At 41.8% G+C, this 288,358-nt stretch overlaps 7 protein-coding genes across 8 annotated transcripts; 2 read left to right on the top strand and 5 right to left on the bottom strand.

Moving 5' to 3' along the window:
- Positions 1-155,492: 155,492 nt before the first annotated feature.
- Positions 155,493-245,548, top strand: cenpp (centromere protein P). Its single transcript, XM_073468866.1, has 9 exons — positions 155,493-155,594; positions 156,605-156,763; positions 156,899-157,053; positions 157,142-157,230; positions 158,682-158,770; positions 165,011-165,107; positions 243,213-243,292; positions 243,397-243,488; positions 245,319-245,548. Exons 2-9 carry the CDS (start codon positions 156,606-156,608, stop codon positions 245,447-245,449), a joined length of 891 nt encoding a protein of 296 aa, XP_073324967.1. The 5' UTR covers positions 155,493-155,594; position 156,605; the 3' UTR covers positions 245,450-245,548.
- ogna (osteoglycin, paralog a) lies at positions 169,470-175,873 on the bottom strand. The gene is made up of 6 exons (XM_073469054.1): positions 175,718-175,873; positions 172,851-172,914; positions 171,758-171,922; positions 170,899-171,101; positions 169,848-169,940; positions 169,470-169,640 (listed from the first exon to the last, which is right to left on the bottom strand). The coding sequence occupies exons 1-6, from the start codon at positions 175,871-175,873 to the stop codon at positions 169,470-169,472; spliced, it is 852 nt and encodes a 283-aa protein (XP_073325155.1).
- aspn (asporin (LRR class 1)) lies at positions 198,512-204,465 on the bottom strand. The gene is made up of 7 exons (XM_073468843.1): positions 204,234-204,465; positions 203,509-203,621; positions 202,107-202,320; positions 200,987-201,097; positions 200,667-200,760; positions 200,154-200,292; positions 198,512-198,709 (listed from the first exon to the last, which is right to left on the bottom strand). Exons 1-7 carry the CDS (start codon positions 204,463-204,465, stop codon positions 198,512-198,514), a joined length of 1,101 nt encoding a protein of 366 aa, XP_073324944.1.
- ecm2 (extracellular matrix protein 2, female organ and adipocyte specific) lies at positions 215,576-237,957 on the bottom strand. The gene is made up of 13 exons (XM_073467415.1): positions 237,735-237,957; positions 233,649-233,780; positions 232,619-232,771; positions 228,284-228,472; positions 225,424-225,896; positions 224,757-225,057; positions 224,104-224,219; positions 223,854-223,989; positions 222,608-222,765; positions 221,607-221,746; positions 221,351-221,463; positions 220,262-220,475; positions 215,576-217,871 (listed from the first exon to the last, which is right to left on the bottom strand). The coding sequence occupies exons 2-13, from the start codon at positions 233,776-233,778 to the stop codon at positions 217,703-217,705; spliced, it is 2,292 nt and encodes a 763-aa protein (XP_073323516.1). The 5' UTR covers positions 233,779-233,780; positions 237,735-237,957; the 3' UTR covers positions 215,576-217,702.
- A 1-nt stretch (position 245,549) lies between the features above and the next one.
- On the bottom strand, positions 245,550-264,986 carry ippk (inositol 1,3,4,5,6-pentakisphosphate 2-kinase). Its single transcript, XM_073468865.1, has 14 exons — positions 264,830-264,986; positions 261,229-261,288; positions 258,342-258,437; positions 256,555-256,621; positions 255,567-255,685; positions 255,318-255,407; positions 255,001-255,059; positions 254,640-254,712; positions 253,684-253,836; positions 253,303-253,423; positions 252,104-252,239; positions 251,894-251,996; positions 250,612-250,703; positions 245,550-250,295 (listed from the first exon to the last, which is right to left on the bottom strand). Exons 1-14 carry the CDS (start codon positions 264,908-264,910, stop codon positions 250,052-250,054), a joined length of 1,494 nt encoding a protein of 497 aa, XP_073324966.1. The 5' UTR covers positions 264,911-264,986; the 3' UTR covers positions 245,550-250,051.
- A 1,381-nt stretch (positions 264,987-266,367) lies between these two features.
- On the bottom strand, positions 266,368-277,788 carry rbbp5 (retinoblastoma binding protein 5). 2 transcript variants are annotated; one of them, XM_073468286.1, is made up of 14 exons: positions 277,649-277,788; positions 274,869-274,894; positions 274,599-274,771; positions 274,195-274,335; positions 273,880-274,042; positions 273,371-273,480; positions 273,135-273,254; positions 272,719-272,872; positions 272,540-272,611; positions 272,207-272,324; positions 271,161-271,230; positions 269,965-270,200; positions 269,382-269,606; positions 266,368-266,776 (listed from the first exon to the last, which is right to left on the bottom strand). In XM_073468286.1, the coding sequence occupies exons 1-14, from the start codon at positions 277,665-277,667 to the stop codon at positions 266,721-266,723; spliced, it is 1,683 nt and encodes a 560-aa protein (XP_073324387.1). In that variant the 5' UTR covers positions 277,668-277,788; the 3' UTR covers positions 266,368-266,720. The 2 variants fall into 2 exon arrangements, with proteins under 2 accessions (XP_073324387.1, XP_073324388.1); XM_073468287.1 differs by having other exon boundaries at positions 266,635-266,776; positions 269,529-269,606; positions 277,649-277,755.
- A 2,679-nt stretch (positions 277,789-280,467) lies between these two features.
- Positions 280,468-287,331, top strand: LOC140998761 (transmembrane protein 263). Its single transcript, XM_073469134.1, has 3 exons — positions 280,468-280,751; positions 284,237-284,324; positions 285,940-287,331. The coding sequence occupies exons 1-3, from the start codon at positions 280,743-280,745 to the stop codon at positions 286,224-286,226; spliced, it is 384 nt and encodes a 127-aa protein (XP_073325235.1). The 5' UTR covers positions 280,468-280,742; the 3' UTR covers positions 286,227-287,331.
- The last annotated feature ends 1,027 nt before the right edge of the window (positions 287,332-288,358 follow it).

Genomic DNA, 288,358 nt, shown 5'->3' with positions numbered 1-288,358 from the left:
CACATTTAGGTCACTTCCTGTTGGGACAGAAAGACAAGTCATGTGTCCCAGTCTTCAGGAAGACCTAAGCTTTACAGCAAAAGTGACAGGAAGTCGATACACCCACATTTGGCTGAACAGGCCTCAGTCATACACTCACAAAGTCTGCTTTTTGGTCAAGCCTTGTGACCGTCAGTGATCTTTAGCAAATTGTAGCTATTTGTTATAATGTGAACAGAGTAATGGCTCCAAAATTGCATTGTATGATCTGTGCGGGATACTGAATTGAGTCCCAGTGGTTTGGGGCCCCTACGTTGGTGGTCCAAACTACCTCCTGAACTTTGGGCTCAAATTTAGGTCACTTCCTGTTGGATTAGACATACAAGTCATGTGTCCAAGTCTTCAGGAAGACCTAAGCTTTACAGCAAAAGTGACAGGAAGTCGATACACCCACATTTGGCTGAACAGGCCTCAGTCATACACTCACAAAGTCTGCTTTTTGGTCAAGCCTTGTGACCTTCAGTGATCTTTAGCAAATTGTAGCTATTTGTTATAATGTGAACAGAGTAATGGCTCCAAAATGGCATTGTATGATCTGTGCGGGATACTGAATTGAGTCCCAGTGGTTTGGGGCCCCTACGTTGGTGGTCCAAACTACCTCCTGAACTTTGGGCTTAAGTTTAGGTCACTTCCTGTTGGATTAGACATACAAGTCATGTGTCCTAGTCTTCAGGAAGACCTAAGCTTTACAGCAAAAGTGACAGCAAGTCGATAAACCCACATTTGGCTGAAAAGGCCTCAGTCATACACTCACAAAGTCTGCTTTTTGGTCAAGCCTTTTGACCTTCAGTGATCTTTAGCAAATTGTAGCTATTTGTTGTAATGTGAACAGAGTAATGGCTCCAAAATTGCATTCTATGATCCGTGCTGGATACAAAATTTACCCCCAGTGGTTTGGCGCCCCTACGTTGGTGTTCCAAACAACCTCCTGAACTTTGGGCTTAAGTTTAGGTCACTTCCTGTTGGATTAGACATACAAGTTATCTGTTCTAGTCTTCAGGAAGACCTAAGCTTTACAGCAAAAGTGACAGCAAGTCGATACACCCACATTTGGCTGAAAAGGCCTCAGTCATACACTCACAAAGTCTGCTTTTTGGTCAAGCCTTTTGACCTTCAGTGATCTTTAGCAAATTGTAGCTATTTGTTATAATGTGAACAGAGTAATGGCTCCAAAATTGCATTGTATGATCTGTGAGTGATATTGAATTGAGTCCCAGTGGTTTGGGGTCCCTACGTTGGTGGTCCAAACTACCTCCTGAACTTTGGGCTTAAGTTTAGGTCACTTCCTGTTGGATTAGACATACAAGTCATGTGTCCTAGTCTTCAGGAAGACCTAAGCTTTACAGCAGAAGTGACAGCAAGTCGATACACCCACATTTGGCTGAACAGGCCTCAGTCATACACTCACAAATTCTGGCTTTTAGTCAAGCCTTGTGACCTTCGGTGATCTTTAGCAAATTGTAGCTATTTGTTATAATGTGAACAGAGTAATGGCTCCAAAATCACATTGTATGATCCGTGCTGGATACTAAATTGACCCCCAGTGGTTTGGCGCCCCTACGTTGGTGTTCCAAACTACCTCCTGAACTTTGGGCTTAAGTTTAGGTCAAGTCCTGTTGGATTAGACATACAAGTCATGTGTCCAAGTCTTCAGGAAGACCTAAGCTTTACAGCAAAAGTGACAGGAATTCGATACACCCACATTTGGCTGAACAGGCCTCAGTCATACACTCACAAATTCTGGCTTTTAGTCAAGCCTTGTGACCTTCGTTGATCTTTAGGAAATTGTAGCTTTTTATTATAATATGAACAGAGTAATGGCTCCAAAGTGGCATCCTATGATCTTAATGGTGAATTTGTGAGTCTTCTGTTCAAGTTAGACAGCATTTGGAGCTGGAATCATTTTTTCTTACATTAAAGGATCTTAAGGGTAGATGTTGGGTGCTATAGCCGTTATATACTGACAAGATGGCCCAAACGACCTCCTGAACTTTGGGCTCACATTTAGGTCACTTCCTGTTGGGACAGAAAGACAAGTCATGTGTCCCAGTCTTCAGGAAGACCTCAGCTTTACAGCGAAAGTGACAGGAAGTCTATACACCCACATTTGGCTGAACAGGCCTCAGTCATACACTCACACCCACATTTGGCTGAACAGGCCTCAGTCATACACTCACAAAGTCTGCTTTTTTGTCAAGCCTTGTGGCCTTCAGTGATCTTTAGCAAATTGTAGCTATTCGTTATAATGTGGACAGAGTAATGGCTCCAAAATCACATTGTATGATCCATGCTGGATACTAAATTGACCCCCAGTGGTTTGGCGCCCCTATGTTGGTGTTCCAAACTACCTCCTGAACTTTGGGCTTAAGTTTAGGTCACTTCCTGTTGAATTAGACATACAAGTCATGTGTCCTAGGCTTCAGGAAGACCTAAGCTTTACAGCAAAAGTGACAGCAAGTCGATACACCCACATTTGGCTGAACAGGCCTCAGTCATACACTCACAAAGTCTGCTTTTTGGTCAAGCCTTTTGACCTTCAGTGATCTTTAGCAAATTGTAGCTATTTGTTGTAATGTGAACAGAGTAATGGCTCCAAAATCGCATCCTATGATCTTAATGGGATACTGAATTGAGTCTCAGTGGTTTGGGTCCCCTACATGGCCCCTGAAAAGACCTAGGCCAGGGAAGGTCCTAGAATGTTGTGCTTTAGTATTAAACATGAAAGAGTGTTTGTGAGTCTTCTGTTCAAGTTTGACAGAATTTGGAGCTGAAATAATTTTTTCTCACATTAAAGAATCTTAAGGGTAGATGTTGGGTGCTATAGCCTTTATATACTGAGAAGCTGGTTTTACTGGTCAAATTGAGGTCATTTCCTGAGAGTAAAGCAACTCATCGGTCAACATCTACACCAAGACTTTATTAGGAAATCATTATGATATATCCATCACACAAGCCTGGGGTAAATATGTGGAAAAACCACCGCCCTGTTCTCTGGCTTCATGATTAGGCCCCATATGTAAAAAACCTCTGTAGCTCAAGCTTTTGAGCATGAAAATATTAACATTTCTGCTTAAACTCTGCTTTACCTTCCCCCACCCCCCTCCTCTCTGTGACGTGTGGTCTTTAACAAGTCTGCTCTGATTGGCTGCTGTTAATCACTGTGGAGCTCCTTTCCCGTGTTTGAGTCACATGCCCCCTTTAAAAGGTCCTGCGGATTTGCCTGCTTCCATCTCCAGGTAAAAATTAAGTTGCTAATTGTACCCAACTACTTTCTGTTTCTTTTTTGCTGAAGGGTTATTTTGTGTGAAATTTCAGAGCTAGACTTGGAGGAGGTTGAGTTGAAAGTTGTACAGTTGAAACTGTCCATTTTTTCTGTATAATGATAAGCGGACACCCACTTTTACTGTAAAGTATCCTCTACTGTAAAAACTCAAACGGAATTTATTGTGTTGTTTTGTATAACCCAATTTTGGTATAATAATGCCGTGGGAAGCATGGACCCAACTTACTGTATAGTGGTCTATTTATATTTAACATGAGACAGAATAAATGAATAAATAAAACAGTTAAAGCCGTCCATTTTTTCTGTATAATGATAGGCAGACACCCACTTTTACTGTAAAATATCCTCTACTGTAAAAACTCAAATGCAATTTATTGTGTTGTTTTGTATAACCCAACTTTGGTATAATAATGCTGTGGGAAGCATGCACCCAACTTACTCTATAGTGGTCTATTTATATTTAACACAAGGAAAAAAAATTATAAAATTAGATATGTAAATGTGTAATTTGACAAAGAGGTGAACGTTGTTTATGTACATGGTACTGCAAGGTAATAAACATTTCTTATAGTATCTGCTTTTTTTCCTCAAGCTGATTAACCCACACTTATTTCAACCTGGTTAAACAGAGCAATTTTTTTTTTACATTTTGTTATGCACTATACCCTCACCCAACCTTTTTATTTTACAGTGCAACCCATAAAGTGTGCCAGAAGCTGCAGCCCATCCCCACAAATCCAAGTACGTCAGCTTGATGTTAGCCATTTGTGGCACAAGTTCAGTAACTCACGATTAAATAATTTTTTTTCATGAATTACACCAGTTCACAATTTAAGTCATCTCATTGCAACACACATGGTATGTTTAACAAGTTAAATTGATCTAATCATGTTCTGTATTGTGTCAACAGAAACATCGGGTCGTTTATGAGGAAGGGGTACTACTTCCGGCCTTGGTGCGAAGAGAACGACGTCATGGCGGAGAAGAAGCCTGTGAGTATATTCAAATATGTATGCAAAATACATCGAGTGCAAGTCTCTGTCTCATGGTTTATCTGACGCTGTTAAGGAAACACAACTGTAAACAACTGTAAACGCTTAGCCCATGTAACTAATCAAGTGGCAGACTATGTATAAGTAGAACATTTTACAGTAATTTTTACATTTTTTTAGAAAGAGTAAAAACCCCATTTCTGTCATGGAGTGATGGCCCGTGGTGTAGCTTGACCCATTCTGATATTTGAGCTGGAGAAAACTACCCATTGTCTATGTATAAGCACCTTTAATACAAAATTCAGAGTGCAAATTCCATGATATGTCTTTCCAAGCACAAGTCCCCGGAGAAGGATGTGTCAGGGAATGATGTCCGCAACCCTGATAGGAAGCGCCATGAGAAAGACGAGGTGAGAGTACCCTCAGTGCGGTGAATGTAGTGTAGTGGTTCTGAATCCAGGTCTTCACTGCCCACAGCACCGCTTATGTTTTGTTTTCCTGCACAATCAAACAAACAAAAACTTTTTCGACAATCAGTGACTATGTCAGGTACGTTCTCTTAGCCAGCACTAGTCTGCTTGATCTTGACTGACTAAAGAAAGCTGATTTAACTAATCAAGTGGCAGAGTATGTAGAAGTAGACAATCTTCAGTGCCGTTATTGTCGGGGAACAGAACCAGTGATTTAGTTAAACAATTCATTGTGTGGTAGCCTGAACCCTTTAAATGCGCTGACGGTGAAAACTTGAGCCATAAGAGTAAAAAACCCAATTTCTGTCTGTGTGTACCTTGAATTAAAAAAACCTCATGATTTATCTTTAGCAGCTGTGTCACTGTGGTGAAACAATGGTGAGTGTTTGTAAGCAGGCTTTAGTGCAGTGTACATGAATTACAGTTATGCTTAAACCCAATGTCTGTCTATGTCTGTCAGCCTCCCCCACCGTATACGAAGTCAACTTGGTCCATGGAACATGGTGTGAGGACCAGTGGTGACGGAGAGGTGAGTGGTAGTAAACTGATTTTAATGTTGTGTACATGAATTGGTTACACACTAACTCACACACACTTACACCATATAAGTTAAAATCATGCAGAAGTCATGGTTCATGTTTTGTCATATAAGGACATGGATTACCAGTGAAAAGTAGCGTTATTATTCTGAAAGCTTTGAATGTGTTGATGAAAGCTTGACCCATTCTGACATTTGAGCAGGGGAAAACTACCGATTTTCTCTGTGTAAGGACCTTAAATACAAAATTCACAGTGCAAATTCCATGATATGTCTTTTCAAGCACAAGTTTCATGGACTTGTGCTTGAAAAGACATATCATGGAATTTGCACTGTGAATTTTGTGTGTCCCTTGATTTAAAAAACCTCATGATTTATCTTTAGGAGCTGTGTCACTCACAGAAAGAAAAGTCAGAAGAGATTGGAGCCATTGAACATGATGCGACAGCCTGTTGTGAAGCAATGGTGAGTGTTTGTAAGCAGGCTTTAGTGCAGTGTACATGAATTACAGTTATGCTTAAACCCAATGTCTGTCTATGTATCCCTTGAATTAAAAAAATCATATAATGTGTCTGAACGAGCAGTTTTCCCCATCAGAAAAGAAGTGTACCGGATCCATTGAACATGGTGTTGAGGCCCGGTGGTGACGGAGAGGTGAGTGGTAGTAAATTGATTTTAATGTTGTGTACATGAATTGGTTACACAGTAAATCACACACACTTACACCATATAAGTTAAAATCATGCAGAAGTCCTGGTTCATGTTTTGTCATATAAGGACATGGATTACCCGGGAAAAGTAGCGTTATTATTCTGAAAGCTACCCATTTTCTCTGTGTAAGGACCTTAAATACAAAATTCACAGTGCAAATTCCATGATATGATAAATGATAAGTGAATGATAAGTCCATGAAGAAGGATGTTGAGGAGATTGATGTCTTCATCCTTGATGCAAGTTTCACCTTTGTGTTACAGCCAAAAAAGGATAAAGACTGAGTTACAAAGGAGGACGAGGACATCCAACTGTCACATTGTTTATGAAGAGCAGAATGTTCGTGAGGTCTGCTGAATTTCAGGAAGAAAACACTGTTTTTGTTTAAATTTATTTCTTCAATGTTCACATAATGTTCAGACATTTTGAATTTGTCTATGTTTACTATAAAAGACTGAGTTACAAGGAGGAGGAGGACATCCAACTGTCCCATTGTTTAGAAAGAACAGAGTTTTCTTGAGGTCTGCTGTATTTCAGGAAGAAAACAATGTTTTTGTTGAAACTTCTGTCTTCAATGTTCAAAAAAAAAATCAGACATTTTGAATTTGTCTGTTTACTATAAAAGACTGAGTTACAAGGAGGAGGAGGACATCCAACTGTCACATTGTTTAGTAAGAGCAGAGTTTTCTTGAGGTCTACTGTATTTCAGGAAGAAAACAATGTTTTTGTTGAAACTTCTGTATTCAATGTTCACATAAAATTGAGATATTTTGAATTTGTGTCTTTTTAATATAAAGGACTGAGTTACAAAGGAGGAGGAGGACACCCAAATGTGACATGGTTGAGGACAATCAGAGTCTTCTTGAGGTTGTGCTTCAGTATTTTGAATAGTTGGGTCCCTGTGAGTCTTCTGTTCAAGTTTAGGCCATTTGGAGCTGAAATCAATGTTTTTTACATTATAGGATCTTAAGGATAGATGCTGGGTGCTGTAGCCTTTATATACTGAGAAGTTGGTCCAAATGACCTTCTGAAATTTGGGGTCAAATTTAGGTGACTTCCTGTTGTGGTAGACAGGCAAATCATGGATCCTAGTGTTCAGGTATACCTCAGCTTTACAGCAAAAGTGACAGCAAGTCAATCTACCCATATTTGTTTGAATTGGCCGGAGCTCAAATCAGTGTTTTCTACATTAAAGTATCTTAAGTGTAGATGTTGGGTGTTTTAGCCTTAATATACTGAGATGTTGGGTGTGACCCAACATCTACATACAAGCCCCTTGTACTCGTGAATAGTGTCCATACGGAGATGTTGGGTCACATGCTATCACCCTACGGGGATGTTGGGCTTCATAGGCCCCTTGCACTCGTGAATAGGGTCCATATGGAGATGTTGGGTCACACGCAATGACTATACTGAGATGTTGGGCATCATACTGAGATATTGGGTGTGACCCAACATCTACCTACAAGCCCCTTGCATTCGTGAATAGTGTCCATACGGAGATGTTGGGTCACATACCATCACCCCACGGGGATGTTGGGCTTCATAGGCCCCTTGCACTCGTGAATAGGGTCCATATGGAGATGTTGGGTCACATGCAATGACTATACTGAGATGTTGGGCATCATACTGAGATGTTGGGTGTGACCCAACATCTACCTACAAGCCCCTTGCACTCGTGAATAGGGTCCATATGGAGATGTTGGGTCACATGCAATGACTATACTGAGATGTTGGGCATCATACTGAGATGTTGGGTGTGACCCAACATCTACCTACAAGCCCCTTGCACTCGTGAATAGTGTCCATACGGAGATGTTGGGTCACATGCCATCACCCCACGGGGATGTTGGGCTTCATAGGCCCCTTGCACTCGTGAATAGGGTCCATATGGAGATGTTGGGTCACATGCAATGACTATACTGAGATGTTGGGCATCATACTGAGATGTTGGGTGTGACCCAACATCTACCTACAAGCCCCTTGCACTCGTGAATAGGGTCCATATGGAGATGTTGGGTCACATGCAATGACTATACTGAGATGTTGGACGTCATACTGAGATGTTGGGTGTGACCCAACATCTACCTACAAGCCCCTTGCACTCGTGAATAGGGTCCATATGGAGATGTTGGGTCACATGCAATGACTATACTGAGATGTTGGGCGTCATACTGAGATGTTGGGTGTGACCCAACATCTACCTACAAGCCCCTTGCACTCGTGAATAGGGTCCATATGGAGATGTTGGGTCACATGCAATGACTATACTGAGATGTTGGGCGTCATACTGAGATGTTGGGTGTGACCCAACATCTACCTACAGGCCCCTAATTACCTAAATTGTCAAACCTGCAACAGTTTGTGTTTACACAAGGCAATAATTGATAAGACACATCTTGATTACCCACAAGGAAAGAGCTGGTGGCATGCTACATGATGGTGGTGGCAAAGCAACATGGTGAGGCCAGTGATCTGCAGCATCCTACTTGACTGAACACACGGGAGGACTGAGTAAGGCCCAAGACATCCAAGACCATATTTAAGTGCACACAAGGCACTGCTGACCTTGACTGAAGTTGGATGTTGAATAAAGTTGGCTCTTGAGTGAACAGAAGGCAGATGTAACCGTGCCCAGAACAACATTGCCAACAGCCAATATGAACTTACCAAAGGCCCAATATGGTAAGACCCAACTTGGCTGTAGTTGGGTTTTGGGATGGATGCATACCAAAGTTGGGTCTTGCCACCCAACTTGATTGATCAATTGCCAAGACATCCAAGACCCAATTTAAGTGCACATGAGGCACGGCAGAATTTGACTGAAGTTGGATGTTGACTAAAGTTGGCTCTTGAGTGAACAGAAGGCAGATGTAACCGTGCCCAGGACAACATTGCCAACAGCCAATATGAACTTACCAAAGGCCCAATATGGTAAGACCCAACTTGGCTGCAGTTGGGTCTTGGGTTGGATGCAAACTAAAAGTTGAGTCTTGCCACCCAAATTGATTGATTAAATAACAGGACATCCACCTTTCACAGTCAGACTATTCCTGAGGTTGTGCCTCAGTATTCTGAATGGTTGAGTCTCTGTGAGTCTTTTTTTCAAGTTTGACAGCATTTGGAGCTGAAATCAATGACTTCCTGTTGAGGTAGACAGGCAAATCATGACTCCTGGTTTTCAGTTAGAGTTAAGCTTTACAACAAAAGTGACAGCAGGTTGATATACCCATATTTGTGTGAATGGGTGGTATCTAAAATCAGTGCTTTCTACATTAAAGAATCTTAAGTGTGGATGTTGGGTGTTTTAGCCTTTATATACTGAGATGTAGGGTGTAACCCAACCCAACAGTCATGTTAGGAAATTTAGGGTCATATACAGATATAATGGTCCTATACAGAAAAGTTGGGCTCGCCTGTAATTGGTCAGAACAAAAATAATGGGTTAGTGATTGAGGTGCTGATAATGAGATGTGGGGTTCCATTTTAATGGAGATGTTGGGTGTCAATCAAAACTACAGCGCCCCCTTTAAAAGTCCTCCAGTACTGCAAGCATTTCAACTTTTTACAGGAGCGTCGTAGAAAGACGCCGCCGAAGAAAGAAATGTTCAGAAAAATCCCAGGATTCCAAATATGTAATGGAAAAAAATGTAGCACCACGGGAAAGGGGTGAAAAATGACTCCGAAGGGAGACCCCCGTAAAAATCCATTTTATAGGTACTTTACCGGTACCATCCCCTAATTAGGGTTAGGGTTACGGTCGTCTTTTGACCGATTGACTCGAAATTCGTCACGAATGTGGTCCTCTACTCGCTGAATGAGACACAGCAGTCCCCATCGGATTCCGGTGAAATTTGTATTTTTGGTGAATATTTTAAAGAAAAAAGTGGCCCATTTTTTCAATAGCTTCCAGGTCTTTGGACCGATTGACTCGAAATCGCTCCCAAATGTGCTCCTATACTGGCTGAACGAGACACAGCAGTCCCCATCGGATTCCGGTGAAATTTGTATTTTTGGTGAATATTTTAGTGAAAAGAGACAATGTTTCATGAGACTGCCTTAAGGCTGGCATTAGGGTTAGGGTTAGGGTTAGGGTTAGGGTTATGGAGCTAGGGTTAGGGTTAGGGTTAGGGTTATGGAGCTAGGGTTAGGGTTACGGTCGTCTTTTGACCGATTGACTCGAAATTCGTCACGAATGTGGTCCTCTACTCGCTGAATGAGACACAGCAGTCCCCATCGGATTCCGGTGAAATTTGTATTTTTGGTGAATATTTTAAAGAAAAAAGTGGCCCATTTTTTCAATAGCTTCCAGGTCTTTGGACCGATTGACTCGAAATCGCTCCCAAATGTGCTCCTATACTGGCTGAACGAGACACAGCAGTCCCCATCGGATTCCGGTGAAATTTGTATTTTTGGTGAATATTTTAGTGAAAAGAGACAATGTTTCATGAGACTGCCTTAAGGCTGGCATTAGGGTTAGGGTTAGGGTTAGGGTTAGGGTTAGGGTTATGGAGCTAGGGTTAGGGTTAGGGTTAGGGTTATGGAGCTAGGGTTAGGGTTACGGTCGTCTTTTGACCGATTGACTCGAAATTCGTCACGAATGTGGTCCTCTACTCGCTGAATGAGACACAGCAGTCCCCATCGGATTCCGGTGAAATTTGTATTTTTGGTGAATATTTTAAAGAAAAAAGTGGCCCATTTTTTCAATAGCTTCCAGGTCTTTGGACCGATTGACTCGAAATCGCTCCCAAATGTGCTCCTATACTGGCTGAACGAGACACAGCAGTCCCCATCGGATTCCGGTGAAATTTGTATTTTTGGTGAATATTTTAGTGAAAAGAGACAATGTTTCATGAGACTGCCTTAAGGCTGACATTAGGATTAGGGTTAGGGTTAGGGTTATGGAGCTAGGGTTAGGGTTACGGTCGTCTTTTGACCGATTGACTCGAAATTCGTCACGAATGTGGTCCTCTACTCGCTGAATGAGACACAGCAGTCCCCATCGGATTCCGGTGAAATTTGTATTTTTGGTGAATATTTTAAAGAAAAAAGTGGCCCATTTTTTCAATAGCTTCCAGGTCTTTGGACCGATTGACTCGAAATCGCTCCCAAATGTGCTCCTATACTGGCTGAACGAGACACAGCAGTCCCCATCGGATTCCGGTGAAATTTGTATTTTTGGTGAATATTTTAAAGAAAAAAGTGGCCCATTTTTTCAATAGCTTCCAGGTCTTTGGACCGATTGACTCGAAATCGCTCCCAAATGTGCTCCTATACTGGCTGAACGAGACACAGCAGTCCCCATCGGATTCCGGTGAAATTTGTATTTTTGGTGAATATTTTAAAGAAAAAAGTGGCCCATTTTTTCAATAGCTTCCAGGTCTTTGGACCGATTGACTCGAAATCGCTCCCAAATGTGCTCCTATACTGGCTGAACGAGACACAGCAGTCCCCATCGGATTCCGGTGAAATTTGTATTTTTGGTGAATATTTTAGTGAAAAGAGACAATGTTTCATGAGACTGCCTTAAGGCTGGCATTAGGGTTAGGGTTAGGGTTAGGGTTAGGGTTAGGGTTATGGAGCTAGGGTTAGGGTTAGGGTTAGGGTTATGGAGCTAGGGTTAGGGTTACGGTCGTCTTTTGACCGATTGACTCGAAATTCGTCACGAATGTGGTCCTCTACTCGCTGAATGAGACACAGCAGTCCCCATCGGATTCCGGTGAAATTTGTATTTTTGGTGAATATTTTAAAGAAAAAAGTGGCCCATTTTTTCAATAGCTTCCAGGTCTTTGGACCGATTGACTCGAAATCGCTCCCAAATGTGCTCCTATACTGGCTGAACGAGACACAGCAGTCCCCATCGGATTCCGGTGAAATTTGTATTTTTGGTGAATATTTTAGTGAAAAGAGACAATGTTTCATGAGACTGCCTTAAGGCTGACATTAGGATTAGGGTTAGGGTTAGGGTTATGGAGCTAGGGTTAGGGTTACGGTCGTCTTTTGACCGATTGACTCGAAATTCGTCACGAATGTGGTCCTCTACTCGCTGAATGAGACACAGCAGTCCCCATCGGATTCCGGTGAAATTTGTATTTTTGGTGAATATTTTAAAGAAAAAAGTGGCCCATTTTTTCAATAGCTTCCAGGTCTTTGGACCGATTGACTCGAAATCGCTCCCAAATGTGCTCCTATACTGGCTGAACGAGACACAGCAGTCCCCATCGGATTCCGGTGAAATTTGTATTTTTGGTGAATATTTTAAAGAAAAAAGTGGCCCATTTTTTCAATAGCTTCCAGGTCTTTGGACCGATTGACTCGAAATCGCTCCCAAATGTGCTCCTATACTGGCTGAACGAGACACAGCAGTCCCCATCGGATTCCGGTGAAATTTGTATTTTTGGTGAATATTTTAGTGAAAAGAGACAATGTTTCATGAGACTGCCTTAAGGCTGGCATTAGGGTTAGGGTTAGGGTTAGGGTTAGGGTTATGGAGCTAGGGTTAGGGTTAGGGTTAGGGTTATGGAGCTAGGGTTAGGGTTACGGTCGTCTTTTGACCGATTGACTCGAAATTCGTCACGAATGTGGTCCTCTACTCGCTGAATGAGACACAGCAGTCCCCATCGGATTCCGGTGAAATTTGTATTTTTGGTGAATATTTTAAAGAAAAAAGTGGCCCATTTTTTCAATAGCTTCCAGGTCTTTGGACCGATTGACTCGAAATCGCTCCCAAATGTGCTCCTCTACTGGCTGAACGAGACACAGCAGTCCCCATCGGATTCCGGTGAAATTTGTATTTTTGGTGAATATTTTAAAGAAAAAAGTGGCCCATTTTTTCAATAGCTTCCAGGTCTTTGGACCGATTGACTCGAAATCGCTCCCAAATGTGCTCCTATACTGGCTGAACGAGACACAGCAGTCCCCATCGGATTCCGGTGAAATTTGTATTTTTGGTGAATATTTTAGTGAAAAGAGACAATGTTTCATGAGACTGCCTTAAGGCTGGCATTAGGGTTAGGGTTAGGGTTAGGGTTAGGGTTAGGGTTATGGAGCTAGGGTTAGGGTTAGGGTTAGGGTTATGGAGCTAGGGTTAGGGTTACGGTCGTCTTTTGACCGATTGACTCGAAATTCGTCACGAATGTGGTCCTCTACTCGCTGAATGAGACACAGCAGTCCCCATCGGATTCCGGTGAAATTTGTATTTTTGGTGAATATTTTAAAGAAAAAAGTGGCCCATTTTTTCAATAGCTTCCAGGTCTTTGGACCGATTGACTCGAAATCGCTCCCAAATGTGCTCCTCTACTGGCTGAACGAGACACAGCAGTCCCCATCGGATTCCGGTGAAATTTGTATTTTTGGTGAATATTTTAAAGAAAAAAGTGGCCCATTTTTTCAATAGCTTCCAGGTCTTTGGACCGATTGACTCGAAATCGCTCCCAAATGTGCTCCTATACTGGCTGAACGAGACACAGCAGTCCCCATCGGATTCCGGTGAAATTTGTATTTTTGGTGAATATTTTAGTGAAAAGAGACAATGTTTCATGAGACTGCCTTAAGGCTGGCATTAGGGTTAGGGTTAGGGTTAGGGTTAGGGTTATGGAGCTAGGGTTAGGGTTAGGGTTAGGGTTATGGAGCTAGGGTTAGGGTTACGGTCGTCTTTTGACCGATTGACTCGAAATTCGTCACGAATGTGGTCCTCTACTCGCTGAATGAGACACAGCAGTCCCCATCGGATTCCGGTGAAATTTGTATTTTTGGTGAATATTTTAAAGAAAAAAGTGGCCCATTTTTTCAATAGCTTCCAGGTCTTTGGACCGATTGACTCGAAATCGCTCCCAAATGTGCTCCTATACTGGCTGAACGAGACACAGCAGTCCCCATCGGATTCCGGTGAAATTTGTATTTTTGGTGAATATTTTAGTGAAAAGAGACAATGTTTCATGAGACTGCCTTAAGGCTGACATTAGGATTAGGGTTAGGGTTAGGGTTATGGAGCTAGGGTTAGGGTTACGGTCGTCTTTTGACCGATTGACTCGAAATTCGTCACGAATGTGGTCCTCTACTCGCTGAATGAGACACAGCAGTCCCCATCGGATTCCGGTGAAATTTGTATTTTTGGTGAATATTTTAAAGAAAAAAGTGGCCCATTTTTTCAATAGCTTCCAGGTCTTTGGACCGATTGACTCGAAATCGCTCCCAAATGTGCTCCTATACTGGCTGAACGAGACACAGCAGTCCCCATCGGATTCCGGTGAAATTTGTATTTTTGGTGAATATTTTAAAGAAAAAAGTGGCCCATTTTTTCAATAGCTTCCAGGTCTTTGGACCGATTGACTCGAAATCGCTCCCAAATGTGCTCCTATACTGGCTGAACGAGACACAGCAGTCCCCATCGGATTCCGGTGAAATTTGTATTTTTGGTGAATATTTTAGTGAAAAGAGACAATGTTTCATGAGACTGCCTTAAGGCTGGCATTAGGGTTAGGGTTAGGGTTAGGGTTATGGAGCTAGGGTTAGGGTTAGGGTTAGGGTTATGGAGCTAGGGTTAGGGTTACGGTCGTCTTTTGACCGATTGACTCGAAATTCGTCACGAATGTGGTCCTCTACTCGCTGAATGAGACACAGCAGTCCCCATCGGATTCCGGTGAAATTTGTATTTTTGGTGAATATTTTAAAGAAAAAAGTGGCCCATTTTTTCAATAGCTTCCAGGTCTTTGGACCGATTGACTCGAAATCGCTCCCAAATGTGCTCCTATACTGGCTGAACGAGACACAGCAGTCCCCATCGGATTCCGGTGAAATTTGTATTTTTGGTGAATATTTTAGTGAAAAGAGACAATGTTTCATGAGACTGCCTTAAGGCTGACATTAGGATTAGGGTTAGGGTTAGGGTTATGGAGCTAGGGTTAGGGTTACGGTCGTCTTTTGACCGATTGACTCGAAATTCGTCACGAATGTGGTCCTCTACTCGCTGAATGAGACACAGCAGTCCCCATCGGATTCCGGTGAAATTTGTATTTTTGGTGAATATTTTAAAGAAAAAAGTGGCCCATTTTTTCAATAGCTTCCAGGTCTTTGGACCGATTGACTCGAAATCGCTCCCAAATGTGCTCCTATACTGGCTGAACGAGACACAGCAGTCCCCATCGGATTCCGGTGAAATTTGTATTTTTGGTGAATATTTTAAAGAAAAAAGTGGCCCATTTTTTCAATAGCTTCCAGGTCTTTGGACCGATTGACTCGAAATCGCTCCCAAATGTGCTCCTATACTGGCTGAACGAGACACAGCAGTCCCCATCGGATTCCGGTGAAATTTGTATTTTTGGTGAATATTTTAGTGAAAAGAGACAATGTTTCATGAGACTGCCTTAAGGCTGGCATTAGGGTTAGGGTTAGGGTTAGGGTTAGGGTTATGGAGCTAGGGTTAGGGTTAGGGTTAGGGTTATGGAGCTAGGGTTAGGGTTACGGTCGTCTTTTGACCGATTGACTCGAAATTCGTCACGAATGTGGTCCTCTACTCGCTGAATGAGACACAGCAGTCCCCATCGGATTCCGGTGAAATTTGTATTTTTGGTGAATATTTTAAAGAAAAAAGTGGCCCATTTTTTCAATAGCTTCCAGGTCTTTGGACCGATTGACTCGAAATCGCTCCCAAATGTGCTCCTCTACTGGCTGAACGAGACACAGCAGTCCCCATCGGATTCCGGTGAAATTTGTATTTTTGGTGAATATTTTAAAGAAAAAAGTGGCCCATTTTTTCAATAGCTTCCAGGTCTTTGGACCGATTGACTCGAAATCGCTCCCAAATGTGCTCCTATACTGGCTGAACGAGACACAGCAGTCCCCATCGGATTCCGGTGAAATTTGTATTTTTGGTGAATATTTTAGTGAAAAGAGACAATGTTTCATGAGACTGCCTTAAGGCTGGCATTAGGGTTAGGGTTAGGGTTAGGGTTAGGGTTATGGAGCTAGGGTTAGGGTTAGGGTTAGGGTTATGGAGCTAGGGTTAGGGTTACGGTCGTCTTTTGACCGATTGACTCGAAATTCGTCACGAATGTGGTCCTCTACTCGCTGAATGAGACACAGCAGTCCCCATCGGATTCCGGTGAAATTTGTATTTTTGGTGAATATTTTAAAGAAAAAAGTGGCCCATTTTTTCAATAGCTTCCAGGTCTTTGGACCGATTGACTCGAAATCGCTCCCAAATGTGCTCCTATACTGGCTGAACGAGACACAGCAGTCCCCATCGGATTCCGGTGAAATTTGTATTTTTGGTGAATATTTTAGTGAAAAGAGACAATGTTTCATGAGACTGCCTTAAGGCTGACATTAGGATTAGGGTTAGGGTTAGGGTTATGGAGCTAGGGTTAGGGTTACGGTCGTCTTTTGACCGATTGACTCGAAATTCGTCACGAATGTGGTCCTCTACTCGCTGAATGAGACACAGCAGTCCCCATCGGATTCCGGTGAAATTTGTATTTTTGGTGAATATTTTAAAGAAAAAAGTGGCCCATTTTTTCAATAGCTTCCAGGTCTTTGGACCGATTGACTCGAAATCGCTCCCAAATGTGCTCCTATACTGGCTGAACGAGACACAGCAGTCCCCATCGGATTCCGGTGAAATTTGTATTTTTGGTGAATATTTTAAAGAAAAAAGTGGCCCATTTTTTCAATAGCTTCCAGGTCTTTGGACCGATTGACTCGAAATCGCTCCCAAATGTGCTCCTATACTGGCTGAACGAGACACAGCAGTCCCCATCGGATTCCGGTGAAATTTGTATTTTTGGTGAATATTTTAAAGAAAAAAGTGGCCCATTTTTTCAATAGCTTCCAGGTCTTTGGACCGATTGACTCGAAATCGCTCCCAAATGTGCTCCTATACTGGCTGAACGAGACACAGCAGTCCCCATCGGATTCCGGTGAAATTTGTATTTTTGGTGAATATTTTAGTGAAAAGAGACAATGTTTCATGAGACTGCCTTAAGGCTGGCATTAGGGTTAGGGTTAGGGTTAGGGTTAGGGTTATGGAGCTAGGGTTAGGGTTAGGGTTAGGGTTATGGAGCTAGGGTTAGGGTTACGGTCGTCTTTTGACCGATTGACTCGAAATTCGTCACGAATGTGGTCCTCTACTCGCTGAATGAGACACAGCAGTCCCCATCGGATTCCGGTGAAATTTGTATTTTTGGTGAATATTTTAAAGAAAAAAGTGGCCCATTTTTTCAATAGCTTCCAGGTCTTTGGACCGATTGACTCGAAATCGCTCCCAAATGTGCTCCTATACTGGCTGAACGAGACACAGCAGTCCCCATCGGATTCCGGTGAAATTTGTATTTTTGGTGAATATTTTAGTGAAAAGAGACAATGTTTCATGAGACTGCCTTAAGGCTGGCATTAGGGTTAGGGTTAGGGTTAGGGTTAGGGTTATGGAGCTAGGGTTAGGGTTAGGGTTAGGGTTATGGAGCTAGGGTTAGGGTTACGGTCGTCTTTTGACCGATTGACTCGAAATTCATCACGAATGTGGTCCTCTACTCGCTGAATGAGACACAGCAGTCCCCATCGGATTCCGGTGAAATTTGTATTTTTGGTGAATATTTTAAAGAAAAAAGTGGCCCATTTTTTCAATAGCTTCCAGGTCTTTGGACCGATTGACTCGAAATCGCTCCCAAATGTGCTCCTATACTGGCTGAACGAGACACAGCAGTCCCCATCGGATTCCGGTGAAATTTGTATTTTTGGTGAATATTTTAGTGAAAAGAGACAATGTTTCATGAGACTGCCTTAAGGCTGACATTAGGATTAGGGTTAGGGTTAGGGTTATGGAGCTAGGGTTAGGGTTACGGTCGTCTTTTGACCGATTGACTCGAAATTCGTCACGAATGTGGTCCTCTACTCGCTGAATGAGACACAGCAGTCCCCATCGGATTCCGGTGAAATTTGTATTTTTGGTGAATATTTTAAAGAAAAAAGTGGCCCATTTTTTCAATAGCTTCCAGGTCTTTGGACCGATTGACTCGAAATCGCTCCCAAATGTGCTCCTATACTGGCTGAACGAGACACAGCAGTCCCCATCGGATTCCGGTGAAATTTGTATTTTTGGTGAATATTTTAAAGAAAAAAGTGGCCCATTTTTTCAATAGCTTCCAGGTCTTTGGACCGATTGACTCGAAATCGCTCCCAAATGTGCTCCTATACTGGCTGAACGAGACACAGCAGTCCCCATCGGATTCCGGTGAAATTTGTATTTTTGGTGAATATTTTAGTGAAAAGAGACAATGTTTCATGAGACTGCCTTAAGGCTGGCATTAGGGTTAGGGTTAGGGTTAGGGTTAGGGTTATGGAGCTAGGGTTAGGGTTAGGGTTAGGGTTATGGAGCTAGGGTTAGGGTTACGGTCGTCTTTTGACCGATTGACTCGAAATTCGTCACGAATGTGGTCCTCTACTCGCTGAATGAGACACAGCAGTCCCCATCGGATTCCGGTGAAATTTGTATTTTTGGTGAATATTTTAAAGAAAAAAGTGGCCCATTTTTTCAATAGCTTCCAGGTCTTTGGACCGATTGACTCGAAATCGCTCCCAAATGTGCTCCTCTACTGGCTGAACGAGACACAGCAGTCCCCATCGGATTCCGGTGAAATTTGTATTTTTGGTGAATATTTTAAAGAAAAAAGTGGCCCATTTTTTCAATAGCTTCCAGGTCTTTGGACCGATTGACTCGAAATCGCTCCCAAATGTGCTCCTATACTGGCTGAACGAGACACAGCAGTCCCCATCGGATTCCGGTGAAATTTGTATTTTTGGTGAATATTTTAGTGAAAAGAGACAATGTTTCATGAGACTGCCTTAAGGCTGGCATTAGGGTTAGGGTTAGGGTTAGGGTTAGGGTTAGGGTTATGGAGCTAGGGTTAGGGTTAGGGTTAGGGTTATGGAGCTAGGGTTAGGGTTACGGTCGTCTTTTGACCGATTGACTCGAAATTCGTCACGAATGTGGTCCTCTACTCGCTGAATGAGACACAGCAGTCCCCATCGGATTCCGGTGAAATTTGTATTTTTGGTGAATATTTTAAAGAAAAAAGTGGCCCATTTTTTCAATAGCTTCCAGGTCTTTGGACCGATTGACTCGAAATCGCTCCCAAATGTGCTCCTCTACTGGCTGAACGAGACACAGCAGTCCCCATCGGATTCCGGTGAAATTTGTATTTTTGGTGAATATTTTAAAGAAAAAAGTGGCCCATTTTTTCAATAGCTTCCAGGTCTTTGGACCGATTGACTCGAAATCGCTCCCAAATGTGCTCCTATACTGGCTGAACGAGACACAGCAGTCCCCATCGGATTCCGGTGAAATTTGTATTTTTGGTGAATATTTTAGTGAAAAGAGACAATGTTTCATGAGACTGCCTTAAGGCTGGCATTAGGGTTAGGGTTAGGGTTAGGGTTAGGGTTATGGAGCTAGGGTTAGGGTTAGGGTTAGGGTTATGGAGCTAGGGTTAGGGTTACGGTCGTCTTTTGACCGATTGACTCGAAATTCGTCACGAATGTGGTCCTCTACTCGCTGAATGAGACACAGCAGTCCCCATCGGATTCCGGTGAAATTTGTATTTTTGGTGAATATTTTAAAGAAAAAAGTGGCCCATTTTTTCAATAGCTTCCAGGTCTTTGGACCGATTGACTCGAAATCGCTCCCAAATGTGCTCCTCTACTGGCTGAACGAGACACAGCAGTCCCCATCGGATTCCGGTGAAATTTGTATTTTTGGTGAATATTTTAAAGAAAAAAGTGGCCCATTTTTTCAATAGCTTCCAGGTCTTTGGACCGATTGACTCGAAATCGCTCCCAAATGTGCTCCTATACTGGCTGAACGAGACACAGCAGTCCCCATCGGATTCCGGTGAAATTTGTATTTTTGGTGAATATTTTAGTGAAAAGAGACAATGTTTCATGAGACTGCCTTAAGGCTGGCATTAGGGTTAGGGTTAGGGTTAGGGTTAGGGTTATGGAGCTAGGGTTAGGGTTAGGGTTAGGGTTATGGAGCTAGGGTTAGGGTTACGGTCGTCTTTTGACCGATTGACTCGAAATTCGTCACGAATGTGGTCCTCTACTCGCTGAATGAGACACAGCAGTCCCCATCGGATTCCGGTGAAATTTGTATTTTTGGTGAATATTTTAAAGAAAAAAGTGGCCCATTTTTTCAATAGCTTCCAGGTCTTTGGACCGATTGACTCGAAATCGCTCCCAAATGTGCTCCTCTACTGGCTGAACGAGACACAGCAGTCCCCATCGGATTCCGGTGAAATTTGTATTTTTGGTGAATATTTTAAAGAAAAAAGTGGCCCATTTTTTCAATAGCTTCCAGGTCTTTGGACCGATTGACTCGAAATCGCTCCCAAATGTGCTCCTATACTGGCTGAACGAGACACAGCAGTCCCCATCGGATTCCGGTGAAATTTGTATTTTTGGTGAATATTTTAGTGAAAAGAGACAATGTTTCATGAGACTGCCTTAAGGCTGGCATTAGGGTTAGGGTTAGGGTTAGGGTTAGGGTTAGGGTTATGGAGCTAGGGTTAGGGTTAGGGTTAGGGTTATGGAGCTAGGGTTAGGGTTACGGTCGTCTTTTGACCGATTGACTCGAAATTCGTCACGAATGTGGTCCTCTACTCGCTGAATGAGACACAGCAGTCCCCATTGGATTCCGGTGAAATTTGTATTTTTGGTGAATATTTTAAAGAAAAAAGTGGCCCATTTTTTCAATAGCTTCCAGGTCTTTGGACCGATTGACTCGAAATCGCTCCCAAATGTGCTCCTCTACTGGCTGAACGAGACACAGCAGTCCCCATCGGATTCCGGTGAAATTTGTATTTTTGGTGAATATTTTAAAGAAAAAAGTGGCCCATTTTTTCAATAGCTTCCAGGTCTTTGGACCGATTGACTCGAAATCGCTCCCAAATGTGCTCCTATACTGGCTGAACGAGACACAGCAGTCCCCATCGGATTCCGGTGAAATTTGTATTTTTGGTGAATATTTTAGTGAAAAGAGACAATGTTTCATGAGACTGCCTTAAGGCTGGCATTAGGGTTAGGGTTAGGGTTAGGGTTAGGGTTATGGAGCTAGGGTTAGGGTTAGGGTTAGGGTTATGGAGCTAGGGTTAGGGTTACGGTCGTCTTTTGACCGATTGACTCGAAATTCGTCACGAATGTGGTCCTCTACTCGCTGAATGAGACACAGCAGTCCCCATCGGATTCCGGTGAAATTTGTATTTTTGGTGAATATTTTAAAGAAAAAAGTGGCCCATTTTTTCAATAGCTTCCAGGTCTTTGGACCGATTGACTCGAAATCGCTCCCAAATGTGCTCCTATACTGGCTGAACGAGACACAGCAGTCCCCATCGGATTCCGGTGAAATTTGTATTTTTGGTGAATATTTTAGTGAAAAGAGACAATGTTTCATGAGACTGCCTTAAGGCTGGCATTAGGGTTAGGGTTAGGGTTAGGGTTAGGGTTATGGAGCTAGGGTTAGGGTTAGGGTTAGGGTTATGGAGCTAGGGTTAGGGTTACGGTCGTCTTTTGACCGATTGACTCGAAATTCGTCACGAATGTGGTCCTCTACTCGCTGAATGAGACACAGCAGTCCCCATCGGATTCCGGTGAAATTTGTATTTTTGGTGAATATTTTAAAGAAAAAAGTGGCCCATTTTTTCAATAGCTTCCAGGTCTTTGGACCGATTGACTCGAAATCGCTCCCAAATGTGCTCCTATACTGGCTGAACGAGACACAGCAGTCCCCATCGGATTCCGGTGAAATTTGTATTTTTGGTGAATATTTTAGTGAAAAGAGACAATGTTTCATGAGACTGCCTTAAGGCTGACATTAGGATTAGGGTTAGGGTTAGGGTTATGGAGCTAGGGTTAGGGTTACGGTCGTCTTTTGACCGATTGACTCGAAATTCGTCACGAATGTGGTCCTCTACTCGCTGAATGAGACACAGCAGTCCCCATCGGATTCCGGTGAAATTTGTATTTTTGGTGAATATTTTAAAGAAAAAAGTGGCCCATTTTTTCAATAGCTTCCAGGTCTTTGGACCGATTGACTCGAAATCGCTCCCAAATGTGCTCCTATACTGGCTGAACGAGACACAGCAGTCCCCATCGGATTCCGGTGAAATTTGTATTTTTGGTGAATATTTTAGTGAAAAGAGACAATGTTTCATGAGACTGCCTTAAGGCTGGCATTAGGGTTAGGGTTAGGGTTAGGGTTAGGGTTATGGAGCTAGGGTTAGGGTTAGGGTTAGGGTTATGGAGCTAGGGTTAGGGTTACGGTCGTCTTTTGACCGATTGACTCGAAATTCGTCACGAATGTGGTCCTCTACTCGCTGAATGAGACACAGCAGTCCCCATCGGATTCCGGTGAAATTTGTATTTTTGGTGAATATTTTAAAGAAAAAAGTGGCCCATTTTTTCAATAGCTTCCAGGTCTTTGGACCGATTGACTCGAAATCGCTCCCAAATGTGCTCCTATACTGGCTGAACGAGACACAGCAGTCCCCATCGGATTCCGGTGAAATTTGTATTTTTGGTGAATATTTTAGTGAAAAGAGACAATGTTTCATGAGACTGCCTTAAGGCTGGCATTAGGGTTAGGGTTAGGGTTAGGGTTAGGGTTATGGAGCTAGGGTTAGGGTTAGGGTTAGGGTTATGGAGCTAGGGTTAGGGTTACGGTCGTCTTTTGACCGATTGACTCGAAATTCGTCACGAATGTGGTCCTCTACTCGCTGAATGAGACACAGCAGTCCCCATCGGATTCCGGTGAAATTTGTATTTTTGGTGAATATTTTAAAGAAAAAAGTGGCCCATTTTTTCAATAGCTTCCAGGTCTTTGGACCGATTGACTCGAAATCGCTCCCAAATGTGCTCCTCTACTGGCTGAACGAGACACAGCAGTCCCCATCGGATTCCGGTGAAATTTGTATTTTTGGTGAATATTTTAAAGAAAAAAGTGGCCCATTTTTTCAATAGCTTCCAGGTCTTTGGACCGATTGACTCGAAATCGCTCCCAAATGTGCTCCTATACTGGCTGAACGAGACACAGCAGTCCCCATCGGATTCCGGTGAAATTTGTATTTTTGGTGAATATTTTAGTGAAAAGAGACAATGTTTCATGAGACTGCCTTAAGGCTGGCATTAGGGTTAGGGTTAGGGTTAGGGTTAGGGTTATGGAGCTAGGGTTAGGGTTAGGGTTAGGGTTATGGAGCTAGGGTTAGGGTTACGGTCGTCTTTTGACCGATTGACTCGAAATTCGTCACGAATGTGGTCCTCTACTCGCTGAATGAGACACAGCAGTCCCCATCGGATTCCGGTGAAATTTGTATTTTTGGTGAATATTTTAAAGAAAAAAGTGGCCCATTTTTTCAATAGCTTCCAGGTCTTTGGACCGATTGACTCGAAATCGCTCCCAAATGTGCTCCTATACTGGCTGAACGAGACACAGCAGTCCCCATCGGATTCCGGTGAAATTTGTATTTTTGGTGAATATTTTAGTGAAAAGAGACAATGTTTCATGAGACTGCCTTAAGGCTGGCATTAGGGTTAGGGTTAGGGTTAGGGTTAGGGTTATGGAGCTAGGGTTAGGGTTAGGGTTAGGGTTATGGAGCTAGGGTTAGGGTTACGGTCGTCTTTTGACCGATTGACTCGAAATTCGTCACGAATGTGGTCCTCTACTCGCTGAATGAGACACAGCAGTCCCCATCGGATTCCGGTGAAATTTGTATTTTTGGTGAATATTTTAAAGAAAAAAGTGGCCCATTTTTTCAATAGCTTCCAGGTCTTTGGACCGATTGACTCGAAATCGCTCCCAAATGTGCTCCTATACTGGCTGAACGAGACACAGCAGTCCCCATCGGATTCCGGTGAAATTTGTATTTTTGGTGAATATTTTAGTGAAAAGAGACAATGTTTCATGAGACTGCCTTAAGGCTGACATTAGGATTAGGGTTAGGGTTAGGGTTATGGAGCTAGGGTTAGGGTTACGGTCGTCTTTTGACCGATTGACTCGAAATTCGTCACGAATGTGGTCCTCTACTCGCTGAATGAGACACAGCAGTCCCCATCGGATTCCGGTGAAATTTGTATTTTTGGTGAATATTTTAAAGAAAAAAGTGGCCCATTTTTTCAATAGCTTCCAGGTCTTTGGACCGATTGACTCGAAATCGCTCCCAAATGTGCTCCTATACTGGCTGAACGAGACACAGCAGTCCCCATCGGATTCCGGTGAAATTTGTATTTTTGGTGAATATTTTAGTGAAAAGAGACAATGTTTCATGAGACTGCCTTAAGGCTGGCATTAGGGTTAGGGTTAGGGTTAGGGTTAGGGTTATGGAGCTAGGGTTAGGGTTAGGGTTAGGGTTATGGAGCTAGGGTTAGGGTTACGGTCGTCTTTTGACCGATTGACTCGAAATTCGTCACGAATGTGGTCCTCTACTCGCTGAATGAGACACAGCAGTCCCCATCGGATTCCGGTGAAATTTGTATTTTTGGTGAATATTTTAAAGAAAAAAGTGGCCCATTTTTTCAATAGCTTCCAGGTCTTTGGACCGATTGACTCGAAATCGCTCCCAAATGTGCTCCTATACTGGCTGAACGAGACACAGCAGTCCCCATCGGATTCCGGTGAAATTTGTATTTTTGGTGAATATTTTAGTGAAAAGAGACAATGTTTCATGAGACTGCCTTAAGGCTGACATTAGGATTAGGGTTAGGGTTAGGGTTATGGAGCTAGGGTTAGGGTTAGGGTTAGGGTTATGGAGCTAGGGTTAGGGTTACGGTCGTCTTTTGACCGATTGACTCGAAATTCGTCACGAATGTGGTCCTCTACTCGCTGAATGAGACACAGCAGTCCCCATCGGATTCCGGTGAAATTTGTATTTTTGGTGAATATTTTAAAGAAAAAAGTGGCCCATTTTTTCAATAGCTTCCAGGTCTTTGGACCGATTGACTCGAAATCGCTCCCAAATGTGCTCCTATACTGGCTGAACGAGACACAGCAGTCCCCATCGGATTCCGGTGAAATTTGTATTTTTGGTGAATATTTTAAAGAAAAAAGTGGCCCATTTTTTCAATAGCTTCCAGGTCTTTGGACCGATTGACTCGAAATCGCTCCCAAATGTGCTCCTATACTGGCTGAACGAGACACAGCAGTCCCCATCGGATTCCGGTGAAATTTGTATTTTTGGTGAATATTTTAGTGAAAAGAGACAATGTTTCATGAGACTGCCTTAAGGCTGGCATTAGGGTTAGGGTTAGGGTTAGGGTTAGGGTTATGGAGCTAGGGTTAGGGTTAGGGTTAGGGTTATGGAGCTAGGGTTAGGGTTACGGTCGTCTTTTGACCGATTGACTCGAAATTCGTCACGAATGTGGTCCTCTACTCGCTGAATGAGACACAGCAGTCCCCATCGGATTCCGGTGAAATTTGTATTTTTGGTGAATATTTTAAAGAAAAAAGTGGCCCATTTTTTCAATAGCTTCCAGGTCTTTGGACCGATTGACTCGAAATCGCTCCCAAATGTGCTCCTATACTGGCTGAACGAGACACAGCAGTCCCCATCGGATTCCGGTGAAATTTGTATTTTTGGTGAATATTTTAGTGAAAAGAGACAATGTTTCATGAGACTGCCTTAAGGCTGGCATTAGGGTTAGGGTTAGGGTTAGGGTTAGGGTTATGGAGCTAGGGTTAGGGTTAGGGTTAGGGTTATGGAGCTAGGGTTAGGGTTACGGTCGTCTTTTGACCGATTGACTCGAAATTCGTCACGAATGTGGTCCTCTACTCGCTGAATGAGACACAGCAGTCCCCATCGGATTCCGGTGAAATTTGTATTTTTGGTGAATATTTTAAAGAAAAAAGTGGCCCATTTTTTCAATAGCTTCCAGGTCTTTGGACCGATTGACTCGAAATCGCTCCCAAATGTGCTCCTCTACTGGCTGAACGAGACACAGCAGTCCCCATCGGATTCCGGTGAAATTTGTATTTTTGGTGAATATTTTAAAGAAAAAAGTGGCCCATTTTTTCAATAGCTTCCAGGTCTTTGGACCGATTGACTCGAAATCGCTCCCAAATGTGCTCCTATACTGGCTGAACGAGACACAGCAGTCCCCATCGGATTCCGGTGAAATTTGTATTTTTGGTGAATATTTTAGTGAAAAGAGACAATGTTTCATGAGACTGCCTTAAGGCTGGCATTAGGGTTAGGGTTAGGGTTAGGGTTAGGGTTAGGGTTATGGAGCTAGGGTTAGGGTTAGGGTTAGGGTTATGGAGCTAGGGTTAGGGTTACGGTCGTCTTTTGACCGATTGACTCGAAATTCGTCACGAATGTGGTCCTCTACTCGCTGAATGAGACACAGCAGTCCCCATCGGATTCCGGTGAAATTTGTATTTTTGGTGAATATTTTAAAGAAAAAAGTGGCCCATTTTTTCAATAGCTTCCAGGTCTTTGGACCGATTGACTCGAAATCGCTCCCAAATGTGCTCCTCTACTGGCTGAACGAGACACAGCAGTCCCCATCGGATTCCGGTGAAATTTGTATTTTTGGTGAATATTTTAAAGAAAAAAGTGGCCCATTTTTTCAATAGCTTCCAGGTCTTTGGACCGATTGACTCGAAATCGCTCCCAAATGTGCTCCTATACTGGCTGAACGAGACACAGCAGTCCCCATCGGATTCCGGTGAAATTTGTATTTTTGGTGAATATTTTAGTGAAAAGAGACAATGTTTCATGAGACTGCCTCAAGGCTGGCATTAGGGTTAGGGTTAGGGTTAGGGTTAGGGTTATGGAGCTAGGGTTAGGGTTAGGGTTAGGGTTATGGAGCTAGGGTTAGGGTTACGGTCGTCTTTTGACCGATTGACTCGAAATTCGTCACGAATGTGGTCCTCTACTCGCTGAATGAGACACAGCAGTCCCCATCGGATTCCGGTGAAATTTGTATTTTTGGTGAATATTTTAAAGAAAAAAGTGGCCCATTTTTTCAATAGCTTCCAGGTCTTTGGACCGATTGACTCGAAATCGCTCCCAAATGTGCTCCTATACTGGCTGAACGAGACACAGCAGTCCCCATCGGATTCCGGTGAAATTTGTATTTTTGGTGAATATTTTAGTGAAAAGAGACAATGTTTCATGAGACTGCCTTAAGGCTGACATTAGGATTAGGGTTAGGGTTAGGGTTATGGAGCTAGGGTTAGGGTTACGGTCGTCTTTTGACCGATTGACTCGAAATTCGTCACGAATGTGGTCCTCTACTCGCTGAATGAGACACAGCAGTCCCCATCGGATTCCGGTGAAATTTGTATTTTTGGTGAATATTTTAAAGAAAAAAGTGGCCCATTTTTTCAATAGCTTCCAGGTCTTTGGACCGATTGACTCGAAATCGCTCCCAAATGTGCTCCTATACTGGCTGAACGAGACACAGCAGTCCCCATCGGATTCCGGTGAAATTTGTATTTTTGGTGAATATTTTAAAGAAAAAAGTGGCCCATTTTTTCAATAGCTTCCAGGTCTTTGGACCGATTGACTCGAAATCGCTCCCAAATGTGCTCCTATACTGGCTGAACGAGACACAGCAGTCCCCATCGGATTCCGGTGAAATTTGTATTTTTGGTGAATATTTTAAAGAAAAAAGTGGCCCATTTTTTCAATAGCTTCCAGGTCTTTGGACCGATTGACTCGAAATCGCTCCCAAATGTGCTCCTATACTGGCTGAACGAGACACAGCAGTCCCCATCGGATTCCGGTGAAATTTGTATTTTTGGTGAATATTTTAGTGAAAAGAGACAATGTTTCATGAGACTGCCTTAAGGCTGACATTAGGATTAGGGTTAGGGTTAGGGTTATGGAGCTAGGGTTAGGGTTAGGGTTAGGGTTATGGAGCTAGGGTTAGGGTTACGGTCGTCTTTTGACCGATTGACTCGAAATTCGTCACGAATGTGGTCCTCTACTCGCTGAATGAGACACAGCAGTCCCCATCGGATTCCGGTGAAATTTGTATTTTTGGTGAATATTTTAAAGAAAAAAGTGGCCCATTTTTTCAATAGCTTCCAGGTCTTTGGACCGATTGACTCGAAATCGCTCCCAAATGTGCTCCTATACTGGCTGAACGAGACACAGCAGTCCCCATCGGATTCCGGTGAAATTTGTATTTTTGGTGAATATTTTAAAGAAAAAAGTGGCCCATTTTTTCAATAGCTTCCAGGTCTTTGGACCGATTGACTCGAAATCGCTCCCAAATGTGCTCCTATACTGGCTGAACGAGACACAGCAGTCCCCATCGGATTCCGGTGAAATTTGTATTTTTGGTGAATATTTTAGTGAAAAGAGACAATGTTTCATGAGACTGCCTTAAGGCTGGCATTAGGGTTAGGGTTAGGGTTAGGGTTAGGGTTATGGAGCTAGGGTTAGGGTTAGGGTTAGGGTTATGGAGCTAGGGTTAGGGTTACGGTCGTCTTTTGACCGATTGACTCGAAATTCGTCACGAATGTGGTCCTCTACTCGCTGAATGAGACACAGCAGTCCCCATCGGATTCCGGTGAAATTTGTATTTTTGGTGAATATTTTAAAGAAAAAAGTGGCCCATTTTTTCAATAGCTTCCAGGTCTTTGGACCGATTGACTCGAAATCGCTCCCAAATGTGCTCCTATACTGGCTGAACGAGACACAGCAGTCCCCATCGGATTCCGGTGAAATTTGTATTTTTGGTGAATATTTTAGTGAAAAGAGACAATGTTTCATGAGACTGCCTTAAGGCTGGCATTAGGGTTAGGGTTAGGGTTAGGGTTAGGGTTATGGAGCTAGGGTTAGGGTTAGGGTTAGGGTTATGGAGCTAGGGTTAGGGTTACGGTCGTCTTTTGACCGATTGACTCGAAATTCGTCACGAATGTGGTCCTCTACTCGCTGAATGAGACACAGCAGTCCCCATCGGATTCCGGTGAAATTTGTATTTTTGGTGAATATTTTAAAGAAAAAAGTGGCCCATTTTTTCAATAGCTTCCAGGTCTTTGGACCGATTGACTCGAAATCGCTCCCAAATGTGCTCCTCTACTGGCTGAACGAGACACAGCAGTCCCCATCGGATTCCGGTGAAATTTGTATTTTTGGTGAATATTTTAAAGAAAAAAGTGGCCCATTTTTTCAATAGCTTCCAGGTCTTTGGACCGATTGACTCGAAATCGCTCCCAAATGTGCTCCTATACTGGCTGAACGAGACACAGCAGTCCCCATCGGATTCCGGTGAAATTTGTATTTTTGGTGAATATTTTAGTGAAAAGAGACAATGTTTCATGAGACTGCCTTAAGGCTGGCATTAGGGTTAGGGTTAGGGTTAGGGTTAGGGTTAGGGTTATGGAGCTAGGGTTAGGGTTAGGGTTAGGGTTATGGAGCTAGGGTTAGGGTTACGGTCGTCTTTTGACCGATTGACTCGAAATTCGTCACGAATGTGGTCCTCTACTCGCTGAATGAGACACAGCAGTCCCCATCGGATTCCGGTGAAATTTGTATTTTTGGTGAATATTTTAAAGAAAAAAGTGGCCCATTTTTTCAATAGCTTCCAGGTCTTTGGACCGATTGACTCGAAATCGCTCCCAAATGTGCTCCTATACTGGCTGAACGAGACACAGCAGTCCCCATCGGATTCCGGTGAAATTTGTATTTTTGGTGAATATTTTAAAGAAAAAAGTGGCCCATTTTTTCAATAGCTTCCAGGTCTTTGGACCGATTGACTCGAAATCGCTCCCAAATGTGCTCCTATACTGGCTGAACGAGACACAGCAGTCCCCATCGGATTCCGGTGAAATTTGTATTTTTGGTGAATATTTTAGTGAAAAGAGACAATGTTTCATGAGACTGCCTCAAGGCTGGCATTAGGGTTAGGGTTAGGGTTAGGGTTAGGGTTATGGAGCTAGGGTTAGGGTTAGGGTTAGGGTTATGGAGCTAGGGTTAGGGTTACGGTCGTCTTTTGACCGATTGACTCGAAATTCGTCACGAATGTGGTCCTCTACTCGCTGAATGAGACACAGCAGTCCCCATCGGATTCCGGTGAAATTTGTATTTTTGGTGAATATTTTAAAGAAAAAAGTGGCCCATTTTTTCAATAGCTTCCAGGTCTTTGGACCGATTGACTCGAAATCGCTCCCAAATGTGCTCCTATACTGGCTGAACGAGACACAGCAGTCCCCATCGGATTCCGGTGAAATTTGTATTTTTGGTGAATATTTTAGTGAAAAGAGACAATGTTTCATGAGACTGCCTTAAGGCTGACATTAGGATTAGGGTTAGGGTTAGGGTTATGGAGCTAGGGTTAGGGTTACGGTCGTCTTTTGACCGATTGACTCGAAATTCGTCACGAATGTGGTCCTCTACTCGCTGAATGAGACACAGCAGTCCCCATCGGATTCCGGTGAAATTTGTATTTTTGGTGAATATTTTAAAGAAAAAAGTGGCCCATTTTTTCAATAGCTTCCAGGTCTTTGGACCGATTGACTCGAAATCGCTCCCAAATGTGCTCCTATACTGGCTGAACGAGACACAGCAGTCCCCATCGGATTCCGGTGAAATTTGTATTTTTGGTGAATATTTTAAAGAAAAAAGTGGCCCATTTTTTCAATAGCTTCCAGGTCTTTGGACCGATTGACTCGAAATCGCTCCCAAATGTGCTCCTATACTGGCTGAACGAGACACAGCAGTCCCCATCGGATTCCGGTGAAATTTGTATTTTTGGTGAATATTTTAAAGAAAAAAGTGGCCCATTTTTTCAATAGCTTCCAGGTCTTTGGACCGATTGACTCGAAATCGCTCCCAAATGTGCTCCTATACTGGCTGAACGAGACACAGCAGTCCCCATCGGATTCCGGTGAAATTTGTATTTTTGGTGAATATTTTAGTGAAAAGAGACAATGTTTCATGAGACTGCCTTAAGGCTGGCATTAGGGTTAGGGTTAGGGTTAGGGTTAGGGTTATGGAGCTAGGGTTAGGGTTAGGGTTAGGGTTATGGAGCTAGGGTTAGGGTTACGGTCGTCTTTTGACCGATTGACTCGAAATTCGTCACGAATGTGGTCCTCTACTCGCTGAATGAGACACAGCAGTCCCCATCGGATTCCGGTGAAATTTGTATTTTTGGTGAATATTTTAAAGAAAAAAGTGGCCCATTTTTTCAATAGCTTCCAGGTCTTTGGACCGATTGACTCGAAATCGCTCCCAAATGTGCTCCTATACTGGCTGAACGAGACACAGCAGTCCCCATCGGATTCCGGTGAAATTTGTATTTTTGGTGAATATTTTAGTGAAAAGAGACAATGTTTCATGAGACTGCCTTAAGGCTGGCATTAGGGTTAGGGTTAGGGTTAGGGTTAGGGTTAGGGTTATGGAGCTAGGGTTAGGGTTAGGGTTAGGGTTATGGAGCTAGGGTTAGGGTTACGGTCGTGTTTTGACCGATTGACTCGAAATTCGTCACGAATGTGGTCCTCTACTCGCTGAATGAGACACAGCAGTCCCCATCGGATTCCGGTGAAATTTGTATTTTTGGTGAATATTTTAAAGAAAAAAGTGGCCCATTTTTTCAATAGCTTCCAGGTCTTTGGACCGATTGACTCGAAATCGCTCCCAAATGTGCTCCTATACTGGCTGAACGAGACACAGCAGTCCCCATCGGATTCCGGTGAAATTTGTATTTTTGGTGAATATTTTAGTGAAAAGAGACAATGTTTCATGAGACTGCCTTAAGGCTGGCATTAGGATTAGGGTTAGGGTTAGGGTTATGGAGCTAGGGTTAGGGTTACGGTCGTCTTTTGACCGATTGACTCGAAATTCGTCACGAATGTGGTCCTCTACTCGCTGAATGAGACACAGCAGTCCCCATCGGATTCCGGTGAAATTTGTATTTTTGGTGAATATTTTAAAGAAAAAAGTGGCCCATTTTTTCAATAGCTTCCAGGTCTTTGGACCGATTGACTCGAAATCGCTCCCAAATGTGCTCCTATACTGGCTGAACGAGACACAGCAGTCCCCATCGGATTCCGGTGAAATTTGTATTTTTGGTGAATATTTTAAAGAAAAAAGTGGCCCATTTTTTCAATAGCTTCCAGGTCTTTGGACCGATTGACTCGAAATCGCTCCCAAATGTGCTCCTATACTGGCTGAACGAGACACAGCAGTCCCCATCGGATTCCGGTGAAATTTGTATTTTTGGTGAATATTTTAGTGAAAAGAGACAATGTTTCATGAGACTGCCTTAAGGCTGGCATTAGGGTTAGGGTTAGGGTTAGGGTTAGGGTTATGGAGCTAGGGTTAGGGTTAGGGTTAGGGTTATGGAGCTAGGGTTAGGGTTACGGTCGTCTTTTGACCGATTGACTCGAAATTCGTCACGAATGTGGTCCTCTACTCGCTGAATGAGACACAGCAGTCCCCATCGGATTCCGGTGAAATTTGTATTTTTGGTGAATATTTTAAAGAAAAAAGTGGCCCATTTTTTCAATAGCTTCCAGGTCTTTGGACCGATTGACTCGAAATCGCTCCCAAATGTGCTCCTATACTGGCTGAACGAGACACAGCAGTCCCCATCGGATTCTGGTGAAATTTGTATTTTTGGTGAATATTTTAGTGAAAAGAGACAATGTTTCATGAGACTGCCTTAAGGCTGGCATTAGGGTTAGGGTTAGGGTTAGGGTTAGGGTTAGGGTTATGGAGCTAGGGTTAGGGTTAGGGTTAGGGTTATGGAGCTAGGGTTAGGGTTACGGTCGTCTTTTGACCGATTGACTCGAAATTCGTCACGAATGTGGTCCTCTACTCGCTGAATGAGACACAGCAGTCCCCATCGGATTCCGGTGAAATTTGTATTTTTGGTGAATATTTTAAAGAAAAAAGTGGCCCATTTTTTCAATAGCTTCCAGGTCTTTGGACCGATTGACTCGAAATCGCTCCCAAATGTGCTCCTATACTGGCTGAACGAGACACAGCAGTCCCCATCGGATTCCGGTGAAATTTGTATTTTTGGTGAATATTTTAAAGAAAAAAGTGGCCCATTTTTTCAATAGCTTCCAGGTCTTTGGACCGATTGACTCGAAATCGCTCCCAAATGTGCTCCTATACTGGCTGAACGAGACACAGCAGTCCCCATCGGATTCCGGTGAAATTTGTATTTTTGGTGAATATTTTAAAGAAAAAAGTGGCCCATTTTTTCAATAGCTTCCAGGTCTTTGGACCGATTGACTCGAAATCGCTCCCAAATGTGCTCCTATACTGGCTGAACGAGACACAGCAGTCCCCATCGGATTCCGGTGAAATTTGTATTTTTGGTGAATATTTTAGTGAAAAGAGACAATGTTTCATGAGACTGCCTTAAGGCTGGCATTAGGGTTAGGGTTAGGGTTAGGGTTAGGGTTATGGAGCTAGGGTTAGGGTTAGGGTTAGGGTTATGGAGCTAGGGTTAGGGTTACGGTCGTCTTTTGACCGATTGACTCGAAATTCGTCACGAATGTGGTCCTCTACTCGCTGAATGAGACACAGCAGTCCCCATCGGATTCCGGTGAAATTTGTATTTTTGGTGAATATTTTAAAGAAAAAAGTGGCCCATTTTTTCAATAGCTTCCAGGTCTTTGGACCGATTGACTCGAAATCGCTCCCAAATGTGCTCCTATACTGGCTGAACGAGACACAGCAGTCCCCATCGGATTCCGGTGAAATTTGTATTTTTGGTGAATATTTTAGTGAAAAGAGACAATGTTTCATGAGACTGCCTTAAGGCTGGCATTAGGGTTAGGGTTAGGGTTAGGGTTAGGGTTAGGGTTATGGAGCTAGGGTTAGGGTTAGGGTTAGGGTTATGGAGCTAGGGTTAGGGTTACGGTCGTCTTTTGACCGATTGACTCGAAATTCGTCACGAATGTGGTCCTCTACTCGCTGAATGAGACACAGCAGTCCCCATCGGATTCCGGTGAAATTTGTATTTTTGGTGAATATTTTAAAGAAAAAAGTGGCCCATTTTTTCAATAGCTTCCAGGTCTTTGGACCGATTGACTCGAAATCGCTCCCAAATGTGCTCCTCTACTGGCTGAACGAGACACAGCAGTCCCCATCGGATTCCGGTGAAATTTGTATTTTTGGTGAATATTTTAAAGAAAAAAGTGGCCCATTTTTTCAATAGCTTCCAGGTCTTTGGACCGATTGACTCGAAATCGCTCCCAAATGTGCTCCTATACTGGCTGAACGAGACACAGCAGTCCCCATCGGATTCCGGTGAAATTTGTATTTTTGGTGAATATTTTAGTGAAAAGAGACAATGTTTCATGAGACTGCCTTAAGGCTGGCATTAGGGTTAGGGTTAGGGTTAGGGTTAGGGTTATGGAGCTAGGGTTAGGGTTAGGGTTAGGGTTATGGAGCTAGGGTTAGGGTTACGGTCGTCTTTTGACCGATTGACTCGAAATTCGTCACGAATGTGGTCCTCTACTCGCTGAATGAGACACAGCAGTCCCCATCGGATTCCGGTGAAATTTGTATTTTTGGTGAATATTTTAAAGAAAAAAGTGGCCCATTTTTTCAATAGCTTCCAGGTCTTTGGACCGATTGACTCGAAATCGCTCCCAAATGTGCTCCTATACTGGCTGAACGAGACACAGCAGTCCCCATCGGATTCCGGTGAAATTTGTATTTTTGGTGAATATTTTAGTGAAAAGAGACAATGTTTCATGAGACTGCCTTAAGGCTGACATTAGGATTAGGGTTAGGGTTAGGGTTATGGAGCTAGGGTTAGGGTTACGGTCGTCTTTTGACCGATTGACTCGAAATTCGTCACGAATGTGGTCCTCTACTCGCTGAATGAGACACAGCAGTCCCCATCGGATTCCGGTGAAATTTGTATTTTTGGTGAATATTTTAAAGAAAAAAGTGGCCCATTTTTTCAATAGCTTCCAGGTCTTTGGACCGATTGACTCGAAATCGCTCCCAAATGTGCTCCTATACTGGCTGAACGAGACACAGCAGTCCCCATCGGATTCCGGTGAAATTTGTATTTTTGGTGAATATTTTAAAGAAAAAAGTGGCCCATTTTTTCAATAGCTTCCAGGTCTTTGGACCGATTGACTCGAAATCGCTCCCAAATGTGCTCCTATACTGGCTGAACGAGACACAGCAGTCCCCATCGGATTCCGGTGAAATTTGTATTTTTGGTGAATATTTTAGTGAAAAGAGACAATGTTTCATGAGACTGCCTTAAGGCTGGCATTAGGGTTAGGGTTAGGGTTAGGGTTAGGGTTATGGAGCTAGGGTTAGGGTTAGGGTTAGGGTTATGGAGCTAGGGTTAGGGTTACGGTCGTCTTTTGACCGATTGACTCGAAATTCGTCACGAATGTGGTCCTCTACTCGCTGAATGAGACACAGCAGTCCCCATCGGATTCCGGTGAAATTTGTATTTTTGGTGAATATTTTAAAGAAAAAAGTGGCCCATTTTTTCAATAGCTTCCAGGTCTTTGGACCGATTGACTCGAAATCGCTCCCAAATGTGCTCCTATACTGGCTGAACGAGACACAGCAGTCCCCATCGGATTCCGGTGAAATTTGTATTTTTGGTGAATATTTTAGTGAAAAGAGACAATGTTTCATGAGACTGCCTTAAGGCTGGCATTAGGGTTAGGGTTAGGGTTAGGGTTAGGGTTATGGAGCTAGGGTTAGGGTTAGGGTTAGGGTTATGGAGCTAGGGTTAGGGTTACGGTCGTCTTTTGACCGATTGACTCGAAATTCGTCACGAATGTGGTCCTCTACTCGCTGAATGAGACACAGCAGTCCCCATCGGATTCCGGTGAAATTTGTATTTTTGGTGAATATTTTAAAGAAAAAAGTGGCCCATTTTTTCAATAGCTTCCAGGTCTTTGGACCGATTGACTCGAAATCGCTCCCAAATGTGCTCCTATACTGGCTGAACGAGACACAGCAGTCCCCATCGGATTCTGGTGAAATTTGTATTTTTGGTGAATATTTTAGTGAAAAGAGACAATGTTTCATGAGACTGCCTTAAGGCTGGCATTAGGGTTAGGGTTAGGGTTAGGGTTAGGGTTAGGGTTAGGGTTATGGAGCTAGGGTTAGGGTTACGGTCGTCTTTTGACCGATTGACTCGAAATTCGTCACGAATGTGGTCCTCTACTCGCTGAATGAGACACAGCAGTCCCCATCGGATTCCGGTGAAATTTGTATTTTTGGTGAATATTTTAAAGAAAAAAGTGGCCCATTTTTTCAATAGCTTCCAGGTCTTTGGACCGATTGACTCGAAATCGCTCCCAAATGTGCTCCTATACTGGCTGAACGAGACACAGCAGTCCCCATCGGATTCCGGTGAAATTTGTATTTTTGGTGAATATTTTAGTGAAAAGAGACAATGTTTCATGAGACTGCCTTAAGGCTGGCATTAGGGTTAGGGTTAGGGTTAGGGTTAGGGTTAGGGTTAGGGTTATGGAGCTAGGGTTAGGGTTAGGGTTAGGGTTATGGAGCTAGGGTTAGGGTTACGGTCGTCTTTTGACCGATTGACTCGAAATTCGTCACGAATGTGGTCCTCTACTCGCTGAATGAGACACAGCAGTCCCCATCGGATTCCGGTGAAATTTGTATTTTTGGTGAATATTTTAAAGAAAAAAGTGGCCCATTTTTTCAATAGCTTCCAGGTCTTTGGACCGATTGACTCGAAATCGCTCCCAAATGTGCTCCTATACTGGCTGAACGAGACACAGCAGTCCCCATCGGATTCCGGTGAAATTTGTATTTTTGGTGAATATTTTAGTGAAAAGAGACAATGTTTCATGAGACTGCCTTAAGGCTGACATTAGGATTAGGGTTAGGGTTAGGGTTATGGAGCTAGGGTTAGGGTTAGGGTTAGGGTTATGGAGCTAGGGTTAGGGTTACGGTCGTCTTTTGACCGATTGACTCGAAATTCGTCACGAATGTGGTCCTCTACTCGCTGAATGAGACACAGCAGTCCCCATCGGATTCCGGTGAAATTTGTATTTTTGGTGAATATTTTAAAGAAAAAAGTGGCCCATTTTTTCAATAGCTTCCAGGTCTTTGGACCGATTGACTCGAAATCGCTCCCAAATGTGCTCCTATACTGGCTGAACGAGACACAGCAGTCCCCATCGGATTCCGGTGAAATTTGTATTTTTGGTGAATATTTTAGTGAAAAGAGACAATGTTTCATGAGACTGCCTTAAGGCTGACATTAGGATTAGGGTTAGGGTTAGGGTTATGGAGCTAGGGTTAGGGTTAGGGTTAGGGTTATGGAGCTAGGGTTAGGGTTACGGTCGTCTTTTGACCGATTGACTCGAAATTCGTCACGAATGTGGTCCTCTACTCGCTGAATGAGACACAGCAGTCCCCATCGGATTCCGGTGAAATTTGTATTTTTGGTGAATATTTTAAAGAAAAAAGTGGCCCATTTTTTCAATAGCTTCCAGGTCTTTGGACCGATTGACTCGAAATCGCTCCCAAATGTGCTCCTATACTGGCTGAACGAGACACAGCAGTCCCCATCGGATTCCGGTGAAATTTGTATTTTTGGTGAATATTTTAGTGAAAAGAGACAATGTTTCATGAGACTGCCTTAAGGCTGGCATTAGGGTTAGGGTTAGGGTTAGGGTTAGGGTTATGGAGCTAGGGTTAGGGTTAGGGTTAGGGTTATGGAGCTAGGGTTAGGGTTACGGTCGTCTTTTGACCGATTGACTCGAAATTCGTCACGAATGTGGTCCTCTACTCGCTGAATGAGACACAGCAGTCCCCATCGGATTCCGGTGAAATTTGTATTTTTGGTGAATATTTTAAAGAAAAAAGTGGCCCATTTTTTCAATAGCTTCCAGGTCTTTGGACCGATTGACTCGAAATCGCTCCCAAATGTGCTCCTATACTGGCTGAACGAGACACAGCAGTCCCCATCGGATTCCGGTGAAATTTGTATTTTTGGTGAATATTTTAGTGAAAAGAGACAATGTTTCATGAGACTGCCTTAAGGCTGGCATTAGGGTTAGGGTTAGGGTTAGGGTTAGGGTTAGGGTTATGGAGCTAGGGTTAGGGTTAGGGTTAGGGTTTTGGAGCTAGGGTTAGGGTTACGGTCGTCTTTTGACCGATTGACTCGAAATTCGTCACGAATGTGGTCCTCTACTCGCTGAATGAGACACAGCAGTCCCCATCGGATTCCGGTGAAATTTGTATTTTTGGTGAATATTTTAAAGAAAAAAGTGGCCCATTTTTTCAATAGCTTCCAGGTCTTTGGACCGATTGACTCGAAATCGCTCCCAAATGTGCTCCTATACTGGCTGAACGAGACACAGCAGTCCCCATCGGATTCCGGTGAAATTTGTATTTTTGGTGAATATTTTAGTGAAAAGAGACAATGTTTCATGAGACTGCCTTAAGGCTGACATTAGGATTAGGGTTAGGGTTAGGGTTATGGAGCTAGGGTTAGGGTTACGGTCGTCTTTTGACCGATTGACTCGAAATTCGTCACGAATGTGGTCCTCTACTCGCTGAATGAGACACAGCAGTCCCCATCGGATTCCGGTGAAATTTGTATTTTTGGTGAATATTTTAAAGAAAAAAGTGGCCCATTTTTTCAATAGCTTCCAGGTCTTTGGACCGATTGACTCGAAATCGCTCCCAAATGTGCTCCTATACTGGCTGAACGAGACACAGCAGTCCCCATCGGATTCCGGTGAAATTTGTATTTTTGGTGAATATTTTAAAGAAAAAAGTGGCCCATTTTTTCAATAGCTTCCAGGTCTTTGGACCGATTGACTCGAAATCGCTCCCAAATGTGCTCCTATACTGGCTGAACGAGACACAGCAGTCCCCATCGGATTCCGGTGAAATTTGTATTTTTGGTGAATATTTTAGTGAAAAGAGACAATGTTTCATGAGACTGCCTTAAGGCTGGCATTAGGGTTAGGGTTAGGGTTAGGGTTAGGGTTATGGAGCTAGGGTTAGGGTTAGGGTTAGGGTTATGGAGCTAGGGTTAGGGTTACGGTCGTCTTTTGACCGATTGACTCGAAATTCGTCACGAATGTGGTCCTCTACTCGCTGAATGAGACACAGCAGTCCCCATCGGATTCCGGTGAAATTTGTATTTTTGGTGAATATTTTAAAGAAAAAAGTGGCCCATTTTTTCAATAGCTTCCAGGTCTTTGGACCGATTGACTCGAAATCGCTCCCAAATGTGCTCCTATACTGGCTGAACGAGACACAGCAGTCCCCATCGGATTCTGGTGAAATTTGTATTTTTGGTGAATATTTTAGTGAAAAGAGACAATGTTTCATGAGACTGCCTTAAGGCTGGCATTAGGGTTAGGGTTAGGGTTAGGGTTAGGGTTAGGGTTATGGAGCTAGGGTTAGGGTTAGGGTTAGGGTTATGGAGCTAGGGTTAGGGTTACGGTCGTCTTTTGACCGATTGACTCGAAATTCGTCACGAATGTGGTCCTCTACTCGCTGAATGAGACACAGCAGTCCCCATCGGATTCCGGTGAAATTTGTATTTTTGGTGAATATTTTAAAGAAAAAAGTGGCCCATTTTTTCAATAGCTTCCAGGTCTTTGGACCGATTGACTCGAAATCGCTCCCAAATGTGCTCCTATACTGGCTGAACGAGACACAGCAGTCCCCATCGGATTCCGGTGAAATTTGTATTTTTGGTGAATATTTTAAAGAAAAAAGTGGCCCATTTTTTCAATAGCTTCCAGGTCTTTGGACCGATTGACTCGAAATCGCTCCCAAATGTGCTCCTATACTGGCTGAACGAGACACAGCAGTCCCCATCGGATTCCGGTGAAATTTGTATTTTTGGTGAATATTTTAAAGAAAAAAGTGGCCCATTTTTTCAATAGCTTCCAGGTCTTTGGACCGATTGACTCGAAATCGCTCCCAAATGTGCTCCTATACTGGCTGAACGAGACACAGCAGTCCCCATCGGATTCCGGTGAAATTTGTATTTTTGGTGAATATTTTAGTGAAAAGAGACAATGTTTCATGAGACTGCCTTAAGGCTGGCATTAGGGTTAGGGTTAGGGTTAGGGTTAGGGTTATGGAGCTAGGGTTAGGGTTAGGGTTAGGGTTATGGAGCTAGGGTTAGGGTTACGGTCGTCTTTTGACCGATTGACTCGAAATTCGTCACGAATGTGGTCCTCTACTCGCTGAATGAGACACAGCAGTCCCCATCGGATTCCGGTGAAATTTGTATTTTTGGTGAATATTTTAAAGAAAAAAGTGGCCCATTTTTTCAATAGCTTCCAGGTCTTTGGACCGATTGACTCGAAATCGCTCCCAAATGTGCTCCTATACTGGCTGAACGAGACACAGCAGTCCCCATCGGATTCCGGTGAAATTTGTATTTTTGGTGAATATTTTAGTGAAAAGAGACAATGTTTCATGAGACTGCCTTAAGGCTGGCATTAGGGTTAGGGTTAGGGTTAGGGTTAGGGTTAGGGTTATGGAGCTAGGGTTAGGGTTAGGGTTAGGGTTATGGAGCTAGGGTTAGGGTTACGGTCGTCTTTTGACCGATTGACTCGAAATTCGTCACGAATGTGGTCCTCTACTCGCTGAATGAGACACAGCAGTCCCCATCGGATTCCGGTGAAATTTGTATTTTTGGTGAATATTTTAAAGAAAAAAGTGGCCCATTTTTTCAATAGCTTCCAGGTCTTTGGACCGATTGACTCGAAATCGCTCCCAAATGTGCTCCTCTACTGGCTGAACGAGACACAGCAGTCCCCATCGGATTCCGGTGAAATTTGTATTTTTGGTGAATATTTTAAAGAAAAAAGTGGCCCATTTTTTCAATAGCTTCCAGGTCTTTGGACCGATTGACTCGAAATCGCTCCCAAATGTGCTCCTATACTGGCTGAACGAGACACAGCAGTCCCCATCGGATTCCGGTGAAATTTGTATTTTTGGTGAATATTTTAGTGAAAAGAGACAATGTTTCATGAGACTGCCTTAAGGCTGGCATTAGGGTTAGGGTTAGGGTTAGGGTTAGGGTTATGGAGCTAGGGTTAGGGTTAGGGTTAGGGTTATGGAGCTAGGGTTAGGGTTACGGTCGTCTTTTGACCGATTGACTCGAAATTCGTCACGAATGTGGTCCTCTACTCGCTGAATGAGACACAGCAGTCCCCATCGGATTCCGGTGAAATTTGTATTTTTGGTGAATATTTTAAAGAAAAAAGTGGCCCATTTTTTCAATAGCTTCCAGGTCTTTGGACCGATTGACTCGAAATCGCTCCCAAATGTGCTCCTATACTGGCTGAACGAGACACAGCAGTCCCCATCGGATTCCGGTGAAATTTGTATTTTTGGTGAATATTTTAGTGAAAAGAGACAATGTTTCATGAGACTGCCTTAAGGCTGACATTAGGATTAGGGTTAGGGTTAGGGTTATGGAGCTAGGGTTAGGGTTACGGTCGTCTTTTGACCGATTGACTCGAAATTCGTCACGAATGTGGTCCTCTACTCGCTGAATGAGACACAGCAGTCCCCATCGGATTCCGGTGAAATTTGTATTTTTGGTGAATATTTTAAAGAAAAAAGTGGCCCATTTTTTCAATAGCTTCCAGGTCTTTGGACCGATTGACTCGAAATCGCTCCCAAATGTGCTCCTATACTGGCTGAACGAGACACAGCAGTCCCCATCGGATTCCGGTGAAATTTGTATTTTTGGTGAATATTTTAGTGAAAAGAGACAATGTTTCATGAGACTGCCTTAAGGCTGGCATTAGGGTTAGGGTTAGGGTTAGGGTTAGGGTTAGGGTTATGGAGCTAGGGTTAGGGTTAGGGTTAGGGTTATGGAGCTAGGGTTAGGGTTACGGTCGTCTTTTGACCGATTGACTCGAAATTCGTCACGAATGTGGTCCTCTACTCGCTGAATGAGACACAGCAGTCCCCATCGGATTCCGGTGAAATTTGTATTTTTGGTGAATATTTTAAAGAAAAAAGTGGCCCATTTTTTCAATAGCTTCCAGGTCTTTGGACCGATTGACTCGAAATCGCTCCCAAATGTGCTCCTCTACTGGCTGAACGAGACACAGCAGTCCCCATCGGATTCCGGTGAAATTTGTATTTTTGGTGAATATTTTAAAGAAAAAAGTGGCCCATTTTTTCAATAGCTTCCAGGTCTTTGGACCGATTGACTCGAAATCGCTCCCAAATGTGCTCCTATACTGGCTGAACGAGACACAGCAGTCCCCATCGGATTCCGGTGAAATTTGTATTTTTGGTGAATATTTTAGTGAAAAGAGACAATGTTTCATGAGACTGCCTTAAGGCTGGCATTAGGGTTAGGGTTAGGGTTAGGGTTAGGGTTAGGGTTATGGAGCTAGGGTTAGGGTTAGGGTTAGGGTTATGGAGCTAGGGTTAGGGTTACGGTCGTCTTTTGACCGATTGACTCGAAATTCGTCACAAATGTGGTCCTCTACTCGCTGAATGAGACACAGCAGTCCCCATCGGATTCCGGTGAAATTTGTATTTTTGGTGAATATTTTAAAGAAAAAAGTGGCCCATTTTTTCAATAGCTTCCAGGTCTTTGGACCGATTGACTCGAAATCGCTCCCAAATGTGCTCCTATACTGGCTGAACGAGACACAGCAGTCCCCATCGGATTCCGGTGAAATTTGTATTTTTGGTGAATATTTTAGTGAAAAGAGACAATGTTTCATGAGACTGCCTTAAGGCTGACATTAGGATTAGGGTTAGGGTTAGGGTTATGGAGCTAGGGTTAGGGTTACGGTCGTCTTTTGACCGATTGACTCGAAATTCGTCACGAATGTGGTCCTCTACTCGCTGAATGAGACACAGCAGTCCCCATCGGATTCCGGTGAAATTTGTATTTTTGGTGAATATTTTAAAGAAAAAAGTGGCCCATTTTTTCAATAGCTTCCAGGTCTTTGGACCGATTGACTCGAAATCGCTCCCAAATGTGCTCCTATACTGGCTGAACGAGACACAGCAGTCCCCATCGGATTCCGGTGAAATTTGTATTTTTGGTGAATATTTTAGTGAAAAGAGACAATGTTTCATGAGACTGCCTTAAGGCTGGCATTAGGGTTAGGGTTAGGGTTAGGGTTAGGGTTATGGAGCTAGGGTTAGGGTTAGGGTTAGGGTTATGGAGCTAGGGTTAGGGTTACGGTCGTCTTTTGACCGATTGACTCGAAATTCGTCACGAATGTGGTCCTCTACTCGCTGAATGAGACACAGCAGTCCCCATCGGATTCCGGTGAAATTTGTATTTTTGGTGAATATTTTAAAGAAAAAAGTGGCCCATTTTTTCAATAGCTTCCAGGTCTTTGGACCGATTGACTCGAAATCGCTCCCAAATGTGCTCCTATACTGGCTGAACGAGACACAGCAGTCCCCATCGGATTCCGGTGAAATTTGTATTTTTGGTGAATATTTTAGTGAAAAGAGACAATGTTTCATGAGACTGCCTTAAGGCTGGCATTAGGGTTAGGGTTAGGGTTAGGGTTAGGGTTAGGGTTATGGAGCTAGGGTTAGGGTTAGGGTTAGGGTTATGGAGCTAGGGTTAGGGTTACGGTCGTCTTTTGACCGATTGACTCGAAATTCGTCACGAATGTGGTCCTCTACTCGCTGAATGAGACACAGCAGTCCCCATCGGATTCCGGTGAAATTTGTATTTTTGGTGAATATTTTAAAGAAAAAAGTGGCCCATTTTTTCAATAGCTTCCAGGTCTTTGGACCGATTGACTCGAAATCGCTCCCAAATGTGCTCCTATACTGGCTGAACGAGACACAGCAGTCCCCATCGGATTCCGGTGAAATTTGTATTTTTGGTGAATATTTTAAAGAAAAAAGTGGCCCATTTTTTCAATAGCTTCCAGGTCTTTGGACCGATTGACTCGAAATCGCTCCCAAATGTGCTCCTATACTGGCTGAACGAGACACAGCAGTCCCCATCGGATTCCGGTGAAATTTGTATTTTTGGTGAATATTTTAAAGAAAAAAGTGGCCCATTTTTTCAATAGCTTCCAGGTCTTTGGACCGATTGACTCGAAATCGCTCCCAAATGTGCTCCTATACTGGCTGAACGAGACACAGCAGTCCCCATCGGATTCCGGTGAAATTTGTATTTTTGGTGAATATTTTAGTGAAAAGAGACAATGTTTCATGAGACTGCCTTAAGGCTGGCATTAGGGTTAGGGTTAGGGTTAGGGTTAGGGTTATGGAGCTAGGGTTAGGGTTAGGGTTAGGGTTATGGAGCTAGGGTTAGGGTTACGGTCGTCTTTTGACCGATTGACTCGAAATTCGTCACGAATGTGGTCCTCTACTCGCTGAATGAGACACAGCAGTCCCCATCGGATTCCGGTGAAATTTGTATTTTTGGTGAATATTTTAAAGAAAAAAGTGGCCCATTTTTTCAATAGCTTCCAGGTCTTTGGACCGATTGACTCGAAATCGCTCCCAAATGTGCTCCTATACTGGCTGAACGAGACACAGCAGTCCCCATCGGATTCCGGTGAAATTTGTATTTTTGGTGAATATTTTAGTGAAAAGAGACAATGTTTCATGAGACTGCCTTAAGGCTGGCATTAGGGTTAGGGTTAGGGTTAGGGTTAGGGTTAGGGTTAGGGTTATGGAGCTAGGGTTAGGGTTAGGGTTAGGGTTATGGAGCTAGGGTTAGGGTTACGGTCGTCTTTTGACCGATTGACTCGAAATTCGTCACGAATGTGGTCCTCTACTCGCTGAATGAGACACAGCAGTCCCCATCGGATTCCGGTGAAATTTGTATTTTTGGTGAATATTTTAAAGAAAAAAGTGGCCCATTTTTTCAATAGCTTCCAGGTCTTTGGACCGATTGACTCGAAATCGCTCCCAAATGTGCTCCTATACTGGCTGAACGAGACACAGCAGTCCCCATCGGATTCCGGTGAAATTTGTATTTTTGGTGAATATTTTAGTGAAAAGAGACAATGTTTCATGAGACTGCCTTAAGGCTGGCATTAGGGTTAGGGTTAGGGTTAGGGTTAGGGTTAGGGTTAGGGTTATGGAGCTAGGGTTAGGGTTAGGGTTAGGGTTATGGAGCTAGGGTTAGGGTTACGGTCGTCTTTTGACCGATTGACTCGAAATTCGTCACGAATGTGGTCCTCTACTCGCTGAATGAGACACAGCAGTCCCCATCGGATTCCGGTGAAATTTGTATTTTTGGTGAATATTTTAAAGAAAAAAGTGGCCCATTTTTTCAATAGCTTCCAGGTCTTTGGACCGATTGACTCGAAATCGCTCCCAAATGTGCTCCTATACTAGCTGAACGAGACACAGCAGTCCCCATCGGATTCCGGTGAAATTTGTATTTTTGGTGAATATTTTAGTGAAAAGAGACAATGTTTCATGAGACTGCCTTAAGGCTGGCATTAGGGTTAGGGTTAGGGTTAGGGTTAGGGTTATGGAGCTAGGGTTAGGGTTAGGGTTAGGGTTATGGAGCTAGGGTTAGGGTTACGGTCGTCTTTTGACCGATTGACTCGAAATTCGTCACGAATGTGGTCCTCTACTCGCTGAATGAGACACAGCAGTCCCCATCGGATTCCGGTGAAATTTGTATTTTTGGTGAATATTTTAAAGAAAAAAGTGGCCCATTTTTTCAATAGCTTCCAGGTCTTTGGACCGATTGACTCGAAATCGCTCCCAAATGTGCTCCTATACTGGCTGAACGAGACACAGCAGTCCCCATCGGATTCCGGTGAAATTTGTATTTTTGGTGAATATTTTAGTGAAAAGAGACAATGTTTCATGAGACTGCCTTAAGGCTGGCATTAGGGTTAGGGTTAGGGTTAGGGTTAGGGTTAGGGTTATGGAGCTAGGGTTAGGGTTAGGGTTAGGGTTATGGAGCTAGGGTTAGGGTTACGGTCGTCTTTTGACCGATTGACTCGAAATTCGTCACGAATGTGGTCCTCTACTCGCTGAATGAGACACAGCAGTCCCCATCGGATTCCGGTGAAATTTGTATTTTTGGTGAATATTTTAAAGAAAAAAGTGGCCCATTTTTTCAATAGCTTCCAGGTCTTTGGACCGATTGACTCGAAATCGCTCCCAAATGTGCTCCTATACTGGCTGAACGAGACACAGCAGTCCCCATCGGATTCCGGTGAAATTTGTATTTTTGGTGAATATTTTAAAGAAAAAAGTGGCCCATTTTTTCAATAGCTTCCAGGTCTTTGGACCGATTGACTCGAAATCGCTCCCAAATGTGCTCCTATACTGGCTGAACGAGACACAGCAGTCCCCATCGGATTCCGGTGAAATTTGTATTTTTGGTGAATATTTTAAAGAAAAAAGTGGCCCATTTTTTCAATAGCTTCCAGGTCTTTGGACCGATTGACTCGAAATCGCTCCCAAATGTGCTCCTATACTGGCTGAACGAGACACAGCAGTCCCCATCGGATTCCGGTGAAATTTGTATTTTTGGTGAATATTTTAGTGAAAAGAGACAATGTTTCATGAGACTGCCTTAAGGCTGGCATTAGGGTTAGGGTTAGGGTTAGGGTTAGGGTTATGGAGCTAGGGTTAGGGTTAGGGTTAGGGTTATGGAGCTAGGGTTAGGGTTACGGTCGTCTTTTGACCGATTGACTCGAAATTCGTCACGAATGTGGTCCTCTACTCGCTGAATGAGACACAGCAGTCCCCATCGGATTCCGGTGAAATTTGTATTTTTGGTGAATATTTTAAAGAAAAAAGTGGCCCATTTTTTCAATAGCTTCCAGGTCTTTGGACCGATTGACTCGAAATCGCTCCCAAATGTGCTCCTATACTGGCTGAACGAGACACAGCAGTCCCCATCGGATTCCGGTGAAATTTGTATTTTTGGTGAATATTTTAGTGAAAAGAGACAATGTTTCATGAGACTGCCTTAAGGCTGGCATTAGGGTTAGGGTTAGGGTTAGGGTTAGGGTTAGGGTTATGGAGCTAGGGTTAGGGTTAGGGTTAGGGTTATGGAGCTAGGGTTAGGGTTACGGTCGTCTTTTGACCGATTGACTCGAAATTCGTCACGAATGTGGTCCTCTACTCGCTGAATGAGACACAGCAGTCCCCATCGGATTCCGGTGAAATTTGTATTTTTGGTGAATATTTTAAAGAAAAAAGTGGCCCATTTTTTCAATAGCTTCCAGGTCTTTGGACCGATTGACTCGAAATCGCTCCCAAATGTGCTCCTATACTGGCTGAACGAGACACAGCAGTCCCCATCGGATTCCGGTGAAATTTGTATTTTTGGTGAATATTTTAGTGAAAAGAGACAATGTTTCATGAGACTGCCTTAAGGCTGGCATTAGGGTTAGGGTTAGGGTTAGGGTTAGGGTTAGGGTTATGGAGCTAGGGTTAGGGTTAGGGTTAGGGTTATGGAGCTAGGGTTAGGGTTACGGTCGTCTTTTGACCGATTGACTCGAAATTCGTCACGAATGTGGTCCTCTACTCGCTGAATGAGACACAGCAGTCCCCATCGGATTCCGGTGAAATTTGTATTTTTGGTGAATATTTTAAAGAAAAAAGTGGCCCATTTTTTCAATAGCTTCCAGGTCTTTGGACCGATTGACTCGAAATCGCTCCCAAATGTGCTCCTATACTGGCTGAACGAGACACAGCAGTCCCCATCGGATTCCGGTGAAATTTGTATTTTTGGTGAATATTTTAGTGAAAAGAGACAATGTTTCATGAGACTGCCTTAAGGCTGGCATTAGGGTTAGGGTTAGGGTTAGGGTTAGGGTTAGGGTTATGGAGCTAGGGTTAGGGTTAGGGTTAGGGTTATGGAGCTAGGGTTAGGGTTACGGTCGTCTTTTGACCGATTGACTCGAAATTCGTCACGAATGTGGTCCTCTACTCGCTGAATGAGACACAGCAGTCCCCATCGGATTCCGGTGAAATTTGTATTTTTGGTGAATATTTTAAAGAAAAAAGTGGCCCATTTTTTCAATAGCTTCCAGGTCTTTGGACCGATTGACTCGAAATCGCTCCCAAATGTGCTCCTATACTGGCTGAACGAGACACAGCAGTCCCCATCGGATTCCGGTGAAATTTGTATTTTTGGTGAATATTTTAGTGAAAAGAGACAATGTTTCATGAGACTGCCTTAAGGCTGGCATTAGGGTTAGGGTTAGGGTTAGGGTTAGGGTTAGGGTTATGGAGCTAGGGTTAGGGTTAGGGTTAGGGTTATGGAGCTAGGGTTAGGGTTACGGTCGTCTTTTGACCGATTGACTCGAAATTCGTCACGAATGTGGTCCTCTACTCGCTGAATGAGACACAGCAGTCCCCATCGGATTCCGGTGAAATTTGTATTTTTGGTGAATATTTTAAAGAAAAAAGTGGCCCATTTTTTCAATAGCTTCCAGGTCTTTGGACCGATTGACTCGAAATCGCTCCCAAATGTGCTCCTATACTGGCTGAACGAGACACAGCAGTCCCCATCGGATTCCGGTGAAATTTGTATTTTTGGTGAATATTTTAGTGAAAAGAGACAATGTTTCATGAGACTGCCTTAAGGCTGGCATTAGGGTTAGGGTTAGGGTTAGGGTTAGGGTTATGGAGCTAGGGTTAGGGTTAGGGTTAGGGTTATGGAGCTAGGGTTAGGGTTACGGTCGTCTTTTGACCGATTGACTCGAAATTCGTCACGAATGTGGTCCTCTACTCGCTGAATGAGACACAGCAGTCCCCATCGGATTCCGGTGAAATTTGTATTTTTGGTGAATATTTTAAAGAAAAAAGTGGCCCATTTTTTCAATAGCTTCCAGGTCTTTGGACCGATTGACTCGAAATCGCTCCCAAATGTGCTCCTATACTGGCTGAACGAGACACAGCAGTCCCCATCGGATTCCGGTGAAATTTGTATTTTTGGTGAATATTTTAGTGAAAAGAGACAATGTTTCATGAGACTGCCTTAAGGCTGGCATTAGGGTTAGGGTTAGGGTTAGGGTTAGGGTTAGGGTTATGGAGCTAGGGTTAGGGTTAGGGTTAGGGTTATGGAGCTAGGGTTAGGGTTACGGTCGTCTTTTGACCGATTGACTCGAAATTCGTCACGAATGTGGTCCTCTACTCGCTGAATGAGACACAGCAGTCCCCATCGGATTCCGGTGAAATTTGTATTTTTGGTGAATATTTTAAAGAAAAAAGTGGCCCATTTTTTCAATAGCTTCCAGGTCTTTGGACCGATTGACTCGAAATCGCTCCCAAATGTGCTCCTATACTGGCTGAACGAGACACAGCAGTCCCCATCGGATTCCGGTGAAATTTGTATTTTTGGTGAATATTTTAGTGAAAAGAGACAATGTTTCATGAGACTGCCTTAAGGCTGGCATTAGGGTTAGGGTTAGGGTTAGGGTTAGGGTTAGGGTTATGGAGCTAGGGTTAGGGTTAGGGTTAGGGTTATGGAGCTAGGGTTAGGGTTACGGTTGTCTTTTGACCGATTGACTCGAAATTCGTCACGAATGTGGTCCTCTACTCGCTGAATGAGACACAGCAGTCCCCATCGGATTCCGGTGAAATTTGTATTTTTGGTGAATATTTTAAAGAAAAAAGTGGCCCATTTTTTCAATAGCTTCCAGGTCTTTGGACCGATTGACTCGAAATCGCTCCCAAATGTGCTCCTATACTGGCTGAACGAGACACAGCAGTCCCCATCGGATTCCGGTGAAATTTGTATTTTTGGTGAATATTTTAGTGAAAAGAGACAATGTTTCATGAGACTGCCTTAAGGCTGGCATTAGGGTTAGGGTTAGGGTTAGGGTTAGGGTTATGGAGCTAGGGTTAGGGTTAGGGTTAGGGTTATGGAGCTAGGGTTAGGGTTACGGTCGTCTTTTGACCGATTGACTCGAAATTCGTCACGAATGTGGTCCTCTACTCGCTGAATGAGACACAGCAGTCCCCATCGGATTCCGGTGAAATTTGTATTTTTGGTGAATATTTTAAAGAAAAAAGTGGCCCATTTTTTCAATAGCTTCCAGGTCTTTGGACCGATTGACTCGAAATCGCTCCCAAATGTGCTCCTATACTGGCTGAACGAGACACAGCAGTCCCCATCGGATTCCGGTGAAATTTGTATTTTTGGTGAATATTTTAGTGAAAAGAGACAATGTTTCATGAGACTGCCTTAAGGCTGGCATTAGGGTTAGGGTTAGGGTTAGGGTTAGGGTTAGGGTTATGGAGCTAGGGTTAGGGTTAGGGTTAGGGTTATGGAGCTAGGGTTAGGGTTACGGTCGTCTTTTGACCGATTGACTCGAAATTCGTCACGAATGTGGTCCTCTACTCGCTGAATGAGACACAGCAGTCCCCATCGGATTCCGGTGAAATTTGTATTTTTGGTGAATATTTTAAAGAAAAAAGTGGCCCATTTTTTCAATAGCTTCCAGGTCTTTGGACCGATTGACTCGAAATCGCTCCCAAATGTGCTCCTATACTGGCTGAACGAGACACAGCAGTCCCCATCGGATTCCGGTGAAATTTGTATTTTTGGTGAATATTTTAAAGAAAAAAGTGGCCCATTTTTTCAATAGCTTCCAGGTCTTTGGACCGATTGACTCGAAATCGCTCCCAAATGTGCTCCTATACTGGCTGAACGAGACACAGCAGTCCCCATCGGATTCCGGTGAAATTTGTATTTTTGGTGAATATTTTAAAGAAAAAAGTGGCCCATTTTTTCAATAGCTTCCAGGTCTTTGGACCGATTGACTCGAAATCGCTCCCAAATGTGCTCCTATACTGGCTGAACGAGACACAGCAGTCCCCATCGGATTCCGGTGAAATTTGTATTTTTGGTGAATATTTTAGTGAAAAGAGACAATGTTTCATGAGACTGCCTTAAGGCTGGCATTAGGGTTAGGGTTAGGGTTAGGGTTAGGGTTATGGAGCTAGGGTTAGGGTTAGGGTTAGGGTTATGGAGCTAGGGTTAGGGTTACGGTCGTCTTTTGACCGATTGACTCGAAATTCGTCACGAATGTGGTCCTCTACTCGCTGAATGAGACACAGCAGTCCCCATCGGATTCCGGTGAAATTTGTATTTTTGGTGAATATTTTAAAGAAAAAAGTGGCCCATTTTTTCAATAGCTTCCAGGTCTTTGGACCGATTGACTCGAAATCGCTCCCAAATGTGCTCCTATACTGGCTGAACGAGACACAGCAGTCCCCATCGGATTCCGGTGAAATTTGTATTTTTGGTGAATATTTTAAAGAAAAAAGTGGCCCATTTTTTCAATAGCTTCCAGGTCTTTGGACCGATTGACTCGAAATCGCTCCCAAATGTGCTCCTCTACTGGCTGAACGAGACACAGCAGTCCCCATCGGATTCCGGTGAAATTTGTATTTTTGGTGAATATTTTAAAGAAAAAAGTGGCCCATTTTTTCAATAGCTTCCAGGTCTTTGGACCGATTGACTCGAAATCGCTCCCAAATGTGCTCCTATACTGGCTGAACGAGACACAGCAGTCCCCATCGGATTCCGGTGAAATTTGTATTTTTGGTGAATATTTTAGTGAAAAGAGACAATGTTTCATGAGACTGCCTTAAGGCTGGCATTAGGGTTAGGGTTAGGGTTAGGGTTAGGGTTAGGGTTATGGAGCTAGGGTTAGGGTTAGGGTTATGGAGCTAGGGTTAGGGTTACGGTCGTCTTTTGACCGATTGACTCGAAATTCGTCACGAATGTGGTCCTCTACTCGCTGAATGAGACACAGCAGTCCCCATCGGATTCCGGTGAAATTTGTATTTTTGGTGAATATTTTAAAGAAAAAAGTGGCCCATTTTTTCAATAGCTTCCAGGTCTTTGGACCGATTGACTCGAAATCGCTCCCAAATGTGCTCCTATACTGGCTGAACGAGACACAGCAGTCCCCATCGGATTCCGGTGAAATTTGTATTTTTGGTGAATATTTTAGTGAAAAGAGACAATGTTTCATGAGACTGCCTTAAGGCTGGCATTAGGGTTAGGGTTAGGGTTAGGGTTAGGGTTAGGGTTATGGAGCTAGGGTTAGGGTTAGGGTTAGGGTTATGGAGCTAGGGTTAGGGTTACGGTCGTCTTTTGACCGATTGACTCGAAATTCGTCACGAATGTGGTCCTCTACTCGCTGAATGAGACACAGCAGTCCCCATCGGATTCCGGTGAAATTTGTATTTTTGGTGAATATTTTAAAGAAAAAAGTGGCCCATTTTTTCAATAGCTTCCAGGTCTTTGGACCGATTGACTCGAAATCGCTCCCAAATGTGCTCCTATACTGGCTGAACGAGACACAGCAGTCCCCATCGGATTCCGGTGAAATTTGTATTTTTGGTGAATATTTTAGTGAAAAGAGACAATGTTTCATGAGACTGCCTTAAGGCTGGCATTAGGGTTAGGGTTAGGGTTAGGGTTAGGGTTATGGAGCTAGGGTTAGGGTTAGGGTTAGGGTTATGGAGCTAGGGTTAGGGTTACGGTCGTCTTTTGACCGATTGACTCGAAATTCGTCACGAATGTGGTCCTCTACTCGCTGAATGAGACACAGCAGTCCCCATCGGATTCCGGTGAAATTTGTATTTTTGGTGAATATTTTAAAGAAAAAAGTGGCCCATTTTTTCAATAGCTTCCAGGTCTTTGGACCGATTGACTCGAAATCGCTCCCAAATGTGCTCCTATACTGGCTGAACGAGACACAGCAGTCCCCATCGGATTCCGGTGAAATTTGTATTTTTGGTGAATATTTTAGTGAAAAGAGACAATGTTTCATGAGACTGCCTTAAGGCTGACATTAGGATTAGGGTTAGGGTTAGGGTTATGGAGCTAGGGTTAGGGTTACGGTCGTCTTTTGACCGATTGACTCGAAATTCGTCACGAATGTGGTCCTCTACTCGCTGAATGAGACACAGCAGTCCCCATCGGATTCCGGTGAAATTTGTATTTTTGGTGAATATTTTAAAGAAAAAAGTGGCCCATTTTTTCAATAGCTTCCAGGTCTTTGGACCGATTGACTCGAAATCGCTCCCAAATGTGCTCCTATACTGGCTGAACGAGACACAGCAGTCCCCATCGGATTCCGGTGAAATTTGTATTTTTGGTGAATATTTTAAAGAAAAAAGTGGCCCATTTTTTCAATAGCTTCCAGGTCTTTGGACCGATTGACTCGAAATCGCTCCCAAATGTGCTCCTATACTGGCTGAACGAGACACAGCAGTCCCCATCGGATTCCGGTGAAATTTGTATTTTTGGTGAATATTTTAGTGAAAAGAGACAATGTTTCATGAGACTGCCTTAAGGCTGGCATTAGGGTTAGGGTTAGGGTTAGGGTTATGGAGCTAGGGTTAGGGTTAGGGTTAGGGTTATGGAGCTAGGGTTAGGGTTACGGTCGTCTTTTGACCGATTGACTCGAAATTCGTCACGAATGTGGTCCTCTACTCGCTGAATGAGACACAGCAGTCCCCATCGGATTCCGGTGAAATTTGTATTTTTGGTGAATATTTTAAAGAAAAAAGTGGCCCATTTTTTCAATAGCTTCCAGGTCTTTGGACCGATTGACTCGAAATCGCTCCCAAATGTGCTCCTATACTGGCTGAACGAGACACAGCAGTCCCCATCGGATTCCGGTGAAATTTGTATTTTTGGTGAATATTTTAAAGAAAAAAGTGGCCCATTTTTTCAATAGCTTCCAGGTCTTTGGACCGATTGACTCGAAATCGCTCCCAAATGTGCTCCTATACTGGCTGAACGAGACACAGCAGTCCCCATCGGATTCCGGTGAAATTTGTATTTTTGGTGAATATTTTAAAGAAAAAAGTGGCCCATTTTTTCAATAGCTTCCAGGTCTTTGGACCGATTGACTCGAAATCGCTCCCAAATGTGCTCCTATACTGGCTGAACGAGACACAGCAGTCCCCATCGGATTCCGGTGAAATTTGTATTTTTGGTGAATATTTTAGTGAAAAGAGACAATGTTTCATGAGACTGCCTTAAGGCTGGCATTAGGGTTAGGGTTAGGGTTAGGGTTATGGAGCTAGGGTTAGGGTTAGGGTTAGGGTTATGGAGCTAGGGTTAGGGTTACGGTCGTCTTTTGACCGATTGACTCGAAATTCGTCACGAATGTGGTCCTCTACTCGCTGAATGAGACACAGCAGTCCCCATCGGATTCCGGTGAAATTTGTATTTTTGGTGAATATTTTAAAGAAAAAAGTGGCCCATTTTTTCAATAGCTTCCAGGTCTTTGGACCGATTGACTCGAAATCGCTCCCAAATGTGCTCCTATACTGGCTGAACGAGACACAGCAGTCCCCATCGGATTCCGGTGAAATTTGTATTTTTGGTGAATATTTTAGTGAAAAGAGACAATGTTTCATGAGACTGCCTTAAGGCTGGCATTAGGGTTAGGGTTAGGGTTAGGGTTAGGGTTAGGGTTATGGAGCTAGGGTTAGGGTTAGGGTTAGGGTTATGGAGCTAGGGTTAGGGTTACGGTCGTCTTTTGACCGATTGACTCGAAATTCGTCACGAATGTGGTCCTCTACTCGCTGAATGAGACACAGCAGTCCCCATCGGATTCCGGTGAAATTTGTATTTTTGGTGAATATTTTAAAGAAAAAAGTGGCCCATTTTTTCAATAGCTTCCAGGTCTTTGGACCGATTGACTCGAAATCGCTCCCAAATGTGCTCCTATACTGGCTGAACGAGACACAGCAGTCCCCATCGGATTCCGGTGAAATTTGTATTTTTGGTGAATATTTTAGTGAAAAGAGACAATGTTTCATGAGACTGCCTTAAGGCTGACATTAGGATTAGGGTTAGGGTTAGGGTTATGGAGCTAGGGTTAGGGTTACGGTCGTCTTTTGACCGATTGACTCGAAATTCGTCACGAATGTGGTCCTCTACTCGCTGAATGAGACACAGCAGTCCCCATCGGATTCCGGTGAAATTTGTATTTTTGGTGAATATTTTAAAGAAAAAAGTGGCCCATTTTTTCAATAGCTTCCAGGTCTTTGGACCGATTGACTCGAAATCGCTCACAAATGTGCTCCTATACTGGCTGAACGAGACACAGCAGTCCCCATCGGATTCCGGTGAAATTTGTATTTTTGGTGAATATTTTAAAGAAAAAAGTGGCCCATTTTTTCAATAGCTTCCAGGTCTTTGGACCGATTGACTCGAAATCGCTCCCAAATGTGCTCCTATACTGGCTGAACGAGACACAGCAGTCCCCATCGGATTCCGGTGAAATTTGTATTTTTGGTGAATATTTTAAAGAAAAAAGTGGCCCATTTTTTCAATAGCTTCCAGGTCTTTGGACCGATTGACTCGAAATCGCTCCCAAATGTGCTCCTATACTGGCTGAACGAGACACAGCAGTCCCCATCGGATTCCGGTGAAATTTGTATTTTTGGTGAATATTTTAGTGAAAAGAGACAATGTTTCATGAGACTGCCTTAAGGCTGGCATTAGGGTTAGGGTTAGGGTTAGGGTTAGGGTTATGGAGCTAGGGTTAGGGTTAGGGTTAGGGTTATGGAGCTAGGGTTAGGGTTACGGTCGTCTTTTGACCGATTGACTCGAAATTCGTCACGAATGTGGTCCTCTACTCGCTGAATGAGACACAGCAGTCCCCATCGGATTCCGGTGAAATTTGTATTTTTGGTGAATATTTTAAAGAAAAAAGTGGCCCATTTTTTCAATAGCTTCCAGGTCTTTGGACCGATTGACTCGAAATCGCTCCCAAATGTGCTCCTATACTGGCTGAACGAGACACAGCAGTCCCCATCGGATTCCGGTGAAATTTGTATTTTTGGTGAATATTTTAGTGAAAAGAGACAATGTTTCATGAGACTGCCTTAAGGCTGGCATTAGGGTTAGGGTTAGGGTTAGGGTTAGGGTTAGGGTTATGGAGCTAGGGTTAGGGTTAGGGTTAGGGTTATGGAGCTAGGGTTAGGGTTACGGTCGTCTTTTGACCGATTGACTCGAAATTCGTCACGAATGTGGTCCTCTACTCGCTGAATGAGACACAGCAGTCCCCATCGGATTCCGGTGAAATTTGTATTTTTGGTGAATATTTTAAAGAAAAAAGTGGCCCATTTTTTCAATAGCTTCCAGGTCTTTGGACCGATTGACTCGAAATCGCTCCCAAATGTGCTCCTATACTGGCTGAACGAGACACAGCAGTCCCCATCGGATTCCGGTGAAATTTGTATTTTTGGTGAATATTTTAGTGAAAAGAGACAATGTTTCATGAGACTGCCTTAAGGCTGACATTAGGATTAGGGTTAGGGTTAGGGTTATGGAGCTAGGGTTAGGGTTACGGTCGTCTTTTGACCGATTGACTCGAAATTCGTCACGAATGTGGTCCTCTACTCGCTGAATGAGACACAGCAGTCCCCATCGGATTCCGGTGAAATTTGTATTTTTGGTGAATATTTTAAAGAAAAAAGTGGCCCATTTTTTCAATAGCTTCCAGGTCTTTGGACCGATTGACTCGAAATCGCTCCCAAATGTGCTCCTATACTGGCTGAACGAGACACAGCAGTCCCCATCGGATTCCGGTGAAATTTGTATTTTTGGTGAATATTTTAAAGAAAAAAGTGGCCCATTTTTTCAATAGCTTCCAGGTCTTTGGACCGATTGACTCGAAATCGCTCCCAAATGTGCTCCTATACTGGCTGAACGAGACACAGCAGTCCCCATCGGATTCCGGTGAAATTTGTATTTTTGGTGAATATTTTAAAGAAAAAAGTGGCCCATTTTTTCAATAGCTTCCAGGTCTTTGGACCGATTGACTCGAAATCGCTCCCAAATGTGCTCCTATACTGGCTGAACGAGACACAGCAGTCCCCATCGGATTCCGGTGAAATTTGTATTTTTGGTGAATATTTTAGTGAAAAGAGACAATGTTTCATGAGACTGCCTTAAGGCTGGCATTAGGGTTAGGGTTAGGGTTAGGGTTAGGGTTATGGAGCTAGGGTTAGGGTTAGGGTTAGGGTTATGGAGCTAGGGTTAGGGTTACGGTCGTCTTTTGACCGATTGACTCGAAATTCGTCACGAATGTGGTCCTCTACTCGCTGAATGAGACACAGCAGTCCCCATCGGATTCCGGTGAAATTTGTATTTTTGGTGAATATTTTAAAGAAAAAAGTGGCCCATTTTTTCAATAGCTTCCAGGTCTTTGGACCGATTGACTCGAAATCGCTCCCAAATGTGCTCCTATACTGGCTGAACGAGACACAGCAGTCCCCATCGGATTCCGGTGAAATTTGTATTTTTGGTGAATATTTTAGTGAAAAGAGACAATGTTTCATGAGACTGCCTTAAGGCTGACATTAGGATTAGGGTTAGGGTTAGGGTTATGGAGCTAGGGTTAGGGTTACGGTCGTCTTTTGACCGATTGACTCGAAATTCGTCACGAATGTGGTCCTCTACTCGCTGAATGAGACACAGCAGTCCCCATCGGATTCCGGTGAAATTTGTATTTTTGGTGAATATTTTAAAGAAAAAAGTGGCCCATTTTTTCAATAGCTTCCAGGTCTTTGGACCGATTGACTCGAAATCGCTCCCAAATGTGCTCCTATACTGGCTGAACGAGACACAGCAGTCCCCATCGGATTCCGGTGAAATTTGTATTTTTGGTGAATATTTTAAAGAAAAAAGTGGCCCATTTTTTCAATAGCTTCCAGGTCTTTGGACCGATTGACTCGAAATCGCTCCCAAATGTGCTCCTATACTGGCTGAACGAGACACAGCAGTCCCCATCGGATTCCGGTGAAATTTGTATTTTTGGTGAATATTTTAAAGAAAAAAGTGGCCCATTTTTTCAATAGCTTCCAGGTCTTTGGACCGATTGACTCGAAATCGCTCCCAAATGTGCTCCTATACTGGCTGAACGAGACACAGCAGTCCCCATCGGATTCCGGTGAAATTTGTATTTTTGGTGAATATTTTAGTGAAAAGAGACAATGTTTCATGAGACTGCCTTAAGGCTGGCATTAGGGTTAGGGTTAGGGTTAGGGTTAGGGTTATGGAGCTAGGGTTAGGGTTAGGGTTAGGGTTATGGAGCTAGGGTTAGGGTTACGGTCGTCTTTTGACCGATTGACTCGAAATTCGTCACGAATGTGGTCCTCTACTCGCTGAATGAGACACAGCAGTCCCCATCGGATTCCGGTGAAATTTGTATTTTTGGTGAATATTTTAAAGAAAAAAGTGGCCCATTTTTTCAATAGCTTCCAGGTCTTTGGACCGATTGACTCGAAATCGCTCCCAAATGTGCTCCTCTACTGGCTGAACGAGACACAGCAGTCCCCATCGGATTCCGGTGAAATTTGTATTTTTGGTGAATATTTTAAAGAAAAAAGTGGCCCATTTTTTCAATAGCTTCCAGGTCTTTGGACCGATTGACTCGAAATCGCTCCCAAATGTGCTCCTATACTGGCTGAACGAGACACAGCAGTCCCCATCGGATTCCGGTGAAATTTGTATTTTTGGTGAATATTTTAGTGAAAAGAGACAATGTTTCATGAGACTGCCTTAAGGCTGGCATTAGGGTTAGGGTTAGGGTTAGGGTTAGGGTTAGGGTTATGGAGCTAGGGTTAGGGTTAGGGTTAGGGTTATGGAGCTAGGGTTAGGGTTACGGTCGTCTTTTGACCGATTGACTCGAAATTCGTCACGAATGTGGTCCTCTACTCGCTGAATGAGACACAGCAGTCCCCATCGGATTCCGGTGAAATTTGTATTTTTGGTGAATATTTTAAAGAAAAAAGTGGCCCATTTTTTCAATAGCTTCCAGGTCTTTGGACCGATTGACTCGAAATCGCTCCCAAATGTGCTCCTATACTGGCTGAACGAGACACAGCAGTCCCCATCGGATTCCGGTGAAATTTGTATTTTTGGTGAATATTTTAGTGAAAAGAGACAATGTTTCATGAGACTGCCTTAAGGCTGACATTGGGATTAGGGTTAGGGTTAGGGTTATGGAGCTAGGGTTAGGGTTACGGTCGTCTTTTGACCGATTGACTCGAAATTCGTCACGAATGTGGTCCTCTACTCGCTGAATGAGACACAGCAGTCCCCATCGGATTCCGGTGAAATTTGTATTTTTGGTGAATATTTTAAAGAAAAAAGTGGCCCATTTTTTCAATAGCTTCCAGGTCTTTGGACCGATTGACTCGAAATCGCTCCCAAATGTGCTCCTATACTGGCTGAACGAGACACAGCAGTCCCCATCGGATTCCGGTGAAATTTGTATTTTTGGTGAATATTTTAGTGAAAAGAGACAATGTTTCATGAGACTGCCTTAAGGCTGACATTGGGATTAGGGTTAGGGTTAGGGTTATGGAGCTAGGGTTAGGGTTACGGTCGTCTTTTGACCGATTGACTCGAAATTCGTCACGAATGTGGTCCTCTACTCGCTGAATGAGACACAGCAGTCCCCATCGGATTCCGGTGAAATTTGTATTTTTGGTGAATATTTTAAAGAAAAAAGTGGCCCATTTTTTCAATAGCTTCCAGGTCTTTGGACCGATTGACTCGAAATCGCTCCCAAATGTGCTCCTATACTGGCTGAACGAGACACAGCAGTCCCCATCGGATTCCGGTGAAATTTGTATTTTTGGTGAATATTTTAAAGAAAAAAGTGGCCCATTTTTTCAATAGCTTCCAGGTCTTTGGACCGATTGACTCGAAATCGCTCCCAAATGTGCTCCTATACTGGCTGAACGAGACACAGCAGTCCCCATCGGATTCCGGTGAAATTTGTATTTTTGGTGAATATTTTAAAGAAAAAAGTGGCCCATTTTTTCAATAGCTTCCAGGTCTTTGGACCGATTGACTCGAAATCGCTCCCAAATGTGCTCCTATACTGGCTGAACGAGACACAGCAGTCCCCATCGGATTCCGGTGAAATTTGTATTTTTGGTGAATATTTTAGTGAAAAGAGACAATGTTTCATGAGACTGCCTTAAGGCTGGCATTAGGGTTAGGGTTAGGGTTAGGGTTAGGGTTATGGAGCTAGGGTTAGGGTTAGGGTTAGGGTTATGGAGCTAGGGTTAGGGTTACGGTCGTCTTTTGACCGATTGACTCGAAATTCGTCACGAATGTGGTCCTCTACTCGCTGAATGAGACACAGCAGTCCCCATCGGATTCCGGTGAAATTTGTATTTTTGGTGAATATTTTAAAGAAAAAAGTGGCCCATTTTTTCAATAGCTTCCAGGTCTTTGGACTGATTGACTCGAAATCGCTCCCAAATGTGCTCCTATACTGGCTGAACGAGACACAGCAGTCCCCATCGGATTCCGGTGAAATTTGTATTTTTGGTGAATATTTTAGTGAAAAGAGACAATGTTTCATGAGACTGCCTTAAGGCTGGCATTAGGGTTAGGGTTAGGGTTAGGGTTAGGGTTATGGAGCTAGGGTTAGGGTTAGGGTTAGGGTTATGGAGCTAGGGTTAGGGTTACGGTCGTCTTTTGACCGATTGACTCGAAATTCGTCACGAATGTGGTCCTCTACTCGCTGAATGAGACACAGCAGTCCCCATCGGATTCCGGTGAAATTTGTATTTTTGGTGAATATTTTAAAGAAAAAAGTGGCCCATTTTTTCAATAGCTTCCAGGTCTTTGGACCGATTGACTCGAAATCGCTCCCAAATGTGCTCCTATACTGGCTGAACGAGACACAGCAGTCCCCATCGGATTCCGGTGAAATTTGTATTTTTGGTGAATATTTTAGTGAAAAGAGACAATGTTTCATGAGACTGCCTTAAGGCTGACATTGGGATTAGGGTTAGGGTTAGGGTTATGGAGCTAGGGTTAGGGTTACGGTCGTCTTTTGACCGATTGACTCGAAATTCGTCACGAATGTGGTCCTCTACTCGCTGAATGAGACACAGCAGTCCCCATCGGATTCCGGTGAAATTTGTATTTTTGGTGAATATTTTAAAGAAAAAAGTGGCCCATTTTTTCAATAGCTTCCAGGTCTTTGGACCGATTGACTCGAAATCGCTCCCAAATGTGCTCCTATACTGGCTGAACGAGACACAGCAGTCCCCATCGGATTCCGGTGAAATTTGTATTTTTGGTGAATATTTTAGTGAAAAGAGACAATGTTTCATGAGACTGCCTTAAGGCTGGCATTAGGGTTAGGGTTAGGGTTAGGGTTAGGGTTAGGGTTATGGAGCTAGGGTTAGGGTTAGGGTTAGGGTTATGGAGCTAGGGTTAGGGTTACGGTCGTCTTTTGACCGATTGACTCGAAATTCGTCACGAATGTGGTCCTCTACTCGCTGAATGAGACACAGCAGTCCCCATCGGATTCCGGTGAAATTTGTATTTTTGGTGAATATTTTAAAGAAAAAAGTGGCCCATTTTTTCAATAGCTTCCAGGTCTTTGGACCGATTGACTCGAAATCGCTCCCAAATGTGCTCCTATACTGGCTGAACGAGACACAGCAGTCCCCATCGGATTCCGGTGAAATTTGTATTTTTGGTGAATATTTTAGTGAAAAGAGACAATGTTTCATGAGACTGCCTTAAGGCTGGCATTAGGGTTAGGGTTAGGGTTAGGGTTAGGGTTATGGAGCTAGGGTTAGGGTTAGGGTTAGGGTTATGGAGCTAGGGTTAGGGTTACGGTCGTCTTTTGACCGATTGACTCGAAATTCGTCACGAATGTGGTCCTCTACTCGCTGAATGAGACACAGCAGTCCCCATCGGATTCCGGTGAAATTTGTATTTTTGGTGAATATTTTAAAGAAAAAAGTGGCCCATTTTTTCAATAGCTTCCAGGTCTTTGGACCGATTGACTCGAAATCGCTCCCAAATGTGCTCCTATACTGGCTGAACGAGACACAGCAGTCCCCATCGGATTCCGGTGAAATTTGTATTTTTGGTGAATATTTTAGTGAAAAGAGACAATGTTTCATGAGACTGCCTTAAGGCTGACATTAGGATTAGGGTTAGGGTTAGGGTTATGGAGCTAGGGTTAGGGTTACGGTCGTCTTTTGACCGATTGACTCGAAATTCGTCACGAATGTGGTCCTCTACTCGCTGAATGAGACACAGCAGTCCCCATCGGATTCCGGTGAAATTTGTATTTTTGGTGAATATTTTAAAGAAAAAAGTGGCCCATTTTTTCAATAGCTTCCAGGTCTTTGGACCGATTGACTCGAAATCGCTCCCAAATGTGCTCCTATACTGGCTGAACGAGACACAGCAGTCCCCATCGGATTCCGGTGAAATTTGTATTTTTGGTGAATATTTTAAAGAAAAAAGTGGCCCATTTTTTCAATAGCTTCCAGGTCTTTGGACCGATTGACTCGAAATCGCTCCCAAATGTGCTCCTATACTGGCTGAACGAGACACAGCAGTCCCCATCGGATTCCGGTGAAATTTGTATTTTTGGTGAATATTTTAGTGAAAAGAGACAATGTTTCATGAGACTGCCTTAAGGCTGGCATTAGGGTTAGGGTTAGGGTTAGGGTTATGGAGCTAGGGTTAGGGTTAGGGTTAGGGTTATGGAGCTAGGGTTAGGGTTACGGTCGTCTTTTGACCGATTGACTCGAAATTCGTCACGAATGTGGTCCTCTACTCGCTGAATGAGACACAGCAGTCCCCATCGGATTCCGGTGAAATTTGTATTTTTGGTGAATATTTTAAAGAAAAAAGTGGCCCATTTTTTCAATAGCTTCCAGGTCTTTGGACCGATTGACTCGAAATCGCTCCCAAATGTGCTCCTATACTGGCTGAACGAGACACAGCAGTCCCCATCGGATTCCGGTGAAATTTGTATTTTTGGTGAATATTTTAAAGAAAAAAGTGGCCCATTTTTTCAATAGCTTCCAGGTCTTTGGACCGATTGACTCGAAATCGCTCCCAAATGTGCTCCTATACTGGCTGAACGAGACACAGCAGTCCCCATCGGATTCCGGTGAAATTTGTATTTTTGGTGAATATTTTAAAGAAAAAAGTGGCCCATTTTTTCAATAGCTTCCAGGTCTTTGGACCGATTGACTCGAAATCGCTCCCAAATGTGCTCCTATACTGGCTGAACGAGACACAGCAGTCCCCATCGGATTCCGGTGAAATTTGTATTTTTGGTGAATATTTTAGTGAAAAGAGACAATGTTTCATGAGACTGCCTTAAGGCTGGCATTAGGGTTAGGGTTAGGGTTAGGGTTATGGAGCTAGGGTTAGGGTTAGGGTTAGGGTTATGGAGCTAGGGTTAGGGTTACGGTCGTCTTTTGACCGATTGACTCGAAATTCGTCACGAATGTGGTCCTCTACTCGCTGAATGAGACACAGCAGTCCCCATCGGATTCCGGTGAAATTTGTATTTTTGGTGAATATTTTAAAGAAAAAAGTGGCCCATTTTTTCAATAGCTTCCAGGTCTTTGGACCGATTGACTCGAAATCGCTCCCAAATGTGCTCCTATACTGGCTGAACGAGACACAGCAGTCCCCATCGGATTCCGGTGAAATTTGTATTTTTGGTGAATATTTTAGTGAAAAGAGACAATGTTTCATGAGACTGCCTTAAGGCTGGCATTAGGGTTAGGGTTAGGGTTAGGGTTAGGGTTAGGGTTATGGAGCTAGGGTTAGGGTTAGGGTTAGGGTTATGGAGCTAGGGTTAGGGTTACGGTCGTCTTTTGACCGATTGACTCGAAATTCGTCACGAATGTGGTCCTCTACTCGCTGAATGAGACACAGCAGTCCCCATCGGATTCCGGTGAAATTTGTATTTTTGGTGAATATTTTAAAGAAAAAAGTGGCCCATTTTTTCAATAGCTTCCAGGTCTTTGGACCGATTGACTCGAAATCGCTCCCAAATGTGCTCCTATACTGGCTGAACGAGACACAGCAGTCCCCATCGGATTCCGGTGAAATTTGTATTTTTGGTGAATATTTTAGTGAAAAGAGACAATGTTTCATGAGACTGCCTTAAGGCTGACATTAGGATTAGGGTTAGGGTTAGGGTTATGGAGCTAGGGTTAGGGTTACGGTCGTCTTTTGACCGATTGACTCGAAATTCGTCACGAATGTGGTCCTCTACTCGCTGAATGAGACACAGCAGTCCCCATCGGATTCCGGTGAAATTTGTATTTTTGGTGAATATTTTAAAGAAAAAAGTGGCCCATTTTTTCAATAGCTTCCAGGTCTTTGGACCGATTGACTCGAAATCGCTCACAAATGTGCTCCTATACTGGCTGAACGAGACACAGCAGTCCCCATCGGATTCCGGTGAAATTTGTATTTTTGGTGAATATTTTAAAGAAAAAAGTGGCCCATTTTTTCAATAGCTTCCAGGTCTTTGGACCGATTGACTCGAAATCGCTCCCAAATGTGCTCCTATACTGGCTGAACGAGACACAGCAGTCCCCATCGGATTCCGGTGAAATTTGTATTTTTGGTGAATATTTTAAAGAAAAAAGTGGCCCATTTTTTCAATAGCTTCCAGGTCTTTGGACCGATTGACTCGAAATCGCTCCCAAATGTGCTCCTATACTGGCTGAACGAGACACAGCAGTCCCCATCGGATTCCGGTGAAATTTGTATTTTTGGTGAATATTTTAGTGAAAAGAGACAATGTTTCATGAGACTGCCTTAAGGCTGGCATTAGGGTTAGGGTTAGGGTTAGGGTTAGGGTTATGGAGCTAGGGTTAGGGTTAGGGTTAGGGTTATGGAGCTAGGGTTAGGGTTACGGTCGTCTTTTGACCGATTGACTCGAAATTCGTCACGAATGTGGTCCTCTACTCGCTGAATGAGACACAGCAGTCCCCATCGGATTCCGGTGAAATTTGTATTTTTGGTGAATATTTTAAAGAAAAAAGTGGCCCATTTTTTCAATAGCTTCCAGGTCTTTGGACCGATTGACTCGAAATCGCTCCCAAATGTGCTCCTATACTGGCTGAACGAGACACAGCAGTCCCCATCGGATTCCGGTGAAATTTGTATTTTTGGTGAATATTTTAGTGAAAAGAGACAATGTTTCATGAGACTGCCTTAAGGCTGGCATTAGGGTTAGGGTTAGGGTTAGGGTTAGGGTTAGGGTTATGGAGCTAGGGTTAGGGTTAGGGTTAGGGTTATGGAGCTAGGGTTAGGGTTACGGTCGTCTTTTGACCGATTGACTCGAAATTCGTCACGAATGTGGTCCTCTACTCGCTGAATGAGACACAGCAGTCCCCATCGGATTCCGGTGAAATTTGTATTTTTGGTGAATATTTTAAAGAAAAAAGTGGCCCATTTTTTCAATAGCTTCCAGGTCTTTGGACCGATTGACTCGAAATCGCTCCCAAATGTGCTCCTATACTGGCTGAACGAGACACAGCAGTCCCCATCGGATTCCGGTGAAATTTGTATTTTTGGTGAATATTTTAGTGAAAAGAGACAATGTTTCATGAGACTGCCTTAAGGCTGGCATTAGGGTTAGGGTTAGGGTTAGGGTTAGGGTTATGGAGCTAGGGTTAGGGTTAGGGTTAGGGTTATGGAGCTAGGGTTAGGGTTACGGTCGTCTTTTGACCGATTGACTCGAAATTCGTCACGAATGTGGTCCTCTACTCGCTGAATGAGACACAGCAGTCCCCATCGGATTCCGGTGAAATTTGTATTTTTGGTGAATATTTTAAAGAAAAAAGTGGCCCATTTTTTCAATAGCTTCCAGGTCTTTGGACCGATTGACTCGAAATCGCTCCCAAATGTGCTCCTATACTGGCTGAACGAGACACAGCAGTCCCCATCGGATTCCGGTGAAATTTGTATTTTTGGTGAATATTTTAGTGAAAAGAGACAATGTTTCATGAGACTGCCTTAAGGCTGACATTAGGATTAGGGTTAGGGTTAGGGTTATGGAGCTAGGGTTAGGGTTACGGTCGTCTTTTGACCGATTGACTCGAAATTCGTCACGAATGTGGTCCTCTACTCGCTGAATGAGACACAGCAGTCCCCATCGGATTCCGGTGAAATTTGTATTTTTGGTGAATATTTTAAAGAAAAAAGTGGCCCATTTTTTCAATAGCTTCCAGGTCTTTGGACCGATTGACTCGAAATCGCTCCCAAATGTGCTCCTATACTGGCTGAACGAGACACAGCAGTCCCCATCGGATTCCGGTGAAATTTGTATTTTTGGTGAATATTTTAAAGAAAAAAGTGGCCCATTTTTTCAATAGCTTCCAGGTCTTTGGACCGATTGACTCGAAATCGCTCCCAAATGTGCTCCTATACTGGCTGAACGAGACACAGCAGTCCCCATCGGATTCCGGTGAAATTTGTATTTTTGGTGAATATTTTAGTGAAAAGAGACAATGTTTCATGAGACTGCCTTAAGGCTGGCATTAGGGTTAGGGTTAGGGTTAGGGTTATGGAGCTAGGGTTAGGGTTAGGGTTAGGGTTATGGAGCTAGGGTTAGGGTTACGGTCGTCTTTTGACCGATTGACTCGAAATTCGTCACGAATGTGGTCCTCTACTCGCTGAATGAGACACAGCAGTCCCCATCGGATTCCGGTGAAATTTGTATTTTTGGTGAATATTTTAAAGAAAAAAGTGGCCCATTTTTTCAATAGCTTCCAGGTCTTTGGACCGATTGACTCGAAATCGCTCCCAAATGTGCTCCTATACTGGCTGAACGAGACACAGCAGTCCCCATCGGATTCCGGTGAAATTTGTATTTTTGGTGAATATTTTAAAGAAAAAAGTGGCCCATTTTTTCAATAGCTTCCAGGTCTTTGGACCGATTGACTCGAAATCGCTCCCAAATGTGCTCCTATACTGGCTGAACGAGACACAGCAGTCCCCATCGGATTCCGGTGAAATTTGTATTTTTGGTGAATATTTTAAAGAAAAAAGTGGCCCATTTTTTCAATAGCTTCCAGGTCTTTGGACCGATTGACTCGAAATCGCTCCCAAATGTGCTCCTATACTGGCTGAACGAGACACAGCAGTCCCCATCGGATTCCGGTGAAATTTGTATTTTTGGTGAATATTTTAGTGAAAAGAGACAATGTTTCATGAGACTGCCTTAAGGCTGGCATTAGGGTTAGGGTTAGGGTTAGGGTTATGGAGCTAGGGTTAGGGTTAGGGTTAGGGTTATGGAGCTAGGGTTAGGGTTACGGTCGTCTTTTGACCGATTGACTCGAAATTCGTCACGAATGTGGTCCTCTACTCGCTGAATGAGACACAGCAGTCCCCATCGGATTCCGGTGAAATTTGTATTTTTGGTGAATATTTTAAAGAAAAAAGTGGCCCATTTTTTCAATAGCTTCCAGGTCTTTGGACCGATTGACTCGAAATCGCTCCCAAATGTGCTCCTATACTGGCTGAACGAGACACAGCAGTCCCCATCGGATTCCGGTGAAATTTGTATTTTTGGTGAATATTTTAGTGAAAAGAGACAATGTTTCATGAGACTGCCTTAAGGCTGGCATTAGGGTTAGGGTTAGGGTTAGGGTTAGGGTTAGGGTTATGGAGCTAGGGTTAGGGTTAGGGTTAGGGTTATGGAGCTAGGGTTAGGGTTACGGTCGTCTTTTGACCGATTGACTCGAAATTCGTCACGAATGTGGTCCTCTACTCGCTGAATGAGACACAGCAGTCCCCATCGGATTCCGGTGAAATTTGTATTTTTGGTGAATATTTTAAAGAAAAAAGTGGCCCATTTTTTCAATAGCTTCCAGGTCTTTGGACCGATTGACTCGAAATCGCTCCCAAATGTGCTCCTATACTGGCTGAACGAGACACAGCAGTCCCCATCGGATTCCGGTGAAATTTGTATTTTTGGTGAATATTTTAGTGAAAAGAGACAATGTTTCATGAGACTGCCTTAAGGCTGACATTAGGATTAGGGTTAGGGTTAGGGTTATGGAGCTAGGGTTAGGGTTACGGTCGTCTTTTGACCGATTGACTCGAAATTCGTCACGAATGTGGTCCTCTACTCGCTGAATGAGACACAGCAGTCCCCATCGGATTCCGGTGAAATTTGTATTTTTGGTGAATATTTTAAAGAAAAAAGTGGCCCATTTTTTCAATAGCTTCCAGGTCTTTGGACCGATTGACTCGAAATCGCTCACAAATGTGCTCCTATACTGGCTGAACGAGACACAGCAGTCCCCATCGGATTCCGGTGAAATTTGTATTTTTGGTGAATATTTTAAAGAAAAAAGTGGCCCATTTTTTCAATAGCTTCCAGGTCTTTGGACCGATTGACTCGAAATCGCTCCCAAATGTGCTCCTATACTGGCTGAACGAGACACAGCAGTCCCCATCGGATTCCGGTGAAATTTGTATTTTTGGTGAATATTTTAAAGAAAAAAGTGGCCCATTTTTTCAATAGCTTCCAGGTCTTTGGACCGATTGACTCGAAATCGCTCCCAAATGTGCTCCTATACTGGCTGAACGAGACACAGCAGTCCCCATCGGATTCCGGTGAAATTTGTATTTTTGGTGAATATTTTAGTGAAAAGAGACAATGTTTCATGAGACTGCCTTAAGGCTGGCATTAGGGTTAGGGTTAGGGTTAGGGTTAGGGTTATGGAGCTAGGGTTAGGGTTAGGGTTAGGGTTATGGAGCTAGGGTTAGGGTTACGGTCGTCTTTTGACCGATTGACTCGAAATTCGTCACGAATGTGGTCCTCTACTCGCTGAACGAGACACAGCAGTCCCCATCGGATTCCGGTGAAATTTGTATTTTTGGTGAATATTTTAAAGAAAAAAGTGGCCCATTTTTTCAATAGCTTCCAGGTCTTTGGACCGATTGACTCGAAATCGCTCCCAAATGTGCTCCTATACTGGCTGAACGAGACACAGCAGTCCCCATCGGATTCCGGTGAAATTTGTATTTTTGGTGAATATTTTAGTGAAAAGAGACAATGTTTCATGAGACTGCCTTAAGGCTGGCATTAGGGTTAGGGTTAGGGTTAGGGTTAGGGTTAGGGTTATGGAGCTAGGGTTAGGGTTAGGGTTAGGGTTATGGAGCTAGGGTTAGGGTTACGGTCGTCTTTTGACCGATTGACTCGAAATTCGTCACGAATGTGGTCCTCTACTCGCTGAATGAGACACAGCAGTCCCCATCGGATTCCGGTGAAATTTGTATTTTTGGTGAATATTTTAAAGAAAAAAGTGGCCCATTTTTTCAATAGCTTCCAGGTCTTTGGACCGATTGACTCGAAATCGCTCCCAAATGTGCTCCTATACTGGCTGAACGAGACACAGCAGTCCCCATCGGATTCCGGTGAAATTTGTATTTTTGGTGAATATTTTAGTGAAAAGAGACAATGTTTCATGAGACTGCCTTAAGGCTGACATTAGGATTAGGGTTAGGGTTAGGGTTATGGAGCTAGGGTTAGGGTTACGGTCGTCTTTTGACCGATTGACTCGAAATTCGTCACGAATGTGGTCCTCTACTCGCTGAATGAGACACAGCAGTCCCCATCGGATTCCGGTGAAATTTGTATTTTTGGTGAATATTTTAAAGAAAAAAGTGGCCCATTTTTTCAATAGCTTCCAGGTCTTTGGACCGATTGACTCGAAATCGCTCCCAAATGTGCTCCTATACTGGCTGAACGAGACACAGCAGTCCCCATCGGATTCCGGTGAAATTTGTATTTTTGGTGAATATTTTAAAGAAAAAAGTGGCCCATTTTTTCAATAGCTTCCAGGTCTTTGGACCGATTGACTCGAAATCGCTCCCAAATGTGCTCCTATACTGGCTGAACGAGACACAGCAGTCCCCATCGGATTCCGGTGAAATTTGTATTTTTGGTGAATATTTTAAAGAAAAAAGTGGCCCATTTTTTCAATAGCTTCCAGGTCTTTGGACCGATTGACTCGAAATCGCTCCCAAATGTGCTCCTATACTGGCTGAACGAGACACAGCAGTCCCCATCGGATTCCGGTGAAATTTGTATTTTTGGTGAATATTTTAGTGAAAAGAGACAATGTTTCATGAGACTGCCTTAAGGCTGGCATTAGGGTTAGGGTTAGGGTTAGGGTTAGGGTTATGGAGCTAGGGTTAGGGTTAGGGTTAGGGTTATGGAGCTAGGGTTAGGGTTACGGTCGTCTTTTGACCGATTGACTCGAAATTCGTCACGAATGTGGTCCTCTACTCGCTGAATGAGACACAGCAGTCCCCATCGGATTCCGGTGAAATTTGTATTTTTGGTGAATATTTTAAAGAAAAAAGTGGCCCATTTTTTCAATAGCTTCCAGGTCTTTGGACCGATTGACTCGAAATCGCTCCCAAATGTGCTCCTATACTGGCTGAACGAGACACAGCAGTCCCCATCGGATTCCGGTGAAATTTGTATTTTTGGTGAATATTTTAGTGAAAAGAGACAATGTTTCATGAGACTGCCTTAAGGCTGACATTAGGATTAGGGTTAGGGTTAGGGTTATGGAGCTAGGGTTAGGGTTACGGTCGTCTTTTGACCGATTGACTCGAAATTCGTCACGAATGTGGTCCTCTACTCGCTGAATGAGACACAGCAGTCCCCATCGGATTCCGGTGAAATTTGTATTTTTGGTGAATATTTTAAAGAAAAAAGTGGCCCATTTTTTCAATAGCTTCCAGGTCTTTGGACCGATTGACTCGAAATCGCTCCCAAATGTGCTCCTATACTGGCTGAACGAGACACAGCAGTCCCCATCGGATTCCGGTGAAATTTGTATTTTTGGTGAATATTTTAAAGAAAAAAGTGGCCCATTTTTTCAATAGCTTCCAGGTCTTTGGACCGATTGACTCGAAATCGCTCCCAAATGTGCTCCTATACTGGCTGAACGAGACACAGCAGTCCCCATCGGATTCCGGTGAAATTTGTATTTTTGGTGAATATTTTAAAGAAAAAAGTGGCCCATTTTTTCAATAGCTTCCAGGTCTTTGGACCGATTGACTCGAAATCGCTCCCAAATGTGCTCCTATACTGGCTGAACGAGACACAGCAGTCCCCATCGGATTCCGGTGAAATTTGTATTTTTGGTGAATATTTTAGTGAAAAGAGACAATGTTTCATGAGACTGCCTTAAGGCTGGCATTAGGGTTAGGGTTAGGGTTAGGGTTAGGGTTATGGAGCTAGGGTTAGGGTTAGGGTTAGGGTTATGGAGCTAGGGTTAGGGTTACGGTCGTCTTTTGACCGATTGACTCGAAATTCGTCACGAATGTGGTCCTCTACTCGCTGAATGAGACACAGCAGTCCCCATCGGATTCCGGTGAAATTTGTATTTTTGGTGAATATTTTAAAGAAAAAAGTGGCCCATTTTTTCAATAGCTTCCAGGTCTTTGGACCGATTGACTCGAAATCGCTCCCAAATGTGCTCCTCTACTGGCTGAACGAGACACAGCAGTCCCCATCGGATTCCGGTGAAATTTGTATTTTTGGTGAATATTTTAAAGAAAAAAGTGGCCCATTTTTTCAATAGCTTCCAGGTCTTTGGACCGATTGACTCGAAATCGCTCCCAAATGTGCTCCTATACTGGCTGAACGAGACACAGCAGTCCCCATCGGATTCCGGTGAAATTTGTATTTTTGGTGAATATTTTAGTGAAAAGAGACAATGTTTCATGAGACTGCCTTAAGGCTGGCATTAGGGTTAGGGTTAGGGTTAGGGTTAGGGTTAGGGTTATGGAGCTAGGGTTAGGGTTAGGGTTAGGGTTATGGAGCTAGGGTTAGGGTTACGGTCGTCTTTTGACCGATTGACTCGAAATTCGTCACGAATGTGGTCCTCTACTCGCTGAATGAGACACAGCAGTCCCCATCGGATTCCGGTGAAATTTGTATTTTTGGTGAATATTTTAAAGAAAAAAGTGGCCCATTTTTTCAATAGCTTCCAGGTCTTTGGACCGATTGACTCGAAATCGCTCCCAAATGTGCTCCTATACTGGCTGAACGAGACACAGCAGTCCCCATCGGATTCCGGTGAAATTTGTATTTTTGGTGAATATTTTAGTGAAAAGAGACAATGTTTCATGAGACTGCCTTAAGGCTGACATTGGGATTAGGGTTAGGGTTAGGGTTATGGAGCTAGGGTTAGGGTTACGGTCGTCTTTTGACCGATTGACTCGAAATTCGTCACGAATGTGGTCCTCTACTCGCTGAATGAGACACAGCAGTCCCCATCGGATTCCGGTGAAATTTGTATTTTTGGTGAATATTTTAAAGAAAAAAGTGGCCCATTTTTTCAATAGCTTCCAGGTCTTTGGACCGATTGACTCGAAATCGCTCCCAAATGTGCTCCTATACTGGCTGAACGAGACACAGCAGTCCCCATCGGATTCCGGTGAAATTTGTATTTTTGGTGAATATTTTAAAGAAAAAAGTGGCCCATTTTTTCAATAGCTTCCAGGTCTTTGGACCGATTGACTCGAAATCGCTCCCAAATGTGCTCCTATACTGGCTGAACGAGACACAGCAGTCCCCATCGGATTCCGGTGAAATTTGTATTTTTGGTGAATATTTTAAAGAAAAAAGTGGCCCATTTTTTCAATAGCTTCCAGGTCTTTGGACCGATTGACTCGAAATCGCTCCCAAATGTGCTCCTATACTGGCTGAACGAGACACAGCAGTCCCCATCGGATTCCGGTGAAATTTGTATTTTTGGTGAATATTTTAGTGAAAAGAGACAATGTTTCATGAGACTGCCTTAAGGCTGGCATTAGGGTTAGGGTTAGGGTTAGGGTTAGGGTTATGGAGCTAGGGTTAGGGTTAGGGTTAGGGTTATGGAGCTAGGGTTAGGGTTACGGTCGTCTTTTGACCGATTGACTCGAAATTCGTCACGAATGTGGTCCTCTACTCGCTGAATGAGACACAGCAGTCCCCATCGGATTCCGGTGAAATTTGTATTTTTGGTGAATATTTTAAAGAAAAAAGTGGCCCATTTTTTCAATAGCTTCCAGGTCTTTGGACTGATTGACTCGAAATCGCTCCCAAATGTGCTCCTATACTGGCTGAACGAGACACAGCAGTCCCCATCGGATTCCGGTGAAATTTGTATTTTTGGTGAATATTTTAGTGAAAAGAGACAATGTTTCATGAGACTGCCTTAAGGCTGGCATTAGGGTTAGGGTTAGGGTTAGGGTTAGGGTTATGGAGCTAGGGTTAGGGTTAGGGTTAGGGTTATGGAGCTAGGGTTAGGGTTACGGTCGTCTTTTGACCGATTGACTCGAAATTCGTCACGAATGTGGTCCTCTACTCGCTGAATGAGACACAGCAGTCCCCATCGGATTCCGGTGAAATTTGTATTTTTGGTGAATATTTTAAAGAAAAAAGTGGCCCATTTTTTCAATAGCTTCCAGGTCTTTGGACCGATTGACTCGAAATCGCTCCCAAATGTGCTCCTATACTGGCTGAACGAGACACAGCAGTCCCCATCGGATTCCGGTGAAATTTGTATTTTTGGTGAATATTTTAGTGAAAAGAGACAATGTTTCATGAGACTGCCTTAAGGCTGACATTGGGATTAGGTTAGGGTTAGGGTTATGGAGCTAGGGTTAGGGTTACGGTCGTCTTTTGACCGATTGACTCGAAATTCGTCACGAATGTGGTCCTCTACTCGCTGAATGAGACACAGCAGTCCCCATCGGATTCCGGTGAAATTTGTATTTTTGGTGAATATTTTAAAGAAAAAAGTGGCCCATTTTTTCAATAGCTTCCAGGTCTTTGGACCGATTGACTCGAAATCGCTCCCAAATGTGCTCCTATACTGGCTGAACGAGACACAGCAGTCCCCATCGGATTCCGGTGAAATTTGTATTTTTGGTGAATATTTTAAAGAAAAAAGTGGCCCATTTTTTCAATAGCTTCCAGGTCTTTGGACCGATTGACTCGAAATCGCTCCCAAATGTGCTCCTATACTGGCTGAACGAGACACAGCAGTCCCCATCGGATTCCGGTGAAATTTGTATTTTTGGTGAATATTTTAAAGAAAAAAGTGGCCCATTTTTTCAATAGCTTCCAGGTCTTTGGACCGATTGACTCGAAATCGCTCCCAAATGTGCTCCTATACTGGCTGAACGAGACACAGCAGTCCCCATCGGATTCCGGTGAAATTTGTATTTTTGGTGAATATTTTAGTGAAAAGAGACAATGTTTCATGAGACTGCCTTAAGGCTGGCATTAGGGTTAGGGTTAGGGTTAGGGTTAGGGTTATGGAGCTAGGGTTAGGGTTAGGGTTAGGGTTATGGAGCTAGGGTTAGGGTTACGGTCGTCTTTTGACCGATTGACTCGAAATTCGTCACGAATGTGGTCCTCTACTCGCTGAATGAGACACAGCAGTCCCCATCGGATTCCGGTGAAATTTGTATTTTTGGTGAATATTTTAAAGAAAAAAGTGGCCCATTTTTTCAATAGCTTCCAGGTCTTTGGACTGATTGACTCGAAATCGCTCCCAAATGTGCTCCTATACTGGCTGAACGAGACACAGCAGTCCCCATCGGATTCCGGTGAAATTTGTATTTTTGGTGAATATTTTAGTGAAAAGAGACAATGTTTCATGAGACTGCCTTAAGGCTGGCATTAGGGTTAGGGTTAGGGTTAGGGTTAGGGTTATGGAGCTAGGGTTAGGGTTAGGGTTAGGGTTATGGAGCTAGGGTTAGGGTTACGGTCGTCTTTTGACCGATTGACTCGAAATTCGTCACGAATGTGGTCCTCTACTCGCTGAATGAGACACAGCAGTCCCCATCGGATTCCGGTGAAATTTGTATTTTTGGTGAATATTTTAAAGAAAAAAGTGGCCCATTTTTTCAATAGCTTCCAGGTCTTTGGACCGATTGACTCGAAATCGCTCCCAAATGTGCTCCTATACTGGCTGAACGAGACACAGCAGTCCCCATCGGATTCCGGTGAAATTTGTATTTTTGGTGAATATTTTAGTGAAAAGAGACAATGTTTCATGAGACTGCCTTAAGGCTGACATTAGGATTAGGGTTAGGGTTAGGGTTATGGAGCTAGGGTTAGGGTTACGGTCGTCTTTTGACCGATTGACTCGAAATTCGTCACGAATGTGGTCCTCTACTCGCTGAATGAGACACAGCAGTCCCCATCGGATTCCGGTGAAATTTGTATTTTTGGTGAATATTTTAAAGAAAAAAGTGGCCCATTTTTTCAATAGCTTCCAGGTCTTTGGACCGATTGACTCGAAATCGCTCCCAAATGTGCTCCTATACTGGCTGAACGAGACACAGCAGTCCCCATCGGATTCCGGTGAAATTTGTATTTTTGGTGAATATTTTAGTGAAAAGAGACAATGTTTCATGAGACTGCCTTAAGGCTGGCATTAGGGTTAGGGTTAGGGTTAGGGTTAGGGTTAGGGTTAGGGTTATGGAGCTAGGGTTAGGGTTAGGGTTAGGGTTATGGAGCTAGGGTTAGGGTTACGGTCGTCTTTTGACCGATTGACTCGAAATTCGTCACGAATGTGGTCCTCTACTCGCTGAATGAGACACAGCAGTCCCCATCGGATTCCGGTGAAATTTGTATTTTTGGTGAATATTTTAAAGAAAAAAGTGGCCCATTTTTTCAATAGCTTCCAGGTCTTTGGACCGATTGACTCGAAATCGCTCCCAAATGTGCTCCTATACTGGCTGAACGAGACACAGCAGTCCCATCGGATTCCGGTGAAATTTGTATTTTTGGTGAATATTTTAGTGAAAAGAGACAATGTTTCATGAGACTGCCTTAAGGCTGACATTAGGATTAGGGTTAGGGTTAGGGTTATGGAGCTAGGGTTAGGGTTACGGTCGTCTTTTGACCGATTGACTCGAAATTCGTCACGAATGTGGTCCTCTACTCGCTGAATGAGACACAGCAGTCCCATCGGATTCCGGTGAAATTTGTATTTTTGGTGAATATTTTAAAGAAAAAAGTGGCCCATTTTTTCAATAGCTTCCAGGTCTTTGGACCGATTGACTCGAAATCGCTCCCAAATGTGCTCCTATACTGGCTGAACGAGACACAGCAGTCCCCATCGGATTCCGGTGAAATTTGTATTTTTGGTGAATATTTTAGTGAAAAGAGACAATGTTTCATGAGACTGCCTTAAGGCTGACATTAGGATTAGGGTTAGGGTTAGGGTTATGGAGCTAGGGTTAGGGTTACGGTCGTCTTTTGACCGATTGACTCGAAATTCGTCACGAATGTGGTCCTCTACTCGCTGAATGAGACACAGCAGTCCCCATCGGATTCCGGTGAAATTTGTATTTTTGGTGAATATTTTAAAGAAAAAAGTGGCCCATTTTTTCAATAGCTTCCAGGTCTTTGGACCGATTGACTCGAAATCGCTCCCAAATGTGCTCCTATACTGGCTGAACGAGACACAGCAGTCCCCATCGGATTCCGGTGAAATTTGTATTTTTGGTGAATATTTTAGTGAAAAGAGACAATGTTTCATGAGACTGCCTTAAGGCTGACATTAGGATTAGGGTTAGGGTTAGGGTTATGGAGCTAGGGTTAGGGTTAGGGTTAGGGTTATGGAGCTAGGGTTAGGGTTACGGTCGTCTTTTGACCGATTGACTCGAAATTCGTCACGAATGTGGTCCTCTACTCGCTGAATGAGACACAGCAGTCCCCATCGGATTCCGGTGAAATTTGTATTTTTGGTGAATATTTTAAAGAAAAAAGTGGCCCATTTTTTCAATAGCTTCCAGGTCTTTGGACCGATTGACTCGAAATCGCTCCCAAATGTGCTCCTATACTGGCTGAACGAGACACAGCAGTCCCCATCGGATTCCGGTGAAATTTGTATTTTTGGTGAATATTTTAAAGAAAAAAGTGGCCCATTTTTTCAATAGCTTCCAGGTCTTTGGACCGATTGACTCGAAATCGCTCCCAAATGTGCTCCTATACTGGCTGAACGAGACACAGCAGTCCCCATCGGATTCCGGTGAAATTTGTATTTTTGGTGAATATTTTAAAGAAAAAAGTGGCCCATTTTTTCAATAGCTTCCAGGTCTTTGGACCGATTGACTCGAAATCGCTCCCAAATGTGCTCCTATACTGGCTGAACGAGACACAGCAGTCCCCATCGGATTCCGGTGAAATTTGTATTTTTGGTGAATATTTTAGTGAAAAGAGACAATGTTTCATGAGACTGCCTTAAGGCTGGCATTAGGGTTAGGGTTAGGGTTAGGGTTAGGGTTATGGAGCTAGGGTTAGGGTTAGGGTTAGGGTTATGGAGCTAGGGTTAGGGTTACGGTCGTCTTTTGACCGATTGACTCGAAATTCGTCACGAATGTGGTCCTCTACTCGCTGAATGAGACACAGCAGTCCCCATCGGATTCCGGTGAAATTTGTATTTTTGGTGAATATTTTAAAGAAAAAAGTGGCCCATTTTTTCAATAGCTTCCAGGTCTTTGGACCGATTGACTCGAAATCGCTCCCAAATGTGCTCCTATACTGGCTGAACGAGACACAGCAGTCCCCATCGGATTCCGGTGAAATTTGTATTTTTGGTGAATATTTTAGTGAAAAGAGACAATGTTTCATGAGACTGCCTTAAGGCTGACATTAGGATTAGGGTTAGGGTTAGGGTTATGGAGCTAGGGTTAGGGTTACGGTCGTCTTTTGACCGATTGACTCGAAATTCGTCACGAATGTGGTCCTCTACTCGCTGAATGAGACACAGCAGTCCCCATCGGATTCCGGTGAAATTTGTATTTTTGGTGAATATTTTAAAGAAAAAAGTGGCCCATTTTTTCAATAGCTTCCAGGTCTTTGGACCGATTGACTCGAAATCGCTCCCAAATGTGCTCCTATACTGGCTGAACGAGACACAGCAGTCCCCATCGGATTCCGGTGAAATTTGTATTTTTGGTGAATATTTTAGTGAAAAGAGACAATGTTTCATGAGACTGCCTTAAGGCTGACATTAGGATTAGGGTTAGGGTTAGGGTTATGGAGCTAGGGTTAGGGTTAGGGTTAGGGTTATGGAGCTAGGGTTAGGGTTACGGTCGTCTTTTGACCGATTGACTCGAAATTCGTCACGAATGTGGTCCTCTACTCGCTGAATGAGACACAGCAGTCCCCATCGGATTCCGGTGAAATTTGTATTTTTGGTGAATATTTTAAAGAAAAAAGTGGCCCATTTTTTCAATAGCTTCCAGGTCTTTGGACCGATTGACTCGAAATCGCTCCCAAATGTGCTCCTATACTGGCTGAACGAGACACAGCAGTCCCCATCGGATTCCGGTGAAATTTGTATTTTTGGTGAATATTTTAGTGAAAAGAGACAATGTTTCATGAGACTGCCTTAAGGCTGGCATTAGGGTTAGGGTTAGGGTTAGGGTTAGGGTTATGGAGCTAGGGTTAGGGTTAGGGTTAGGGTTATGGAGCTAGGGTTAGGGTTACGGTCGTCTTTTGACCGATTGACTCGAAATTCGTCACGAATGTGGTCCTCTACTCGCTGAATGAGACACAGCAGTCCCCATCGGATTCCGGTGAAATTTGTATTTTTGGTGAATATTTTAAAGAAAAAAGTGGCCCATTTTTTCAATAGCTTCCAGGTCTTTGGACCGATTGACTCGAAATCGCTCCCAAATGTGCTCCTATACTGGCTGAACGAGACACAGCAGTCCCCATCGGATTCCGGTGAAATTTGTATTTTTGGTGAATATTTTAGTGAAAAGAGACAATGTTTCATGAGACTGCCTTAAGGCTGGCATTAGGGTTAGGGTTAGGGTTAGGGTTAGGGTTAGGGTTATGGAGCTAGGGTTAGGGTTAGGGTTAGGGTTATGGAGCTAGGGTTAGGGTTACGGTCGTCTTTTGACCGATTGACTCGAAATTCGTCACGAATGTGGTCCTCTACTCGCTGAATGAGACACAGCAGTCCCCATCGGATTCCGGTGAAATTTGTATTTTTGGTGAATATTTTAAAGAAAAAAGTGGCCCATTTTTTCAATAGCTTCCAGGTCTTTGGACCGATTGACTCGAAATCGCTCCCAAATGTGCTCCTATACTGGCTGAACGAGACACAGCAGTCCCCATCGGATTCCGGTGAAATTTGTATTTTTGGTGAATATTTTAAAGAAAAAAGTGGCCCATTTTTTCAATAGCTTCCAGGTCTTTGGACCGATTGACTCGAAATCGCTCCCAAATGTGCTCCTATACTGGCTGAACGAGACACAGCAGTCCCCATCGGATTCCGGTGAAATTTGTATTTTTGGTGAATATTTTAGTGAAAAGAGACAATGTTTCATGAGACTGCCTTAAGGCTGGCATTAGGGTTAGGGTTAGGGTTAGGGTTAGGGTTATGGAGCTAGGGTTAGGGTTAGGGTTAGGGTTATGGAGCTAGGGTTAGGGTTACGGTCGTCTTTTGACCGATTGACTCGAAATTCGTCACGAATGTGGTCCTCTACTCGCTGAATGAGACACAGCAGTCCCCATCGGATTCCGGTGAAATTTGTATTTTTGGTGAATATTTTAAAGAAAAAAGTGGCCCATTTTTTCAATAGCTTCCAGGTCTTTGGACCGATTGACTCGAAATCGCTCCCAAATGTGCTCCTATACTGGCTGAACGAGACACAGCAGTCCCCATCGGATTCCGGTGAAATTTGTATTTTTGGTGAATATTTTAGTGAAAAGAGACAATGTTTCATGAGACTGCCTTAAGGCTGGCATTAGGGTTAGGGTTAGGGTTAGGGTTAGGGTTAGGGTTATGGAGCTAGGGTTAGGGTTAGGGTTAGGGTTATGGAGCTAGGGTTAGGGTTACGGTCGTCTTTTGACCGATTGACTCGAAATTCGTCACGAATGTGGTCCTCTACTCGCTGAATGAGACACAGCAGTCCCCATCGGATTCCGGTGAAATTTGTATTTTTGGTGAATATTTTAAAGAAAAAAGTGGCCCATTTTTTCAATAGCTTCCAGGTCTTTGGACCGATTGACTCGAAATCGCTCCCAAATGTGCTCCTATACTGGCTGAACGAGACACAGCAGTCCCCATCGGATTCCGGTGAAATTTGTATTTTTGGTGAATATTTTAGTGAAAAGAGACAATGTTTCATGAGACTGCCTTAAGGCTGGCATTAGGGTTAGGGTTAGGGTTAGGGTTAGGGTTATGGAGCTAGGGTTAGGGTTAGGGTTAGGGTTATGGAGCTAGGGTTAGGGTTACGGTCGTCTTTTGACCGATTGACTCGAAATTCGTCACGAATGTGGTCCTCTACTCGCTGAATGAGACACAGCAGTCCCCATCGGATTCCGGTGAAATTTGTATTTTTGGTGAATATTTTAAAGAAAAAAGTGGCCCATTTTTTCAATAGCTTCCAGGTCTTTGGACCGATTGACTCGAAATCGCTCCCAAATGTGCTCCTATACTGGCTGAACGAGACACAGCAGTCCCCATCGGATTCCGGTGAAATTTGTATTTTTGGTGAATATTTTAGTGAAAAGAGACAATGTTTCATGAGACTGCCTTAAGGCTGGCATTAGGGTTAGGGTTAGGGTTAGGGTTAGGGTTAGGGTTATGGAGCTAGGGTTAGGGTTAGGGTTAGGGTTATGGAGCTAGGGTTAGGGTTACGGTCGTCTTTTGACCGATTGACTCGAAATTCGTCACGAATGTGGTCCTCTACTCGCTGAATGAGACACAGCAGTCCCCATCGGATTCCGGTGAAATTTGTATTTTTGGTGAATATTTTAAAGAAAAAAGTGGCCCATTTTTTCAATAGCTTCCAGGTCTTTGGACCGATTGACTCGAAATCGCTCCCAAATGTGCTCCTATACTGGCTGAACGAGACACAGCAGTCCCCATCGGATTCCGGTGAAATTTGTATTTTTGGTGAATATTTTAGTGAAAAGAGACAATGTTTCATGAGACTGCCTTAAGGCTGGCATTAGGGTTAGGGTTAGGGTTAGGGTTAGGGTTAGGGTTATGGAGCTAGGGTTAGGGTTAGGGTTAGGGTTATGGAGCTAGGGTTAGGGTTACGGTCGTCTTTTGACCGATTGACTCGAAATTCGTCACGAATGTGGTCCTCTACTCGCTGAATGAGACACAGCAGTCCCCATCGGATTCCGGTGAAATTTGTATTTTTGGTGAATATTTTAAAGAAAAAAGTGGCCCATTTTTTCAATAGCTTCCAGGTCTTTGGACCGATTGACTCGAAATCGCTCCCAAATGTGCTCCTATACTGGCTGAACGAGACACAGCAGTCCCCATCGGATTCCGGTGAAATTTGTATTTTTGGTGAATATTTTAGTGAAAAGAGACAATGTTTCATGAGACTGCCTTAAGGCTGACATTAGGATTAGGGTTAGGGTTAGGGTTATGGAGCTAGGGTTAGGGTTACGGTCGTCTTTTGACCGATTGACTCGAAATTCGTCACGAATGTGGTCCTCTACTCGCTGAATGAGACACAGCAGTCCCCATCGGATTCCGGTGAAATTTGTATTTTTGGTGAATATTTTAAAGAAAAAAGTGGCCCATTTTTTCAATAGCTTCCAGGTCTTTGGACCGATTGACTCGAAATCGCTCCCAAATGTGCTCCTATACTGGCTGAACGAGACACAGCAGTCCCCATCGGATTCCGGTGAAATTTGTATTTTTGGTGAATATTTTAAAGAAAAAAGTGGCCCATTTTTTCAATAGCTTCCAGGTCTTTGGACCGATTGACTCGAAATCGCTCCCAAATGTGCTCCTATACTGGCTGAACGAGACACAGCAGTCCCCATCGGATTCCGGTGAAATTTGTATTTTTGGTGAATATTTTAGTGAAAAGAGACAATGTTTCATGAGACTGCCTTAAGGCTGGCATTAGGGTTAGGGTTAGGGTTAGGGTTAGGGTTATGGAGCTAGGGTTAGGGTTAGGGTTAGGGTTATGGAGCTAGGGTTAGGGTTACGGTCGTCTTTTGACCGATTGACTCGAAATTCGTCACGAATGTGGTCCTCTACTCGCTGAATGAGACACAGCAGTCCCCATCGGATTCCGGTGAAATTTGTATTTTTGGTGAATATTTTAAAGAAAAAAGTGGCCCATTTTTTCAATAGCTTCCAGGTCTTTGGACCGATTGACTCGAAATCGCTCCCAAATGTGCTCCTCTACTGGCTGAACGAGACACAGCAGTCCCCATCGGATTCCGGTGAAATTTGTATTTTTGGTGAATATTTTAAAGAAAAAAGTGGCCCATTTTTTCAATAGCTTCCAGGTCTTTGGACCGATTGACTCGAAATCGCTCCCAAATGTGCTCCTATACTGGCTGAACGAGACACAGCAGTCCCCATCGGATTCCGGTGAAATTTGTATTTTTGGTGAATATTTTAGTGAAAAGAGACAATGTTTCATGAGACTGCCTTAAGGCTGGCATTAGGGTTAGGGTTAGGGTTAGGGTTAGGGTTAGGGTTATGGAGCTAGGGTTAGGGTTAGGGTTAGGGTTATGGAGCTAGGGTTAGGGTTACGGTCGTCTTTTGACCGATTGACTCGAAATTCGTCACGAATGTGGTCCTCTACTCGCTGAATGAGACACAGCAGTCCCCATCGGATTCCGGTGAAATTTGTATTTTTGGTGAATATTTTAAAGAAAAAAGTGGCCCATTTTTTCAATAGCTTCCAGGTCTTTGGACCGATTGACTCGAAATCGCTCCCAAATGTGCTCCTATACTGGCTGAACGAGACACAGCAGTCCCCATCGGATTCCGGTGAAATTTGTATTTTTGGTGAATATTTTAGTGAAAAGAGACAATGTTTCATGAGACTGCCTTAAGGCTGACATTAGGATTAGGGTTAGGGTTAGGGTTATGGAGCTAGGGTTAGGGTTACGGTCGTCTTTTGACCGATTGACTCGAAATTCGTCACGAATGTGCTCCTATACTGGCTGAACGAGACACAGCAGTCCCCATCGGATTCCGGTGAAATTTGTATTTTTGGTGAATATTTTAGTGAAAAGAGACAATGTTTCATGAGACTGCCTTAAGGCTGACATTAGGATTAGGGTTAGGGTTAGGGTTATGGAGCTAGGGTTAGGGTTACGGTCGTCTTTTGACCGATTGACTCGAAATCGCTCCCAAATGTGCTCCTATACTGGCTGAACGAGACACAGCAGTCCCCATCGGATTCCGGTGAAATTTGTATTTTTGGTGAATATTTTAAAGAAAAAAGTGGCCCATTTTTTCAATAGCTTCCAGGTCTTTGGACCGATTGACTCGAAATCGCTCCCAAATGTGCTCCTATACTGGCTGAACGAGACACAGCAGTCCCCATCGGATTCCGGTGAAATTTGTATTTTTGGTGAATATTTTAAAGAAAAAAGTGGCCCATTTTTTCAATAGCTTCCAGGTCTTTGGACCGATTGACTCGAAATCGCTCCCAAATGTGCTCCTATACTGGCTGAACGAGACACAGCAGTCCCCATCGGATTCCGGTGAAATTTGTATTTTTGGTGAATATTTTAGTGAAAAGAGACAATGTTTCATGAGACTGCCTTAAGGCTGGCATTAGGGTTAGGGTTAGGGTTAGGGTTAGGGTTAGGGTTATGGAGCTAGGGTTAGGGTTAGGGTTAGGGTTATGGAGCTAGGGTTAGGGTTACGGTCGTCTTTTGACCGATTGACTCGAAATTCGTCACGAATGTGGTCCTCTACTCGCTGAATGAGACACAGCAGTCCCCATCGGATTCCGGTGAAATTTGTATTTTTGGTGAATATTTTAAAGAAAAAAGTGGCCCATTTTTTCAATAGCTTCCAGGTCTTTGGACCGATTGACTCGAAATCGCTCCCAAATGTGCTCCTATACTGGCTGAACGAGACACAGCAGTCCCCATCGGATTCCGGTGAAATTTGTATTTTTGGTGAATATTTTAGTGAAAAGAGACAATGTTTCATGAGACTGCCTTAAGGCTGGCATTAGGGTTAGGGTTAGGGTTAGGGTTAGGGTTAGGGTTATGGAGCTAGGGTTAGGGTTAGGGTTAGGGTTATGGAGCTAGGGTTAGGGTTACGGTCGTCTTTTGACCGATTGACTCGAAATTCGTCACGAATGTGGTCCTCTACTCGCTGAATGAGACACAGCAGTCCCCATCGGATTCCGGTGAAATTTGTATTTTTGGTGAATATTTTAAAGAAAAAAGTGGCCCATTTTTTCAATAGCTTCCAGGTCTTTGGACCGATTGACTCGAAATCGCTCCCAAATGTGCTCCTATACTGGCTGAACGAGACACAGCAGTCCCCATCGGATTCCGGTGAAATTTGTATTTTTGGTGAATATTTTAGTGAAAAGAGACAATGTTTCATGAGACTGCCTTAAGGCTGGCATTAGGGTTAGGGTTAGGGTTAGGGTTAGGGTTAGGGTTATGGAGCTAGGGTTAGGGTTAGGGTTAGGGTTATGGAGCTAGGGTTAGGGTTACGGTCGTCTTTTGACCGATTGACTCGAAATTCGTCACGAATGTGGTCCTCTACTCGCTGAATGAGACACAGCAGTCCCCATCGGATTCCGGTGAAATTTGTATTTTTGGTGAATATTTTAAAGAAAAAAGTGGCCCATTTTTTCAATAGCTTCCAGGTCTTTGGACCGATTGACTCGAAATCGCTCCCAAATGTGCTCCTATACTGGCTGAACGAGACACAGCAGTCCCCATCGGATTCCGGTGAAATTTGTATTTTTGGTGAATATTTTAGTGAAAAGAGACAATGTTTCATGAGACTGCCTTAAGGCTGGCATTAGGGTTAGGGTTAGGGTTAGGGTTAGGGTTAGGGTTATGGAGCTAGGGTTAGGGTTAGGGTTAGGGTTATGGAGCTAGGGTTAGGGTTACGGTCGTCTTTTGACCGATTGACTCGAAATTCGTCACGAATGTGGTCCTCTACTCGCTGAATGAGACACAGCAGTCCCCATCGGATTCCGGTGAAATTTGTATTTTTGGTGAATATTTTAAAGAAAAAAGTGGCCCATTTTTTCAATAGCTTCCAGGTCTTTGGACCGATTGACTCGAAATCGCTCCCAAATGTGCTCCTATACTGGCTGAACGAGACACAGCAGTCCCCATCGGATTCCGGTGAAATTTGTATTTTTGGTGAATATTTTAGTGAAAAGAGACAATGTTTCATGAGACTGCCTTAAGGCTGACATTAGGATTAGGGTTAGGGTTAGGGTTATGGAGCTAGGGTTAGGGTTACGGTCGTCTTTTGACCGATTGACTCGAAATTCGTCACGAATGTGGTCCTCTACTCGCTGAATGAGACACAGCAGTCCCCATCGGATTCCGGTGAAATTTGTATTTTTGGTGAATATTTTAAAGAAAAAAGTGGCCCATTTTTTCAATAGCTTCCAGGTCTTTGGACCGATTGACTCGAAATCGCTCCCAAATGTGCTCCTATACTGGCTGAACGAGACACAGCAGTCCCCATCGGATTCCGGTGAAATTTGTATTTTTGGTGAATATTTTAAAGAAAAAAGTGGCCCATTTTTTCAATAGCTTCCAGGTCTTTGGACCGATTGACTCGAAATCGCTCCCAAATGTGCTCCTATACTGGCTGAACGAGACACAGCAGTCCCCATCGGATTCCGGTGAAATTTGTATTTTTGGTGAATATTTTAGTGAAAAGAGACAATGTTTCATGAGACTGCCTTAAGGCTGGCATTAGGGTTAGGGTTAGGGTTAGGGTTAGGGTTATGGAGCTAGGGTTAGGGTTAGGGTTAGGGTTATGGAGCTAGGGTTAGGGTTACGGTCGTCTTTTGACCGATTGACTCGAAATTCGTCACGAATGTGGTCCTCTACTCGCTGAATGAGACACAGCAGTCCCCATCGGATTCCGGTGAAATTTGTATTTTTGGTGAATATTTTAAAGAAAAAAGTGGCCCATTTTTTCAATAGCTTCCAGGTCTTTGGACCGATTGACTCGAAATCGCTCCCAAATGTGCTCCTCTACTGGCTGAACGAGACACAGCAGTCCCCATCGGATTCCGGTGAAATTTGTATTTTTGGTGAATATTTTAAAGAAAAAAGTGGCCCATTTTTTCAATAGCTTCCAGGTCTTTGGACCGATTGACTCGAAATCGCTCCCAAATGTGCTCCTATACTGGCTGAACGAGACACAGCAGTCCCCATCGGATTCCGGTGAAATTTGTATTTTTGGTGAATATTTTAGTGAAAAGAGACAATGTTTCATGAGACTGCCTTAAGGCTGGCATTAGGGTTAGGGTTAGGGTTAGGGTTAGGGTTAGGGTTATGGAGCTAGGGTTAGGGTTAGGGTTAGGGTTATGGAGCTAGGGTTAGGGTTACGGTCGTCTTTTGACCGATTGACTCGAAATTCGTCACGAATGTGGTCCTCTACTCGCTGAATGAGACACAGCAGTCCCCATCGGATTCCGGTGAAATTTGTATTTTTGGTGAATATTTTAAAGAAAAAAGTGGCCCATTTTTTCAATAGCTTCCAGGTCTTTGGACCGATTGACTCGAAATCGCTCCCAAATGTGCTCCTATACTGGCTGAACGAGACACAGCAGTCCCCATCGGATTCCGGTGAAATTTGTATTTTTGGTGAATATTTTAGTGAAAAGAGACAATGTTTCATGAGACTGCCTTAAGGCTGACATTAGGATTAGGGTTAGGGTTAGGGTTATGGAGCTAGGGTTAGGGTTACGGTCGTCTTTTGACCGATTGACTCGAAATTCGTCACGAATGTGCTCCTATACTGGCTGAACGAGACACAGCAGTCCCCATCGGATTCCGGTGAAATTTGTATTTTTGGTGAATATTTTAGTGAAAAGAGACAATGTTTCATGAGACTGCCTTAAGGCTGACATTAGGATTAGGGTTAGGGTTAGGGTTATGGAGCTAGGGTTAGGGTTACGGTCGTCTTTTGACCGATTGACTCGAAATCGCTCCCAAATGTGCTCCTATACTGGCTGAACGAGACACAGCAGTCCCCATCGGATTCCGGTGAAATTTGTATTTTTGGTGAATATTTTAAAGAAAAAAGTGGCCCATTTTTTCAATAGCTTCCAGGTCTTTGGACCGATTGACTCGAAATCGCTCCCAAATGTGCTCCTATACTGGCTGAACGAGACACAGCAGTCCCCATCGGATTCCGGTGAAATTTGTATTTTTGGTGAATATTTTAAAGAAAAAAGTGGCCCATTTTTTCAATAGCTTCCAGGTCTTTGGACCGATTGACTCGAAATCGCTCCCAAATGTGCTCCTATACTGGCTGAACGAGACACAGCAGTCCCCATCGGATTCCGGTGAAATTTGTATTTTTGGTGAATATTTTAGTGAAAAGAGACAATGTTTCATGAGACTGCCTTAAGGCTGGCATTAGGGTTAGGGTTAGGGTTAGGGTTAGGGTTATGGAGCTAGGGTTAGGGTTAGGGTTAGGGTTATGGAGCTAGGGTTAGGGTTACGGTCGTCTTTTGACCGATTGACTCGAAATTCGTCACGAATGTGCTCCTCTACTCGCTGAATGAGACACAGCAGTCCCCATCGGATTCCGGTGAAATTTGTATTTTTGGTGAATATTTTAAAGAAAAAAGTGGCCCATTTTTTCAATAGCTTCCAGGTCTTTGGACCGATTGACTCGAAATCGCTCCCAAATGTGCTCCTATACTGGCTGAACGAGACACAGCAGTCCCCATCGGATTCCGGTGAAATTTGTATTTTTGGTGAATATTTTAGTGAAAAGAGACAATGTTTCATGAGACTGCCTTAAGGCTGACATTAGGATTAGGGTTAGGGTTAGGGTTATGGAGCTAGGGTTAGGGTTACGGTCGTCTTTTGACCGATTGACTCGAAATTCGTCACGAATGTGGTCCTCTACTCGCTGAATGAGACACAGCAGTCCCCATCGGATTCCGGTGAAATTTGTATTTTTGGTGAATATTTTAAAGAAAAAAGTGGCCCATTTTTTCAATAGCTTCCAGGTCTTTGGACCGATTGACTCGAAATCGCTCCCAAATGTGCTCCTATACTGGCTGAACGAGACACAGCAGTCCCCATCGGATTCCGGTGAAATTTGTATTTTTGGTGAATATTTTAAAGAAAAAAGTGGCCCATTTTTTCAATAGCTTCCAGGTCTTTGGACCGATTGACTCGAAATCGCTCCCAAATGTGCTCCTATACTGGCTGAACGAGACACAGCAGTCCCCATCGGATTCCGGTGAAATTTGTATTTTTGGTGAATATTTTAGTGAAAAGAGACAATGTTTCATGAGACTGCCTTAAGGCTGGCATTAGGGTTAGGGTTAGGGTTAGGGTTAGGGTTATGGAGCTAGGGTTAGGGTTAGGGTTAGGGTTATGGAGCTAGGGTTAGGGTTACGGTCGTCTTTTGACCGATTGACTCGAAATTCGTCACGAATGTGGTCCTCTACTCGCTGAATGAGACACAGCAGTCCCCATCGGATTCCGGTGAAATTTGTATTTTTGGTGAATATTTTAAAGAAAAAAGTGGCCCATTTTTTCAATAGCTTCCAGGTCTTTGGACCGATTGACTCGAAATCGCTCCCAAATGTGCTCCTCTACTGGCTGAACGAGACACAGCAGTCCCCATCGGATTCCGGTGAAATTTGTATTTTTGGTGAATATTTTAAAGAAAAAAGTGGCCCATTTTTTCAATAGCTTCCAGGTCTTTGGACCGATTGACTCGAAATCGCTCCCAAATGTGCTCCTATACTGGCTGAACGAGACACAGCAGTCCCCATCGGATTCCGGTGAAATTTGTATTTTTGGTGAATATTTTAGTGAAAAGAGACAATGTTTCATGAGACTGCCTTAAGGCTGGCATTAGGGTTAGGGTTAGGGTTAGGGTTAGGGTTAGGGTTATGGAGCTAGGGTTAGGGTTAGGGTTAGGGTTATGGAGCTAGGGTTAGGGTTACGGTCGTCTTTTGACCGATTGACTCGAAATTCGTCACGAATGTGGTCCTCTACTCGCTGAATGAGACACAGCAGTCCCCATCGGATTCCGGTGAAATTTGTATTTTTGGTGAATATTTTAAAGAAAAAAGTGGCCCATTTTTTCAATAGCTTCCAGGTCTTTGGACCGATTGACTCGAAATCGCTCCCAAATGTGCTCCTATACTGGCTGAACGAGACACAGCAGTCCCCATCGGATTCCGGTGAAATTTGTATTTTTGGTGAATATTTTAGTGAAAAGAGACAATGTTTCATGAGACTGCCTTAAGGCTGACATTAGGATTAGGGTTAGGGTTAGGGTTATGGAGCTAGGGTTAGGGTTACGGTCGTCTTTTGACCGATTGACTCGAAATTCGTCACGAATGTGGTCCTCTACTCGCTGAATGAGACACAGCAGTCCCCATCGGATTCCGGTGAAATTTGTATTTTTGGTGAATATTTTAAAGAAAAAAGTGGCCCATTTTTTCAATAGCTTCCAGGTCTTTGGACCGATTGACTCGAAATCGCTCCCAAATGTGCTCCTATACTGGCTGAACGAGACACAGCAGTCCCCATCGGATTCCGGTGAAATTTGTATTTTTGGTGAATATTTTAGTGAAAAGAGACAATGTTTCATGAGACTGCCTTAAGGCTGGCATTAGGGTTAGGGTTAGGGTTAGGGTTAGGGTTATGGAGCTAGGGTTAGGGTTAGGGTTAGGGTTATGGAGCTAGGGTTAGGGTTACGGTCGTCTTTTGACCGATTGACTCGAAATTCGTCACGAATGTGGTCCTCTACTCGCTGAATGAGACACAGCAGTCCCCATCGGATTCCGGTGAAATTTGTATTTTTGGTGAATATTTTAAAGAAAAAAGTGGCCCATTTTTTCAATAGCTTCCAGGTCTTTGGACCGATTGACTCGAAATCGCTCCCAAATGTGCTCCTATACTGGCTGAACGAGACACAGCAGTCCCCATCGGATTCCGGTGAAATTTGTATTTTTGGTGAATATTTTAGTGAAAAGAGACAATGTTTCATGAGACTGCCTTAAGGCTGACATTAGGATTAGGGTTAGGGTTAGGGTTATGGAGCTAGGGTTAGGGTTACGGTCGTCTTTTGACCGATTGACTCGAAATTCGTCACGAATGTGGTCCTCTACTCGCTGAATGAGACACAGCAGTCCCCATCGGATTCCGGTGAAATTTGTATTTTTGGTGAATATTTTAAAGAAAAAAGTGGCCCATTTTTTCAATAGCTTCCAGGTCTTTGGACCGATTGACTCGAAATCGCTCCCAAATGTGCTCCTATACTGGCTGAACGAGACACAGCAGTCCCCATCGGATTCCGGTGAAATTTGTATTTTTGGTGAATATTTTAGTGAAAAGAGACAATGTTTCATGAGACTGCCTTAAGGCTGGCATTAGGGTTAGGGTTAGGGTTAGGGTTAGGGTTATGGAGCTAGGGTTAGGGTTAGGGTTAGGGTTATGGAGCTAGGGTTAGGGTTACGGTCGTCTTTTGACCGATTGACTCGAAATTCGTCACGAATGTGGTCCTCTACTCGCTGAATGAGACACAGCAGTCCCCATCGGATTCCGGTGAAATTTGTATTTTTGGTGAATATTTTAGTGAAAAGAGACAATGTTTCATGAGACTGCCTTAAGGCTGACATTAGGATTAGGGTTAGGGTTAGGGTTATGGAGCTAGGGTTAGGGTTACGGTCGTCTTTTGACCGATTGACTCGAAATTCGTCACGAATGTGGTCCTCTACTCGCTGAATGAGACACAGCAGTCCCCATCGGATTCCGGTGAAATTTGTATTTTTGGTGAATATTTTAAAGAAAAAAGTGGCCCATTTTTTCAATAGCTTCCAGGTCTTTGGACCGATTGACTCGAAATCGCTCCCAAATGTGCTCCTATACTGGCTGAACGAGACACAGCAGTCCCCATCGGATTCCGGTGAAATTTGTATTTTTGGTGAATATTTTAGTGAAAAGAGACAATGTTTCATGAGACTGCCTTAAGGCTGGCATTAGGGTTAGGGTTAGGGTTAGGGTTAGGGTTAGGGTTATGGAGCTAGGGTTAGGGTTAGGGTTAGGGTTATGGAGCTAGGGTTAGGGTTACGGTCGTCTTTTGACCGATTGACTCGAAATTCGTCACGAATGTGGTCCTCTACTCGCTGAATGAGACACAGCAGTCCCCATCGGATTCCGGTGAAATTTGTATTTTTGGTGAATATTTTAAAGAAAAAAGTGGCCCATTTTTTCAATAGCTTCCAGGTCTTTGGACCGATTGACTCGAAATCGCTCCCAAATGTGCTCCTATACTGGCTGAACGAGACACAGCAGTCCCCATCGGATTCCGGTGAAATTTGTATTTTTGGTGAATATTTTAGTGAAAAGAGACAATGTTTCATGAGACTGCCTTAAGGCTGACATTAGGATTAGGGTTAGGGTTAGGGTTATGGAGCTAGGGTTAGGGTTACGGTCGTCTTTTGACCGATTGACTCGAAATTCGTCACGAATGTGGTCCTCTACTCGCTGAATGAGACACAGCAGTCCCCATCGGATTCCGGTGAAATTTGTATTTTTGGTGAATATTTTAAAGAAAAAAGTGGCCCATTTTTTCAATAGCTTCCAGGTCTTTGGACCGATTGACTCGAAATCGCTCCCAAATGTGCTCCTATACTGGCTGAACGAGACACAGCAGTCCCCATCGGATTCCGGTGAAATTTGTATTTTTGGTGAATATTTTAAAGAAAAAAGTGGCCCATTTTTTCAATAGCTTCCAGGTCTTTGGACCGATTGACTCGAAATCGCTCCCAAATGTGCTCCTATACTGGCTGAACGAGACACAGCAGTCCCCATCGGATTCCGGTGAAATTTGTATTTTTGGTGAATATTTTAGTGAAAAGAGACAATGTTTCATGAGACTGCCTTAAGGCTGGCATTAGGGTTAGGGTTAGGGTTAGGGTTAGGGTTATGGAGCTAGGGTTAGGGTTAGGGTTAGGGTTATGGAGCTAGGGTTAGGGTTACGGTCGTCTTTTGACCGATTGACTCGAAATTCGTCACGAATGTGGTCCTCTACTCGCTGAATGAGACACAGCAGTCCCCATCGGATTCCGGTGAAATTTGTATTTTTGGTGAATATTTTAAAGAAAAAAGTGGCCCATTTTTTCAATAGCTTCCAGGTCTTTGGACCGATTGACTCGAAATCGCTCCCAAATGTGCTCCTCTACTGGCTGAACGAGACACAGCAGTCCCCATCGGATTCCGGTGAAATTTGTATTTTTGGTGAATATTTTAAAGAAAAAAGTGGCCCATTTTTTCAATAGCTTCCAGGTCTTTGGACCGATTGACTCGAAATCGCTCCCAAATGTGCTCCTATACTGGCTGAACGAGACACAGCAGTCCCCATCGGATTCCGGTGAAATTTGTATTTTTGGTGAATATTTTAGTGAAAAGAGACAATGTTTCATGAGACTGCCTTAAGGCTGGCATTAGGGTTAGGGTTAGGGTTAGGGTTAGGGTTAGGGTTATGGAGCTAGGGTTAGGGTTAGGGTTAGGGTTATGGAGCTAGGGTTAGGGTTACGGTCGTCTTTTGACCGATTGACTCGAAATTCGTCACGAATGTGGTCCTCTACTCGCTGAATGAGACACAGCAGTCCCCATCGGATTCCGGTGAAATTTGTATTTTTGGTGAATATTTTAAAGAAAAAAGTGGCCCATTTTTTCAATAGCTTCCAGGTCTTTGGACCGATTGACTCGAAATCGCTCCCAAATGTGCTCCTATACTGGCTGAACGAGACACAGCAGTCCCCATCGGATTCCGGTGAAATTTGTATTTTTGGTGAATATTTTAGTGAAAAGAGACAATGTTTCATGAGACTGCCTTAAGGCTGACATTAGGATTAGGGTTAGGGTTAGGGTTATGGAGCTAGGGTTAGGGTTACGGTCGTCTTTTGACCGATTGACTCGAAATTCGTCACGAATGTGGTCCTCTACTCGCTGAATGAGACACAGCAGTCCCCATCGGATTCCGGTGAAATTTGTATTTTTGGTGAATATTTTAAAGAAAAAAGTGGCCCATTTTTTCAATAGCTTCCAGGTCTTTGGACCGATTGACTCGAAATCGCTCCCAAATGTGCTCCTATACTGGCTGAACGAGACACAGCAGTCCCCATCGGATTCCGGTGAAATTTGTATTTTTGGTGAATATTTTAAAGAAAAAAGTGGCCCATTTTTTCAATAGCTTCCAGGTCTTTGGACCGATTGACTCGAAATCGCTCCCAAATGTGCTCCTATACTGGCTGAACGAGACACAGCAGTCCCCATCGGATTCCGGTGAAATTTGTATTTTTGGTGAATATTTTAAAGAAAAAAGTGGCCCATTTTTTCAATAGCTTCCAGGTCTTTGGACCGATTGACTCGAAATCGCTCCCAAATGTGCTCCTATACTGGCTGAACGAGACACAGCAGTCCCCATCGGATTCCGGTGAAATTTGTATTTTTGGTGAATATTTTAGTGAAAAGAGACAATGTTTCATGAGACTGCCTTAAGGCTGGCATTAGGGTTAGGGTTAGGGTTAGGGTTAGGGTTATGGAGCTAGGGTTAGGGTTAGGGTTAGGGTTATGGAGCTAGGGTTAGGGTTACGGTCGTCTTTTGACCGATTGACTCGAAATTCGTCACGAATGTGGTCCTCTACTCGCTGAATGAGACACAGCAGTCCCCATCGGATTCCGGTGAAATTTGTATTTTTGGTGAATATTTTAGTGAAAAGAGACAATGTTTCATGAGACTGCCTTAAGGCTGACATTAGGATTAGGGTTAGGGTTAGGGTTATGGAGCTAGGGTTAGGGTTACGGTCGTCTTTTGACCGATTGACTCGAAATTCGTCACGAATGTGGTCCTCTACTCGCTGAATGAGACACAGCAGTCCCCATCGGATTCCGGTGAAATTTGTATTTTTGGTGAATATTTTAAAGAAAAAAGTGGCCCATTTTTTCAATAGCTTCCAGGTCTTTGGACCGATTGACTCGAAATCGCTCCCAAATGTGCTCCTATACTGGCTGAACGAGACACAGCAGTCCCCATCGGATTCCGGTGAAATTTGTATTTTTGGTGAATATTTTAGTGAAAAGAGACAATGTTTCATGAGACTGCCTTAAGGCTGGCATTAGGGTTAGGGTTAGGGTTAGGGTTAGGGTTAGGGTTATGGAGCTAGGGTTAGGGTTAGGGTTAGGGTTATGGAGCTAGGGTTAGGGTTACGGTCGTCTTTTGACCGATTGACTCGAAATTCGTCACGAATGTGGTCCTCTACTCGCTGAATGAGACACAGCAGTCCCCATCGGATTCCGGTGAAATTTGTATTTTTGGTGAATATTTTAAAGAAAAAAGTGGCCCATTTTTTCAATAGCTTCCAGGTCTTTGGACCGATTGACTCGAAATCGCTCCCAAATGTGCTCCTATACTGGCTGAACGAGACACAGCAGTCCCCATCGGATTCCGGTGAAATTTGTATTTTTGGTGAATATTTTAGTGAAAAGAGACAATGTTTCATGAGACTGCCTTAAGGCTGACATTAGGATTAGGGTTAGGGTTAGGGTTATGGAGCTAGGGTTAGGGTTACGGTCGTCTTTTGACCGATTGACTCGAAATTCGTCACGAATGTGGTCCTCTACTCGCTGAATGAGACACAGCAGTCCCCATCGGATTCCGGTGAAATTTGTATTTTTGGTGAATATTTTAAAGAAAAAAGTGGCCCATTTTTTCAATAGCTTCCAGGTCTTTGGACCGATTGACTCGAAATCGCTCCCAAATGTGCTCCTATACTGGCTGAACGAGACACAGCAGTCCCCATCGGATTCCGGTGAAATTTGTATTTTTGGTGAATATTTTAAAGAAAAAAGTGGCCCATTTTTTCAATAGCTTCCAGGTCTTTGGACCGATTGACTCGAAATCGCTCCCAAATGTGCTCCTATACTGGCTGAACGAGACACAGCAGTCCCCATCGGATTCCGGTGAAATTTGTATTTTTGGTGAATATTTTAGTGAAAAGAGACAATGTTTCATGAGACTGCCTTAAGGCTGGCATTAGGGTTAGGGTTAGGGTTAGGGTTAGGGTTATGGAGCTAGGGTTAGGGTTAGGGTTAGGGTTATGGAGCTAGGGTTAGGGTTACGGTCGTCTTTTGACCGATTGACTCGAAATTCGTCACGAATGTGGTCCTCTACTCGCTGAATGAGACACAGCAGTCCCCATCGGATTCCGGTGAAATTTGTATTTTTGGTGAATATTTTAAAGAAAAAAGTGGCCCATTTTTTCAATAGCTTCCAGGTCTTTGGACCGATTGACTCGAAATCGCTCCCAAATGTGCTCCTCTACTGGCTGAACGAGACACAGCAGTCCCCATCGGATTCCGGTGAAATTTGTATTTTTGGTGAATATTTTAAAGAAAAAAGTGGCCCATTTTTTCAATAGCTTCCAGGTCTTTGGACCGATTGACTCGAAATCGCTCCCAAATGTGCTCCTATACTGGCTGAACGAGACACAGCAGTCCCCATCGGATTCCGGTGAAATTTGTATTTTTGGTGAATATTTTAGTGAAAAGAGACAATGTTTCATGAGACTGCCTTAAGGCTGGCATTAGGGTTAGGGTTAGGGTTAGGGTTAGGGTTAGGGTTAGGGTTATGGAGCTAGGGTTAGGGTTAGGGTTAGGGTTATGGAGCTAGGGTTAGGGTTACGGTCGTCTTTTGACCGATTGACTCGAAATTCGTCACGAATGTGGTCCTCTACTCGCTGAATGAGACACAGCAGTCCCCATCGGATTCCGGTGAAATTTGTATTTTTGGTGAATATTTTAAAGAAAAAAGTGGCCCATTTTTTCAATAGCTTCCAGGTCTTTGGACCGATTGACTCGAAATCGCTCCCAAATGTGCTCCTATACTGGCTGAACGAGACACAGCAGTCCCCATCGGATTCCGGTGAAATTTGTATTTTTGGTGAATATTTTAGTGAAAAGAGACAATGTTTCATGAGACTGCCTTAAGGCTGACATTAGGATTAGGGTTAGGGTTAGGGTTATGGAGCTAGGGTTAGGGTTACGGTCGTCTTTTGACCGATTGACTCGAAATTCGTCACGAATGTGGTCCTCTACTCGCTGAATGAGACACAGCAGTCCCCATCGGATTCCGGTGAAATTTGTATTTTTGGTGAATATTTTAAAGAAAAAAGTGGCCCATTTTTTCAATAGCTTCCAGGTCTTTGGACCGATTGACTCGAAATCGCTCCCAAATGTGCTCCTATACTGGCTGAACGAGACACAGCAGTCCCCATCGGATTCCGGTGAAATTTGTATTTTTGGTGAATATTTTAAAGAAAAAAGTGGCCCATTTTTTCAATAGCTTCCAGGTCTTTGGACCGATTGACTCGAAATCGCTCCCAAATGTGCTCCTATACTGGCTGAACGAGACACAGCAGTCCCCATCGGATTCCGGTGAAATTTGTATTTTTGGTGAATATTTTAAAGAAAAAAGTGGCCCATTTTTTCAATAGCTTCCAGGTCTTTGGACCGATTGACTCGAAATCGCTCCCAAATGTGCTCCTATACTGGCTGAACGAGACACAGCAGTCCCCATCGGATTCCGGTGAAATTTGTATTTTTGGTGAATATTTTAGTGAAAAGAGACAATGTTTCATGAGACTGCCTTAAGGCTGGCATTAGGGTTAGGGTTAGGGTTAGGGTTAGGGTTATGGAGCTAGGGTTAGGGTTAGGGTTAGGGTTATGGAGCTAGGGTTAGGGTTACGGTCGTCTTTTGACCGATTGACTCGAAATTCGTCACGAATGTGCTCCTCTACTCGCTGAATGAGACACAGCAGTCCCCATCGGATTCCGGTGAAATTTGTATTTTTGGTGAATATTTTAAAGAAAAAAGTGGCCCATTTTTTCAATAGCTTCCAGGTCTTTGGACCGATTGACTCGAAATCGCTCCCAAATGTGCTCCTATACTGGCTGAACGAGACACAGCAGTCCCCATCGGATTCCGGTGAAATTTGTATTTTTGGTGAATATTTTAGTGAAAAGAGACAATGTTTCATGAGACTGCCTTAAGGCTGGCATTAGGGTTAGGGTTAGGGTTAGGGTTAGGGTTAGGGTTATGGAGCTAGGGTTAGGGTTAGGGTTAGGGTTATGGAGCTAGGGTTAGGGTTACGGTCGTCTTTTGACCGATTGACTCGAAATTCGTCACGAATGTGGTCCTCTACTCGCTGAATGAGACACAGCAGTCCCCATCGGATTCCGGTGAAATTTGTATTTTTGGTGAATATTTTAAAGAAAAAAGTGGCCCATTTTTTCAATAGCTTCCAGGTCTTTGGACCGATTGACTCGAAATCGCTCCCAAATGTGCTCCTATACTGGCTGAACGAGACACAGCAGTCCCCATCGGATTCCGGTGAAATTTGTATTTTTGGTGAATATTTTAGTGAAAAGAGACAATGTTTCATGAGACTGCCTTAAGGCTGACATTAGGATTAGGGTTAGGGTTAGGGTTATGGAGCTAGGGTTAGGGTTACGGTCGTCTTTTGACCGATTGACTCGAAATTCGTCACGAATGTGGTCCTCTACTCGCTGAATGAGACACAGCAGTCCCCATCGGATTCCGGTGAAATTTGTATTTTTGGTGAATATTTTAAAGAAAAAAGTGGCCCATTTTTTCAATAGCTTCCAGGTCTTTGGACCGATTGACTCGAAATCGCTCCCAAATGTGCTCCTATACTGGCTGAACGAGACACAGCAGTCCCCATCGGATTCCGGTGAAATTTGTATTTTTGGTGAATATTTTAAAGAAAAAAGTGGCCCATTTTTTCAATAGCTTCCAGGTCTTTGGACCGATTGACTCGAAATCGCTCCCAAATGTGCTCCTATACTGGCTGAACGAGACACAGCAGTCCCCATCGGATTCCGGTGAAATTTGTATTTTTGGTGAATATTTTAGTGAAAAGAGACAATGTTTCATGAGACTGCCTTAAGGCTGGCATTAGGGTTAGGGTTAGGGTTAGGGTTAGGGTTATGGAGCTAGGGTTAGGGTTAGGGTTAGGGTTATGGAGCTAGGGTTAGGGTTACGGTCGTCTTTTGACCGATTGACTCGAAATTCGTCACGAATGTGGTCCTCTACTCGCTGAATGAGACACAGCAGTCCCCATCGGATTCCGGTGAAATTTGTATTTTTGGTGAATATTTTAAAGAAAAAAGTGGCCCATTTTTTCAATAGCTTCCAGGTCTTTGGACCGATTGACTCGAAATCGCTCCCAAATGTGCTCCTCTACTGGCTGAACGAGACACAGCAGTCCCCATCGGATTCCGGTGAAATTTGTATTTTTGGTGAATATTTTAAAGAAAAAAGTGGCCCATTTTTTCAATAGCTTCCAGGTCTTTGGACCGATTGACTCGAAATCGCTCCCAAATGTGCTCCTATACTGGCTGAACGAGACACAGCAGTCCCCATCGGATTCCGGTGAAATTTGTATTTTTGGTGAATATTTTAGTGAAAAGAGACAATGTTTCATGAGACTGCCTTAAGGCTGGCATTAGGGTTAGGGTTAGGGTTAGGGTTAGGGTTAGGGTTATGGAGCTAGGGTTAGGGTTAGGGTTAGGGTTATGGAGCTAGGGTTAGGGTTACGGTCGTCTTTTGACCGATTGACTCGAAATTCGTCACGAATGTGGTCCTCTACTCGCTGAATGAGACACAGCAGTCCCCATCGGATTCCGGTGAAATTTGTATTTTTGGTGAATATTTTAAAGAAAAAAGTGGCCCATTTTTTCAATAGCTTCCAGGTCTTTGGACCGATTGACTCGAAATCGCTCCCAAATGTGCTCCTATACTGGCTGAACGAGACACAGCAGTCCCCATCGGATTCCGGTGAAATTTGTATTTTTGGTGAATATTTTAGTGAAAAGAGACAATGTTTCATGAGACTGCCTTAAGGCTGACATTAGGATTAGGGTTAGGGTTAGGGTTATGGAGCTAGGGTTAGGGTTACGGTCGTCTTTTGACCGATTGACTCGAAATTCGTCACGAATGTGGTCCTCTACTCGCTGAATGAGACACAGCAGTCCCCATCGGATTCCGGTGAAATTTGTATTTTTGGTGAATATTTTAAAGAAAAAAGTGGCCCATTTTTTCAATAGCTTCCAGGTCTTTGGACCGATTGACTCGAAATCGCTCCCAAATGTGCTCCTATACTGGCTGAACGAGACACAGCAGTCCCCATCGGATTCCGGTGAAATTTGTATTTTTGGTGAATATTTTAAAGAAAAAAGTGGCCCATTTTTTCAATAGCTTCCAGGTCTTTGGACCGATTGACTCGAAATCGCTCCCAAATGTGCTCCTATACTGGCTGAACGAGACACAGCAGTCCCCATCGGATTCCGGTGAAATTTGTATTTTTGGTGAATATTTTAAAGAAAAAAGTGGCCCATTTTTTCAATAGCTTCCAGGTCTTTGGACCGATTGACTCGAAATCGCTCCCAAATGTGCTCCTATACTGGCTGAACGAGACACAGCAGTCCCCATCGGATTCCGGTGAAATTTGTATTTTTGGTGAATATTTTAGTGAAAAGAGACAATGTTTCATGAGACTGCCTTAAGGCTGGCATTAGGGTTAGGGTTAGGGTTAGGGTTAGGGTTATGGAGCTAGGGTTAGGGTTAGGGTTAGGGTTATGGAGCTAGGGTTAGGGTTACGGTCGTCTTTTGACCGATTGACTCGAAATTCGTCACGAATGTGCTCCTCTACTCGCTGAATGAGACACAGCAGTCCCCATCGGATTCCGGTGAAATTTGTATTTTTGGTGAATATTTTAAAGAAAAAAGTGGCCCATTTTTTCAATAGCTTCCAGGTCTTTGGACCGATTGACTCGAAATCGCTCCCAAATGTGCTCCTATACTGGCTGAACGAGACACAGCAGTCCCCATCGGATTCCGGTGAAATTTGTATTTTTGGTGAATATTTTAGTGAAAAGAGACAATGTTTCATGAGACTGCCTTAAGGCTGGCATTAGGGTTAGGGTTAGGGTTAGGGTTAGGGTTAGGGTTATGGAGCTAGGGTTAGGGTTAGGGTTAGGGTTATGGAGCTAGGGTTAGGGTTACGGTCGTCTTTTGACCGATTGACTCGAAATTCGTCACGAATGTGGTCCTCTACTCGCTGAATGAGACACAGCAGTCCCCATCGGATTCCGGTGAAATTTGTATTTTTGGTGAATATTTTAAAGAAAAAAGTGGCCCATTTTTTCAATAGCTTCCAGGTCTTTGGACCGATTGACTCGAAATCGCTCCCAAATGTGCTCCTATACTGGCTGAACGAGACACAGCAGTCCCCATCGGATTCCGGTGAAATTTGTATTTTTGGTGAATATTTTAGTGAAAAGAGACAATGTTTCATGAGACTGCCTTAAGGCTGACATTAGGATTAGGGTTAGGGTTAGGGTTATGGAGCTAGGGTTAGGGTTACGGTCGTCTTTTGACCGATTGACTCGAAATTCGTCACGAATGTGGTCCTCTACTCGCTGAATGAGACACAGCAGTCCCCATCGGATTCCGGTGAAATTTGTATTTTTGGTGAATATTTTAAAGAAAAAAGTGGCCCATTTTTTCAATAGCTTCCAGGTCTTTGGACCGATTGACTCGAAATCGCTCCCAAATGTGCTCCTATACTGGCTGAACGAGACACAGCAGTCCCCATCGGATTCCGGTGAAATTTGTATTTTTGGTGAATATTTTAGTGAAAAGAGACAATGTTTCATGAGACTGCCTTAAGGCTGGCATTAGGGTTAGGGTTAGGGTTAGGGTTAGGGTTATGGAGCTAGGGTTAGGGTTAGGGTTAGGGTTATGGAGCTAGGGTTAGGGTTACGGTCGTCTTTTGACCGATTGACTCGAAATTCGTCACGAATGTGGTCCTCTACTCGCTGAATGAGACACAGCAGTCCCCATCGGATTCCGGTGAAATTTGTATTTTTGGTGAATATTTTAAAGAAAAAAGTGGCCCATTTTTTCAATAGCTTCCAGGTCTTTGGACCGATTGACTCGAAATCGCTCCCAAATGTGCTCCTATACTGGCTGAACGAGACACAGCAGTCCCCATCGGATTCCGGTGAAATTTGTATTTTTGGTGAATATTTTAGTGAAAAGAGACAATGTTTCATGAGACTGCCTTAAGGCTGACATTAGGATTAGGGTTAGGGTTAGGGTTATGGAGCTAGGGTTAGGGTTACGGTCGTCTTTTGACCGATTGACTCGAAATTCGTCACGAATGTGGTCCTCTACTCGCTGAATGAGACACAGCAGTCCCCATCGGATTCCGGTGAAATTTGTATTTTTGGTGAATATTTTAAAGAAAAAAGTGGCCCATTTTTTCAATAGCTTCCAGGTCTTTGGACCGATTGACTCGAAATCGCTCCCAAATGTGCTCCTATACTGGCTGAACGAGACACAGCAGTCCCCATCGGATTCCGTTGAAATTTGTATTTTTGGTGAATATTTTAGTGAAAAGAGACAATGTTTCATGAGACTGCCTTAAGGCTGGCATTAGGGTTAGGGTTAGGGTTAGGGTTAGGGTTAGGGTTAGGGTTATGGAGCTAGGGTTAGGGTTAGGGTTAGGGTTATGGAGCTAGGGTTAGGGTTACGGTCGTCTTTTGACCGATTGACTCGAAATTCGTCACGAATGTGGTCCTCTACTCGCTGAATGAGACACAGCAGTCCCCATCGGATTCCGGTGAAATTTGTATTTTTGGTGAATATTTTAAAGAAAAAAGTGGCCCATTTTTTCAATAGCTTCCAGGTCTTTGGACCGATTGACTCGAAATCGCTCCCAAATGTGCTCCTATACTGGCTGAACGAGACACAGCAGTCCCCATCGGATTCCGGTGAAATTTGTATTTTTGGTGAATATTTTAGTGAAAAGAGACAATGTTTCATGAGACTGCCTTAAGGCTGACATTAGGATTAGGGTTAGGGTTAGGGTTATGGAGCTAGGGTTAGGGTTACGGTCGTCTTTTGACCGATTGACTCGAAATTCGTCACGAATGTGCTCCTCTACTCGCTGAATGAGACACAGCAGTCCCCATCGGATTCCGGTGAAATTTGTATTTTTGGTGAATATTTTAAAGAAAAAAGTGGCCCATTTTTTCAATAGCTTCCAGGTCTTTGGACCGATTGACTCGAAATCGCTCCCAAATGTGCTCCTATACTGGCTGAACGAGACACAGCAGTCCCCATCGGATTCCGGTGAAATTTGTATTTTTGGTGAATATTTTAGTGAAAAGAGACAATGTTTCATGAGACTGCCTTAAGGCTGGCATTAGGGTTAGGGTTAGGGTTAGGGTTAGGGTTAGGGTTATGGAGCTAGGGTTAGGGTTAGGGTTAGGGTTATGGAGCTAGGGTTAGGGTTACGGTCGTCTTTTGACCGATTGACTCGAAATTCGTCACGAATGTGGTCCTCTACTCGCTGAATGAGACACAGCAGTCCCCATCGGATTCCGGTGAAATTTGTATTTTTGGTGAATATTTTAAAGAAAAAAGTGGCCCATTTTTTCAATAGCTTCCAGGTCTTTGGACCGATTGACTCGAAATCGCTCCCAAATGTGCTCCTATACTGGCTGAACGAGACACAGCAGTCCCCATCGGATTCCGGTGAAATTTGTATTTTTGGTGAATATTTTAGTGAAAAGAGACAATGTTTCATGAGACTGCCTTAAGGCTGACATTAGGATTAGGGTTAGGGTTAGGGTTATGGAGCTAGGGTTAGGGTTACGGTCGTCTTTTGACCGATTGACTCGAAATTCGTCACGAATGTGGTCCTCTACTCGCTGAATGAGACACAGCAGTCCCCATCGGATTCCGGTGAAATTTGTATTTTTGGTGAATATTTTAAAGAAAAAAGTGGCCCATTTTTTCAATAGCTTCCAGGTCTTTGGACCGATTGACTCGAAATCGCTCCCAAATGTGCTCCTATACTGGCTGAACGAGACACAGCAGTCCCCATCGGATTCCGGTGAAATTTGTATTTTTGGTGAATATTTTAGTGAAAAGAGACAATGTTTCATGAGACTGCCTTAAGGCTGGCATTAGGGTTAGGGTTAGGGTTAGGGTTAGGGTTATGGAGCTAGGGTTAGGGTTAGGGTTAGGGTTATGGAGCTAGGGTTAGGGTTACGGTCGTCTTTTGACCGATTGACTCGAAATTCGTCACGAATGTGGTCCTCTACTCGCTGAATGAGACACAGCAGTCCCCATCGGATTCCGGTGAAATTTGTATTTTTGGTGAATATTTTAAAGAAAAAAGTGGCCCATTTTTTCAATAGCTTCCAGGTCTTTGGACCGATTGACTCGAAATCGCTCCCAAATGTGCTCCTATACTGGCTGAACGAGACACAGCAGTCCCCATCGGATTCCGGTGAAATTTGTATTTTTGGTGAATATTTTAGTGAAAAGAGACAATGTTTCATGAGACTGCCTTAAGGCTGACATTAGGATTAGGGTTAGGGTTAGGGTTATGGAGCTAGGGTTAGGGTTACGGTCGTCTTTTGACCGATTGACTCGAAATTCGTCACGAATGTGGTCCTCTACTCGCTGAATGAGACACAGCAGTCCCCATCGGATTCCGGTGAAATTTGTATTTTTGGTGAATATTTTAAAGAAAAAAGTGGCCCATTTTTTCAATAGCTTCCAGGTCTTTGGACCGATTGACTCGAAATCGCTCCCAAATGTGCTCCTATACTGGCTGAACGAGACACAGCAGTCCCCATCGGATTCCGTTGAAATTTGTATTTTTGGTGAATATTTTAGTGAAAAGAGACAATGTTTCATGAGACTGCCTTAAGGCTGGCATTAGGGTTAGGGTTAGGGTTAGGGTTAGGGTTAGGGTTAGGGTTATGGAGCTAGGGTTAGGGTTAGGGTTAGGGTTATGGAGCTAGGGTTAGGGTTACGGTCGTCTTTTGACCGATTGACTCGAAATTCGTCACGAATGTGGTCCTCTACTCGCTGAATGAGACACAGCAGTCCCCATCGGATTCCGGTGAAATTTGTATTTTTGGTGAATATTTTAAAGAAAAAAGTGGCCCATTTTTTCAATAGCTTCCAGGTCTTTGGACCGATTGACTCGAAATCGCTCCCAAATGTGCTCCTATACTGGCTGAACGAGACACAGCAGTCCCCATCGGATTCCGGTGAAATTTGTATTTTTGGTGAATATTTTAGTGAAAAGAGACAATGTTTCATGAGACTGCCTTAAGGCTGACATTAGGATTAGGGTTAGGGTTAGGGTTATGGAGCTAGGGTTAGGGTTACGGTCGTCTTTTGACCGATTGACTCGAAATTCGTCACGAATGTGGTCCTCTACTCGCTGAATGAGACACAGCAGTCCCCATCGGATTCCGGTGAAATTTGTATTTTTGGTGAATATTTTAAAGAAAAAAGTGGCCCATTTTTTCAATAGCTTCCAGGTCTTTGGACCGATTGACTCGAAATCGCTCCCAAATGTGCTCCTATACTGGCTGAACGAGACACAGCAGTCCCCATCGGATTCCGGTGAAATTTGTATTTTTGGTGAATATTTTAAAGAAAAAAGTGGCCCATTTTTTCAATAGCTTCCAGGTCTTTGGACCGATTGACTCGAAATCGCTCCCAAATGTGCTCCTATACTGGCTGAACGAGACACAGCAGTCCCCATCGGATTCCGGTGAAATTTGTATTTTTGGTGAATATTTTAGTGAAAAGAGACAATGTTTCATGAGACTGCCTTAAGGCTGGCATTAGGGTTAGGGTTAGGGTTAGGGTTAGGGTTATGGAGCTAGGGTTAGGGTTAGGGTTAGGGTTATGGAGCTAGGGTTAGGGTTACGTTCCTCTTTTGACCGATTGACTCGAAATTCGTCACGAATGTGGTCCTCTACTCGCTGAATGAGACACAGCAGTCCCCATCGGATTCCGGTGAAATTTGTATTTTTGGTGAATATTTTAAAGAAAAAAGTGGCCCATTTTTTCAATAGCTTCCAGGTCTTTGGACCGATTGACTCGAAATCGCTCCCAAATGTGCTCCTCTACTGGCTGAACGAGACACAGCAGTCCCCATCGGATTCCGGTGAAATTTGTATTTTTGGTGAATATTTTAAAGAAAAAAGTGGCCCATTTTTTCAATAGCTTCCAGGTCTTTGGACCGATTGACTCGAAATCACTCCCAAATGTGCTCCTATACTGGCTGAACGAGACACAGCAGTCCCCATCGGATTCCGGTGAAATTTGTATTTTTGGTGAATATTTTAGTGAAAAGAGACAATGTTTCATGAGACTGCCTTAAGGCTGGCATTAGGGTTAGGGTTAGGGTTAGGGTTAGGGTTAGGGTTAGGGTTATGGAGCTAGGGTTAGGGTTAGGGTTAGGGTTATGGAGCTAGGGTTAGGGTTACGGTCGTCTTTTGACCGATTGACTCGAAATTCGTCACGAATGTGGTCCTCTACTCGCTGAATGAGACACAGCAGTCCCCATCGGATTCCGGTGAAATTTGTATTTTTGGTGAATATTTTAAAGAAAAAAGTGGCCCATTTTTTCAATAGCTTCCAGGTCTTTGGACCGATTGACTCGAAATCGCTCCCAAATGTGCTCCTATACTGGCTGAACGAGACACAGCAGTCCCCATCGGATTCCGGTGAAATTTGTATTTTTGGTGAATATTTTAGTGAAAAGAGACAATGTTTCATGAGACTGCCTTAAGGCTGACATTAGGATTAGGGTTAGGGTTAGGGTTATGGAGCTAGGGTTAGGGTTACGGTCGTCTTTTGACCGATTGACTCGAAATTCGTCACGAATGTGGTCCTCTACTCGCTGAATGAGACACAGCAGTCCCCATCGGATTCCGGTGAAATTTGTATTTTTGGTGAATATTTTAAAGAAAAAAGTGGCCCATTTTTTCAATAGCTTCCAGGTCTTTTGACCGATTGACTCGAAATCGCTCCCAAATGTGCTCCTATACTGGCTGAACGAGACACAGCAGTCCCCATCGGATTCCGGTGAAATTTGTATTTTTGGTGAATATTTTAAAGAAAAAAGTGGCCCATTTTTTCAATAGCTTCCAGGTCTTTGGACCGATTGACTCGAAATCGCTCCCAAATGTGCTCCTATACTGGCTGAACGAGACACAGCAGTCCCCATCGGATTCCGGTGAAATTTGTATTTTTGGTGAATATTTTAAAGAAAAAAGTGGCCCATTTTTTCAATAGCTTCCAGGTCTTTGGACCGATTGACTCGAAATCGCTCCCAAATGTGCTCCTATACTGGCTGAACGAGACACAGCAGTCCCCATCGGATTCCGGTGAAATTTGTATTTTTGGTGAATATTTTAAAGAAAAAAGTGGCCCATTTTTTCAATAGCTTCCAGGTCTTTGGACCGATTGACTCGAAATCGCTCCCAAATGTGCTCCTATACTGGCTGAACGAGACACAGCAGTCCCCATCGGATTCCGGTGAAATTTGTATTTTTGGTGAATATTTTAGTGAAAAGAGACAATGTTTCATGAGACTGCCTTAAGGCTGGCATTAGGGTTAGGGTTAGGGTTAGGGTTAGGGTTATGGAGCTAGGGTTAGGGTTAGGGTTAGGGTTATGGAGCTAGGGTTAGGGTTACGGTCGTCTTTTGACCGATTGACTCGAAATTCGTCACGAATGTGGTCCTCTACTCGCTGAATGAGACACAGCAGTCCCCATCGGATTCCGGTGAAATTTGTATTTTTGGTGAATATTTTAAAGAAAAAAGTGGCCCATTTTTTCAATAGCTTCCAGGTCTTTGGACCGATTGACTCGAAATCGCTCCCAAATGTGCTCCTATACTGGCTGAACGAGACACAGCAGTCCCCATCGGATTCCGGTGAAATTTGTATTTTTGGTGAATATTTTAGTGAAAAGAGACAATGTTTCATGAGACTGCCTTAAGGCTGGCATTAGGGTTAGGGTTAGGGTTAGGGTTAGGGTTATGGAGCTAGGGTTAGGGTTAGGGTTAGGGTTATGGAGCTAGGGTTAGGGTTACGGTCGTCTTTTGACCGATTGACTCGAAATTCGTCACGAATGTGGTCCTCTACTCGCTGAATGAGACACAGCAGTCCCCATCGGATTCCGGTGAAATTTGTATTTTTGGTGAATATTTTAAAGAAAAAAGTGGCCCATTTTTTCAATAGCTTCCAGGTCTTTGGACCGATTGACTCGAAATCGCTCCCAAATGTGCTCCTATACTGGCTGAACGAGACACAGCAGTCCCCATCGGATTCCGGTGAAATTTGTATTTTTGGTGAATATTTTAGTGAAAAGAGACAATGTTTCATGAGACTGCCTTAAGGCTGACATTAGGATTAGGGTTAGGGTTAGGGTTATGGAGCTAGGGTTAGGGTTACGGTCGTCTTTTGACCGATTGACTCGAAATTCGTCACGAATGTGGTCCTCTACTCGCTGAATGAGACACAGCAGTCCCCATCGGATTCCGGTGAAATTTGTATTTTTGGTGAATATTTTAAAGAAAAAAGTGGCCCATTTTTTCAATAGCTTCCAGGTCTTTGGACCGATTGACTCGAAATCGCTCCCAAATGTGCTCCTATACTGGCTGAACGAGACACAGCAGTCCCCATCGGATTCCGGTGAAATTTGTATTTTTGGTGAATATTTTAGTGAAAAGAGACAATGTTTCATGAGACTGCCTTAAGGCTGACATTAGGATTAGGGTTAGGGTTAGGGTTATGGAGCTAGGGTTAGGGTTACGGTCGTCTTTTGACCGATTGACTCGAAATTCGTCACGAATGTGGTCCTCTACTCGCTGAATGAGACACAGCAGTCCCCATCGGATTCCGGTGAAATTTGTATTTTTGGTGAATATTTTAAAGAAAAAAGTGGCCCATTTTTTCAATAGCTTCCAGGTCTTTGGACCGATTGACTCGAAATCGCTCCCAAATGTGCTCCTATACTGGCTGAACGAGACACAGCAGTCCCCATCGGATTCCGGTGAAATTTGTATTTTTGGTGAATATTTTAGTGAAAAGAGACAATGTTTCATGAGACTGCCTTAAGGCTGGCATTAGGGTTAGGGTTAGGGTTAGGGTTAGGGTTAGGGTTAGGGTTATGGAGCTAGGGTTAGGGTTAGGGTTAGGGTTATGGAGCTAGGGTTAGGGTTACGGTCGTCTTTTGACCGATTGACTCGAAATTCGTCACGAATGTGGTCCTCTACTCGCTGAATGAGACACAGCAGTCCCCATCGGATTCCGGTGAAATTTGTATTTTTGGTGAATATTTTAAAGAAAAAAGTGGCCCATTTTTTCAATAGCTTCCAGGTCTTTGGACCGATTGACTCGAAATCGCTCCCAAATGTGCTCCTATACTGGCTGAACGAGACACAGCAGTCCCCATCGGATTCCGGTGAAATTTGTATTTTTGGTGAATATTTTAGTGAAAAGAGACAATGTTTCATGAGACTGCCTTAAGGCTGACATTAAGATTAGGGTTAGGGTTAGGGTTATGGAGCTAGGGTTAGGGTTACGGTCGTCTTTTGACCGATTGACTCGAAATTCGTCACGAATGTGGTCCTCTACTCGCTGAATGAGACACAGCAGTCCCCATCGGATTCCGGTGAAATTTGTATTTTTGGTGAATATTTTAGTGAAAAGAGACAATGTTTCATGAGACTGCCTTAAGGCTGACATTAGGATTAGGGTTAGGGTTAGGGTTATGGAGCTAGGGTTAGGGTTACGGTCGTCTTTTGACCGATTGACTCGAAATTCGTCACGAATGTGGTCCTCTACTCGCTGAATGAGACACAGCAGTCCCCATCGGATTCCGGTGAAATTTGTATTTTTGGTGAATATTTTAAAGAAAAAAGTGGCCCATTTTTTCAATAGCTTCCAGGTCTTTGGACCGATTGACTCGAAATCGCTCCCAAATGTGCTCCTATACTGGCTGAACGAGACACAGCAGTCCCCATCGGATTCCGGTGAAATTTGTATTTTTGGTGAATATTTAGTGAAAAGAGACAATGTTTCATGAGACTGCCTTAAGGCTGGCATTAGGGTTAGGGTTAGGGTTAGGGTTAGGGTTAGGGTTAGGGTTATGGAGCTAGGGTTAGGGTTAGGGTTAGGGTTATGGAGCTAGGGTTAGGGTTACGGTCGTCTTTTGACCGATTGACTCGAAATTCGTCACGAATGTGGTCCTCTACTCGCTGAATGAGACACAGCAGTCCCCATCGGATTCCGGTGAAATTTGTATTTTTGGTGAATATTTTAAAGAAAAAAGTGGCCCATTTTTTCAATAGCTTCCAGGTCTTTGGACCGATTGACTCGAAATCGCTCCCAAATGTGCTCCTATACTGGCTGAACGAGACACAGCAGTCCCCATCGGATTCCGGTGAAATTTGTATTTTTGGTGAATATTTTAGTGAAAAGAGACAATGTTTCATGAGACTGCCTTAAGGCTGACATTAGGATTAGGGTTAGGGTTAGGGTTATGGAGCTAGGGTTAGGGTTACGGTCGTCTTTTGACCGATTGACTCGAAATTCGTCACGAATGTGGTCCTCTACTCGCTGAATGAGACACAGCAGTCCCCATCGGATTCCGGTGAAATTTGTATTTTTGGTGAATATTTTAAAGAAAAAAGTGGCCCATTTTTTCAATAGCTTCCAGGTCTTTGGACCGATTGACTCGAAATCGCTCCCAAATGTGCTCCTATCCTGGCTGAACGAGACACAGCAGTCCCCATCGGATTCCGGTGAAATTTGTATTTTTGGTGAATATTTTAAAGAAAAAAGTGGCCCATTTTTTCAATAGCTTCCAGGTCTTTGGACCGATTGACTCGAAATCGCTCCCAAATGTGCTCCTATACTGGCTGAACGAGACACAGCAGTCCCCATCGGATTCCGGTGAAATTTGTATTTTTGGTGAATATTTTAGTGAAAAGAGACAATGTTTCATGAGACTGCCTTAAGGCTGGCATTAGGGTTAGGGTTAGGGTTAGGGTTAGGGTTATGGAGCTAGGGTTAGGGTTAGGGTTAGGGTTATGGAGCTAGGGTTAGGGTTACGGTCGTCTTTTGACCGATTGACTCGAAATTCGTCACGAATGTGGTCCTCTACTCGCTGAATGAGACACAGCAGTCCCCATCGGATTCCGGTGAAATTTGTATTTTTGGTGAATATTTTAAAGAAAAAAGTGGCCCATTTTTTCAATAGCTTCCAGGTCTTTGGACCGATTGACTCGAAATCGCTCCCAAATGTGCTCCTATACTGGCTGAACGAGACACAGCAGTCCCCATCGGATTCCGGTGAAATTTGTATTTTTGGTGAATATTTTAGTGAAAAGAGACAATGTTTCATGAGACTGCCTTAAGGCTGGCATTAGGGTTAGGGTTAGGGTTAGGGTTAGGGTTAGGGTTAGGGTTATGGAGCTAGGGTTAGGGTTAGGGTTAGGGTTATGGAGCTAGGGTTAGGGTTACGGTCGTCTTTTGACCGATTGACTCGAAATTCGTCACGAATGTGGTCCTCTACTCGCTGAATGAGACACAGCAGTCCCCATCGGATTCCGGTGAAATTTGTATTTTTGGTGAATATTTTAAAGAAAAAAGTGGCCCATTTTTTCAATAGCTTCCAGGTCTTTGGACCGATTGACTCGAAATCGCTCCCAAATGTGCTCCTATACTGGCTGAACGAGACACAGCAGTCCCCATCGGATTCCGGTGAAATTTGTATTTTTGGTGAATATTTTAGTGAAAAGAGACAATGTTTCATGAGACTGCCTTAAGGCTGACATTAGGATTAGGGTTAGGGTTAGGGTTATGGAGCTAGGGTTAGGGTTACGGTCGTCTTTTGACCGATTGACTCGAAATTCGTCACGAATGTGGTCCTCTACTCGCTGAATGAGACACAGCAGTCCCCATCGGATTCCGGTGAAATTTGTATTTTTGGTGAATATTTTAGTGAAAAGAGACAATGTTTCATGAGACTGCCTTAAGGCTGACATTAGGATTAGGGTTAGGGTTAGGGTTATGGAGCTAGGGTTAGGGTTACGGTCGTCTTTTGACCGATTGACTCGAAATTCGTCACGAATGTGGTCCTCTACTCGCTGAATGAGACACAGCAGTCCCCATCGGATTCCGGTGAAATTTGTATTTTTGGTGAATATTTTAAAGAAAAAAGTGGCCCATTTTTTCAATAGCTTCCAGGTCTTTGGACCGATTGACTCGAAATCGCTCCCAAATGTGCTCCTATACTGGCTGAACGAGACACAGCAGTCCCCATCGGATTCCGGTGAAATTTGTATTTTTGGTGAATATTTTAGTGAAAAGAGACAATGTTTCATGAGACTGCCTTAAGGCTGACATTAGGATTAGGGTTAGGGTTAGGGTTATGGAGCTAGGGTTAGGGTTACGGTCGTCTTTTGACCGATTGACTCGAAATTCGTCACGAATGTGGTCCTCTACTCGCTGAATGAGACACAGCAGTCCCCATCGGATTCCGGTGAAATTTGTATTTTTGGTGAATATTTTAAAGAAAAAAGTGGCCCATTTTTTCAATAGCTTCCAGGTCTTTGGACCGATTGACTCGAAATCGCTCCCAAATGTGCTCCTATCCTGGCTGAACGAGACACAGCAGTCCCCATCGGATTCCGGTGAAATTTGTATTTTTGGTGAATATTTTAAAGAAAAAAGTGGCCCATTTTTTCAATAGCTTCCAGGTCTTTGGACCGATTGACTCGAAATCGCTCCCAAATGTGCTCCTATACTGGCTGAACGAGACACAGCAGTCCCCATCGGATTCCGGTGAAATTTGTATTTTTGGTGAATATTTTAGTGAAAAGAGACAATGTTTCATGAGACTGCCTTAAGGCTGGCATTAGGGTTAGGGTTAGGGTTAGGGTTAGGGTTATGGAGCTAGGGTTAGGGTTAGGGTTAGGGTTATGGAGCTAGGGTTAGGGTTACGTTCCTCTTTTGACCGATTGACTCGAAATTCGTCACGAATGTGGTCCTCTACTCGCTGAATGAGACACAGCAGTCCCCATCGGATTCCGGTGAAATTTGTATTTTTGGTGAATATTTTAAAGAAAAAAGTGGCCCATTTTTTCAATAGCTTCCAGGTCTTTGGACCGATTGACTCGAAATCGCTCCCAAATGTGCTCCTCTACTGGCTGAACGAGACACAGCAGTCCCCATCGGATTCCGGTGAAATTTGTATTTTTGGTGAATATTTTAAAGAAAAAAGTGGCCCATTTTTTCAATAGCTTCCAGGTCTTTGGACCGATTGACTCGAAATCACTCCCAAATGTGCTCCTATACTGGCTGAACGAGACACAGCAGTCCCCATCGGATTCCGGTGAAATTTGTATTTTTGGTGAATATTTTAGTGAAAAGAGACAATGTTTCATGAGACTGCCTTAAGGCTGGCATTAGGGTTAGGGTTAGGGTTAGGGTTAGGGTTAGGGTTATGGAGCTAGGGTTAGGGTTAGGGTTAGGGTTATGGAGCTAGGGTTAGGGTTACGGTCGTCTTTTGACCGATTGACTCGAAATTCGTCACGAATGTGGTCCTCTACTCGCTGAATGAGACACAGCAGTCCCCATCGGATTCCGGTGAAATTTGTATTTTTGGTGAATATTTTAAAGAAAAAAGTGGCCCATTTTTTCAATAGCTTCCAGGTCTTTGGACCGATTGACTCGAAATCGCTCCCAAATGTGCTCCTATACTGGCTGAACGAGACACAGCAGTCCCCATCGGATTCCGGTGAAATTTGTATTTTTGGTGAATATTTTAGTGAAAAGAGACAATGTTTCATGAGACTGCCTTAAGGCTGACATTAGGATTAGGGTTAGGGTTAGGGTTATGGAGCTAGGGTTAGGGTTACGGTCGTCTTTTGACCGATTGACTCGAAATTCGTCACGAATGTGGTCCTCTACTCGCTGAATGAGACACAGCAGTCCCCATCGGATTCCGGTGAAATTTGTATTTTTGGTGAATATTTTAAAGAAAAAAGTGGCCCATTTTTTCAATAGCTTCCAGGTCTTTGGACCGATTGACTCGAAATCGCTCCCAAATGTGCTCCTATACTGGCTGAACGAGACACAGCAGTCCCCATCGGATTCCGGTGAAATTTGTATTTTTGGTGAATATTTTAAAGAAAAAAGTGGCCCATTTTTTCAATAGCTTCCAGGTCTTTGGACCGATTGACTCGAAATCGCTCCCAAATGTGCTCCTATACTGGCTGAACGAGACACAGCAGTCCCCATCGGATTCCGGTGAAATTTGTATTTTTGGTGAATATTTTAGTGAAAAGAGACAATGTTTCATGAGACTGCCTTAAGGCTGGCATTAGGGTTAGGGTTAGGGTTAGGGTTAGGGTTATGGAGCTAGGGTTAGGGTTAGGGTTAGGGTTATGGAGCTAGGGTTAGGGTTACGGTCGTCTTTTGACCGATTGACTCGAAATTCGTCACGAATGTGGTCCTCTACTCGCTGAATGAGACACAGCAGTCCCCATCGGATTCCGGTGAAATTTGTATTTTTGGTGAATATTTTAAAGAAAAAAGTGGCCCATTTTTTCAATAGCTTCCAGGTCTTTGGACCGATTGACTCGAAATCGCTCCCAAATGTGCTCCTATACTGGCTGAACGAGACACAGCAGTCCCCATCGGATTCCGGTGAAATTTGTATTTTTGGTGAATATTTTAGTGAAAAGAGACAATGTTTCATGAGACTGCCTTAAGGCTGGCATTAGGGTTAGGGTTAGGGTTAGGGTTAGGGTTATGGAGCTAGGGTTAGGGTTAGGGTTAGGGTTATGGAGCTAGGGTTAGGGTTACGGTCGTCTTTTGACCGATTGACTCGAAATTCGTCACGAATGTGGTCCTCTACTCGCTGAATGAGACACAGCAGTCCCCATCGGATTCCGGTGAAATTTGTATTTTTGGTGAATATTTTAAAGAAAAAAGTGGCCCATTTTTTCAATAGCTTCCAGGTCTTTGGACCGATTGACTCGAAATCGCTCCCAAATGTGCTCCTATACTGGCTGAACGAGACACAGCAGTCCCCATCGGATTCCGGTGAAATTTGTATTTTTGGTGAATATTTTAGTGAAAAGAGACAATGTTTCATGAGACTGCCTTAAGGCTGGCATTAGGGTTAGGGTTAGGGTTAGGGTTAGGGTTATGGAGCTAGGGTTAGGGTTAGGGTTAGGGTTATGGAGCTAGGGTTAGGGTTACGGTCGTCTTTTGACCGATTGACTCGAAATTCGTCACGAATGTGGTCCTCTACTCGCTGAATGAGACACAGCAGTCCCCATCGGATTCCGGTGAAATTTGTATTTTTGGTGAATATTTTAAAGAAAAAAGTGGCCCATTTTTTCAATAGCTTCCAGGTCTTTGGACCGATTGACTCGAAATCGCTCCCAAATGTGCTCCTATACTGGCTGAACGAGACACAGCAGTCCCCATCGGATTCCGGTGAAATTTGTATTTTTGGTGAATATTTTAGTGAAAAGAGACAATGTTTCATGAGACTGCCTTAAGGCTGGCATTAGGGTTAGGGTTAGGGTTAGGGTTAGGGTTAGGGTTAGGGTTATGGAGCTAGGGTTAGGGTTAGGGTTAGGGTTATGGAGCTAGGGTTAGGGTTACGGTCGTCTTTTGACCGATTGACTCGAAATTCGTCACGAATGTGGTCCTCTACTCGCTGAATGAGACACAGCAGTCCCCATCGGATTCCGGTGAAATTTGTATTTTTGGTGAATATTTTAAAGAAAAAAGTGGCCCATTTTTTCAATAGCTTCCAGGTCTTTGGACCGATTGACTTGAAATCGCTCCCAAATGTGCTCCTATACTGGCTGAACGAGACACAGCAGTCCCCATCGGATTCCGGTGAAATTTGTATTTTTGGTGAATATTTTAGTGAAAAGAGACAATGTTTCATGAGACTGCCTTAAGGCTGACATTAGGATTAGGGTTAGGGTTAGGGTTATGGAGCTAGGGTTAGGGTTACGGTCGTCTTTTGACCGATTGACTCGAAATTCGTCACGAATGTGGTCCTCTACTCGCTGAATGAGACACAGCAGTCCCCATCGGATTCCGGTGAAATTTGTATTTTTGGTGAATATTTTAAAGAAAAAAGTGGCCCATTTTTTCAATAGCTTCCAGGTCTTTGGACCGATTGACTCGAAATCGCTCCCAAATGTGCTCCTATACTGGCTGAACGAGACACAGCAGTCCCCATCGGATTCCGGTGAAATTTGTATTTTTGGTGAATATTTTAAAGAAAAAAGTGGCCCATTTTTTCAATAGCTTCCAGGTCTTTGGACCGATTGACTCGAAATCGCTCCCAAATGTGCTCCTATACTGGCTGAACGAGACACAGCAGTCCCCATCGGATTCCGGTGAAATTTGTATTTTTGGTGAATATTTTAGTGAAAAGAGACAATGTTTCATGAGACTGCCTTAAGGCTGGCATTAGGGTTAGGGTTAGGGTTAGGGTTAGGGTTATGGAGCTAGGGTTAGGGTTAGGGTTAGGGTTATGGAGCTAGGGTTAGGGTTACGTTCCTCTTTTGACCGATTGACTCGAAATTCGTCACGAATGTGGTCCTCTACTCGCTGAATGAGACACAGCAGTCCCCATCGGATTCCGGTGAAATTTGTATTTTTGGTGAATATTTTAAAGAAAAAAGTGGCCCATTTTTTCAATAGCTTCCAGGTCTTTGGACCGATTGACTCGAAATCGCTCCCAAATGTGCTCCTCTACTGGCTGAACGAGACACAGCAGTCCCCATCGGATTCCGGTGAAATTTGTATTTTTGGTGAATATTTTAAAGAAAAAAGTGGCCCATTTTTTCAATAGCTTCCAGGTCTTTGGACCGATTGACTCGAAATCACTCCCAAATGTGCTCCTATACTGGCTGAACGAGACACAGCAGTCCCCATCGGATTCCGGTGAAATTTGTATTTTTGGTGAATATTTTAGTGAAAAGAGACAATGTTTCATGAGACTGCCTTAAGGCTGGCATTAGGGTTAGGGTTAGGGTTAGGGTTAGGGTTAGGGTTATGGAGCTAGGGTTAGGGTTAGGGTTAGGGTTATGGAGCTAGGGTTAGGGTTACGGTCGTCTTTTGACCGATTGACTCGAAATTCGTCACGAATGTGGTCCTCTACTCGCTGAATGAGACACAGCAGTCCCCATCGGATTCCGGTGAAATTTGTATTTTTGGTGAATATTTTAAAGAAAAAAGTGGCCCATTTTTTCAATAGCTTCCAGGTCTTTGGACCGATTGACTCGAAATCGCTCCCAAATGTGCTCCTATACTGGCTGAACGAGACACAGCAGTCCCCATCGGATTCCGGTGAAATTTGTATTTTTGGTGAATATTTTAGTGAAAAGAGACAATGTTTCATGAGACTGCCTTAAGGCTGACATTAGGATTAGGGTTAGGGTTAGGGTTATGGAGCTAGGGTTAGGGTTACGGTCGTCTTTTGACCGATTGACTCGAAATTCGTCACGAATGTGGTCCTCTACTCGCTGAATGAGACACAGCAGTCCCCATCGGATTCCGGTGAAATTTGTATTTTTGGTGAATATTTTAAAGAAAAAAGTGGCCCATTTTTTCAATAGCTTCCAGGTCTTTGGACCGATTGACTCGAAATCGCTCCCAAATGTGCTCCTATACTGGCTGAACGAGACACAGCAGTCCCCATCGGATTCCGGTGAAATTTGTATTTTTGGTGAATATTTTAAAGAAAAAAGTGGCCCATTTTTTCAATAGCTTCCAGGTCTTTGGACCGATTGACTCGAAATCGCTCCCAAATGTGCTCCTATACTGGCTGAACGAGACACAGCAGTCCCCATCGGATTCCGGTGAAATTTGTATTTTTGGTGAATATTTTAGTGAAAAGAGACAATGTTTCATGAGACTGCCTTAAGGCTGGCATTAGGGTTAGGGTTAGGGTTAGGGTTAGGGTTATGGAGCTAGGGTTAGGGTTAGGGTTAGGGTTATGGAGCTAGGGTTAGGGTTACGGTCGTCTTTTGACCGATTGACTCGAAATTCGTCACGAATGTGGTCCTCTACTCGCTGAATGAGACACAGCAGTCCCCATCGGATTCCGGTGAAATTTGTATTTTTGGTGAATATTTTAAAGAAAAAAGTGGCCCATTTTTTCAATAGCTTCCAGGTCTTTGGACCGATTGACTCGAAATCGCTCCCAAATGTGCTCCTATACTGGCTGAACGAGACACAGCAGTCCCCATCGGATTCCGGTGAAATTTGTATTTTTGGTGAATATTTTAGTGAAAAGAGACAATGTTTCATGAGACTGCCTTAAGGCTGGCATTAGGGTTAGGGTTAGGGTTAGGGTTAGGGTTATGGAGCTAGGGTTAGGGTTAGGGTTAGGGTTATGGAGCTAGGGTTAGGGTTACGGTCGTCTTTTGACCGATTGACTCGAAATTCGTCACGAATGTGGTCCTCTACTCGCTGAATGAGACACAGCAGTCCCCATCGGATTCCGGTGAAATTTGTATTTTTGGTGAATATTTTAAAGAAAAAAGTGGCCCATTTTTTCAATAGCTTCCAGGTCTTTGGACCGATTGACTCGAAATCGCTCCCAAATGTGCTCCTATACTGGCTGAACGAGACACAGCAGTCCCCATCGGATTCCGGTGAAATTTGTATTTTTGGTGAATATTTTAGTGAAAAGAGACAATGTTTCATGAGACTGCCTTAAGGCTGGCATTAGGGTTAGGGTTAGGGTTAGGGTTAGGGTTATGGAGCTAGGGTTAGGGTTAGGGTTAGGGTTATGGAGCTAGGGTTAGGGTTACGGTCGTCTTTTGACCGATTGACTCGAAATTCGTCACGAATGTGGTCCTCTACTCGCTGAATGAGACACAGCAGTCCCCATCGGATTCCGGTGAAATTTGTATTTTTGGTGAATATTTTAAAGAAAAAAGTGGCCCATTTTTTCAATAGCTTCCAGGTCTTTGGACCGATTGACTCGAAATCGCTCCCAAATGTGCTCCTATACTGGCTGAACGAGACACAGCAGTCCCCATCGGATTCCGGTGAAATTTGTATTTTTGGTGAATATTTTAAAGAAAAAAGTGGCCCATTTTTTCAATAGCTTCCAGGTCTTTGGACCGATTGACTCGAAATCGCTCCCAAATGTGCTCCTATACTGGCTGAACGAGACACAGCAGTCCCCATCGGATTCCGGTGAAATTTGTATTTTTGGTGAATATTTTAGTGAAAAGAGACAATGTTTCATGAGACTGCCTTAAGGCTGGCATTAGGGTTAGGGTTAGGGTTAGGGTTAGGGTTATGGAGCTAGGGTTAGGGTTAGGGTTAGGGTTATGGAGCTAGGGTTAGGGTTACGGTCGTCTTTTGACCGATTGACTCGAAATTCGTCACGAATGTGGTCCTCTACTCGCTGAATGAGACACAGCAGTCCCCATCGGATTCCGGTGAAATTTGTATTTTTGGTGAATATTTTAAAGAAAAAAGTGGCCCATTTTTTCAATAGCTTCCAGGTCTTTGGACCGATTGACTCGAAATCGCTCCCAAATGTGCTCCTATACTGGCTGAACGAGACACAGCAGTCCCCATCGGATTCCGGTGAAATTTGTATTTTTGGTGAATATTTTAGTGAAAAGAGACAATGTTTCATGAGACTGCCTTAAGGCTGGCATTAGGGTTAGGGTTAGGGTTAGGGTTAGGGTTATGGAGCTAGGGTTAGGGTTAGGGTTAGGGTTATGGAGCTAGGGTTAGGGTTACGGTCGTCTTTTGACCGATTGACTCGAAATTCGTCACGAATGTGGTCCTCTACTCGCTGAATGAGACACAGCAGTCCCCATCGGATTCCGGTGAAATTTGTATTTTTGGTGAATATTTTAAAGAAAAAAGTGGCCCATTTTTTCAATAGCTTCCAGGTCTTTGGACCGATTGACTCGAAATCGCTCCCAAATGTGCTCCTATACTGGCTGAACGAGACACAGCAGTCCCCATCGGATTCCGGTGAAATTTGTATTTTTGGTGAATATTTTAGTGAAAAGAGACAATGTTTCATGAGACTGCCTTAAGGCTGGCATTAGGGTTAGGGTTAGGGTTAGGGTTAGGGTTATGGAGCTAGGGTTAGGGTTAGGGTTAGGGTTATGGAGCTAGGGTTAGGGTTACGGTCGTCTTTTGACCGATTGACTCGAAATTCGTCACGAATGTGGTCCTCTACTCGCTGAATGAGACACAGCAGTCCCCATCGGATTCCGGTGAAATTTGTATTTTTGGTGAATATTTTAAAGAAAAAAGTGGCCCATTTTTTCAATAGCTTCCAGGTCTTTGGACCGATTGACTCGAAATCGCTCCCAAATGTGCTCCTATACTGGCTGAACGAGACACAGCAGTCCCCATCGGATTCCGGTGAAATTTGTATTTTTGGTGAATATTTTAGTGAAAAGAGACAATGTTTCATGAGACTGCCTTAAGGCTGACATTAGGATTAGGGTTAGGGTTAGGGTTATGGAGCTAGGGTTAGGGTTACGGTCGTCTTTTGACCGATTGACTCGAAATTCGTCACGAATGTGGTCCTCTACTCGCTGAATGAGACACAGCAGTCCCCATCGGATTCCGGTGAAATTTGTATTTTTGGTGAATATTTTAAAGAAAAAAGTGGCCCATTTTTTCAATAGCTTCCAGGTCTTTGGACCGATTGACTCGAAATCGCTCCCAAATGTGCTCCTATACTGGCTGAACGAGACACAGCAGTCCCCATCGGATTCCGGTGAAATTTGTATTTTTGGTGAATATTTTAGTGAAAAGAGACAATGTTTCATGAGACTGCCTTAAGGCTGGCATTAGGGTTAGGGTTAGGGTTAGGGTTAGGGTTAGGGTTAGGGTTATGGAGCTAGGGTTAGGGTTAGGGTTAGGGTTATGGAGCTAGGGTTAGGGTTACGGTCGTCTTTTGACCGATTGACTCGAAATTCGTCACGAATGTGGTCCTCTACTCGCTGAATGAGACACAGCAGTCCCCATCGGATTCCGGTGAAATTTGTATTTTTGGTGAATATTTTAAAGAAAAAAGTGGCCCATTTTTTCAATAGCTTCCAGGTCTTTGGACCGATTGACTTGAAATCGCTCCCAAATGTGCTCCTATACTGGCTGAACGAGACACAGCAGTCCCCATCGGATTCCGGTGAAATTTGTATTTTTGGTGAATATTTTAGTGAAAAGAGACAATGTTTCATGAGACTGCCTTAAGGCTGACATTAGGATTAGGGTTAGGGTTAGGGTTATGGAGCTAGGGTTAGGGTTACGGTCGTCTTTTGACCGATTGACTCGAAATTCGTCACGAATGTGGTCCTCTACTCGCTGAATGAGACACAGCAGTCCCCATCGGATTCCGGTGAAATTTGTATTTTTGGTGAATATTTTAAAGAAAAAAGTGGCCCATTTTTTCAATAGCTTCCAGGTCTTTGGACCGATTGACTCGAAATCGCTCCCAAATGTGCTCCTATACTGGCTGAACGAGACACAGCAGTCCCCATCGGATTCCGGTGAAATTTGTATTTTTGGTGAATATTTTAAAGAAAAAAGTGGCCCATTTTTTCAATAGCTTCCAGGTCTTTGGACCGATTGACTCGAAATCGCTCCCAAATGTGCTCCTATACTGGCTGAACGAGACACAGCAGTCCCCATCGGATTCCGGTGAAATTTGTATTTTTGGTGAATATTTTAGTGAAAAGAGACAATGTTTCATGAGACTGCCTTAAGGCTGGCATTAGGGTTAGGGTTAGGGTTAGGGTTAGGGTTATGGAGCTAGGGTTAGGGTTAGGGTTAGGGTTATGGAGCTAGGGTTAGGGTTACGTTCCTCTTTTGACCGATTGACTCGAAATTCGTCACGAATGTGGTCCTCTACTCGCTGAATGAGACACAGCAGTCCCCATCGGATTCCGGTGAAATTTGTATTTTTGGTGAATATTTTAAAGAAAAAAGTGGCCCATTTTTTCAATAGCTTCCAGGTCTTTGGACCGATTGACTCGAAATCGCTCCCAAATGTGCTCCTCTACTGGCTGAACGAGACACAGCAGTCCCCATCGGATTCCGGTGAAATTTGTATTTTTGGTGAATATTTTAAAGAAAAAAGTGGCCCATTTTTTCAATAGCTTCCAGGTCTTTGGACCGATTGACTCGAAATCACTCCCAAATGTGCTCCTATACTGGCTGAACGAGACACAGCAGTCCCCATCGGATTCCGGTGAAATTTGTATTTTTGGTGAATATTTTAGTGAAAAGAGACAATGTTTCATGAGACTGCCTTAAGGCTGGCATTAGGGTTAGGGTTAGGGTTAGGGTTAGGGTTAGGGTTATGGAGCTAGGGTTAGGGTTAGGGTTAGGGTTATGGAGCTAGGGTTAGGGTTACGGTCGTCTTTTGACCGATTGACTCGAAATTCGTCACGAATGTGGTCCTCTACTCGCTGAATGAGACACAGCAGTCCCCATCGGATTCCGGTGAAATTTGTATTTTTGGTGAATATTTTAAAGAAAAAAGTGGCCCATTTTTTCAATAGCTTCCAGGTCTTTGGACCGATTGACTCGAAATCGCTCCCAAATGTGCTCCTATACTGGCTGAACGAGACACAGCAGTCCCCATCGGATTCCGGTGAAATTTGTATTTTTGGTGAATATTTTAGTGAAAAGAGACAATGTTTCATGAGACTGCCTTAAGGCTGACATTAGGATTAGGGTTAGGGTTAGGGTTATGGAGCTAGGGTTAGGGTTACGGTCGTCTTTTGACCGATTGACTCGAAATTGAATGTGGTCCTCTACTCGCTGAATGAGACACAGCAGTCCCCATCGGATTCCGGTGAAATTTGTATTTTTGGTGAATATTTTAAAGAAAAAAGTGGCCCATTTTTTCAATAGCTTCCAGGTCTTTGGACCGATTGACTCGAAATCGCTCCCAAATGTGCTCCTATACTGGCTGAACGAGACACAGCAGTCCCCATCGGATTCCGGTGAAATTTGTATTTTTGGTGAATATTTTAAAGAAAAAAGTGGCCCATTTTTTCAATAGCTTCCAGGTCTTTGGACCGATTGACTCGAAATCGCTCCCAAATGTGCTCCTATACTGGCTGAACGAGACACAGCAGTCCCCATCGGATTCCGGTGAAATTTGTATTTTTGGTGAATATTTTAAAGAAAAAAGTGGCCCATTTTTTCAATAGCTTCCAGGTCTTTGGACCGATTGACTCGAAATCGCTCCCAAATGTGCTCCTATACTGGCTGAACGAGACACAGCAGTCCCCATCGGATTCCGGTGAAATTTGTATTTTTGGTGAATATTTTAGTGAAAAGAGACAATGTTTCATGAGACTGCCTTAAGGCTGGCATTAGGGTTAGGGTTAGGGTTAGGGTTAGGGTTATGGAGCTAGGGTTAGGGTTAGGGTTAGGGTTATGGAGCTAGGGTTAGGGTTACGTTCCTCTTTTGACCGATTGACTCGAAATTCGTCACGAATGTGGTCCTCTACTCGCTGAATGAGACACAGCAGTCCCCATCGGATTCCGGTGAAATTTGTATTTTTGGTGAATATTTTAAAGAAAAAAGTGGCCCATTTTTTCAATAGCTTCCAGGTCTTTGGACCGATTGACTCGAAATCGCTCCCAAATGTGCTCCTCTACTGGCTGAACGAGACACAGCAGTCCCCATCGGATTCCGGTGAAATTTGTATTTTTGGTGAATATTTTAAAGAAAAAAGTGGCCCATTTTTTCAATAGCTTCCAGGTCTTTGGACCGATTGACTCGAAATCACTCCCAAATGTGCTCCTATACTGGCTGAACGAGACACAGCAGTCCCCATCGGATTCCGGTGAAATTTGTATTTTTGGTGAATATTTTAGTGAAAAGAGACAATGTTTCATGAGACTGCCTTAAGGCTGGCATTAGGGTTAGGGTTAGGGTTAGGGTTAGGGTTAGGGTTATGGAGCTAGGGTTAGGGTTAGGGTTAGGGTTATGGAGCTAGGGTTAGGGTTACGGTCGTCTTTTGACCGATTGACTCGAAATTCGTCACGAATGTGGTCCTCTACTCGCTGAATGAGACACAGCAGTCCCCATCGGATTCCGGTGAAATTTGTATTTTTGGTGAATATTTTAAAGAAAAAAGTGGCCCATTTTTTCAATAGCTTCCAGGTCTTTGGACCGATTGACTCGAAATCGCTCCCAAATGTGCTCCTATACTGGCTGAACGAGACACAGCAGTCCCCATCGGATTCCGGTGAAATTTGTATTTTTGGTGAATATTTTAGTGAAAAGAGACAATGTTTCATGAGACTGCCTTAAGGCTGACATTAGGATTAGGGTTAGGGTTAGGGTTATGGAGCTAGGGTTAGGGTTACGGTCGTCTTTTGACCGATTGACTCGAAATTCGTCACGAATGTGGTCCTCTACTCGCTGAATGAGACACAGCAGTCCCCATCGGATTCCGGTGAAATTTGTATTTTTGGTGAATATTTTAAAGAAAAAAGTGGCCCATTTTTTCAATAGCTTCCAGGTCTTTGGACCGATTGACTCGAAATCGCTCCCAAATGTGCTCCTATACTGGCTGAACGAGACACAGCAGTCCCCATCGGATTCCGGTGAAATTTGTATTTTTGGTGAATATTTTAAAGAAAAAAGTGGCCCATTTTTTCAATAGCTTCCAGGTCTTTGGACCGATTGACTCGAAATCGCTCCCAAATGTGCTCCTATACTGGCTGAACGAGACACAGCAGTCCCCATCGGATTCCGGTGAAATTTGTATTTTTGGTGAATATTTTAGTGAAAAGAGACAATGTTTCATGAGACTGCCTTAAGGCTGGCATTAGGGTTAGGGTTAGGGTTAGGGTTAGGGTTATGGAGCTAGGGTTAGGGTTAGGGTTAGGGTTATGGAGCTAGGGTTAGGGTTACGGTCGTCTTTTGACCGATTGACTCGAAATTCGTCACGAATGTGGTCCTCTACTCGCTGAATGAGACACAGCAGTCCCCATCGGATTCCGGTGAAATTTGTATTTTTGGTGAATATTTTAAAGAAAAAAGTGGCCCATTTTTTCAATAGCTTCCAGGTCTTTGGACCGATTGACTTGAAATCGCTCCCAAATGTGCTCCTATACTGGCTGAACGAGACACAGCAGTCCCCATCGGATTCCGGTGAAATTTGTATTTTTGGTGAATATTTTAGTGAAAAGAGACAATGTTTCATGAGACTGCCTTAAGGCTGACATTAGGATTAGGGTTAGGGTTAGGGTTATGGAGCTAGGGTTAGGGTTACGGTCGTCTTTTGACCGATTGACTCGAAATTCGTCACGAATGTGGTCCTCTACTCGCTGAATGAGACACAGCAGTCCCCATCGGATTCCGGTGAAATTTGTATTTTTGGTGAATATTTTAAAGAAAAAAGTGGCCCATTTTTTCAATAGCTTCCAGGTCTTTGGACCGATTGACTCGAAATCGCTCCCAAATGTGCTCCTATACTGGCTGAACGAGACACAGCAGTCCCCATCGGATTCCGGTGAAATTTGTATTTTTGGTGAATATTTTAAAGAAAAAAGTGGCCCATTTTTTCAATAGCTTCCAGGTCTTTGGACCGATTGACTCGAAATCGCTCCCAAATGTGCTCCTATACTGGCTGAACGAGACACAGCAGTCCCCATCGGATTCCGGTGAAATTTGTATTTTTGGTGAATATTTTAGTGAAAAGAGACAATGTTTCATGAGACTGCCTTAAGGCTGGCATTAGGGTTAGGGTTAGGGTTAGGGTTAGGGTTATGGAGCTAGGGTTAGGGTTAGGGTTAGGGTTATGGAGCTAGGGTTAGGGTTACGGTCGTCTTTTGACCGATTGACTCGAAATTCGTCACGAATGTGGTCCTCTACTCGCTGAATGAGACACAGCAGTCCCCATCGGATTCCGGTGAAATTTGTATTTTTGGTGAATATTTTAAAGAAAAAAGTGGCCCATTTTTTCAATAGCTTCCAGGTCTTTGGACCGATTGACTCGAAATCGCTCCCAAATGTGCTCCTATACTGGCTGAACGAGACACAGCAGTCCCCATCGGATTCCGGTGAAATTTGTATTTTTGGTGAATATTTTAGTGAAAAGAGACAATGTTTCATGAGACTGCCTTAAGGCTGGCATTAGGGTTAGGGTTAGGGTTAGGGTTAGGGTTATGGAGCTAGGGTTAGGGTTAGGGTTAGGGTTATGGAGCTAGGGTTAGGGTTACGGTCGTCTTTTGACCGATTGACTCGAAATTCGTCACGAATGTGGTCCTCTACTCGCTGAATGAGACACAGCAGTCCCCATCGGATTCCGGTGAAATTTGTATTTTTGGTGAATATTTTAAAGAAAAAAGTGGCCCATTTTTTCAATAGCTTCCAGGTCTTTGGACCGATTGACTCGAAATCGCTCCCAAATGTGCTCCTATACTGGCTGAACGAGACACAGCAGTCCCCATCGGATTCCGGTGAAATTTGTATTTTTGGTGAATATTTTAAAGAAAAAAGTGGCCCATTTTTTCAATAGCTTCCAGGTCTTTGGACCGATTGACTCGAAATCGCTCCCAAATGTGCTCCTATACTGGCTGAACGAGACACAGCAGTCCCCATCGGATTCCGGTGAAATTTGTATTTTTGGTGAATATTTTAGTGAAAAGAGACAATGTTTCATGAGACTGCCTTAAGGCTGGCATTAGGGTTAGGGTTAGGGTTAGGGTTAGGGTTATGGAGCTAGGGTTAGGGTTAGGGTTAGGGTTATGGAGCTAGGGTTAGGGTTACGGTCGTCTTTTGACCGATTGACTCGAAATTCGTCACGAATGTGGTCCTCTACTCGCTGAATGAGACACAGCAGTCCCCATCGGATTCCGGTGAAATTTGTATTTTTGGTGAATATTTTAAAGAAAAAAGTGGCCCATTTTTTCAATAGCTTCCAGGTCTTTGGACCGATTGACTCGAAATCGCTCCCAAATGTGCTCCTATACTGGCTGAACGAGACACAGCAGTCCCCATCGGATTCCGGTGAAATTTGTATTTTTGGTGAATATTTTAGTGAAAAGAGACAATGTTTCATGAGACTGCCTTAAGGCTGGCATTAGGGTTAGGGTTAGGGTTAGGGTTAGGGTTATGGAGCTAGGGTTAGGGTTAGGGTTAGGGTTATGGAGCTAGGGTTAGGGTTACGGTCGTCTTTTGACCGATTGACTCGAAATTCGTCACGAATGTGGTCCTCTACTCGCTGAATGAGACACAGCAGTCCCCATCGGATTCCGGTGAAATTTGTATTTTTGGTGAATATTTTAAAGAAAAAAGTGGCCCATTTTTTCAATAGCTTCCAGGTCTTTGGACCGATTGACTCGAAATCGCTCCCAAATGTGCTCCTATACTGGCTGAACGAGACACAGCAGTCCCCATCGGATTCCGGTGAAATTTGTATTTTTGGTGAATATTTTAGTGAAAAGAGACAATGTTTCATGAGACTGCCTTAAGGCTGGCATTAGGGTTAGGGTTAGGGTTAGGGTTAGGGTTATGGAGCTAGGGTTAGGGTTAGGGTTAGGGTTATGGAGCTAGGGTTAGGGTTACGGTCGTCTTTTGACCGATTGACTCGAAATTCGTCACGAATGTGGTCCTCTACTCGCTGAATGAGACACAGCAGTCCCCATCGGATTCCGGTGAAATTTGTATTTTTGGTGAATATTTTAAAGAAAAAAGTGGCCCATTTTTTCAATAGCTTCCAGGTCTTTGGACCGATTGACTCGAAATCGCTCCCAAATGTGCTCCTATACTGGCTGAACGAGACACAGCAGTCCCCATCGGATTCCGGTGAAATTTGTATTTTTGGTGAATATTTTAGTGAAAAGAGACAATGTTTCATGAGACTGCCTTAAGGCTGACATTAGGATTAGGGTTAGGGTTAGGGTTATGGAGCTAGGGTTAGGGTTACGGTCGTCTTTTGACCGATTGACTCGAAATTCGTCACGAATGTGGTCCTCTACTCGCTGAATGAGACACAGCAGTCCCCATCGGATTCCGGTGAAATTTGTATTTTTGGTGAATATTTTAAAGAAAAAAGTGGCCCATTTTTTCAATAGCTTCCAGGTCTTTGGACCGATTGACTCGAAATCGCTCCCAAATGTGCTCCTATACTGGCTGAACGAGACACAGCAGTCCCCATCGGATTCCGGTGAAATTTGTATTTTTGGTGAATATTTTAGTGAAAAGAGACAATGTTTCATGAGACTGCCTTAAGGCTGGCATTAGGGTTAGGGTTAGGGTTAGGGTTAGGGTTAGGGTTAGGGTTATGGAGCTAGGGTTAGGGTTAGGGTTAGGGTTATGGAGCTAGGGTTAGGGTTACGGTCGTCTTTTGACCGATTGACTCGAAATTCGTCACGAATGTGGTCCTCTACTCGCTGAATGAGACACAGCAGTCCCCATCGGATTCCGGTGAAATTTGTATTTTTGGTGAATATTTTAAAGAAAAAAGTGGCCCATTTTTTCAATAGCTTCCAGGTCTTTGGACCGATTGACTTGAAATCGCTCCCAAATGTGCTCCTATACTGGCTGAACGAGACACAGCAGTCCCCATCGGATTCCGGTGAAATTTGTATTTTTGGTGAATATTTTAGTGAAAAGAGACAATGTTTCATGAGACTGCCTTAAGGCTGACATTAGGATTAGGGTTAGGGTTAGGGTTATGGAGCTAGGGTTAGGGTTACGGTCGTCTTTTGACCGATTGACTCGAAATTCGTCACGAATGTGGTCCTCTACTCGCTGAATGAGACACAGCAGTCCCCATCGGATTCCGGTGAAATTTGTATTTTTGGTGAATATTTTAAAGAAAAAAGTGGCCCATTTTTTCAATAGCTTCCAGGTCTTTGGACCGATTGACTCGAAATCGCTCCCAAATGTGCTCCTATACTGGCTGAACGAGACACAGCAGTCCCCATCGGATTCCGGTGAAATTTGTATTTTTGGTGAATATTTTAAAGAAAAAAGTGGCCCATTTTTTCAATAGCTTCCAGGTCTTTGGACCGATTGACTCGAAATCGCTCCCAAATGTGCTCCTATACTGGCTGAACGAGACACAGCAGTCCCCATCGGATTCCGGTGAAATTTGTATTTTTGGTGAATATTTTAGTGAAAAGAGACAATGTTTCATGAGACTGCCTTAAGGCTGGCATTAGGGTTAGGGTTAGGGTTAGGGTTAGGGTTATGGAGCTAGGGTTAGGGTTAGGGTTAGGGTTATGGAGCTAGGGTTAGGGTTACGTTCCTCTTTTGACCGATTGACTCGAAATTCGTCACGAATGTGGTCCTCTACTCGCTGAATGAGACACAGCAGTCCCCATCGGATTCCGGTGAAATTTGTATTTTTGGTGAATATTTTAAAGAAAAAAGTGGCCCATTTTTTCAATAGCTTCCAGGTCTTTGGACCGATTGACTCGAAATCGCTCCCAAATGTGCTCCTCTACTGGCTGAACGAGACACAGCAGTCCCCATCGGATTCCGGTGAAATTTGTATTTTTGGTGAATATTTTAGTGAAAAGAGACAATGTTTCATGAGACTGCCTTAAGGCTGACATTAGGATTAGGGTTAGGGTTAGGGTTATGGAGCTAGGGTTAGGGTTACGGTCGTCTTTTGACCGATTGACTCGAAATTCGTCACGAATGTGGTCCTCTACTCGCTGAATGAGACACAGCAGTCCCCATCGGATTCCGGTGAAATTTGTATTTTTGGTGAATATTTTAAAGAAAAAAGTGGCCCATTTTTTCAATAGCTTCCAGGTCTTTGGACCGATTGACTCGAAATCGCTCCCAAATGTGCTCCTATACTGGCTGAACGAGACACAGCAGTCCCCATCGGATTCCGGTGAAATTTGTATTTTTGGTGAATATTTTAGTGAAAAGAGACAATGTTTCATGAGACTGCCTTAAGGCTGACATTAGGATTAGGGTTAGGGTTAGGGTTATGGAGCTAGGGTTAGGGTTACGGTCGTCTTTTGACCGATTGACTCGAAATTCGTCACGAATGTGGTCCTCTACTCGCTGAATGAGACACAGCAGTCCCCATCGGATTCCGGTGAAATTTGTATTTTTGGTGAATATTTTAAAGAAAAAAGTGGCCCATTTTTTCAATAGCTTCCAGGTCTTTGGACCGATTGACTCGAAATCGCTCCCAAATGTGCTCCTATACTGGCTGAACGAGACACAGCAGTCCCCATCGGATTCCGGTGAAATTTGTATTTTTGGTGAATATTTTAAAGAAAAAAGTGGCCCATTTTTTCAATAGCTTCCAGGTCTTTGGACCGATTGACTCGAAATCGCTCCCAAATGTGCTCCTATACTGGCTGAACGAGACACAGCAGTCCCCATCGGATTCCGGTGAAATTTGTATTTTTGGTGAATATTTTAGTGAAAAGAGACAATGTTTCATGAGACTGCCTTAAGGCTGGCATTAGGGTTAGGGTTAGGGTTAGGGTTAGGGTTATGGAGCTAGGGTTAGGGTTAGGGTTAGGGTTATGGAGCTAGGGTTAGGGTTACGGTCGTCTTTTGACCGATTGACTCGAAATTCGTCACGAATGTGGTCCTCTACTCGCTGAATGAGACACAGCAGTCCCCATCGGATTCCGGTGAAATTTGTATTTTTGGTGAATATTTTAAAGAAAAAAGTGGCCCATTTTTTCAATAGCTTCCAGGTCTTTGGACCGATTGACTTGAAATCGCTCCCAAATGTGCTCCTATACTGGCTGAACGAGACACAGCAGTCCCCATCGGATTCCGGTGAAATTTGTATTTTTGGTGAATATTTTAGTGAAAAGAGACAATGTTTCATGAGACTGCCTTAAGGCTGACATTAGGATTAGGGTTAGGGTTAGGGTTATGGAGCTAGGGTTAGGGTTACGGTCGTCTTTTGACCGATTGACTCGAAATTCGTCACGAATGTGGTCCTCTACTCGCTGAATGAGACACAGCAGTCCCCATCGGATTCCGGTGAAATTTGTATTTTTGGTGAATATTTTAAAGAAAAAAGTGGCCCATTTTTTCAATAGCTTCCAGGTCTTTGGACCGATTGACTCGAAATCGCTCCCAAATGTGCTCCTATACTGGCTGAACGAGACACAGCAGTCCCCATCGGATTCCGGTGAAATTTGTATTTTTGGTGAATATTTTAAAGAAAAAAGTGGCCCATTTTTTCAATAGCTTCCAGGTCTTTGGACCGATTGACTCGAAATCGCTCCCAAATGTGCTCCTATACTGGCTGAACGAGACACAGCAGTCCCCATCGGATTCCGGTGAAATTTGTATTTTTGGTGAATATTTTAGTGAAAAGAGACAATGTTTCATGAGACTGCCTTAAGGCTGGCATTAGGGTTAGGGTTAGGGTTAGGGTTAGGGTTATGGAGCTAGGGTTAGGGTTAGGGTTAGGGTTATGGAGCTAGGGTTAGGGTTACGTTCCTCTTTTGACCGATTGACTCGAAATTCGTCACGAATGTGGTCCTCTACTCGCTGAATGAGACACAGCAGTCCCCATCGGATTCCGGTGAAATTTGTATTTTTGGTGAATATTTTAAAGAAAAAAGTGGCCCATTTTTTCAATAGCTTCCAGGTCTTTGGACCGATTGACTCGAAATCGCTCCCAAATGTGCTCCTCTACTGGCTGAACGAGACACAGCAGTCCCCATCGGATTCCGGTGAAATTTGTATTTTTGGTGAATATTTTAAAGAAAAAAGTGGCCCATTTTTTCAATAGCTTCCAGGTCTTTGGACCGATTGACTCGAAATCACTCCCAAATGTGCTCCTATACTGGCTGAACGAGACACAGCAGTCCCCATCGGATTCCGGTGAAATTTGTATTTTTGGTGAATATTTTAGTGAAAAGAGACAATGTTTCATGAGACTGCCTTAAGGCTGACATTAGGATTAGGGTTAGGGTTAGGGTTATGGAGCTAGGGTTAGGGTTACGGTCGTCTTTTGACCGATTGACTCGAAATTCGTCACGAATGTGGTCCTCTACTCGCTGAATGAGACACAGCAGTCCCCATCGGATTCCGGTGAAATTTGTATTTTTGGTGAATATTTTAAAGAAAAAAGTGGCCCATTTTTTCAATAGCTTCCAGGTCTTTGGACCGATTGACTCGAAATCGCTCCCAAATGTGCTCCTATACTGGCTGAATGAGACACAGCAGTCCCCATCGCATTCCGGTGAAATTTGTATTTTTGGTGAATATTTTAGTGAAAAGAGACAATGTTTCATGAGACTGCCTTAAGGCTGGCATTAGGGTTAGGGTTAGGGTTAGGGTTAGGGTTAGGGTTATGGAGCTAGGGTTAGGGTTAGGGTTAGGGTTATGGAGCTAGGGTTAGGGTTACGGTCGTCTTTTGACCGATTGACTCGAAATTCGTCACGAATGTGGTCCTCTACTCGCTGAATGAGACACAGCAGTCCCCATCGGATTCCGGTGAAATTTGTATTTTTGGTGAATATTTTAAAGAAAAAAGTGGCCCATTTTTTCAATAGCTTCCAGGTCTTTGGACCGATTGACTCGAAATCGCTCCCAAATGTGCTCCTATACTGGTTGAACGAGACACAGCAGTCTCCATCGGATTCCGGTGAAATTTGTATTTTTGGTGAATATTTTAAAGAAAAAAGTGGCCCATTTTTTCAATAGCTTCCAGGTCTTTGGACCGATTGACTCGAAATCGCTCCCAAATGTGCTCCTATACTGGCTGAACGAGACACAGCAGTCCCCATCGGATTCCGGTGAAATTTGTATTTTTGGTGAATATTTTAGTGAAAAGAGACAATGTTTCATGAGACTGCCTTAAGGCTGGCATTAGGGTTAGGGTTAGGGTTAGGGTTAGGGTTATGGAGCTAGGGTTAGGGTTAGGGTTAGGGTTATGGAGCTAGGGTTAGGGTTACGGTCGTCTTTTGACCGATTGACTCGAAATTCGTCACGAATGTGGTCCTCTACTCGCTGAATGAGACACAGCAGTCCCCATCGGATTCCGGTGAAATTTGTATTTTTGGTGAATATTTTAAAGAAAAAAGTGGCCCATTTTTTCAATAGCTTCCAGGTCTTTGGACCGATTGACTCGAAATCGCTCCCAAATGTGCTCCTCTACTGGCTGAACGAGACACAGCAGTCCCCATCGGATTCCGGTGAAATTTGTATTTTTGGTGAATATTTTAAAGAAAAAAGTGGCCCATTTTTTCAATAGCTTCCAGGTCTTTGGACCGATTGACTCGAAATCGCTCCCAAATGTGCTCCTATACTGGCTGAACGAGACACAGCAGTCCCCATCGGATTCCGGTGAAATTTGTATTTTTGGTGAATATTTTAAAGAAAAAAGTGGCCCATTTTTTCAATAGCTTCCAGGTCTTTGGACCGATTGACTCGAAATCGCTCCCAAATGTGCTCCTATACTGGCTGAACGAGACACAGCAGTCCCCATCGGATTCCGGTGAAATTTGTATTTTTGGTGAATATTTTAGTGAAAAGAGACAATGTTTCATGAGACTGCCTTAAGGCTGGCATTAGGGTTAGGGTTAGGGTTAGGGTTAGGGTTAGGGTTATGGAGCTAGGGTTAGGGTTAGGGTTAGGGTTATGGAGCTAGGGTTAGGGTTACGGTCGTCTTTTGACCGATTGACTCGAAATTCGTCACGAATGTGGTCCTCTACTCGCTGAATGAGACACAGCAGTCCCCATCGGATTCCGGTGAAATTTGTATTTTTGGTGAATATTTTAAAGAAAAAAGTGGCCCATTTTTTCAATAGCTTCCAGGTCTTTGGACCGATTGACTCGAAATCGCTCCCAAATGTGCTCCTATACTGGCTGAACGAGACACAGCAGTCCCCATCGGATTCCGGTGAAATTTGTATTTTTGGTGAATATTTTAGTGAAAAGAGACAATGTTTCATGAGACTGCCTTAAGGCTGACATTAGGATTAGGGTTAGGGTTAGGGTTAGGGTTATGGAGCTAGGGTTAGGGTTAGGGTTAGGGTTATGGAGCTAGGGTTAGGGTTACGGTCGTCTTTTGACCGATTGACTCGAAATTCGTCACGAATGTGGTCCTCTACTCGCTGAATGAGACACAGCAGTCCCCATCGGATTCCGGTGAAATTTGTATTTTTGGTGAATATTTTAAAGAAAAAAGTGGCCCATTTTTTCAATAGCTTCCAGGTCTTTGGACCGATTGACTCGAAATCGCTCCCAAATGTGCTCCTATACTGGCTGAACGAGACACAGCAGTCCCCATCGGATTCCGGTGAAATTTGTATTTTTGGTGAATATTTTAAAGAAAAAAGTGGCCCATTTTTTCAATAGCTTCCAGGTCTTTGGACCGATTGACTCGAAATCGCTCCCAAATGTGCTCCTATACTGGCTGAACGAGACACAGCAGTCCCCATCGGATTCCGGTGAAATTTGTATTTTTGGTGAATATTTTAGTGAAAAGAGACAATGTTTCATGAGACTGCCTTAAGGCTGGCATTAGGGTTAGGGTTAGGGTTAGGGTTAGGGTTATGGAGCTAGGGTTAGGGTTAGGGTTAGGGTTATGGAGCTAGGGTTAGGGTTACGTTCCTCTTTTGACCGATTGACTCGAAATTCGTCACGAATGTGGTCCTCTACTCGCTGAATGAGACACAGCAGTCCCCATCGGATTCCGGTGAAATTTGTATTTTTGGTGAATATTTTAAAGAAAAAAGTGGCCCATTTTTTCAATAGCTTCCAGGTCTTTGGACCGATTGACTCGAAATCGCTCCCAAATGTGCTCCTCTACTGGCTGAACGAGACACAGCAGTCCCCATCGGATTCCGGTGAAATTTGTATTTTTGGTGAATATTTTAAAGAAAAAAGTGGCCCATTTTTTCAATAGCTTCCAGGTCTTTGGACCGATTGACTCGAAATCACTCCCAAATGTGCTCCTATACTGGCTGAACGAGACACAGCAGTCCCCATCGGATTCCGGTGAAATTTGTATTTTTGGTGAATATTTTAGTGAAAAGAGACAATGTTTCATGAGACTGCCTTAAGGCTGGCATTAGGGTTAGGGTTAGGGTTAGGGTTAGGGTTAGGGTTATGGAGCTAGGGTTAGGGTTAGGGTTAGGGTTATGGAGCTAGGGTTAGGGTTACGGTCGTCTTTTGACCGATTGACTCGAAATTCGTCACGAATGTGGTCCTCTACTCGCTGAATGAGACACAGCAGTCCCCATCGGATTCCGGTGAAATTTGTATTTTTGGTGAATATTTTAAAGAAAAAAGTGGCCCATTTTTTCAATAGCTTCCAGGTCTTTGGACCGATTGACTCGAAATCGCTCCCAAATGTGCTCCTATACTGGCTGAACGAGACACAGCAGTCCCCATCGGATTCCGGTGAAATTTGTATTTTTGGTGAATATTTTAGTGAAAAGAGACAATGTTTCATGAGACTGCCTTAAGGCTGACATTAGGATTAGGGTTAGGGTTAGGGTTATGGAGCTAGGGTTAGGGTTACGGTCGTCTTTTGACCGATTGACTCGAAATTCGTCACGAATGTGGTCCTCTACTCGCTGAATGAGACACAGCAGTCCCCATCGGATTCCGGTGAAATTTGTATTTTTGGTGAATATTTTAAAGAAAAAAGTGGCCCATTTTTTCAATAGCTTCCAGGTCTTTGGACCGATTGACTCGAAATCGCTCCCAAATGTGCTCCTATACTGGCTGAACGAGACACAGCAGTCCCCATCGGATTCCGGTGAAATTTGTATTTTTGGTGAATATTTTAAAGAAAAAAGTGGCCCATTTTTTCAATAGCTTCCAGGTCTTTGGACCGATTGACTCGAAATCGCTCCCAAATGTGCTCCTATACTGGCTGAACGAGACACAGCAGTCCCCATCGGATTCCGGTGAAATTTGTATTTTTGGTGAATATTTTAGTGAAAAGAGACAATGTTTCATGAGACTGCCTTAAGGCTGGCATTAGGGTTAGGGTTAGGGTTAGGGTTAGGGTTATGGAGCTAGGGTTAGGGTTAGGGTTAGGGTTATGGAGCTAGGGTTAGGGTTACGGTCGTCTTTTGACCGATTGACTCGAAATTCGTCACGAATGTGGTCCTCTACTCGCTGAATGAGACACAGCAGTCCCCATCGGATTCCGGTGAAATTTGTATTTTTGGTGAATATTTTAAAGAAAAAAGTGGCCCATTTTTTCAATAGCTTCCAGGTCTTTGGACCGATTGACTCGAAATCGCTCCCAAATGTGCTCCTATACTGGCTGAACGAGACACAGCAGTCCCCATCGGATTCCGGTGAAATTTGTATTTTTGGTGAATATTTTAGTGAAAAGAGACAATGTTTCATGAGACTGCCTTAAGGCTGGCATTAGGGTTAGGGTTAGGGTTAGGGTTAGGGTTAGGGTTATGGAGCTAGGGTTAGGGTTAGGGTTAGGGTTATGGAGCTAGGGTTAGGGTTACGGTCGTCTTTTGACCGATTGACTCGAAATTCGTCACGAATGTGGTCCTCTACTCGCTGAATGAGACACAGCAGTCCCCATCGGATTCCGGTGAAATTTGTATTTTTGGTGAATATTTTAAAGAAAAAAGTGGCCCATTTTTTCAATAGCTTCCAGGTCTTTGGACCGATTGACTCGAAATCGCTCCCAAATGTGCTCCTATACTGGCTGAACGAGACACAGCAGTCCCCATCGCATTCCGGTGAAATTTGTATTTTTGGTGAATATTTTAGTGAAAAGAGACAATGTTTCATGAGACTGCCTTAAGGCTGGCATTAGGGTTAGGGTTAGGGTTAGGGTTAGGGTTAGGGTTATGGAGCTAGGGTTAGGGTTAGGGTTAGGGTTATGGAGCTAGGGTTAGGGTTACGGTCGTCTTTTGACCGATTGACTCGAAATTCGTCACGAATGTGGTCCTCTACTCGCTGAATGAGACACAGCAGTCCCCATCGGATTCCGGTGAAATTTGTATTTTTGGTGAATATTTTAAAGAAAAAAGTGGCCCATTTTTTCAATAGCTTCCAGGTCTTTGGACCGATTGACTCGAAATCGCTCCCAAATGTGCTCCTATACTGGTTGAACGAGACACAGCAGTCTCCATCGGATTCCGGTGAAATTTGTATTTTTGGTGAATATTTTAAAGAAAAAAGTGGCCCATTTTTTCAATAGCTTCCAGGTCTTTGGACCGATTGACTCGAAATCGCTCCCAAATGTGCTCCTCTACTGGCTGAACGAGACACAGCAGTCCCCATCGGATTCCGGTGAAATTTGTATTTTTGGTGAATATTTTAAAGAAAAAAGTGGCCCATTTTTTCAATAGCTTCCAGGTCTTTGGACCGATTGACTCGAAATCGCTCCCAAATGTGCTCCTATACTGGCTGAACGAGACACAGCAGTCCCCATCGGATTCCGGTGAAATTTGTATTTTTGGTGAATATTTTAGTGAAAAGAGACAATGTTTCATGAGACTGCCTTAAGGCTGGCATTAGGGTTAGGGTTAGGGTTAGGGTTAGGGTTATGGAGCTAGGGTTAGGGTTAGGGTTAGGGTTATGGAGCTAGGGTTAGGGTTACGGTCGTCTTTTGACCGATTGACTCGAAATTCGTCACGAATGTGGTCCTCTACTCGCTGAATGAGACACAGCAGTCCCCATCGGATTCCGGTGAAATTTGTATTTTTGGTGAATATTTTAAAGAAAAAAGTGGCCCATTTTTTCAATAGCTTCCAGGTCTTTGGACCGATTGACTCGAAATCGCTCCCAAATGTGCTCCTATACTGGCTGAACGAGACACAGCAGTCCCCATCGGATTCCGGTGAAATTTGTATTTTTGGTGAATATTTTAGTGAAAAGAGACAATGTTTCATGAGACTGCCTTAAGGCTGGCATTAGGGTTAGGGTTAGGGTTAGGGTTAGGGTTAGGGTTAGGGTTATGGAGCTAGGGTTAGGGTTAGGGTTAGGGTTATGGAGCTAGGGTTAGGGTTACGGTCGTCTTTTGACCGATTGACTCGAAATTCGTCACGAATGTGGTCCTCTACTCGCTGAATGAGACACAGCAGTCCCCATCGGATTCCGGTGAAATTTGTATTTTTGGTGAATATTTTAAAGAAAAAAGTGGCCCATTTTTTCAATAGCTTCCAGGTCTTTGGACCGATTGACTTGAAATCGCTCCCAAATGTGCTCCTATACTGGCTGAACGAGACACAGCAGTCCCCATCGGATTCCGGTGAAATTTGTATTTTTGGTGAATATTTTAGTGAAAAGAGACAATGTTTCATGAGACTGCCTTAAGGCTGACATTAGGATTAGGGTTAGGGTTAGGGTTATGGAGCTAGGGTTAGGGTTACGGTCGTCTTTTGACCGATTGACTCGAAATTCGTCACGAATGTGGTCCTCTACTCGCTGAATGAGACACAGCAGTCCCCATCGGATTCCGGTGAAATTTGTATTTTTGGTGAATATTTTAAAGAAAAAAGTGGCCCATTTTTTCAATAGCTTCCAGGTCTTTGGACCGATTGACTCGAAATCGCTCCCAAATGTGCTCCTATACTGGCTGAACGAGACACAGCAGTCCCCATCGGATTCCGGTGAAATTTGTATTTTTGGTGAATATTTTAAAGAAAAAAGTGGCCCATTTTTTCAATAGCTTCCAGGTCTTTGGACCGATTGACTCGAAATCGCTCCCAAATGTGCTCCTATACTGGCTGAACGAGACACAGCAGTCCCCATCGGATTCCGGTGAAATTTGTATTTTTGGTGAATATTTTAGTGAAAAGAGACAATGTTTCATGAGACTGCCTTAAGGCTGGCATTAGGGTTAGGGTTAGGGTTAGGGTTAGGGTTATGGAGCTAGGGTTAGGGTTAGGGTTAGGGTTATGGAGCTAGGGTTAGGGTTACGTTCCTCTTTTGACCGATTGACTCGAAATTCGTCACGAATGTGGTCCTCTACTCGCTGAATGAGACACAGCAGTCCCCATCGGATTCCGGTGAAATTTGTATTTTTGGTGAATATTTTAAAGAAAAAAGTGGCCCATTTTTTCAATAGCTTCCAGGTCTTTGGACCGATTGACTCGAAATCGCTCCCAAATGTGCTCCTCTACTGGCTGAACGAGACACAGCAGTCCCCATCGGATTCCGGTGAAATTTGTATTTTTGGTGAATATTTTAAAGAAAAAAGTGGCCCATTTTTTCAATAGCTTCCAGGTCTTTGGACCGATTGACTCGAAATCACTCCCAAATGTGCTCCTATACTGGCTGAACGAGACACAGCAGTCCCCATCGGATTCCGGTGAAATTTGTATTTTTGGTGAATATTTTAGTGAAAAGAGACAATGTTTCATGAGACTGCCTTAAGGCTGGCATTAGGGTTAGGGTTAGGGTTAGGGTTAGGGTTAGGGTTATGGAGCTAGGGTTAGGGTTAGGGTTAGGGTTATGGAGCTAGGGTTAGGGTTACGGTCGTCTTTTGACCGATTGACTCGAAATTCGTCACGAATGTGGTCCTCTACTCGCTGAATGAGACACAGCAGTCCCCATCGGATTCCGGTGAAATTTGTATTTTTGGTGAATATTTTAAAGAAAAAAGTGGCCCATTTTTTCAATAGCTTCCAGGTCTTTGGACCGATTGACTCGAAATCGCTCCCAAATGTGCTCCTATACTGGCTGAACGAGACACAGCAGTCCCCATCGGATTCCGGTGAAATTTGTATTTTTGGTGAATATTTTAGTGAAAAGAGACAATGTTTCATGAGACTGCCTTAAGGCTGACATTAGGATTAGGGTTAGGGTTAGGGTTATGGAGCTAGGGTTAGGGTTACGGTCGTCTTTTGACCGATTGACTCGAAATTCGTCACGAATGTGGTCCTCTACTCGCTGAATGAGACACAGCAGTCCCCATCGGATTCCGGTGAAATTTGTATTTTTGGTGAATATTTTAAAGAAAAAAGTGGCCCATTTTTTCAATAGCTTCCAGGTCTTTGGACCGATTGACTCGAAATCGCTCCCAAATGTGCTCCTATACTGGCTGAACGAGACACAGCAGTCCCCATCGGATTCCGGTGAAATTTGTATTTTTGGTGAATATTTTAAAGAAAAAAGTGGCCCATTTTTTCAATAGCTTCCAGGTCTTTGGACCGATTGACTCGAAATCGCTCCCAAATGTGCTCCTATACTGGCTGAACGAGACACAGCAGTCCCCATCGGATTCCGGTGAAATTTGTATTTTTGGTGAATATTTTAGTGAAAAGAGACAATGTTTCATGAGACTGCCTTAAGGCTGGCATTAGGGTTAGGGTTAGGGTTAGGGTTAGGGTTATGGAGCTAGGGTTAGGGTTAGGGTTAGGGTTATGGAGCTAGGGTTAGGGTTACGGTCGTCTTTTGACCGATTGACTCGAAATTCGTCACGAATGTGGTCCTCTACTCGCTGAATGAGACACAGCAGTCCCCATCGGATTCCGGTGAAATTTGTATTTTTGGTGAATATTTTAAAGAAAAAAGTGGCCCATTTTTTCAATAGCTTCCAGGTCTTTGGACCGATTGACTCGAAATCGCTCCCAAATGTGCTCCTATACTGGCTGAACGAGACACAGCAGTCCCCATCGGATTCCGGTGAAATTTGTATTTTTGGTGAATATTTTAGTGAAAAGAGACAATGTTTCATGAGACTGCCTTAAGGCTGGCATTAGGGTTAGGTGTAGGGTTAGGGTTAGGGTTAGGGTTATGGAGCTAGGGTTAGGGTTAGGGTTAGGGTTATGGAGCTAGGGTTAGGGTTACGGTCGTCTTTTGACCGATTGACTCGAAATTCGTCACGAATGTGGTCCTCTACTCGCTGAATGAGACACAGCAGTCCCCATCGGATTCCGGTGAAATTTGTATTTTTGGTGAATATTTTAAAGAAAAAAGTGGCCCATTTTTTCAATAGCTTCCAGGTCTTTGGACCGATTGACTCGAAATCGCTCCCAAATGTGCTCCTATACTGGCTGAATGAGACACAGCAGTCCCCATCGCATTCCGGTGAAATTTGTATTTTTGGTGAATATTTTAGTGAAAAGAGACAATGTTTCATGAGACTGCCTTAAGGCTGGCATTAGGGTTAGGGTTAGGGTTAGGGTTAGGGTTAGGGTTATGGAGCTAGGGTTAGGGTTAGGGTTAGGGTTATGGAGCTAGGGTTAGGGTTACGGTCGTCTTTTGACCGATTGACTCGAAATTCGTCACGAATGTGGTCCTCTACTCGCTGAATGAGACACAGCAGTCCCCATCGGATTCCGGTGAAATTTGTATTTTTGGTGAATATTTTAAAGAAAAAAGTGGCCCATTTTTTCAATAGCTTCCAGGTCTTTGGACCGATTGACTCGAAATCGCTCCCAAATGTGCTCCTATACTGGTTGAACGAGACACAGCAGTCTCCATCGGATTCCGGTGAAATTTGTATTTTTGGTGAATATTTTAAAGAAAAAAGTGGCCCATTTTTTCAATAGCTTCCAGGTCTTTGGACCGATTGACTCGAAATCGCTCCCAAATGTGCTCCTATACTGGCTGAACGAGACACAGCAGTCCCCATCGGATTCCGGTGAAATTTGTATTTTTGGTGAATATTTTAGTGAAAAGAGACAATGTTTCATGAGACTGCCTTAAGGCTGGCATTAGGGTTAGGGTTAGGGTTAGGGTTAGGGTTATGGAGCTAGGGTTAGGGTTAGGGTTAGGGTTATGGAGCTAGGGTTAGGGTTACGGTCGTCTTTTGACCGATTGACTCGAAATTCGTCACGAATGTGGTCCTCTACTCGCTGAATGAGACACAGCAGTCCCCATCGGATTCCGGTGAAATTTGTATTTTTGGTGAATATTTTAAAGAAAAAAGTGGCCCATTTTTTCAATAGCTTCCAGGTCTTTGGACCGATTGACTCGAAATCGCTCCCAAATGTGCTCCTCTACTGGCTGAACGAGACACAGCAGTCCCCATCGGATTCCGGTGAAATTTGTATTTTTGGTGAATATTTTAAAGAAAAAAGTGGCCCATTTTTTCAATAGCTTCCAGGTCTTTGGACCGATTGACTCGAAATCGCTCCCAAATGTGCTCCTATACTGGCTGAACGAGACACAGCAGTCCCCATCGGATTCCGGTGAAATTTGTATTTTTGGTGAATATTTTAAAGAAAAAAGTGGCCCATTTTTTCAATAGCTTCCAGGTCTTTGGACCGATTGACTCGAAATCGCTCCCAAATGTGCTCCTATACTGGTTGAACGAGACACAGCAGTCCCCATCGGATTCCGGTGAAATTTGTATTTTTGGTGAATATTTTAGTGAAAAGAGACAATGTTTCATGAGACTGCCTTAAGGCTGGCATTAGGGTTAGGGTTAGGGTTAGGGTTAGGGTTAGGGTTATGGAGCTAGGGTTAGGGTTAGGGTTAGGGTTATGGAGCTAGGGTTAGGGTTACGGTCGTCTTTTGACCGATTGACTCGAAATTCGTCACGAATGTGGTCCTCTACTCGCTGAATGAGACACAGCAGTCCCCATCGGATTCCGGTGAAATTTGTATTTTTGGTGAATATTTTAAAGAAAAAAGTGGCCCATTTTTTCAATAGCTTCCAGGTCTTTGGACCGATTGACTCGAAATCGCTCCCAAATGTGCTCCTATACTGGCTGAACGAGACACAGCAGTCCCCATCGGATTCCGGTGAAATTTGTATTTTTGGTGAATATTTTAGTGAAAAGAGACAATGTTTCATGAGACTGCCTTAAGGCTGACATTAGGATTAGGGTTAGGGTTAGGGTTAGGGTTATGGAGCTAGGGTTAGGGTTAGGGTTAGGGTTATGGAGCTAGGGTTAGGGTTACGGTCGTCTTTTGACCGATTGACTCGAAATTCGTCACGAATGTGGTCCTCTACTCGCTGAATGAGACACAGCAGTCCCCATCGGATTCCGGTGAAATTTGTATTTTTGGTGAATATTTTAAAGAAAAAAGTGGCCCATTTTTTCAATAGCTTCCAGGTCTTTGGACCGATTGACTCGAAATCGCTCCCAAATGTGCTCCTATACTGGCTGAACGAGACACAGCAGTCCCCATCGGATTCCGGTGAAATTTGTATTTTTGGTGAATATTTTAAAGAAAAAAGTGGCCCATTTTTTCAATAGCTTCCAGGTCTTTGGACCGATTGACTCGAAATCGCTCCCAAATGTGCTCCTATACTGGCTGAACGAGACACAGCAGTCCCCATCGGATTCCGGTGAAATTTGTATTTTTGGTGAATATTTTAGTGAAAAGAGACAATGTTTCATGAGACTGCCTTAAGGCTGGCATTAGGGTTAGGGTTAGGGTTAGGGTTAGGGTTATGGAGCTAGGGTTAGGGTTAGGGTTAGGGTTATGGAGCTAGGGTTAGGGTTACGTTCCTCTTTTGACCGATTGACTCGAAATTCGTCACGAATGTGGTCCTCTACTCGCTGAATGAGACACAGCAGTCCCCATCGGATTCCGGTGAAATTTGTATTTTTGGTGAATATTTTAAAGAAAAAAGTGGCCCATTTTTTCAATAGCTTCCAGGTCTTTGGACCGATTGACTCGAAATCGCTCCCAAATGTGCTCCTCTACTGGCTGAACGAGACACAGCAGTCCCCATCGGATTCCGGTGAAATTTGTATTTTTGGTGAATATTTTAAAGAAAAAAGTGGCCCATTTTTTCAATAGCTTCCAGGTCTTTGGACCGATTGACTCGAAATCACTCCCAAATGTGCTCCTATACTGGCTGAACGAGACACAGCAGTCCCCATCGGATTCCGGTGAAATTTGTATTTTTGGTGAATATTTTAGTGAAAAGAGACAATGTTTCATGAGACTGCCTTAAGGCTGGCATTAGGGTTAGGGTTAGGGTTAGGGTTAGGGTTAGGGTTATGCAGCTAGGGTTAGGGTTAGGGTTAGGGTTATGGAGCTAGGGTTAGGGTTACGGTCGTCTTTTGACCGATTGACTCGAAATTCGTCACGAATGTGGTCCTCTACTCGCTGAATGAGACACAGCAGTCCCCATCGGATTCCGGTGAAATTTGTATTTTTGGTGAATATTTTAAAGAAAAAAGTGGCCCATTTTTTCAATAGCTTCCAGGTCTTTGGACCGATTGACTCGAAATCGCTCCCAAATGTGCTCCTATACTGGCTGAACGAGACACAGCAGTCCCCATCGGATTCCGGTGAAATTTGTATTTTTGGTGAATATTTTAGTGAAAAGAGACAATGTTTCATGAGACTGCCTTAAGGCTGACATTAGGATTAGGGTTAGGGTTAGGGTTATGGAGCTAGGGTTAGGGTTACGGTCGTCTTTTGACCGATTGACTCGAAATTCGTCACGAATGTGGTCCTCTACTCGCTGAATGAGACACAGCAGTCCCCATCGGATTCCGGTGAAATTTGTATTTTTGGTGAATATTTTAAAGAAAAAAGTGGCCCATTTTTTCAATAGCTTCCAGGTCTTTGGACCGATTGACTCGAAATCGCTCCCAAATGTGCTCCTATACTGGCTGAACGAGACACAGCAGTCCCCATCGGATTCCGGTGAAATTTGTATTTTTGGTGAATATTTTAAAGAAAAAAGTGGCCCATTTTTTCAATAGCTTCCAGGTCTTTGGACCGATTGACTCGAAATCGCTCCCAAATGTGCTCCTATACTGGCTGAACGAGACACAGCAGTCCCCATCGGATTCCGGTGAAATTTGTATTTTTGGTGAATATTTTAGTGAAAAGAGACAATGTTTCATGAGACTGCCTTAAGGCTGGCATTAGGGTTAGGGTTAGGGTTAGGGTTAGGGTTATGGAGCTAGGGTTAGGGTTAGGGTTAGGGTTATGGAGCTAGGGTTAGGGTTACGGTCGTCTTTTGACCGATTGACTCGAAATTCGTCACGAATGTGGTCCTCTACTCGCTGAATGAGACACAGCAGTCCCCATCGGATTCCGGTGAAATTTGTATTTTTGGTGAATATTTTAAAGAAAAAAGTGGCCCATTTTTTCAATAGCTTCCAGGTCTTTGGACCGATTGACTCGAAATCGCTCCCAAATGTGCTCCTATACTGGCTGAACGAGACACAGCAGTCCCCATCGGATTCCGGTGAAATTTGTATTTTTGGTGAATATTTTAGTGAAAAGAGACAATGTTTCATGAGACTGCCTTAAGGCTGGCATTAGGGTTAGGGTTAGGGTTAGGGTTAGGGTTAGGGTTATGGAGCTAGGGTTAGGGTTAGGGTTAGGGTTATGGAGCTAGGGTTAGGGTTACGGTCGTCTTTTGACCGATTGACTCGAAATTCGTCACGAATGTGGTCCTCTACTCGCTGAATGAGACACAGCAGTCCCCATCGGATTCCGGTGAAATTTGTATTTTTGGTGAATATTTTAAAGAAAAAAGTGGCCCATTTTTTCAATAGCTTCCAGGTCTTTGGACCGATTGACTCGAAATCGCTCCCAAATGTGCTCCTATACTGGCTGAATGAGACACAGCAGTCCCCATCGCATTCCGGTGAAATTTGTATTTTTGGTGAATATTTTAGTGAAAAGAGACAATGTTTCATGAGACTGCCTTAAGGCTGGCATTAGGGTTAGGGTTAGGGTTAGGGTTAGGGTTAGGGTTATGGAGCTAGGGTTAGGGTTAGGGTTAGGGTTATGGAGCTAGGGTTAGGGTTACGGTCGTCTTTTGACCGATTGACTCGAAATTCGTCACGAATGTGGTCCTCTACTCGCTGAATGAGACACAGCAGTCCCCATCGGATTCCGGTGAAATTTGTATTTTTGGTGAATATTTTAAAGAAAAAAGTGGCCCATTTTTTCAATAGCTTCCAGGTCTTTGGACCGATTGACTCGAAATCGCTCCCAAATGTGCTCCTATACTGGTTGAACGAGACACAGCAGTCTCCATCGGATTCCGGTGAAATTTGTATTTTTGGTGAATATTTTAAAGAAAAAAGTGGCCCATTTTTTCAATAGCTTCCAGGTCTTTGGACCGATTGACTCGAAATCGCTCCCAAATGTGCTCCTATACTGGCTGAACGAGACACAGCAGTCCCCATCGGATTCCGGTGAAATTTGTATTTTTGGTGAATATTTTAGTGAAAAGAGACAATGTTTCATGAGACTGCCTTAAGGCTGGCATTAGGGTTAGGGTTAGGGTTAGGGTTAGGGTTATGGAGCTAGGGTTAGGGTTAGGGTTAGGGTTATGGAGCTAGGGTTAGGGTTACGGTCGTCTTTTGACCGATTGACTCGAAATTCGTCACGAATGTGGTCCTCTACTCGCTGAATGAGACACAGCAGTCCCCATCGGATTCCGGTGAAATTTGTATTTTTGGTGAATATTTTAAAGAAAAAAGTGGCCCATTTTTTCAATAGCTTCCAGGTCTTTGGACCGATTGACTCGAAATCGCTCCCAAATGTGCTCCTCTACTGGCTGAACGAGACACAGCAGTCCCCATCGGATTCCGGTGAAATTTGTATTTTTGGTGAATATTTTAAAGAAAAAAGTGGCCCATTTTTTCAATAGCTTCCAGGTCTTTGGACCGATTGACTCGAAATCGCTCCCAAATGTGCTCCTATACTGGCTGAACGAGACACAGCAGTCCCCATCGGATTCCGGTGAAATTTGTATTTTTGGTGAATATTTTAAAGAAAAAAGTGGCCCATTTTTTCAATAGCTTCCAGGTCTTTGGACCGATTGACTCGAAATCGCTCCCAAATGTGCTCCTATACTGGTTGAACGAGACACAGCAGTCCCCATCGGATTCCGGTGAAATTTGTATTTTTGGTGAATATTTTAGTGAAAAGAGACAATGTTTCATGAGACTGCCTTAAGGCTGGCATTAGGGTTAGGGTTAGGGTTAGGGTTAGGGTTAGGGTTATGGAGCTAGGGTTAGGGTTAGGGTTAGGGTTATGGAGCTAGGGTTAGGGTTACGGTCGTCTTTTGACCGATTGACTCGAAATTCGTCACGAATGTGGTCCTCTACTCGCTGAATGAGACACAGCAGTCCCCATCGGATTCCGGTGAAATTTGTATTTTTGGTGAATATTTTAAAGAAAAAAGTGGCCCATTTTTTCAATAGCTTCCAGGTCTTTGGACCGATTGACTCGAAATCGCTCCCAAATGTGCTCCTATACTGGCTGAACGAGACACAGCAGTCCCCATCGGATTCCGGTGAAATTTGTATTTTTGGTGAATATTTTAGTGAAAAGAGACAATGTTTCATGAGACTGCCTTAAGGCTGACATTAGGATTAGGGTTAGGGTTAGGGTTAGGGTTATGGAGCTAGGGTTAGGGTTAGGGTTAGGGTTATGGAGCTAGGGTTAGGGTTACGGTCGTCTTTTGACCGATTGACTCGAAATTCGTCACGAATGTGGTCCTCTACTCGCTGAATGAGACACAGCAGTCCCCATCGGATTCCGGTGAAATTTGTATTTTTGGTGAATATTTTAAAGAAAAAAGTGGCCCATTTTTTCAATAGCTTCCAGGTCTTTGGACCGATTGACTCGAAATCGCTCCCAAATGTGCTCCTATACTGGCTGAACGAGACACAGCAGTCCCCATCGGATTCCGGTGAAATTTGTATTTTTGGTGAATATTTTAAAGAAAAAAGTGGCCCATTTTTTCAATAGCTTCCAGGTCTTTGGACCGATTGACTCGAAATCGCTCCCAAATGTGCTCCTATACTGGCTGAACGAGACACAGCAGTCCCCATCGGATTCCGGTGAAATTTGTATTTTTGGTGAATATTTTAGTGAAAAGAGACAATGTTTCATGAGACTGCCTTAAGGCTGGCATTAGGGTTAGGGTTAGGGTTAGGGTTAGGGTTATGGAGCTAGGGTTAGGGTTAGGGTTAGGGTTATGGAGCTAGGGTTAGGGTTACGTTCCTCTTTTGACCGATTGACTCGAAATTCGTCACGAATGTGGTCCTCTACTCGCTGAATGAGACACAGCAGTCCCCATCGGATTCCGGTGAAATTTGTATTTTTGGTGAATATTTTAAAGAAAAAAGTGGCCCATTTTTTCAATAGCTTCCAGGTCTTTGGACCGATTGACTCGAAATCGCTCCCAAATGTGCTCCTCTACTGGCTGAACGAGACACAGCAGTCCCCATCGGATTCCGGTGAAATTTGTATTTTTGGTGAATATTTTAAAGAAAAAAGTGGCCCATTTTTTCAATAGCTTCCAGGTCTTTGGACCGATTGACTCGAAATCACTCCCAAATGTGCTCCTATACTGGCTGAACGAGACACAGCAGTCCCCATCGGATTCCGGTGAAATTTGTATTTTTGGTGAATATTTTAGTGAAAAGAGACAATGTTTCATGAGACTGCCTTAAGGCTGGCATTAGGGTTAGGGTTAGGGTTAGGGTTAGGGTTAGGGTTATGCAGCTAGGGTTAGGGTTAGGGTTAGGGTTATGGAGCTAGGGTTAGGGTTACGGTCGTCTTTTGACCGATTGACTCGAAATTCGTCACGAATGTGGTCCTCTACTCGCTGAATGAGACACAGCAGTCCCCATCGGATTCCGGTGAAATTTGTATTTTTGGTGAATATTTTAAAGAAAAAAGTGGCCCATTTTTTCAATAGCTTCCAGGTCTTTGGACCGATTGACTCGAAATCGCTCCCAAATGTGCTCCTATACTGGCTGAACGAGACACAGCAGTCCCCATCGGATTCCGGTGAAATTTGTATTTTTGGTGAATATTTTAGTGAAAAGAGACAATGTTTCATGAGACTGCCTTAAGGCTGACATTAGGATTAGGGTTAGGGTTAGGGTTATGGAGCTAGGGTTAGGGTTACGGTCGTCTTTTGACCGATTGACTCGAAATTCGTCACGAATGTGGTCCTCTACTCGCTGAATGAGACACAGCAGTCCCCATCGGATTCCGGTGAAATTTGTATTTTTGGTGAATATTTTAAAGAAAAAAGTGGCCCATTTTTTCAATAGCTTCCAGGTCTTTGGACCGATTGACTCGAAATCGCTCCCAAATGTGCTCCTATACTGGCTGAACGAGACACAGCAGTCCCCATCGGATTCCGGTGAAATTTGTATTTTTGGTGAATATTTTAAAGAAAAAAGTGGCCCATTTTTTCAATAGCTTCCAGGTCTTTGGACCGATTGACTCGAAATCGCTCCCAAATGTGCTCCTATACTGGCTGAACGAGACACAGCAGTCCCCATCGGATTCCGGTGAAATTTGTATTTTTGGTGAATATTTTAGTGAAAAGAGACAATGTTTCATGAGACTGCCTTAAGGCTGGCATTAGGGTTAGGGTTAGGGTTAGGGTTAGGGTTATGGAGCTAGGGTTAGGGTTAGGGTTAGGGTTATGGAGCTAGGGTTAGGGTTACGGTCGTCTTTTGACCGATTGACTCGAAATTCGTCACGAATGTGGTCCTCTACTCGCTGAATGAGACACAGCAGTCCCCATCGGATTCCGGTGAAATTTGTATTTTTGGTGAATATTTTAAAGAAAAAAGTGGCCCATTTTTTCAATAGCTTCCAGGTCTTTGGACCGATTGACTCGAAATCGCTCCCAAATGTGCTCCTATACTGGCTGAACGAGACACAGCAGTCCCCATCGGATTCCGGTGAAATTTGTATTTTTGGTGAATATTTTAGTGAAAAGAGACAATGTTTCATGAGACTGCCTTAAGGCTGGCATTAGGGTTAGGGTTAGGGTTAGGGTTAGGGTTAGGGTTATGGAGCTAGGGTTAGGGTTAGGGTTAGGGTTATGGAGCTAGGGTTAGGGTTACGGTCGTCTTTTGACCGATTGACTCGAAATTCGTCACGAATGTGGTCCTCTACTCGCTGAATGAGACACAGCAGTCCCCATCGGATTCCGGTGAAATTTGTATTTTTGGTGAATATTTTAAAGAAAAAAGTGGCCCATTTTTTCAATAGCTTCCAGGTCTTTGGACCGATTGACTCGAAATCGCTCCCAAATGTGCTCCTATACTGGCTGAACGAGACACAGCAGTCCCCATCGCATTCCGGTGAAATTTGTATTTTTGGTGAATATTTTAGTGAAAAGAGACAATGTTTCATGAGACTGCCTTAAGGCTGGCATTAGGGTTAGGGTTAGGGTTAGGGTTAGGGTTAGGGTTATGGAGCTAGGGTTAGGGTTAGGGTTAGGGTTATGGAGCTAGGGTTAGGGTTACGGTCGTCTTTTGACCGATTGACTCGAAATTCGTCACGAATGTGGTCCTCTACTCGCTGAATGAGACACAGCAGTCCCCATCGGATTCCGGTGAAATTTGTATTTTTGGTGAATATTTTAAAGAAAAAAGTGGCCCATTTTTTCAATAGCTTCCAGGTCTTTGGACCGATTGACTCGAAATCGCTCCCAAATGTGCTCCTATACTGGTTGAACGAGACACAGCAGTCTCCATCGGATTCCGGTGAAATTTGTATTTTTGGTGAATATTTTAAAGAAAAAAGTGGCCCATTTTTTCAATAGCTTCCAGGTCTTTGGACCGATTGACTCGAAATCGCTCCCAAATGTGCTCCTCTACTGGCTGAACGAGACACAGCAGTCCCCATCGGATTCCGGTGAAATTTGTATTTTTGGTGAATATTTTAAAGAAAAAAGTGGCCCATTTTTTCAATAGCTTCCAGGTCTTTGGACCGATTGACTCGAAATCGCTCCCAAATGTGCTCCTATACTGGCTGAACGAGACACAGCAGTCCCCATCGGATTCCGGTGAAATTTGTATTTTTGGTGAATATTTTAGTGAAAAGAGACAATGTTTCATGAGACTGCCTTAAGGCTGGCATTAGGGTTAGGGTTAGGGTTAGGGTTAGGGTTATGGAGCTAGGGTTAGGGTTAGGGTTAGGGTTATGGAGCTAGGGTTAGGGTTACGGTCGTCTTTTGACCGATTGACTCGAAATTCGTCACGAATGTGGTCCTCTACTCGCTGAATGAGACACAGCAGTCCCCATCGGATTCCGGTGAAATTTGTATTTTTGGTGAATATTTTAAAGAAAAAAGTGGCCCATTTTTTCAATAGCTTCCAGGTCTTTGGACCGATTGACTCGAAATCGCTCCCAAATGTGCTCCTCTACTGGCTGAACGAGACACAGCAGTCCCCATCGGATTCCGGTGAAATTTGTATTTTTGGTGAATATTTTAAAGAAAAAAGTGGCCCATTTTTTCAATAGCTTCCAGGTCTTTGGACCGATTGACTCGAAATCGCTCCCAAATGTGCTCCTATACTGGCTGAACGAGACACAGCAGTCCCCATCGGATTCCGGTGAAATTTGTATTTTTGGTGAATATTTTAAAGAAAAAAGTGGCCCATTTTTTCAATAGCTTCCAGGTCTTTGGACCGATTGACTCGAAATCGCTCCCAAATGTGCTCCTATACTGGCTGAACGAGACACAGCAGTCCCCATCGGATTCCGGTGAAATTTGTATTTTTGGTGAATATTTTAGTGAAAAGAGACAATGTTTCATGAGACTGCCTTAAGGCTGGCATTAGGGTTAGGGTTAGGGTTAGGGTTAGGGTTAGGGTTATGGAGCTAGGGTTAGGGTTAGGGTTAGGGTTATGGAGCTAGGGTTAGGGTTACGGTCGTCTTTTGACCGATTGACTCGAAATTCGTCACGAATGTGGTCCTCTACTCGCTGAATGAGACACAGCAGTCCCCATCGGATTCCGGTGAAATTTGTATTTTTGGTGAATATTTTAAAGAAAAAAGTGGCCCATTTTTTCAATAGCTTCCAGGTCTTTGGACCGATTGACTCGAAATCGCTCCCAAATGTGCTCCTATACTGGCTGAACGAGACACAGCAGTCCCCATCGGATTCCGGTGAAATTTGTATTTTTGGTGAATATTTTAGTGAAAAGAGACAATGTTTCATGAGACTGCCTTAAGGCTGACATTAGGATTAGGGTTAGGGTTAGGGTTAGGGTTATGGAGCTAGGGTTAGGGTTAGGGTTAGGGTTATGGAGCTAGGGTTAGGGTTACGGTCGTCTTTTGACCGATTGACTCGAAATTCGTCACGAATGTGGTCCTCTACTCGCTGAATGAGACACAGCAGTCCCCATCGGATTCCGGTGAAATTTGTATTTTTGGTGAATATTTTAAAGAAAAAAGTGGCCCATTTTTTCAATAGCTTCCAGGTCTTTGGACCGATTGACTCGAAATCGCTCCCAAATGTGCTCCTCTACTGGCTGAACGAGACACAGCAGTCCCCATCGGATTCCGGTGAAATTTGTATTTTTGGTGAATATTTTAAAGAAAAAAGTGGCCCATTTTTTCAATAGCTTCCAGGTCTTTGGACCGATTGACTCGAAATCGCTCCCAAATGTGCTCCTATACTGGCTGAACGAGACACAGCAGTCCCCATCGGATTCCAGTGAAATTTGTATTTTTGGTGAATATTTTAAAGAAAAAAGTGGCCCATTTTTTCAATAGCTTCCAGGTCTTTGGACCGATTGACTCGAAATCGCTCCCAAATGTGCTCCTATACTGGCTGAACGAGACACAGCAGTCCCCATCGGATTCCGGTGAAATTTGTATTTTTGGTGAATATTTTAGTGAAAAGAGACAATGTTTCATGAGACTGCCTTAAGGCTGGCATTAGGGTTAGGGTTAGGGTTAGGGTTAGGGTTAGGGTTATGGAGCTAGGGTTAGGGTTAGGGTTAGGGTTATGGAGCTAGGGTTAGGGTTACGGTCGTCTTTTGACCGATTGACTCGAAATTCGTCACGAATGTGGTCCTCTACTCGCTGAATGAGACACAGCAGTCCCCATCGGATTCCGGTGAAATTTGTATTTTTGGTGAATATTTTAAAGAAAAAAGTGGCCCATTTTTTCAATAGCTTCCAGGTCTTTGGACCGATTGACTCGAAATCGCTCCCAAATGTGCTCCTATACTGGCTGAACGAGACACAGCAGTCCCCATCGGATTCCGGTGAAATTTGTATTTTTGGTGAATATTTTAGTGAAAAGAGACAATGTTTCATGAGACTGCCTTAAGGCTGACATTAGGATTAGGGTTAGGGTTAGGGTTATGGAGCTAGGGTTAGGGTTACGGTCGTCTTTTGACCGATTGACTCGAAATTCGTCACGAATGTGGTCCCCTACTCGCTGAATGAGACACAGCAGTCCCCATCGGATTCCGGTGAAATTTGTATTTTTGGTGAATATTTTAAAGAAAAAAGTGGCCCATTTTTTCAATAGCTTCCAGGTCTTTGGACCGATTGACTCGAAATCGCTCCCAAATGTGCTCCTATACTGGCTGAACGAGACACAGCAGTCCCCATCGGATTCCGGTGAAATTTGTATTTTTGGTGAATATTTTAAAGAAAAAAGTGGCCCATTTTTTCAATAGCTTCCAGGTCTTTGGACCGATTGACTCGAAATCGCTCCCAAATGTGCTCCTATACTGGCTGAACGAGACACAGCAGTCCCCATCGGATTCCGGTGAAATTTGTATTTTTGGTGAATATTTTAGTGAAAAGAGACAATGTTTCATGAGACTGCCTTAAGGCTGGCATTAGGGTTAGGGTTAGGGTTAGGGTTAGGGTTATGGAGCTAGGGTTAGGGTTAGGGTTAGGGTTATGGAGCTAGGGTTAGGGTTACGGTCGTCTTTTGACCGATTGACTCGAAATTCGTCACGAATGTGGTCCTCTACTCGCTGAATGAGACACAGCAGTCCCCATCGGATTCCGGTGAAATTTGTATTTTTGGTGAATATTTTAAAGAAAAAAGTGGCCCATTTTTTCAATAGCTTCCAGGTCTTTGGACCGATTGACTCGAAATCGCTCCCAAATGTGCTCCTATACTGGCTGAACGAGACACAGCAGTCCCCATCGGATTCCGGTGAAATTTGTATTTTTGGTGAATATTTTAGTGAAAAGAGACAATGTTTCATGAGACTGCCTTAAGGCTGGCATTAGGGTTAGGGTTAGGGTTAAATCACGGGAGGAGGGTCGCCTGACAAGGAGGAGGGCCCTGACTGTGGCTACAGAAAAACAATAATAAATAAATAGTGTAAATAATTATTATTTTACCATAATCAATCAGAAGCAATCAAAAAGAATAATATTATCTAAATAGGCTCCAACACTCCCAAATGTGCTCCTATACTGGCTGAACGAGACACAGCAGTCCCCATCGGATTCCGGTGAAATTTGTATTTTTGGTGAATATTTTAGTGAAAAGAGTCAATGTTTCATGAGACTGCCTTAAGGCTGGCATTAGGGTTAGGGTTATGGAGCTAGGCTTAGGGTTACGGTCGTCTTTTGACCGATTGACTCGAAATTCGTCACGAATGTGGTCCTCTACTCGCTGAATGAGACACAGCAGTCCCCATCGGATTCCGGTGAAATTTGTATTTTTGGTGAATATTTTAAAGAAAAAAGTGGCCCATTTTTTCAATAGCTTCCAGGTCTTTTGACCGATTGACTCGAAATTCGTCACGAATGTGGTCCTCTACTCGCTGAATGAGACACAGCAGTCCCCCTCGGATTCCGGTGAAATTTGTATTTTTGGTGAATATTTTAAAGAAAAAAGTGGCCCATTCTTTCAATAGCTTCCAGGTCTTTGGACCGATTGACTCGAAATCGCTCCCAAATGTGCTCCTCTACTGGCTGAACGAGACACAGCAGTCCCCATCGGATTCCGGTGAAATTTGTATTTTTGGTGAATATTTTAGTGAAAAGAGACAATGCTTCATGAGACTGCCTTAAGGCTGGCATTAGGGTTAGGGTTAGGGTTAGGGTTATGGAGCTAGGGTTAGGGTTACGGTCGTCTTTTGACCGATTGACTCGAAATTCGTCACGAATGTGGTCCTCTACTCGCTGAACGAGGGACAGCAGTTTCCATTGGATTCCGGTGAAATTTGTATTTTTGGTGAATATTTTAAAGAAAAAAGTGGCCCATTTTTTCAATAGCTTCCAGGTCTTTGGACCGATTGACTACAAATGTCGCCGGTACTGGCAGAAAGAAGAAACAGCAGTTTTTATTTGATTCCGGTGGAATTTGTATTTTTGGTGAATATTTTAGTGAAAAGGGACAATGTTTCAGGAGACTGGCTTAAGGCTGGGGTTAGGGTTAGGGTTAGGGTTAGGGTTCTGCTTGACCGATTGACTACAAATTGACTACAAATATACGGTACGGTACTGCGTACCACTAAAAGATTCAGTGGCGGTACGCAGTACCAGGAAGAGGGGGGAGAGCGGCTGCCTGCTGAAGCCCTCATTCAGAACCAGTCACGGCCGCACTTTGGGTCAGAAAATAGATCCGCTAGCAATATGCAGTCTTGAACACTACTATGTCTGTTTATACATTTCTTTTAACTCATTCCGAATTGTTTCTGAACTATCCGTCCAACTCGAAAAAAAATTGCTTATGAGCTAACGACCAGAGATTTCGCTCAGCAGTACGTGAATGCGCATGCGCGTCTACTTCCGAAACAGAGCGGTTGCTATGGGGATGGCCTCTGTGGAAAATCTTTTAGGTGATGTATTTTGATGAGGGGTAGATCCACTTTGAGTTTTTGCTCATGACCATCTGTTCTTAATCATTTATGTGATACTTAGTATGTCAGAAAGTCCAAAGACAGAGACTTGTTAACTGTTCAGGTATGAAATGAGGATGTTGAAAATGTTTCATGTTATGAAATTTTCACATAAGCCTGTTAAAAGAGACACTTTAAAATGTTCCAATTTTTATGTTTATTGAATATCAGTCGTGTTCACGGCAGAAAGTATTCTGGATGTTTATCAATGTTTCATACATGCCAGCACCTTAATAATTAAAATAAATATTTTATCATATTGTCAAGTGTTTCTAATTTCTGCCTACTCCACACAGGTAGCCTACAGTAAAATATTGAAATGTTTTTATTTGTTTGGGTTTTGACTTTGCTGTTTTAAAAATGCATGAAGCGAGAGAGAGAACAATATGAGGCAATGAAGGTTTTGGTAATAGTACCGGCAAGAATTTAAATCTACTTTCACCCCTGAATGAGACACACCTGTTTTTATTGGATTTTAGTGGAAATTTATATTTTTCATGAATATTTTAAAGAAAAGTCACCATTTTTCATGACAACATCGGCCAATTATTTCAATAGCTGTAACCATTCAGCAACAACTACGTAAGAGAATGAATGTTGCCAATTTTTTCCAGGGTCTTTTGGATGTTCAGGAGTAGTTTAAATCTGATCCAGTGCAAAATAAGCAATTGATTAAGTTGAGAAAATCTATACAGCACAGAGCCTCAGGTAGGACTTGAACCAGGGGCCGCTGCAGCAAGGATGAAACCACTGTACACGGGACACCCACCCTAGTCCTAATCTAGACACAATGATTATTTTATGTGGATTTCATGTGGATTCATGTGGATGTTTTTATTTTCCAGGTCACTTGACCGATTGACTCGAAATTTATGCCAAAATGTCTTCACACCTGTTTTTATCGGACTTAAAACACAGGCTTGTTTCCAGCCTGAAACTAACTTCACCCCGGTCTACGTTACAACCATCGCACGGTTTTCTATGTACATCTAGAGGGGGGGGGTCTCATATTTCCCAGCTCTTACAACTTTTATTTTGTGCTTATTAGCAACAATAAATCACTAATATGTACTTTTAGAAATTAATTTATAAAAATGAGCCGTAATTTGTCTCTACAGAGAGGCACACTGTCTGACATCTTTTCACAGAATCAGTCAGTGTCCCCTCCGCTTTGTGAAAAGTGGTACAGTCCAGAGGGCGCGAGGCTCTGAACTGTTTTGGTTGTCAGGGTGAAGCGAGCAGGAGAATCTGTCAGGTGAGGAGACGTCTTTTATTTTAGCAACCAAACACCAGAAACACTCGTATTTATCTGCGAATTTACTACTTCAGAGTCACTTTTATTCGACTTACACGACATTATAACGGAGACGAATACGGTACGTTCATTTGAACTTCTCCTAGCTAGTGTAATGTTATTGCTAAAGTCAGCGGTCCTCATTTAAGCTAGCTAAATTTTACTAACGCTCGTGCTTTAACGCTGAATTACACTGACTAAAGCCAAGTCAACCCTTGTGACAGCGTATAGGTGTTATACTTTAGGTTGTCAGCGACGCTTTGAGCGGTTGGGAAGTGCATTTATACCTAAACACAATGTAAAAACAGCCTCTCACTTGTGTAGAATTTAAATACTTTGCAATGCATTTCAAGGTATGGACCTGAATCAATCAACAACACCACCAAATACCCATATACATGGTTATTCAGGTGGGAAATGTGTTGCTGGGGTTTAGTTCCTGTTTAATGTTCAAAGGTCCCATATGTATTTTTATCTGTTTCACTCCATCAGTATTGGCCAAAGCTGCAAGTATTAATCGATTAACGTTAGTTGACAACTATTACATTAATCACCAACTATTTTTGATAGTCGATAAATTAGTTTTTTTTCCCTCTGATTCCAGCTTCCTACATGTGAATATTTATGGTTTGTTTATTCTTCTATGTCAGTGAACTAATATCTTTGGATTGTGGACTTTCTTTCTTCATTGTGAAAATCATCAACAGATTAATCAACAATGAAAATAATCATTAGTTGCAGCCATAATCAGTATTTTCTCATCATTCGTCATTATGGTTTTTCAGTATTTCCCTTTTTTTCAGCACTGCTCATCAGTAGTTTAAACAAACTAGTCTCACATAGCAGCCTCACACCTGCTGCATATTGTATCTCATTTAAACCCCTCTGTCGTAGTTATTTCGTCAGCCTATTTATGTAACAGTATTTTTTATACTACATTCTTGAATCAATCAATCAATCAATCAATCAAAATGTATTTGTATAGTGCCAATTCACAACAAAAGTCATCTCATGACACAAAAACCTGCCTTCACCCACTGAAACTTCCAAATATATATATTTTTATTGAATTATTCACTGTGTGTCTTTCAGGATGGAGGAGAAAATGAGCGAAGAGCACACTGAGGAGGTGAGGGTGTTGGAGGCTCAGATTGAGCATCTCCAGGCTGAAGTAACAGCATTGCAGCACCAACAGAAGGAAAACCACAAGGACATAACGTTCCACCTCAGAGGACAAATGCAGGATGCCATGTGAGTTTAATTTTCCATTCGACAGTCATTGTTAAATCCCCATCACACCTGCTTTAAATTTGCAATCTGTAGAATTTTCCCACACACAACTCTACATCGTGACTGTAAATGAACAGTATGTCATCTTCTCCACAGGTCATATATGTATGGACAGAGACAAGGAGGAGGGAAGGAGATGGTGCTGTCGAGGCTGAAGGAGGAGGTGGAGGAGCTGGAGGAGGATCTGAAGCGGCAGACACAGATGAATGGCATCAGTCTGAACAGCTGCATCACAAAGACACTGCAGAGCAGTAAGAGCACAACACTGTCTGAATTCACAGCCTTCTCTGTTTTCTTGTGTTTTATTGATGAAATGATATGTTTTGATATGTTTACCAGATGGCAGTAAGCGGGTCCAGCAGCTCTGTGTATCAGGTCACTGCTCTAAACTGGTCTTTCAGGTGGAGTTTCAGCTGTCTGAGGTCAAGGTGAGTCATTTCATTGATCGAATAATCTGGCATCTAGCTTTATCTCTGTCCATTTTGTAGTACCCATCCAGTAGCAACAAAGCAAACCATCTAATGTTTTCCCTGCTATTTGTAATATGTTATGTTTGCTGGTACAGTTACTGGGCCAGTATACTCATGATTACAACCAAATATTCTTGGTCAATGTTGGCTTATCACAGATATCAGTATCAGCTTCAAAAATCTACCTGGTGTAGATGTTCAGATCCAGTTTGGTCATCAAACAGAACTCCAGCCAAACCCCAACCTCAATAAAATGATAATATTTTTCCAAACAGTACACAAACATCAGCAGCTTTATAGCAGAGCTCTGCATAAGTCTTCAAAGACTATTGTTGGATTTGGTAACAGGTAACAGACTGAAGGGCACACGCCTCTATTGCCTGTGTTCTTCACAGATTAGGTGTTGGTGCTGGGTAGAGCCAGCAGAGGGTGACAGAGGACCATGTTCAGTGGTTCACTAATGAGACGTCAAGTGCACAGTTTAGATTTTAGTAGCTGTTCAGACCTCAGATCCAGCTGCCAGACATGCATCAAACCTGAGAATGAAGAAATATCACTGATAGGTCTTAAGTGTCATCTAATCAGACATCAGACAAAACTGCCTCAGTGGAAGAAACAACATCAGGTGGTGTTAGATAAAGTCATGTCACTGGCAACTACAACAATGAATGTTGTCTAAACACAGACAGTTGTAGATTATCTTTAAATAAGATTAAGTCTACATCAACTGGTAAAATTATGATTTAAATCAGGAATTATCTATTCAAATTTCAGTTTCAGGATCAATAACCTGACCAGATATTTGGTGCCAAATTTCAATACTTGTAGGAGATTCTGTGTTATCATGATCTGTAAACCTGCTTCATGTAGGTCCATAAGTTTTCTAGTTTTCATTCTGACTGAACAAAAGAACAGCTGGTTTCATTGAACCTCTCCTGTCTGGCTCATGAAGTGTCATTAAAATGGTTGTTTATCTTCCAAAGCTCTAACTTGTTTTGATGGAGACATTAATTATTTGGCAGTGTGTTTTGGAAACAAGTCATTTTGTAAACACACACTCTCTCCTCACTCTTTATTAATACCTACTTTTTATATTGCAACATAATGTGAGCTAGTACAACTTCCAGTAAACATCGTAACCCACTGAAAAACCATTCACAGGCTCCCCAAATATGGAACACCTTTCTACTTAACGTGGAGATCGATGTTTAAAGGAATCCTGCTCACTCTATTATCATTTTATTCTCAGATCATGCAAATTAACTCTGTAACTTTGAAAACAGACTGGTTTCCAGAAAGGAACAAGCTTCTTGCGATAACACATTAGCATTCATCACTGCACTGACGCACTTTTTTTTTTTTTACTTTTTTTTTAAAACTGAGTAATTGATGGTGTGTTTGTCCTGCAGGAGGGTCAGAGATCTGAGAGGACGATCACTGATCTGAACGTGGTGATGGACGCCAGTGACCTGCAGAACTTCAGCAGTTTCCTGTCTGGGTAAGAACTAACATTGCAGACTGATGTTTAGCTGATCTGATCCCTAATGACCCCTCTGTTTGTTTGTTGGCATGTGTCTGGAATGAACCTTTCAACCAGTCAGCCTCTTTGTAATGATTCAGTACTTTAAAATGTACCCTAATGATGATTAATTACTTGTTATAATCATCATTAATCCATCAAAGGAATGGTGTAAAAATGAAACTTGGTCATCTCTGATCAAAAATCTAAATCAGTCGAATAAATCTACATTCTCAATCTCAGTACACAGTAAAGGTTACACTCACATTAGTCTCCAGTTCAATAAAATCTTCCCACACTCGGCACTGAACCTGATTTCATGTCATGCATCCACTGAAGGTAATTAGTAAGTATTTTACGATTGATCACAAGGTGTAAAAGGTCTGCGACAGTGCTGTGGCAGTTTGCAGACTGGTAGTGTAATATTTTACTGGACTGGTTGACAGAACATTGCTTCACTTTTGACTTCTCTGCTTCTAAAAACAAGGCACATTAAGACAACATTGTTTCTTTTGGCTAAATGTTGAAATTTGCAGGTCAGAGTTGATCAGAGGTGAACTTTACCTCCAAGCCGGAGATACAAAAAATGTATTCTTGAATTGTGCATGACGATTAAATGATGGATTAAAATAACCACCGTTGCAAGTGTGACTACACATTAACATGTACATGTCACAATGTATCTTAACCTACAAAGTATGGCCATACTGGAAGAGTCATTTTTGGTCTGAGTCAGTCTGTGTTCCTGCTTTTGTTGAGACCTTTGACAGAATTTTTAAATCTCCAGCATACCATGATATTTTTTGTGAATAGTGTAACAGCAGTTATTATTGGAAGACCCCTTTTCTGTTTCAACAAGGCAAAGCATCCCATGTCCAAAGCCATGTACATACAGTACAGAAATGGTTTTTCTAGTCTAGTGTGGAAGATCCTGCCTGCAGACTGCGAAAGTCCTGACCTCAAACCCATCACCTCTGTGATGAGCTGAAACACCAACTATTAGCCAGACCCCATCAACATCAGTGTTGGACCTTGCCCATGCTCTTGTGCTTGACTGGGGGAAAATTTCTGCAGCAGTTCCAAAATCTGAAGGACAGCCTCAAAAAACAGACTGGACTGAAATCGAGCGGCCGGTTAGTTCATCATTTATTTACACTGTCTGCCTGCTCAGTCCAACTCAACATATTTAATACTGGATATTATTTCTGTCAGGATGAAGCGCTCTGTTTAACTTAACTGAAGTGTTTATTAAAGTGGAAGAAGATCTCAAAACTACACACGTCTGTCGTCCAGCTGAACGTCCTCACTCACACATCCAGTTCATTCTCACCCCCCCGCTCGCTACTCGTGAACAACAAGCGTTTCTCACAGCTGACATTTTGACTTGTCAAACACACGTGTAACTCATTACAGTCATAATGGCTGCATTCCATTTAGGTGTGCTGGCTTACTGGCACATGTACCTACCTGTAAATGGAGCTCAGCCATCACTGAAATTAGTTGCACCTGTTTTTGTCCTGCTGTGACTGATCAAATTATCTGGGCTGAATCTGGTCTATTGTGGTTTACTCCATTATGTCTGGAGCTTTGGTCACTATTTTATTTCACATGTTCATTGTGATCAAAGCCAGTGGGTTACAAATGACATTTAAGCACAGAATCTCTGGTTCACCTTTAATCAGACTTGCTGATTAAAGGAATAATGTTTGACCTTCAGTTAATCCTATATCAACTGCAGAGGATTAAACTTTTTTTTTCTTTCACCGTGGTCTGGTGAGGCCACAGATTTTATTTATTTGTCTGTCTAGCAAAGACGATGCCGTTTATGAAAAGTCAGTCGAAAGGTAATTTTTTAGGTTTACTGTAGTCTTCAGTTGTGCCAGCTCTTGTTATAAAAACGATAATAACAATGTACAACAATGGACACCGCAACAAAGCAGTTTGCCTTGAATCTGTGGTCCACTCCAGTCTTCAACTGAGCATCAGGAGCATCTGCTTTATTAATGACCATCTAGACCCAAGTGAAGCTCTTTCAGTTGTGTTTGTTTAACCTTAATGTCTTGTAGGTGTGATAACTCGGGTTCATTTGATGTCCTGATAACCACAGTCTGCCAGAAAGCATCTGTTCTGCCAGTGGATCAGCACCACAAAGCAGAAGTTTGATTTGCTCTATATCTGAGGCCAAACCACATCTGGATTGTATGGTCCAGTCTGCAGAACCTGGCAAACAACAGATGGAAAAATACTGCAGATAATGATTCTGACACACTGCTGCCTTCTTTGAGTCTGTGTGTGTGTGAGAGGGAGGGAGGGAGGGAGGGAGTCATGGTTTTATAGTCCAAATCAGACTGATAATCTTTGTTAAATCAAGTTGGACTGAACTGTTACAGATAATCACTCACAGCGTGATTTTTATTGGTTATTTTTACTCAGTAGACACATGTCATTTCCACATCTGTCCTCTGCTCTCTCTGAACTGTGTTAATACTCCAAGTAACACTGTAGTTACACAGGCTGCACTGGCATGAGATTGATTGCCTGGTTAACCTGTATATAACAAATCTACAACCTCAATTCCAAAAAACTTGGGACGCTGTGTAAAACGTAAATAAAAACAGAATGCAATCATTTGCAAGCAAAATCTGTTTACCGACAATGGATTTATGAAGTCATCCTGAGCCCGCATAGTTATATCCTTTATACAATCATGTGTCTCACAAAGTGGCGAATGTCACTGCATCCTTTAGACGAGACCCCTTTTATACCCAATCATGATACTATCACCTGTTAGCAGTGAACCTGTTTACCTGTGGAAGTTCCAAACAGAGTCTTTTGTTGCTCCTTTCCCAACATGTTTAAAACATGTTGCTGGCATCAAATTCAGAATAGGTTAGGGTTAGGGTACGCATACATTTACAAAAATCAATGATGTTGATGAGGTCAAACATTAAATATATTGTATTATGCTGTTTTCAATTGAGCATATGCCAAAAAAGATGAGATAATTATCACATTCTGTTTTATTTACAGCATCCCAACTTTTTTAGAATGAGGGTTGTGTGGGCTTCAGTTAAATTACTTTGATATTCTTCAGTTTTCTGACAACAGAAACAAAAGCTAAATAATGAAAATATGAGAACAACTTAACCGTGAATTTGGCTGTGTTAACATACAGTTGAGTTGATGACGCAGAGTAGAAGGGTATTGGAAAAGCTTGTGTGGATGTACATCGTTTTTACACAAAAATGGCCCTTTTATTCATTTATGTATGTATTTCTATATATTTTCGGCCTTTTTCACGGCTTTAGTCGATAGACCAGCTGAAGAGTGACAGGAAACGGGAGAGAGGGGGGATGACATGCAGCAAAGGGCCACAGGTCACATTGAGTTTAGATGCAGTCTCACATTTACCAAACTGTTTATTAGCAGAACATTTTAGAACCTCTGTAGCAAATGATTGCGATGTGGAAATGGTGTTGATGCATTGCATTCTGGGAAGACTGGATTATGTCAAACTTCCTTATGAACCTTTGCAATTAGAACACAGTGCTGCTCTTGTCATGTAGGGATCTGAGCCAACTGATCCATGTCCACCGTTTTGACTCCCAGTCTGCAGTTCTGATCCAGGATGTCTAAAATACGGCTTGTGTTTCCTGGTTGAAGCCAGGCTGATAGTTTGAAGCCAAACTGTGAGATCAGGGCAGCAGCAGGAGATATCAGTCTGCTCTGAAGTTAAAGGGGAGGTGAAAAGGTTGTTGCTTTACAAGACATGGGAACACTTAGAGTAAAAATGCATATATTTTGGACATGTAAAGATGACAATGCAACACTGAACTTGTGATTTCTTTTTGTGTGTTGGCTGCAACATTGATATCAATTTAAGGACTTCAAGTCCAAGAATTCATCTCCTGGGGAGCATGACTGCCATCAACAAATATTGAGGCATTATACCTATTAGATTTTGTCATTTGTTATGCATCTATGTTAAAGTGTCCAACTTAATTTCAAAGTGATGCAGATCCAAATCCCTGAATTACAGCTCATGTTTCAGATTTTATGGTGGTGATTTTCTCATTATCAGCTGTTTCCCCTGATGGGAAAATGACTGTGCCAATCCAAGCTGTGTTAAGCGGAATAGTGATGTCTTTATGCGCTCAAGCCAGAGAAATGGCCACAAAAATGATGATTAGTTTGGATGAGTAGTGGAAGAGTGGAAGAGCAGCTGTACAGGTTGTTGTAACTCGACTTACAGAGGTAACAAATCTTAAATCAATATGTCTTTGATAAACAGGACAAATGTTACTTTGTCTAATCCTACGACCCACAACCACAGCTTCTCTGTTGACTGAAAACAACATTGATGGAGAAGTTAAGTGGTTGATTATGAGGCTAATAAATCTCGGGGTGATCAGAACATTAGGAATCATCTTCTGAGGTCCATGAACATCCAAAACAAATATTATAAATACTAATATACTAGAATTTTTTTTAGTAGTTGTTAAGACATCTCACTCCTTGTTGATCAGTGCTGTCTGTTCAATTGAAATTTAAACTGCTGTTGGAAAGTATGAAATCTGTAACTATCCAAATTCAATGTGTAAACAACAGGTTGTGCCTTTAACTGCAGGTGTTACTCTGATCTCTTGCATGCCTTTTTTCCCTGTAGGTAAACTGACCTATTGGGGTTCTCTTCATTAGAACAAACGGATAACCACAACACTAAATATAAGTCACTTATCAGCTTGTCATTCAGTAAAAGCGGTAAAAGCTTCTGAAGAGGCAGAGGCAGTAGAGGCAGTAAAAGCCTCTGAAACTGATGGAACATAAATTGTAGTTTTACATCTTCATTTAGGAGTAGGCCACATGGGTTTTGCTCATTTATTCTATGAAATTACTTGTTAGTTTTCATTAATTCGAAAATTAGAACTATCAATTTAAAAGTGACAGCTCCAAAATGCAAAACCAAACTGTGTCCTCAGCAAAGTGGTCCATTGTTCTTTAGTTTTTGTTTAATTTGATCATTTTTCCACTGTTTGCTGCAAACAAATGTTACTGCTTATGTGGGACGATGAACTGAAGCGACTCAAATTTTCCAATCCTTACATCTCATTAGAATCACTACGTGATGATGAAGACTTTTTTGCACTGTAATCAGTGATGAATGGTTTAATTTGTTCTACACTGAAGATATTATCAGACTGCATTATTCAGAACCAGTAGGACCAAATCAGTTCAATACAACATTATCAAACAAGGAATCAGTCTCCCTCTGTCTTTTTGTTAGCGCTCCATTATATTTGAGGGTGCTGCCATGTTTCCATCAGCTCTGTGTGGAATAACAGTCGTCTGGAAACTTCACCCGGCTGCCGTCTAGCCCCGGGCCCCCATGGAAAACTCTGGAAAGCCTTTCACAGAATGTCCCAGGCTCACTCAGACAGAGCGAACAGACCAAAACAATGATTTTATTTTTTATTTTTTGCCATTGTGATTTACAGCATACTGTAAATAAGAAAGTACCTTTTTTTATCCTAGCTTTTAAAGGTTTTGGGTGAGTAGTTCAGGGTTATTTACTTTTAGACATAACGTTTTAAGTATGACTATATTTAAAGAAATTATTTTAAAAAACGTTTATTTTTGTGTCAATTTAAATCATTTTCAAGTCTGTTCGTTAAGACCGATTTCTTAAGCCTGCTGTTGTCCAGAATGTTAATGAGACAACAGTCATTCAAATTGAACCCTCTGCAGTAAAGACTGACAGTTAATTGAAGTTTGTAGTAGAATAACACATTCATCCAGATAACATAAATGAATAATAACAATTAACAAGTTTAAGTTTTGTGTTTGTCATTGAGTGAAAAGCAAATTCCTAATGACAGTTTTTACTTTCTCTGGTTTTCTTTAGTTTGCTTAAAGAGCATCCCAAAGTTTCACCATTCATGGTTCCCAAACAATGTATCTTAATGATGTCGTTGATCCCATCATCCTACTGGCCATCAGTGTGTTTAGATTTGTAATGTGTCTATTACCTGCAAAATTAATGGTTATAAAATTGTTTATAATTGTAAATTAGCAAATGTTAGATCATGTCAACATTGTAAACGTCCAGTTGTCCATCTCATGCACATCTGAAGAAACCGATTCAAAATTCAAATCATCAACTTTGAGGGTCAGAAGTGTTCAATTCAAAAATGTTTAATGATGTATTGAATGCCATTTCAGGGTGGAGGAGAACAAGGATCTTCTGCTGTTCTTCAGGACTCTCAGGACTTTCTCAGACAGATGTGATGACCGTTTCAGAACCTTCCAGCACTTCCAGGTAAGTGGAGACAATTCAAACTGGCAGCCTCACCCTCACACTCCTGTTTTCCATGGCACTGAATTATTCTTTTTGAAACAGTCTTTTTGTTCCTCACAATGAATACAGAGGACTGACTCTGGATTTGGATCAGGTTGGTCGTCACATAGATACATAGCAGTATTTTAGCCCAATGAGATTGCCTCAGCCTTTCTGTAACTGTTTGTATATTAGTCCAGAAACATGAGAGAACGTTCTTGACTTGTGCACAACGACTTCTCTGCATCATGTTGAGGACAAGACGCATCAGTCCATCCTGAATTCTTTCAGTGGGAGGACCAGATGGGCCATCAGTCAGTGTGAGAACTGACAAACCTAAAATGGGAACTTTGGGTTGGATTTAATCTTTAACCTTTGCTTGACCCTGGGTTAAGGCTGGGTTTCAGCCTCATCCATCAGTGGAGGACCCTTGTTGTCCTGTCCAACTTAAGAGGCCAGAGGGTCAGTCGAGAACCTTCGTTTTTTGTCATTGTTCCCCCAGAAAGAATTATTTCATTGTCAAAATGATGTTGGTGCAGCAGTTACAACTAAAGCCCTAAAATATGGCATCTCCCTACCTTTAAAGCACTCTGTCGGTCCAACAGTGTAGACCTGATAATGAGGGTTAGGGTTTAGATTGATTCCTTAAAACTGAATGTGTGCTCCCAAACCAAGCATTGAAAAAAAAGGCATTTCATTTTCATACCTAATTTTGGGTAGGTAAGCAGAGAGATACAATAGCTGGAAGGATAGCTGGAAGAATTGATGATTTGTTCGACAGAAGGATACTAGGTGATAATAGACAGGTTTGATTTATACTGTAGATATGTAGATTGTCTAAAAACATGTGGGTTTCCTTTTGTTGTCTTTCCTAAAGAGACAGCGTTTTAAAGTTTAAAGATGGTTGCCAATCATGAAGATACAATGCCACCTCCAAAAAGGTGCCACCTCATACAGGGGCTATTGTTTGTAAGCTGCTTATAATCATACCGATGAAAGAGTAGAAAATGAAGGTTAAAGCAGTGGGTGTGAATTGGTGAGGGCATGGTAAATGTCAGGGTGGGACTTTATTTAAGAGGTACCAGTAAAATGTCAAATAGTAAATCAAGCAGCAGAAGCAATATGGAACCTATTCTCCTGTTTACTTGGAGAATGTAACGTTCTGCCAAGTTGGCTGGGCTGAAGGAGGATTAACCCACATTTTCCATACTGGTGTGTGTGCTCTAAACTCTTATTTTGCCTTACTTGCATTTTCTTAAGTGTTATTATGGAAAAATGTAATTCCCATTGTGACTGTTCTGCTGTAATGTCGGCAGTGCCCTGTGTGCCGATTTCCATGCTTTAATGACACACAGACATGAACATTTATTTAGAGGAATAAACAAATAAAGACATAAAACACAAAGAACCAGGCCAGGAATCTGAACATTTTTGTTGGTGGTAGACCACGACATTAACCACCCAGTCACCGTAGGACTGCAGGACTGCAGATGATGTTTAGCCATGTAGCAGAGACAAACCACAGACAAAGCATGTGGCCAATCACTGATTAACATTTCTCCATTGAGGACATATTAGTGTTAAATTTCTCTGCACTCAGACACACAAACATGCACAGACTTTCCAGTCAGCCACAGGGAATGGTTTATTGTCGTTAGTGTTTTTGTTGTGTTAGCCATGTGGCTTAAAGATGGCAATATCAGTAGGTAATTTCAACACTTTGCAAGGGCCATCAACTTAACAAAGTTAGCTCGAGCTCTAATAATATTTTTATTGTTCATATCTATATTTGACAGTATAAGTATAATTCAATAATAATATATCGGCCAATATTTATTATCAATGTAAAATAGGACCCTCTCAATTTGGTTATTAAAGAATTGTGATGAAGATGAAGATGTATGAACTGTGCTGGACATTTTTCAGTAGAAAAAATACTTCCTCACTCTCTGGTGGACAAAAGGTAATATGAAGATGCTGTCACTAATTTACATGAAACGGGTCTTTCACATTTCTCTTCTAGCATTTCTGACACTGATACTGATACTGGAGGTTATGTCCTCATTGCAGTTGCAGTAAAAGGACTGAAATTAACCCCAATGACATTATGAACCTCTGCCGTCATCATTATCTCGTAGTGCTGGTAGGTAGGGATGCTTGCAGGGCCACAATAACAACTGTTCTTCATTCAGTTGACACTTAAATCGAATGTACAGTATAGTTCTATATAGCAACAGTACAACTGTGGGCATCATTGCTACCTGATAGCTGATGTGCATCTTCACAATGTAATTACACATTGGGGTTCTGGACATGCCACATCGATTGCTCAGCTTTGACTACTTGTGTTTTCTCGTACAAGTTCCTGATGCTTGTGAAGACTGTTCATAGTGAAGACAACATTGAAGAAGCTGAAGAAAGAAACACAAATCTAACACAGATTTGAAATTATGATTCAAAACACACTTTAATTAAAAAAGTTTAACTTTATTAAAATATCTTAAAAACATAGCCATGTCACATACACATCTTCCTGTACACCACTGTCTTATTCACATAAGTAATAATTTCTAAAGTGGAAGGAAAGAGTTGGAGACACAAGCAAGACATTTTAAAAGCAGACATGAGTAACTTTCACATTACTATAGTTCATAGATACATTGTTCCCCAGTTCACTTCAACTGAAGTCTATAAATTAAAAAACAAAGTGAAGCTAAGTTGGACAAGTCTACATGGCCAATGCCCTTAAGGCGAGGCATTTTTAATGGAATAATGTGAAATTAATTCAAACAATGGCAGAACAAAACAGACGATCTTACCTGTCATCAGAATATTAACTGTAAAAAAATACTTGGAATGAAATGTATTTTACCCTCAAATATCTGAAAACAGTGTCTGTTTCTTTGAACTAACATTTTCATTTAACAGTAACAGTATGTCAGACAAAACTTCTATTTCCAACACTTTTATTATTTCTACAATGTGTCGCAAAGACATCTCACAGACTCATTTCTCTTCAATTTTAGTCAGGAATAATTAAAATGAAGCATGCAAAAGCATTAAAACACATAATCAAAAACTGTACCTCAGTCATTTATCCTTGCAATGTCTGTTCAAATACAATTCCTGATGATCTTAATGAGCAAGACGAAAACTGATCTGACTTTGCAAGGTTAGAAAAAACATCCAGATTAAAGAAGCACCTGTTGGGAATTTTACTTGTAGTATTCTAAAACATTTTGTTGTTAATTTACTGTAAAATCTCAATGAGATTTAACACTGGTACAAGATGTTAAGTTTAGCAAAAGCGGCAAAGATATCTAGAATGTTGCCGTAATATATTGTTATCTTATCTACTTAAAGTTACTTATAGTAACAAAATGCTTCTGTTTTAAAATTTATTCCACAAAGAGTGTGAAAACATCAGCGTGTTGTGACTTAAATGAAAAAGGACCGGAGGTTTCAAGCAAGCCTGTTGGCTTGTGGCTGTGTTTGTGTTGGTTCAGTGTGGATTGTGTTGTTGCATTCATCTAGGTAGTACAGCGTCAGGTCAAAATGAAGCAATAAATTGGACTGTCGTTGTAGAGGTGTTGACGCTCCTCCACTCCTTCATGGGGTTACATCAGTTCTATTGACATTACGTCACCTGTTGAACAGACACTCAGAAGAGCCTAAATCTTTCATGCTATATTTCACTTACAGTCAATTTGGCAAGACTTCAGTATGCTTCAAAAAAAGTGTTACATTTATTAACAGCATCTGAATTCCCCTTTCTGATGGCAGAAGTGAAAGCGGTGTTGATCAATTTAGTCCGAAACAGACAATCTGGTCCTCCATCACTTTACTTGTGTAACGCCATGAATGCCGTTGAGGACAGACTGAAAGTGTGCCATTGTGCCCATTTGTAAGATTCAATGCGTCAAGATTATGACATGAATCAAAAGACACAGGACGTGGGATGGAGCCACAAGGAGGCTACGACTGCTGGCTTGTCCCCCCGCCTGTCAGTGGGGATAGAAACACTGATTTTAGACTAGTTGGTTTGAAGCATACCGAGGCCTTCACATCCCTTCTCAGGAGGTTTAGCACTAATTCATTTGACTGTGTATCCTAATAACTTCCATGTACAATTTCCTGCAGATGTTGAGTCCAGTGAATGGTTTAATTTCGACCTGACAATGTCACAAGCTGTTTGTAGGTTTGCTGAAGTAAAAACTGACAACTTTACCCCCAACATGGGTACAGCGCCCCAAAATCCAGAATGTCACATATCCCCCCCAGCACTCTGTTGTGGGAAAACTGCTCCATCAGCAACAAAGGGGCTACAGTAAAATTTCTGCCTCCTCAGCGGTACCGTCCACTAGGCAGTACCTTCATACAGGTGAAGCTGTCGGGGTTCTTCGACAGCACCACAGGGTTGCCATCCAGACGGACCTCATTGAGGCTTGGTCGTAGGTAGTAGGTGTCATTGGACCTGCAGAAGGTATCTATGTTGACCTCAGTGATGTTGTTGTTCTGGAAAAAATGTGAGAACGTGACAGAGCGAATCAGGTAAGGATCAGGTAAAAAAGGTCCCATAATATTATTTACTGAGTTCTAGCAAAAAGTTGATGGATATAATCTGTTTTAAATTAAATTCAGAACAGCTTGAACAACTAGGGGTTGTCAGTTGTTTCTGAATACATTTTATTTGTGTATATCTTAGCAGTAAAAGATACAAACCTGTAAATGTAAGATCTGAACACTGTCAGGGATGTGTGGAACAGCTTCCAGCTGGTTGTCAGCCAGGTACAGGTTGGTCAGCTTGGTCAATTTCTGTTGTGGAAACAAATTGACACCATGGGGACCCAGTAGTTGACTTATTGTTAGTTTTCCTGTCACTGTGTGGATCATGAAGGTGTGATTGAAAATATACACAGCATACCAGGAAAGTTGTGACTATGAGTTGTATAGCTCTATGTTGACTGATATCAACTTTATGTCTTTACATTAAGCACAAAGAGTCAGAGACTGGAGTCAGGATGCAGTTAGCTTAACACAAAGACTCACCAACTAACGTGTTTTTCTTTGATCCATACAAAAAAAAGAAATGTAATAACAATAGTCTGTGGTTTTGAGGAGTCAGGAGATGCAACTGTGTACAGCTCCCTGAAGTCTTGTCACCACACCAAGTTGCCAAGTACCATTATGGCTTTACAGAGACTAAGACCAAAAGCTGTGTATCTGATAAACTGTGCCTTAGCTGGAACTGCTGCAGGGGAGTACTGGGTTGATTGATGTACTGTCAAGAAAGATTTTAAACATTTAACTCCCCCTAAAACCACAGACTTCTCATCTCACTCTTGGGAGAAGGAAATAAGCCCATTTCCCCAAAATGTTGTACAATTGACTAATGTATGTGTTTGAAAGTGCTGCACTTCAAAAATATAGGCTCCATCCAAGCAATCCTGTAATGCTTTTCTATGTTGTACAGTAACCTTAATTGCTGTGGCATAGTACCCTCTAGAACATATAATGTTGGTTAAGAGAAGAGATTTACAGCACATGGTAGAGGATTTGGCCAGCTTACCTTTTCTTGAACATTACATTTCTGAACAAAGCCCTCATGGCTCACTGTCACTTCGGCTGCATTATTGAAGCTTTTGTTAATTTGTCTATATCTTTGAAGATCACTCATTAATGAGTTCTGTAAATTTAAAAAATGCCTTGACCGTCCTGTAGATTGGGTTGGGGTGTTCTGACTTAAAAGGTTTGGAGAGGTGATGTTGTGTACCTTGAAAGCATTGGCCTTGACACCCCTGGTTTTCAGGAGGTTGTTGTTGGCGTTGAAGGATGTGAGTTTGGCAGGGAGCATAGGAAGTTTGACCAGTCTGTTCTCAGCCAGAGACAATACCTCCAGTAGGGCAAGCTTAGAGAACGCCCCGTCTTCAATCTCTGAGATCAGGTTCCCTGTCAGATCAATCCTCTTCAGAGTCACTGTAGATGAATTCAAAAGAAATATGTTATTATAGTTGTAACAATTTCAGACGTCTCACGTTGTTTTGTTGTCACACGACCATATAAATGTTATACCAAATTTTAGCATCCCTCCTTCAATAACAGATGACACTTCACAAGTCAAAGATCTTGTAGGTTTGTGCATTTTGTTTTGGTCAAACTGGTCCTTTTTCCTTCACTGTTCCACCAAGCTGTTGACATCAAATTGTTCTTCCAGTGTTATTGTACCTTTGCAAACATTTGTAGTCCCATCACAGATTTCTTACAGTAAAGTTCTCAATAAAGACCAAGAGACATACCCGACAAACAGCTTAAATGTTTGACCAAGACAATTTTGAGAGAGGCATCTGTAAAAATACTTGTTTTTAGATGTTTTTTGTGAAGAAATATTCCTGAAGCTTCGTCTTTTCTATCAGTCCAGTTTACAATGTGCAGCCACATGGACCAGTGTCTTTGTAGTTCTGTCACCCCAAATTCATGACAATGAAATTAATCTGAATCTGAGTTAATCTTTATGTTTCGGTTCTATAAATTTGTAGTCTTCAAGACAAAGCTAACTCTGAGGACATTACTATGACACCATCATGAGTTAGACGTTAAACATCTGTTGTGATGGAGACAGTTACCAGACTTACAAATTCCAGCAAAATCTTTGGTGCTGATCTTCTTGATCTTGTTGAAGCGGGCATACAGATAGGCCGTCTCTTTAGGCAGGGTGGGGACAGAGGTCATGTCTGGGCTGACCTCCTCACAATACACTGAACCAGTCAGACAAACACACAGCAGGCAGGTGGGCAGGTCTGCAACACAGAGGCATCAAACAAACATGATGACATGATACAGGCAGGATGTAAAGCTTGACTTCGCTGTCGTCACAGCGGTGCACTTTTGACTGCCAACCATTGATTCAACACAATTTTGATTAAGCAATTGAGGTGATGTGTTTAAATGTTTCGTTTTTTCTGACCTACAAAATCCCGAAGATATTCAGTTCATCACATAAGGCAAAGAGAACGGAAACAAATCTTCCACTGGAGAAGATGGACATAGGATATGTGTGTTTTTTAAAGAAAGAAATGTCTCAAACAGTAAATTGATCATCCAAATAGTTCCATACATTTTTTTTGGTCGACTCATCAATTAGTTGGCTCATCAGCTCTAATCAGTCCTCTTTCATATAGCACAACACAATACTAAACCATTCATCCAAACCCACATTCTCTGCCTGTGAACTTGCATTAGTCGGTCATCTTGTTCACATTCAGATAATTCAAAATGTACCAGTGATACTCCTACCTGGTAGTGAGACCTCAGTTCCTTTTCTACTTTCATACCCCCAAGAGCAATTACTCTTCGCTGATCCACGTTTCCAATCCAACATTGACCAAGCTTTTTTTTTAAGTTGCTTCTTCCAAACTGTGGATGGTTATGGTAGCTGACACTTAAAGTGTTCAAAACATTCAAACATGCTCTTTGAGACCAATATTATCAACTACACCAGCTGAGTTATTGTAATTGCTCTTTGCCAATATAGGCTCCTGAGATAAAACCCAACACAACCCTTATTAATTTCTTATGAGAAATCTGTAGTGTCTTTGAGTGTCTTTCCCAGACTTTCAAACCATTGTGAACAGATGGAGCAACTCAAAGCAATCGGTCCACAGGTTTAAACTCCCCATAACAAACATTTGATTCAGTGGAAACAAGGTAAACAGATCTTTCTCTTACCAGAGGCGTCTCCTCCTTCTGAGATTGGGCTGTCATCAGGTTCATCAGCAAGAGACACTGCTCTCTGCAGGAGAAAACAGAGTCTGTTCATATACTGGCCGGCTAATTGGCTAGAGCAAAACATTCTCACTGCCAGGGTTGAGTGTTCAATTTTGGAAATATGCTAACACATTGTACTGTGTCACATTTTTGGTAGAAAACCAGCTCGGAGTCTGTTTGCTATCATGAGCATCAAAGAGGTAAAAGACAAAATTAACTGTTTTTTAGCAAGTGCCGTTAAACAAGGTGGTCAGGTTTAATCTAATAGTTAAACTGTCAAGAGTCTCTAATTTTATTCAGTTCGTTAGTTGTCTCTCAAAGCCACAGGCATGTAGACAGGGTTAAACCCACTGTTTTATTTGGAGAATACAGTTTACTTACTGATTATTTTAGTGGAAATATATAGCCCTACTATATTTAATTAATTGTAGAACATGCATTTGGTAACTGGTGAATGTGTGGTGTTAATCATTGGAGAACAAGAAGTGTTATTCTGTTAGAGACCATGTTGAGTCTAATAAATTAAGGCTAAGTGGGCATTCAGACCATAAACACCACTGTGTTAATAAAAGAGTCTGTGTTGGTGTGGACTAGTTGCTTCAAATGATCCTCAAAGTCCAGTTTCAGAAACAGATCCATGAGTTTTCAACTCTAAAACACTGTATATATGTATTTATACTGTATGAGCCAGATTTTTTTTCAGCTGTGGAAAAGTTAAGAAGATGATAATCACTTTATCCTCCGTTTTCACAATATCCAAGTGATCACTAGAATTACAATTTTCCCATTACAAAGTCGTCTAACATGTGCTTGTATGTATTGTCCAGTGCCGTGCATTATTGGATAATGCAAAAGTCTAGTCAGGTTCATCTTTTTCTGCCAGTTGCTTTGGCCGGAGCCTCTGCACCTGGCTCTCCGCAGTGCCAACACAGTAGTCTGATTAAAATGAGTGAGGAAGATCTGTGACATAGTTCTGCTGCTGGTCTGAACACAGACTCTGTTCAGTGCCCTCATCATCAACTATCTGATAATGATTTCCAGACTGTATTGGCTGGCAGATTGTTCTGTAGCAGTCCACATTATATTCCACAGCTGGCTGCTGGCCGACCACTCCACAGCCTTAACTGCTGCAGTTGGATTCTCTACGGATTCTTTTGATGACTTTTTGATTTCCATTGTTGTCATGGAGTCTGATACTGTTCTTCCTGATATTTAACCATACCTTTTCAGAGGTGTTTGTACGCATAGTGACCCATGAGCAGGCTTTGTAAAATGAAGCCTGTGTGGTGACGAGCTAATAATAATCAGGTTGGTTTCAAGATTTTGTGCATTCTTAGCCTCTGACCCCAGAAGCTTCTAGACCTTTGGAGGTTGTGACAAATTTTGTCCTTCGGCCTGAGCAGTTTTGGGCCTGTGGATTCCTCCTGGGAAATTTAAATCTTTAAACTGTGTTGGCTGGGTGACATAGATCACCAATTAGCCAATCAAAACTGAAGCTCATGAATCAGAGGTTTTAGAAAGTATTGTTTGAAACATTCAGCCATGGAAAGGGAATATAATCTGCTACCAGTAAAGTGACTGTTAATGAAAGTTGAAATCCAGTGTCACCTCTGGTCTAATGGTTGGTTAGTTTATCCTCCATCCTCCATCATCCTTGCTGGGTTCATTCTCCTTGAGTGGCTTTAACCAATCACAGTATATCTGAGCAAAATACCAACCCTGGTGCTTCGTCTCTGAACTAAGTGACTGGCCCCTCAAACAAAGCAAAAGAAGGAAATAGATTTTTCCACATTGTGGATTAAAAAGTTAGCCTCAATGAAGCTTGTGGTTAATTGAAGCAGCAATAAAGGGTATGAGGCCTGTCCCTAAAGGGTCTGGCAGAGACTTTTATGAAAAACAGCTGGTTCCAAATTAAGTTTTTACTCATTAAAATTCAAGTTAAGTTTCATAGCCATACTCACTCATACACTTTCTTTCCCTCACATCCTCTGGGTTGTTTGTGGGTTTTCCACTTCCTGCAAGTGTTTCCCGAAGGATGAACCAGACCAGACTTTGGTTTGAACTTGGTTTTGGTTCATCCAAATATTTTTTGAAGAGGTTAGTGTGGTTAGTTGAAGCATAATGTGGTCAATTCAGGTTTGGTTTGTCTAGTGGAAAAGCAAGTAAGACACCACTAGGTGTGTGTGTATGTGCTGAAATTGAGCTGAATTAATTATCATCTGTTAGAGAACAGTAAAGTCCAGTGTTGACAGTTTCTGTTGTTGGCAAGTTGGAGATATCAAATTCAATTAAATTAAACCATGAAGTGGATTATTAGATTTTAGAAAAATGTGATCACTGATTGTCAGTTTTGCCAACTATTAAGCATGATCTTATCACCCCTTGGGATAAGTAAAATCCTTTCTTACCCTTTTTTCAAATATTTTAACTATCTCTTCTTTTCTAACACTCAGCAGAAATTTCTCTGATAAGAAAGATCTGTCTGCTCTCACCAAAATCTTGGCAGTGTGTTTGTTTTTAATTTGATTCTATGCACAGGACTGCATATTTGTATTTGTTTGTAAAAAATATGCGTATAAGCTCAGTAAGTCACCTTGAATTACTATGTACAACAGTGACAACCACAGGTGTAAGGATTATCTTCTGAAGTCTTGCTGCAAGTGGACGGCAAAAACTAACTACTGATGGACAGTTGGACTACTTTGAAAATGTGTTAAAGCTGAAGCCAATAAGTACATTTAAAAATTAAAATAATATGCATTTGATAGAGTTTTAGAAGAGAATATTTTTTTCACAGTGATGCATGATGTAAATAATAAAGTTCCTACCCGAGCCCTCCTTGAATTCAAAGGGTCACTGAAGTATCCGTTCAGCTCCCTGCCAGGTAGAGATCCCAGTATCAGCTGTGAATCCTGGTCAGACCTCCTGGCCGAGGCTGCCACCAGCCACGGCACCAGCATACAGGTGAATAAGAGAGACTTCATGCTGTCCAGAGCAGTGTGATGCCGACACACCAGCTTGCCTTAAAGCCTGAGTTTGGGTCAGCAGCTGCTCTCTGCTACGAGCCCCTGTTGGGATGTGTCAAATGACTGTATTTAAAGGCTGAACCAGTAGCTTCCAGCAGACTGTTAAAGCAGAGTTTATAGAGCAGAGCACTTAACCCTTCCCTGACCACCCACCAGTGAGAAAGAGACAGAGAGACAGACAGGATGTACAGAGAGAATTAAGTGTCAGTGTTTTCTGTTAAATGTCCCCTAAATGTGGACACAGCAAAAACTGCAGAGAGAGCAGAAAAATTGAAAGTTGACAACCACAGTGTGAGTGTGTTTTGTCAGGAGGAATGTCTGTGGTCTCTGCCCGGCCACTCAGTAATGACTCGTAATAGCCAACCCCATCTTTCATTAGGCTGGATGAGTGGGTTTTTTCTGCGCTGGCTCCGTTTTCTCTCAGTCGTGGGTCAGACATCACATTTAGCAGCCGTTACACAGTCACCGATTATAGGCTGAAATGTATTTGATTACTTTGGACTGACCAGTAGTCTAATCTGCCTGCCTTTATGGACGACTCCTCTCAGAGAGGTTTCAGGTTGGGGTTGATGTTACTCAAAGCTTTTACCTCCTCTAAATTATCAATAAACTAGTTCTGAAAGCAATGGTTTCTCAGATAAAATGAATGTAATATAAATACATAGTAATGCAGACAAAACTAATAAAGACTGTTGTCCTGAACAAGATTTACCTAAGCAATCTAATTTATATGATTACACAGTTCCCTTGGATCAACACATTTTTAACATTTTCAATTGAAGGTCAAATTGAATTTTAGATGGGAGTCGTTCATTTTGAGCTGAAGCAGATAAGTTGAGTGCGTTTCTGTTATTTGTCCAGCCTGTATACAATATTAAATTTCATATCTCACAGCAACGGGTCTAGTCTAGGGGTTCTTAAAGACGTGCTCGGGGTCCCGTACGGCGGGCATCAAAGAGGTTATACTGTTGTGTTCTTGGTGTCTTTAGTAGGTTTTAGTGAACGTTCCAGGGTACTTCATGAGGTTTTGATGGTAGTTGAGGAGGTTTTAGAGCCCCTTATATAGTTTCTTGGATTTGGGGGCCTTTATGTGGTTGAACATTAGGGATGTCATGATTTCAATTCTAATTCAAAAATCGCCTAAAATGAGCATTCAATTTCAACGAAAGCAAAGCATGATTGCCGATTTTTCCAGAAAAAAAGTGACGTTTTTTAACTAAATTACGGATTAAAAGCACTGAGATAACCATAGACGTATACTGTAGAATTGGCACCAGAAGCAAAAGGACGTGCAGTTCGTAAAGCAAATGTACGTCACAGTAAATTGCGAAAGTAGAGAATTTGCTTCAGGGTGAATGTAAACAGCATCAACAAAAGGTGATGATAATATGGTGGGCATCTTCACAGGTAAACACTGCCCATCAACTTTGACTGACCGTTGGCAGCAAGCATCAGTGACGTAAACAGAGTCCACCTCTCCTCGTCCTGTTGTAGTCCTTTGCTCTGTCGGTTCAGAACACGGTCCTCCCGTCGAGTGCAACAGCTTGATCCGGGATGTTCTGGTGGAGACAGGAGAAGGCACAACAGTCTATGATTTTTCCATGTGTCCCAATTCCTGTGACCGGACATTAGCCAGGAGCAGCCTTAAATCCAAGCTGGATTAACTTGCTGCCATCCTGGCTCTCTCTCCTCCCTGGGGCGTTCTGGTTGGATGGTCGAAAGATGCCATGGGCAGTGGTCGTCTCAAATTCATCCACTTTGCTGATGTCTCATGAGTTTACGTTAGAGTTTTAGATTGACAGCTGTTAGGATTAGGACTAAAGCATATGTGTTATTGTAGACGAATCTTAGTTATTCAATGAATGTCCTGTTTAAATAAAAGTGTTATGTCAGAAGCACAGCCTTAAATCTGTGTTTCTGATTGAAGGGACTCTATTTAATCCAGCTGAAGACTATTCGTGAGACTAAAGCCATGCAGTCCGTCCAGCAGTAGCATTTGGTTTTCCTTATTGCTTCCTTCCTGATGTTGAGGTGTCTTGAATGAGAATTTTGTTCAGAAGTTCAGATGCTTCTCATCTTTGAACATTTCTAACTTTTCTGTTCTGCTTTCTGATAGAAAGAAAATTAGAAAATTAATTTGATTGTCTGATAAAACTTAACAGGTATAACAAAGCACCAACAGTGTCCAGTTTTTACATTGATTTTAATTAGTGGAATGGGTGATTGGCTGTGAAAGAGTGAAGTAATGACATGCAGAATTTACCACTGTCAACAGAAGTTGGAGGTGTGCAGCCTGTCGTCTGCAGCTCTTCATCTGACAGCTCCTTCTTGTTCCATTACCTCCACAGACTGTATAAAATTACTCCAAGACATATTTCAAATTGATGCGCTGTCAAAAATGCCAAAAATGACTGTTGTTTTGTTCTGTTAAAGCATTTTTGATGAATGATAGCGTTAAGCACTTACTCAACGCATTTAAGAAATACAAACTTTATTAGTCAGTGGGAAGATTTCGACACCACAACAACCTTAGTCTTTGTAAGATCCCCAAACCCTTGGTGCATACAGCTGCAGCTTGCAACCAAGTGTGTAAATGGCTGGGATGAGAATTGGCACCAAGTTTGAGGTCATTGCACTCAGCTTTAAAACAGTGAATTGCCTCCATTTGGACTGAGACTGAGTTGCTGCCCTAAGTGAAGAGGTTCAGGTATCTCCAAGGCATATAAATTGCCTACTTCTTGAAAGTACCAGTTAGGCAGTCAATAAAACTTCAGGTGAAATGGGAAATTGGTTGACGAACAGACTAAAAATGCACGTTAAGACAATAGAAAAAGGTGAACAGGTTCTCAGTGGTCTGAGTGAACTCCACCAAAAAAACAAACAAACAACCAAAACAAAAGTCCCTGGAAAATATTGTGAGAACATTCTGTACATATCATATCTCAGATTTTCAGCTCTGTAATCAATGTAATCTATGGTTTAATATGTATCAGACCTCTATAGCCTTACTTTTCCAAAGAAGTATGAAGTGCTGTAGAAGCAATAGCACATCAATAAATAACTGCTAATATGATAAACACAAAAAATGCCAGAAATGAATCAGAAACAGAATTACTGGAAAATGGCAAAAAAAAAAAAAAAATATGGGAGAAGTTTCCAAAGCAGAAAGGCCAAGAGATTCTCAGTAACAAAAAGAAGTGACTCTGTTCACTTAGTCTATTCAGCAGCTGCTGAGGTCCAGCTGTTCTTGGGTTGATTTCAGCCTTGGATGTCAAACCAGAGAGATGTTGGGCTTCCCCAGAGCAGTTCTTAAGAATTTGCTTTTTTTTTGGTGTTGTCCGGAGACATGGTGAAATGAAAGATACGACAAGAGACATTACTCCTCTATAAACAAGCAGAGCGAGAGAGCAAAGACTGAAGTTTAACAGCAAAACAGTCAAATAGGAAACATGTGACTATTTCAGCATTCAAGAGGAGAGGAAAAAGAAGGGGGCCCAGATATAAACATCCAAGGAACATGAGCCCAGACTGTTACAGGTGTGTTAGCAATTATGAACACCTTTAAACTTTTACGACTCTGGGAAGAGGTCCAGCAACTGGAGAATGTTTTTACTGTCACTAATTTTCTGTACTAGAGTTTGAGCTGTCAGGGTGGTTTCACTGGTATTCCACTGCACAATAAAGCAAGTCAGTGGGGAAAGCCACCCTCAACACCACACTAAAAACACAGTATCCATGTCATGTTTACTCACTCAATGTGTTTGTGAGTGACTAAGTCTTTTTTTTTTTTTTTTTTAAGCTTGGACCTTGATATAATCCCTGTGTTATTGTACACATGGGCACATGTTGCAAAACGTTTAGAAGAAGAAGCATTACATTTGGATGAGATTGCAGACGAATAATGAATAACAAGAAGGACTGTAAACTCTACAAGGAGAACTTTATGAGATACACTATATGATCTTTATCTCCCGACAGTCAACACCAACTGGTCCAGTCTGGACTGGACTTGGTCTAACTTTGTTCAGTTTCCCTAAACAAAATTGCAAATGGCCACGTACCAAAATGTTTGTGCTCCCCTTAAAGGTTCCCAGAGGAATTTTCTTGTAAACAAATGAGTTATGTTTAGATTCCGTGTTTCTCACCAGAACACCTTATGTGTATCCTTGAGGTCTAACAAACATGTGGAATGCATTTCCCTCCTCATAAAACACTTGCAAAACAGATTTTTTTTCAATATGTTAAATTCTGTATTGCTTACATTTTTGTTAACTAGCGTGCAGTCTTCTTTTTCACTGCCATTGTTGGTTAATGCTGCGTTTTTGTTTTGTTTTTTTCAGGTTACCACCAGCAACAGTTGATCAAAGAATCGAATTAAGCTGGTTAAAGGAATGTGTGTCCTTCTGAAGTGCAGCTTCTTAGTGCAACCTGTCTAAAACAACAACAAATTCCTGATTTAATGATGTGCGTGGTGCAAGTAGTTGTTTTCACTCAGCTGGTTGAATTGCTTAAGGCTACATTAAAATCAAATCAAGCGGTGCAGTCTTCCCTTTATTTTTAATGAAGATAGTCCATTTTGGCTGGGTTGGTGCTGGCTGCAGGGGTGCCGTCGGCTGCAGCAAAAAAGTTGAAACAGACTCAAACTTTTGGACAAACGCAGCCCGACATCAAGTTGCGGTGGCCAATCACATAAGCTGGCGATCAGACTTGCAGCATGAATGACTGAAACCACAGTGAGTTTAACGTCATGGGTCATGTGTATTCAGTTTGGCACCGAGCAACAGTTTCAAACACTGGATCGATGCTGACAATCACTGTAGGACCAACATGCTTAACCTACTCTGGCATAAGCATGACCGGAGATCATAAGCAGAGGAGAACGGGTCAGTTGTTGGGCATGTTATTTAGCATGGCTAAAAAAGACATTTCTAGCATTGTGCTAGTTGTAGCATAACAACATAGCAGCTTTGCTTTTTGGCAAACTGATCAGCAAGTTCCCAACAAGTCACACACACCGAGCATGGAGTGACACGCCCACACCACTGCACAAACCTGCAGAGTTTCACCACACCAGCCTAAGTTTTGAAGGTGTGAAGCCCTCACGCCTGTAACTCTTCATGTAACACCTCACTATAGCTGCTCTTTCTTGTTCCCTTACTTCATGCAATATTTGAAACTGATTCTGTCAAAAATGCCAAAAATGACCAAGTTCTGTTTTGTATAAACACGGTTGATATAATAAATACTTTTTTTTTAAACCTACCTTCACAGAAAAGACACACAAAGTTTCACTGCAGCAGTAGGAAATGTTCTGTTTATACAGACAATTTTCAATAAGTCAATTGTCTGAATATTGTATAATTAACAATGACTTCATCAACCAATGACATTGAATCTAAAATGTAACTAACTACACAGCCCATGGTCCAATCCAGACAGCCAATATCTTAAAGCATTCATACTTTAATTAACTGATGCGCAATATTCTTTTTGATCTATATTACATCTGTGCTGTTGTCCAGAAGAAAGAACAAAATGAAAAACTGTTGTATCGTCAGTGAAAGAGCAGAGGAAGCAGTTAATTTCGTCTAACAGCCCAGTCCTATATCACACGAGTGTTTCTGATATTCTGTTGGTCTTTTTGTTCCACTCAAGTCAAGTCTCAAGTCAGATTGATTCATACAGCTTAAAATCAAAACCTAATTTCAGACGTCTTTACAACTGTACACCTGTACATCAGATAACACCCTCTATACTCGGACTCTTGGTCCAGACAACAAAAACTGCTTACCATAATGATACCATAAAAATACTTTTTGGTAAAAACCAGTTTACTCGGGTTGTTGTAATTCTTGAGGTTTCCCGCTCCAAACCCACCACTTTTCTCCCATGTAAACACAACCATAATAACGATAAACTTTTTTCTGGCCTATTTCTTCTGACAGCTGTGGTCAACGTGACTGTGAGCTGGGGTTTTAGGCTGACAGGTGTAAGCAAGCAATACTTAATGGCAGACTGAAGTTGGCCTAGACAAAACAACATACGTCAGTGAATTTACTCTACACACACACAGACGCCTATTTGACTGCAGAATAGCTTTCAGCACAGTGGACCACCTGGCCAGGCATTAAACAGTCTTGGTCTGCATGGGTCTGGCTGACAACTGACATGACGTATTAACCAACCATCGAGAGCTGTGTGTCTTGGTGTTCTGACATAGCCACCCTCTACCTCCAGACTGCTGCCAGCAGCTGCAGGACTGACAGTGAGGTGTTTTATTTTAGCTCAGAGACTCGTTATGTAATCAGTGTTCCATGTTTTTCAAATTAAATGGTTTCAATTCCCTATTAGCCTCCATGTGACATTAAACAGAGACAAATCAAACTGACCTGCAGAAAATGATCGCCTAACTGTGCAGCTTTTATGGAGCTTTTTGCCTCTTAGAGTTTTGACTTTGTGCAGAATGTAGTCACAACACTCCCAGCACGCTATTGAAAGTTTGTTTGATAAGGACAGTTGTGGACAGCAACACTCAAGCTCTGATAAAACCCAGTGTCCACTCCCTGCCCAGCACCAAAAGACAGACTAGCTGTTACTGTATGCTGTCATCTGTAATGTTAAGGAAAAACAACAAAAGCAAATACTGGATTGCTTCGACAGATACAGAAGACTTTGAAAAGGATCAGGAAAAAATTAATTTGATCAGGACAACCCTACTTTTAGATGAGCTGTGTCTTTCCAACTAGAATTTTTACTGTAATTTATTAGAAGTATAAAACATGAAAAGCTTCTTTTGTTAAAGACATGAAACGTCACTACAAAATTACCACACTGGCAATGGAAGTACTTGTTACCAGAAACAGATGGTTCTGGGATGTCTATTCTTAGAACAATGTCGAAGACCCAGTTTCTACCATTTTACCAACAACTGGTATTTCACTTCTTCATTTGACTGAACCTCCTACCTGTTCACTGTGTGCACTGGGGACCAAAATACCAGACAGATAAGGAATTTCAAAGTCTGGAAAATACCAGACTGAGGGATCACTGCTTGAGCTACTCATCATTGCTTAGCAAAAAAATGGCCTTTAAACTTTGAGACATTTCCAAATGTCGGACATGTAGAATTGATTTATCAGAAGTGGTCTTGGCTGGATGTTCAGATATGCAACCTGTCCTGGACATGACTGCAGTATGACTTTCACCTTTTATCTTTACTTTTCATACGGACATTTCTCTTGTGTGACAGTCATCCCTCAAATGCTCCACAAATGAAGTTGCCTGTCCTACGATGTTAATTGAAATTAGTTCTTTGGTCTGTGTTACTGTAAGTCTGTTCTTTTTTCCCTGTAATCGTTTCAAAGTAAGCCCCTGTCCAGGAGAAGTATTCCCTCTGACTATTTACCGTAGAAGTGAGTGGTTTTCCTCATGCCGAGCTTTGGTTCGAATACTGGCATTCAGCCTTGGAATTCAGTCCCAGAGGATCTGAGAACGACCTGATTGTTAAAACAGAATGAGTGCAGCCTCCACAGGGAGACCACCACCTTGGTTTTAGAAACAACAGGTTAGTTTTTAATTTCTACAACATTTTTTCCAGAACTCAAGGGTTTAAGACAAAGGCTGTATTGTTTTCTGCTTATTTGAACCGCCTCTTCAACAGTATATCTTTATACCATCAAATATCTATCAGGCAGTGTTTTGTAAACGGGAAAGGAATAGTTTCAGCTTTCTATCTCTGGCATCATTTCTCATTCAGTCTGGCATGGCCGGACCTATCTCCACAGCGCTGTGTCAGCGCTTAAGAAAGGTCTGGCACCACCCATTATAATTCTGCTATAAAAAACACTCAGGCCTGTTTGTATTTCTTTTAAACCAATCACAATCGTCTTGGGGAGCAAAAATAAAACAAGGATGCAGGGACGTTGCACCTGCAAAATAGAGTCAGGGGAATTTCCTTTTGTAGAACATTTGCACATGGGGTGATGAGCCCTGGCATTAAAATGGCTAAACCCCTGCAAAAGTAAAAATAACAGCTGTTAGCTCATTCAAGTTCTTACCATTAACGTCTAGGTAGGGTTAGGGTGACATTTTCAGCGTGTAGGTTGCTAGCTCGGAGGATGTTGTTGTAGTTTCTCGTAGCAGTGAGAATATTGAAATTAATTTGTCAAAATCCTCCGATTTACAGGAAATGGAACACTGCTCATTTTAATGAAGGAAAGTCTGACTCACCAGGTGTTTACTGTGGGTAAAAGTCTGCCATTTGCTGCTTATTTCAGATGGGGGTTTATACTCAAATGAGCATTTTGAACTCCTTAGATAACACCTATTAAACACTAGTTGTAGGTGTAACCTAAGATTCATTCCTGTCCGAAATGATACAAATAACCTATTACAAGTATTTTAAAAGAACGGGAATTGAAACTATGAATGCAGTTCTTTTGTTTAGATCCAAATTAATATGGGGGAAAAATTAATAGATGTTTTTTGTTGATGATTGCTTTGAAGGCTTGTTTGCTTGTTGTTTATCTACTGTATTCCTAGCCCCACAATACCTTTCGGCTCATCTGGTCACTTAACCGTAACCAGCTCTTTTCCATGATAACAGGATGCTAATCCTCTTTCGTAGAACTGTTGGTACAGTGTATCATTCATACATGGAGATATAAGTTAGCAGCTTTATCGAGTGAATACTTCTAACATTGTTATTATTGCTTAGCCCACTTGGCTAATGCTATTAAAGCCTTAAAAGCACTGCCGGTGTGTCAGTTATAATGATACTTTGTTACCTATGCAAGTTCTGACACACTCCCGAAGTATCACCCATAAGTATTGTAGAGCTGCTGCTGGGAACTGCAGTATGCCCACTGTCTACGTATGGTTCCTGTTGTCAGAGCCAGATGCAGAGCAGATGTTAGGGATGCACTGAGAGGAAGGCAAGGATTTAAAGTTCGTTGTTGTTACGACTCTGTCATGCAACACAATATCTCTATAAGACATCTGATAAATTGCTGTTAAGTTGAAACTAGTGTAGGTTCAGGAATTGATGTCAGACCTGGACTGGAGTATGTTTCCAATTACCTCCCAATAAGATTGATATGACGGGGATGCCATGCCAGAATATTGAGCTTGTTTGAATTTTGAATGTTGAGTTTAATGTGTACTCTTTTCTGTTTTGTTTATTTTTTATGGTCAGCTCAAGTTATTTATTTGCCTTCAGGAATAGTAGGTGTTTTTGTTTATTTATTTATTTATTTTTTATCATTGTGTTCAGGCCCAAGCAGGGCCTAGCAGTCTCAGGGTAGAAATCGAGTTGAGGATAGAGTTCTTGTTTATTCACATAGACTTCATCGAGACACTGAATTCAGCTGTGGTGAATTAAACTGGATCTGGATCTTTGGTTCATGTCATGATATGGACATCTCAGGGTCTGCTGTCTGTTTTCTTCCTCTTACTGTTTACTGTAAAGAGCACTTCATGGTTCTCAAAGCCTGGAAGCTCTTATCTCAGCATGAGGTTTACTGTTAGCTCTCTGCTCCAACAAAACACCAGAGCACCCAGGGAGGAGGGTCTTCTAGTAGTTTTTCCACCAGGGGTGAGTGGGATGGGTGGCCACTGCCAGGTATATGTTGTTACTGTTGTTGTAGTTTAGGTTTTACCTCACAGACCTTGAATCTTTAGATACTGAATGTAAAAATACACATCCTTTGTGACAGGGTTGTGCCATATCATATTGTTCATGATAGTATCTGTGTAATTTTTAAAATGAAAAAAATCATATTGTGTTAATGGCAGTATTCAGACTTGTTGACATAATGACTTCATAATGTTTTGCACAGCAAAAAAAGTAAAATTTATACCAGCTCCACGATGGCGGAGTCTGTATAAAAGGGAGCGACTTTTTGGTTGGTTATGAGAAGAGCCAAAAATCCTAACAGCTATTGTGAGTTCTCAACCGAAAATATTTTCCAGTATTTTTTCATATCATTAAGAATGTCATTACCACAGAAATGCCCTGAAATACTGTGATATTAGCTGTGGGTCAAATCGCCCACCCCTACTTTGTGATATAAAGGATGCCAAGGTACCTGCAGAGTCCGAATAAACTCATTGGTCTTTGGTATCTTTTAAGCTTAATGGGAGGATTGTTGGGTAAAGGCATTTAAATGCTTCACAATCTTTCACAATCCCCACAAAGTGTTTGAAGCAGATCCCCTGGGGTGTTAATGTAGAGTTAAGATGGGTAAATAGGCTCTCACACATTTCTTGTAAATGTTTTTAACCATTTTTAGGGTATGTTCCTGTAAAAAAAAACAGTAATTCCCGACCTCCACCTACTTGCAAACAACTGAACCATCCTTTGCATTGAAGGCAGCAAAATGAGATTGCCACAGCCTACAAAGAGAATTACTTTGTGTGCACTACTGCACAATATGTACGATGCAGTGCTTTTATGGTATAGTTCTAAAATATATACATAATTTTTTAGCTACACAAGTGGCTTGCTGTTGTTCACTTAAAATCTTCATATGCAACTGATAAATATCTTCACGAAATGAAAAGTTATCTATTCATTTTCATATATATTTGTAATAATAAGCATGACTAATTATTAGCCGACACAGTTAAAGCCTATGTATAAAAAGAATGTTGCAATTTCTGCATTTCAAACATTACCACTGATCAATATTTTGAACTGAAACGATCTGAAAACTTCTTAGTGTCTACCAGGTTAAAGCCTTCTCCTACTGAAAGTCAGTGTAAGAAACCGACAGTCCTAATTTGAGGTAGGTTTTAGTGCTAATTAAACTTTCAACATGATGCCCAGGGGGGATTAACAAAGCTTGATAAATACATGGCTAAGAGTCAGTCGTTCCAAGTTTTCAATCAACTTGACCTAGTCATGATTCAAGACGGATGCATCACCTAATTGAAATGTTACACCACATAGATACCAAAATTTAGATAGATAGATAGATAGATAGATAGATAGATAGATAGATAGATAGCAAAATCATGCAGAAGTTAAACAAGTGAAACAAGTGCTTTCGCTCCTTCTGATCAACTCTTTTATTTTTTGTCTTTGTGCTGTGTTGTGTCTTGATGACAGTCTCTGTTGGTACTGGACAAGAAACTGACTCTGATTAGACTGTCAACTAAGACATGACGGTTTGGATTAAACCAGTATGAGACATATGGAGTGTATTACTGGTTGACTGGGTTCCAGTGTGCGGTGGTATTGGATTGGTTGCTCACTGTTCTCTAATGACTACTGGATTGGTTATCCAAGCATTCCAGACAGAAACTGAGAGACGGTAAACGTTGGCTCTGAAGTGATTCATGCTGAATTTGAAACTGTTGAAATACTGGATATCAGACACAATCAAAATCTTTGTTATTCTAGTAAATTTAAAGCCTCCACATAGTGATTTATTTGTCTTCAGGTTGTCTGTCCCAGCTGAGCATTTACCATCTTTATCATTTAGAGAATAAAGACTTGCTTACAGCTACAAGGCACTTTGTGTGATTTGGATCCTGCTAAGAGATATAAAAACAGAGGGAGCCTCAGAGTCAACATGTGTTTCTAGGTACCATTCATCATTGTTGGACCTGAGGCTGCTGAAAATGAAAACTGTTTCGATGGAATGATTCAGAGTTAAAGGGTTTAAGTTGATAAGATCTCGGTAAAGGTGAATGATTTTGATTGCGACATCTTTTACTCATCCATGTGAAATAATTGCTTGTGACATTAAACAGCAGGGGGTTTCTCTTTTTTAAACAATAAAATCTCGACGATTACCAATTCATGATTAAATTAAATCTTTCCACCACAGTTACTTCCCTTTCTACTTTCCAATTTAGATAGCAAATATGTAGCCTGTGCCATTTGGCTTAATTTTGTACCACAGTATTTAGTAAAAATTGTCAACTTGTCTCTTTGGTTACCCAAAATGACCTGCTTGAACATTGTCAGCGCTCCTCATTACAACTAATGAGCCCCACTATTGGCTGTCTGACAGTCTTTAGTGACAGGTGCAGTATGATGGGACTAATTGAAGGCCTGTGATCTACACAAGTGTGAAGACCAAAGCATAATGGGGCATATGGAGAGTGTTATTTGTTGAGTGTGTTCCAGTGTTTGGTGGTACAGGATAGTTGTTCTCTGTTCTCGAAAGACTGCAGATTTTTTCTATCCAGCCATTTCTGCTGTTTGACTTTGCCCAGACAGACGGTTGGATAAGACTGATAAAACTGGATCATACTGGTCCTTAGTGCTGGTACTGTTGTTACAGGGTCACTCACTATCAGGTTCTATTGCCACACTGCAAGTAGGTTTCATTTAGAAACACATTTTTTTCGACTTAGAATCGACATCGCGATTTTCTCCCTCGGCTCAGAGGGAGACTATTTAATGAAAAAATGTTCAGTGCAGTTAATATTGTCTTCATGCAAACAGTATGAGGAATATTCAAAAATACATAGAGATTTACCTGGCAGTGATGGGCTTAAACAGCATTGTGGGAACTGGTTTAGAAAGGGATTGACTGTAACTGAGGTTCATTTATATGTAAAAATCCTGCACAACAGATTTATGCACATGGCTCATATGCAACTGCATTGAAAAATAAATACAAGGCTAAATAAGTTTACTCTTCAAAACAAGAATGTTTGCCTCAGCACAGTACCTCTGCCTCCCATTTAAGGTTTGAGGCAGACTGATGTGCAGTACAGTATTGGCCTGTAAAAATGGTATGTGGTCTTTCTTTTTTTTCAGTCAATGAATCATCGACGGTCCAGTGGTACAGTAGCCTACTCTGTCTTCTCCCTACTGCAGTTACAGTTAATCTATATTATTGTTTGTGGTCAAAGTCAATGCGTTTTTCATGTGTTTGTGAAGGCAGGGGAATTCTGGGAAGTTCCCATGTTAATGTAATTATGTCTGTTTAATGGGACATTGTGGTCTTGAATGTTTCCCTCTGGTGCTAATTTTGATGAGGAGAACACGACTGCGTCCTCAGCAGTAGACTCCATCTGGATAAAGTCTCATTTTATTGGACTGCTCTTCAAAAGCTCTTGCTTTAAGATCACTACTGGCTAAAATAACAGTGTGTCTATGATTCTGGCTATGACTGTCCATCTCTATACTTTGTCCATCTCTCTCGTTTCTAGTCTCCTGTCTGTCTCTGTGCCATTAATAATGTTAGAGCATACCATTAACACAGTTTTTACTGTAGTTTTGTCCTTAAGTTAAACACCAGATACCTCAAATCATCCTTTGTTTGGCACTAGGGATCAGAAAAAGATTGTTTATATATCACAGTTCTTGCTCGATTTCTATTGTAGTTTATTGATTTTACAGGTGTGCACCTTGGTAGAAGATATAAAATCAGTGAAGGCCAACAAGCTGATTCACTCAACTGTAACAGCAAAGAAAACCCTTGCTTACTTAACTCTCTTAATTCTTTACTGTGAAAAAGATTAATTGCAACAGAGCTCCGGTAACATGAGCTAACAGGATCATCAGGGATGATTCAAGTTTTTTTTTTAATACTAAATGCAGTAAGATTTAATGCTTAATTTACTTAAAGGGGCACTATGTAGTTTTGGAGAAGAAATTCCAACTCAGAATTTTAATATGTACAATATCAATGAGGTAAAAATACAAACTCGAAATATTTATCTTTTCCATAACTAAATACTTTATGCAACAATGAGGTTATTTTAGACAGATAAATGTGTTGTGTCAGTGTTTTTATTTTTAATTTTTATTTTAATTCTGTCTCTCGTCGTGCATTTTCTTTCCCTCCACTTTTACCTGAATGATGCACCGTCATTCTAAACTCGAGTTTGGAATCAACTTGTAAAGCAACAGGTTTTTTATTTGTTAACAGATATGGTTTTTGCGTTTCTACTTTCACTTGTCTATTCTGATGCTCCCAGTTACATCTACTCTCTCCTTTTCTCACACACATTCATCATAGGCCAGGTTTTTCCACTCCAGAACCAGACAGCAATTGGCTCGGTGTCCCTGTTGCTCATTTTTCATGTCAGTCTTTTCCCTGCAGAAAGCATCACTGCTGGGATTCTCTCCCATGAACAAACAGGCCATTCAGTCTTCGCCTCTAAACATTTTAATTTCATTGGCCTCGTTTTGCCTTGGCTCTGCTCTGGATGAGTTGATGGTGTATGTTTTAGTTTTGTGTGTGTGCTTTTGGACAGTGAATGTGTGTTGAATGAGCGCTGACAGACTAAATGTCCAATTTTCTCCAACTTTCAAGAGTTTTTTTTGCGGTGATTTTGGCATCTTCAAGTGTTTGATTCCTCTCTGAAAGCGTCCGCTGCAGTCTGGGAAAACTGTGTGCCTCATTAGTTGTTTGGGTCTGTTGGCAGTAACCATGCAGGATTTGTCCTGCACTAAAAAACGATGATGTGCTGGTTGAGAAAGGCTCTGATTGGACGAGCCTCTGATATATATTAATGACGATTTGTGATAATTATGTTTTGATGCGTAGACCTGTAGCTGTTAACTTAGCAGGAAATGTGCAAGGCTAAAAACGACAAGGGACTCACTTTCATGACCATAGCTCAACTCCTCATGTAATTTTATAAAAATAAACTGAATCCTGACTATCTTATCTACAGTTTTTGTCTGCAAGACGCAATTTTTAAAACACTTGAGGCCTTTTCAGAAACAGCTTAGTGTGGACAGAGCGCCAAAGAGGAGATAAAATGAAGTGTTTTCATATGTAGCTGGTTTAGTGCTGAAGTACTCTCATTATCGTAGGCTTGGAGCAGAAACTTTTTGAATACATGAATGATGGATATGGGTACGCATTGAAATGATTTCTGATTTTATTATTTCTTCTAATTAATCCAAGTCAATGCTGGTACTGAGCAATTATGTTTTATAACAATGAGTCCTGTTTTCCACAAAAAGTCTGACAGGTCAGTAGACATTGGCATTCAGACAGTCTGATGGATTAGATAAGCGTATTTGGAAGAGAAAACAAAGTTGAAAGGTTAAAATTATTCATTCCAGTTGACAGACCAATTTCTGCATAAGTATGACCAAACTTAAGTCCTCGGAGAATCTGTAGCTTTATTAAATTGTATTTATTTATTTAACTGAGAGCAATGCTCTCTTTTCCAGGAACACCCTGATCACATTCCCACAGTTGTACAACTGAGTACAACTGACCACTGAGCAGCTCCACTGGAGCAATTGAGGTGGCCTTGCTCAAGGGCACCTCAGTAGTGGTAACGAGGGAGGGGTAACAACGCTTTTCACTTTCACTTTTTTACTTTCCTCACCCAGATACAAGGGAGACCTGGCCAAGAATGGCAACACCACAGAGTAACAACAGTAAATTACAGAGAAATACACAAAAATAATCAGATAAAACATTTGCACACAGGCAACTTGGACTGGATTTCATCTTAACTTTAAAATGGTTCAGTGGCACAATATTCTGAAGCTTAAGATCAAGCTTGAGATGGCAGGAAGAAGCAGAGTTAGGTGAACTTGTGCAGATTTGTGGTGGTCTTTTAAAGTCTTTTAAAAAGATGGAGCATCAGATTTGAGAGCACTGAAATTCTTCTTGCTGGAAAGTTAATGAGAATCAGAAGGCAGAGGGATTTTTCAGTAGCTTTGAATTCATCAGTGAGTTGTGAAGTGATTGATGAGGTCTTTGGGTCTCCAATCAGAGGAGCGGCTGAAAGCGGTGGCCCTCTGCTGCTTAATGACTCTACCATTGCCCACTTTGTCCTCAGTTCATACTCTGGAAACCTGAGCTCCATATGTGCCTCTTTTGTTGGCCTCTAACCAGCTTCTTCCAGGCTCACAGTAAAACCAAGGTCACTCACTTCATCTGAAGACAAACATGTCAAAGATAATGTTAGAAATGGCAAACCGTATAATCCCAATGTTTCTCTCAGCGTTTCTTTGATGGAAAATATTTCTGACACTCTGGGCATCAAAGACCCAATCATCATCAAAATCGAGTTGAGCAAGATTTAGTCCCATTTTGCTCCAACCGCCTCAAAAATGCAGCCAAGTTTGAAAATGAAACCCCTTCAACTGTCAGCGTAAAGACAATTCATTATGACAAGTCGGATTGGATTATGAATTTTGTGAACAGCACGTCTGACAGTAATCTAGATTTAAAGAGCACTAAACTAGGATTTTAAAAAATGTTTGAATATAACGATGTTGATTTTAGACGACTTAAATATCTTTGATGCAATGGAACTACATAAATTATGTCGATGCAGTCCACCCGTGGAGCAGTTGGAGCTTACAACTCATCTACAGTTCATCATCTGAGGTGGTTTTGATAGGTAAGGGAGGCTGCCTAGGAGGAAAGAGGAGGACAGGACAGAAGCTTAGGAAAGTGTTCTGAATTTGTTGTTTTTGGATTTAAAATATGTGAACTGCAGAGAGGGACAGCTGATTTATCTCCCCAGACAGTTAAACAGCTTTTAAAATAGATGCATTGCTGAGAAGGCACAATAAATTTTATACATATCACAGATTTACAGTTTTTACCAAGAGAAAAAAAGAGACTGAAAAGTATCCAGCAGCTTTTCACCTGAAAGAACATATTGATGCCATGTGAGGAGTTGGCGACAGAATATATTACATATTACATCATCACAACAACACATAATTATGTCAAGAAATATGCATGGATGAGGAATGAAAGATGTAGGTGACTTTTTCATGGAAATATCCCAATTATGATTTAGTATACTGTTTTTTTTTTTCTTCTAAGTTTTTAACCATTAATGATACAAATCCAGGCGGTCATTGTGAACTTTAAATTAAATTCAGCTCTAAATGTGCTGGTGATAAACAAACTAACTTCACAGTTTGCTGTCTGACCTGCAGTGCAGCTGTGAGTCTTTCCTCACACATCCCCAGCCGATTGAGCCATATGTCTTGATTTTTCCCCCAACTTGTAAATGTTGCGATGTGCTGCTCTGATTAAATATGGCAAATACTGTAATAATAGTAACTTACAATGTGATCTTCAGTCAGTTACCTGCTGAGCTGAATCAGAAAGATACTGATGCATCTCATCTCATCTCTAAATGTAGTAGCTAGATGATGGCTCAATCAAAACCCTTTAATTTGTGGCTTTCACTGTGTGAATTAGGACATAACATTATAATGATGTTAGCATATGTGTCATTTCAGGTGATGTGTGGAGACTCCATCATATAACACTGTGGGAAACCCTGTTTCTTATTTTACAACGACTGACTGCATATTGACTGGCACTATCTGGATTGTCGGAAAGTAAACAATACTGATTGTTACAATGAGAATACACGAACTGTGTCGTGCAAATTGAGCCGTTGCTCTCAGCTCTTGAAATGAGACACACCTGTGCCTGAGCTTGTCTGGTCTTTGTTTTAGTAGCCGGCATGGCCATGTGTGCATATGAGCGTTGATGTTCTGTCCTCCCCACATCCATTTTCAACATATTTTTTTATTACTCAATTAATATCACAACAAATTTACCCATAACATTTTAAAACTTTTCATTTATATTTAAATATTTTATTCAATCATCTTCAATCATCAACAAACAAATATGACAAAGTATGCACTGCAGGGCATTATTCTCCACAAAAAATAGCCCAGTCTTAACTGGTAAAGTGTGTAATCCTAATATATATTACATTTGGGTGGGGGTAAAAAGTAACTAGTAGTAGTAGTAACTAGTAACCAGCATGTTTAACCTACTGTGGCAGAGGCTTGACTACAGATCATAAGTGGAGTAGAACGGGTCAGTAGCAGGGCATTTCGGCAAACTGATTGGCATGAGTTCCCAACACATCACTCACGCGGACCATGGAGTGACACTCCCACACCGCCGCACCAACCTACGGCGTTACGCTGCATCGCCGAATCCAGTGTGAATCCAGCCTCCGCTTTAAGTGCTCGAGCATGGTGGTAGTACTGCTTATACCCAACGCATCGACGCACGTTACGTAAATCAACGTATTTACATAATCGATTATGTCGAAGCGTCACACCAGCCCTCTGGCCTAGTAAGAAACTTTCTCATATTACAGCTAAAGTAAAGTATGCATGTTCCTAAAACATTTTAAGTGAGGAAAGTGCAAAGCAGTGTCAGAATCTTGATTCATCAGGGCTCCAGACTAACTTTTTCACTGGTTGCACTGACTTCAATTATTTATTGAGATAAGGCATCCTTGGACTGGGTGAAGGGTTTCTTCCGCCAGTGATGTCGGTGGGCCTTTCTGGCCCAGAGACAGGTGTACCGGGCACCGCAGCACATTTCATGATGGAAAAATAATCAACAGCCCAATTAAAAATTAAGAGACTGTGTTTGAAGGTTGTAATGTCTCACTATTTCCCTCATTTGCTTACAAGGAACTTAGGAGCAGTACAGGGCGCGGTCTCACACATGCACAAACACACAGACATGCAATGCACATGTTCTACATGGCCACAAAATCCTGCTGTACGCAGACAAAATAAGGCACATGTTCAAAGGCAACTGTCTAAACAACCAGTTGGTGTAAAAAAATATTTGTATACAGTTCTTTGAACTGACCTGCAGAGTGAATTCAGATGCCACTTTCTTTTTTTTCTTTTTTGAGTGAGCGACGCACGCATTTGTTTTGGTCTGAGATGCTCTTGCTCTAGAGCAATATCTAGTAGCAGTGAATGTTTATGTTTAACCTTTAAGCTGATATGACCCTATTTGTTCACACTTTGAAGGAGGCGGCAGCTGACTTGGGACAGTTAACACATGCCCTATGTTAACATGTAGAGCTTCCTCATCTTTGATTAGCTCTTTGTTGATGACCTTAAGTAGCTGAAGACTCATCAGGACAGAAAGCGAGAGGAGTCTTGGATGGAGGACAAGGTGGAAGACGGGTGGGAAGTGACAAGGGTTAAGTAGAAGATAGAAAAGGGTAAGAGAAGAAAAAGCAGAGGGTGAAGAGAGGTAAAAGCCCCGAAGTTAGGACCATTTTCTGTGTGAGTGTGTGTGGCTGTGAGACGTGGCAGAACGAGGCCTGGCCAGCCGGCAGATCTATTCCATATGTTTCCTGGAGAAAGAGAGGCAGCTTCCCACCACCCCACCCACAGTACAACGAGTCTTCATTTAAAAAGACAAAACAGTTGAGAAGCAACCCATCCGCAGCACTACGTCGTTGTACTGTACTGCAGCTCGGTCTCATTTAATGCGGACTGTAGATATCAGTTTCAGGTAAAGATGGATCTGACAGAGGCAGCCTGCAGGTGTTGGGTTTCTGGGAGTCTGCAGGGCGCTGGCTGCTGTTTGACAGGGGCCTCCCAGAGAGACTGAGAGGGCAAAGAAAACACACACAGCATCACGTTTTCACATTGGTTTCATCACATTCATCATTCCTGTGTGTGTGTGTGTGTGTGTGTGTGTGTGTGTGTGTGTGTGTGTGTGTGTGTGTGAGTCACTGTTTGAATTGTTTTAACCAGCCATGCAAGAATGAAGACCTGTTTGGGTCCAGCATTAACTCCCAGAATTTAATGGGCCCCTGAATTTACTGGAAATCACCTTTCTCTCAATAACTGACACGCCCATGTTTTACACAAGATGGATCCCTCACCAATGTATATCACACTAATACCCTTTTTCAACAGGAACAATATTCCTGGAAGTGGTGATACCTCATACGTCCCCTGGTGATAAAACCACAAAGAACTATCATCAATCAACTCTCCAGATTGTTTTGGCTTCTCTCTGCTTATTGTTTTGGTATCACTTGCACGTTAACTATTGTGTTTCACCGTCAGTACTCTGAAACGCCTAATTTTTTTTAACAGCAGCCAGCTGTTTTCAGCAAATCTCTGCTCCGATAAACTCACTGTTCACCACCTGCCCTGTAGTGTCTTACTTAATGAATCAAAATATGCGGGACATAAGTCATTTTTGTAAAATCCTATAGCGTACAAATACTTATGATCACGCAAAAGAATGTCCAGCTTGATCTGCTTTTTATTGATTAGTCTGAACAGATCACGACGACATGGTCTGGGTGAGTCATGTGCGCCATCTGTTCATTAAAAATCAGTCTACATGGACGCTTAATTGTGTTTGTGGATATGTTGTGATTGTGGTAGAGCATGCAGAGTGCTTTCTTAAGTTTGTAAATTCAATTTCCAATGCATCATTGAGTCAGGAAACACCTTTTGCTTTGTCTTTCCAGCCGTTTGGAAAACCTGTTATGACATGCGGCATCATGTGCTCTGAATATGGTCTCCTGTAGGGTCAAGAAAAAATGTGACGCTCAACAAGAAAGCGAACAAAGCACAGATTGTTTAACTATTCCTCAAAAGTCGATACCAACCATATAAAATCAAACAAGGTGCAGGATTTCTCCTCTTGTTTGGAATGAATAATGATTATAGGCCTCGGGTCATATCCATCCCCCCCATATCCTACAGTATTAATAAAGTGTTGCATCTGTCACCTTCCCAATACTTTTCCAAATAAGTCTGGAACAGTCACCCATGAAGTCAAAGTTTCTTAATACTAGAGACTTGAACCAATCACTTCATTGTTCTCACTCAATCTTAGGACGTCCTGTGACACCAAGAGATGTATCTGTAACTCTTTAGCATGCAGTGACATCTGCTGGTGGAGAAAGGAATAGCTCCACTGTTTTTTTTTTATCTGCCTCCTGCCAGGGAAACCAACATTGGTCCCAGTAACAACATTTAGCTGGAGTGAGAGTGGAAAAGTCACTTTTTTTTCTGGGTTTAAAACATAAAATATTTCTTAAAAAACTACACAAGGTAATCCTCAGAACGATATCACAGCTCTACCCCGACAGCAAGTGCAAAGTAATTATCAAGAAGAAACATTACCTAGAATTAGTACTGAGACATAAGTTGATTAGTTGATCAAAAAAAGCAGTTGACAATAATTGTAATAATCTTTTTGTGGTTAATTTCATTTTTCGTGCAAAAATGCTTAACATGGGTTGGTTCCTTCTTCAATATGAGGATTTTCTGGCATGCTTTATCAACTTTTGGTTGACATTTTTCAATGTTATTTATAACCATTAAGTTATCTAATCCTCTAAATAATCCCAGTATTTTTCTCTCTCTATTTGGTTAGAGATTTAAAGTTATTTGAACATATACATTTTGCCTTTTTAAAAACAATTCATGCAACTATGTCTACAGGGTTGGGGATTTAGTCTTTGGTAATCAACCTTTTGTTTTTTTCTCCCTGCTAATGTCTTTACAATCAAGACCTTGCCAAATGATTTTTTGCAGATACTTTGTTTTATTCAAGCAATGTCTGCCGTGTTAAGTCAAATTTATTCAAACAGCCCAAAATCACAAGTTTTTCCCAGATGACAAGAGCATGACCATAATAGCTGAAATGCTTCCAACACAAAATCCACTTTAATTTTCAACAAATTGAAGACATAAATGGGGAGGTGTTCCAGGTTTTATTTAAAGACATACTAAATAAATATAGCACCATTTCAGAGGAGAGATCACTGGAGGAAACAGGAACATGTTTGTAAGGAAGTTGCTTTCAGGGTTGGGAATTACATTACCTGCTTTTAATTTCAGTGATAACTGTAGTTCACTTGGTTGCTATAATTCATAAAACAATGTGATTTTTCAGGTTTACATCAAGGACGATGTGTAATCCAGTCTCACATGTAGCTTTCAGCTACTAAATAAAGACAATACAGACATGCAATGAGATAATATAAAACATCAGGACAGACATCAGGATAGAAGTGACTTATTGCACTAAATAATGCCACCATCATTAATTAACTTTACACAGACTTCTGCTGGGAGGAAAAGGTTTTAAAGCTCCTGTTATGTTACAGATATGGCCTATAGTGACTCTTCTATGATAATGACAATGTCTCAACTTTACAAAGACGTAAATATAATATGAAAGGAAATGAGGGGAAAACACTGTGTTACAAAGACAACTTAAACTTAGACATTTTTCTGCTGTATCTCATTCAATGTGATTTTATTTTTAAATGAGAAAGGAAAGAATTAAAAAGGCATCAGCATTTAATGCTGCTCAAGTCAAGTCATTGGGTTGTATTGCTCCAAAACTGACCAGAAGGAGGCGCTTTAGTCCTGGGAAAGTTTGCACAGCAAAAGAAAGACAAAGTGTAAGGTAACCTTTGAGAATGCACCTCACAAAGGTATGCAGGGCTCTTATCTTGAATTTCATTGTAATGTACAGCTGTTAATGTTATTATATCCACCCCAACTTTACTGACTGAAAACATTGTCTTGGTGTTGTAGCTTATGACTTAATATTCTTTTTCCGTACATACAACCAGACAGGTTCCTCTGGCTGAGAACTTTTATGTGTAAATTGTACCAGCATTTAACAACATGTACTACAGTTTCTAATATACATCAATATAATGGCATTTTCTCTCATTCCCTGAACAGCTAACATCTTAGGAATGCAGTTTCATCTTGTTTTATCTGTCAGAATTATTTCCAGCTCGTTCCTCATGCTGTAACGAGGATATTGGCAGTTCTCTATTTCTGAGCTGTCTGGAATGCACCATTTTCACTTAATGCTTCTATTTTCTGAAGTTTCCGAGCTGGACGCCCCTCCGCCCGGTCACACAGCGAAAGGTGGCTGGCTGGACGTCCCAATATTTAACAGGGTTGGCAAACAGACTGATCCCTGTGTACAGGTTCTTCTTGACACTGGCCCTGATGGGACAGAAGTCGTTCACTCCAACGCTGCTGATTTTGTTGCCATGGAGGAAAATCACCTAAACAGACAGAGAAGATTTACTTTAATCAGCTATTTTTCTTTTCTTGGCAGTAAACCTATCGTGACTGGGAAATCTGTTCTAATGATGCTTAACTGCTACTCTGGAAACTCAAAATCACAACCTTTAGACAAAAAAAAAAGACTGGAAAGGTCTGAGTTACAAGGCGAAAGTTTGGAAGTAATTTTATGGTTTTATGGTTTTTATTATAACAACTTAATTGTTACCTTTATTGCTGGAATAGTCTAAGTTAGGCCCAATCCCAATACAACCCTTGCCCCTATTGCTTAGCTCTACCCCTCCCTGTGCACATTCATGCCAAGGAGAAGGGTCTTCCAATTCTTGTTGGGATAGAGGAGAAGGGTGAAGTGTCAGGGCTGCATGGCCCAGATGCACATTTGAAACCGATAATTATGGATAGTCTCTGTCATTTCAATGTACTGGCAAGGTAGGAGCAAGGGTTGCAAATGGTAGCCTATAAAGCACCACTATTGGCCAAGCAATGAAGCAGTGCTCTTTTTTTATTTGGTGACTTGATTGATAGTGTGAAGTTGTGAATGAGTTGACTTGAAAACGAGAATGAAAATTGGAAATGGGATTAAGCCTTCAGCTACATTAAGAGATTTGGGGAAGGTAAAAAAACTTTATCTTTGAGTAAGATGGAGCATGAGGTTGACAGGTGGATTGGAGCAGCAACGGAAGTGATGCAGATGCTGTACTAGACTTAGGTTGTAAAAAGGGAGCTGCACTTTAAGACAAAAATCTTGACTTAGCAACCGATTTATCTTCCAACCCTCATCTATGATGATTTACTTTGGGTAGCGACCAAAAGGATGATGTACTTTAATGGATAAAAGCAGCCAAAATCTCTTTTCTTTATATGGTTTCTGAGCTCAGACATCTGGACGGAGCTTGGAGTAAAACAGCTGCTCCTCCTCAGTGAGAGGAAGCCTGATTAAGAGAGGCCATTTGAGGTGGTTCAATCAGATGATTAGGATGCCTCACTGTGGAGGTTTGGCCTAGCACATGGAAACCTCAGGAAACTCTGGGATGAGCTGAAGGACCTGGCCAAGCAGAAGGACGTCTGGGCTGCTTACCTTGTTAAACCTTCTGCCAGTGCTTCTGTAATTCCAGTTTGATTTCCATACAGTGATACTGGGGGTCCAGGTCATGTTTAGCTTAGCTCAGCACAAAAAGAAAAAATCTACCCCTTAAGCTGTCGGACTTGTAGAAATGAGAATGTGTTGAAAAGCTTGCTCGGAGCTACTTGTCGATCAAAAACCACTGGTCGCAGTAACTGCACACAGCATCTCAGATGTCCCTGCCCTCATGGTGGGGTTGCCAGCTTTGAGCCCTGTCTTAACTCTAGTACTGTCAGTTTTGTGACAGGCACTTTACTGATACAGATCACAGTGCCAGATTTGTTACAGTGTCTGTAACTCACCTGGAGGTAGCGCAGGGAGTTGAGGCCTGGTGGGACCTTTCTCAGACGGTTGTTGTCCAGGTGGATCTCACGGACACTTGGGACACTGACAAAGCTCCCATTTTCTACAGACTTGATCTGGTTAAAACCCAGTCTTAGCCTGCAAAAATTGACAAAGGATATTTGACAGGTTTCACCACTTACACTAACAATCATCAACAAATTAAGAACTGACAGAAAACAAATATACACATCAAATTAACAAACACAACTATATTTAAACTTCCCATTCTAACTTCCACATGAACAGTGCAGCTGCATGATGATGGAGATAAAAAAAGAGAGCTTATATGAATTGGAGATTTTTGTTTAAAGCTAGATGACAGTTTAAATACAAATAATGTTAACATAGAGATACAATGTGACACCTTTTTATAATATTCTGTAGTTGAGTTTTACCTGCAAACACCCTGGGCAAAATGTTGGCTTATATGAGATCATAAATTTCCAAGATGAAATGTGGCTGGTTTTCACCTGAGCAGATTTTTATATCTGATGAAATCTTCTACTTCCACTTTAGAGATCTTGTTGTAGTCCAGGTTCAGCTCTGTGATGGCAGTTGGGAGGTCTGAGAGATAAAAAAAAATACACCAAACATGACCAATGTAAAGAAAGGTTAGAGTATTGGAAAATAAAGCACCATAAAGTAGCAAGACATTAGCAGTGTGTATGTCTATTTAGTTGTACAGTTGAGGTCCAATGTAGTAAAACTGTAGTTGTGTGACTGGAGGAGAAAGAAAAGTTTACCATTCATTTGTTTGAATCAGTGTAACATAAGGTGAGTGATTTTCTACCTTTTGGCACAGCGGTTAGTTTGGCCTCTGCCATACCGACATACAGGCTTGACAAGCCGTTAAAAGCTCCCAGCTCAATCCCACTGTTGGCCAGAGGGTTGGCGCCCAGTTCTGTTTGGAAAAGCACAAAACATCTGGTTTTATTATTAATGATCCATTATATCTTCTGATTACAGTAGAGAACATACATCAAGTAAATTATAGTAGAAAAACTTGACAAAAGTAATTTAAATGATTTATTGATAACAAGTAAACCTTGGCTGGATTGAGAAAAGATATTCAGTCTGATATTCTGTCAATGCTATCTGTGATACACGTCTTTGTTTCCATTAGTCATTTGAATGTGATTCAACATTGTTTTGTTAATGAGGAAAAACTCCCAATGCTTTTGCATGTGAAGAAATGCTTTAGAAGGCCTTTTAGCCAATGATTAATTAGAATATACTCTAGCATAAACCTGTTAAATCCCTGAAAAATACTCAAAATCAGATGTCAGATGACGTTGGACAGCAGGGCAGAAGCACATGTAGTTCTGTACATATAGCATGTATGTGCATATGTTCCCATACATATACAGTTGTCTGCACATTCCTCATGTAATCCCTTGTAGACATGACCAGAGGAAATTTCTGTCATGCAGACCCTCACAGAGATGGAAAGCACAGTGTTGTGGATCTCCAATGGTTGAGGGAATAACAACTTTTTTCCTCATAGATAGAAGTCGTCGGACTTTGTTACAGTATAACCAAATCTTAAAAGTAAGATGTCAGTGTGGATGATTGTGCGACTTTGTCACCACATGATTGATATTCCTTTAACCATGACCTTTTCTTTAATCAGTCTGACACTGGAGACGAAGATTTCCATCCCGTCTCCTAACAACACTCAGTGTTGTTTCATTTAACCATTACCACCATCTTTCTCAAGCCATAAGTAGTTTGGCTCTCTCACTACAGTGGTGGCAGATCAGATTTAAGGACTTGTTGGCCCTGGATAAGTCTGCAGTTCACCATTCAATCCAAAGACTACAGTGTAGCAGTTGATTCATTACTCCTCCCTCTGACCTTCGAGTATACTGATCATTGCTAATCTGATACAAAAAACGGAAACCAGGTCTTACCCAGCACATGGAGCTTCCTCAGGCCTTTAAATGCATCCTTCTGGATTTTGTTGATCTTGTTTTCATGGAAGCGGAGCTCGATGACATTAGGAGGCAAGTTTGCAGGGATCTCGGTCAGCAGGTTGTAGGAGAGGTACAGCAGTTTGAGACGGTCCATGTTTCTGAAGGCCCTGGGGTGAATCTTGGAGATCTTGTTGTTGATCAGGAACAGGCCCTGTTGTGGGAAACATTAGTAGATTCAAACTGAGTTTTGCTGCCTTTCTTAAGGTAGGTGTAAGAGTGGAATGGTTGCACCATTTAACACACGTTGACAAGCCACTGTATTAGCATCGAGTTGAGGCTACAGATTGTTCTGCTTGTTTGCTTTGATATGGAACAGTGTAAACCAGTTTTTTAGGCCTTCCCAGCTGGGAAAACATCAGCTCAATCAAAGACAGAACTTCTGTTACTGCCTCTACTCCTCAACTGGGAGTTTTGTATACAGAGACTTCCATCTTGTAAGACTGCAGGCTGAATTTAGACTGACATTACTGAGCTGTTTCCTCTCATCTGCTAACTTTACAAGCTAAAACATGATAATGTCATTATAGTCTGAATGCGACTAATTTAATGTTCTGATTGCAGTCCAGGCATTTTGTTCCTTTAGTAGGAATTCATTGGTTGATCTCTATCTCATATTTTCCCCTGAAAGTATTAACAATCGTGCTGTAGAACAAATGGTGGATGCGAGCATGCTGTTTTCTGTTTCTGAGATGTCTAGATGTCTCTGTCTTTCTCTGTCTTCTCGGGTGGAGAAATTAACTTGCTTGAGTTTCATTTCAAAAGATCTGCACACTTGAAGCGTGCCTTTTAGACACTTATTCTCAGAGGTTTCTCCTTGCCCCACTGTGGCTTGTGTTGTACCTCACTTTTATGTTGCTTTGGACAAAAGCATTTGCTAATTGAATAATATTTGAATCTACATGTGAAGACCAAATGCCAACTGCCAACATGCTGCTTTCATATGCTTGCTGTGTAGACTCGGTGTAAGTCTTCTTGGTAACAATAAAATCAAAATGTATTTCTCATGTATCCATCCTGTTTAAGCTTGAAGAAGTCATTCTCTCAGGTCTTCAACTAGCCACTTCTTGTTCTGTGGTATATGGCCAAGATTTCCTTAGTGGTTTGGATTTGGTCAGATTTGGAGAAGACTGGCACTCCCAGTACATGTTCAGACTGATAAAATACCATCAACATTACTCAAGCTTGAAATTGGACACGTGACTGGAGCATATTTGCTCACTTAGATTGTTTTCATGAGATGAACTGATGCTATTCTTCACTTGATATGCCAGATGTTGAGGTCTGTTTGTGTTGTTGATTACTAATGTGCAACGTAAACCAGTTTAGATTTTTCTCTTACATAAAGCCTGTTCAGGCCTTTAAAGTCGTCCTCCTTGATCTCAGTGATGTCATTGTTTTGGAGGTCTAGGAGCAGAGTGTCCTCAGGAATCTTCTCAGGCACAGAGATCTGCCCTGTTGACAGAAACACAAATGCCTGATTAAAGACCAGAGATGGACCAAAGGTGATGAAAATCAGAACACAGACAACACCTATGAGTTATATATCAAATACTGAGATGCAGAGGTGAAGAAGTCATTGCTATCTTTCTGACTCACTCTGCCTTCTCAGATCTTAAATAATGATGCATCAGTGATTATCTAATTCAGGAGAACATACATGGTCATACATGACTTGACTGATATATTCTCTCAGTATACTGTTGCAACAAAGAGAGTTTTATTAAGTCAGTCATTCAGTGAGGGATGGTCCTTCACATTGTATTTGACATAAGATGCATCAAGCAATTCTAGCTTTCAATCCTGGCGGTTTCTAACATTCATATCATCACTTTCTAACATGGGTAGTCAGGTAGTTGTGTATGAAATAATAGTATTAAGAGACAGAATAACATGTTGTTAGTTTTAGGGTTTTTTTTATGGAGAAGAAAAACACTGTAGAATAACACCAAACATATTTACTAATCTTAAATGATGAACCTCACATAGCGGATGTCTTTAAACACACTGTGTTTACAGTAATGTGTGAATCCAGATGTGCTCATACTATGTATGTGTATTTCTAACCCTGGTCAGAGCACTGCACCACTCCGGGTGAGCAACGGCAACCAGCTGGACAGTTCTCATCGTCATAATCATCGTCGTCATCGTCTTTGTCGTCGTCATCGTCATCGTCATCATCATCACCCGCATCAGCCATCATGATGTCAAAGTTTTTCATGAAGTCCATGACATTGATTGGCTGGTAGGGTTTGGCATTGCCTAGTGCCAGCAGGCAGAGCAGGAGGAAGACCCTCATGGTTTAACAGAGGACTGAGCAGTGAAACGGCAACCAGGCAGAGCTGTAGGAAAACACAGATGTTAGGTCAGCTCTAAAACTAATAGACAGAGCTAGACTGTGATGTCACTGAGGAAATAACCTGTCCAAGCAGTGGAATGTTTTCTGGTTTGTTTTTCCCTGCGGTTTTAGTCCAACTTCAACATAACAGGACAGATGCGCAGAACCTGTAGTTTACCTCAGTTTACATCGTCTTCATGAATGACCCATTGTAATGGTTGCACAAGTGAAAAGGTTATGATAGTTTAAAGTTCATTTGCTGTGACGTAAAATGGCACTTTATAGAAATGGTGAATGTGGAAGTTGGTCAAATTTGATGTGTAATATCATATCAGCATATGAGACACAGATTAACGAAAGAATAGCGCAGCAGAGGCTGACATATCGAAAACACTGGATCCAACATTTCCCATGATGCCCCTCCGTACCATCTTTCGTAAAGTTGTAGTTTACAAGTCCACCTTTATGTGAATCTCTAGTAAATAACCAGCCTGTCCCAGGAGTCCCTCGGCAGTTAACTGTTAACAGTTAGTTAACCTCCGGACACCCAAAGTATGCCTAGTGTGAAGCACTCACAGTTTAACGACCATCTTAATCCATAAATTAAACATTCCTTAATGTCCAATACTTTTTTACCACACACAGCCACCAACACACAAACACACACGCAACTCAACTCATTCTCCTGCACAGCAGCTCATTGCAGTACCCGTAGGGCTTATCTCTGCTGTTTTACCCTCATTCCAACTGAGAGACTTTAATGACACCTCAGCTCTTTCTCCGTATGCTTAAGCTCATGTAAGTGGTTACACTAAAGCTGTAATTTTAACACGTTTCATTGCTTACACTATATTTTAAACCTTTTATCCCTTTTCTAATATTGCCAATTCTTCATAGTTCTTCAGCAGCTCCTTCATTTAAAGTTAGTCCCACTGCAATTTCCTCAGAAATTGCATTCTCTAGTCAATATTGATGCATTACCATGTAATCATGTAATATTTAATGTTGTAGTCGGTTGAGATGGAGCTGATAATAACTGCTTCATATACTTTGGGAATAATCTTCAATAATGCATTAGCTTATGTTACATAATTATTCAGATGTTTTGCTTGTGTAGTCTTCACCTGAAAGGTAGTTACTAACTAGTAACTACAGCTGCCAAATAAATGTTGTGGAGAAGAAGTATAAACTACCATGAAATGGAAATACACAAGTAAAGTACAAGTACCTCAGTACTAAGTGCAATACTTGAATAAATATAATGACTTTCCACCACTGGTGGTTACAGTGGTTACATCATGCAAACATTTCAGCAGTGATTTTCCATGTAGTCAACTCAGTAACAACCACCACACCACTTCCGGTTAGACAACTGGTGGTTGATTTGCATTGTGGAGATACTTTATGTGCAATCAGCAAACTTGTTTATTTCCACTGTCATTTTTAGCTGTAACTGTAACCTTTAAAGATTTATCAAACACAGTGGTCCGACCTATCTGACGTTTCTGCTATGCTTACTTCATGTACTGCATTGCTTTGCTGGTATCTTTGATATCTACCCAACAGCGACATCTTGGATTAATTGCTAGTTTTAGGTAAATTTAAGCTGTCGTTTTCTTTAGTCTGTGGCCCAACAGACAATTAGATCTCCAACCTTACTTCAGTGAAGGTGGGTACAACATTTACATTAAATATGAAAGCATCAAACATGCATTTTTAGATGAATGAGATGTATAGACTTTGAGATAACGTCATGAAAAAGACAATTAAATAGTATGTAAGCTGATGCACAATGCAGGGTTTTCTACCTGGAAACAATTGTAAATAAACTTTTTGATTGGTTTTATGTAAAACTATAGCAACCTTTATGCTCAACAGTGCCACCTCAGACCCACAAAAACTGTTCTTAGTGCTCCACGAGTTTCAGTTTGACAGCCCCAAATTAGCCTGATTTAGGAAGATATTGCTAAAACAGTGCATGGTGAAAGGGCATACAGAGTTCCTGGAGTGATTGGTTTCAGTTAGTGCTGCTCTTTTTTCTATCAGTGTTTCCATGAGGCTCTGAAAACCTCTACTGGAAAGGAGTTCTTGTAGCCAACATAAATGTTTCTCCAGCGCTCACCTATTCAGCATCTGTGGTGATTCACAAAATGATTTATATATCTTCCTCCGTTACACATTCAAACAGCCAGCAGAGAGGCTGAGATCGTCTGGTTGCGTGCCTCTGGCAATCTTGATGGAGTCTGAGTCCTCCACTTGAGCAGTTGGTCCACCCACAAATATGTGGTGGTGGTCGCACATCCTGCTGCGACAGCAAAATATCACACAGCAAAGACCCTTCCTCTGCACCCACACTGCCTTTTGTTCCACATGTGCAGAGAAAAGGCTGTTTTCTTGAAGTTTTTTTTGCAACTTGGTGGTAAGTTGGAGATCATTCTGCTATTATTGTGTGTTCCTTTCATGTAATCAAACAAGCCTTGCAATGCGATCCAGTCAATCTGACTTCACTCCAGTCAGACTGGTGCTGTTAAAGTCTTTTGTTCACAGTCTTAAATATATTCAGTTCTCTAGAAGTTCAAGCTCATAAAACATCCAAACGAGGGATGTCACCAGCATTTATCCCCAGCTCATCCCTACTGTCTCCATCGGGACTAACTTACAGTACACATCATTGTCATTAAATAATCTGTCAGTTATTGTTTTAGAATTACTGAGGATAAGTTATTGTCAGAACATGGTGCAAAATGTGTCCTCATTTCATTTTCAGCTCAAGAGGAAATGCTTTATTTACCAACAGCTCAAACAGTGTCTCACAATATTCAGTTTACAATGATAAGAAAAACAGTGAATCCTCACATTAGGCACCTGGAACCATCAAAATTATACTTTTCTGTTGATCAACTAATCAATTAATTGTTTCAACACTCACACTAGTGTAACATCTGTCTGCTTTGTTGAAGTAATTTTTAAAATTTGGGGTGATTCAGATAATTTCCCTCACCTGTTTGTATTTACAAGTTTGTTCTGACTGAACTCCATGGAAAATTACTTAACATTTTTGTCAAATGAGATAAACTTGAACCAAGACTCCAAGACAGTAACACATAAATGACCACAGCATTTAACATAAAACCCCACCATTAAACATCAACTTCCTTTCAGATTATGCTCATTATGTAGTTAACTTAAAATGTGAGCCAAAGACTTATGAACATTCCTAAAAAAATGGTCTTGTTGTGTTCAGCAATTTGCATGCAAATCTAACTCACTCACAAACAATTGGACCTTCTTAAAATCCATCAGTTTTCCTGACAATTAAGACCCAGATCTGCTGGTAAAGGGGAGTTTTTCAGGCTAAAATTTGCAGCCTAGTCCTGTTGCTCCACTACCTGTGGAGGTGTTCAGCAGAAGTCATGTAAACTGACCTAAAGACACATGATATTCTGCATTCTCTGAAAATAAAACATGCCAGATCCACTAGTTGAAAAACTTAAAAAGTCAAGGTAGATGTTTTGCAAATAAATCCAGGGTGTGTCCTACCTCAGCCGTCAGGTGTGTTTGTGTCCTGGTTTAAACCCCACGCAGTGAGCAGAGCAGCAGCAGGGTCCAGCTGGAAGGCTGAGAGTTGGATCCTCAGTCAATACATTCCCAGTGAACGGAGAACAGCGTCACTCTCTCTCTCTCTCTCTCCAGAAAAAAAAAACCAGACCCCAGAACACCCCCACCAACGGAAAAACCTCTTCTGTTAGGGTGAGAGGTTCAGTTTCAGTTAGGAGTTCTCGACTCTTTGTGTGATCACACCATGTGTACGTCTCCGAGGCTACAGTAGGATTGAAAAGGCATCGTTAGGACATTAGTCATGTGCTTTTCATCAGGAGCTTTAAAGTGATGCCAGGATAGTTAGCTTCAGACTCCTTAATGCTCAAGTCTTTATATAGAACATAATGATAGGTCTGTCACCTCCTCTCTCTCTACACGGCAGACTGCCATATTAAATATTTTACATCAACATGAATGGATCCTATATTAAGGCCTATTGGCACTGGGTTAAGCAAGGATAGTGGGACCATACAGCTGCTCAAGCTGTCTGGGTTTTCTCAGTGAAACATCAACAGGATAGAGGTGAGCCGACCCTGCCAGGGATTTTATGGATGATGATCCGTCGTTTTGTTTGAGGAATTCCTTCATCTGGCAGCTCCATAATAACTGAATTCCCCAAACAAAAAGCCAAGGCTGCCGTGTTGACCCACAGTACATTTGGATGGATATCAGTGAAATGATCAGCAGGGGGATGTTTGAGATGTAGTGATGCTTGTCCTAAGGTAGCAGTTGATCTTCATGGTTAAGAGTAGAGATGCTCTATTTATATTTATATATATATATGGCTGATGATCGGCCAGATAATGGGAAGTTTATATTATCGGCTATTATTGGCCAATAATGACATTTTAGCTCATAAATACACCCGCTACTACAAAGCCAAATTGCTTTCATTGACTCAACAAGTGCAGCATCTACACGCTCTGATACAGTAGGTGGTGGTATGTACCTTTTAAAGTTGGTTTTTGATTCACCAAATGTCAAAGAAGAGGAAGAGGCAGAAGAAAATGAAGAAGACTAAGAAAAAAGACAAAGAAGAAAAAAAAATGGAGAAGAAGAAGAAAATGAAGGAGAAGAAGAATACAAAGATTAGGCAGAAGAAGAAGAAGACGAAGAACAAGAAGAAAGCGAAGAAGCCACGTGTTGAAGACCACAGAGCCAAACAAGTCATGGTCCGTATGGAAGTTCTTTGCAGTTTCAAAGAAAGACAACATGACTGTTCAGAGTGTTCAGAGAGGAGGGAAAAAGAGTTTTACCCCAATAAATCTGATTAGAGCTATGGACTATTAAATCATCCATCTTTGCTCACTACATTCTTGCCCTCAGGTGTGCATAAACTACAGCTTAGGAACTTCTTTTTGAAATACAAACCTGCAACATTTAAGTTACACCTCCATCTAATCTCAGATCGTGTTTCAAAATATTGACACTTATTTCTAGAAAAGTCTTATTACCCAACTAGGAATAACTGGCATTATCACACAGGATGATAAATGTTATCTTGTGTTATAGATGGCTTCTTTAAATGGAAAGCAGAGACAGGAGAGACGGAGGATAAACAGAAGTGATGCTGTGCAACATCCAGTCATCACTGTATGTTTAGTGTTGTGTTCTGCATGATGTGTATCCTAACAAGGCACAGCAGGAAAGCCTGAAGCTTTACGTCTGAGGCAGAAATGAGAAATACCTCCCAAGAATGGAAAAGCTAACAGGAGCTTGCTCCCTCAGGGGTTCACGTGTTAAACTTTTCCTTTTTCCATCCAGTGCTGGTATTTTCTGCTGAGCTGAGCTAGAACTGCATTCTGAGGCACAACTTATGGCAGAGCCAGACCATCCAAATATGCCCTGGTTTGGCAGGCAGACCAACCAAGCTGGGAGCGGGTCTGTGTTCTGGTTTTAATGCATCTTTGTGTTGGGGAAATCATATTTTCCAAACCGACAGAGATCTGGTTAGATGATCATCTCATCAACAAGAAGCCTGCTGAACTCTCCCATGTTCAACATACTCTTTGAAGTTTCCCATTTTTTAAAGCATCTTAAATTAGTTTTTCTCACCAGCACTTTCCAACTGTCCTAGAAAACGTATAGTATTTCAAGTACAATATTTGGTTCAGATTGAATTTCATTTACAGACTTGTGTTTACTAAACGACTGTTGTAACATTGACTATTGTTTCACCCATTTATTGTTCCATACCACAGCAAAACTATTGAATATGTCTCCTCAGGCAAATATTTAGGAATCATTCTTAGATGACTCATGTTCTACAGCTTGTGAAATAACTGAAGGTAATATTCCATTTGTATGTATCCATGTATATAACAAAGCCTTCTCCCTCTAAGCGAAAAAACATATTTTTTTACTACTTTCTGCCTAATGCTGGGCTCTGGGAATGTCCTGTTCCAGCATGCAAAGTATATTCTCAGTGTGTACCTGCATTCAGGCAATGGCAGTGACACACATTGTCACTTATGCCATATAACCATAAAACAATATCCAAAGTCTGAGATGATATCATGAGTCATAAAGGTCTCAAACGCCATCAACAAGTGACCATGAACACCTCAGCACATCTTTGTAAGTGAGCTGCTTGGTCACCAACAAAGACAGACATGGTTTTAGTTGTTTACCTGATGATTCAGACATCTTACCAGTCGCAGCTAAAGTTTGAAAAGCACTGCACTGTTGCTGAATTTCAACACTGAGCTGAGCTTTACATCAAGTCCAGTGTAAGCTACTAATTGTCTGATATGTAAGCAAAGCCACATTTATGGTTCTCTCGTTAAAAACCTCAGGGTTAGTTTCCAGTGCCTCGTAATCACGGTTTCATAGCTCTGCTGAAACAATACTCTGTTATGAGCCAGATTTTTGAGATTAAAGCATACCATTTTCGCAAACATTGCAGGGATCTGATTAGACCCTGATGTAAACTTGCTTGAGAGTTTTATGCTTTCTGTGAACTTTGAGAGGACACAGTCTTTGTTCTTCCACAAATCTAACCGTGAATCCTATTGTATTATGCATATAGTATAGCCTGATTGTCTTTTGTCTCACTATGTGTCCATCAAGTACAAAAGCATCCTTTAAAATGTTGAACTTTTGTTGTTGTGGACCTTTGTTGTGCCGTCATCTTCTCTTCTTTCCTTGTGCATGAAAACCTCAGCTGACTGGTCTGCCACAGAGAGATTTAATTCAGTTGCTTCAATAGTCCAAAGAGGGAAATTGCTTTGTGGTTGTGAAAAAAATATATGGCGTAATTGTTTGAATTACAGTATTCCAGTATTCAAACTGCAAATTAAATGTTAGAGATTATTTCCTGATGGGAGCTGGTCTGCGTTCCTGATGGGAGGCGGTCAGGATGTCTCTTGTCTCTCAAAGCCTCATACTTTCCAACCCATCAAACGTCTGTGACGGCTCTGCACCGTCTGGAGCTTGTTGTACTCTTATGTAGAGGAGAATTCCTCCAGCTGAGCCTTTTAAAGCTGTGAGTCACCGGGGCAACTTGCAAGGCGACGGTGCCAAAGAGTTGCCTCAGCGCTGCTGTTGGTTTAGTGCCACAGGAACATCTTGATTCCAGGAAACATTTTAATAGAGCTGTGACAGGGTCACAACTCAACATGTTACCTGCTGCTGGGAGTGTTCACCATCCTCAGACTTGTCCATGACCTCACCTCAGCATGAGTCTACCTGATGCAGGAACTTTTGAGGCTGATTCCAACATTGAAAAAATCTGATAATTTATAAATATTTCAACATAGGCTTGGATTCCTTGAGTGCTGGGGAGCTTGAGTGCCCACAGATAACTATGTGCACCCACAGCAATATCATAAATTATTGGTAGAATAGTAATGTTATGTAAGTTACATAAGTAGTTGTTTTTTTTTGCCTTTTTTTGCATTTTGTACTTAAATTGCTCTGTGATTATACATTAAACAAGCACACTATTCCTCTCAACATGCATAATCCTACACCTCCTTAACAACTCATTAGATAAAGTTAGGATTGCAGTGTTAAGGGCCCTCAGTTTTTTTTACCCTCAAAAAAATGAATAAGATCAGTGGTTTCCAACCTTTTTAGCTTGTGACTCCTTAAAATATAGTTCTACTTGTGGTTCATGGTCACTGTTTTATTTGAATACCTTTCAGAGGGCTGCTAAAGTAAGATAATCCACTGCATCCAAGATCAAAGCAACAACTGAAAATAAAATAAATAAATACTTTTTTTTTTTCATTTCTCATTCATTTAAGTGATGTCACTAAAATTACAATAATAACACCCATGTTATAATATACTGACTTTTATCCTGAAATAATTCATCCTGTTTTGAAAGTGAATGAAGTTCCAGCCTTAGACCAATTATCTCTACCTGATGAAATATCTGCTGAGCACTTGAAGGTTCAGTATGTAGGATTTAGTGGCATCTAAAAGTGAGGTTGCAGATTGCAACCACCTGAATACTCCCCACCTCATCCTCTCCAATGCGGCCAGCAAAAACCGCTAAAAACGTGAGTGGCCCTCTCTAGAGCCAATGTTTTGTTTGTCTGTTCTGGACTACTGTAGAAACACGGTGGTGCAACATGGCAGACTCCATGGAGGAGGACACGTGCCCTCTGTAGATATATAAGGATCATTCTAAGGTAAAGAAAACGCAATGATTCACCTTAATTACAGGTGATTATACACTAATGAATTTCTTTTCTGCACCATAAACCTCCCTAAATCCTACACACTGGACCTGAAGTTTTGAGTGAATTTATCAGCGACATGTCCTCATCCTGAGGAGCACTGAGGAGGTCACGTGACTAATGACTATTAGATTGCTCCTTCCTGTGTTTGCTTTGTAAGACTGATGACTGCAGCAGCTGTACATGTTGGCAGCCGAGAAGAATTCTCTCTTTTCAACAGGAAAAACTTTGATCTCTGATCTTCGGCTCATTGAAAGTTTTCCAGCTGAAGTATGATGAGACGATGATTGCCAGCTACTAGAAACTGTACAGACATACTGATTGTTGTTTTTATTGCTTTTCTACTTTTAGGTTTATTTTTGTCTGCATTTAATTACCTAATATTTCCAATTTGTCTTACCAAAGACAGAGCTGAGGTTTTGGTCCTCTTCACATTTTAGCTTTTCTGTTCCAGTCGTCCTTTAGATCCGTCTGCTACTGAAGTAAATGATCCTCAACCTCCGGCTTTCAGGGGAAAATATTATGATAAAGTTGGCTTACAGCTCTGATAATAACAGCTTTCACTGAATATGTGTTGCATAAGGGTAGACGACATGTGATGCAAAGACCACATTTTATCGTGACTCATTCTTAAATAGTCATTATGGCTCCACCATCGCCCTGAGGACTGAGGTGCTAATTTGATAACACAAAAGCAAATGAATGAACTCCTCAACGTGCTACATGTGCTGGCAGTGAAAGGGGATCAGGGAAACCAGAGGAATACAACCGAAATTCTTGTTTGGATTTGTGACTCATACTGTACACCTCACAGGTTGAATATTCCCATTCGTTGTCTGCATGTGTCTAATCCTAAAAAGCCTCAAGAAGTTGTACAGTGTTCCAGATGGGAACATGAGGCTTGTGTAGTCTGATTCCAGACCTCTGAATCATCACTCTGAATTTTTCATCAATTCAAAGAGGAGTCTGGCGTTGTGATCATTGACAGCAGTTCCCAGATTATCAAACTGTGGCTTCTACGATTCATGATTCATGAAATCCTACATTTTTGTTGTAAAGAAAAATAAAATTTCAAGACAATACGATTTATAAAGTAGCTATTACTGCTCTAATAGTACATCAACTTATCTTATTGGGGGCAGCAGTGATTGAATCAGTTTGATTGTGTGATCATAAACACCTGTGGAGTTTTTATGACTGCTACTCGATTTATTTCAAAATGGACTCAGAAAGCAGTGGTTCTGTACTATTTTGGCTGTCTGTGTATGTTTTACTCACACTAGAAATCAAAATGTTGACCTACAACAAGAAGAACCCTCCTAATGCGTGTAGGTGTAGGCCTATTGTCATAAATTTTAGGTTAGAACCTGAGCAGCTGCTGAAATTGAATTCACAGGAGCTAAAGCTGTCCAATAAATCCGTCTATCACAGTCATACAGTGTAGCCTTGTTTCCACCAAGCAATCTACTTCAGCTCATTACACATTACACATTACAATGGTTATATTGTCATTTCTATTATCAAAAGTTGTGGATGGTGATAAAAGAGTCGTTCTGTGCCGTCCTGTTTTTCATCAGCCTTCTGTTGAGGTACCAAGCACACTGTCCTGAAACTAAGGGGTGGAATTAAAACACTGCAGACCACTGATTGGCAGAAAAGAAACGGGGAACAGAGAGCAGAAGTCACGCCCCTTCTGGTGGACCTCATGGGACCTTATTTCAGGAGACTTTGTATAATAGTGAATGGAGAGAGACAAATTATTTTTTGATCCCGTTTGAGTTGTGCCATGAATCACACACGTTTGTCAATTTAAAAGATCATTTTCCAAGTCAAGAAAGTCACAGTTTGTCATAAATAAAGTAAAATACCATCTATTGTTGTATTAAACCGCTCAGTGAACTATGTCGTCTCACTCGACATACGTCACCAACACCAACATGACCGCCAACTCGGCACAGAAAAGGTACCAAACAAAGATGAAAATCACAGTAAATCTAGTCATATTGACAACTGCAGTTAAGTGAAAGGAGAGTTAGTCAGTCCTGTAAGATGCTAATATATAGGAGAAGCTTTATAATGTTTAAGTCACAGGTTACAGTTTTTCTGAAATAAGGTCCCATGAGGGAAACAGGAAGGAACGTGACTTCAGTTCTCTATGCAAGCAGATCAAAGGACAAAAGGAGTTACCAGTTTGTAAATGTTGTCAGTTGGACAGTAATGTACAGTATAGGTCATAAATAAATTTATCAGAAAAAATTATGTACTTAATTTGTCCACCAGAGAGCACTGACAAGTTCATCATTACACTGTAAAATGTCCTGCTAACTACATATGTTGGTCCCAGTATGCATTTATTTTTACAAATTTATATCGACACAACATGTCAATCAGAGTTTCCAAGCATCAGTATCTGTATTCAGCCTCAAAAACCGAGTTATGGTTGAGCTTTACTTATGTTCCACTCAGATGCACGGCAAATCAAAATGGACTTCTCAACAACAAGAAGGAGCTCATACGCAGTTGATCGCAGGTAGACACGTACAGTCCCAGTTACTGCATAGATGCCCTTGCAGACCCTCCCAGTTACAAGGATGCCTTGTTGCTTTATATTTGAGTTTACATGGTAATGCCATTTGAAACATAATGAACATGACGTGCGTGTCCCGATTATACTTTTATCTTAGTATTATAGTGACCAGAAAATGTGACGTGTTAATCCTGAAGTGTTTCTATTCAAATGGATAATGAATGTAGAGAGTGAGACTTCATCAATAAGGCAGTAAAAGGAACATTGTAAAGTTTATTTGAGTTTTGCACTGTAACATTGTGATAATCCATAGTGTATATAAAATCAGATAAACATTCTTTCGTATGATTTATGCTTGTTGGCCAGCCAAGAGCAAAGTGAAGGGCAGATGTATTTCAATTCAAAAGTTCAAATTCATGTTTTCAAGTCATTTTTGGTATTTGTCATAAAACAAAAAAAAAGTTCTTCAATGTAAATTTAACTTAGATTTTTGGGCAAGCTGTACCTCTAGTCAATACTCTTTAAAGCAATAGTATAATCTGTAAGTACTGAAGGAGCATTTAATCAACATCTCTGCACATACATAAAGAATTTACTCTCCCAAGCTGCAGAAGCCTTCTTTCATCCACTGTCAGTGCTGATGTTGACTTAATAATACATGCCACTACAGTTACACAGGTTGTTACACAGGTTGATTGAGCCACAGTCTGGTTAAATTATGTTTCTGTGTTGAGGTATATGGAGCAGATAATTGAAAGAAAACTTTTAAAATGGGAATTTATAGTAGTGAAAATACTTCCAGAGCCAGTGGTTCCTCCCTCAGCTCACCTCTGTTCTGCATGAGGAGAGTTCTTGGAAAGACCTTCACTATAAAAGGCGTTTGTTAGAGAGTTCTCCCAGAATTTTTCTTTTCCTCAGACCTCATAGTCCACATACTGCAGCTATACTCACCTCCAATAACTCTATAGCAAACTTTCTGCTAACTGGGATCCCCACTCAACAATGCACGTAATCCACGTAAACACACCAGCTGCACAGAAATCGTCTGTTTTTTATTCAGTAATGAGGCGAAGCGAAATAGATGTCAGCTGAATGTAATAGTTATTCAAGTATGTGTGGCCCACCGTCACTCTACAGTATATTACCAAGTGAGTATGACCTGATCATACAAGTCCGATACCTGCATTTATTGTTGTGGAGCCATTAATAGGTAAAATATGACACTGTACTTTAAAGAAAAACCTACGCCATATAGTGAGACCCCCTTGCATCAGGAATAAATCTGTGTTATTGCGCCAGAGGAAGTTACTTGTGTACACAAGTAGACAGAAGCTAGTTAGAAATGTAAAAGTGCAGATTAATCTATAGAATAACATATACAATTTGATCTCACTCCAAGAGACTCACTGTTGCACCAACTACGGTCCAAAGAGAGATATGTCTATGGTCAGTAAATTAAGTTTAACGGTATAAAACCTTTTTTTTTTGTTTGCCTTTTAAAGACATTATACGCATTAAAAGATATTCAAATGGTTCAAACCAGTGGGTTTCTTTAAAAGGAATAAATGAGCTTCATTTTTGGCAAATTTTGCCAGCCCTATCATTTTCGGTCTCTTCAACTGTAAGAGGGATGAACTTGCCAACAACTCTCCTTTAGCTGGTTTTAATCTTTAACACAAAGTCCTTGAACGATGTGTCACATGCAATCTCACTACTTACAGTCCTTTTCGTGTCAGGGTGAAAGAAAGCGCTGGAAGAAACAGAGCTGAGAAATGGAACATAAAGGTAGTGAGGTTGTTAAAAATAATGTGTTGGGCTTGCGGTCTCACTTCATAGAATTCTTTCCATTTCTTTATTAGCATTTTCATTTTACTTCGTATGGTGCTGGAATTCTTTCCGTTTTAGAGAGTTTAACATTTCATTAAAGAAGACAGATGTGTTTAATTTTGAAGTCTGAAGGTGTTCTGTCACCTTCACACCAGTTTAACTTGGGCCAGGCAACACTGCAAAACTACTTACCAGACCTTAAACGGTGTACTGGGGCTAGAGAAGATAAAGTCTTACTTTATGAAGCTCTTAATGGTTCAGTCCAAGGATATGACACTGCAGTACATTCCCATAAGGCGTATTACATCAGCAGAAACTGTGTTTTGACAGTTTAATTCCTCTTTTTTTTTTTTCCATGTTTAACCTTTACATCAGACACGTGAGAGCCTCTTTTTTTTTAGTGTGATTTAAAAAACATAACATTTGAGGAGAGGCTAGTGAGAAAAAATATATCTTCTAGGATTTGACTTTTCTTGGCACATTAAAAACCAAAATCTTTGTCCTCATGTTTCTGATGGTTTCAAGTGTCTTTTATTTTTGCGTTTCGTGTGAACTCAGGTCACTTGGTTTTCTGGGGTTTTAAGATCACACTTGAGGAAGAGCGTACACAGGAAAAGGCTGTCGGTGAGATCTTCTGCGGGTCGATGTAGTTGTTTTCCAGCCTCAGGGCCACCAGACTGGCGTCTCCACTGTGGTTCGGGTCGCAGATGCTTTCGTCAGGGATACTCCTGGAAGACACAGTATCAGGATGAAGTTAGATATACATTTTTGTTATTATATCTAGAATTAGTTATTATTTCAAATGATCAATTAATCATTTGGTCTATAAAATGTCAGAAAATTGTCAAGAATCAGTCATAATTATGTGAATCTCTTTAGATTGCATTTTCTGTCAACAGTGTCCAAATGTGTTCAGTATACAATCACATAAGACAAGAAAAACTTCACATTTGAAAAGCTGTAACAAAGTAATGTTTGGCTTTTTTTGCTTGAAAAATGATTCAAGCTATTAATTGATTATCATAGTAGTTGGCATTGATTGTGTCTTGAATGACTATCTGACTAATCCTTTCAGTTCTATCTAAGACTACAGCCTCAGCTAATGAATTTTAAAATTCAATCAGAATTATTCTTGTCAGGAGCAACATTTGTTTATCAATCTAGCCAATTTTGTATCGCAGACAGTTAATACTGATGATGGAGTTCCAGACAACATTATCAGTCAACATAATGCCATTCATTCATTCATATCATTTATAACCCCAGCTCTTATTGCCTCTCACTGATATTAATATTTGGATGTGAAAAAATAAAAATAAATGACTAAGACAGAAATTCTACTTGTTTAACGGAAAACAGAAAGAGATATTCTGCACTGTAGGTTTGGCTATCTGTCAACACAGATTAAGACACAAATTACTGATCTGAAATGATTTGGACTTATATATTTTATATATTTTAGAAAGGTCACAAAAACATCTGTGACTTTTATGTCATAATGACACTGAAATGCTGATAGCTGCTTTTATTACAAGTCATAGATTACTTCAATCCTCTTTTTACCAAACTACCTAAAATCAGTCAGTAGCATTCAAGAATTAGACAACACACTCCAAAATGTGTTCATAATTCCCTACAGGTTGTGCAGTGGCTGTATTTTTTAGAACAGATTGTAAAGCCATCCTTCTTGTTTTGAGGTGTTACATTACCTTATACTTTGTTTTATCATCTCCTTGTATGTGTTTGATTACTTTTTCAATGAATGTTTGAATCAGAACTCTCGGACTCTCTTCCACTGCTTTCTTTTAGAAAATCCTAATGTTTCCTACATGAAAAGAATTGCATTGGTATTTTATAAAAATAATTTCAAGGCTGTTTAACCCTGCTTAATCTTACTTTCAAGTTTTTATTCTTTGCCACTCATTTATTTTTCCTATACACTGTAGGTTATTGTTCCTGTTTTGTACTGTACAACATATGTTAAAATGATCTGCAGAATTAGCTCAGTGGCTGGTTAGTTTACTACCTGAAGAGATGGCCAACTTGGCAGCGCAGATGGAGCTTAGTGCAGTGTTTAAATTGTAAAACTGCTTTGACATAAACCCCTGCTACAACCTGGACCGCTGTGTGTACCACACATGGACCTGTGAGTGAGTAAGAGGTGATTCAGGGTGACTCTCAGGTGGAAATATGAATCAACGTGTTTTGATTCCTCGTTGTCAAGACAACTCTCCGTCCAGTGAACTTTCAGCTTTAATATTGTCTGGCGGACTGTGATGAATGAGTCAGTCGTCTGGTCAGGCTCTGGTCTGTTGTGGGACTCTTGGTTGTTCCTTGTCTTCTGTCTTTCATCACCTGGTTTTATTGTTTTTCTGTATGAGGCTTCTGCTACTTAAATCAAAGGCAAGGTCCTTTTTTTTATTCTTGTCTTTTGAGTCTGAGGGAGAACATTTCTGCCCTTATTCTCATTGTGCAATAAATAAATAAGATATACCAATATTTACATTTTTGTTTGATATGTTTATTGATAATTCCTGACCTGTTTATTACTAATTAACTACCAATTAACTTGCAGTGATACTATTATACTGATTAAGATCAAGTTAATACATGAGATTTATGAATACAGTATGATCCCAGATCTCAGCTATTAATTTGGTCAAATCAAGCCATCACTTATACAACCAAAATCACTAATCAGAAATGTTCTTCTTCTTCTTATACAATCTGTACAACATATGAAAATCTCTATCCTGAGACACGTGTCTTGTGCATATTATGATAACTAGTAGAAATCATGGAAATGTGAAAATGGGCTTCAAGTTCTGATAAATTTGGAATTATCCTTGAGTTGTGGATCCCCTGTGATAGGTTGATGACATTCACAGAAACTACAGTGCCTGTGTGTTGGGATGGACTTCAATCCCTGTGACCATGAACAGGATATGTGGGTTGGAAAATGTGATGGATGAAAAATACGTAAACTGAGATCCTGATATTTCCCAGAAATTATCATCATAATCTACATGCAGGAACATGGAAATTTTAGTCTTGATATCTTGCCTGGAAGAAGAACTTTTGTCTGTTAGATGGATATTTGTGGATGGTGACTTCATACCTGATCTTGTTATTGTTGAGTCTGAGAAAGTGTAGGTTGGTCATCTCGTTGATGCCAGACGGCACAGTGATCAGCTGGTTGTGATCCAGACACAGTTCCACCATGGAGTTGTACGAGCCGAAAAACGACTCGGGTTCGATTCCCTCTCCATCCAGTTTATTGTAGGAGAGGTAGAGGTACTCTATACCGGGGTCCATGTGGGCAAAAACATAACCTGCGGAGGGATGGAAGGAAACAATTTCACTACATGTGTGTTTTTGTACTGTCTGCCAGCAATTGATTTGATCATCTGATTGATGGGCTATTGAAGTAAGAGATTTTGGGACAAAGATGATGGAACTGATATTGTTGATAATTATCTTTCACATTGCATGAAAATGAGATATGATGTCTGACAGAGAAGCCAGTTCCCCCTGGGCCTGGAAAAAGCCAGTCAGTTTCTAAAAACTGTGTCCAGCTTTTCAACTCACATTGTTTGCTCCACTGCACTCTGATTTGTTATTTTCCTATAATCTTTTTTTTAATATTTATAATGTTTCTTGTGCTGTTTGACTGTATTTCCCCATTTCTACAAGACGATAAGAAATCTTCTCATTATCTTCCTCTTCAATCTTCTGACTCAGACTTGGCCAGTTCTGAATGACCTTCTTTCCTGTTAATTAAGAAGATGAAAATGCTAGTTCCCCAACTGGCATTTTCTGTTGTTCCTCTTAAAAATTGGTCCGTAAACTGTAGTAAGTGCTGTGTTGTTGGAGTCATCGTTGTCTTGTGAAGTGACATCGTATCAGCTCAACCAATCACAGTCAACAGCTCAGCAGCCAACTCCAGAAAGTACCTTGAACTTGAGTTTAGTGCCCAAATTTAGTTCTAGGAGGAACCCATCCGAAAGCATGCAGAGAACAGTGGAAACAAAAACAGAATCAAAGAAAGTGAGTACTTAATAAAAGTTATGTTATATTGTTATAATTGTCCTGTCTATCAACTACTACTTGATGTGCAGATGGAATTTTGTTTGGGCCCAAAAGTTGTTGAAGAAGTCCTCCAACATTTAAACCCCTCCCATTTGCTACGTATCAACACTTCCTTTACCTGGTATCCTCTCTATGTTGTTTCCCACCAGCACCAGATGCACCAGAGATCTGGGTAGGTAGGATGGAACCAGGTAAAGGTGATTATGTGAAAGGTCGATGGACTCCAGATTTCTGTACAGAAGCAAAAAGATAAGGGAAGGTGGGATTTATTAGAAATAGAAATGAGAACATACATAGTGATTGTTAAATTGTTGGTAAATTTCTGTAACCCTGAAGAATGATGGGTGATAGTGACAGCTCTCTTTTTGACTGACCTGTGGTTGAACCAGGCCATCGGGGCAATCCTGGTCTCATCCAGCCTGTTGTGTCTCAGAGAAACTACGTTCAGACTTTGGGTCTGATTGAAAACTGTCTCTGAGATTTCCTCAATCAGGTTGTTCTCCAAGTACAGCTCCTGAAAGACAGCCAGAGCAGAAAAAAGAAACCAAATGTTTGATATCATGCGAGGCAAGAAAAATGTTAGGATTTGTGGAAACTCGTGGACAATTACTAGAATGGAATTGTTCCCAAAGTGTTGTACGTTTTTACTTTTTAATGAAAGCAATAGTGGGAGGTTACGAGTTTGTCATTTAACAGTTGTGTTAACTGAGTGCTTTTGGTTAAGAGATCTTGGCGGACAAGTCAGTGGTTTGTTGGGACTGTTTCAGGTTGTAAACCTGTAATCCACCTCAAAACTAAATTCACGTTTGTTCTACCTGTCTTTGTTAAAACTGGTAACCTAATCAACAGACAGGCTGGGAATGAACACCAGACACATACTGAGACATTGTGGGTGTTACTCTAAATCATCCTTAAATCATGATCATTATCACTGTGGGCTTTACAGTCCAATAAATCCTGAAATCCAAGACCTAATTAGGACTTCACTTAAACTACTGCTGACAAGAAAAGTTTTAGATTTACAGGGTGTGTGTAGAAACTCTTCAAGGTCATAATGTAAGGTTGGTTTTTAGGGTGGATTTACAGCAGCAGCATGTCGCTGGTGTTCTCCACGTTTTGTGGTTAACCAGAGGCCGTAATTACAAGTTGGGTGGACTGGTTTCCCACAGGTAAAGGCAGAGTTTACTCAGTGGTGAAGTCTTAAACATCAGAGCCAAAAGGAAAATACTAACGCATCAGCAAACCTAAATTCCTGACTGAATGACTAACTGCTGCTCAGGAGGCCTCTGATAATGTGACTGAATGCCTGATAGATTTTATTCAAGTCTATATGTTGGGGGTGGATGTATAAGAGCCAGAGAGATACAGTTCATACCAGCAATGTCATGGGAAGGCCCTGTGGTATGGTCCGGAAGTGGTTTCTGCCCAGTCGGAGGTAAGAGAGCTCGATGAGGGGAGAGAAGGCCAGAGGATCTACATTCCCCTCACTCAGCAGATTTGCCTCCAACTCCAGAATCACGAGGCTGCTCAAATCTGAAAGATTGAAAATAAATAAATGTCACTGTCACACAACTGGAAACTTGTCAGTGCAGCCAAGACACATCTGTTAGACTGTAATAGTCAAACAGCTGATCCGTCAAACAGACCTGCAGATTCTCATTTCATTGTGTAGAGCTGAACAGTTCAGATGTATTTGTATCAAATGTATTTGATGAACAAAACAATGCACAGAAAACGACCATTTGTGAGTTACGTAACACAAAAGATGATTGAAGAGTAAAAGCCTGAAGATCAAGGAGCGTTTGGGCTTCATCCATCATGGGTCTCCTACATGTTTCTTCACAGACAGCTGTCATTTTATTGGTTGTGCATTGAAAGGTCACCAACAAACAAGATCAAAGTTGATCTTGTCGAGTTTGTTTTTCACCCAAAAACAAAAAATGCCCAACACAGGGTTTCCAAAGCCTTCAACCAAATGACAAAGTTGAAACTGATCGAGCTTTTAGCAAAACTTTGAGGTGCACAGTTCCAGCAGCGCTGAAAGTAGAGCTGCCACCAGTTTCTCTCCAGAGAAAAACAAAGCTATTCTACTGCTGATCACACATAGAGGTCCTAATTGGTTCGATGTTGAAATTACACTTTGAACATTTGCAATTTTCAAATATCAAGAACCATGATTATAATCAGGCCTTTTCATCTTAAGAGAGCAAGATTTTAGTTGACAACCTGGGATATAGACCAGATGAAATAATGATTGTCACTGCCAACTTTAGTCAGCTGTACTTAATTAACATTATCTCAGGGAGTTGGCCAAACTAAAAAATTAAACTCCCTAGCGTCGTCTGGTTAATGTCTCTGCCTGCTGTCTGTCCTGCACTTGGACCAATAGGGTTTCCTGTAGAAAGACACACTGATGTGTTTCATTTAGACGTTTGCAAAAATCAAGTGAACTGTAAACAGTTCAGAAAGACCAACCGAGTTCTGAGTCTATAAAAAGGGGATTATGTCATGTCATTTTGAGACAGGTTTTGTTAAGTGTTAATGACTGGCAGCTTGGCTGAGTGTTTTGTGACCTTAAAGCTGATGTCAGTATGTTGGTGTATTATGGGATGCTGTGGTACCTCGGAAGCTGGTTTTTTTTATTTTTCTCAGTTTGTTCTCATTGATCTTCAGCTCCTGGATGGTGGGTGGAAGGCCTGAAGGCACGGCTTCTAGAAGGTTCCCGTCCAAGTACAGACGCCTTAGCATCTTCAGAGGCTGACACACACACATACACACAGATACTGGTGATACTGGAAAGTATTTAATGGTTGTGTGTGCAAAGTTTCTGTTTCTTCATTAATCGTGTAAAAGTTGGCTTTTATGTCTTACTTTAAAGGCTCTGGCATCAATGCCGGCAGAGGTGAGTTTGTTTTTCTTCAGGTTGATCCATTCCAGGTTGGGGATGCCATTAAAGGCTTCAGCTGGGATGCTGCTGATGTTGTTTCCTGCAGGTTAGAAGAAACTTAGTCAGTTAACACTAAGAGCAGTAAAATTTTCCGTGCCTCATATGTGTTTCAAATCATTGACTGTGTTTCTCAGTTGGTTCGTGTTTATTATAGGATTTTGCCTCAGTATTTTTTTTATAATTCTGATTCCAGGTAGTTAAAATGCCTAAATTTGGTAAGCTGCAGATCTAACAAATTTTTAGTTTGGTCCGGTCTGATAAGTAATGATCATTCAAACAATCATGATTTGACATTTGTTGGGGTCTGTACCAAAAAAACTTGTTTTGTTTTTTTATTTGTGAACAAGATTTTTATGCGAGGGCATCTCTGCAGCATTAAAGTAGTTCTTCATCATACTGTTTTGGCAATTTGGATATTGCACTTGATTTGATAATATTTCGATTAATTGTGCAGACCTTATCTAGTTAATGATTAATATGTACCCTCACACTACTGGTGTATGTGTTAAAGTGCTAAATATTCTTCATACACTGGGTGGAGCTCTCTCCAGCTCGTCTTGTCGCTGTCTTAACTTACCCTCCAGACTGAGAGATTTGAGCTCAGGTATGGCCAGAGGAGGAAAGTAGATTAGTTTGGCGTTGTCACATGTCAAAGTGACATCAGAGATGTCGCAGCCTGGAGGGAGGCCTCTTCTGTCCTCATCCCCATCCTCCTCCACCTCCTCTGCCTCCTCTGCCTCTGTCTCCCTCAACTCGTCCTCAGTCGAAGCAGGAGGTCTTGGGATCGGAGCAGGGAGGAAGTCTGGTTCCTCAGGTTCTTCAAGTTCTTTTGTGGGCATCTGAAACACATCTCCTCTCAGCCACACCTCTTCCTCCTCCTCCTGCCGCTCCTCCAACTGCTCCTCTACCTCCTCCAGCCGCTCCTCCTGCCGCTCCTCTACCTCCTCCAGCCGCTCCTCCTGCCACTCCTCTACCTCCTCCAGCCGCTCCTCCTGCCACTTCTCTAAGTCCTCCTGCCGGTCCTCCAGCTGCTCATCTACCTGCTCCTGCCGCTCCTCTACCTCCTCCAGCCGGTCCTCCAGCTGCTCATCTACCTCCTCCTGCCGCTCCTCTACCCCCTCCAGCCGGTCCTCCAGCTGCTCATCTACCTCCTCCTGGCGCTCCTCTACCTCCTCCAGCCAGTCCTCCTGCCGCTCCTCTACCTCCTCAAGCAGCTCCTCTACCTCCTCCCGCCTCTTCTCTACCTCCTCCAACCACTCCTCGTCCTCCTCTTCGACGAAAGCCAGTAACCCTTCCCTCAATATCTCCTCCTGCCTCCTCCTTTCCTCCTCTAGCTTCCTTTCCTGCTCCCATGCTTGTCTCTCTGCTGCCTCCTTTCGCCTTCTGTCTTCCTCCTCCAGTCTCTTCCTCTCCAGCTCCTCAATCTGCCTCCTCCACTCCTCCTCCTCTTTAACCACCTGCAGCCTCAGTGCTTCCTCCTCCTCCCTCCTCTTCTCCTCTACTATTTTCCTTTGTCTGTCTGCCTGCTCCTTCCTTTGCTTCCTCCTCTTTTTCCTCGCCTCATCCTTCCTCCTCAGGCGCGCCTCCTCCTCGTGGTGCTCCACTTCCTCTCGCCAGAGGATCTGCTGGATCTCCTCTTGGGTCAGTGGAATCACGGACTTGTCAGGGTCGTTGTGAACTGGGGAGTCACCAGAAATGTCAAGGCTGAGGTCAGGGTCTGGGGTGGGTGTAGTAGGGTGATGTGGGAGCAGCCAATCAGGGGGCAGGAGGTGGTCAAGTGGAAAGAAAAAGGTGACAGTGTAGAAAGATGGAAGACAGGAAAGGGGATAGAAATAAGCGAGTAGAGAAAATGACAGAGGGAGAAGCAAGAAAAAGGAGAGGAAAAATAAAGAAAGCTAAAAGAAAGTGATTGAGGACAGAGATGGAGGTTGGTGAGGACAGACAGACAGACAAGAGGTGGACAGACAGAGACGGCTTTGTGTTAGCGTTGTAGACAGACAGGCACAAGACCAGCTTGTTGTAGCTACAGAGCGGACTGCTGCTGTAGACCAGTCTGGACTAGATCCCATTGAACACTATTATGAGCACAGTCAGGTAAAGTTGGTCTTTTTGTTTGCCCATGTTTTTTAACATCTGATATTGAACGTAAATTTGATATTTATTTGATTGAATTTGGACCAACTTTAGCTCACGTGTCTCACCAAATGCTGTTTTATACTCATAGAAATATGTCCCAACACGGACGTCCAGTAAATATTACACGAAAAACACTGAACTTGTCTCGTCTTTCATGAATGTCTTACTTATATTATATTTTTGATCCATGGAGGTTTTGTATTTGTGAAACTTTGGTGCCCTGGCCCTAGTTCTATATTACATCTATGGATATTGTAAGGTCATAAGCATGCTTCATTGCTTTGCTGAACTTTTTCTTACTTCCTTGGTGATTCTTAATTTCACCTACAAAACTCTGATTGGCGCGATTGTTTTTTCAACTGGTAAAACGACTGTCAAAGAGCAGAAGGACAGACCTAATTGAATAACTGAACAAATCAGAGATGTGAGCAGTGGTTCAGAGGTCCTTTCGCAAAGTTGTTTCCTGACAGAATACCTCAGTGTCACTTAATAAACAAATCTTTCTGAGTATAAAACAACTTTTAGTGTTTTACCTTTACAGTTAACTCCATACATACACAAACATCATTTATACACAGTGAACAGTTTACAGATACGTATTTGTTTCTATGGTTAATGCCATCAGGTTAATGCTGTAATTATCAACATACAGTGATAAGTCCTCAACAAAATGATTTTGAGGTTCTCTCCTGCTTCACCTCCATACATGCACATAGTGACTGTGCAGTGTATGACTGTGAGCAATGAGTCAGTTACTGTCAATTCAACTGCTGTAATTTATTCCGATAACTTCACAGTGGGTGTACAGACAGGTTTCCTGTTTACAATAAAGGATGCACGCACAGCAAGGAGGGAGAAAAGTCAGTGCCAGCAAGTCATGATTGGTTAAAAATGGAAAATTGCAGTATTCAAAAACTATTTGGAGGAAAATTTATATGTAAAACAAGTAGTGAGAAATTAAATGAAGTTCCTGCTTTTCCCCATCAAATTATGCCAGATGTCTTAATGCAAAAACCCAGAAGGTTAGATGACTGGGGTAATGAACTCTACACACCTGTTGGTGATGTTTTTCTATGAGGACGTAATGCATTTTCTATCCAAAACCATCAGTCTGCCACCTCTATCAGCTGTCAGGAAGCCCCACAGTGAAACATTAAACGTATAAAACAGAGGCTGACTAACGTTTGCACTGCTCAGCTCCTACACAGCCATAAACACAGAGTAACAGTATGAGCTGTCTGACTGTAAAACAGGTGTTTCTTCTTCACCTGGTTTTGTACAAAACAATCTACCATCTTATTAAAGTCCAAGGTCAGAGCCCTGGACTTAAGGTGGGCGATAGATTATGAGATGATAATAGCTATTATCCACTCTGAGCTAACATGGGGGTTTCCTTCTTGGAATAGCGGGCAATTACTTTGTCATTTGTGCGGATCATAGCACAAAACAACTTTTGGTGTTAACGTCCCCATAAACTCACACTGATTTTGGTTTGTTTTCTGCCTCCAGCATGTGCACACATCTCACTGTAATGTTGCTCTTCAACCTTTCTATACGTCTTTTCAGATTCAGGTGTACATCCAGTCTTAATTTTGCTGAGATTGAATTGACAGTAAAGTGAAACCAACTCTGGACATTTTGAAAACAACATGTGGTATCTCCCAACATACAGACATGTTAAATCTTTCACAACATGTGTGTTGATCTGACCCAAAATGTGCTATACACATTTTTTTAAAGCCATGATGGAAACAGGAAGCAACATGCTGAGGCCTCAGAGATGGAGACTGGTCCTTTGATTTTTTTCCAGGAGGTGACTGAACAATCTAACCATTAAATTTCAACGTTATTATGATGTCAGGTGTTGAATGAAACCCTTCAAATGCTGGTACTGATTGTCAGAAACATTGCTCATCTCTGTAGCCTCTCGATGTTGCACCATGGCATTGCCACATGTTGTGTTTCTACCTGACTCCATGCAGACGGGGCAGCACTCCCCGGCGGGGGTGAAGGGAAAATGGCAGTGCGTTATGGGACAGGTGATCTCATCACAAACAACCCGCCCTCCAGCACACAGACAAGTCACACAGGGCTTTGGAGACCAGACGGCCAGGTCGAACATGGTCAGGCCCTGGTACACACACTGGCCCTCCTTACCTGAAACAACACACACACACATTACACTTCACTTCAGCAGTTTACAGTAGTTCAAAACGTTTTTAATTTAGGATTTAGGACTGCAGGATAATTTTTTTTATTTCTGTCTATACGATTAAGATGCAAACAAATTAAACATCAGTAATATGGCAGTGGGGCCAACCTGATGTGGGTAAAATCTGAAACACAACAAAGATTTAAAAACTGTTTACAGAGCTTCATATACTCAAAAAAGACACGGACAGTGGATGCCAACAATGGTCCTATTAAGTGCTGATCTTGAACAAAGTTTTATTTCATAGATGTAGGTCTTGTTATTAGCCTAGCCCTACTGTAGTTGTACTACAGCAAGAAGAAAAACCCATCAAAGCTGCTACATCTAAGTCCAAATACTTAGATTTTATTTTATAATTATTAAGCTGGCCAACCACTGTTTTGAGTCGTGTTTAATCCTCACATTTAGCTGGCTGAGAACAGCTAAACTGGTTAAAAGTGGCTAAAATCGTTTCTGGCAGAATCAAGTTTTTCCCCCAGATGACGAGGGGAGTCAGAGGGGGATTAAGACACACAACAAAAATAAAACTGGGGTCATCCTCTGGCTGCCTTGAGAACATTTTGCTTAGACCAGTCAATGTTCAGATGTCTCAAACAAGGCAAATTCAACCCATCAGCGGGTGGGTCACACCTTACATGTCGACCCTTGTCATCCCCCTCAGCAGCAGCAACAACAGGCCCTGCTGAACTAATTGCTGTGTGCGTATAGTCAAATCTGAAGCCTGTACTTTATCATCAGAACCAGACAAAGCAGTGGTTTGTAGCATTTCCACTCCTCCCTCTGCATTAACTCCACCTTCTAACAGGACGAGGCTGTGACTGGTAGTGAGTCAGTAGAAAAGACCGTAAACCACTATGATACAGCAGGAAGAGGCTGTTTGTGTCTATTTTAGGTCTGCCCTGCCTGTCATCTATCCTTTCTAATGGTATGCTCTTTGTTACGTCCATAGAAACACAGGTAGTTAAGAGGCTCAGGTTATTTCTCTTAAATACGGTCTCCTTTATCTCTGTCCTTTTTACTGAGACTGTCACCCTGTCATCTCTGCTGGAGCACACACAGCATCATACTTTAGAGCTTTTCTTTTCTCTCTTCATTGTCGAGTAATTGTAGGGTTTTATATAAATAATACAGCAACCATCAGACTCTCCTCTGGCACCATCTTTCTATTGTCTTAACTTCATTTTTTATGTGTTTTTACTAGCAGTGAAACAATTAGTTGATTGAGTGGCAAACAATGAACTGAAAGCAGTTTTGATAATCTTTGAATGATTTTCAAGCACAAACATCAATCATTCCAGCTCCCAGCATCTCCAGTGAGAGGATTTTCTGCTTGTTTCTGTTTTATATCGCTGTAAAAATCTTTGGGTTTTACACTGTTTGTCAGACAAAGCAAGACATTTGAAGATGACATCTTGGGCTCTGCAAAATAAAGGAGTGCCGAGATTGTTTTTTTATTATCTTGTGTGGATGATGTAATCTACAATTACAATTTAGGGAAAAATCTCATCTTAACTTAGCTGAGGTCTGATGCAGAGAATGATGATAATAGGTATTTCCAGTAAATAATAATTTAGGTAGAAGATGGTGGAAACGCAAACTAAATTGCCAACAAAAATGTACCCTGTAACTTAATCTCTATAATTAGATATCTGCATATGAATACAGAGGATTTTTGTATTGGACAAGTTCTGGTTTCTGTTTGTAGTCTGATTGTAGTTCAAGTATTAATGACCAATCAGGTCCACTTACTAGCTTTTTTTTTTTTTGCAGCTGGCAGGGATAATAATGACGCTTTCTTTACAATCACCTGTCAGACTGTAAGATGAGGTTGAAAGCTACGGTGAAAGACTAGTAGGTTGACCAGCAAAATTTTGAATTAGATAGTCGAAATTGAAAGCTGGTTTTGATCGATTTTCGATTTAGAATGAAAAATCGTGACACCCCCAATGAACAATGAACCCATGTGTAGAAGCTGTGTCCTCGTAGCAGCGACCCTGGGTTTCAATTCCTACATGTGGCTCTTTCCCTGTTTCCTGTCGCTCATCGCCTGTACTGTCCTTCAAATGACACCATTAAAGGGCCAAACAAAAGTAAAGAAATCATGACATCCCTACTCCACAGAGACGAAAGTGATTACTGGAACGGATGCTCCACCCAGTAATTGCGCCTCAGAGAAATACAGCATGCACGTGTTGTCTGCTGGCTGTCAGTTTTCACTGCAGCTCCGCATGGAGAATTAGGTAGTTATTACTTCAACAACAGCAGTGAAACTGTAATTCACAATATGATGGTCAAATTTTCCAATAATCTGGGGTTGACAAGTGTGCCGACCTGAGCAGCTTTAATTATTTGCTTAAAAAGACGGTCGCTTGTCATGTTGATCCGACATCTGTAACTTTCTGTAAACTGGTCTGTGGTCTGTTTGGTTGTTGTTACGTCAGTTTTGCCAGCTTGTCTGAACACAGAGGCATGTTCTCATATCCCAAACAACAGCGAAAACTGAGCCAAGTGGTTTACATCTACATGAAAAGAAAATCCCCCTGCAGCTCCAAACAACAGACATCCACCAACACCACCTTCTCCTCTAATCACATAATGCTGACTTTATTGTTGGAAGCTGAAGGGCTTCCACGTGGCTTTGAGGTTCCTCTTTGGAGTCTCTGTCCTCATCTCTGCGTTGGATATTTTTTAGGACTTATTTTCTACGTGCTTTTCCCACAGATGGTTTTCCCTTCTGTTCATGTTGGAATGTGATGATTTGTCATTACATTACTGAGCTGCAATAACAAGCAGCCTCATTATGAGAACAAGACGAAGCCTCAGAGCTCAGCTGTTCTCCCACTGCGCTCACACATCCTGTTTAAATGAAATGTCCTGTTTTTTATTCCATTAAAGATTTTATTTTCTTGTATTAAGATTTTATTGGCTAGAAAACTCTCATGTGATGTACCACTTAAAAGTGTGAAATGCAAATATACAATCTGTATTTTTTTCCATGTTGGTTTACACATTAAGATCATACGAATACTGAGAAAACCTTGTTAAATTGTGTTTTAAAACTGCACAATTTAATCTAATTGAATGTCCAAAGTTTAAAGCATGTTTTTATTTCCTTGATTAAAACAGGCTTTTGGAGGATTATTGTTGGAGCTATCAAAGATTTAATCTGTACACAGAGTAAAGTCAGGAACACGCTTCTCCATTTGCACATAAACAGACTCACACTGGTGTTACTCAACAAACTTTCACATGATTATTTTCTTTTATACTTTGGGTGTAACATTAATATATCCACTTAATTTCCATTGTTCCATTTCAGGCTCTTTTCAGTCCAACTTGCCTTGACAGGGAGTTGGATCAGTCAGCTTGTTTGATTTGTAGCAGTGTGTTGTTATAAACTATTTTTGAGAAATCGATTGCCCTGTCAACAGAAAAATGACCTGCAGCAACTTTAATTAACAGACTAAATCATTTATCAAGCAAAAATGACAAATATTTGATGGTTCCAGCCATCACGTATAAAGGTTTGGCTTATTTTCTCTGTGTTATATAACTGTAAATTGAACCTTTGGGTTGGTCAGATTTGAAGAAAGAACCTTGGACTGGAAATTGGGAAGGATACGTCCCCTATTTTTTAGGATTAACTGGAAATGATATTATTGAAAGCAGTCATTGTTGCAGCTCTGTTTGGGAGGAATGTTATTCATACGACCCGTCTACCCAAATATCTGTAGTAACGTTAACATGTGTTGAAGTATAATTCCTACACAAAACAACACTTCAGGTTTCTCATCCAGTAATGTGACCACAAAAACCAACAGAGCAAAATGGGATCTTCATAATGATAGGTGGATCAATGGCAAAGCAAACTGTGGTCATCCCTAGGTTTTCACTTTTAGCAGGTGTGTAAACCATCTAATGACAGAGAAATAGGCATGGTTTCTGCAGGCTAAGAAATGTTTAAGAAACTACAACATGGTCAGGATGTCAAAGTGACATTAAACTGTAATTGGTATTAACCCTAAAAAGTCTGACGAGAGCATCTGTAGTAGTTACTGGTCTCACTGGGCTCAGGTATTGGTCCCACTGACCTGGGATAACGTTGTAGCTGGAGTGCTGTTCTTGCAGGTGCTCCAGGTACAAAGACTTTCCTTGGTTTTTCCCAGGCTCCACTGGGATGCCGGGACCAGGAAAAAGTTTAATCTTCAGTGGTCTAGAGTGCCCCGCTTTGGTCTTCCCCTGACCTGCAACACAGTCACATCAATTTTTATCAATCAAGAAACTGCAACACGGCAGACAGATAGTCGCAAGATTCAAGGGATGGTCTTGTTATTACCCAGTGAGCAAAAAGTGGTCTAGATCACGTCTTTTAGACGTCATTTATGGACATCCGAGACGTCTAAAAGACGTCCTCTGGGGAGCCAGAATGAAAGTTTTTTTATATGTCTTTTCTGGACGTTGTATAGACGTTTATATGTCGTTTGTCGACTAACTCTGGCTGTCAGTGGAAGTCCAGATCATAGCCAGTATGAACGTCTATTCTCAACTAATTCTGGATGTCAGTGGATGTCTAGATTATGGCCTGACTGAACGTCTTTTCTTAACGTCATTTATCGACTAATTCTGGCTGTCAATGGACGTCCAGATCATGGCCTGGCCCGACGGACATGATATCAACCTGTTTTTGACGTCCACAGACGTTGCCTTCTCAGTGGGTAGTTTACAGATACATTTTGTCCTTGTTTGTCCCAGGTTTCAAGTAAAAATAAATAAATAAATTCTGTCTCAGCCAAATGAAGTCACAACGTCTACAAGCCGTTCTTGATGGGACTGAATTTCTCTCTTGAGACTGATGATAATGTATTCCCATTTTTATGCAAAGCCAAAGCAAAAAGTTGAATCAGGCATTTAAAAATACATTTTCAGCAAGAAAACAAGGTTGTTCTTTGAGTTGTTGGAAGGCAGTTTTTTCACTTTCAATGGAGCTCTGCTAGCGTTTTCTCCTTCCCGTCTTTGTCCTGGCTAAACACATCCTATATCCGTACTGGACACTGATATGAAACTGAAAACAATCTTCTCAAATAACTGCACAATGGCTAACAAGAAGAAGCAAAGTTTTACCATGTCCGTCCTTCCTCCTCTTCCCCCGGCGAGTCGCGTCCTGGTTGCGAGGTCTGTTCCTGGCCTGGGCGTCCGGGACGGTCAGGGTCACCACCAGCCACAGACTGGCCACCACCAGCCACCACCTCATCCCTGCAGTAATGATAGAAAGTTTTTTTAATACTAGTATCGATACAATACCTCTATGTACTGATCTTTACAAATCTACTTTTTTCAGTACCTCAGACAAGTTTTTCCACGAAACCAAAAGCCAGAGTTCTCAAATGTTAAATGTAATTCAAACTCAAGCAGAGATGCAGTTTTTAATACCCGATGCTACAAACACATCAGAAGGAGACCAGCAGGTTAATCAGACAAAAGGAACATGTAAAACAATTAACTCTTCCGATGGTCATGGTTGGATATTAAACATTCAGAAACGTAGGGGCACCCCGTGGCGTTGGGTTCGAGGCGCTGACCAGGAACCAATATATCCAGGATTTGATTCCGACCGGAGACCTTTACTTCCTGTCGTTCCCTCTCTTTTTCGTCGTTTCCTGTCATCTCTCAATAAAAGCATAAAATCCTGAAGAGGAAAGATTGGTTTTCATGTTTCCTTTTGTTATTAGTATAACAAAAGCTAAAATGACTGGAACCAAACATACAGATCCACATTGATTCTCCACCTGCAGAACAATAGACAGAAGACAAACAGAGATTTTACCTGCAGCAGCTCTCAGACAAAAAGAGCTGTTATTGCTGTCGCTGACACTCATATAGCTCTCTGCTAGGGTCCTAATGGACGGTTCCCTGTGGGTGTGTGTATGTGTGTGTGTAATGACTAGTCTATACACAACAGTCCTGTCATTATTACTGCAGTTATCTGAAGCTAGCACACACCTTCACACACCTGATAGTTTGTCTTCTGTATGATTCTCCCTCTGGATGCAGCAGATTGAACTCTTTCTCTATATAAGCCTCTACAACAACAACAACAAAATCATATTTTGTCACCTAAAGATAATTCTCTCCCAGCTAGTTTTCTTAAGAGTTGGTGGAGACCAAACCAGAGCTAAAGAATGAGTAAATGTTGGACTTCATACAGTGCATAGGACACAAATACAATTTCAATAAGATGATAATGTTGCTCTGTGTCTGATGGATGTAGAAGTAGCAGTGGCAGCAGTTTGCGTTTACCATAATAATGTTATAAGTTGATATCAGTGAGATGACGTCCCCTCAGATCATGTTGATCAAAGACATGTCCGTTTAAGATTTGTTATTTCTGTCAGGCGACTTTAATCTTATCTATGGTTGTTTTTATTCTTCTTCTATTGTTTTTCTGTTCTCCACAAATGTCTGATCATGTGAGAGAGAAAATGTTTTCCTCATAACCTAATCCATAAAAACATAAAAACAATAGTTAAGATATATAAAAATAACCTGTATGTAACCTGTAACCTTTGTGTTGATACAGTTTAATAACAGGCTGAGCCTCAGTTTACTATTTTTATTGTTATATATTTCACTCTCAGAGCACATTTCCACATAATCCTAGATCCTGTGTCTGGTCCTGACTCTGCACTCAGACCTTTAAATAAAATTAAAGCACATGAAATTATCCACAACAGACTGTAATAACTGGTCTCAGATCAGTTGATGGTGCTGACATCAGCCTTCAACTAAAACTTGCTGTAATCCAACTCCAAACATCAACAATGACCCAAACAGCAAACACCTACAGTACTACTAGTCTGCCTTCTAGTGTTTTTGGAAGTTACCAAACAGCTTCAGGTGCATTACCACCACCTTCTGGGCCAGAGTAGAGTAGAGCTGCAACGATCAATCTATTAGTTAGTTATTAGTTGTCAACCATTACATTAAGAGCAGTGCACATATCACATGTCAGGGTCCATGACATCCCCCTACACTGTCATCACATTAATCATTCACATTTTCTTCGTGGATGAAAACAAAACTAAAGTCTGCAGCTCCACAGACTGGAGGTCTGAGCACAACGTCAGCTGGCTCTGAGACCCGACCCCCTCAACTCAGCACCAGCCAATAAGAAACCAGAACTCAATGCTGACTGGGGACAGAGAGAGATCCAGTCCTGAGAAAGAGGAAAGAAAACAGGAGGGAGGGGATAGAAATGGAAAATATTCAGCAGTTCAGTTTCTGGATGAGCAGGCTCAGACGGAGAGACTTCCAGCAGGAACACAGAGGATAAAAATAACCTGGACTCTGTTAAACGAAACCAAGACAGATTTTAAGTTGAAGTTTCTTCTGCTGCTGTTTCTGTTTGCTTCCCTCAGTATTTAACTCAATAACTGGATTCCAGGAAATAGTTCAAATTACTTCTGAACACCACCAACTTCCTCAAGATATGAGTGTTTGTTTTACTTGTCAGTGACAAAAATAAGCCCCAAAACTCCACTTTTAGCACATTTTCTTCACAGTTAAGATTTTTAAATTTCAACTCCACACATATTCTTCTTGTCATTGATGTTTCAAATGTTGCTGTTCTCCCACATTTTTGGGCACCACCCTGATGAAGACAAGATACAGAGAACAGTGAAGCAAAGTGATTTGATTTTGATGAACTTGCACTGAAGCTGAACTTAGTCTCGCTTAGAGAAAGAAAAAGCTTGTTTGAAATAAGTCTATTAACCTCTTCAAGGTTCGTTAGCTCTTCATGTAACAGGCGGACAGTTTAGTTGCTGTTTATCCCATGTATCTTCACACACAGAGTTTCTGTCATGAGTCCTTTAAACAGTTTTATGTGCGATTTGTTTAACAATTGAGTATCTCCAGAGATGTTTGCTGTTAAGACCTTTAAACCACTTTGTAGTGTTTCAGTTTGCTCTGCTGCAGCATTGTGATCTGTATTTTATCATCTTGTTTCATCTTTTGAATATTTCCCGCTCTGATCAACCTTGTGTCGTATCTGACTTCATCTCCACAAACAGTAGTGACTTCCCCGACATGTTAGTCCAGTGTTCTTCATAATGGCTGCTTGTCCTGCTCCATATAAATGCAGTCGTAGTGAGAAGGTGATTACTCTTGTGTTCGTTGTAGTCGTCTTTGTTGTGATGTAACGTCACATCTGCTTGAGGGATCATGTCCAGTGAGCAGAGCTCAAATTTAGTTCCAGGATCTTCTCATCCAATCCAGCAGCGAACAGTGCGAACAGAAGCAGAGACAACTGATAGAAGTGATGTTCCTGTCGTGGAAAACGGCTGATAGGGCCAAGCAGACCTCAAAGAACCAGCGCCGAAGTGTTTGGGCCATTTTGTTTTGTAAAGCTTTGGGTCTCAGGTCGGTTTATGTATCAAATCTGACAGAAGCACTTGGGTTTGGTCCGGTCATGTCTCATAGACGAGGGTGTAGATCAGACTCAGGAACTCTTCAGCGCTGTGAATCTAATTCAACGATCTCATCATAGAAAATGCAACTGACTGACTAACATTTTGCTTTGCTTTGGTAAACGTGCACACGACCAAAGCCTTGAGGAAGCCACTCTGTTGAATGAGGTCATTATTTTCAGTTGAATGTTTTTGAAAAAATCTAAAAAATTATTCTGTTTTTATTTGTTATGATTACTGAGAAATTAGGATCCAGGCTATTTTTGCAAAACCTGAACAAAGATTTAGTTATTGCACTCCTCGAATGTCCTTCTTGTTCATTGTCTGATGTTCTTACACAACAACAGAACATCATCAGGGAGCTAAAAGGAAAGTTTGAGAGTGCTGCATCAAAACCAGGAAGAGAACAGACATACTGATCATTTTAAAAGTTAAGAATCTGCTTCCTTGAGGTCTGTTCTGGTTCGGTTCAGGTCTGGTCTGCGTTTAAATGAACAAATCTTTATCAGGCTTTGTTCAGATCCTTTGAGTCACCGGGAGATTATTTTCTTTTCTTTGTTTGGACCTGTGAGGAAAATCATTTACAGCAACTGAACCAACTGATTACAAATCATCGCAACACAGACAGACAGACAGACAGACAGACAGACAAACAGACAGACGTAGCAACAGACAGACAGATGAACACACAGGAGGGAGGAGCTGAAGACAGACAGACAGAAGGACATTAACTCTACTTTACCAGAAGTTTGAAGGCGGCTGCAGGACTTGAGGCCAAATTCTTCCACCCTCTTTTCTCCTCCTCTGGTTCTGCTGGAGCTCCAGGAGAGGTGTGTGTGTGTGTCGCTGTGTGATGAGACTAACTGTGTGTGTGTGTGTCTTGTCCTTGGTGTGTCTCAGAACGTGGAGCGGTTGTGTGGAGCAGAGCGAGCTAATAGAGCTGTGAGGAAAGCCAGGATTTGTACGGCAGCTGGGACAAAACGAGAGAGTGAGAGAGAGAGTAATAAACAGACAGAGAGAGAGAGACAGGTCTGACATCTGTCTGAAGGAGGACACGGCCAACACGCTGCAGGATATTGAAGAAAGACAGTGAAGCGAATCATCATAGGTTAAATATTCAAATGTTGCTCAGTGAAGGGGACGAAAACGGGAGGAGGGTTATTAAAACAAGCTGAGACAGATTATGAAACATTACGGCTGCTGCAGTTCTGCAGGGGAAATAACTGGAAGGTCTCAGAGGAGGTGAAGGAGAGGTGACGTTTACATATAGGTCAGAGGTCAACCAAAGACCAAACATCCCAATCCAGTGTCAACTAGAAAGACTTCTCAGAAACGTGTTAGAATGAAACCCCAAAAGACAAAAGTCCTGAAGTCATTCAAACCCTGAAACTACATGACAGTAAAAAATCAGCTTCCTTTTAATGAGTAAATGTGATAAAACAGTTTGAAATAATTCAAGAGGAAGCTCAATATTAAGCGTTCAGACACAAAACCGTTAGTCTACCTGACTCTGACATTGTAAGAGAATAATAAGAAACATAACGTCACCACGACAATGGCGGTCCTAACAAATATGATAAAAGTACAAATATTTCAGTATTTAGTTGCAGACTTCTGCTACAGTGAAACTGTGAATGGACTTGTACTGTACTTTATGTTTTATAATTAGAAATAACTAACAGAAAGGCAGCAGTTTACTTACTTTTTTTATTTCACCTTGGTTCCAGAGAGGATTCAGTATTTTACACAAATGAATCACAGTTGGTTTGAACTTGAAATCAATCGTGAACTTTTAGTGAGTTCCAGTAATAAAACCATCAACTTGACTCATTCTGGAAAGACTTGACGTCTCAGAAAATCCCAGAAATTAAGGTGAAATGACACCTGAATGATTCTATTTGAGAAGTGTTTGTTTCTGAAATTACTCCTATTTGCTACCTGGCACACCTGGAGCTCATAAATAACCTCTTTAAATGTCCTAATTTGTCCAACAAACAGTCCAAAAATATTCTGTTTACAAGGATTAATGTCAAAGAAGAGCAGCAAAATCCTGACATTGGAGAAGATTCAAACAGAGAATGATCAACTTTTTTCACTGTTTTTGTGTGAAAAATGTTCTGTTGATCAACTAATTGATTAAATAACTAATCATTTCAGCTGTAGATGCATCGCTGTCCTGTTTCCCAGCATCGACACACATCAGCTCTCATTAAAAGCAGCATATTTGTTCCCCTGGCCGGCACGTCTGCTACTGTAGGTCTGTAGTTTGCACTTTATTTGTTGTTGTAAATAAAACTCCGTTAACTGCTCACGAACAACTAAGTGATTTTACACCGCTTTGCACCAGAGTGATTTTCATGTACCACCACCAGCAATGATAACTTTAGCATGTTAGCGAGCTAATTTGACATTAAACTAAATGTAATGCCTGAGGATGAAGCCCAGCTGAGACTGATGAAAGTTAATCAGTGTCTGACATCAACATAAATCCACATTAATGACAACATCTGTCCGACATTTAAAATGACTGATCAAACAGAGTGCTTGAGGCAGCAGGAAGTTTTTGTTCCTCTTTACTGTCACTCGGCTCTGACCGGGCTTTCGTCATTATTTCAATAAAGATTTTGTTCACCTTGTGTCAGCTGTTTGATATCAGCTCTCAGTCCACCTGTCCGATAGAAACATAATGCGAGCGAGACCCTGCAGGTTCGTCAGATTGACTTATGTAATGTAATGAGACGGGTGATTCTGTCTCGGCTTGTCTGCGTTTACAGTGAGCTGCATGTGTTTAACACAGTTACCTCACAGACGCCCGTCCATTTTCTGTTGAAGCTTAACAGGCATTCAAATCCATCAGTGTTACTAATGAAGTTGCTATTTAATATAAGAGATATTCATTCAATTCAATTCAATTCAATTGTTTCCAGCAGAATTTCCAAATATCTAAAACCAGTTATTGTATTTGGTCAGTCGCTGAAATGAGTTTAACCTTCTGGAGAACGTCTATTCATGTCTGAACACTGAGTTTTTTTGTTTGTTTTTTTACTTTAACACAACTTTATTTATGTTTTGTAGAGACAAGCTTTCTTCAAATTTGGCACAAATGTCCACTTGAACTTAAGGATGAACTGATTGACCTCATAAAACACATTTTTGGCCATAACTGTAGAATTTATATGATAATTACGACAACATTTTACACAACTGTCTAATAGGATAACTTATGAAGTTATGACATTTGATATCCAAAAGCTCAGAGGTTAAATGCACTGTGACATCATAATACTCCTGCGAAATATGTTTCAGTCACTATTCAACGCCACAGCTCAAGAACAGCAACTCGACTGGAGCACCGAGGCATACAGCAGCAAGGCAGTAATCCTAGTTTAAAGATATTTCTTAAACTGTATTATTAATAGTTTCAGTGATTTACAGGCATACGTGAAGTTTTAATGAAAAAAAGACACAAAGACGGGTTGGAATAAAATCACTTCACATGTAAAAAGACTGGGTTGTAGTTTTATTTCTTGCATTTTTCTTCTGTTTGTGTTTAGATTTAAGATTTTTACACTTTCAAAAGCACCTGTGTCATTTTTTTCTTGTGTTTTAGGTTGATAGCAGCTTTTCATACTTTGTTAATTTGACAAAATGAGAAATCAGACTTATAGCTGCATTTGTGCCAATAAAAGATACGATGCATGTGAGATGAGGTCAGATTAAAAGCTGCTACATAAAGACAAAAATGAGGCAGAGAAAGTCAGCAAAATCAACCTGGATTTGGGATGAGGGGTGTTGAAATATGCCAATGTTGTAATTGTGATATGTAAAAAATAAAATGATGATATTGTGTTAATAAAACAGTTGATGATAATATCGCGTAAACAATCCAGTGCCTGTTAAATCATTTCTGTTGCTTTCCGTTCTCACTTTGTCACAGTAGGTGGCAGTAATGCACCTTCACGCTGGTTTTAAAAAAAGCCTTTGAGTAAAACCAAATAAAAAGAAGAAAAATGCAGTAACTAGCTCGCTACTACCACAGTGTGTGAGAGCCAGACACCTTACCTGTAGTGCAGGTAGATATCGCTGTAATTATCACAATAATCGTGCAGTGGAAATCTGATATGTTGACAGCTCTATTTGAGATTCAGTTCTGATGAGCAGGACGAAGACTTCATGACATTTATGCACCTCATCCTGTTACATGATCCCGTGAGAATCGGACAAACGTGGACAGAATGGAGAGAGAAAAACGTGTGTGGGGTGGAGGTGGAGTCACTGCTGCTGAAAAATGAACATGTTTGTTTTTTATATCAAGTATGACGAATGTACTTTCTTTTCTGTCACTGTGATTTCTTCATGTGGCAATAATCTGCTGCTTTCATTAAAGACAGGAGACCAACAAAACTGCTCAGTAAAAAAAAAAAACACAAGACAATAAAGACCTGATTCTGGTCTGATCTGGACTCATTCAAGGAGTAAAAACTGACAGCAATCTGGATCTGATTATAGACGTCAGCTAACACACACACATACACACACACACATCGCATCACAGCTGCAAATGCCTCGAGGCTGAATCACCTGGACACACCCCTCACCTGTTGAACACGCCCACAATGAATGAAGTATACTGTGTGAGTGTGTGTGTGTGTCCAGGCTGTAAAATAAATCACATTAACAGGTTTATTATTTCACTTCAGACTCGTCACGTCCCTGAACAGATGGATCGCTTCCTTCTGAACGTTGTTTCGGATCATAAACTTCACAAAACTGTTTCTTGATGGAAAAATAAAGAGAAGAGGTTTTTTTTGTTTTGTTTTTTTTGGTAACCGGAAACTGAAGCAGCATTTTCATTTATCATTTAAAGTTGATGAATCTCAAACACGACCTCACTGCAGATATTCACTCCCTCTGTCTTCTTGACTCCTTATTACAGTTTAATGTTGTGTCTCCGTGTACAGACTTGTGTATTTTGTTTTGATGAATGAGGCCTCAGCATTCAGGTTACTAAACAGATGTTGTAGCGCCCCCCGCAGGTTAACTGATGCAACCTTGAAAATGGTGGAAAACATCAGTTTCATTGAGATATTGAGATATATTTACATGTCAGTTTGGCAAAAACTAACATTGAATCACAAGCAATTTGTTTGTTTGAGAAAAAGAGTAAGTTTACGAATAATTTGGTACAAAATGTTTCAACTTCCAGCTCAGTCACTCAGTGTTCTGAATGAAAGTATTATTTATCCGGTTATTGCTGTGATATTAAGTGCACATTTTCAGCATAACAAGTGTTTACAATAAGAGAAAAAGACAACACTTTTATATGTCAGAGAATCACAACTTAACAAGACGACAGCTGCTGGTTTTGACGGTGGGTTCATTTTCCTGCAGATGTGGGAACATATTGTTGCTCTGAAAGGAAGTTGTTGTTTGGTCGGTAAAAACTGATCATTAGAGAGTTTGAATTGTTTGTAACTAAAGTCGGCCTGTTCCCTGTGCTCTGTAGTCTCATTACACTAAATAACAACCACCGTTTTTAAGACGCGTAAGAGCTTTATAATTCAATTGTGGGACATTTAATGGTGTATTTTACGTCACAGAACAAAACGTGTAAATATTTTAAGCCTGTGGTAATCACAGTCCTTAGTTCAGACATTTAACCAATAACCAGTTAAAAAATCTCAGACTTTAAGACGAGGGAACCAGATGTGCAAAAATGCGAACTGATTTCTGGGTTTTCGGACTAAAAACTCTAAAGCTCTGTCTTGTGTTAACCAATTTTTGTTGTCCCTGTTTTTAGCTGTATGTCCATTTCTATCTTCTGTAAATTGTTATTTGAACTGTAAGTAATTGAAAGAAACTAAAGTAAAAATTCTGATTAAATGTGAACATTTTCTGTTTTCCTTCCTCCTCTATGACTGTGAACTGAATATCTTTGTGTTGAGGACAAAACAAGACATTTAACGACGTCCTCCTGGACTTTTGGAAACAGTGATTGACTTTTTTTCTCCATTTTCTGACATTTTATCGACCAAACAACTAATCGATGAATCGAGAAAGTAATCAACAGATTAATCAACAATGAAAAATTGCAGCTCTGCTCACACTGTAATGTGAACTGGAGGAAGTTGCAGAGATCTGAAACATGTAAATATGGGTGTGTGAGTGTTTAAATGTGTCCTTTAAGTGAGAATATCTCTGTCTGTCCGTCTCTCTGCAGGGGAAGTATCCGTCTGTCGTCTGTCTTCCTGGAGGCTGCAGGTCAGAGGTCATGACCCTGAATCATCCTGAACTTCCTGCGTAAATAAATACTGATGGATCAGAGTAACTGTGAGAAATCTGAAATCTGTCCAGTCCCCTCCGCTGACCGCTGACCGCTGACCGCCTGCTTTTATTGCTTTTAGCTGCGTCTTGTTCGTTCATTGGTCGGTCGAGGTTTCCAAAGAGGGCGGAGTCACTCCAAAGATTGACCTGGTGACAAAGATCCCTGAGAGAGGTGAGATGTCCCACTCTCCCATAGTTTACCTGAACTCTACAGACAGGAGGCTCAATACAAACACTGTGAATTTTCCTGGTTTATTTACTCGTCTGTGACAGTAAAACTGAGTATCTCTGGGTTTTAGGGAAAACACTAATCAACATTTTCTACCATTTTCTACCATTTTCTGACATTTTACAAACCAAACAACTCTTTGATTAATTGAGAAATAATTGACAGATTAATCAACAATGAAAGTAATCGTAAGTTGCAGCCGTAGTTTAGACGTGAGACAGAATGAAATCAGAGAATCTTCAACTAAAGTCAATAAATCGAGCAGAAAACACATGATGATGAAATTGGTTGTTGGATTTTCAACAAAAATTTGAAACTACATGTAAATGTCTATCATTAATGATTAGTTTGAGAACCTGATAATTGATGAGTTAACTTTGAATCTGTATTTCTAAAAACAGCATTGTTACTTATTTCTGCATCTTTCACTCTATTGTATCTTTTTAAGAAAATAAATATGAAAATCAAAATATTGATTAAATATTTTCCTCCATATAAACATCATGCAGACGATGTAGCCCTGAGTAGTGACTGAAGGCAGTGACGCTGTAAAATGTACCTGCTTTTTCTCACACTTCTTTTTTTTAAATTAAAACAAAGACACCAAAGATTTGTTGACACAGTTCTGACACACACTCAACAAAAACAAATTGTTTTTGCTCCTGATTCTCACGAGACGATATAAAACATTTAAGACTTTTTAGTGGCTTTTTACGGAAACCCTGAGGGGAAAGAGAGAAAAAATGTTTCTGGTGCTCCTTTTTCTAATTTCTAAAATATTTTTTTTCATGTGTGAAACAGAGTGAAAAAAAAATTGGATGTGTTGATCCGAGTGAAAAAAAATGTTTCCGTGTTAAGCCGAGAGACAAAACGTTTTTTTCACAAGTGAATTTTTTTTTTTCATGTGTTAAAGGGGGGAAAAAAAGTTCACTCGTGAAAATTTTTTTTCCCAGAGTAACAAAGGCTCAAGTGTTTCTTTCTGTAATACTCATTTTCTGGAAAAATATTTTTTTCACTGGGTTTCACACACATGGAAAAAAAATATATCATGAGTGAATTTACTCAACACAAAAAAAAAAAATTCGGCCATGAAAAATAAAGTTTTTTCACTCAGCTCGACACATGAAAAAAAAAAAGTTCACCCGTGAAAAAAACATTTTTTCACTGTTTCACACAAGAAAAAAAAAATTCTCGAATTTTCTAATACTTTTAACCCACAATAAACTGTTTCCTACATGTAACTCTGACCTAAATTATAAACAGTTTAGGAATTTTCTTAATACACAATACAAGCAAATATTTGTTAGATTTTCTTTTATTTTTGTCAGCGTTATTGTCCATTTTGTTGATTTTATAAATGTGTCTGCTGACACATTTTATATTGACCAGCAAAGAGTTGATGTATTGTATTGTATGTATAGTTTGTTTTATTCAATCCAAAATGAAAAATCCAAACTGATTTTCAGTTTACTGTTAAACATCACAAATAATAGTGTCAAGACTTTGCCTTTGTGGATCTGGATCCAGCACATTAAAAATGACAATATTGTCAAAGTTTTTTATCGCTGCGACACTTCTAGAAATTATTTGGATTTGATTCATTGAAAGTGCACAAATTAACCTTAAAACCATAAAATAAATCACGACCAAAAAACACACTTAATGTTAAAAATCTTGTCTTTATGACATCACAGGTCAAACTGACGGTAGAAAAGCTGTGATTTGTTCTTCAATGATCAATGTGAGCTGATTTTTTTCCCTCTGTGTCTGCAGCGCTGCAGTTGTTCCCCTCTCAGCCTGTAGGCGGCGCTGCTGAGGCCTTTCAGAGCCTGCTGAGGATTCTGGGACCTGAAGCTGCCATCGAGTCCGTCATCATGGCAGTCAGCCTCTCACAGGACACATAACTCACATCTTTGTCTCTAAAATGTAAATCATGAACCTTTTGTATGTTCTCACCTGTCAAACCCGAGCTGATGGATAAATAAAGCAAACACACGTCAACAGTTTAGTCTCTTAGAAATCTTTATTCAATATAAAGAGCACGACTGTGACGGCTGTTACAGCAGAGCTCATCGGTCAAAATCTACAAAAATAAATAATTTAAATACAAAATGCCAGACAGCAGTGTCGCCTTTGTATTTTCAAATAGTTTTCTTCTCTCAGCTATTTACACACACGCAGTTATTACAAGTCTGTAGTATCACAGTGCCGTGATGTTTCTGCACACCGACGCTCAGGCAGCAGGCAAACGACCAATCAGACTCCAGCTCACCTGTCAGAGCTTCGACTCAATGTGAGGACGAAGTTTGTTTTCTTGTGATTACAAACAGCTGTTGTGTAATCTTTAAGATAATCTTATCAGTGCGGCGCTTCGCCACAGTTTGTGTCCGTCTTGTGTCTTGAATCATCTCTGATAATGTTTCAGAAGCCTGCGAGGTCGATTTACAGACTATCACCATGTGGAATAGAAATATATTCTGTCTGCCGACTTAAATCTTTGTTGAACTTGCAACTTTATTTCTTAAACCACACAAAGATGGTATCTGGATATTAAATATGTCTTCATTTATATGCTGCGAGCTTCACTTTGAAAAACTGACAGAACAATTGTAACTCAGGGTTCTGTCACCGTCTTGTTCTGGAGCTTTTGACAGAATCACTTTCCATGATTCTGAGCACCTCTACAACTTCTCGTCCTGTTTTGACAACTAACAAACCCAATCTACTGACGATGTGTCAAACAGGTAAAAGCTCCACAACAAAACAAGAGAATTTCATCTTGTATTTCTGTTCATTTTCATGATTTTATATTTGGATTCACAATAACTGGTTAATGGGTTTTTTTTGTGTCTTTGTCTGGGTTAAGAAATGAAGTTGCAACTTGGGAAACAATGGGAAAAAATATACTTTTTAAAAAATCATAACAGACTTTTTGAAGAATATTTTTTATCCAGATCAATTGATCACTGTCACATCTATCACAGTCGATCAGTGACTGTGATAGATGTGAGAGTTTCAAGCTCAGAACGAATGTTTGTGGTTGAAACGTCATGTCCATCATAGAACATAATTAAATTGGTAATGAGATATCATGTGTGGTATTTTTCTGTCTTCACATGTAGATTGTTGTACTTAAGTTATCATAATAACAGTTTTCAAACTAGAAGTACTGTTTTCAAACTCAGAAACCGAGATCTATCTGACCAAATAACTCGGAAGTACCTGAAAAGCTGATAGCGTCAGAGCTGCAACAACTTACAGATTGAAAAAAACAAACAATTAGTTGCCAATTAATTTGATAATTGATTAATCAATTCAGTCATGTTTTGAGCAAAAAATGTCAAACATTTGCTGTTTCCAGCTTCTTAAATCTAAGAATGTGCTGCTTTCATGAGGAATTGTCTAAATTTTGAGATGTTTCAAATATAATCCACAGATTAATTGACAATGAAACAAATCGTTAGTTGCAGCTCTAAATAAGATGGACGCCTCATGTCAGCTAAAGGTGTCTGTTAAAGATACCTGATCACTACTTTAATGGTTATGTTACGTTATTAATGCACCGTATTTTTAACCCGACACAGCGGTCAACTGTCCTAAGCTGAGCTGATGTGATAACAAACACTTGTAAATCAAACACATGGGTGTTTTTCCATCTCGATCGTTCATCCAATGTGGCGTTAACACAGCTCTATCTTGAATGTGATGAGACACAAACTGCAGCTACGTGTCCTCATGATCACACTGACAAGATTATTAAATCAGAATCCCGCTCGTGTGACAGCTACGACATTTTAATGAGTAACTTTTCTGTTCAGACGTAGCTGCAACATGGTGATCGGATGCTTTGGTGTAAAGTCTGTGTAGCTGTTAAACTATTTAGTATTTTCATTTAGTAGTAACATCAAATCTTCGACGCTACGACTGCAGAGGTATCCCCACCCTCCTTCCTCCACCTCCCACGAGCCTCTGCTCTCCTGTCATGCTGCCTGTCGCGTCTTCATTTCAACAGTTAGAACGATCAGTGGTTGGTTCAGTTCCACTGCTGTCCACTCTCCAGCCTTTCAGTTGAGAAGGGGTGATGTGATTGGTTAAAGGTCAAGTGTTAGGGAGAAGTTGGTCTTCTGAAATCTGTCTTGCTTCAAACCTTTTTAGTGTTTGGATTTAACAGAACTACTGACCCCATCACCCTGCTGCTGACTGGGTGGACAGACGTCATCATCAGCTGAGGTTTCTTCAATGCCTGATGAAGGGAGATCAGATTTTCTGTCTTGTTTCAGTCTTGTAGTGTGATTTGATTACATGAGTTTGACTGGCTGATGGGGGTCGTGGAGGTTGGAGAGTGGACAGTGAGCAGAAGAACTGAAGTCAAGTGTTACCAGTTTATCTGAAGCCTCCGTGAGCGCTGCTGGTTTGAGAGCACGATGAGAGGAAGTCACAGAGTCCCAAAACAATCCGAACACAAACATCTGCTCATGGTAACAAAGACTGGGCACAAGTCTCTCAGTCGTCCTCGGAAACCTCGCAGCGCTCCTGAACACATCGTTTTTCAAACATCAGACGACCATGTTGAGCTTCTGTTCGGGTCGTCAGGAGTTTGAGGTACTGAGAGTTCACAGCTGCGTCCACAGCAGCTCTGAAACTGATCTGATGTCAGTCTGAACAGAGACAAACTGGAGTGGGTTTGTCTCAGATCCGGGCTGTGAATGCAGCCTGTAACAGAGTGAGTTTTCTCAACACACACACACACACACACGTGCACACACACACCCTTCTCCAGCCCTACATTTAGGCACATGTACAAACACACAACAAGCCACTTATGGCACAAAAAACCAGCACGAAGCTCGGCCCGTCTGAAGAGGACTGCTCTCTGTTACCCAGCAGCCCTTGCTCTGGTGGGTCAGATTGATCTACAGCGGGCCGACATGCTGACCTCTGGTGAGGAGACAAAGTCCCTGTTCTGTTTCGACCACTTTAAAATCCTCTGCTCCACGGACGACTGGTCACATCAGCTCATGTGATGATGACACTGTTGAAAGTGACTTCCGTCATCGATCAGCTGATCACAAATCAAAGGTAAAGTCGGACCCGTGGGTGAATTTGTGTCTTGGGCCTCATTTGTGAACAGGAGACGGAGCAGATATTTGCAGGAAGTGTAACCATATTTTTACAAAGCTACGCATCGCCAGATAAGTGAACGAGGGAGTGTTAGACAACGACTGAAACAAATCTTAATCTGACAACAGTTGTTAAAATAATTTGCTTCAATCAACACAAAAGGAGATTTTGGACAGGAAACCTTCCATGGAGTCCAGCACAGAACTGAAACTCCATGTGTCTGCAAAGGATTATGGGAACAAGAAACATCTCCTCCATTCAGCTGCTGAGACTCACACAGACCGATTGAGGATCAGATCAGCCAAAATCTACCAGAGGCCCTGCGTACATTCAGGAAGTGACATCATACGTACATCACAGCTCAACGACGTGCTTTTCTCTTCTTCACGTTCAATCTCCTTCCTTATTTCTTTCTGCCAGGAGCCGCATTTCCACCGCAGGAACTTTTGCAGGAACTGTCTATTATTTTTAGAGCCTGACCAACATTATCAGCCTATTGCAGATATATCGTATGGCTGTGTATGATATGGAAACCTTTTTTGAAAAATATAATGCCGACGAAGATGCTTGGGACAATTTAGAATGACTAAATTCCCTGTACAGTTTACTGTTTCAGTGCAATTATTTCATTTTAGACAATAAAGTAAAATGAAATACCCACAAATGTTTCATTATCTGTGAAAAATGTGCATACGTTGCCTGATATCTAATTTTTTTACAACCCAATATCGGTACGGCATATGCCCCAAAAATCGACGATGATCATTGCTGTCAACGTCAAGTTGCACACAAACGCAGCAGTCACTTTTTCATGCGTCAGACTAATTTGCCTAATTTAAATTAAATTAGCGCAAACTACAACAAGCTGAAAGAATCTTTAGTTCCTTGAAAAGTATTTTCTGGGACTACTTTGTGTGGAAATGCGGCTCGAGCTTCGCTGTCAGCAGAGAGCGGTCAGAGGTCGTTGCTACAGTCCCATCAGGAGGTTAATCTGTTGTCACCAAAAGAAAGAACGAAGCTCCCTGTAAGTATTCTAATAAATATGAATTATGACAGAAGAGAGCGGTGACGTTGGGATTAACCTCCTGATAGGAGCGAGGAGTCGCTCACAACGACCACACAAACACTCTGGAGTCAGTAACAAATATCTGGAAAGTCGCTCAGACGTGTGGTGATTTCGTGGCGACTTCCTGCCCGGAGATTTTAATTTAGCTGAGCAGCAGCAGCAGTCGGAGTTTGTAACGGTTAACATGAATAAAGAGAAGGTGCTGCAGGAAAGTCTCGATGACCCACTCTGGTGTTAAGTGATTCTAGACCTCTGCATCAACATGGCATCCCTCCTCTCTTTGAGGCATCAGCGTGGCATCAGTTTGTCTTCAGGGCGTTCAGACGGGGTGGAAGAGCAGCGTGCAGTCCTCTCTCTCTGCAGCTGAGAAGATGCCGGGGAGCGGCGGCAGAGAGCCCTTTGGCAAGGCACCGCCAGTTCTTAGGTAGCAGGAGACAATCTTCTGGTCCAGGCGCAGCTGGCGGGGGATGCTGTCGAACGGCTTTGGGTCCAGATCCAAGATGGAGACCGAGTAAGAGAAAGCAGGAGGTCTGGAGGAGAGGAAGTCCCTGAGCCGCCTCTGACTGGAGGGGAGGAGAGGAGATGAGGGGGATTAATGATCAGGGAGAGGGAAGTCTGTGATGGTTCAGTTTTAAAACATGTTGAGCTGATGTCTGGCTCCACCTGGTGGACTTCATCAGGCGCTACAGACTGACTCTAATTAATGGTTTACTTCATGAAGTCTTATTCTCCAGAAGTAAAGGAACATGATTGTTCGGTTTGGACCACAGCAACAATCACATCTTCATCACTTTTGTATTTTTTCATTGAAAATTAAATGTTAAAATTCCCATTCATACTCAAATTGTTAATAACCAACATGACTTTCAAAACTCTTACCCATCATCATCCTCCTCTTCCTCACTGCTGGGCACCAGGGCGACCATGATGGAGCAGTCCTTGGCAGTCATGGCAACACAGTACTGATGGACCTGAGGTCAAAATACACAGAAGTTAGACGTGCTGCCATCTTCAGGTGTGTAAACACCTGAACAGAGATAATATAGGCATCATATAATGTTCAGAGGAAATCTGCCCCATTTAACAATGATTGATAAAAACGTAATTAGCCACTGTTGTTAACGGACTGGTACATTACTTTCAGCCTTCAGTATGAGGCTTGAGCTAGACGGTGACATCACTGAATGACCCTGATTGTTTCCTCCTTGATAAAGTCAGTATTTTCTGATTAACTGCATTGCGGCCAATGAACTGAAACAAATTCCTGACCTGGATATTTTTTGACAGCACTGCTCTCTGGGACTTTATATATATCTTTGTTTTATTTTCAGTGAAGCAGACTGTTCCAAGGCTGTACCGAGAAGTTCGAACATTATTTTGCACGTCTATTCAATCTGTTAAAAACCTGTTATTGCTGCACAGCTGCAGATAAAGTTCAGGCTTCACTAACATTATTAGTATTCTATCATTTATAGAATTAGATTGCAGCGTAGGAATGTTTCCGACTCGTTTGATCCAAACCTACGTAATAACTCAACAGCGTTATAAAGTCAGTAGGTCAAAATTTACCTGAAAAAAAAAAAAAGGACCGGTGTAATCATTTCCAAAATTCACAGTATGTTTTTATCTAAAAGAAAATTCTGCTTTATTCCATATTTGTAGGTGTATTTTTACTGTGTTAAAGAAACTGTTGGCTCTCCTGCTCGATGCACACACCTGTATGAATGGGGAAATCTAACAGCACCATGAATTTCATCACACAACTACAATAACAAAAATCAGTTTGGCTCTGACATTATTGTATTAAATAACTGAGGTTGTTACAAAAAAACATCATATTGTGAATCTGCACTGGCTTGGTGCTCCATCAAGACGTCATCAATTTCATACCAGCAACTGCAGAAAGATGTTGAAGTTTGGTTCAGTTATGTTCATGAAAGATTTATTCAAACCGACGATTTTGTTTGACTTTTGTTTTTTGTAGACATTCAAAATTAATTTGAAAATCTCAATAGAAGCTTTGAATGTAAAACAATTAAATAAAAAGACATTTGGCACAGCTCTAGATCTTTTTCTTTGGCAGCTCAGTGTGCCGAGTACTGATAATTCAAGCAGTGTCAACCTGACGAGAGTTTCAAGGAAACTGTGGAACGAGACTGACCTTGGCGACAGCGTACTCCACAGAGCCGTCATCCTCAGCCGGACATTTCTGCAGCTTCTCCAAGAAGGCCTCGTTGTACGGTCCGTCGATCTGAAGACGAGTTCTGACAGACACAAACAGGAAGTGACGTCAGAGGCCAGACAGTGCCCCTAATAGGTGATCGATTAATTAGATTACTCTCCACAGACACAGTTACTGCAGATGTGTTACCTCTCCTTGGGGAAGTCCTGCAGGTGTTGCTCCACCCGACGGTACAGAAGGTAAAGTCCTTCAATGTCCTGCGTGTCCAACATCTGAGTCTGAAGAATCCTGAACAACACACTGTCGCTGGGTAAACCCTGAGAGCCTACACACACACACAAACACACACACACGCACACACAGAAAGAGAAACAGAGCAGTTTAGAGAGGAGAAGTCAACATTCTGGTTTATACTTTTACTTAAGATGTGTAAATATAATGTAGGAGTATTTAATGAGTTGTTTTTCAGTTTCACATGTTTACATAATCAGATTCAGATGTTATGAGCAAAGTGTTGAAATGACACAAATGCTTCTTTCAAACCACAAACATTTCTGAAGGAGGCTGCGACACAAGAAAAACCTTTGTGAGAGAAGAAAAACAGGCCGACAGGCTGCACACAGATCTGTAAACTGCAGCGTTACAGTTCAAATTCACACCAGAATAAAATCTGTTGTCATGAAGAGAGAGAGAAAAGAAAACAGGGACAAAACAAGAATAAAGTAAAAATGAAAAAGATCTTTCAAATGGGGAACAGATTCAGGATGGTAACTGCAGTCTTTTAAATGTGATTGATTAGAACTGGAGCTGCAACTAACGCTTATTTTAAATATTAATGAATCTGCCAATTATTTTCTTAAGTAATCGACTGATAGTTTAGTCTCTAAAAAAATGTCCATCAAGAGTCTTGGGTGAGGTCTTCAAATGTCTGTTTACAAGACCAAGAAAAAGATTTTTAGGAAATCATAGCGATTAATCAAATTAAAAAGATTAACTTTCTGTCGATCAACTAACCAATTTATTGTTGCAACTCTAATAAGGACAAGAAACTGGTGCTAATATAGGTGCTATAATAGTTTTAGAGTGCAACACAACTGTTGTCGTTGTTGTACAAATTCCAGGTATGTAACAATTAGTCAGAGGTAACGTAGGTGCTGACAAACAAAACTCATTACATCATAACAATGTTGTGTGTTGAAAACTTGATAGGGGGGCGGCGTGGCTGAGACAGAGACGCCATTCATCCTGTTACAAGACACTGTACCTTCAAAATGATTTAGAAGCTGTTTTTTAAGGTAAAAAGTTACACAATGTTGCTTTTAATGATCGAAGGAATCACTAAATCCTGTCGGAAGGAAAAACAGACATGTAGACAGGCGGGTCCTCACCATGGCGAATTCTTTCTTTGTTGAACAGACTCGCTTCACAGAAGCTTCGCCCTTCTTCTCGTCTGTCCGTCATCACCCCTCCATCTCCTCCTCCACCACTCAGCAGGGCGTTCACCAGAACCTACAGAGAGAGAGAGATTTCTTGGCTTCACCACCGCGTGTTTTTGTGTTGATCAGTGTCAGTTTCAGGATCTAAATCCTTCATCTTAGATTAATAAGTGCAGAACAATTTAAATTATAGATTACTTCCTTTTTTTTAACATTACAAAGTTAAGTCAAACAGTACCTCTTGTCAATACAACTTGTTTCTATTAAACTCTGGTCCAATAAGTTACTTACATTTACTGTGTGGCTGCATATTTGTGTGTGAGCTGGTTTTACCTGAATGAAGTCGTTCAGGACGGCTTTGCTGGTCATGTGACTGTTGATTCTGTTGTTTCCACACAGGAAGTAGGGTCTGAGATGATGCAGCAGAGAGTTCAGGTCTAACGAGTCATCACTGCCCTCCTTACTGCTGTAAATACACTGACCGCCCTAAAAAAAACAACCACACAAACACCAAGGTCATGTGATGAATCTCATGTTCTTATTTTTATCAGCTGCTACTGAATTTCCACACGCTCGAGACGTTTGAGGAGGCTTTTCTCAGAAGATCTGTCACAGCTTTGGTTCAACCGAACTGAACGAAATGATAAGAATCAGCCAAGTGAACTGTGATTTCCTTCCTGGGGCCCAAAATTCACAGACCGGTTCTGAGCAGAAATACATTCTTCAGTCGATGTGAAGCCAATCTGAGGCTCCAGCAGTCTGAGTTAGACACAGAGTTGTTATCTTTGACAGTTATGATCTTTTTAGTACAAATCCAGCCTTTGTGCTTCCACATCGGCGTTTCCATGATGATAACAACGTGGAGATTTTGAACTGTAACTTCAGAAGAAATCTAATTGATTTTATAACCTCAGACTGGTGAAGCTTCATATTAGTTCCAGTTGAACTTTGGATTTTGTTTTGCACAGAGCGAAGAATGTGGACTTCTCTCCTCCTCGTCTTCCTTTGAAACTACTTTCAGAAGGAATCTCTTTGCTTTACTCTCCTGCAAATACACCACATTTAATTCAGATTGATTTTGTATTTAATTGGATTTAACACAATTTGATTTTGTTTAAATGTTCAAATGAAAACCTGATTATCATTTTTGGACGGACTTGGATCACAACATCCAACTGCGTCAACAACACGGTCGATCCTACTGGTTTGAAAACCCACATTAAGTAAACAAACGAGGTTGTAAATCATGTGGTGTGGCGGAGAGACAGGCGGGTGTGGCTGCGTCTCACCTTGAAGATTTTGAAGTTGTTCTGAGGTTCTTCTATCAGGTGTCTGATGGCAAAGTGCATTCTCTGTCTGTTCCTGAACAACACGAGAGAAACCAGAGAACATCAGCTAAAGAACAGTGAAGAGCTTCGTTAAGAGTCTGAATCTGCAGTGGTAAAGAAGAAATGCTCTGAGAAACATAAACAAAACCACTACACAGGCTGGTGTGTTGTATTAGACTAAATTACACTGTGTATAGTGTTTTCTGATGCTCTGTGGTGTTGTGTTTTGTTTGTTTGTATTGTATATACATTACTACAGTATAACTTTTCATGAGTTCCACAATAGTAAATGCAGCCGTGTTGATGGCAGCAGAAATCTCACCCTGAGAACAGGTCGAGAGGACAGTACAGACTGCGTCTCTTCCACTTCCCATTGGCCACCTGAGACACAGAGAGAAAATATAAAGAAAGAAACGTCAAAGAAAAGTCAGAAAGTAATAGAAATTCCATGACTTTGTGTTGTATAGTTGAACGAATCAACTTTCTTTTTATTCTGATCCCAATCCAGGTGCTTTTAATACTGGGAGTCTATTGATACAGACACTGATACCAGAATGTTCATTACCTCCACCAAGAAGTAAAAAACACTAGAAGTAAAGAAAGGATCCCCGACCCCCGAATGACTGTGGTTGTAATTACCTTGTAGTGTTGGTGCATGCAGAATCGGCACACTTTGGTCTTGATGTCTTTGCTGACATGTTTGGAGGACGGCAGGAAGCCACATTTAGGCTAAAAAAAAAACACAAACAGACAAAAACACAGCAGCTGAGTAACACTCACAGTCACACTCTTGTGATTTGCCGTTTCTGCTCAGTTTGTCTGGAACGAGAATGAATCACTGGCAAATATTTCTGAAAATGTGGCTGCGTGTTCCAGCGTGTTGTTCACCTTGATCTCGATGCAGAGTGGAGGAGTGTGTGTTGGCTGGTGGAGGACTGGAGAGGTCAGGTTGGGCAGACAGAGAGCGCAGCCACTGTAGATGTCCATCACCTTATCACAACGCCAGGCTGACACACACACACACACACACACACACACACACACACACAGGGTTTTCTGTCAGTTCACCTTCTGTTTAGGTGGATAAAATCCTTCCTGGTGTTGAATATTTACTGGCAAGCTACAGACTGACCACCATCTATATTTAAACGTTTTCTTACACCACACCAAAACACAAACCACATCAAAATGGCTGCATACTGATTTACTTTTCATTGGCTGATTAATCAACTTATTGTTGCAGCTCTGGAAGGAAGTATTTTAATTGAAATACTTATTTTATTCTTTATTTAAGCAATTTTTTTGCCGCCCCTACATCATCATTTAGTCAAATCCAACACACTGCTAATGTTTCCTGAATTTGAAAAAAAAAATGTTATCTGTGTTGAATTAGAGCTCTAAGAAAGTAAACAGAGTTTATAAATGAACCTCACAGTAAAAAGCTAAACGTATACTCAGAAGTTAAATGAGTTCATATCAGTGAAAAGAGACAAGAGCTGATATCATGTTGATGCCGACAGGAACAATATAAAGTGAGGCGAGCAGGAAGTTCACTCTGTATTAAAGTGTCTACTCTTGTTGTGCACAGAGTGAGATGAGATGAGCGACTCTCTCATCTCTCCATCCAAAATGAAATGTTATATCTCAGGCACGATATCAGGGAAACATGTAAATTATCGAGCTTTATCACAGGTGGATTTTATTACCTCCAGGTAGAACCAGGCTAGAAGTTCCCCCGTTTCTTCTCTTTACGCTAAACTAAACGAACTGCTGTCTGTAGCTTCATGCTCACATTCAGACATTTGAGGGGTTTCAATCGTCTCATCTGCAGGAAAGCAAATGTCAAACTGTTTAATATCGTATGTTTTGGTCTTACCTGGTCTTTGATGTTGAACTTTGATTGACAGTTGTCGCACAAACTCTAGCGGCAGTTTGACCACTTCCTGTAGAGAAAATAAAGTCAGTAACTTGCGACCAGTTTGTGAACAGATCATGTTTACATACGTTAGATAACAGAAACAGAAGTATAAAGTGCTGTGATCTGCTGGCAGCGTGCTCGTCATCAGTTTATTACGAGAAACAGCAGCTGTAACCAAATCAGCTTCAATAAAACACCTCGATACAGTACTTTCCTTGTTCTGATTTTAAAGACACTCACAATCAGATTCATTCAAAGATATTATTTACAACCTGGTAGTTTTAATTTTAAAACGGAAGTTTGATTTATCTGTGAAAATGTAGCACTACTAAAACACACACACACACACACATCAATGAGCACTGGCCTCATTTGTCTAATGTGTCACTCGGACAGAAGATTAATCCCCTGATCAGTGAGACAAAACTGTGTTTTTCTGGGTTGGTGAGCTTTAACAACAGGATGTAGGTCATTGGTGTGTCCTGATGATTGACACCTGTTCACATACCACCAGTGTGTCAGGAAGTGTGTCCTGATTTATGTTGCATTTTTTTTTAAAGAAAACTGGCTTTTTCAGCTCTACCTGAAATGACTCGACAAACCTGTTTGGTCAGCGTCGGCTGGGTCTAAAGACTAGACAATAAGTTTGGAGGTGAAATAAATCTGGAGGCGTATATTGAAGTAAATCACGGCCGAACTGTTGGCGACGGATTTGCATTCTGGGTAATGAAGGCACCAGATTGTGTCAAGGAAGAGGAACGTGTGGAACAACAAAATACTTTGACCCTTTATGTCCACCGTGACTCTGATAATGTTATAGGAGTGCGATGCTAAACTGGCGGAGTAAGATAAAACTTACAGGTGATAAACATTCAAAAACCCAGAGCGTGCAGAAGCAGCAGTTTTGATGTTTTGACGTCCGTGTTGCAGAAATATCTACTCAAGCATGCTAACCAGCGAGCCCGCCCTGTCCTGTGACATGTAAACACCAACACACTCTGCAAACTAGCCAACGTCAGCTGCAGTTAGCGGTTACTTAAAAGTTGTTTTGAGTATTGAATTCAACAGGTGGACAGTTCTCACATGTTACACCTTTAAATAAAGACAAAAGTGATCAGAGGTGTAAAAATGAACTTCCTGGGGGGCGTGGTTATCGGGGGGCGTGGTTAAGGCGCTGACGTCTCGGATGCTAACAGCCAAGCTAACTCTCCAGGCGATGCTAACCCCGTGCTCCGAGCAGGGGGCGTGGGCCCGGGAATGACCCGGAGACCACGGATGTTATTCAGGATCAGAAATGACTTCGCCACGCATGGATGAAGCAGAAGTGCGCGTTAGCAACGTGGAGGACACAGTTAACCCAGAAAGGCGAGTGTGATCCGGGCGATGCGAGCAGCCGAGGCCGAGGGCAGAGCGACGTGCGGCGGTCAAGAGATCACGTTCTTCCCGGAGCTGTCCGCGGAGCTCCGCCGGCGAAGGAGGTGTTTTGACGGGGTAAAACATCAGCTGAGGTCGCTGAATATTCGCTACAGCAGGTTTTTAACTTTATTTAATTATTTGTTTTTATTTTAATACTCTTTTCACAGTAATTTAGTGACTGACTGGTGGGGTTTTTAGTCCTTCTTAGGTGTTATTATCATCATTATGTGCATTACTGCCATATGTTCAAGTTGTTCAGAGTGCTGGATGTTAATGTATAATTATAAAAACCAATATATATATGTTTTTTAAAAGATAAAAGGACTTACTCCGCTGTGGATGAACTTCTCTCCCAGCAGGCTGCTCATCACGTTGGAGCTGAAGTCAACAATGTTCTGAATCTGCCTGTAGGCCTGCTCCACTGTCTGCAGGACAAACACAGTTATGGGTGGGACGCACACATGCATACATGGGACCTCACTTATATGTGCCATCAATTACACATTTGATGTTTATCAATTTAAAAAAGAGAATTTTTCAACTCAAGAAAGTCGCAGTTTGTAATTAAACTAATGAAATATAAGCACGTACTTATAAAGACTAAACAGCCATGTTGAGTAAGCGGTCAAGATTTTATTGACTTGAAAAATGATCTTTTTAATTGACAAACATCATATATGTGACTCATGGCAGGTTTCCAGCAGGATCAAACGTGTATTTGTCTCTCTCCAGTGACTACTGTACAATTTTTTCTAAAATAAAGCCCCATGAGGTCCGTGAGATTCAGGGTCTCGCCTTTCTTTTCTGCAACAGTAGACCTGAAATCGATCAGTGGACAGACATACTGACACCGTACCAGCGTTTCACTACAGTTTTAATATCTTTATCTGTTGAATATGTCACACACATGAAAAAATATACACAACAGGTGATGGGCAGTATTTTTCTGCTCCTTCCCGCTCCCCCTCTCTCTCTCTCAGTGATGGTAAATGAAAATCACATCATCCTTATTGATAATTATCAAAGACAAAGATGGGCTGGCGTCAGTGCTGCAGCAGTTCAGGATATGCGTCTCAGCCTGTAGACCAGCAGGTAGGTAAACACACAGGTAAACACCAAGTCGTATATCCTGTTCTAAGACATCACATGTTGACAGAGCAGTGGAGTCATTTCTTCTCTTTGTGCTCAGAGAATAACACAGTCAACTCAGTTCAGTTATTTGGCTTCCCTAAAAAAAAAAATAAACCAACATGTGATTCTGGATAACCAGCTGACCACCATCTGACTGTGTTTGCTCTGAGCATTTTGCCAGACTGCAGACCTCTCCCACAATCTCAGTCTTCTCGTTGACAGAAGTTCCACTTGTTGGACAAACAATCGAACACTCAGGAGGTTTGTAGACAAGATTAGGAATATAGTCATCCTCCTACATAGATAGCTACCAAACGTCATTAAATGTAACCACGTGTGTTTTTGTTCATTCTGGGATCCTGACGCTCCATTTTTCCTCCATAGGGCATTTGAAGCAAATATGCTATTCGATAGTCACTGGGAACTATTCAGGGATTTTTGGAAGATCAGCTGTTTGCATGTACTTTAGCATAGCTGCACAGGTTTATACTGACTTCATGTGTCAGACCGTGCTACACATGTTTTACCACAGCCTGGTAATAATAATGCCATCCTAACCCTTTCCCAGAGAAAACCAGTCATATTTGAATATTTCTAATTTAGCGACTATTTGAATATTCCAAAATCCAAATGTAAACATTGATATTTTTAATAATGCATCATGTGAGAGGGTTCAATGCACATTTTACAGCATCAGTTCTGTCCGAATCTCTTTCACATCCAAGCAAAGTTAGTATTGTTACTGAAGTATCCCGAACCGAATCAATACCGAATTAAATCGGATATCAAATGGGGAAATCAGTGGTGAACCCAAATTCAATCACACACCCAGTGTTTCTTTTCTCTTTTTTATTATTAAATACTTTGGAAGTTAATTCTTATATATTCAACACACAGTATGTATTGGAGTTGTTGTTTCCATTGTTAAACAACCACCACTTCCAATGAAAATGTTCAAGGACGACATGTTTTAAATTTAAATTCCTGTTTTATTTAGTCATCTTCACCAACTTCTTCTCGAGCGACAGGCAACTAAATGCAATGCACCGTTAGCTTGAACAAAATTATGAGTGCATTTCTCTGGTTTGAACATTGTTGGAAACGTTTCGTAATAATTGAAGTAAACAACTCGACAAAATATATAAGAAAAGGTCTCGTCGTTTGTCATTTTCAACATTTTAATGCTAAATTGTTATTTGTATTATCTTAAAGAGGTTACGTTATGCTAGTCTGTTTTCCTGTCGTGTCTACAAATGATCAGAAAACAGAAAATGTTAATACCTGAGGTTATTGTGGAGTGTTAGTCAGTAAATCAGCTTCAGAGTGATGGCAGCTGATGAGCAGCTAAAGGTAAATTTGAATTTGCTGATGGGGTGGGGCAACAATTTGGTTTACATTTGGATCAGGGTATGTGCCGAGTCTTTAATCTGACCAGGATGTAAAATCAGCAGCTGCTCCACTGACGATAAACAGAGCTGTGACTAAATGGAGCATTGTACTGTGGCACAAAGCCATTACACTAAATTAAGTTTCTATTTTAACCCTGCTGACAGGTATGAACCAGAGCTTAAACCTCATCGACAGCTCATTCAGCGTCTGTTTTCTGCTTCAGTCTGACAGACACTATCAAGACGACTGACACCTCTGTTGTCTACTTTTACACAGCAGAGCCAGCTTTAGTTTATTTCCTACAAAACCAGCTCAACAGTTTCACATCTGTGTGTTTTCAGGTGCAGAGTGGGATCACACTGTGCAGCTGTGAGACTGTTTTTATAGGTTAAAATTATTATTTGATTTGGTAAGGTGTTTGTTGTTTTATTAAACTAGAGTGGCACTGAGTAGAGCGCATACCTCCTCCTTTTGTACTCACTCATAGTTACCAGCCACCAAAATACACCAGATTTTTTTTAATTAAGATCCATGCAATGAGAAATTAACAAAAGTGTCCTAAAAATGCCTCATCTTACAATGTTACAATGTGGTCTACTCTGGGCTGACACCCTGTGTGTTATGTTGGTGTTTTTCTAAAACATTGCAAAAAATGTAAAATGCTTTGGTGCTTTTCACAACGCACATATCTCATACCTGTGGGGGGTTTTCAGAGTCCTCTGCAGGATACTTGAGCAGGCGCAGAACTCTGGAGAGCTGCAACAACAGAAGAGAAGTTTAATTTAAACACTGGACAGACAATTGAGGAACATCTCCCAGATTTTCCTGAGGTGGCTCAAATTACTGACACGGTTTTCCCACGGTGGAACAAGAACAGTAAATCCATCCTGGACGGTTTGGGGTGAGTCAAAAACTGCAGTAGGCCATCAACACTAGCCTGGGAACATTTGCGTCAGACCGCAAGTTGGGACAAGTGTCTCTGTTTGTCCAAAGAACATCCAAACCCCATACTTAACATATATTAACTGTTATAACACACAACAGTGAACATCCATCTACCTGAGAATTCTGCTGAACCTGTTTGCAGGGTATTCTGCACAAACACTGCAATATGGGACTTCTATCATCAAGCATTGACTCGCCTCTTTAAGTTGTTGTAGTGCAACTATGGTGCCGTGTTTTTTGGTGAATGAAGTTTAGAGTGCGTGAATAAATGGCCATTGAGGCGTGCAGCCAAAGGGAAAACTCGTCGGTCTCGTTTATCCGAGCGTCGTCCACAACTGCAACAATCAATCGATTAGCTGTCAACTATTAAATTAATCACCAAGTATTTTTAGTAATTTATCAAGGGGTAAAGAAAGAAAAATTTTAGATTCCAGCATCTTAAATATGAATATTTTCTTGTTTCCTTACTCCTCCATGACAGTAAACTGAATTTCTTTGGTATGTGGACAAACAAAAAATACTGGAGGCCGTCATCTTGTGCTTTGGGGAAAATTAATCAGCAATTAAAACCCTTCTGACAATTTTTTAGACCAAACAACTAATCGATTAATCGTAAAAATAATCAACATGATAATCGATGATGAAAGTAATTGTTTTTTGCAGCCTTAATCAGGAGATTTTGGAGTTCCTCCATAGAAATCATGTTATACAGGACACCAGACAGTGAGTTTACATAAACTGAAGTATCCTGGTTAACATAACAATCAACACTGAATTTAATTTTACCGAGCTGCTGCATGTCAAATTTCTCTCCTCACCTGACTTTAATTTAGAACAAAGCCTCGATTATTGTATGTGTGTTAGTGAAACACTTGTTTGGGACAGAGGCTGCAGCGAGAGGACAAGATTTCCCTCCAGTTGAGTTTGTCTAAATTTTACAGTCAAATGTGGAAGTGGTGGAAACCAAATTAGACTTCAAGAGGTAACTCAGAGTCTGTTTCAGCTTCAGTCAGACTCTAATTAACTCATTCTGAATAAGAGGATGTATCTTTACATGTTAAAATCTTTCCTTTTATCCAGCTACTCTGCGGTCACAGCGATACTCTCCCTGTCTGTGTTTTGTCCTGCACGTGCTTACATGCAAAAAACATTACAAACACGTTGCCATGACAAGAAATCGGCTTTCTCGGACAAATCTAGCTGCGGAAAACAAGGTTTTTAGTTTACTTTAAGTTTAAGAAATGAGATTACTGCAGACATTTTCTAGAAACCAGGTTACTAAAGTGCAGGTAAGATCACTGTATGACATGCATGGACAGATTACCACAGTATCTCTGACATTATCATAACTCTATTGGAAAAATACCAGGACACCAACATAATAATGTCTCGTTTTCCGGTAACAATAATACTAATCATTGCATCACTCGTGTCTCAGAGTTTTTTCTTCTGTGACGCTCCCTTCTTACATAATCACACCTGTTGATGGGAGAGAGAGTGAACCGTTGGGTTTCGGGTTGGGCAATAATGACGATACATACCGGGAAACGTTAGCTTATGTTGTCATTACCTTTTGTTGTATTAGACCATCGTGAGTAATGTTCCAGACGGATGAGCAGGACCGATTATTGCAAATATTGTAAGAACTTTGGTATGTCAAATATGTAATTTGCTGGAATGGCCAAAAAACACCCAATTCTGTCTGGTTGTTTTTATCGCAAGTTTCGACACCATTTTCCAGAAATCCTCCCGCCCATAACATCTATCTGTCGATTTCTCTCTTCTTCTCCTGCTGGAGTCACATCAACGTTTCTGTAGCATCAAGAACTGAACGTCTGATCAGTTTCTGAACAAATAATCACTTTTATAAAATCATATTTTGTTTGAAGAAAGGGCTATGCGAAACAAGATTGCATTATTATTAGGCTATTTCATGATACACAATATAAATCTCAATCATTTGAAATCTCATAAGCATGTCATAAAAGCTAGAATATTGCAATATTTTTAAACTAGATACTTTTATATTAACATTGTGACAAAAATGTTGGGGTGACTGTCGGTACTTTCATGAAATATTAACACAACGAGATCTTTTATAAATAATCATAATGTGGATATAATGACTAGGTGTGTATTAGAACAAGTAAAACAGTCTGAAAATGACATCACCTAAATCCAATCAGGATATAACAACATATATTTTATCATCTAGTTTCAGACTGAATCTCAGATAAAGTTTTTGTTTGGCTGGTTGTGTTTCTACAACACTGAACACTTTTTCTGTTCAGTCTCAGTCTCTTGTGGTCAGCGTAGAGAGGGACTGTGGAAAACATATTAACAGCGTACCCTATTCAGTGCTCTGGTGGTACCAGGGCTCAAACTCTGGTGTTACATCTGCCAAAGGTGAATAAAACACAATCTCTGTTGACCTGTGCTAACTTTGAATCACTAACTCAACAACTTAATAATGTAAAGTGATCATACAGTCAGTAAACAAAAACATTACATTTTTTCTCCAGCTCCAGAGTAAATGCATGCACTACATTGTAAACAGTCAAACCCACAGAGGAGCTTGACAGTTCCTGGCCTGATTACAACACCGCTGCTGTGATGTCTCGCCTCCTCCAACATGAGCAGACCAGGTCCCATGAGTGGGACTTTTTCTCCCCGCAGTCGGTCAGCGGTGTGTCAGTGGGTGCACCGCCCTGCTCAGGTCCACTCCAGTGCCTTGTCAGCACGGATTAACCTGCATATAAATCAACCCCAAAAAGACCAGCCATCTGCCTCCGAGTCAGCTAAACAGGCACGTCCGACTCGAAAGCAGCTTTTGTAAAGTGTTGACTTCAACCAGCAGCTGGATGAGAGACCTGAGGAGATGCTAATGGCTAAGCTAGCTCCCCACCAAGCAGCCCGTTACTTCTATTAAATGACTCCACATCACAGAGTCAGTCCGACAACTTCACTTAACACGAATAGATGCGTTATTTCTGAGTGTTGGCGGTGTTTTTAGCGGTGTTGTTCCGGCGTAACAACCTTTTTTTCCACTGGTTGTTGGACTAATGTGAACTCTTAGCTGTTGGCTAGCAAGCCGGGTAAACTAGCAAACACACAGGCTAACGGTAACGATGATAAATGAAATCATGGCAGGTGACATTTCAACCTTTAATCATAAAAATATGTTACAGAGCATTACTGGAAAGTTTCCATTAGAAACGACACCGAGCTGAAGCATATTTGACGTTAGAAAAAAGTGTGAAGCGGGTGATGTGTGTCCTCTCGGAGCTAAATTTAGACTCCTCCTGCTTTAGCCGAACTTGGGTTAGCTTCGCGTTAGCTTAGCCGTACTCACCTGTACGTGTGAGACCACCAGGCTCTTGTTTCCCTCTCCGTGATACTTCCAGTCGTTCTCGTCCATTTTGTCCAGTTCCATTACACCGACGACGACGAAGTGAGCTCCCGTTAACGGCCAGAAAGTAACACACAACGGCACAGCAACATACAAGAGCTCCGACTGGTGCGACTGGGCTGCTAACAGTAACTGAGAAGTACTACAGGGTGACTGCCGCTGCTCGGGCCGGCTCACCGACTCACACACACGCACAGATGCTACGTCCGGTTAGCACTTCACAATAAAAGTCACATTGGGTTATTTTTATTTTTACTGAACGTTTGGGAGCACACACAATCACGTAAAGGATATATACAAATAACACAGCCAAAATTAACCAAAAATGAAAGTTAAAAAAACATAAAGTCGCATGAGGGTAAAAAACAAACAGCGGCTGTTCGCCTTGCTGCTTTTATTTTTTAGCCGTTTCCGGGTGTTTTTCTGGTTAACTCTCGTCAGCTTGATTGGTTATTTGATCGACAGGTTGATGGACCACTCCCCGTCACCGCTATCCGCTGATGTCCCGCCTACTCCGCTGTGATTGGTCAGAGCGGGAGAGACAGGTGGGAGCGAGACTTCAATGTAAATTTGACAGCGTGACAAATGACGTGAGAGAAACGCACAGTGCATCATGTGAGTAATGAGTAACTCCCGCATGTATATGGGAGAAAGCGGATTTAATCCTTAAGAAGATATGGAAAAGTACAACTTTGTGTTCACACTTTGGGAAATAGCTTAGAGTTGATCAACATACCTGTAAACACTGATGGAAAGTAAGTGTATTTGTACTTGTACTGGAGTATTTCCACTGTATACTACTTTATTCTTCACTTTAACTCACAGGAAATACTGTAGCTTTGACTCTACTACATGTATTTGACAGCTTGGGTTTTAAAACATGATATGCTTATAAAATTAAATGCGTTTACAGATCAAACTTCCCAACAGTATACACATTTGTAAAAAATAAACTCCACTGTTACCAACAGTTGAGCAACAGGTGTTAAAGTGTGTTAACAGCTGTTGGGAAGTATGACTGCATTTGTGAAAAAAAAGGAAGCTGCAAGTAATCTGATGAATTACCTCCAATGATTGGCTAAGTTGCATTGTGGGTAATGTAGGCACCAGGTTTTGAAAAAGAAGATGAATGAGTGGAATAGTAAAGGTGGTATTTCTGATTCTGCTGTGTCGATTTTGATCATTTGTTTTTAAACTTAACGGTGTTATAGGAGTGCCACGCCAACGGACTGCGTTTCAAAACCTGCTTTATTTCTTTTTTCCGTCTCTTTATTTATGTATTTTTTCCTTCACTCTCTCCACCACTTACATACCATACTTGCTTACTTACTCTTGGTCCAAGACTCAACTTTTTTTTTGCAAATAAAACCTCTGATTTTCTTTATCCGGCTTTCTAACATCTAAATTTGCCTCAGAAATCCCTCATCTGTCAGGATCTACAGACATGTTTAGGCTTGCACACAGAACCACACAGCTGCATGTTATTTATAAATCAAAAATGTTTTAATACGTATAAAAACAACAAGAAAGACGTCACACACACGCACACACACACACTATCAGGATGCAGGCGTTCTATACATGATGAATCCTACAGAGACGGAGGACATGTGATCTCTACTGCGACATCGTGACTGCTTCACGCTCTCCTTGTCGGCTCCTGTCATTCATCCGGGCTGAGGAGTTTTCCTGTGACGCTGTGCTCTGATTGGAAGAGGAAACAGTCTGCACGTCAAACAGACTGCTCACTAACACAGTCTGTACATCGCTTCAGGCTTTGTGTCTCTTGGTTTAAAGCCCGTTGGTGATTCCTCACAGCTGTACACAGCAGCGATCAGTCCATCCCTCCGATGTCATGCTGTTTGTATGACTGCGAGACCAGACTCCCTCCTGAGGAACACAGATACAGTCAGACAGACACATCGTGGACAATAAAACTTCTTAGCTACTTAAATAAAGATCAACTCTCAAGTAAGTGGCACCAAAAGAAAAAAAAAGTACAAGTAGCTAATAAAGGCCGGTTAAAAACACTGGAGGAATTAACTGTACACAGATGTCATCAGACTCAGCATTCTGCTTTCATTTTCCCTTTTTCATTTACTGTATTTGCTTCTACTAGATCACACGCACGTATTTAATAATCAGCACTAAACACAAAGTACAGCTGAGGATGATTGGAAAGTTATTAGTTTTCAGGTATGACTTTAAATGCAATCCTGTTTTCATTGACTAATAATTTTATAATCACATAAATACTATGTCACTTTTTGGAAGCTGTTCAGTCACTATTAAAAAAAACGTTTAAAGAAGAAGACAAATGTTTTAATTAAAAAACATCTAATCCTTGATATGATTATAGAAATGAAAGAAAGAAACTAGTGGCTCTTGATATGCTCTCATTTTTAAAAAAGGGACAGTTCACCCTGGAGACATCTCTATGTCCTAATATCTCCAAAACTTGGCAACTCGCACCAAAAACCATCTAGATGAATGAATAAAACTTCAAGTAAGAGGAAAAATATGTAATTTTGATTTGAGGGTGAACAGTCTCATTTAATTTATCTGACAGAAAGAACATTGTGTCTCAAAATTTGGGAGTAACTACAAATTTGTTCCAGGATTTTTAAACCTAGGCCCTATATTAACATGTTTTGGTGTGTAAATGATTCATACTTACCAGAAGTTTTGGATTCAATCCATTAGTTTGCCTCAGCTGCAATGTAATCCTTTGGGGCAACTCTGACAATCAAAGCTATGTCCACTTAAAGTCCTTGTTTTTGTCACTGACAGGCTGAGGTTGTTACTCTAATTGTCTGACTACATTTCTGCAACGATGCCTCCAGAATTGTACCTTTTGTTAAAGTGTAAGATCCTCTTTTTAACCATAAACACAAGTCTTCATGTTCAAGGTAAAGTCTCGATCTGAAATCTTGTGAGGTGAGTTGTACATACCGATACCTTGACTTTGATACCAGTTCAAGAAAGACATTTTTCCGATACCAGTTCCATGAAATCCATTTTCCATGCTTCAAGACAGCCAATCACCAGCACTATTAGATTCTGGTAATGAAATTTGGTGCCAAATGACAAGACATTTTACAGTACTCAATAGAAGTATACCCAGCCCCACCTCTCTCCAATTCTGACCAACATTTCCCCCGTCAATTGCAAAAACAAACACTTGAGTGGACATACCTTTGACGGCCCCTCAAGGATTACGTTGCAGCCATTGCAGTCGGCTACAAGCTGAGGCAATGTACAGGACCAATTCCAAAACATTTAGTGAGTATGAATCAGTTAGACATGTTAATACAGTGCCCAAATTAAAAAAAATACCAGGATTCCCCTTTGATCTAACTGTTGGGGATTTTTTGATTGAAGTTCAAAGTAAGAGGAGACATTAACACCGACTGAACTTGTCATCACACATGTCTCCGACACACACAGAAACAGAAAAGACAGGACCTGAGCGGCGCTGCTACAGACACACGTTCATGTCACATGGCAAGCCCAAGGAGCGAGGTGGGAGCGGGAGCAGGAGGGTCAAAGGCCAAGCAGGAAGTAGATGTAGACTAGCCAGCTAGCCCGCAGGGAAACAAGCTGCACCATCCCAGTGTTTTCCACGTCAACACCCATCTGCCAACTACAGTCCAACTTTACCACAGTTTACAAATTAGTCAAAGTGAGGCTGAGGTTAGCAGAGGTTAAACAGTCATAAAGCCACAGTCTGGGAGGGATACAACTATGTATAATTTGATCATTAATAATAATGTTATGTTTCTCCCACTTTTCTGTTGTTTCTGATTTCTAGTTTTGTAAAGATTATTTTGTAAAATTTGAGTAGAATAACAACCTCTCTAAGGATCATTCTGGTGTTATTCAATATTTTCTCTTGGATTCTCCTTGTTGTCCTCATGTTGACTGCTTTTTTGTCACCTGCCTTTTCATTGCTTGTATTTTGGATATTTGGGACTTCTGCAAATTCAAGATCATTGGTGCCTTCTTGTTAATTCGGTTAAATACAAAACATTAAGATGTTTCTTTCCTGTAAAAAGCGTCAGTTTGTCGCGGCATCGTTGTAACAGCCTGTCTGTTCTCATGTCTAAAGTGCATCTTTCCTCCCAGCAGCTGTTTGAACACACTGTTTCAACTGATTTCACCATTTACACCAAATTTACTAAAGACTATAACATATTGACAGTAAGCATTTTGCAAATACAGTCAAAATTAACTAATGAAGCTACTTCTCTGATGCCAGCCTCTGTGTTCTGACCTCCAGACTGTGGCTTTACAGCAGGCGGGCCTCTGTCAGTGAGCTGGGGGGTTGGGGTTGGTGTGTGGGGGGGGTTTCACGTGAGGTTGAAGCAATACAGGAGGTAGGGTGGGGTGGGGTGGGGGGGTGCCTTGGAGACAGGCGGTGTCAGTCAGACTAGCAGGGCTGCAGGACTAGCAGAACTCCCAGACTCAGCAGCAGCAGGGGCAGTGGCGTGCTTACCTGTGGCCAGGCCCCCCTCTGCTCTGCCCTTCATCCCTCCTCCTCCTCCTACTCCACCTGGGCCAGAGCTGCCCAGGGCCTCCACGGGGAAGGAGGGCCGTTCGCCCCTGTAGGGCTTGGGCCTGAAGGGGAAGTCTTTGTCTTTACCTTTGGAACCTTTGGGCCGGCCTGCTGTCTTCTTCTTGGACTTGCCATCGCCTTTCACACCCAGCAGGGGGTGCACCTCTGAGAGGAGAGAGAGAGGGTGGACTGTTCGTCAAATTTAATTTAGAGACCTGTACTAAAACTCCCTTACATGCTAAATTCATCATAATGTACCTGATCATGTCATACTCACCACTCAACTGCTCTCAGTTTAATTTTTAACAACGACAGTTTTGTTTTAGAATTTGGGACGGCGCTACTTCTTGCTAAAACATTACAAGGGACAAAAACTTAAATTGGCTGTTCTCTTATACAACACTGTCTCTTATGTCCTGTATTGTAAGACAATGAAGTCTCAGGGTTCACATGGTGGGAACATTTTCAGTTACTGGCCTGACATTTCTCCTTGTGGGTGTATTTATTGTTGCGTTCCTCTCACCGTCACTGGGCACCCCCTGCAGTTCGATGGTGGTGGTGCGAGCCTTCTTCTTGGCTGGGCCTCCTTCAGATGAAGGCTGCCTCTGCTTCTTGTCGCCACCGGCCACCGCGTCCTCTGGGGTAGTAGTCTGGACCGAGGCGTCCGGTGGGGGGCCGAAGGGGTTTTCCTCTGGATCTTCCACCTCAGGAGCAATTGGCAGGTACAGCAGGGCCTTATAGTCCTCCAGCTCCTCATCACTACAGGACACAAACACAAGACGGTCAGTAGTTGAATTAAGTTTAAGGGATAATCAGAACTGTTCTGATGAATTTACAATTAAAATAATTGTAAATAAATAAATAAAACAAACTGTGGGCTAGTGCAATGATGCTAAAATCTGAGTAATGTGAGCGAGCCACTTATGATGTTTGTAGGGAAATCTGAGGGGAAGGTTTTGAACAAGCTGGAGTCAATTAATTGAAGACTTGTAATATTACTTGATATTACAAATATATGGATGACCTTCTCAGTGTCCTGAGGTGAACGGACTGAACTAGTTTAGATGTGACTGTTAACAAATGGACATGAGTCAAAAGAGAATCCTAAATTCTTAGAAACATTACACCGTGAGATAAGAAACTCGAGGAATGTTGAGATGTTTTGACAATAGGAGTAAGTTTCATATCTCTGTTTTGTCAACATTCATGTGCAGAAGTTTGTAATGTCATGAAGATATTCATAAAGAATCCTAGTCTGCTGGGATCATTAAAAGAAAGGTTCAAGTGGGTGCCTTTCTTTTAATTATCCTTTATTTAGATAGGCAACATTTGAAGGAAAAAGATGACGTCAACTCAAAGCATGATAATGAAAGATTGCAGTCAGAAAACTGAGATTATAATACTGAACTCTAAATATTTTTTCTTATTTTTCCATCTTTTATGACTGCGATAAAAATATTTAGAAAAAATATTTAAAAAGCTTAACTGAAGATCCACCTTTTTCCAGAAAAAGCTATTAACTGTACCTTGATGTAAGATTTATTTTATTGATTTGGCATACTGCTTTTAATTTAATCTTCCTACAGTATTTGTGAAGACACGGTTAAAGAGTGCTGAACCAGCAACAAGCTGGTTTTCAGTTAGGATAACATGACACTTGTCAGATCAGAGAGGGAACTTGTTTCACAGATGTTGCTGCACTGCGTTGTCGTTTCTCACCTGCTGCAAAAAGCAACTATGGGGTCAACGGTGGTAACGTCCACTTCTTCATCCTCTGCAGCGTCTGCACCTGTAACATGAGCACAAGTCCTTGTCTGAGACATCCAGAGAGAAGCAGTGAGAGCAGTAAAACCAGTAGAACAGGTGATGGTCAACCTTCAGTCTGGGTCACATTGTGATGGCATTACTCCAAATGTGTTTGATAATAATGTGGTTGTGTATGACATCAAGTAACTGATGTCTCAACAACCACCCTAATAATAAAAATAATTCAGGATGAGAGTATACAAGGAGTAAATGTTCTTTACTATTTCCGACTGAGAGGAAATGCAAACAGACTTTGGATTGGCACTACAAAATAAATCTTTGAGGAGAAAACTAAATGTTTTTCCAAAGATTTTAAAGAGATAAATCTAGAGCCATTTCACATATTTTCAAGTTGAAAGTAGCTTCTCGATGTCCTTTGTGTATTGCAATGTGAGACAATAATGTCCACGACAAGACATGAAAAATGTATTGAATTTAGCCTGTTTCCTGACAATTTTGTTAGATTATTTTCTGGAGTGAATTAGTATTTAGTTATATTTTACTTTATTTTTGAAAAGAGACACATATTGAGTATTATTCTGCAGGACTGAATCCAGACAGGGTGGAGCCTTAGTAGGTGGGTATACTGTATCTAAGTCACTGTTTTTAAACAAGTCTTGTAAATCACGTAAATATCCACAGCCATGCAGATTCAGTTCCATTGTATACTGCTCATACTGTTCATTACTCTGAGTAACTGATTTGGTGTATGTATATTTTGCTTTAACTTTATTGCTTGTTGTTGATGAAGGTTCTCAGTCATCCAGGTCATGGTAAATCTAGGTGCTGTCTCGTAGGCAACCTGAAACAAGTCCAGTTGCCTACGATACAGCACCTAGATGTATTGCTTGTTGTTTTGGTGTTTTGAAACCTGCCTAAGGATAATTCCTTGTATTTGGCAATTAAAGTAATTTTAATCTTGATTCTGATGTGGATGTGTGTGTGTTCGTGTTGTCTACCTGTCTGCTCAGGTTCACTCTTGTCTTCGTCCTCGATGTCAAATTCAGACTCTCGCTCTTCATACTCCACATTCTCATCCAGCTCTTTAAAGTCTGGAGCAAAAGCACTCCAGTTTTCCTGCAGACAAAAAGAGCAGTCACACATCAGTCACACAGCGACAACTGCTACAACAGCTTCATTAAAGGCCAAATTCAATCATTTTTTAAACCATAATATCGAACACAGAGCTAAATCTCTGAATATAAGCAGCGTGAGAGTTTGACACTGAAATAATCCGTCTGCGATGACATTACTTCATGTTCAACCTGCCTTTACTCTCACTGTCTACTTACCACTTGGTTCTGAGCCCAGATGGACACCACTCCACTGGAGATGGACGCAATAATCGGACGGACAGGATGCCACTGGACAAAGGTTAAAGTGAGATGGGTAAATTAGCTGTTTGTAAATAAAGGAAAAGACAAATCAATACAACTTAAAATACTCGTATACGAGTTGTTGACTTCCTTACAGCGACATCAAGCAGGAGCTCTCCTCTGGTTCCATGCAGGATCTTCACCAGGTTGCCGATGCTCTTTTCCCAGATGTAGAGGGCGTGCTGTCGGGCTGAACCAGCCACAATGTACTCACCATCACCGGAGAAACAGCAGCGCTTCCACGGAGTCCTGAACACAGAAAACACAGTTGGAGGACATCAGGGAATCAGTGGAAGAGACAGATGAAGTGCTACATAATGTAACACTTTCTCAGCAACTGTTAGCCTCACAAACTTTGATTTCAGGCACTGAAATTTCATCAGACCATGCAATATTTGCTGGTAGTTGCTATACTAGAAGAAGCTTGCCAATTACATCACTGCAATATAGCAACAGCGTAACAATTTCCCCAATAGCACATGTCCTCTGCTCTAGTCATTTGGTAAAGTACCTGTTGACCAGGTCCTGTAGTTTCTGCATGGGCTCAGGTTCACCGTCTCGGCCACAGGTCAGTATCTCCCTGCCGTCATACACCCTGATGATCCGGTCTGCTGTGTTTATGAGGAAACAACTGCACAGAAAACAGGACAGATGGACAAAAAAGAGGCAGAATTAGAGACAGATTCATAGTCCAGGCTGAGTTTATCATCCAGGTCTAGATACAAAAGACATTCTGTTGCCTCTCACCTGCCCTTGCGCGCAAATTCAATTGATTTAATGGCAGTGGTGTTGCTGGTGCCAGTTGTCACTCTGAAGGAAGCCACCAGCTCCTGAGTGTTTGTGTTCAACACCAGAATCTGCAACAACAGACAGAGGGAGATATATTGGTGAAGGAAAACAGCAAAAACACTGGACATCATTCCTAAAACACAAGGACAGTTTTGAGTGTAAAATGCATGAAATTTACAGTGTTTAGTAACTGTTTTTGTTATTTCATCTGATGAAAATTACTACAATTCAGGGGAAAATTGGAGCAGTCTATGTGGAGGGGTTTTTAACTTTCACTGATATCCGCCACTTTTTAGATTCTGCCAGTATAGGCACCAAAGGCAGTGCATTTCTATTTCTAATCATATACCTTTAAGCACTGATGTTTTGTCAATGTAAAATTAATATTAACTTATGCCGTCTTGAAGTACAATGGTGTGATTGAAAGGTGCACTGTGCGTAAGGTTTTGTCTATCAGAGATACTGACCTTTCCTTTGGCATTGCCGGTGTAGATATACTCCCCACGCCTGTCAAAAGCCGCCACCACATTCAGGTCTGAGTCGTCGTCCACAGGCAGGACAACATGTTTGGAGTCTGACAGAGTCAGAAGGACAGGGGCTGATTTCATGGGACACACCAGAACCTTGTCCCTAAAACAAAAAGATAATTTCTTGTGATTACAAAATAGGAACAAACGAGACAAATTACATGTGAAGTCACTTTTCATGGTGTATCAGACCCACAGCTGAACCTCAGCACATTAGATGGATTATGTACAGACAGATGCTATCAGGTCACTCACATGTCTCTGGGGTGGCACTGCAGTTTCAGGATGGGTGATGGGAAGCGGAACCTCTGGTCACAATCTCCAGTCAGGACGTCCCACTGCGAGACAATGTTGTCTGTGGAGGCGCTCACCAGCTTGTGGCCGTCTCGACTCCAGCTGCGCACACACACAAACATATGGCATTCTTTAATTCATCATAAAAAGTTATTCATGGTGTTGTTCTCAGTTGTTTACATAAAAGTGACAGAAGTAGTAGTGTGAAGAGTAAAAAAAAAAAAGAGTGCATGGTAGGGACATTCAAATCCCTCCAGTGTGGACAGGTAAAAGACGGATGTTTCTAAGTGTGCTGGTACATAAAATGGGACATGACCCAGGCAGTGATGCCCACACACCCTGCAGGAGTGTGTGATGAGTCTCACCATAAAGAGCAGACTGGGTGGATGTGTGCACTGATAATTTTAGCGATGCCCCGTGTGAGGAAGTCCCAGATAACAATGCGGCCATCGTTGCAGCCCACTGCCAGCAGGGTTCCCCAACGGTTGAAGGTGCAGGTGAGGGCCATGCTGATACAGTCCAGAGTGCCATCTGCCTCCTGACAACACAAACAAACACACAATTGATTTTCAGTCCACAAATATCACCCAGGGCTTCTATTAGGTTATAGCATAAATTAATGGCTGGTGACTTACCTCTGGATAGTTTTGCCCGAACGATTCTAGGAGAAAATAACAAAAGAGACAGTGATGAGAAACCGTTAACAGCATTCATACAGGACTATGTACTACGATGACAGCTGACTCAGAAACACAACCTGCAACTTAGCATTATTTCATTCTAATCAACACAGTACATATATTCTGTTTGGTGCAGCAGAGCACTACAGTCAAGGATTTATTTCATGTGGAAGGTATTCAGAAATGTATAAGGGAAAATTAATCTGAGATTTAAGTCACAAATACAATAAGATAAACGTATATTCAATATTAAAACTGGAATTAATTGAATTTTTCTCAGAAAAAAACACAACATTCTCCATAAATCAAGTGAAATATTTATGAGGATAACACTTAAAACAGCCTCCAAAGTCTGAATCAATAATTCATAAGAAAGATCTCTGAATTTACCCGAGGTTAGAAATGGATATTTACCAGGGGAAAAGATATCTATTTAATATTTTAAATGTGAATATAAAAGTAAAAGCAAAAAAATAAGTATATCATGCAGTGTTCTTATGTCAAAATAATAACAGAGCACTAAAGTAAGCGTTCATGTTGGCTGAGAACATCTGGAGAACAAAAATAGGTGTGAAACAGATACTACTCGACGGTTTACAATCAATTTTCACATACAGTCGTGGTCAAAAGTTTACATACACTTGTAAAGAACATGTATATCATGGCAGTCCCCAGTTTCCCAGTGCTTCTGATAGCTATCCACAAGCCTCTGGTTGTCCTCCTTTAACCTCCTTAACAGAATTGGTCAACTACAGCTAAATTCCTGGCACGGACTTGTTTCCTCAGCACAGTCCATGTGTTTTCAGTGGGGTTCAAGTCAGGACTTTGGGAAGAAAAACACCCCTCAATTCTACTCTGATTGAGCCTGATCGAACTGTACCCACGACCCAAATAATCTGGCTTCTGGATGATTTGAGGTTTTCCTGATGAATTTGGAGATAATCCTTCTCCTTCATTAATCCATTTAATTTTTTCAGAGCACCAGATCCACTGGCAGCAAAACAACCCCACAGCATATTTCCACCACCATGCTTTACAGTAGGTATGGTGTTCTTGAGGTTAAAGGCCTCACCTTCTCTCCACCAAAGATATTGCTGGTCATTGTGGCCAAACAACTCAATTTTTGTTTCATCTGTTTTCCTCCAGATGGTTTTTACTTTGTCCATGTTATCAGCAGCAAACTTTCTTTGAGTTATAAGGTGCTGCGTCTGGAGCAAAGGCTTCTTTCTCACACTGCAGCCTCTCAGCCCATGGCAACGCAAAACACGCTTGACTGTGGACACTGACGCCAGTGCTCCAACAGTTTCTAATTCATTGCAGACTTGCTCTTTGGTGGTTTTTGGTTGACTCTTGACCATCCTGACCAATTTTCTCTCAGCAGCAGGCGACAGTTTGCGTTTTCTTCCTGATTGTGGCAGTGACACAACTATGCCATGCACTTTATACTTACAAACAATTGTTTGCACAGTTGCTCTTGGGACCTTTAACTGTTTTGAAATGGCTCCAAGTGACTTTCCTGACTTGTTCAAATCAATAATGCTCTCTTTCAGATCAGTGCTGAGCTCCTTAGACTTTCCCACTGTAGTGTTTGTGGCTGAGTCTAGTGGGTGTATCAAACAAGTCGTATTAAAATGGGCCCAGAAAAGTCATCAGTCAATCATAATCACTCAGAGGAAGTTAAGAGGTCATGCTACTAAGAAAATGTGATCAAAACAACTTTCTATAATCACCTAAACTGGTTATTCAAGTTGCTGTTTTTATATTTTTGACGCAGCAGATTTGGTAGTATTTTCAGAAGACCTATAATAAATTAATTATTGAACCAAACTTCATGAAAGCATTTGGTGACAGAGTAGTATGTGTTTCACTCATTCCATCACAGAAAAATGACTCAAGACTGCCATGATATACATGCTCATTACAAGTGTATGTAAACTTGTGACCACAACTGTATGTAACCCTCTTATTTTGCTCTAGCTCAACTAAAGAAGCACAGTACAGAGACTTGTCAAACCTGACCCACATTAGAAAATAAGCTAAACTGACTGGTTAACACTCAGATTTAGATATTATTCTACTCCTCAAAATTGAAATAAAAAAGTGACATCTAACTGATTTTCATTCATTCATTCACACTTTACAGACTGTAGCGTTTTTTAAAAACATCTCTATATTTAGACTCATTAAATCTGGACGAGGTTAGCACAAAAACCCTCTTTAGGTCTGTGAAACATTAATTTTACTTGTATAGTTGGTACATTATGTTTCCTAAATAGTAACGTTGCACCCTATGGACCAGCTGTGTATCTTTGTAATTACCCATGGTCCTAATAACGTTAGGATCTAGCGGTCCGTACTTGGTGAAATATTAAATATAAAAAAAAATATAAAATATTTTCCAGTTAAGAAACGTTTAATTCAAACACAATAAGAGACCATGTAATGTATGTGGGGCTAATGTTAGCTGACAGTTATCATCTTTGCTTCCATTTCTATAACCAGCGCTTATATACAGACTCGGACGAAACCTTAGGAACAAATTTAAGCTAAACAATTTAACAGAAATTGCGAAAGTGCGATTCCAATAACACATGTATTTATTTTATTGGACTCGTATCGGTTGCTAGTGACATGCTAGGCTAACGTACAATGCTAACCATAACAAGTACACCGCGCTGACGATGTACGAAAAAGTCAAATAAATTGAATATAAAAAAAACATTTTTGTTAATTACCGAGCAGTTCGAGATTCATTGTTCCACGACAGAGGATCCAAATTTCCTTAACGACTTGATTTCTCGGAGTATTTTACTAAATTTCGCTCGTATTTACTTTCAGCTGCGACTGCCCGAGAGACTGGCGCCGAGCGTTCTCTGAGGACCCCAAACAATGCGACCTGGAATATGCCTGAACCAAATAAAAGGTGCATTACTGCCACAGATAATGCCTGATTAGAGGAAAAAAAAACAGTTCCTATTTCTTTCAAGTAGACCACAAATCTGTTATAACTCCCTCCTTTAAGATCACATAAATGTATTATGTCAGTGCATTTAGATAATACCTGGACTACTGACAATGCTCACACAGATATGGATGTTTGCCTATTAGATGTGTTATGTCTTATTTAGTTTAATGTGTCCCAACTCAACCTTGTTTTTGTTTATTCTCTCTAGTTGTTCTCCAGTTTTGGAAGAAGTACTCTGCAAAATTAGTACTTCCAAAGCGTAAAAGTACTTAGTTACTGCATTAAGGGATAAGTAATAGTAGGATAAGTAATAGTAGTATTAGTTTTCATAATCAAGATATAGAAATACCAACAGTAAAAGGACTGAATGGGAAGATTTTCCAATTTCAGAATAACATATATTCTATTGTTGAATAATAATTATTCATGCATTTACATGTACACCAGTTTCTTATGTTGCAACTGGTGAAGGTACAGGTGATATAAAGTACTTCATACACTGCTTCTTAATGAGTTTTACTCCAAGGATCAATAAAGTCTCACTGATATACATCATAATATATATTCTGATTATATTTTGTATAATTTATCTGAATCGGAGTAACTATGGTTTTCAGATCACATGAATATATTGAAGTAAGAAGTTAAACATTATCCTCTGAAATGTAGCAGAGTTAGTATAAAAAGTACGAGTACTTCAATCAAGTATCAAGGACATATTTAGCCGTGGGGGTTCCTAACAGGTTAATCCAGTCCTGACACTTATTCTGAGTGGATAAAAGCTGCTGCCAACATCACCATGCAGAACCTGACCCTTGACTCCTACACATACACTATCTTTATGGCTTCAGTGTACATGTAACTCTTTACAGGCCTTAATGTACATCCATGCGTGGGAAACATTCAGATGTCACACAGAGACCTTACACACTGTCCTATATTCTGAAACAACCAGTTGTGGCTGCTGGTGCTGCAGGATCCGGAGCTGGAGCTGCAACGACCGCCCACAAGCGACTTCCTGTCTTCACAATAAAGGCCTGACAGAAAACATTGAGTGGCTTCTTTTATTGTGAATCAAGCACCAACCATTAGAAGATGACAATTTTAATGATAAAAAATATTGAGAGATTTATTTCCTGGTAAAAGAACAGGTGTTATTTCTTTCAAAATTCCTCCAAGTTCTTGTTGTGTAAATTCACTGAATTTGTCTTGAAGTTTGGTTTTCCCTGTATATGTTAGATAAGATAAGATAAGATAAGATGTTCCTTTATTGATCCCCCTTGGGAGAAATTCACAGGTAACACAGCAGTACAGAGTACTAATAAGTAGCAAAGAATAACATAACAATTGAATAAAAATATAATAAAAACTATTAGAATAAAAATAAGCATACTTTATACAGTAACTGTCCTTGATGTGTGCAATATATAATAAATGTGAAATAGATGTGACTGTGCAAATGTGCAATGTGCAGGGATCTGAGATATTAAATTAAATAACAACAATGTGCAAAAATGTGCAGGGCTCCTGAGATAATAAATAACAACAGAACAAAAAACAATCAGTCTTTAAGTGACAGTGAAGTGTAGTGAGTTCTTAATCAGTGGAGAAAGGAGGTGTTGGGAGCTGTGGTGGTGGTGTTGTGTCGTCTGATCGCTGATGGTATGAAAGAGCCCCCCAAGCGCTTTGAGGCACGTGGTTGGATGAGTCTGTGGCTGAACGTTATGTACCACATATACAACAGTGTAGCCCCAGTTATTTATTACGATTACATGCAAGCAAGGAAAAGAAAGGAGAAATAAAGTACTGCAAAAGTCAACCATCCAAAGGTGGTACTCAGAAGTACTCAGATCTTGTAGTTGAGAAAAATACCACAGTGTAGAAATACTGTGTTACAAGGAAAAGTTCTGTGCACTCCAAGGATGTAGTAGCTAATGGCAGAGACTGTAGGCTCTCACAGCTGTCAGTCGCTCCCCTAACTGGATTTGATGGATCAGAAGAGTTGACTTTATTCTCGATACTTCGATTATATCCACAAAATTGTATTTCAAATGTATTCCTGACATTTCGACTTTATTACTGACATTTTGACTTTTATTCACAAAATTGTATTTCAACTTTATTCTCGACATTTTCACTTTTTTCTTGAAATGCATAATGAAAAACTACTTTTACTCATTTACTCATTTATTTTCTCACCCCTGGCCCTGATCCTCTTCTGCAGACTGTACTTGCGGCGATGCAATAAAATCGGATCGAATCGAACCTAAAACAGAAATAAAACAAAAGAAGACAAAACAACAATAACACATGTAAAAGATTTAAAAACAACAGAGGAAGTCGGCTGTTTAGTTGGAAGCAACAACTGAATAATTAACTTTTCAATTGTCGTTTAAAATATTCACAGAGCTCTGAACCCCACGTCATCAGGCCACCTCACCACTGAGAGGGATTTTATTCTGAAGGTCGTAAACGGAAGTCCAGTGCGTGTGTGTGTGTGTGTGTGTGTGTGTGTGTGTGTGTGTGTGTGTGTGTGTGTGTGTGTGTGTGTGTGTGTGTGTGTGTGTGTGCTGAAGGCGCCACGTCGGCAGAACCAGCGGGGAGAAAAGAGAGCTGCGTAGCTCTGCTGTGAGCTGCGTGAGGAGAAGTTGGGAAGCTGCAACATTAAAGCGATAAAAGACGCGAAGAGCGAGAAGAAACAAAAACAGCCGCCGACACCAAGAATCCGAGCGGCAGGCTTCTCGCCCACATTTAGATCCATTAACATCCAACACAGCAGAGTTTGGTTCCGAGGCTGAAACAGCAGCTGCTCCTGTCTCAACTTTACTCTGCCAGGTGTGTTTGTGGGAGAAGCACTGGGAACAATGGTGAAGGTAAGGACCGACCAGCATCCTTATTAACATTTGAATATGTGGGTCACAAGCAGCGTGTGAGTTAACTGCATGAAATCAACATGTGTGAGTCAGTTTTTCAGCTGCAGGCTCCAGGAGTGATGATGTGGAGTTTAAATATAATAACATGTTATGTTAGCAGCAGCGCTGTGGCCTCTTTTCTCTTCTTCTCTGGAAAAAACAGTGTAATTTTCCTTTCCAGTGTCGTTAAAGGAAGGTGTCACAGCTTCCTGCAAATGTTGCTCAAACTCTGATCCAGCTGTGCCAAATCCTGATTAAAAAAACCTCCAATTCTTACATCAGGTTTGACATTTCACACCAAACCGTGCCAACATTTATCAGATATCGTGCAGCTGTGTTTCTTAACGTTGGGATCTGGGCCTGTTTTGTGGGGCACAAGAAGAAGGAGAAAAAAAAGGGGGTGGGGGGGTGGGGAGATGTTTTGCAAGATGATTCAAATTATAGGAAAGAGAACGACTATTTTTGCAACAAGCATGTGAGATATGCAGTAATTTAAAGTCTCGTATGCTTTAATTACTTACAGGGTCATAAGTCAAAGAGGTTAAGATCACGATGACCTACACTGACGTGCACACCAGTCAGGTGGATCTCCTGCTCGTGCTCCATGTGGCAGATACCCATCTTTTATACTTCATCTAACTGTATTTTATCAAATAACTAAATAAATCACGAGCAAAACACTGAAGTGTATTATTATTTCATCATCAGTGATTTAAAACAGAGAGGGGAGGAACACATTTGATAAAATATGGAAATAGATATATACACGAGGCAAAAAAACAAGCTATGTCAGACACGCAAGTGTGAAATGTATACCTATTAAAATATATATATATACTCTTTAGAGTGTGATAAGTGCAGCTTGTTAGATAATTACAGGTTTGAATCTGAGCACAGCTGCCGAGACAGAGATTCAAATCTGTAATTGAGCTGAAATAAATAGATTTTCTTTCACGGGATGGCAGGGCGTGAAAGACTTGTACAAATCTGGGTTTATCCTGCTGAGCAATGGGAATAGATGATTCAACCCAACATCAACACCCACAATCGCAATTAATTTCTGTGAGATTTGCAGTCTGAAGTTCATGTTCAGGACTTAAAGATCCAATTTGTAAGAAAGCTGAGATTTGAGTTTCATTCCCAACGTGTCAAAAACTGAGGCTCTGGGATCGTAAGTGTCAGTATTTGATGAGTCTCTTACGAATACGACCTTTAAAGGAGACATATGCTCAGTTTCATGATTTTATTTTGGGTTACTAATAGAAAGGGTTTACATGCTTTAGTGCTTCTGTTGTAGCTCCTGTCTCTTTAAGGCCCCCCACCCTCCTGAATGCCCAGTCTCCTCTGATTGGTCAGCTCACACACGCCTGAGCCAGCACCTCAAACGACAACAACAGAGCAGCTGTGCTAAGTAATTTTTTAGTGCCAAACTAGCCGCTTTGCATAAATTATGCAACTGTGTGACAAGGTGACATAGTGTGAGGTCACAAAGTCACAGAATAAAGGCGGGACTACTGACGAGGCGTTTCAGGAGCCGTGTTTTCTGTGGGAGAGAGGAGCTTCTGTTGCTGCAGACTTTGAGCTTTTATACTTTCAAGACCTTTTACATGCACAAGAACAGATAAAACTGTGAAGCAAAGGGGGGGAAAAAGCACATAGGTCTCCTTTAATTAAAATGAGTCTGTCTTACTTTGAGAAATATAAACATTGCTCTACAAAACCTTTCATTTGACCACAGGATTCACAGAGCGAAACTTACCCACCTGTGGATCAGCAGGTGCGTAGGAGAAGATCAAGGGCCGACAGAATCAGATAAAACAAACTCCTGCGCACTGTTCACCTCACTTGAGATCAGGAATACATTTTTAATAGCAATGTTTCAGTACAAAGACCTTCATCTGGCTATTTTCCAAAATAACCTGAAACCAAAATCAGCCTTATGTTTTATTATTCTGGAAAATAACCCGATGAAGGTCAAGAGCAGTCTGCAGGAGTTTTTGTTCTGTTTCACAAAAGAAACCACAGCTGTCAAAAGTTAAATGTGCACAAATAGTTATTTCTTATTGCACTTCAGTGAAGTTTGGGAATTCACAGGAGACATATTAAAAACAAAAAATGGTCAAAACTTGTGCAGCAGAGGCTGAGATATGCTGATTTTTAATTCCTACTATGAGTACACTGTAAAAACACTGGATGCTACATTTCCCATAATGCAAGTGGGCATCATCCTTAAGGGTTATTTTACAGGCAGAGACAGTTGCAATAGTACTAACTGGCCAGTAAAGTAATGTGTAAAATCAGTTGAGTGCCCTTTTTCCAGCTGCAGTTTAATCCTTCAGGGCAACTGTGACCTACAAGGTACGTCGGGCTGAGGTTGTTATTCTAAGTGTCTGTAAAACATTACAGAAATTATTCCTACAAAGAGAGACCTTTCTGTTCAATAATAAGATCCTTTTTGTAACCAGAAACACAAGTCTGGTTCTTGAGGAAGTCTCACTCTGAAATCTCGGGAGAGGTGAGTTGTTGTCGCATCGAGATTGTCAATTAAACTAATAAATTAAAATGTCTTCCTCCAACAACCCGCCTTTCATGAGATTTCTGAACGAGACTTCTCCTTGAACAAGACTTGTGTTTCTGGTTGAAAAAAGCATCTCATTCTAACTAAAAGGTCTCTTTATGTAGGAATTGTGTTGTCAATGTTCTCAGACACTAAGAATAACAACCTCAGCCTGTCAGCGACAGAAACAAGCACTCTTGGTCGGCGCTCGCAGTTGCCCCAAAGGATTACATTGCAGCCACTGCAGCCCTGTCGTGGCTGATTCCACAACTTTTGGTTAGTATTGGTGTGTGGGGCTAACATGGCATGTCAAAACAATATCTATTTCTAGAAATGCTTAGATATAATATGTAACGTTTCTGCATCAAAATGTCTAAAAAAAACTGAACCTTTGTTATGTATTTTGTTCCGTAACGGTGCGTTTTATTTGGTCGCCTGTCGCTATAACTTACAGGGAAGCACCAGATGATCCGTCAGAGAGTGAGGAAGTGAGTCGGAGATCATGACTAAACATAACGTGAATAAAAGTTTGATACATTATCTCGTAATTACTTCGCAAGTAATTCTGGGACTTTTTTTTCCTTAATATCCTTTATATTTCTATTGCCAGTATGGACATGACAAAGGTATTAAATTGCAATTCATGGTGGTCTAAAAAAAGGTCTTAGAAATGCTGAAATTTGACTCAAAATACAGTCTAGAAATTGCAAAATTGTGATTTAAATCAGCAACTGTCTGATCAAAGAAGTCAACAAGATCATGACTATGACATGAAGACATGTTTAGTATACTCAGTGATGAACAAGTATTAAAGGTAGAGATGTGTTGTGCAGGTTGTTTTACTCAGAGTAAATAACAAGCTGGGGGGTTTTTCTTCTGTGTTTTCCAGAATGTGAACAGCGTTAACGTGGAGCCCCAGCCTGGGACCAGCCTGGCCTCGGACGAAGCTGAACCCGCAGACAGCCAACCCACAGAGGGTAAGCGGTGACCTCCCGAGGCTGTGGCTAAATGCTGAAACATCAGCGGGGAATATGGTGCAATCTGTGCTTAACTGTTGCGCACTTCTATTTTAGAAACAGTTGGTCTGTCAGGGGAGTTTGTGTGTTTGTGTAAGAGCGGCTGCAGCTCCAACCTGCTATTTGTGTCCAAACGCTGAGACACTTTGCACCAGTTTGGTCCCCTGCTGCTGCTCTCAGTAAACATCAGTGTTTGTCATGAGATGGAACATAAGTCTGTTTTCAACATATCAGACCTGATGACAGTTTACCCACCAGGTGAATTATAGATATCAGACCATCAGAGGGTTGTTAAGCCAGCTCAGATATAAAGATACACTCCTGGTTAAATGTTAGACTGTAGCACCTGATAAAACCACAAAGATCAAGATTTCATCTTATCTCACTGTTTGTTTTTGTGTGGCTTTTTTCAGGAAGGGGAAGACTAAAATATCAGTTACAGACTGATTTACCATTTAGACATTGCACACTCTTTGGTGAATCCACTGAAATATTTCAACATCTACAAAATGGTTTTCTCCATGTTTTCATGTTGCCCAGACAATGGAATAATTGAATACTTTGATGTCTGACTTTTCATCCACTGCCCTGAGGTCAAATATTTTAATTACTTAATGTCCTAATACCGGCAAAACTAATGATATTCCCATCTGCTTCAGCTGTACTTTGTATTTAGTGCTAAATAGCAGGGTTTAAAAAAGTAAAGATATCTTACAATGATTACTTACAATATCTGAAATTTAATTTTCAGGCAATAAATGTATCAAAGTGATAGTTTGGGTCTTTTGTTGTCGGGTTGTATGAGGTACTTTTCCCTGGTCAGTGTGTTACCTGCAGTAGATGACCGTCAGCTCTCCACCTGTGTGGATAAGCAGCGCGATGTGCCGGCAGAGCATTGTACTGCTGTAAACCGAACCAGCAGCAAGACGTATTTTAGCCACCTAAAGTCCCACCTAAAGAATATATATTGGTTTTAGTATATCTATCTCTATATTTTGAACATTTTTGGAGTTTTACGTTGCCGTCAAACAGCCTTTTCCTTTAGCACCGCATCCCCTCAACGGTCATCTACTGCAGGTACACACTGACTATGGATAAGTACCTCATACAACCCCACATCAAAAGACCTGAACTGTCTCTTTAAGTATCAAAACTATAAGTAAAAGTAAATTCTACATATTTTTAAGTATGTATACACTGTATACGTTTCTTTAAAAAAGCTGCTGCTTTGCTCTGATGCAGCATGCGATCTGCAAAGCAACTAGTGACTAAAGTTGCACTGATGGTTAAACTCAGTCTTGTGACGTTGTGAAGGCAGCGTGCAATGACCCAAAATGGAAATGAACTGATAATTCCTCTCAAATGCAGACCCCATTCCAAGTAAATACAGATATTTGTGTTAAAATTTATGGAGTAAAAGTAAAAACAAGTAAAAAGTAAAAGTTCAGATACCCAAACTACCTACTGAAGCACAGTAACAAAGTATTTTTACTTTGTTCAGCTGTGCAGAAGTACCTTCATGGCCCGTAGAAAACTGAACATCGTGGTGCTTCATGTATGTTTGTTTTGTTTTCAGATTCTGGGAAAGACCATGTGGCACCTGCCCCTGGCATGATGTGGCGAGTGACCGGAGGCCTCTTCAACGTCACAAAGGGAGTCGTGGGCGCAGCAGTGGGCGGCGTGGCCTGGGTGGGCGGCAAGAGCCTGGAGATCACCAAGTCGGCCGTGACAACGGTGCCCTCGATGGGGGTGGGGCTGGTGAAGGGCGGGGTGTCCGCTGTGGCCGGCGGCGTCTCCACGGTCGGCTCGACGGTAGCCAGCAAAGTCCCGTTCACATCCAAGAGGAAAGACAAGGCCGAGTGAAGAGGAGGAGGATGGTGAGGAGGATGATGATGATGATTGATGATGATGATGATGATGATGGACTTGCCCCGCCCTGAGCCAACAGAGAGAGGCTGCCAGCTGATCTCTGTCTGCCAATCAAACTCCACAGTGCCTTGAATGTGGTCACCATACAGAGATCCAGACTTTGATGCAAATACTCCATTCAGTACCGCAAATATTCAGTAGAATCCAGAATTACAAGATACTTTGAGTCGCTGTCATGCTTCATAAAAAGTTACTCATGTGACTCTTGAGTGGGATTTGTATGTCTGGAAGTGAATATCTGGCTCCAGGCTGATCACATGGACCAGGATCCACTTCAGCACGTGGTGGACGACTTTTTATCTGTTTACAATCCAGACTGATGCTGTCGCAGTTCTTTCATCTCTTCACTCTTTGCGAACCACACATATCTGGTGAAGTGTTTCTGAATTAAGATGCTGATTTTTTTTGGTCTTTTTTGTTTTCGAAGTTATTGAAGTACTATTGAAATCTGTGTGACAAGAATAGTTTGTGTTAAGAAAAATAAAAAAGTGAAGGATCAGCAACATTCTTCAGCCTACAGCCTTCACTGTGTCTGACCTCCTTTTAATCCTTTGGAAGAGCCCAGGGCCGTGTTTTCCCCAGCAGCCTTGGATCTGCATCACTCCTCTGATATGCCTTTCTGAAGACTGTAGACACAATCAACACTGGGCTCACGCCTTTTTTCACAACTACATTTTTGCTGACATTTTCTGTGTGAAATGCTAAAATTGCTGTGTTCGACCGCGACTAGGCGACTTTTTGTAAGATTTAAAAAAGAAAAAAAGAGAAACATTCTGCAGCATTTCATCATGATGATTGTTTGAGAGGAAAAGTGCTCGATGTTGTCTGAACTGGTCAGTCAGTGAATATTTGAACTGCTCCTTTAATCAGAATCGCTGTACTGTAGTGCAGGCAACAATCGTGAACGTTTGTATGCAAATATCAGCATTTCAATGCAACATTTGGAGCGAGTGGGATCTGTTGCTGATGGGTCTAAACTATTTGAATGTCTTGTATGTGTTATTTTGGATATATCAATAAAGTAGTTTGAAAGGTTAAAGGTTGTTGTCTTTCTGTGCTTATGAAACCTTTAAAGGCAGAATTGAAGATTTTAAAGGTCCCATATTATGCTCATTTTAAGGGCAATACTTTTATTTAGGGTATCATCTAGAATTTTTACATGCTATACTATTAAAAAAATACATTATTTTCCTCATACTGTCCAATGCTGCAGCACCTCTATTCACCCTCTTTCTGAGTGCTGCCTGTCTCACCCCTCCCGAAAGTCCCAGTCTGCTCTGATTGGTCAGATCGCACAGGCCTAAACAGGCACTGCCCACCATGTTTCTGTATCAGCTCTGCCAGTGTTTTTGCAGCCACAGGTGTGCTGGGGATGTGGCCAAGGACTGTGGCTTTAACCTGTAGACTTGCGGCTTGAGCCCTCTCAGATACCATGACGTGTTCACTGTCATCACGTCAAGTCTGCGAGTGCGTGAGACTGCAAGACAAATGTAATAATACAATAATAAAATGAGTAATAAAATGAATTTTGATTACCTCTACAGTCTACACTTCTAAATATTTCTGTGTGATGATATGGTTAAATATTTCCAGACAAAACGATTCAAGTAACGTTATAATAAAGTTATTGTTTCAGACATTCATGAAAAGTTCTACAATGTCATGTCCGTATTGCAAGCAATTGTGGGTAATTAAATGAGTAAAGTCCGTTGAAGTCTGTGGAAAGTCCCCTCGAGGATGAAATATTAGTTAAGACAGCCCTCAAGACTTGTGAGAAAGTCCAGATATTTGGATGCAGCCTTACAGAAGTCTTGATGGCTCATTTGAAGGCACGGTTTCTGAATGTAGGCTGTGTGCGTTTCGATACTTTCACGGTATTTGTACAGCACCAAGACCTGCTTTATAGTAACACCCGTGTCTGTTTGTTTGTTTGTTTGTTTGTTGTTTGGTTGGTTGGTTTGTTTGTTAGCAGGATCACACAAAAACTACTGACTACGTGTCTCAGCCCAGAAAAGACCTCGTTCACTTTTGGTGCAGATCTGGACAAAGCGACACATCTAGGAATT

The sequence above is a fragment of the Pagrus major genome, chromosome 6 (assembly GCF_040436345.1).
Source record: "Pagrus major chromosome 6, Pma_NU_1.0".
Lineage (NCBI taxonomy): Eukaryota > Metazoa > Chordata > Actinopteri > Spariformes > Sparidae > Pagrus > Pagrus major.
This window is presented reverse-complemented; position numbering and strand designations above follow the sequence as displayed.

Coding starts and splice junctions, on each gene's coding strand:
- cenpp (XM_073468866.1), top strand. CDS start 156,606: ATGGAGGAGAAAATGAGCGAAGAGCACACTGAGGAGGTGAGGGTGTTG. Junction 158,771..165,010: donor TTCAGCAGTTTCCTGTCTGG/GTAAGAACTAAC, acceptor ATGCCATTTCAG/GGTGGAGGAGAACAAGGATC. Junction 243,489..245,318: donor GACAAAGATCCCTGAGAGAG/GTGAGATGTCCC, acceptor CTGTGTCTGCAG/CGCTGCAGTTGTTCCCCTCT.
- ogna (XM_073469054.1), bottom strand. CDS start 175,873: ATGAAGTCTCTCTTATTCACCTGTATGCTGGTGCCGTGGCTGGTGGCA. Junction 171,923..172,850: donor AGAAGGAGGAGACGCCTCTG/GTAAGAGAAAGA, acceptor TCTGTGTTGCAG/ACCTGCCCACCTGCCTGCTG. Junction 169,641..169,847: donor TTCAGATCTTACATTTACAG/GTTTGTATCTTT, acceptor CATTTTTTCCAG/AACAACAACATCACTGAGGT.
- aspn (XM_073468843.1), bottom strand. CDS start 204,465: ATGAGGGTCTTCCTCCTGCTCTGCCTGCTGGCACTAGGCAATGCCAAA. Junction 202,321..203,508: donor AAGGCCTGAACAGGCTTTAT/GTAAGAGAAAAA, acceptor TTCCCACAACAG/GGCCTGTTCCTGATCAACAA. Junction 198,710..200,153: donor ACTCCCTGCGCTACCTCCAG/GTGAGTTACAGA, acceptor CTGTCTGTTTAG/GTGATTTTCCTCCATGGCAA.
- ecm2 (XM_073467415.1), bottom strand. CDS start 233,778: ATGAGGTGGTGGCTGGTGGTGGCCAGTCTGTGGCTGGTGGTGACCCTG. Junction 232,772..233,648: donor GAGGAGGAAGGACGGACATG/GTAAAACTTTGC, acceptor ACTGTGTTGCAG/GTCAGGGGAAGACCAAAGCG. Junction 221,464..221,606: donor ATGGCCTGGTTCAACCACAG/GTCAGTCAAAAA, acceptor GCTTCTGTACAG/AAATCTGGAGTCCATCGACC.
- ippk (XM_073468865.1), bottom strand. CDS start 264,910: ATGGAACTGGACAAAATGGACGAGAACGACTGGAAGTATCACGGAGAG. Junction 261,289..264,829: donor TGGTGGTCTCACACGTACAG/GTGAGTACGGCT, acceptor CTGTTGTTGCAG/CTCTCCAGAGTTCTGCGCCT. Junction 253,424..253,683: donor TCCTGAACGACTTCATTCAG/GTAAAACCAGCT, acceptor CTCTCTCTGTAG/GTTCTGGTGAACGCCCTGCT.
- rbbp5 (XM_073468286.1), bottom strand. Junction 274,772..274,868: donor TCGGGCAAAACTATCCAGAG/GTAAGTCACCAG, acceptor TTGTGTTGTCAG/GAGGCAGATGGCACTCTGGA. Junction 266,777..269,381: donor AGAGGGGGGCCTGGCCACAG/GTAAGCACGCCA, acceptor TGTGTTCCTCAG/GAGGGAGTCTGGTCTCGCAG.
- LOC140998761 (XM_073469134.1), top strand. Junction 284,325..285,939: donor AGACAGCCAACCCACAGAGG/GTAAGCGGTGAC, acceptor TTTTGTTTTCAG/ATTCTGGGAAAGACCATGTG.